General features: G+C 53.7%; 5 protein-coding genes and 3 long non-coding RNA genes across 13 annotated transcripts; 5 read left to right on the forward strand and 3 right to left on the reverse strand.

Annotated features, from left to right (window-relative positions):
• Window positions 1-30,380: 30,380 nt before the first annotated feature.
• Window positions 30,381-124,520, reverse strand: HSF2BP (heat shock transcription factor 2 binding protein). Of its 3 annotated transcripts, none has more exons than XM_058732153.1 (9): window positions 124,388-124,520; window positions 123,188-123,450; window positions 122,278-122,425; window positions 109,191-109,294; window positions 97,154-97,303; window positions 95,014-95,146; window positions 92,153-92,270; window positions 72,944-73,047; window positions 30,381-31,125 (listed from the first exon to the last, which is right to left on the reverse strand). In XM_058732153.1, exons 2-9 carry the CDS (start codon window positions 123,221-123,223, stop codon window positions 30,917-30,919), a joined length of 1,002 nt encoding a protein of 333 aa, XP_058588136.1. In that variant the 5' UTR covers window positions 123,224-123,450; window positions 124,388-124,520; the 3' UTR covers window positions 30,381-30,916. The 3 variants fall into 3 exon arrangements, with proteins under 3 accessions (XP_058588136.1, XP_058588135.1, XP_058588137.1); XM_058732152.1 differs by having other exon boundaries at window positions 122,278-122,428; XM_058732154.1 differs by lacking the exon at window positions 30,381-31,125 and adding an exon at window positions 72,520-72,711 and having other exon boundaries at window positions 122,278-122,428.
• A 70-nt stretch (window positions 124,521-124,590) lies between these two features.
• Window positions 124,591-147,540, forward strand: RRP1B (ribosomal RNA processing 1B). Of its 4 annotated transcripts, none has more exons than XM_058732147.1 (16): window positions 124,591-124,822; window positions 132,082-132,164; window positions 133,710-133,767; window positions 135,061-135,146; window positions 135,754-135,815; window positions 136,165-136,294; window positions 137,165-137,229; window positions 137,668-137,849; window positions 139,543-139,634; window positions 140,259-140,356; window positions 141,269-141,288; window positions 141,941-142,072; window positions 142,584-143,248; window positions 145,272-145,427; window positions 146,451-146,514; window positions 147,277-147,540. In XM_058732147.1, exons 1-16 carry the CDS (start codon window positions 124,693-124,695, stop codon window positions 147,468-147,470), a joined length of 2,217 nt encoding a protein of 738 aa, XP_058588130.1. In that variant the 5' UTR covers window positions 124,591-124,692; the 3' UTR covers window positions 147,471-147,540. The 4 variants fall into 4 exon arrangements, with proteins under 4 accessions (XP_058588130.1, XP_058588131.1, XP_058588132.1 ...); XM_058732148.1 differs by having other exon boundaries at window positions 124,593-124,822; window positions 141,944-142,072; XM_058732149.1 differs by lacking the exon at window positions 132,082-132,164 and having other exon boundaries at window positions 124,684-124,822.
• Window positions 125,511-126,039, forward strand: LOC131512928 (uncharacterized). Its single transcript, XR_009262392.1, has 2 exons — window positions 125,511-125,622; window positions 125,861-126,039. It is a non-coding gene; the product is annotated as an uncharacterized LOC131512928 (long non-coding RNA).
• A 4,315-nt stretch (window positions 147,541-151,855) lies between the features above and the next one.
• LOC131512930 (uncharacterized) lies at window positions 151,856-162,240 on the forward strand. Its single transcript, XR_009262394.1, has 3 exons — window positions 151,856-152,066; window positions 158,949-159,122; window positions 161,939-162,240. It is a non-coding gene; the product is annotated as an uncharacterized LOC131512930 (long non-coding RNA).
• Window positions 155,797-157,467, reverse strand: LOC131512929 (uncharacterized). The gene is made up of 2 exons (XR_009262393.1): window positions 157,382-157,467; window positions 155,797-156,255 (listed from the first exon to the last, which is right to left on the reverse strand). It is a non-coding gene; the product is annotated as an uncharacterized LOC131512929 (long non-coding RNA).
• A 7,453-nt stretch (window positions 162,241-169,693) lies between the features above and the next one.
• On the forward strand, window positions 169,694-201,026 carry PDXK (pyridoxal kinase). The gene is made up of 11 exons (XM_058732155.1): window positions 169,694-169,919; window positions 181,705-181,759; window positions 186,283-186,387; window positions 187,719-187,802; window positions 188,819-188,865; window positions 189,585-189,670; window positions 190,247-190,292; window positions 192,911-193,022; window positions 193,971-194,107; window positions 195,598-195,664; window positions 195,950-201,026. Exons 1-11 carry the CDS (start codon window positions 169,833-169,835, stop codon window positions 196,060-196,062), a joined length of 939 nt encoding a protein of 312 aa, XP_058588138.1. The 5' UTR covers window positions 169,694-169,832; the 3' UTR covers window positions 196,063-201,026.
• A 4,583-nt stretch (window positions 201,027-205,609) lies between these two features.
• Window positions 205,610-208,460, reverse strand: CSTB (cystatin B). Its single transcript, XM_058732156.1, has 3 exons — window positions 208,304-208,460; window positions 206,116-206,217; window positions 205,610-205,962 (listed from the first exon to the last, which is right to left on the reverse strand). Exons 1-3 carry the CDS (start codon window positions 208,367-208,369, stop codon window positions 205,834-205,836), a joined length of 297 nt encoding a protein of 98 aa, XP_058588139.1. The 5' UTR covers window positions 208,370-208,460; the 3' UTR covers window positions 205,610-205,833.
• An 11,527-nt stretch (window positions 208,461-219,987) lies between these two features.
• Window positions 219,988-238,749, forward strand: RRP1 (ribosomal RNA processing 1). The gene is made up of 13 exons (XM_058732157.1): window positions 219,988-220,221; window positions 221,326-221,408; window positions 222,522-222,579; window positions 224,054-224,139; window positions 225,856-225,917; window positions 228,169-228,298; window positions 228,387-228,451; window positions 228,641-228,807; window positions 231,442-231,521; window positions 232,126-232,223; window positions 232,412-232,431; window positions 233,728-233,841; window positions 234,385-238,749. The coding sequence occupies exons 1-13, from the start codon at window positions 220,089-220,091 to the stop codon at window positions 234,627-234,629; spliced, it is 1,341 nt and encodes a 446-aa protein (XP_058588140.1). The 5' UTR covers window positions 219,988-220,088; the 3' UTR covers window positions 234,630-238,749.
• The last annotated feature ends 40,848 nt before the right edge of the window (window positions 238,750-279,597 follow it).

Raw genomic sequence — 279,597 nt, forward strand, 5'->3', positions numbered from 1 at the left:
CACTTGGCAGGTTGTCTGTCTTCGATGTCTCACCAGCGGAAGCTTCCAGACTTTTCTGCATGTCCTCAGTGCCCCTCAGAGCACCGTCCGCTGCTGCACCCGGAGCTCCAACAGAATTTCACAGCCAGACCCGGCCCCTAAATGGCCAGGTGACGACGGTGAGGCTAAACCTGGGGAGGTGAGGCTAGCGGCCTGGAGCCAGTGAGACAAGAGCCACAACACCCCATCCACCTCGTGGGCCAGGCTGGGGGGGAGGCAGCCCCACCACGGCAGCTCCTCCGGTGGGGGGCAGGCCCCGTCACCCTCCAGGACTGACCACCCCCCAGCCCCGGGCCGTTGCTTAGTGACCAGCACCTTGACTTCAGAGAGCAGGTAGCCGTGTTTTCACCGGAGTGGTTTTCTTTTTTTTTTTTTTTTTTTTTTTAATTTTTTTTTCAACGTTTTTTATTTATTTTTGGGACAGAGAGAGACAGAGCATGAACGGGGGAGGGGCAGAGAGAGAGGGAGACACAGAATCGGAAACAGGCTCCAGGCTCCGAGCCATCAGCCCAGAGCCTGACGCGGGGCTCGAACTCACGGACCGCGAGATCGTGACCTGGCTGAAGTCGGACGCTTAACCGACTGCGCCACCCAGGCGCCCCCCGGAGTGGTTTTCAAATCAATGGCAAATCTCCTGTAGCAGAGGCAGCCAGACGCGGTGAACCCGAGTCTTTGCAAGCAGGCCATTCCTCTCTTGGCCTTGGCCGTGGGCAGGAAGTAGAGGCAGCGGCGGGAATGTGGTCCGAGGAAGGCCGGCGGGCTGCTGCTCTCTTCTCTTTGGCAGACACCCGCCCGGGGGGTGGTGAGTCCCCTCGCGCCCAGTGACCTTCCAGGGCCTCTGAGCCTCCGCGCCCCCCACCCCCAGCATGGGTCTCCCTGCCCCAGGAGCAGGGCGCCCCCACGGGGACAATGAGGAGCTTCCGGAGTGGCCAACCATGCTCATCACTTTGGGAAACAGGCTTGGCGGGAATCCAACAGCACCTGCCGGAGGGAGGGACCCAGAGAAGTAACCCTCACGTCCTCACACCCCGGCGCGCGCGTGCACACACACGGGGCAGGTCCACAGGGCCTTGAAGATGGCCGTGAAGGGCAGGAGTGGATCGGGGGTCCTCCACTGACTGCTGGCTGTGGCACAGGCGGGCGGCCTGCCCGGACACCCCTCATTCAGCTCCGGGGAGTGGAGAACGCTCAGGGCGCAGATGAATCTCAACAGAGGGCTGTGCTCAGTCCGCAGAACCTCAGGCTCCTGTGGGCTGTCCCCACGCCCCAGACGGCGGCCCCATTTTCAGGGGATCTCTGGGGGCAGGAGGGGTCACCAAGAGACCTCTGATCCACAGGTGACTGCGGAGAGGTCCTGCGTATGCTCTGTATGCAAACGGTCACAGCGGGTCGTGTCCAGGCTGGAGGACAGGGTTCTCGGGGACATGACGGATGTGGCGGCTGTCTGTGTGGAGCAGCCGGTCCAGAGGGGAAGCAAGTATTAAGTCACGTGTCAGAGTCCTGGGGCTGCCGGACCAAAGCACCCAGACCAGTGGGTTAGACAGCAGAGATTTCTTCTTCAGGTTCTGGAAGCCAGAAGTCCGAGATCAAGGTGTCAGTAGGGCTGATTGCTCCTGAGGGCTGCGAGGGAGAATCTGCCTCAGGCTCTGGTGCTGGCTGATGTCTTTGGCTTTCTTTGGCTTGAAGGAGTATCACCCCAATGTCTGCCTGTGTGCCCGTGTCCAAATTTCCCCTTTTTTTTTTTTTATTTTTTATTATTTTTTTTTTTTTAATTTTTTTTTTCCAACGTTTTTTATTTATTTTTGGGACAGAGAGAGACAGAGCATGAACGGGGGAGGGGCAGAGAGAGAGGGAGACACAGAATCGGAAACAGGCTCCAGGCTCTGAGCCATCGGCCCAGAGCCCGACGCGGGGCTCGAACTCACGGACCGCGAGATCGTGACCTGGCTGAAGTCGGACGCTTAACCGACTACGCCACCCAGGCGCCCCAAATTTCCCCTTTTTATAAGGACACCAGTCGAATTGGATTAGGACCCAACCGATAACCTCCCGGTAACTTGATCGTCTGCAAAGATCCTCTTTCCAAATAAGGTCGCATCCACATGTACTGGGGGTTAAGGCTTGAACATCTTTGGGGGGGGGGGGGGACATGATTCAACTCTAACAAGTAATAAATCCCAAGTAAGTATGTAAGTTCAGATTTCCATAAGTGCTTGGAAGAAAAATATGGCAACCAGGGCGACATAATTATGCTTCAGATTCAGGAGCCTGCTGTTATTAGAAGACGCCTCTCCACTGCTCTTTCTCACTGCCCGTAGTGAGGAATTGGGGAGGGTTGGGGAGCACAGGAGCCCAGGCAAGCCCCTGCCAGGCTGACTGGCGAGGGCAGGGGACCATGGTGCCACGCAGGAACGCAGCGCTGACAGGACCAGTGACCTGGTGCTCCAGCCCCTGGGAACCCTCGGGTCCCGCTCCGATTATGACCATCGGTGCCGGGGCCGCCCTACACACCGCTCTGACTTCAGAGTCGTGCTGCAGCGGATCTGGCTCCCAGGGGAGTTCCGGCTTTAATGTTCAATCCTGCCCGCAGTCCCTGCCGTTTCCAGCAGCTGCCATCACCCCCTCGCAGCCCCTGCCCCGGGAGCCCGTTCTGGGAAACCAAAGCTGAAAGCAGAAGGCAATCCCCAAAGAGCTTTCCCAGGAGGAAGCACATCTCCCTCTTCCTTTTCCAGCTGCAGAGACCGTGGCTCCGAGGTGCCAGGTGGGCACAGAGCTCTGGAATGGGACGTGCCCCACCCCCCGCCCGCCACCAGACTGCAGCCTTTTTAAGGGAGAGCAAGAGGAGGTGTGGGGGGAGGGGGAGGGGGCTTGGCCAGGGACTGGCTTTGGCACAAACCTGCAAGGCTTTGAATCCACTCTCTAGTCACAAGACCCTGAGCCTGCACCAGGCAGACAGGAGGCCAGGTAGTGCGGCCCCCACCCCTCCACAGACAGGGAAGGCAGTGCTCCACCAAACGTTTTCCCTCAGGATCGGTACCTCCTTGAAATAGCAACGTATCAAGTGGGTCGAAGTTTCTGGAAATTGTATACAGAGTAACTCTGAGTATTAGGAGGATCTCTTGTTAGGGGCTTTTGCCTCCACCACCCCAAGGCTTCCCGAGCCTCGGGACCCCTCCCCCCTGACTCTCCCGCCTCTCCACCCTGACCCCAGCGGTCCCCCAGCAACCACTACTTCCTGTCACCATGGAGGAGTTTGTGCTTGTAGGACGTACAGGTGGCATCACGCAGTGTGTGCTCTGTTTTGCCTGCCTTCTCTTCACGAATTACGCCGAGCTCCATTCCAGCCGTGGCACGCCCTGGATCCCCGCGCCTTCCCCCACGGTATGGGCGCCCACGGCTTACCCCTCCGCCTGCCGGTGCACATCTGGTCTGCTTCCAGTTTGGGGCTATTACAAACAAAGCTGCTGGCACACTTGTGGACGTGCCTTTGCACGGATCAATGCCCTCATTTCTCCAGGAGTACAACGGTTGGATCCTGTGCTTGGCACATGTTTCACTTTTAAAGGAACTCCCAGACTGTTTTCCTAAAGTGGGCATCGGTTTGTTCTCTCAGCAGCAAGGAAGGCGAATTCCAGTTCATTCCCGACCTCGTCAACCCTTGGGATGATCAGTCTCTTAAAACTTCAGACTTTCCAGTTAGTGCACAGCGGTTGCCTTGCTGGGCTTTGATCTGCATTTCCCCGATAACTAAATACATGCAGTTATTTGCTTATTTTCCATCAGTGTGTCCTTGGTTAAATGTCTGTTCACATTTTTTTTTTTTTTTTTTTTTTTTTGCCCATGTTTTAAACTGGGTGCTTTGTACTCCCGTTTTGGGCTTAGGGAGGTCTTTGTATATTCTGGATGTACATCCTTCATCAGGTACGTGCTCTGCAAAGACTTTTCTCCCAGTCCGTGGCTGGTTTTCCACTTCTTTATAATGCTTTTGGAAAAGAAAAAGGTCTTCATTTTGATGCGGTCCAATGTACCCGTTTGCTTTTATGGCTCACGCTTCTGGTGCTATAGCTAAGAAACCTTTTCCTCACTCAAGGTTACAAATAGTTTCTCCAACATTCTCTTCTAGAAATTTTAGTTTTAGGTTAGGTATCTTGGTCTACAACTTTGAGTTATTGCTTAGTATATGGTGGCAGGTAAGGATCAAAGTTCCATCTGTCACCTGTGTGCCTAGGGACACCCAGGATGTTAAAAAAAAAAGACCCTCCTTTCTCCACCGAATGGCCTCTGTGCCTTTGCTGAGAATTGTCCGCATATTTCTGTGTCTGTTTCTGGACTCTATTCTATTCCATTCATGTATTATCTTCGCTAACGTCAACACCACACTATCTTGATTGTGAGAGCTTTATCGTAAGTCTTGAAATCAGGTACCACGTCTTCCAAATTCATTCTTCCTCATCCCATTTACACGGGGTATGCGAGGTCTCTTACACTTCGTATGAACTTAACAATCATCTTGCCAGCGTCTACGAGAGTCTTGGTAGGATTCTGACCGGGGTTGCTCTGAAGGAGCAGATCAGTTTGGGGGGAAGAGACATTTGCGCAAACTTGCGTCTTCCAACCCGTGAACAAAGTTCATCTCTCCATTTATTTAATTCACCTTAATTCCCTTCCACAATGTTTCCTTCGGCAATATTTTATAATTAATAGTCAGAATTAGCACATTTTTGGCAAGATCTATCCCTAAATATTTCATATTTTTAGCCTTTTTTTAACTTAAATTTTGGATTGTGTTTATTGCTTGTAAATAGAATACTATTTCTGCACAACAATCTTGTATTAACCTTGCTACATTTACTAGTTCTAGAAGTTTTCCATACATTTTCCTAAGATCCCCTGCACAGTTAATCCTGTCACCGGTGCAGAAAGACAACTTACTACTTCCTTTCTAACCTAGATGCTGGTTTTTTTTTTTCTTTTTCCTGCCTATTGCACATGGTAGGACGTCCAGAAAGCTGTTGAATCAAAGTGGTGAGAACAGACATCCTTGCCTATTCCCGGTCTTATGGGCTGAACTGTGTCCCCCTAAAAATCCCTATGATGTTGAAGTCCTAACCCACAGGACCTCAGAATGGGACCTTATCTGGAACGAGGGCCGTTACAGATGTGATCAGTTAAGACGAGGCCATACTGGAGTAAGGGGCCCTATACCCGATACGACCGCGTCCTTGTGAAGGGGGGTGTGGACGCACACGTGCACACACAGGAGGCCGGCCGAAGATGAAGGCGGGGGTCCTGGTGGCACATCCACAGGCCGAGAAGCACTAGAGATTGCCGGCAAATACCAGATGCTGGAGGGGAGGCCTGAACGGATTCTCCTTCGTAGTCTCGGAAGGAGCCAACCCTGAGGACACCTGGATTTGAAACCTCCAGCCTCCAGGCCGTAAGAGCAGAAATCTCCGTTGTTTAAGCCTCCGGGTCTGTGGTCCTTTATCACGACAGCTCTAGCAAACTCAGAGGTGGAAAAGCATCGGATCTTGCACCATTAGGTGGATATCAGCTGTGGACTTTTCACAGATGCCCTTTATCACGTTGAAACCCTCGTACTTGTAAGTAAAACAATAGAACGGAACAACTAAAATAAAATAATTCACTTAAAACGCACAGCGGCGCTAATCGGTGTCCAGGCGGTGTGGCTCATCAGCTGTGCCCAACCCGGCAGACCCCGAGCCGGGCTCTTCTGCAGCCACACCTCCCGGGGCTGCTCCCCCGCCCCGCCCGGCCGTGTGGACGCCGCGGCACAAGCCTGCTGTGCCTCGAGGAGCTCTTTGGGCAGGCCACTCTCTGGCCTCTGCTTTCCCGGCTCTGGAATGAGGGGCAAGCACCCTGGGCTGCAAGTTCTCCACCGGCCTGCTGTCTGGACAAGGCGGGACCCAGGACAGGCACGGGCGTGGTACCGGCTGCACCAGCATACATGTGCCGAGGACCTTCCGAGGCCGGCAGAGAGAACGGAGACCCAGGCCTGCCTTCGGGTAGCTGCCACGCCGCGGGAGCAGGCTGTGAGGGGACCTGTAACCCATGGTGGGGGCCCACGGGGCACAGGACTGGGCCCGGGGGACACAGGGAGCCCGTGCTGCCAGCTCTGGGGCTCAGAGCCTGCGTTACCTGGTGCACCAGGTGTGTGAGGAACCTCTCCCGGGACACGCCTGCCTACCCAGCATTCCCTGGCGACCCAGGCTCCCGGCGTGGCCCCTTCTGCCCTGACCCTGGTGGGGCCTGGCTGAGGGACACCCAGGGGAACCGCAGAACGTGGAGGGGCTGCATCTCCAGGCTTCCTGAAATCTCCCCTCACCTCTTCCTGTCCAGCCCCCACCCACCCAAACCTGACATGAGACCCTGGGTGGTCCCAGCTTGGGGACCCCCACACTCTCCTTCCTGCCTTCCGCAGGGATAAGCGCTGCTGGTTTTGAAAGTAGCCCAGATCCAGGCAAGGGAACGGGCAACAGGCTGCACACAGGGTCCCTGGGCCCCCCACCCAGCAGGGCTCCGGAGAGACGCCCCCACCCCTGCCGGAAGCCCAGGCTTCTCTGCAGGCGTCCTCACCTCCGTGGCCGCCCCCCGCCCCACGCCAGCGGAGCAGCTCTGGGGGAGGTTCGTGCACCTTCCCCCCTCCAGTGGGGGTGGCACGTGGAGGCGCCTGTCCGGACAGGCAGTGCTGGCTGTCCGCCCAGCCAGGAAGAGTTTCCTGCCGTACTGAGAGCCAGGCTCCGGCGAGATCACATTTCAGCCGGTACAAGGACTGGTAATGGAGGTGCTGGCCCAGAAATGCCCTTAAAAGGCCGAGGCTGGCCTGGCTTCTTGTTCCCAGGGGGAGAGCAGGGGCCGTGGGGGCGCCGGCCAGGGCTGCTCCGGGAGCAGTCACTCTGGTCTCTGTGGCGACAGCTGCCCCTGTCCATTTATAGCTCCCACCGGAACAGATGGCCCGACCCACGCCCTCCATTCCTGGGAGCCTCGGAGCGAGGAAGGTGGGTCTGCTCGTCACCGGACCAGTCTCCCAATCGAACAGCCACCCTGGCCTGTCACTGATCACACTCCTGGTCACTACTGCCTATCGTGTGCCTGGGGGGAGGTCACTGCCCTTCCCCGTCACCAACCACCTGCTCACTGAGAGATGGGATCAGTGGTGAGCTCTGGTCTTTATCCCAGTGAGATCCGAATCCTGCACCCTGCCCAGAGCTCCAGCCCTGCTGGCCTCATTGGGACGTCCCCGTGCCCCTGGCTCTCTCCCGCCTACCGGGCCTTTGCACCTGCTGTGCTCCTGCCGTCCTCTGGCTGGTCCTGTCCCCTGTGCCGACTGTCCATACCCTTCGTAGCTCTCACCCAACAGCAGTATCTTAAGTCCCAGTCCCTTTCTGCCCCAGTGCCCACCCTGCCCCAGTGTTTACCGGTGCTGAGCTGTGAAAGGACAGGGAAGGGGGAGGGGAGAGAGAATGGCCAAGGCAGTGGAGGCTCCTCTGGAAATCAAAATTCTTGGCTGCTCAGTAGAGAGGCAAAGGCCCCAAGTCTTGGCCCAGCTACCTGAGGTGCTAATACCACCACCAAAGGGCAGGGGCAGGGCAGGGCTGCTCCCCTATCATCAGAGCCAGGGTGGGGCAGGTCTCATGCTCCTGGGGCTCTGGTCACCCCCGCCCCCCTTCCCGTGTAGCCTGCACTGTGTCCCCAGGCTCCTACCTTCACCCAAGCCTGGCTCTCTCCAGTGTAGGCCTTGGGCAGGTGGAAACCCCCAGCTGCCAGACACCTCTTGAGCTCCCCGGGGTCCCCCAGCGACCAAACGACAGCATCCAGTGGGGGACAACAGGTGCCACACACAGCAAGGACCAATCTCAGCGCAAATTCTTAAAGCCACCCTCCCCCAACACACAACCGCGTTGGGTACATGCTCGGGGCCATCAGGACGCAGACACAACACCATCCTGGGAAGGAAGCCTTGGGGCACCCGCCCCTTGCTCCCTTGGAACCCCAAGAGCCAAGATTCAAATGCCACCTGGCCTCATCTCACAGATGGCTGAGGGCCTGCTAGGGCTCCCAGGACAAGACAAGGGTCCTGGCCAAGGGAGAGGCCAGGCCAAGAATCCTGTCCTGACCCCACCGGCTCTTCCTGAGAGAGGGTTGCTCTATCTGCCCGAGGCCATGGGGCCAGAGTCTGAATGTGACCCTTCCTTTTGAAGCAACGAATCAGCAAGCAGAGGTGGGCTGGCATTCTCTGGAAGGCCTGAGTGTCTCTCTGGGGGACAGCCCCGGCTGGAGGCACGCCCCCAAAACAGGCCCACAGCTTTGGCACGGCCCCGAGCCCTGGCCGGAGCCCCCTCCCCCCTAGTTCCTGGAAGCCTGGCCCCTGGGCCCCACAGGCTCCTCTGGGCCTGGAGCATTAACAGAAGCTGCCCCCCCCCCCCCAGCTGCGGCCCCAAGCCCGCGGACAGGGGGCTCACCTTGCCCGCTCCCTGCCCTGCAAGGCCAGAGCCCAGACTCCCCCGGGTTCACTTCCAGTATCTGATCTGGGCTCCCTGGGGCCTGGCGTGTTTCCTGGAGAAGCTTCCTCAGGAAGCACAGAGAGCGACCCCATTTCCCATGTTCCCAGAACTAGCAGCGAGTGCAAAGAGTAATGGGCCTTCCCAAGTGGCCTGGGCCGTGAGGAGGGCTCAGGACCAACTGTGACCTGGGCGAGCCCAGCCCTGCCGTACCTCAGTTTCCCCAACCACAAACCAGGACGAGTCTCCCCTCCCCTCCTGGCCCCTGCGCCGCTGTGGTCTCCCTGCAGTCCCAAAACCTTCTAGAGAGAGCAGCCAAGAGCTCCAAGGGCCGGTGTGGTCTCTGCACGCTGTTGTCACAGAAGGGGAGGCCGATGCCCAGGCGAGGCCTGGACGAAGGGCAGGGGGCAGAGGAGCAGGAGAGCAGCCTTCGGGCGGGAGCTGGGTGAGTGCCAATGCCATCCACACCCGGGTGTCACGAGGGCGGAGGACAGTCCAAAGCTTCCCTGTACCCCCAGGATGCACACGTGTTGTCGCAGGCCCGGGCCAGAGCCAGGTGTCCGCTCCCTTCGAGAGTCCCTGGGGTGGGGGACAGAAGACAGAGGACTCCACCCTGCCCTCGCGCCCTGTAACGGCCCGTAACAGGGGAGTCGCGAAGGAGGGAAAAGCATCCCCTGGGTTGTGGTCTGTGGGGGGCCGTCCCCCCTCCCTTCTCCCCTCTCCCTTTGTCATGGAACCAGGGGTGCAGACCCTTGCTTCCCGACACACGTTCCGCATCCGTCCGTGCGGGCTCGGCGGTTTTCACAGCGATGCCGTCGGGGAGCCTGGCGGGCGGCCCCGGCCCCGGCCCAGCCAGGCACCAGGCAACCTCTGCCCAGACTGTGTTCACCATCCCCTCCGTGTCTTCGTCAGAGTCCCCTCGCGTGCGCCTCTCCGCCTAACAACGTACACGGGCTGGGCCCGGTCCTGAGCTGTGCCGCAAGCCCGGCGTCGCCTTCCCTCCCGCCGCACCCTGGGCAACCGTCCGCTCCCAAGAAGCATGGGTGCCGCGGTGTCGCCGTGGCTGCTGGTCTCCCGCCAGCCCTGGAGGAAGGCCAGCCCCCCGCAGGGAACCGCCAGGCGTCTTAGCACCTGCGGCCCAGTGCCCAAGCGAGACCGACCGCCTCTTCCCATGCCTGCTGGCGGAAGGGCTGCGCAGAGCTCCTGACCGGTGCCCGTGTGTCCACTGGGCTGTCGAACCTTTTCTCTCCGGTTTGTAGGGCGTCTTTATTTTTTTACGCACCGATCCTGTCGATTCAAAGCACTACTGACACCTGCCCCCACGGTGTGGCTGGCTCTTAACGTCTCCCTAAGGTGGTTTTGGTAAACTTACGCTCTTAATTGGTAAACTTTCAGAACGTACCCATCCCTGGTCTCCTTGTTCGAGGACTCCCCTGCTCGGGGTCTGTAAAGACCCCCCCCCCCCACTATTTTCTCCGCCAGCCTGGAGAATACAAGGGGAGCTCTGCAAGCTCCTGGTGGCTTCTCCCCCAGAGAGAGATCCCTCCCGGGCAGATGGCCACCAGGAGGAGGCTCCCCAGCTTCGCTGCTGGCTTCAGGACAGACCACAAGCTTCGAGGGACCCTGCCGCCTGGTGACAACCAGGGCCAGGAAAGGATACCTCTCCGGGGCATCTCACAAAGCAGGAGGGGCTGGAGGGATGCCCCAAAACAAACAAACCAGACAAACGGCCAGGGCCCCCTCAGTGGCCCGAGCAGGACAGGGGTACCCAGGAGTCAGGGGCCCACATGCACCAAAGCCCAGGAGGGAGTGCTGGGGCAGGGTCAGAGCTGACCGGGGCGGGGGGGCCCCCGAGGCCCATGAGGATGCAGACCCTGGACCGGCCTGAGAGGTCAAAGCTGCCTGTAGGCGGGGCGGCCCCACCCTGTCCTCACAGGCACGTGGCCCTCATCGAGGCCCCCGGGAGCGAGTGGGCAACCAGAGAGCCCGGCCCCAGGCTCGGCCTGAGTCAGCACCAAGCGCAGCTGAGAGAACTGAACTGAACAGACCGTTCGAGTCAGCGCGGCAGCCTCGGCTCGCAGATAGAAACGTCGGCGATCAGGATAAAGCAGACCGACCGCAGCACGGCCAGCACGAAGTCTGACGCACATGACCACAGGGGAGGGTTTCTCTGGACAGTCTCCTACCAACAGCGGCCCGCGGCCGGTCCCATCTGGATAAACCTGGGGCATGAACAGGTCCCAGAAGCCGAGGACCGGCACGCAGACGGCCAGCTTTGCCCGTGGCCGGGAGGCCGTGGCCACGTGACACGCAGGCTGCCCATTCTCGACCGACACTCGGCCACAAGCGGTCCGGGATTAGCGGGGTCCCTGGTGACACGGAACACACTGCCAGGGGGCGCCAGGAAACATGAGGGAAGTGCGGCCAGGGCATGATGGCCCTTTCTCGGTCCCCGTCCTCACGTGCCACATTTACAGCACTCGTCCCTCACGCTGTGCTGAGGCGCTGCGTGCACACGCTCTCCTCTGCTGGACTGTCACAACCTCTGCACACACCTCTCCTTGAGCCTCAGTGTCCCCACCTGGGAACCCGGGCTGTAACGGCCGCACGTTAAACGGGAAAACAGACACGGAAACGCGTGCACGACAGCTGAGCGGTGCCTGCCACGGAGCTCCCGCGAAACGTCGGTGATGTGGCCTTAGTCGTGTCCCCCAAATTCCTATGCTGGAGCTCGGGCCCCCAGCAGCTAGGACGTGGCTGTGTGTGGAGACGGGGTCTCTGGAGAGGTGGTTAAGGTAGAATGAGGTCACTAGGGTGGCCCTGATCCAACGTGACTGGCGTCCCCGTGAGACAAGGAGGCAAGGACACAGACACACACAGAGGGACGACCGTGTGAGGACCCGGGGAGGGGACGGCGTCCACGCGCCCGGGAGAGAGGCCTGGGGAGGAGCCAGTCCGGCCCACACCTTGGACTCCAGCAGACGACAATAAACTGCTCTTTGAGCCTCCTGGTCTGTGGTTATCTGTCCCGGCAGCCGGAGCTGAGAGAGCGAGCGAGCTGGCACACGCCCAGACGGTGGCGTGCCCGGCCTGGCCGAGGTGGGCGCCGGCCTGCCCACGGGGCTCCCTGCACTGACGCAGGAAGGCTCTCCCCGCGGCCCCACTCTTGGCAGGCATCCCGATGCCATCAGTGGGGTGGGGGGTCCTCCGTTCTCCCCAGGCGATTGCTAACAGCTGTCTCCTCCCGTCACGCCCACCTCGCTCCCAGCTCCAGGGTCACCGCTCACAGCCCGGGGCTGCCGGGCCCGTCGTCGAGAAGGCATGTTTCACTGGGGAGAGGGGGCAGCCGGAAACCCCCAGCTCCGAGGCCGCTGCGCATCCACGGAGCCGGCCTGTGTTCCCACATCTGGTCTTTCCCTGCCAGACCCTCAGACCCACAGACAGCTGTCCCTGGGAGGGAGGGCAGCGCGTACCACGCGGCAGGGGCCTCCCCGAGCCGGGACTGCCGTGGGTGACTCTCAGGCAGGGCAGGGGGCCGCCATCCACCGAGGAGCCCTGGCCTCACCGTGTCCTCCGTCCGGAGCAGGCTCAGGCCCACCTGGTTCCCCAGGCAGGCCGTGCAAGGAGAATCCCACAGGGGAGAGCCACTTGCAATCCTGCACAAGCTCCCGTGTGCACTTACACTCAAACACGCGTGTAAGCACACACACTGTCAACACAGGGTTCGCGAGATGCTTTCGGAACCTGGTACGGAGCTGTGATAGGACAAGATAGGCTTCGGTAGGCAGAGAAGGAAAGGGTAGGATGTGAGATGGGGGGGGGGCAGGGGGGCATTTTGGAACAATGCGGGGAGCGTCTGACCACAGCAAAGCCCCTCGGGCATAAGGGTCCTCGTAAGGACGTAACAGACACTTTCTACTCCCCGTCAGCCTCCCCTCAGGAATGTGACAAAAGACCTAACTTAAAATCAGTGGCCCATAAAACATACGACCCACGAGGAACGACTGGCCATAGGCCACCCCTCACGCAATGGAAACGAGCCAATCAGGAACGGACCAGCCAGCAAGGGTAGGATCTGAGAACCTTAAAAAACAAGCACCCTTGCCTATTGTCCCCGGCATTCACCGCCCAGCGTCCCCTCTCTGTAAACAGAGCTTTCCTACCATTCTCCCTTCCCGATCTGATCCTCGAATAGACTTCTGCCTGCGGCTCATTCAGTGTCCACCACTTTGCTCTCCAAAGCGGCGAGAAGACCGACCGCGGGTATCGAGGTGGAAGAGCCAGGTGGCAGCGACCCGAGGCTCACGGTGACCCCGGGAGGCAGACACCGCCTGTCTGAGCTGCAGGAGGCGCAGCTGACCCCGAACCAAAGTACTGTTGCCCTAAGAGTGAGTCTTAAGAACCCCGCCATGGGGCGGCACCAGCGAATGGGGCTGACTAAACGTCCCCTCAGTAAGCACACCTGTTTGTGCTTTCACACGGGCGTGGGCCCGTCCCCAAGCGCCCGTGTCACCACGAGCCTCCCCCCCGCCCCCCCCCCCCCCAGCTCAGGCCCAGGGTCCGTGTGTGGTCACCTTTAACGAAGACCAGACGTCAGCCCCTTACTGCCGAGTTACTGAAGCACAAGCTCATGTCAGTCGAGCTGATGGGGCCGAGGGGCCGGAGGGTCTCCGGGCCTGTGGTGCGGAGGCCCAGCCCCGGACAGACATTGGAAACTGGGTGCTCTGGGGCCCCCCGCTCCCCGGAGGCTTCCTGGGCCCTTGTGTCCGTTCTCAGACGCAGCAGTGCACCGAGAGTCGCTGGGAAATGCAGGCGCAGCCGGGCCCCACCTCCTGGCTGCGGCCCGGTGCCCTGGTCCGCCTCCCACCGCCCCCACCCCGTGCAGACCACGCTGCAGCAGAGGAGGGGAGCAGCGCCTGCAGGGTGGCACGGGGCTGTCGCCACGCCCCTCGTGGCCCCTCCCAGCCCTCAGACAGCGTGGTGGATGGCGGGGATACGGCACGGCCGCCCACCCTGCGGGGCCAAAGCATCCCTCCCGGCTCAGGAAACACGTGGCCGGCAGAGCACGTGGCTCTCTGTCTGGCGGGAAGCTGGGGCGGGGCGGGGCAGGGACGCCTGGTCCCGTCTCCCTTGTCCTCCTTGTGAAGTCAGCCTCCCAGTGGCCTCACCCCTCACTGGGGAGAACTCCCCTAGTCCCAGGTGGGGCCAGAGCACTGGGTGTGCCGTGCTGGCACCAAGCTCTGGGGGACGCGTCCGTCTCATTTCCTAGCAAAGCCGGGAAGCCGCCTTGTCACCCTGGCCGCCACGCCCCTGCGCGCTCTACAGGGAACCCCAGAGAAGGGCTCAGGTGGGGGGCTGGGCAGCAATCCTCAAAGGAGAAGGGAGGGTGCCGAGGCCTCTCGCCCCACCCAACGGCTCACAGCCAAGGGTGTGGCCCACGCCAACCCGAGGGCCCGGACACCCAGACACCTGTAAGGCCCCCGAGAAGCCTCTCCTGTACGCCCAGCACAGAGGCACGTCAGTCCTCTGGGACAGCATGTCCACCTGTGAGCCAACTATTTCTTTCCAGTCACCCTTGGAGAACCTTCCTCCTTTGTGTCTTCTCAGAAAGTCATCCTTGTTGCTCCCAGGGACCGGAGATCGGGGCGGGGGGTGGGGGAGGGGGACAGTGGCACTCTTCAGATACCAGAAAATCTGCCCAGTGTGGGAGGGGACAGTGGGTTTCTGAAGCACCTGGCACAGCCCGGCACCAGCCCAGCTGTCGGCACAGGAGAGGAAGGAGCCCCGGACCAGCTGTCCACAGGGAATGCTCCGCCAGCTCTTCTAGAAGGCACACGGGGTGGGTGCAAAATATGTGGGCAGCGAATATGCACAGCCTGGGTGAGGTCCCATGGCAGAGAGAAGCCAGGGCAGGTGCGGCTCAGGCTCGGAGACTCGGACCTGCCGGCCGCTCAGCCTGGCACCCTCCACAACCAACTCTGTCCCGGCTACGCCGCAGGGTGGATGGGTCCCGAGAGGTGAGCCGAGAGGGGACCGACGGCATTGTCCCCAGACGGCACGGCCCCCTGGCGGGATTCACTCACCTAATACTTCCTGCGTCCACGTGAGCCAGGCCTGGTTCTCGGTCTGGCAGACCCCCGGGCCCCCTCCTCACGGAGAGAAAGCAAAAACCAAATAAGCAGCAAGAGCCACGGAGCCAGGCTGGCTGGTTCAGGCATCTGCGGTGCTTGGGGGCAACGGAGCCAGGGCACGACAGCTAGGCTCTGCACACCTGCGCCAAGGGCCACGGGACGTCACAAAAGAAGTCTAAGCAAGGGAATGACGTGGTCAGGTTCATTGAAAAGGTCCAGCTGGTTGCTGGGTGGAGAATGAACTGGGCACAGAGGCCAGAGCTTGGGAAGTTGAGGGATACTGAGGAGGGAACCAAGGGGCCCACTTTGGCCCTGCTGGTGGCACATTCGTGGCCCCGGGACAGGGCCGTAGCACCTGCTCGGCAGCCAGATGCCGTCCCCGATGTTCCGAGGAGTGCCGGAGTTCTTCCTGGCACTAGCCAGGTGCCTGGGTACAGCACAGAGCCACGGACTGAGCCGTTTCATTCCTCAGGGTCTGGCTCTGCCGGGTAAGTATGGCAGCGGGCCAGCAGGCAAGGATTCGCAAGGGGGTGATGTCAGTGCCGGCCACAGAGGGAAGTGTTCTAAGAAGGAAGTGGGGCAGGCTGGAGCAAGTGGGGACGGGAGGTCCAAGTGGGGTAGCTGCTGGCCAGAGGGGGGGGTCCTAGAGCAGACGAGCAGCATTGAGGGGCAGCAGGGCCAAGGGTCTGGGTGGCCTGGGTGGCAACCAGATCTAGGGCTGGATGGATGGCTGAGCCACAAGGAACAAGGGGTGAAGAGGCAGGCCACGCTGGGAGACAAGGCGCCAGAGAGAGATCCGTCCGGCAGGAGCTTTTCCTTCCCTCTGGGACTCCAGTTAACATGCACACCTCATGCCCTGGCCAGCCGCAGAGCCTCCTGGGGGCAGGACCCTCCTTCCTGCTCACGGCTCAGTTCTCCAGGTACGCCCATGCCCTCCCCCCCCCCCCCAGACTGCCCCAGACCACGACTGAGACTCCGCAGGCCCGGAGGTGACCTCCCTCAGCCTCCTCCAGCTCAGAGGCCCTTCCCTGGTGTGCAGGGCCGGGCTAGCCCAATCAGAGAACACGAGGAGGGGTCAGGACACAGGCCCCGAGATGTTACAACAGCCCTTCCTTGCCAACTCGGGATAGGTCTGCAATCCCACATGTGAGCCCAGAGGCCAGGACTAAGCAGATGTTTACACGGACACACACTCAGCCTTCCCAACTATTTCCCAAGAAGGGATTGAGCCTGCAGGAAAATTCTAGTAACCGACTTTCTAGGAAGTGACGGTGCGGGGGCGGGGGAGGGGGGGAGACAATGTCCAGGAAAGACAGAGCTCAGGGTCAAGGGCAGTACATTGTTGGAACATTCCGCTGCCAGGGAGCCGGCAGGCCCTGGGAGTCCTTGCTCTGACGACACCCTCTCCTGCCAGAGCACTGACCTTCGTGCCGGCCCTCTCTGCCCTCGGCCCCCAAAAGGCCTGGGGGCCTGACACCAGCGTCCACCTCCGGCCAGGCTGCACCGCGGGCCCCTTCTCACCAGGCCGTACCAGCAGGAAGCGTGCTGGTGCCCAAGAGACTTCCGCCCAGAAAGAATGGCCTCGTGGGCCCGTTCTTGTCACCCGTGCCGTGCCAGCCCTATCAGGGTGTGCCAGCCGTGGCCCCCAGGCTGCCACAGGAGAAGAGCAGGGCGGGGGAGTCGGTCTCCGGCAGGCGTGGACGTGTAGAGCGTGACCTCCCTTTTCTGGCCTGGCCTCCCAGAAACAACACACCCCTTGCTGATGTGGCACTTCCTCATGGCACGACAACCCACTTAGGCCCAGTAATCGTCCCTCAAATCAAGCCTCACCGGAGCAGTTGCTGGCCATGTTATGAAACGCAGCTCGGACACTGAGAGGCAGGAAGGAAAGTCGGACCCCGGCTGAGACCAGCCTACGTGTCCTCTGTTTCCCCGACTTCCCTCATGGCCCTCCTCCCCCCGGGCCTTCCTTTCCTCGAGGCAAGCGGCCTTCACCAGCGTTCAGCAGCCTTACGGACGCGATGCTTGGTCCACACACTGGGAGACCAGCTACACGAGGCTCGAGGCCACGAGGGGGCCCAGCCAGCCTGCCAAGGCCGTGGGGACCCCAGCAGCCCGCTCCCGTCGAGCAACCCCTGGGGGCCCCATCCCGTCCCCTGCCCAGGATCCTCCCTTCCACCTGAGGCCACGCTCTGACCCCCTGGGGGCCCCATCCCGTCCCCTGCCCAGGATCCTCCCTTCCACCTGAGGCCACGCTCTGACCCCCTGGGGGCCCCATCCCGTCCCCTGCCCAGGATCCTCCCTTCCACCTGAGGCCACGCTCTGACCCCCTGGCAGAGCCCTGCTTCCAAGCCCCAACTCCTTCTGTTGTGGCAGATCTACTGTCAGTGGCTCAGTCTTCCTCGAAATGTGACCCTGGACAAGGCATGGGTGTCTGGGGAGAACCCCTTTCCCGGGTCATGGACAACCTCCTTCTTGCTGTGTCCTCACGTGGGAGAGGAAGAGATCATCTCTCGTGTCTTTTCCTACAAGAGCACTAATCCCACCATGAGGTTCCCGCCTTCATGACGCCCTCGCCTCCCAAAGATCCCACCTCCCAACACCGTCACGTGGGGGGTTAGGGCTTCAACACATGAACGGGGCGGGGGGGGGGAGGGGGCACAAAGAGGCAGTCACAGTGACCACCGAGGCTCAGTGCCTGGGGGCCCTCTGAGGAGCTGGGGAGAACACACGCCAGCATCACCCGCCCTGAGCCGGAAGTACGGAGCACGTGCCCTGCCCAGGGGGGTGCCGGCCAGGTGGGTCCAGGTGTCCCAGTGCCCTGTCCAAAGAGCCTGGGGCTAGGGCGGGGGACAGGATGCAGCTGGGGGGAGGCTGCAGGCTACATGTGCAGGCAGGGGTGGCCGGAGTAAAGACGAGCCAGGGGTCCGGGCCCCACAACAGATTGCCGCTTGGGTCACGTGGAAAGAAACCCTGGGCTGAAAGCTCTCCGGGCCAGGCTAGAAACTCTGCGGAGCCCCTAGTGGCCTCCCGCCTCGTTGGCACCTTTAGGAAAACTGAAGGCCGACTTGTGAGACACCAGGCAGCGAGGGCAGCCAGGTGGGTCTCAGATGCATCCACACTGCCAGGAGCTGTCGAGGGCTGGCTGGCGGGAGAGCCAGCAGGGTGGGGCCCGGGCCAGGCCGCCCCATCCGGCCTCCTGGGGACCTGCACCAGGACAGGCTTCTCTCAGCAGCGTCGCCTGCCCCTGCTGTACAACGTCTACGGGAACATTCGGGTCCCTGGCTGGAGCCCCACCTCCCACGTCTCGTGCGTTTAAGGCGTGCTAAGGAAGTGCAGATTTTAACAGGGGCCCAACCTAAACGCAACCAGGAAAAAATGAACACTGGGGCCGAAACCATGCGACATGACCCAGAGTCAAAAGTGGAAGCTGATCTGCGACGGAACTCACCCCTGGGGTTTCTCTGCGTGGCCCTGCCCCTGTCTGCTATTAAAAGAACTTCTAAGAGCGAACAGCCATCAGATCACGGAAGGAGGAGAGCCCACGGAGGCCTGTGGCCGTGGGAACACACTCTCCTCTTCTGTGATGCGGCACCAACCCAGAGCTCCGTTCTCCCCACTTCCGGCGCTTTGCTCCAGATGGGGCTTCAGGACATACATCAGTGTGGCAAGAGCTTTCTGGTTCCTGCCTGAGAAGGGAGGGCTGCCCGCCGGGAGCGATGGGGTGGTGGTCTGGCCACCGCCAGCGGGCCTGGGAGCCACAAGACACGCCTGCGGGTTCATACGGTACCCGGTCCAGACGGCTGCAACAGATAATCTGATCCCCGCCCTGGAAAGATACTACATGCAGATTTGCAAAGAACAGAAACAAGGTGAAGTTTGGTTTGTTCGATTTTCTTGGTGTGCACATCCTTTAGTCCCCGGGAAGCCTGAGGCACAAATGTCCCCCGCACTGTCTGGAAGAGGAAACTCTGGGAGCTGCCCCTGCCCACCCCCCTCCCCCCACCCCCCCCAGCTGGAGCAGCGGCCCCCGGAAGGAGGCCAAGCCCTCCCGGCACAGGGTCAGAGCCTCCTTCTGTGCTGAAGGCTGCCTCTCCCCAGCAGGGCAAAGCGTAGGCCAGAGCAAAATGTTCCAGAAGGACTTGGAAGCGTGTGCTGAGCAGGGCAGGAGTTGCAATTAATGGGAAAAGCGAAGCCATCCGGCTGCCCGAAGTTCTGTGGTGCCCCCTCGGCAATGGCCAGCTGCCACCTCCAGGCCTGGGGATTAATATCGGTTTAGATGACGGGTCTTGGCCCAGAATCTGTGTGACTGATTGCGGGACAGACAGGAAAGCTTTTCGCCTGCCTGGAGCTCAGTCAGGGTTTCCTAGCAGATGATAGCATCGGGAGCCCCAGAGTACAGGCACTTTTGTTTCCTGCTTGGAGTCTCTTGTGCTGGTGACGTCCACAGGGCATAAGGCAGTGCCTGGTCTGGATGGTGCGGAGGGAGGAAGCTGAATGGCAGGCATCTGGGCCTCTGAGACAGGGACTCTTGTTCTAAAGCCTGGGCCTCTGGCGTGAAGATAGGGCTTTTCTGCTGGAAATTTCCAGGAATGGGATTTTTTTCCAGCACAGCAGAGAAAACAAGATTGAGACAGGTCACAGGACAGTGGAGAGCAGAGGTAGCAGCAGAGGGGGGGCTCTGCCTCAGGCCAGCCTGCAGCCCAGGACCCGTCATTCTATTGCTGGTTTTAAGGACAAATGTGAGCCTGACCTATGCCGGCCTTGGATGAGGAGGAGGTTTTAGGTTTGTCCTGCAGGGCTCAGAGATGTCACCTGTCACCATCTCCTTTGGCCTAACCAAATGTCTGGCCACAAGTACACTTGATCTATAGCCAAAAATAAACAGATACACATCCCCAGAAACATGGGATACAAATGCCTTCGATGTCACTGGGAGTCCTGCACCCATGGGCTGTCCCTTGAGCACCCAAACCCCAAGCACCATCCAACATGGGGTTTCAAAGTGAGGGGTCAGGAGGAGACACATCTACTCCAAACCACAGCCCAGAACCACAGTCTGGCCCCCGTGGGGGAGGGCCACGTGTGCCCTGGAAAACCTCACTACGCATCTCCTTAGCTCCATGCAGGAAAAGCTTGGATATGACATCACACAGAAAATCACAACCGCTTTGTGACCTGTGCTTCTGTCAGGACTCAGGTAAGGAAACGCAGTGCCTGGCCTGCCTCATGAGGGAAGCTCCGTGGCCCAGCCGTCCCCTCTGCGCTCTTTGCTTGAGAATGTGGCCGAGGATCATGCCCTGGAGGACAATCTCCCAGGATGCTGCTGCTTCTGGAGTTTTATTCTTTTATGTGCTTCCCTTGTACTCCTAGAAAGAAATCTACACCTGGAGACTTGGGTTTTCTTGTTTGTGGCCAAATCCCCACTGGGATTTCATGGGCTTGGAGGACAGATACGACAGGGTAACCTAGCTGGACGAGAGCCAAGACGCAGGCTCACTGCTGAAGGAAGGTATGATGGACTCAACGCACGCGTGCGCAGGCGTGTGCACACACACACCCACCCACCCACACACACACACAAGCTCTGCGGCCATATCTACCCAATGAGCTGTCGTGGGCATCGTTGCAAAGGCTTGAACTATGTCCACACCTGAGTCAGGCAGAAAGTGTCTGGGGGGAAGGCAGCGCTTGTGTCTGTGGGGAGAGCCACAGGGAGGCAGGGGACAGCTCATCAGCGGGAGCAGGTGCCCCAGGAAAGTGGCAGCTGTGGCTTTAGCCGGAGGCACCCCAGGCCATTCAGCAAGTGCTCCAGAGGAGGGGAAGGTCCAGAGCAAGAGAACCCAAGGAGCCCAGGGCCTCAGCCACCTGGAAAAGCCTCTCCCTCCTCACTCGCAGGGAGCCTGGGCTCCCATAGAATCCAGACAGGAGAGAAGCAAGGGAGGCAGGGGCTCCAGGAGCCAGCGGGGCACTGCCCCCTCTTCACCCAAGGGCAAACCTTTCGCCACAACCGCCGGAGGGGCTCCCCAGAGGCAGGAAGAGAAGGCAGAGGCTCCACCCCAACTCCCTGCATGGTCCTCAAAGGCCCTGAGGAGAGAACCCTGGGGCCTTGTTCCCACACGCCCCAGGCTGCTATCCTGGCAGCATCACAGTTTCGTTGGGGCAGAAAGCCCGGCCACCCCCTATGCCTGGCCAGAACCAAACAGAAACCACCCCTGCCCCCCAGGGATCCGGGCCACCGTCTGTGCCCCTGCCCCCGCCCCTGTAACCAGGAGGTACACGGAGGCAGGCGAGAAACCCATCCCGATGTGAGAAACAGCCTCCTACTCTCATAGCTGGAGGAAGTACGTTCCAATGCTACAGTGTGGCTCTAAGATATGCCCTGGCGGGGAGGCAGGCGGGGGAAACACTGATTCATCCAGGAGAGCTCAGTACTCCAAGTACAGCGCATAAAGGCAGCCAGTGTGCGATGTGTTTATAAAGATTGCCATGAAAACGGTTCACCTCAGAAAGCAGCTCTGGTGATTAAGAGGTGAGTTTCCAGCCCCAGAAAAAACATGCGTTTTTTTCTGTGCCAGCAAGAGGGACCTGCCCCACTCTGCCCTCAGCGGTACCTTCCAAGCTCCAGCTGCCCTTACTTTCCCCTCCATGGGCATCTGGGTAAAGATGGGGAAGAAAAGCAGAAGTGCCAGCCCTCTGCACGGGGCTGCCTCTCCACCCCCTGCCCCCACACCCCTGCCTCGTCAGCCCTACCCCAGCCCAGGCCCGGGCTCCGGAAGCTGGCCTGCTGGCCCAGAGCAGGCAGGAGTCTGCTCCCGGCCCATGTGCCTCAGCTCTAGGGGATCTCAAAGAATGACATAGAGAAACACTCCGTTGTCTTAGGCAAAGGTAAAACATGTTGCAGTGACCCCAGGAACAATCAGCTCCCCGAGACAGAAGGAACTATTAATTTTGTAAATTGAACTACAGATACTGAACAGAATCTTGCAAAAATATAACATTTTAATATTGGTGATTAATAGCTGCATCTCCCTCCATGTCATCTCCGTGTTACCACGTGACCAGGCAGCCACGGGAGCCTGCCACGTACCCGCTTGTGCTGTCCAAACGCCGCTCAGGTGGGTGGGCCGAGGGGGTAAGTGGTGGACACCCGCTGCCTCCCTGGCCTCCCGCCGCCCCTCCGTGGGCCTGCCGGCAGCACCCAGAGCGTGCAGGCCAGAGGACGCCAAAGGAGCTGTAAGCCGGGAAGTTCCGAGAGCAGGACCAGACCCCGGCCTGGAGAACAGGTGACCACAGAGGAGGGTGGACACGCCCCCAGAGGGGCGGAGGTGACATCGGGCTGTGACTAGGGACTACCAACGGCTCAAATCACAGCTCTGCCCTCAGGCAAGCGGCTCGACCGCCCGGGGCTTGTCCCCTGCCTGCAGACAGCTGCTACACACCGGACACAGCCCTGTGACTGCCACCGCCAGCTACAGGGCCAACGTGCTCGTGGGAGGCCTCACGTTCTCCCGGAAATCACGGTGCAATCACATGCCCGTCGCACCCAAGTGCTTCGTTACGGGCCGGCCCTGCACCAGGCCGTGTGGTTCTCACACCCGGGGCAACGGGTCCCTTACCAACCACCGAGGGGTCCCCAGAAATTGTACAGGAGACGGGACACGTGCTTCCACGTATGACTGTGGAGAGAAGCTTACGGGGTTGGGTAGGTGCTCCAGGAGTCCACAATCGCTAAGAACCTCTGACCTAAGGTGCAAGAGACAGCGGGCCGGGCACAGCTGAGGCGCTGATGAGCTGGGCTGGCTGAGAGCAGGCTGGACCGAGTGGCTCTCCTCCCCCCACAGGGACACGTCACCTCCCCCTCACCCGTGCTCTGCATGATGCGTGTGCATGGCAGCAAGTCAGGTGCAGGGCCCGGTGAGAACCCGCACGCCGGGCCTCAGGTCCGAGTGTGGGAGGCACTGGCCTGGGACACCGAGGCGTCCCCTGGGGAAGTGTGTGTCTCCTGCTCTGGGTATCTTAACCCCTGCGGCTTACAGGGGTAGAGCTGGCAGGCACCACTAGGCTCAAGTCCGAGTGTGGCCACCCACTGATCCTAAGAACAAAATCAATTTTGTTTACGCTTTAAAACGTGAATCAGGGGCGCCTGGGCGGCTCAGTCGGGTAAGCGTCCGACTTCAGCTCAGGTCACGGTGTCGCGGCCCGTGAGTTCGAGCCCCGCGTCGGGCTCTGTGCCGACGGCTCGGAGCCCGGAGCCCGCTTCGGATCCTGTGTCTCCCTCTCTCTCTGCTCCTTCCCCACTCGCACTCTGTATCCCTCTCCCAAAAATAAATAAAAAACCATTTTTTAAAAATTAAAAGATAAATAAAACGTAAATCAGATATTGCCCTGCCCCTAGCTCTCCAACAGTCTGCCCTCACACAAAGCAAGCCACGAAGTCTGTCCAAAGCCTGTGCCCACACCCTCCCCGCCATCTTCAAACTCACCCCAAACAGGGGTTCGAGGGCCCCTGTACGTCCTCTTCCTGCTGCCTGGACTCTCTTCTCAGATGTTCTAGAGCAACTGAATAAAACCATTTAGTCTAAAAAGCTGAGCTACAAATATGCCTTCAGTTTAAAAATGTAATGAACCGGGGGCGCCTGGTGGCCCAATTGGTTAGGCATCCATCTCTCGACTTCAGGTCAGGTCACGACCTCATGAGATCGGGCCCCATGTTGGGCTCTGTGCTGACACTACTTAGGATTCTCTCTTTCCCTCTATCTGTCCTCTCCTCCCCCCCCCACCCACTCAAAATAAACAAAACTTTTAAAAAATGTAATAAACTATATGACTGAGAATCTTTTTTTCTTTTTTGAGTCATTTGGGGTTAGATATGTTCTAAGAATATTACATACGCACATTCTTGGTGGGAAAGTAACAGCTGAGGGAGCTCCACTGGGAACAACTTACAATCCTTACAGTAAAAGCAACCCATGAAAAAAAAAAAATTTCCAAAATACAGTGAGTATAATATACATGAAAAATTGTGTTCTGAAAATCATACTTGCAATAATATTTCCAAATGACGATCACAAAATTCAACAAGTGGTTGGAAAAACTGGAAGAATGAAGCTGGACCCTGACCTCACACCATAGGCAAAAATTAATTCAATATGGATTAAAGACATGACCTGCAGAAAGAAAACAGTAAAACCCTTAGAAGAAAACAGGAAAATCTTCATGACTGTGAATTTGGCAATGATTTTTTGGATATGACATCAAAAGCACAAGCAACAAAAGAAAAAAGAGACTAAGTTAGAATTGATAAAAATTTAAAACTCTGTACATCAAGGGGCACTACCAATGGAGTGAAAAGACAACCTACAGAATGGGAGTATTTGCAAATCATATATCCGATAAGGGATTGATATCCAGAATATATAAAGGGCTCCTGGAACTCAACAGCAAGAAGCAAAGAACCCAACTCAAAAACAGACAAAAGACTTACATAGATATTTCTCCAAAGAAGATACACAAAAAAACAACAAAGTAATGAGTTTTGTAAAAAACAACAGAGTAACGAGTTTTGTAAAAAAACAACAACAAAGTAACGAGTGTCAGCAAGGACACGGAGACACGAGCCCTCACGCATTGGCGCTGGTGGGGAGTAAGACTGTGTGTGCAGCTGGTGTGGAAAGCAGTTCGGCAGTTCCTTTAATAGCCAAACATAGGATCGCCACATGATACAGGAATTTCACGTTTAAGTACACACCCCAGAGACTCGAAAGCAGAGACTCGGATACCTGTGCACCAATATTCGCTGCAGCATTATCCAAACGGCCAAAAGGTGGAAACAACCCAAGTTGTCCATCAACAGACGAGAGGATAAACAGAATACCGTACGGGCATACCTTGTTTTATTGCGCTCGCTTTACTGTGCCGAACAGGATCTGTTCAGCAGGTATCTGTGAACAGATACCGCATTTTTCAAAAAGGGAAGGTTTGTGGCCTCAGTCAAGTCGGTCAGCACCATTTTTCCAACAGCCTTTGCTCGTTTCATGTCCCTGCATCACGTTTTGGTAATTGTCACAACATTCCAAACTTTGTTATTACTACACGTTTGTTATGGTGATCTGTGACGTTACTCTCGTACTTGTTTTTGGGTGCCCCGAACCGCACCTACAGAAGACGACAAACTTAATCGGGAAGTGTTGTGTGTGTTCTGACTACTCCACCGACTGGCCATTCCCCCAACCCTCCCTCTCTCCTCAGGCCTCCCTGTTCCCTGAGACACATAATGTTTAAATTAAGCCAACGAACGGCCCTACAAGGCCTCCAAGTGTCCAAATGAAAGGAAGAGTCACATCTCTCACTACGAACCAGAAGCTAGAAATGATGACGCTTACTTAGTAAGGAAGGCGTGTCGAAAGCGGACAGGCCAAAAGCTTGGCCTCGTGCGCCCAGCGGCCAAAAGGCAATGCAAAGGAAAAGTTCTTGAAGGACGTTTTTAAAAGTGCTGCTGTAGCAAACACACAAAGGATAAGAAAGTGAAACAGCCTGATTGCTGAAATGGAGAAAGTTTCAGTGGTCTGGAGAGAAGGTCCAACCAGCCACAACATCCCCTTCAACCAAAGCCTCATCCAGAGCAAGATCCTAATTCCCTTCAATTCCGTGAAGGCTGGGAGAGGTGGGGAAGCTGCGGAAGAAAAGTCTGAAGCCTGCAGGGGTTGGTCCAGGAGGTTTAAGCAAAGACACCGTCTCCGTAACAGAAAAAGGCACCGTGAGGCAGCACGTGCTGAGGCAAAAGCTGCATCGAGTTCTCCAGAAGATGTAGCAGGATAGTTCTCACAGGCGTCTACACGAAACCGTTTTCTCAGCGTACAAGAAACCGTCTTCTATCGGAAGAATATGCCATCTAGCACTTTCATAGCTGGAGAGGAGAAGTCGGTGCCTGGCTTCAGAGCTTCAAAGGACGGGCTGACTCCTCTCTCGGGGGCTAACACAGCTGGTGAACTTCATTTGAAGCCAGTGCTCGCTGACCATTCTGAAAGTCCTAGGGCCTCAGCAATTAAGCTGACTCGACTCTGCCTGCGCTCTACAAATGGAACAAAGCCTAGATGACAGCACATCTGTTTACAACACAGTTTAGTGAATACACTAAGCCCATCGCTGCGACCTACCCTCAGAGAGAACTATTCCTTTCTTCCTTTTTTTTTTAATTTTTTTATTTTTTATTTTTGAGACAGGGAGAGACAGAGCATGAACAGGGGAGGGTCAGAGAGAGGGAGACACAGAATCTGAAACAGGGTCCAGGCTCTGAGCGGTCAGCACAGAGCCCGACGTGGGGCTCGAACTCATGGACCTCGAGATCGTGACCTGAGCCGAAGTCGGCCGCTTAACCGACTGAGCCACTCAGGCGCCCCAGAACTATTCCTTTCAAAATATGAAAGCTCGTTGACGGTGCACCTGATCACCCAAGGGCTCTGATGGAGGTGAACAAGGAGATGAACGTTGTTTTCGGGTCAGCTAATACAACACCTATTCTGCAGCCGCGGGTCAAGGAGTAATTGTAACCGTCTAGTCTTATTACTGAAGACATACATTTTGTAAGGCTTGGCTGCCACGGATTGTGATTCCTCTGACGGATCTGGGTAAAATCAATCAACTGAAAACCTTCTGGAAAGAATTCACCATTCTAGATGCCATTAAAGAACATTTGAGATTCGTGGGAAGAGGTCAAACTATCCACACGAACAGGAGTTTGGAAGAAGTGGACTCCAGCCCTCAGGCAGGACCTTGAAGGGTTCAAGACGTCAGTGGAGGAAATCACTGCAGATGTGGTGGAAACAGCAGGAAAACCAGAACCAGAAGTGGAGCCTGAAAGAAGGAGCTGAGTTGCTGCACCTCAGGAGAAACCTGAACAGATGAGGAGCTGCTTCATTTTTAAAAAAAATTTTTAAATGTTTTATTTATTTTTGACAGAGAGAGACAGAGCATGAGCGGGGGAGGGGCAAGGAGAGAGGGAGACACAGAATTCGAAGGAGCTCCAGGCTCTGAGCCGTCAGCACAGAGCCCGACGCGGGGCTGGAACCCACAGACCGTGAGATCGTGACCTGAGACGAAGCCGGACGCTCAACCAACTGAGCCACCCAGGCGCCCCGACGAGGAGCTGCTTCTTAGGGATAAGCAAAGAAGGTGGTTTCTTGAGATGGGATCTACCACCGGTGAAGGTGCTGTGAAGACTGTTGAAATGACAGAAGGATCTGGAATATTCCATACACTTAAGTGACAGAGCAGCAACAGGGTGTGACAAGTTCTGTGGGTAGAATGCTATCAAACGGCACCACAAACTACAGAGAAATCGTTGGTGAAAGGAAGAGTCGATCGTTGTGGCAAAGTTCACTGCTGTCTTAAGAGGTTGCCACGGACACCCCAGCCTTCAGCAGCCACCAACATGGAGGCGAGACCCTCCACCAGCAAAAAGATCACAAGTCCCTGAAAGCTCAGACAATGGCTAGCATGTTTTAGCACTAAAGTATTTTTTAATTAAGGTACATACACTGTGGATTTTCGACATATGGCTACCGGACATGTAACAGACGACAGCGTAGTGAAAACACAGCCTTTACGTGCACTGGGAAACCAAAACATTAGACTCACTTTATTGCCCCGCTTTGTTGCGGGGGTCCGGAACCACACCTGCGATGTCTCCAAGGTGTGCCTGTGTGTACATACAATGGAATATTATTTAGCCACAAAAAGGAACGGAATTAGGACACGTGACACGACACGGCAGAACCCTGAAGACTTTACGCTCAGGTGAAACAAGCCGGACCCAGGCAGACAGACACTTTATGATCCCACTTAGACGAGGACACAGTCAAATTCACAGAGTCAGAAGGAGAGCAAAGGATGCCAGAGGCTGGGAAGAGGGCAGTTAGGGACCGAGGAGACCTTGCTGAATGGGGACAGAACTTCGGTTTGGTATGATAAAAAGTTCTGGAAATAGACAGTGGCGGTGGTTACACAACATTGTGAGCCACCGAATTCTACACTTAGAAACGGTTAAAATGGTAATTTTATGCTTACCATTTCTGTCTATGTGGTAAGTTCTGCCACAATTAAAAAACACTTGAAGAATTACAAATCAAAAAAGGACGAGTCTTCATTTTGTAACAGGCACTAGCACATTCAAAGGTCCCCTCGTCCTGCACGTGGAGACGATTTTAAGGTGTGATCTCTCCGAGCGGAAGGGTGCCGGTGAGCACTGGGGACAAGTCCTGCGGGGACGCAGGTGCACCGGCGGTCTCTCAGCCCTGCACCTGACCCTGGGCTGGAGAAGTATCAGAGACTTTCCTCCGGCCCCATCGCTCCGCCTTCTGAGCCTGCGTGCTGCCCACGGGGTGCTGCAGCCAATGCTGGGTCTGCGCCACCCCAGGGCCTACGCCCAGACCCCGCTCTGGCCAGATCTCGGGTGGTCAGATCTGCGTCCCAGGAGAACACAGAGAAAACTCTGCCTTCAGAGCTCCTCGGGAAGCTAGTAAGTCTACAAAAGTGTCTACCCACTTTTCCAGCACATTCGTGTCATGGCAGTACAGCTAACGGCAGGTCTGGCGGAACCAGCGAAACGGGCAGATTTACAGCTCTCCGGGAAACCCCTCCTTGCCCCGGTCTGCCTGCCTGCCTGCCTGCCTTGTGCGGGTTTCCTTCAAGCCCCGGACTTGCAATGCTCTGCGGGGCACCCCAATTAATTTTAAACCCCCCTGAATAAGTGAAAGGCACAGGGATATATAAACATCCAGGACGAGGACTCCTTACTCCACTCTGCACCACGGGCAGACCCAGCCATGAAACACCGTCCTCAGAGCCACAGCACTGTCTGCATCTGAACCAGGACCTCTCGGGTCCACGGGCACGAGGGCTGCTCTGAGCACCCGTGGGGGGCAGGGGCAAGGGCTGGTTGCGGGCCTGGGAGGCTCCAGGCTTTTACAGAAAATACTGACAGCACCAAGGGAAAAAGAAAGAGTTCCTCAACTTAACAAGAGAGGGATTCCTTAAAAGCTAAATTTAAAAATATATATACCATTTTACTGCTTTTGTTTCTGGTTTTAAATTCACAAGAGACTTCAAACACCACCAAGTACGTGCTTTTTTTTTTTTTTTTTTTTTAAGTAGGTTTCACACCCAGCACGAGGGCCAACATGGGGCTTGAACCTGAGATCAGGACCTGAGCTGAGATCAAGAGTCAGATACCTAACCAACTGAGCCCCCCAAGTGCATGTTTTTACATACTTTTTTTTTTTTTTAATATTTATTTATTTGTGAGAGAGACAGACAAACAGAGTGTGAGCAGGGGAGGGTCAGAGAGAGAGGGAGACACAGAATCCCAAGCAGGCTCCAGGCTCTGAGCCGTCAGCACAGAGCCCGACGTCGGGCTCGAACTCATGGACCGTGAGATCCTGACCTGAGCTGAAGTCGGACGCTTAGCCGACTGAGCCACCCAGGAGCCTGCTTTAACATACTTTTTAAACTGAGATTTTGTTAGCACTCGCGTGTTCCCCTTGACCTTCACGTGAAGAACAGAAATATTTGAAAGACTAGCCATTCCTTAAAACTGGCCTCAAGTACTTTTCCTGTGATATACATTCGAAACATGCATTTGTCATGTGTTTCTCCCTGAAGGAGTTTTCATGAGGAAAAAGAGTATCCTTCTCGATCACATCCATCTACTAATTAGCTGAACTACACAATACTCGTGGGCTGGCCCAGTTCTGGGTCTCTGTATACACTGCGGATCCGTCTTTGGCAGGAAAAGACCCTGCATTTCTAGAGGCAGCACAAACTAATTACACTAGTTTATCTCCCATTACCTTATCAAACAAATAACCACAAAGAAAACACCACGCTAGAAAAAGTACAAGCACACGACGCTCTCGATTTTATTTGCCAATAATCAGACCTACAGAGCCACGGCGCACAGATGGACCGACTTCTGCATCCGTGAATTTCAAATCACCTCTTACAACATCTCTCTGGCTCTGACGAGCTAGTAGTTATTCCACAATCTGTCGGCTCGTGAGATTCAGCACCGAGCCTTTCCTCTAAGCTCCTGCTTCAGCCTCAGCCATGAACCACGCATTGCCTATAAAATCTACTTAAAAGAAAATGAAGTTATTCTAAACGCCACACGGCAGAAAGAGCTTATACATGTACGCGAGGCCGCCACCATCCAGCGACGCCGGCCTTTGCTGTCACCCTCAGAGGATGCCCGGAGCCCGAGGGCCCACAGCGACAGTGTGCGGGAAGGAGCACAAGAAAGGAACGAATGTGTTCCCTCAAGTGACTGTAGGGGTGATGTAGACGGCACTTCCTCTCACACGCAGGCTGTCTGTGACAGATGGGGTGTATCCTTCTCTGCTCTGTGCCAGTGGCCAAGGCGCAGCTGAGAAGGACCCGCATAGAGAGGGCACTCTGGCACACAGCCGTGTACATCATTTAAAGGATTTCGACCAGTGCATGGGCTCTTGTCCGTGAGGCCCTTTTCATGGTATCTTATGTGAAAAACCAGACTTTTGAGTTTATAGCCCAACAGCCCACAACAATATAAGGAGAGGTTTTTTCTACCGAGTATATGCGCTGAATGCATTGTAATATACCACTTCCTGATACCAAGATCATGATATTCCAGAAACAGCAGTGTGCACATCAATGACTCTTCTGGCTTTCTTTATTCAAAAATAAAACAGGCAAAAAAAAAAAAAAAAAAAAAGAACTAAAATGTCCAATGTCACCTGAAATAGCAGGTTCACCAAAGCTTTAAAGGTAAACTTGCATTTTAGGGTATTAATTACAATTACTAAAGAGAGAATGAATTGTTTTTCAAACCATGTGTCTCAGGAAAATGCTGACTGGTGGGGCAGGTGATCATTTCACCCCCCCTTTGTACGAGGGAGCCCACAGGTCTCAGAAAGTCTCCTGAGCAGCAGGGGCCGCTCTAAGGCGGCCCTCTTTTAGGTACAGGACATGGGCCTTTCCGGAAGGATGGACTGTTCCACGGGCACCGTGGCAAGGTCACCCAGCCACCCACAGGAACTTCTGCTTCCAGGAGGAAGTTGTGTGGATACATATGCATTCACGTCCCTCTTGAGTCACTCACGGTCTACCGTCTGGGACACATGGCACGCGGTGATGGTTCCAGAATACAAAGTGGGGACCTGGGGGCGGGGGAGGGACACACGCGCGCCCCTACATGTCACGCTCCAGGGCGCGGAGGTCCTCCAGGAGCTCCTGGGCCACGGTCTGCAGGTGGGGGTTACGGCTCTTGGCCATGGCCAGGATGCGCTGCAGGGGCAGGGAGCTCCGGAACTCGGAGGCAGACTTGGAGAAGACTTCCGGCTCCAGGACCACAGACTGGACGAGCCGCAGCGCGTGAAGGCACACCTCCGCGTCGGGGTCTGGGGAGAGAGGGAGCGCTTCCGGTTAGAGGGACCCTCTCCAGGACGCGCGGCGACACCTACCCCTCAAGGGCTCTTGGTCTTTCTGAGGGCCAAATCCGACCACTTGGAAACTGCACACTCACCGGGAAAGTGTCCCTGCTGGACGTAAAAGCTTAGCTCACAAGAGCAACACAACTAACTCAATCACCATCCATTCTAGTAACATCCATCTTCAAATATTATTCGCAGTCAGATCATTTTAAGATGCCGAACTAAAAATGTGAGGGCCTTTCGTGTTGTCTGCTAGAATTCTGTCCACTTCTAGGATAGTTTTGAAAGGTGTTACTTCAGGGGCACCTGGGTGGCTCAGTCCATCAAGCGTCGGCCTCTTGATTTCACCTCAGGTCATGAGCTCGTGGTTTGTCTGGCTCCGCGCTGACAGTGAGGATCCTGCTTGGGATTCTCTCTCTCCCTCTCCCTCTCCCTCTCTATCCTTCCCTCTCTCAAAAAGAAGTAAATAAGACATTGAATGAATGAATGAATGAATGAATGAAAGGTATTGTTTCATTTGCCCTCCCCGTGCATCAAATCCCTCAGTGGCCACATACGGACGCTGAATCTCTTCAGGGCCACTGAGTTTCCAAAGTCCACTGTTTCCACTGTTCCCCCAAGGAATCCGCTCAGGAACTGCCTCTGGAGTTGCAGAAGCCGGTACCCTGCACGTGTGGTGGCACCACCAAAAAGAGCCCAACACACGGCTACGACCTTAACCAGGTTGGATGCAGCTCTCCTCCTACTTCTCCCTACTGGGAAGCGTTAATATGCATCGAGTCACTTCTTGCTGGTTTGTTGGGGTTTTTTTTTTGTATTTATTTTATTTTTGAGAGAGAGAGAGGGAGACACAGAGTCCGAAGCAGGCTCCGGGCTCCGAGCCACCAGCACAGAGCCCAACATGGGGCTTGAACCCACAAACTGTGAGACCATGACCTGAGCTGAAGTCAGACGCCCACCCGACTGAGCCCCACAGGCGCCCCTGCCATCGATTCACTTCTTGATTGAATATTGTAATCGGAACCTCTTTCCTAGCGCTATACTTAAACCTTTCAAGAAGTGAATGGATTGAAAGAGTGGACTCAATCAGTCCTCAGTGGGAAGTGCCACACACCAGAGCTGCCCAGAGGCTTTTGCTGTTGACCCAGGGCCCCCAGGGCCCCCAGGGCATGGCGACAGCTGCCGTGCTGTACCCAGGAGGGAAGGCAACACGGCCTGGGTGCCGGCCGTTACAGCGCTCCTACTCTGGGGGAGGGGAGAGCAACTCTTCCTCGTACCAGACCCGCCAGAAACCCGGGGAAGAGCGTGGCTGCCACAGGGAAGCGTGTGTAGGGATCACCGGGAAGGCCCCACCACCCAGACACGGATGGACAGAAACCGAACCGAATGGACAGAGAACCTCGTCCTCCAGCGCCAGTCCGGCAAACACCGGTGGCCAAGGCGAGCGGTCTACAGCCGGGGGAGGAGACCCCTGCGAACACCGATGCAAAGGGAAGGCCGAGAGCTAAGGGTGCAAAGAGGACACTGAGGAAGACACACGGGGAGCTCAGCCCTCACCCTCAGCACAAGGAGAAGAGAGGAACCTGAAGCCAGCAGTACACGGGAGGCGAGCACAGCGACGACAAAACCCACACCCCTCTCACCCCCACGGACGTCCCAGCACAATGAGAGGCCACGTCTGCAAGCCGACGCCATGACCGTAGAGCCGCAGAGCCCGGCACGCCAGGCCACGCCACCCAAATGCAGCCCTGGGAACCATTTCTGTGCAGGCCGGGAGCGAAGAGTGATGTGTCCATTTTGAAGAGTTACATTAAAAAGAGAAAGAGACCGAGAAGAATATGCAGCAGAAACCACATGTGGCCCTAAAGCTAAAGATATTTACCATCCAACCCATTATACGAAACGTTTGCTCTCCTGCCCTGATACGACGTCCAACATCCAATCAGAAATGACAGAGACCAAGCAAGGGAAACCAAACACCCACAGTGGCGAGAAAGTAGTCAACAGCACCAGACTCACAGATGAGCCGGATGCAGCAACAGCTAGAAAAGGAACTGGAAATGAATAGGATTAATACACGGGAAAACACTGCTGTATGGGTCCTACGGCACGCCTGAAGCAGTGCTGTCCTATTTAAAGATTAATTAAAGATTGTACGGAAACCCTAGGGCAAATCATAAAAAGTTTTTACCGTACAAATGATAAGCCAACGGTGCAGATAAATGGGCTATTAAATAATCCAACAGCAAACAAAAAAAGAAGAGAGAAACAGCTAGAGACACATTTGCATTCCTTTCTGGACACAGTAAATGAAACCAGCAGAGACACACTGATCGGAAGGCAGAGGACGCACAGAACAGCAAGGTCCTGCTATACACTGTCCACAAGACACCCCAGAAAAATAGAAGGACAAAGGTTAAACATGAACAGAAATATTTAAAATACGCCACATAAACACCGATTAAAAGAGGGCTACAGAGCCTATGTTCTTACCAGACACAGTAGACCTCAGAACAAGAAATGTTACCAGGACTGAGGAGTGACACTGCATAATTGTAAAGAGGTCAACGCCTCAGGAAGACAGAACAGTCTCAATTACGTACGTACCTAATAACAGAGCTTCAAAAAACACAAAGCAAACTACGATAGAACTCTAAGGGCAAATCAATTCACAGTTAGAGTTGAAAACTTTCATGTCCTTATTTCCATTATTGATTTTAAAAGAGGAGGAAAGGAAGTCAGTAAAAACACAGAACCTCCGAACAACCCAAACTAATTGAGTTTAACAAGGTCAGCATACAAAGATCGACTGTATCCACATATCAGTAACAATAAACTGGAAACTAAATTTTTAAAAAGACTATCATTTACAAGAGCACCAAAACATAAAACATTTAGGTCTATAAATCTTACAAAATATGTGCAATATTTGTATGCTAAAAACCATAAGACATTGATGTAAAAAAAAAAGACAACCTAAGTAAATTTGAGAGATAGAAGACTTAATATAGTTTTGATGTCAGTCTCCCCACTGATCTACACCATGTAATCCCAAAAACCCAGTAGGCTTGTTTGTTGAAATTAACAAACTTATTTGAGAAAGAGAATGAACTAAGACAGCCAAAACAATTTCAAAAAAGAAAAACACTGAAAGATTCAGACCACTCAATTTCAGGACTTACAGTTATCAAGACAGTGTGATACTGATAAAGGGATAGTCACAGAGATAAATGGTATAGGGTTAGAGAATCCAGGAACAGACCACAGTTTTGTAAAATCTCAAAAAACATATTAATGCATTTTAATAATAATAATAAAAAAATAATAGCCTTTTCAGGGTGCCTGGCCGGCTCAGTCGGTAGAGCGTGCGACTCTTGACCTTGGGGTCGTGAGATCAAGCCCCACGTTGGGCTAGAGCTTAATGATTAAAAAAAAAAAAAAAGAAAAAAAGAAAAAAAGATTCATCAGAGAACTCATGGCTGCCTTAATGTTGATGTTTCATTAAAGACTAAAAACAACCTACCTTGACAGACAGCCAGACCTTCAAGGTCCAGTACACTCTCCTTGCAGCAAACAGAAATTCCTCAGAAACTTATCTCTAGCCTTGCCACTCCCTCCACAAAAAGTATATAACCAGTCATTTCTCACGATCCCAAGTGCAGGGCTTTCAGCTCATAGATCCTGTCTCCCTGCTTTAATAAAACCACCTTTTTGGTTTTATTAATTAATTAATTAATTTTAAAAAAAATAGCCTTTTCTGGGGCACCTGGGTGGCTCAGTCGGTTAAGAGTCCGACTTTAGCTCAGGTCAGACTCTTGTGGTTTGTGAGTTCGAGCCCCGCGCCGGGATCTGTGCTGACAGCTCGGAGCCTGGAGCCCGCTTCAGATTCTGTGTCTCCCTCTCTCTCTGCCCCTCCCCTGCTCTCTCTCTCTCAAAATAAATAATAAAAAAATATTAAAAAAAGAAAGAAACCACCGAGGCCAGAATAAAGTGACACATTTTCCACATGTTGAAAGAAAAGAGTCATCAACCCAGAATCCTATACCCAGTGAAAATGTCCTTCAGAAATGAAGAGGAGTTCGAGACATTCTCAGACGAAGGAAAATCAAGAGACTCTGTCGCCAGCAGACCCTACTGTGACGGCCTGGCTGCGCCACACAAACACGTGCACAGGAACGTTCACTGCAGCATTACTCAGCTTACTCAGTAACAGCCGGTCAAGAGTGTGGCTCAGCTGTTCCCTGGTGGCGCTGCCTCGCCATCCGTTTCATTGGGTTAAATGGCCCGAAGGGACCTTGAACTGACGGCAGCCTCTCATGCATGCAGGTGCCCTAGACAGCAGCCCACAGAGTCACAAGCAAATGTAAGTCCCTGATTTGATTTCTCCCACAGCCCTGCGGTCAACGGCCCCCTGCCCCACCGCCACCCCCACCCCCTCGCACCTTCCCCTTACGGGCCCCTTAGGTAAGAGCCCCACTCTTCTGGTTTCAACTGACCAGTCCAGCCTCAGCCCAGGGATCCCAAAGCCCCCCAGCCGCAGACCCTCATTAAGGCCCCAGGTCCTGCCTCTCTCTGTCTGCACTCTGCCTCGACTTCCCTGTGGGGCCCCCTCAAGGTGTCCTCCAGGACCTCTTTTTCAGTTTCTCTTGTGGGCTACTGTTAGACCACAGCTCACCATCCAGCAGCCTGTGCTCCACTTAGTGAGTGTTACTTTGACAATTCACAACACAGCCCCAAAGTAGAAACAGCCCAAATGTCCATCAAGTGGTCAATGGATAAACAAAATGTGGTATATCTACGCAGTGGAACGTTATCTGGCAAGGAGAAGGAATAAAGTATTGATACATGGCACAAAACGGGTGATCCCTGAAAACATGCTAAATGAAAGAAGCCAGACACAAAAGGGTACAAGTTATAAAGTTCCAATTTTATGAATGGCTTAGAGGAAGGCAAATCCATAGATACAGGAAGCAGATTAGCAGCCCCCAGGGGCTGGGTGGGGAGAAGGGGGGGGGGGTGGCTGCTAATGGGCATGGTGGTTTCCACGAGTGGTGACGAAAATATTCTAAAATTACATAGGTGGCAGTCATGTTTGCACAACTCTGTGAATATATTAACAACTACTGAGTTGTACACTATACACAGTTGAATTTCATGGCTGATGAGTTACATCTGTTTTTAGAAAAAGGAGATTAGTGGGAAAACTGGCAAAATTCTAATTAGAGCCGAAGATGAGGTTCTGATCTCACAGTGCACCAATGTGAACGTCCTCCACGTGAATGTGGTCTATGGTTACGTAAGGTGTTAACATTAGGGGAAGCAGGGTGAGTATCACTGAATTGTTTTGCTCCCACGGGTGATACACCATTTCTCTGGTTGGCTTTCTACATTTTTTTCTTTCTTTGTTCCATCTCAGATGTACAATTTCTGCAACTTTTCTGAAAATCTGAAAGAGTGAACTGAAGAGAAAATAGCTCAAGGAAGTTCTCGGAATGGGAAAGAATGACAAAAGAAATTCTGTCATAAAAATAAGGGTACATACAAGAAACTCTGCCTCTCCTGTTGAGCTCTCCCAATCACGTTTGCTGGTTGAGGCAGGAATTATTTCAGTGTCGGATGTGGTTCTCAATGTAAACAGAGGGAATCCTTCAGACAATTTGAGAACAAATGGGGGAAGATAAAGGATGGAGGGACGTAAAACTTGCGCTTCACCTGAACTGGAAAGAAGCTGCACAAGGAGACAGGGACTGGTTGTTGTGCATCACGTGAAGCTACACAAATGAACGCAGTTTTCTTGGACGGTGTTGTCAAAATGAAGGTAAAGTTTACACAGCAAACGGCACCAATTTTACACACGCAGCTCAAGGAGTTTGGGCAAATGTATACACCCGTATAAACCCCAATCCTAAGGGGATGCGGAACACTTCCCTCCCCACAAAGCTCCCGCACAGCCCCCGCCTTGCGGCCCACCCCCGCCCTCGCGCAAGTGACGCTCTGGTTCCCGTCAACAGAGATCCGTTTGCCTGTTCTTGAAAGTCATGTACATGAGACCACACTTCTTTTTTTTTTTTTTAATTTTTTTTTTTTTTAACGTTTATTTATTTTTGAGACAGAGAGAGACAGAGCATGAACAGGGGAGGGGCAGAGAGAGAGGGAGACACAGAATCTGAAACAGGCTCCAGGCTCTGAGCTGGCAGCACAGAGCCCGACGCGGGGCTCGAACTCACGGACCGTGAGATCATGACCTGAGCCGAAGTCGGACGCCCAACCGACTGAGCCACCCAGGCGCCCCGAGACCACACTTTTTTTAAAGCACTATTTCATCATTAAAGCTCAGGCAGCTCCAAACAAATAAAATAACATGCTGCTCGGTTTTTTCCTCCATTTTTATCAAGTCAGTCCCCTCTTGAGATTCTGGGGCTATTTTCTTCTCACAACGTCCTACTAATAAGCACTTGGATGGACAGGAAATCGCTGCACCATACCGTGTTTTCCCCCAAACAACAGACGTCTTTCTTTGTAATTGTTTTTACATCAGGGAGTGGGGAGGATGTGGGGGAGAGAAGAAAGCCAGGAGAGTCACCGGCAATTATAAACCAGCAACGCAACTTCCCTGGGTGACATCCTCCGCAGCTCGGAGCTCTCACGTCACTGGTATCTGTCACAAATGTCTCCGATGAGCATGCAGCTCATGCGCTCACATCTGTCCCCGGCAGCAGCATCTGGAAGGAGCCACACGGTAGCCAGGCTTATTAAGTGACAGCATCACATCCGTGCTGCCCGCCGAAGCCACCGGCTCTGTGAGGGGCGCCGTCGCGGGGAGCGCCACCCACGCTGGGCCTGACACCGGCTCCGCTGAGCCGGAGCACTGACTGCTGGCCAAAGACTCAGTGGCAGGCCACACTCTTGCCTGTTACCACCTACAGGGATTTGGGGGAAGATCCGAACTGGCACGTTAGGATGCAACCATATTTCAACAACATGATAAGGAATCTCTACACTGCGTTTCTTTGAACACAAGTAGAAGTGAAATGTCTTACCCTAGAGCTGGTAGGTGCTGACCCAGGTTCCTTAGAGGGAAGCCCCTGACAGGCACACCCTCCCTCCACAGGAAGGAAGGTCTGCGAACTCCCCTTGCCCCCCTTCCTACTCACCGTCCCTCCCCATTCTCCACACACACTCATCATCACCATCAAGTTCGCTCTATGGGTCCCGAGCTGGGTGCCCCAGGACACTAGTTCCCCAGACGGCGACGGGTGTTTCCATCTACCCCACACCCACCCCACTGAGCAGGGGAAGGAAGGAGGGGGCAAAACAGTACTCTGGGAATTAAGCCATAGCAAATTAAGGACTAGAGGACTACACCTATGCCAGGACTGTGCGGACAGTCTCGTATACTCGATGCTGTCCCGCTGCACTTGGGGGAGCTCACCTTTCAACTAACGTCTTGTCTCCCTATGTGACACGTGTTTGAAGACTTCTGCGGGGAGCCATCTGCAAGGACGCATCCCTGACACATCCCTAACTCCACATGCCCCCAACATCCCGTCACAGGCCCTGACTCCGAGGGCCACACACCTCACACACAGGCACTCGAACAGACACAGACGAAACTCACCAGACCCAGCCCGATGGATTTCCTGACAGCCCAAGCGGCTCCCTGAAGTACAGCTCACACACACACTCCCATGCACTCCCACACACCCATGCACACACGCTCCAACACACGCTCGTGCGTGCACACACACGCACTTACACCCGTGCACACGTACTCTCAACACACACTCCAACACACGTTCGTGCTCACACACACTCAATACGCTCACACATACGTTCAGAGGGTCTTCCTGTTCTCAGTCATACTTGAAATTAAAACAAACACATTTGTCTTTCTTTAATTACCTGGTAATTGCACGTATTTTTTTAAAAATTCATATACTGAACGTATAAACAAAAATCGGAGATGGGCCGGCAGTTACCTCCACGACAGGGCCGTAGCAGCATATGGGGGGACACGTGTGATTCAGATCCACTCACCACCATTGTCTCAGCAAAACTGTCTTTCTCCCTCTTTTTTTTTTAAGTTTATTTATTTATTTTGAGAGAGAGAGTGAGCACGAAGGGGAGAGAAGCAGAGAGAGAGAGAGAGAGAGAGAGAGAGAGAGAGAGAGAATATCCCGAGCAGGCTCCACGATGTCAGCACAGAGCCAAAGGTGGGGCCCGATGAGGGGCTTGAACTCATGAACTGTGAGATCATGATCTGAGCCTTGGAGTCACCTAGGTGGCCCTTAGCAAAACTATTTAAACAAAGCCTTGCTGGGCCATTGTCTTCTCATCTATGAACCGAGGGCTTAAATCATCCACAGCATTAGCGTAAAGACCAAAGGAGGAGGCGTATGAAAGCAGCTATCACAACGCCTGGCATGTAGCTGGTGTCCCGTACGTAGCAAGTCCCACGTACACGGAACTAACTCACCCTACTCCCACACTTGCCACAAGGGCCTTCGGTGTCCTTCCAACAGAGCAGGACACGCCGGCCCCAGGGCTCTTGCACCACCGATCCCTCTGGCTGCAGGGCGCTTTCCCGGAGATCCTAAGGGCCTTTGTGTGGAAGTCAACTGTTCAGGAGCCTTCCGCAACCACCTTAAAATTAAGGTAAAAAACAAACACGGCCCTCCTATCCCCTTCGCCAGCCCTCCTTTTCTCAATAGCATTGTAAACATCACAAAACACACAGTATGTTTCGTTTATTTACTTTCTCTGTGGTCTCTCTTCACTCACCAGTTCCACAAAGGCAAGGATTTGGCCCTGACTCACTGTGGCATCCTGGTAACTAGAACGGTGCCCGGCACACCGCAGGGGTGGGCGCGGGATAAAGGTTTTCCGGGTGGATTAAGGAATTACATAATTAGAAGAATGCACCGCTACCAGAAGTAAATCCAAAATGAAACACTCAGGACCTCTATGCAGAAAGCACCACTCACTATTAAGGGAGGGAAAGATCCCTTACGTAGTAACAAGGTAAGTGACCTACTGAAGCATCAACACTGTGAAGACGGCCGTGCAATTTCAACCAAACCAAAAGCTTTTGCAGCTTCCTCTGTGAAACGTGACAGGCAGATCTAAAACCATGGGGCAGGAAGGCCATTTCTGAAGAAGAATAAGGGAGGAGGCAATGTCTGTGCTGGCTATCAAGACTGACCAATCTTGACAAGAAACCACACGAGACCGCAGAACGACAGAGAGACAGGGAATGGAGGGGAGGGCCCGGGACACATGCGGAATGCTGGCAAGGGAACAAAGGCTGCTCTGAAGAGCCACGGGATGGGGTCAGGGGACATCCATACGGGAAAACGATTAAACTGGATCCCCAGGACATAGCATACGCCCAAATCAGGGAGATGGTGCGACGAAATGTGAAGGGCAAAAAGAGAAGGCTTCCAGGAGATGACCCGGCACAGTACGTTCATGACCCTGAGATAGGCAAATCCTCCCTTAACAAGAAGCAAAAAGCATCCAGACTCCATTCAAGCTGAGACCTTCTGGTTCATCAAAACACACCACCAAGGGAAATAACGTAAGACACAGAGCCGTAAAAAATATCTGCAACTTTTACAAAAGCAACAAAGATCCTGTTTCTGGAATGTAAAAGTTAGTAAGACAACAGACAACCCAACAGTAAAACAGGCAAGAGACTGGAATAGGACCTGACAAAGACAATATCCAAAAGGCCAAGTCAAAGTGGCCGAAGTGAAGGAGGCCGACAGCAGCAGGTGCTCGTGAGAATGGAAAGTACCCGAACGCTCCCGTGCCGTTGATAAAACTTGCACTTGGGACGGTGGCCCAGGACAGACTACTGGAGTTGAAGACATGCACTCCCACGATCCAAACTTCCATTTCTAAGAGACACCTGACAGGAAGGTGTTTACCGGAAGACATGCACAAGAAGTCTTGGAACAAAAACCAGAGAGGATCCAAACAGTAACTGGAAAGATTCATGTAATGGAATACTATTCAGCAGTGGTTCTCAACTGAGAACCCCCCAGGGAACGTTCCAAACATCTGTGGTTATCACAACGGGAGGCCGGTGGGGGTGGGGCGGGGTGGGGAGGGTGCTCCTGTCACCTAACGGGTAGAGGCCAGGATGTCGCTCAACATCCCAGTGCGCGTCACGGCCCCCACAACACCGAGCTGTCCTGCCCCGGTGGCCACAGTGCTGCGAACCCCGTGGCACGGCAGCGAGCACGTCCACAGAGACGCTCAGCAGCATGAGAACCTCACGAACAAGCTGTGGATACAAAAGCGCACGTGGAGGCACGACTGCAAAGGGGATGCGAGAAGCGATCAGGAGGGGCACGGCATTTCTGGGGTGCTGACAACTTCCCATTTCTCAGCCCGGGTTCTGGCAACAGCGCCCCGCCTGTGCAACGCTTCCCTCTGTCACTTTCATCTTGTGCACTTCTCTCTGAACACACTGCACTCGCTGAACTGATTTTGAAATCAAAGGAAATTAAGAAAGAAAGGAAAGAGGAAAAGAGGAGGAAAGGAAATGAAAAGAAAGGAAAGGAAAGAGGAAGAAAAGGGAGAAGGCAGAGAGGAGGACAGAGAAAAAGAAATAACAATCTGCCCAAATCATACCAGCCATCTCCGGGCCAATGTAACTCCCGCGGTCCCCCTGACCTGACAACCCGGCACCCAGCTCAGTCCTCGGGGCCTCCCACCGCATCCATATCTTTCCACCCTGGGTCCCCTGCTTGGCCAGGGGCCCCAATGCCTGGCTCAGCTTCCAACTCAGCCACTTGAGGCCTGGGTGGCACCAAAAATGAGCTCACAGGGCTGGTGAGGCGAATTCATGGGTTGAACGCGTGGGACATCCTCAGGAAGAGCCCCGGCCCTGAGCAGGCGCTCAGAAAGGGGGGCTAAGAGCATCGCCTCATCAATTATGGTTGTCCTGTCTCAATGCAGTTATGTCTTGTCTTCTGGGATGGTCAATTTTATGTGTCAACTCCACTGGCCCCGGAGATGCTCCCGCTGGTGAAACACTATTTCTGGGTGCACCTGTGAGGGCTTCTCTGAGAAGGGCAGCCCTGGGATCTCCAGACTGAGCATAGAAGCCTCTCACAGTGTGGGTGCACATCATCCACACCCCAAGGGCCTGAGGGGAACAAAGACAAGAAGGAAGGGCGACTTCATACTGCTTGTGCCGGGGCGGGGGGAAGGGTCGGCTTCTCCTGCCCTCAGGCACCGGCACTCCTAGCCCTCGGGCTTTTGGACAATTCAGTCCAAAACGCTGGCTTTCCTGGTCCTCTGGCTTGCAGAGCACAGATGATGGGGGCTTCTTGGCCTCTAAAAGTAGGTGAGCCAATTCCTAAAATACATCTCCTCATTGATAGAAAGATAAGAAAGGAGGGAAGGAAGGAAGAAGGGAGGGAGGGAGGAAGAGAAAGAAAAGAAAAGAAAAGAAAAGAAAAGAAAAGAAAAGAAAAGAAAAGAGAAAAAGAGAAAGAAAGAAAGAAAGAAAGAAAAGAAAGAAAGAAAGAAAGAAAGAAAGAAAGAAAGAAAGAAAGAAAGAAAGAAAGAAAGAAAGAAAAAGAAAGAATGAATCCTATTGGTTCTGTATCTCTAGGGAACCCTGATATACCTTCCCTGCAAATTTCCTGTTCTCGAATACAGGGTATGAGGCGGTAACCCCCGCAGACCCAGATCCAGGGCTGTGCACGCTCCCGGACGCTCCTGCCTGGACAGACTGACTGATACTGCACGTGAGGACCAGCTGAGTGGGGTGTGAAGCTTGCTACATCACAGTTTATGCCCCACTGTATACAAAGCGCATCTAGCCTTCCAGGCAGGCAGGAGAGCGGCTCCATATCCTGCAGCAGGGGCCTCTGTCCATTAGACTCAAGTCTCACCTTGGAAAGATTCTGAAAATAAATAACACCCAACATGCCTTCAAAATAAGCTACACATCACAGCAGCAGCTTATCGGCCAAGAAAGGAAGTATTTGCTTGGCTTTCCTTTGTTACTTGTGGTTCTTTTTTCTTTAGGTTGAAGAAATTGGTGCCTTGGGCATTAACCCACAATGTACAAATATCTCTAAAGCCACCAGTGTCCTCAATGAAAATCTAAGAAGTAGGAATTCAAATGATACTCTGTACATCATTCATTCTAAGTGACAAGTGAGCATTTCAGAGAATGTCTGGTTTCTGTCATGTTCTCTATGAATCTTTTCAGCTGTTCACTGCATTGTTTCCTCAGGGACGACTGTTCTTGCCCCTACAATGACATCTGACTATTTCAGGTTATCCTCTAGCCCTTGCGTATAAATTTAAGTGTTTCTTACGCCACAAAAGATTCTCTAAAATTACTTCTTTGTGGGAGAGGAAAAATTCATTAGATCAAAAGAATCCCATTAAAATAAAACCAAAATCCACCTTCACAAATCAACCGAACCTGACTGTCTAGTTTTCTAACCCAGAGGCAGTTACTGAGCCGTAAGCATGAAGCCAGGTCGGACTCACGGTGTTTAATATGGCCACAGGAGCCTCGTGATAAAACAGCAGTTTGGGCATATTTAGCATTTCGATATAAAAACTGGGAGCAAATACTTGCCTGGGTGACATCTAATCCTGGCCAAGCGTCTTGTCACCCTTCTACCGAACTGTCCCTCGGCCAGCTGCAGCACTCTTTTGCCACCGGGTGCCACTAGGGGAGGAGTTCCAGAGAATCCAACACCTTACCCTATCTTCTCTCAAAAAGCTGATGAAAGATGAAACCAACACGAAAAGGCAACGTGCCTGGGAAACACAGTAATAACCTTGACACGCACGCATGGGAAAAGGGAGGGCAAGCAGGCTTCAGCATGTATGGAGTCAGCTCTGAAGACAGAGACTGAGAAAACCCATCAAGGGGACTACAAAAGGTTGACCACAGAATCCTGTTAAACTACAAGAACAGTTAAAGTATAATTTTACTTTTAACTTCTCTTGACAAGAACCAAAATCTACCACATGGAACAAAACCAAACAGAAGCAATCGGGTCTCTCCATGAACGGTTGGCAAAGGCAGAAGAGGGTCTGTGTCCCTGCTCTTCAGCCTGGAGGGTCCGGCCAGATGGCCAATGTGGGAACTGGAAACAGCCTGGGGGTCTCCTGGCCACTTCCGGTGGTGAGAGGAACCCTTCCATCAGAGTTCTGGACTTGCCATCAAAGCAGTCAGCAGTGAGGACTGCATCGTCGTTCCAACGACACCACCACTATCCAGAACGTTTTGGGGGCCAGTCTGAGCCACACCCAAACATCGGTGTCACCACCTTCGATTCAGACCCCGGGTCCCCAGGCATAATGCTGAGTGTGCACTTGGTCGTGCCACACTGAACCAACAGCTTATTATGAGCGTCGCCCATGCGCTGCTGACAAAGGGAGGGACCTAGTGGCTGGGCTTCAGCCCCCCAACACACCTAGCACCCACACAGCTGGACCCCTGGCCTCCCCAGCCTACCAGCTCACCCACCGCAGCTTGGTAGCCCGGGAGCACACGGCACAGCCCTTGCTTCATCCGGCAACGCCGTCTTCGCTGGGCTCAAGGACACCGCATCCTCCTGGTTTTCCCCCCACCCTGTCTCGCTTCTTTGTGCACCCTCCTCCCCTTCCTCCCGCACTGAAGATGGCCAGGCCCAGAGACAGCCGTGAAGGCCTTGGGCGGTGCTCTGAGCAGGGGCAGCCCCCGGTCATTCCGGCTCTCCTGACATCCTCCCGCCCTCCCCAGCCACACCGGCCTTTTCCTCTCCAGAGCTCTCATCGCCCTGGGCTGGGGGCCACCTGCTGCCCGGCCTCCGCCTGTGATGCTCTGCCCTCACACCTCTGCACAGCCTGCCCTTCACTTCACTCGGGCCTCACTCAAATACCTGAAGAGCAGGTATCACCCTCTGGCCCCTCACGCCGCCCCGCCGTTATTTGTATCCTATGACGTCCGCCGTTCCACGCACCGGCAAGTCTGTCCACCTGCACAGAAGTTCCATGGGGGAAGCGCTCGGTCTTGTTCACTTCTGAACCCCCAGTTCCCGGGACAGGGCTCAGAGCTCGGTGAGCACCTGCAATAAACAAGCCGGTGCCGCAGGCCACAGGGTGCCCTGCCCGTGACACCAGCCAACTCGGGGGCGGGTGAAGCCTCCCAGCTCAGCAGCACGGAATGCAGAGGGGGTGCCGAGCGCCAACAACATACTTCGTGGGAGACAAAAGAAATACAACCGCTAGTCTCGACTCTCTTACCCAGAGATTTTTTTCCGAATCAAAATAGTTCCGGGCCACTAACAAGCAAGAGACCGGAAAGTGCAGATGTGACTCCACTTACCATACCTGCCGCGGACACTACGGAAGGGGTGATCACACTTGGGGACGGGGCGTCTGGACAGGCTCTCTAGACCACGGCTCCAAGGGGATTCTGAAGGTGTGGGAACACAACGTGTCTAACTATCGGGTGGCTAGGAGATGGATCAGTATAACTCCAGGGAGCAGGCTGCTTTATTTACTCTAAGTTTGCCTTTCCAAAGCCCGAAGAGAGATTATAGCTCCGACCCTTATGAACGAAAACGCCTGTAACGGCTGCGAGCGCCTTGGCGTCTTCCGTGGACTCATCTGTGTCTGAACTGCACTCCAGCAACAGACTCCTCACTTCTCCTTCCAAAATCACTCAACTTTTTCAAACCAACACTTTAGACAACAGATCACACACAGAAGAAAGTGGAAAAGGTGTCACTGAGCCCAACTAGGAATTTGCTCCTTTTCTAAAACACTCTTTGCACGGCAGATGGAGGAGCTCTGACACACGGGCAGAGCCTGAACCACAACCAGATCGGTCCCGCCTCGACACGTGTCAAAATACATTAAAACAAGCAGCTGTCAGTAGCCGTGACAGAAATAGCGCTGGCAAACACAGTTCTCAGAACAGCGTCATCATCCATTAAATGAAGGCGACGCGTAATTTCTACATGTCAGATTCGGCGCAGGGGGACCTGGTGCGGTCGGCCGGGCCCAGGAGGAATCACACAGGCTCAGGCACAGGGTCTGCGGTCAGGAGGCCAGGACGTGAACGGCAACTGTGGTACTTCTGAACGACAGGCCGCGGCAGGGGAGGCATTCACATCCTCTGAGCCTCGGTTTCCTCGTCAATAAACAAGACCACCCACCACCTGGAAGAGTCGTCAGGAAGCGCCGCAGGGAGCACCCGGAAGGATGTGTGCCAGGGAGGGTACTCGAACCAGAACCCTTCCTGGCTATCGCGCCCCCTTCAGCCGTGGGATTATCACTCGCCCGTGGCCTGACAGAACTCGGGCACCTTATCCGCAAGAGACTTCCAAGAATCACCTTTTGGTTTAGTCTTCTGGGAAGTTGAGCTTACGGGCAATACACTTGAGACGTGAGAGTTCCTGGCAGAAGACGTGTTTCTATTTACTGGGCCAGCACGACGTGGGGACAAGCGGTGGCAGGAATGTGCAGCTTTAAGTGACTCTGGAGGAGACGATGGCTGTGACCCCAGAGGAGAACGTAAAGCTACCAAATTTCCTCACTGTGATCTTCTTCTCTGGACTTCTGCCCTCACACAGAGACGAAAAAAAGACTGAAAGAAACACAAAAAAGCCAAAAGCAGCAGTGACCCATGGGACAGCATTGAGCACGTCCCCGGACTCCCAGAAGGAGAGGAGGCCAAGTCATAAAAATTGTGAAGAAACCACGGCCGAAAATATCCAAAGGCGAGGAAGCTATAAAGCACAGCCCCGGGCAGACAGAAGCACACGCGGCCCCTGAGAATCACGCGGCCACGAGCCAGTGATGTGGACACACTCAAGAGTGACGGGGGTGTGTCACAGAAAGGCCAGGTCCAAGGCCGCAGAGCAGCAGCGTGGACAGAAGGCCAGAGAACGTCCACCGGCCGCACCCCCGCACGCGGCCCGGACGACGACGGTGAGGGAACACTGCGCGAGCCGGAACCCAAGCCTGAGCTGCAGAGCTCCACGCCCGCGGACCTGTGCCTCAAAACGGTTCGAAGTCCTGCCGGCAGAAGGAGAGTGATCCCAGGTACAAACTCGGGTCTGACACACAGGAACAGAGAGAGGCAGAAACAGCAAATATATGGATATTTTTCCTCATACCTTTTCTTTTTTTTAATTTTTTTTAACATGTATTTATTTTTGAAGGAGAGAGAGACAGAGTGTGAGTGGGGAGAGGGGCAGAGGGCGAGGGAGACACAGAATCCGAAGGCTCCAGGCTCCGAGCTGTCAGCACAGAGCCCGACGTGGGGCTCGAACTCGTGAACCGTGAGATCGTGACCCGAGCTGAAGTCGGACGCTCAGCCGACTGAGCCACCCAGGCACCCCTCTTTTTTTTTTAATGTTTATTTTTTAGAGAGCAGGTGCATGAGTGGGGGAGGGGCAGAGAGAGGGGGGACAGAGGATCCGAAGCCAGCTCTGCACTGACAGCGGGGAGCCCGATGTGGGGCTCGGACTTATGAACTGTGAGATCATGACCTAAGCTAAAGGCGGCGCTCAGACAACTGAGCCACCGGGTGCCCCTTCCTCATACCTTTTCAACTTCTTTAAAAGGCAGCTGTTTAGGGGCACCCGGCTGGCTCCAATGGCGGAGCATGCAACTCTTGACCTCAGGGTCATGAGCTCAAGCCCCACACTGGGTGTAGAGATTACTTTAAAAAAAGTAAATCTTAAAATAAATTAAGTAAATAAATAAATAAAATAAAAGGTAGCTGTTAAAAGTAAAAATAATAAAAATGTTTCTGGAGTTTTCCACACATGTATGGCAACAATTAGAAAAGGATGGAAGGGGGAAGGAACAGCAGTGCTGTAGGCTTCTTACCCTACACCCGAGCAGCAGAGTAGGTTTTGAATGTGGACTATGATAAGTTAAGCTAATAAGCTAATGAGCCAATAATGGAGACAAAATGAAATCACAAAATAATACTAACTTAATCCAGAAGAAAGCGGACACTGAAGGTAAAGAAAGAACAAAGAAAATATAGAACAAGTAGAAAACAAACAACAGGATGACAGATTTAAATACTCAGTAATATTTAATTTTCAAAATACAAGGCCCAACAATACATGGTTTACAAGAGTAATAATGTAATAAATGATTAATAAATAATAAATTAATTAATGAAGTAAAACCTTGTTTAGAACCAGAGGCCAGCAGGAGCAGCTCTCAGCCCCACCGCCCCTGGTCCACTGCAGACCCAGCAAGGAGAGACTCCTGGGACAGGAGGAAGGAAGGTTTCTTCCTGACCCTGGCAACAGCCCAGCCAATGAGAGGTCATCACAGCCCAGCCAATGAGAGACAACCTTTCTTTCCCCTATAAAATAGCTTCCTCTGCTCTATTCTTCAGACGTGTCCATAGTGTTGCCCTAGGTGGTTGGTACTGGGCTGCAGTTCTCTGTTACTCCAGAATAAACCCATTTTTTTGCTGGTAAGATAACTGGCAGTTTTGGGGCACCTGGGTGGCTCGGTCAGTTAAGCGTCCGACTTGGGCTCAGGTCATGATCTCACGGTCCGTGAGTTCGAGCCCCACGTCGGGCTCTGTGCTGACGGCTTGGAGCCTGGAGCCTGCTTCGGATTCTGTGTCTCCCTCTCTCTCTGCCCTACCCTGTTCACGCTCTGTCTCTCTCTGTCTCAAAAATAAATAAAAATAAAAGCGCTTAAAAAAAAAAAAAAGATAACTGGCAGTTTTATTTTTAAGGTCAACACGTGGAAGTCACATTAAATATAAAGGGAGCGTAGGTTAAAAGGATGGAAATATGTTTTTTTTTTTATTAAAAAAAAATCTTAATGGTTATTTATTATTTTGAGAGAGACGGAGACAGAGACAGAAGTTGGTCGCTTAATCAACTAAACCACCCAGGCGCCCCTCAGGTGACCTCTTGATCCCTGGATAATTTGCAACGAAGAGAATGCTTATGAATCTTTACGTTCTGAATATACGTGAACGTATTATGAAATACGACATTATCATCTATGACTAACGTAGTGTGCCACTCCATGTTGAATACGAAGCGTTTCTGCCTTTGGGGGAACTGTGACGCCACCTGTTTATTTGCTTTGTGACGCCACCTTACTTTTTCATATGTTGTATATGGCACATGTTCTACTTTAGATTGGCTTATTTAATTTACAAATATTTGGAGATCTTCCAGATATATTTCTATTGAGCTCTAACTTAATGCTACTGTGGTCAGAGAACATACCATGCATAATTCCAACCCTGCTAAGTTTATTGAGACATATTTAAAATTTTTTTATGTTTTTTATTATTTATTTTTGACAGAGAGAGACAGAGCACGAGCAGGGGAGGGGCAGAGAGAGAGACACAGAATCCGAAGCAGGCTCCAGGCTCCGAGCTGTCAGCACAGAGCCCGACGTGGGGCTTGAACCCACACACTGTAGGATCAGGACCTGAGCCGAAGTCAGGCACTTAACCAACTGAGCCACCCAGGCGCCGCGAGATGTATTTTATAGCCCCAATTGTAGTGTGTCTTGTAAATGTTCCACACGCTCTGAAAAAGAATGCATGCCCCTCTGTTATTAGGTGGCATGCTGGTAAATGTTGCACTTTGAAGGTGGTTGATAATGTTGCTGAGGTCTTTATCCTTCCTGGTTTTCTGTCACCTCTTCTGTCAGTTATAAGGAGAGGGATGTTGAAATCTGTGACCACCTCCGTGGATTCAGTTTTCCATTCACGTCTGTCAGTTTTCACTTCACGTGTTTTGCAACTCTGCTGGTAGGTGCATACACGTTTAGGACTGTTACGTTTGCTTAAGGAATTGACTCTTTGAAGGTTACACAGTGTCCTTCCTTATCCCTGGTCATGATCCCTCCTCTGAATTCCACTTTGTAGAGGTCAGTATAGCCACTGCAGTTTCCTTCTGATTAGTATTAGTATATCTATTTATATGTATGCATATATAAAGCACACACATAAAAACACATAATATATATTTATATATCCATTAAAAACATATTTCCACCAGGGGTGCCTGGGTGGCTCAGTACGTTAAGCATCCAACTTCGGCTCAGGTCATGATCTCACAGTCTGTGGGTTCGAGCCCCACGTCGGGCTCTGTGCTGACAGCCAGGAGCCTGGAGCCCGCTTCGGATTCTGTGTCTCACTTGCTGTCTGCCCCTCCCCTGCTCACACTCTGTCTCTCTCTTTCAAAATAATAAATATTAAAAACAAAAACAAACAAAAAAAGAGGTCCCTGATATAAATGTAGACCCTAGAAGACACAGGAAGTCTAAGACCCTGCATCACTCCTCTGCCTTAAATGCACTCACAGACACTCCTCTCCTTGGTGACTGCTGGCTTCCTCTCCCCCAGGCTTGCTCACTCCTCTCCCATCTTCTGCTACACAATGCACTCTGTCCATCCCGAGCCCTTCAGCCTCTCGTTCCCTCTGTCTTACTGCTCCTCTCTCAGACTGGAATGATGCCCTGGAGGAGCCACCCCTCACCGAAGCAACTCTGAGGCCCAGCTTTCCCCACCCACTCAGTACACCTGTGCTGGGCCTGGTCACTCGTAGGCTCGCTAACGTTTAGGGAATCAATGAATGACACCACAAGAGAGCGAACACAGGAGTGAGCATGTTCCCCAGAAAATCACCCGCCACACCCCTGCATGGGTGCACAGAGCAGGCTTTGATCCTGGTTCCCCCACTTGCTGGCTCTATGGTTCCAGAGAAACCATCTTCTGAAAGCCACTGCTCCACAGGACAGATGGGCAGCCACAGCCCACTCCACGTGTGCCAGGCTCCTGGATGCTCAAGCACGTCATAAACTGGCTGTGTCCTGTGCAGTCCAGGGGACACAAAGTCCCCCCAAAAGCTTGTCCACAGTGCTGACTTCCCAGGGGACAAAAAGGAAAACCCACATCCTTTGAATGTAACAAATTAGGAACCTAACCGGAAACGTGTGGCTAAAAGGTTGCGGACCTTGCTGCAGTCTCCAAAGGCCAGACCAGCCTCTTTCATTCATCTGATAGATGCCGATGGGACACGATGGGCCTCAAACCGCAGATTTGTCTGTGTACCAGGCAGGGACAGGGCAGACGGCCTGGCCTCCCTGGTGAGGCAGACCGGGTGAATGGAGGGCTGGCCGTGCTCCAGCAGGGCGACAGGTCACAGACAGGCAGTGCTGGGGAGGGCACAAAAGGTGGTGCAGGACACGGACCCACCCCTGGAACTACGTGCCGTGCTCAGGGACGAGGGAGACGCCCCAGGCGTCTCAGTTCCTCTGCCTCCACACCCCTGCACGTCCTTTCCTCAGCTCTGATCCCCACGCTTTGGGGAAAACTCTGTGATGGGTAGTTTGCTAGGGAGTCAGAACTCAGGAAGAAGATGCTCTGGATGGAGACAGGAGGGTCCCAGTCACTAGCAATGACTGCCCCGAGATCAAGTACTCCATCAGCCCCCTTGCCTAAAACCCTCAATTTCCATGACTAAGCATGCCCTGAGGCAGCCTTTGGTTATCCCGACCATTCCCTGAAAGAGGGAGGGCCCTAAAAGAGGGAGGAGGCCCAGACCATGGGCTGGGCAGGTGCCTTGGCAGGATCTCGGTCCCGCCCTCGGGACTGCCGCAACGGAGCCAGATCAGAGCCACCGTGCCTCCCGTCCTGCCTGGGGGTGGCTGAGGAGGACCGGCAGACGCACACCCCCTGCCACACACCCACACACCATCAAGCCTTCCCCTGGAAAACACTGCAGTCCCCTTGCCGTGCCCTTTCAATCCATGAGTCTATTCAGCACTGAGATCCAGCAACACCCAATCCAGCATCGTACCTCTCAGCTGCCACACACTGACTGACTCCTCTGAAGACACCCGACAGAGCTACAGGTTGAGTGTTTACCTTGAGAGCAATGGTTCCCAAGCCTCCTCCACCCGACATGCACACACCCATCCCTCCAGGACGCCAGAGTTACAGGGCGCTGCCTTATGGAGGCAGCCAGCAATCCGCAGGACAGATCTCGGTCCCGCCCTCGTCCCGCCCTCGGGACTGCTGCAACCGGGCCAGATCAGAGCCACCGTGCCTCCCGTCCTGCCTGGGGGTGGCTGAGGAGGACCGGCAGACGCACACCCCCTGCCACACACCCGCTCTGCTCCCAGGCCCGAAGCACCCACGGGGCCCATGCCGGCGGCCGATGCAGGAGCGCGTGAGGCCTTCGCTCCCCTTCCTCGCCTCTAACGGGGCTCCCACTGTGCCTTCACAACGGCCTGCCCACATGTGCTTCTGATTCAGAATCGGACCTCAAACCGTCTGCGCCTCTAGGGTTTGGTCTTTTTCAAATGTTACAGCGTATTTACAACGCAATGCTGGTAACGGGCGGTGGGCCGCGGACGAGGAACGCACACACCTCGTTGGCACGCACGGGCACCTCACCTTCCTCGGGCTCCCCACCCTCCCTCCGCAACTTGCTTCAAAGCCGTGCAGTTTCGTGAAGCCCTCAGCCTGGCAGGAGAACTACACCCTTCACCTGGGCTCTAGACTCCTTTAGGAACTTGAGAAGATGTCTCTCTCCAGCTGCCACCCGGCTGCTGCCGGCCACCCTCTGAGGACCCGGTTCTTCCCACAAGGAGACGGTGGTAAAAACCACTTACGTGTGACCAGCAAGTTACCACTTACGAGCACGTCCACCCACATTACGCAGTTTTATCGCGGGGAAAATCTCCTTAGGCCAAAAGAAAATGAAACACTGCCGTCAAGTAACCCTGCCAAATCGATACGAGAGCACCTCGGCTGACTCTGCGGGGACAAGGAACGGACCGTCAGGATCCTGCTGTGGGAGGAGAAAATTCCTAAAGGCATCTTTCCTCCAATCCACAGTTAAGAGAACGAAGTTAGGTCAGAGTGAAAGCCAGCGGCAGGTCCTGAGGGTACCGACATCATAACTCAAAAGGCATTCCCACATTCCCTTGTCCAATTTCATGTAAGGATATCAGCGTCAGGTGTGGGCTACGTCCTCCCGGGCCCAGAGCTCAGTGACTTGAACTTCTATGTGGAAAAGAGGCTGAGCATTTGCAAAGTCGTTTTCTGCCTTCATGACTGTCTGTGGCATTAAACCTGCCTTCCCCCACGCACTGAAACCCGCTCTACTAAAGCACCGCGCTCCTGCCCGCGTGGCCTTGGAGCCTCCACACCTTTGCGGGTAAAACACAACTGCGGGGAAGGCTGCGCGAGATGTGGTGAGTGAGGGCGCCAGCCCCGGGGCTTCCAGGCAGGAAGTGCACAAGCCCAAGTGTGGTATTCGTATCCGCTATCCCTGCGGTTCACGCAGAGATGACACGGGCTGGCAGCGACGAAAATGTGAGCCGGACACACGTATTTCACAATATTATATAGCAGTCGACCCTCTACTACCTTCCCTCACAGATGAAAGCCTTGCCTTAGTGATGCTCAACTTTTTATTTTATTTTTTTAACTTACATCCAAATTAGGTAGCATATAGTGCAACAATGATTTCAGGAGTAGATTCCCTAATGCCCCTTCCCCATTTAGCCCATCCCCCCTCCCACAACACCTCCAGTAACCCTCAGTTTGTTCTCCATATTTATGAGTCTCTTCTGTTTTGTCTCCCTCCCTGTTTTTGTATTATTTTTGCTTCCCTTCCCTTATGTTCATCAGTTTTGTCTCTTAAAGTCCTCATATGAGTGAAGTCATATATTTGTCTTTCTCTAATTTCACTTAGCATAACACCCTCTAGTTCCATCCACGTTGTTGCAAATGGCAAGATTTCATTCTTTTTGATGGCTGAGTAATACTCCATCGTATATATATACCACATCTCCTTTATCCATTCATCCCTCGATGGACATTTGGGCTCCTTCCATACTTTGGCTGTTGTCGATAGTGCTGCTATAAACATGGGGGTGCCTGTGTCCCTTTGAAACAGCACACCTGTATCCCGGGGATAAATGCCTAGTGGTGCAACTGCTGGGTCGTAAGGTAGTTCTACTTTTAGTTTTTTGAGGAATCTCCACACTCTTTTCCAGATTGGTTGCACCAGCTCGCATTCCCACCTACAATGCAAAAGAGATCCTCTTTCTCCGCATCCTCGCCAACATCTGTTGTTTGAGTTGTTAATGTTGTCCATTCTGACAGGTGTGAGGTGGTATCTCATTGTGGTTTTGATTTGTATTTCCCTAGACATGAATGATGTGGAGCATTTTTTTCCTGTGTCGGTTGGCCATCTGGATGTCTTCTTTGGAGAAGTGTCTATTCATGTCTTTTGCCCATTTCTTCACTGGATTATTTGTTTTTTGGGTGTTGAGTTTGAGAAGTTCTTTATAGATTTTGGATACTAACCTTTTACCTGATAGGTTGTTTGCAAATACCTTCTCCTATTCTGTCGGCTGCCTTTTAGTTTTGCTGATTGTTTTCTTCACTGTGCAGAAGCTTTTTATCTTGATGAGGTCCCAATAGTTCATTTTTGCTTGTTTCCCTTGCCTCTGGACACGTGTTGAGTAAGAAGTTGCTGTGGCCAAGATCAAAGAGGTTTTTGCCTGCTTTCTCCTTGAGGATTTTAATGGCTTCCTGTCTTACATTGAGGTCTTTCATCCATTTTGAGTTTCTTTTTGTGTCTGGTGTAAGAAAGTGTCCAGGTTCATTCTTTCTGCGTGTTGCTGTCCAGTTTTCCCAGCACCACTTGCTGAAGAGACTGTCTTTATTCCATTGGATATTCTTCCCTGCTTTGTGAAAGGTTAGTTGGCCATCCGTTTGTGAGTCCACTTCTGGGTTCTCTATTCTGTTCCATTGATCTCAGTGTCTGTTTTTGTGCCAGGTGATGCAAACTTTTCAAAGAAAGACATAATTCTGATCTATATTCCTAAGAGCTAAGCACCCTGTGCACGGTCTTGAAAATCAAACATGTAAGTTACCTTTTTGGCTGACAAGTAAAATCGTGTAAAGTCAAGTGAAACAGCTAACTCAGTTTAAAAAGAAACTTCACTGCACATTATTTGATGCCAAAATAGTGCTTTTAATGATCCTGCTGCTATCCTTGTCCCCGTTCCCCACTGTTGATAACACAACAGCCAGCATTGTTAAGAAACTGCTCGGCTAAACCAGGGAAACCTGTCACTCGTGGGTCTGAAATGCACCAGTGCTGTCGACTCCGTGTGGCCCCGTGCTGGCCGCGCTCGGTCTGCAGACTGACTGAGCTCTCATACGTGCTCGGAAGCACACGTCAACATCACTGTTTTATAGATGAAGACTGGAGGCACAGGCCGGTCACCAAACTTGCCAGAGACGAAACAAACAAGTAGGATTCGCACTCCCACCTCTCCTTGCCCCTCCTCAAGCACAGCAGTGGCTCCGTGGACTTCTCTGGTCTTGTACTACATATTTTGTCAGGAAGAGAAAAGCCCAGGGGCGCCTGGGTGGCTCAGTCGGTTGAGCGTCCGACTTCGGCTCAGGTCATGATCTCGCGGTCCGTGAGGTCAGGCCCCACGTGGGGCTCTGTGCTGACAGCTCGGAGCCTGGAGCCTGCTTCGGATTCTGTGTCTCCCTCTCTCTATGCCCCTCCCCCGCTCATGCTCTGTCTCTCTCACTCTCAAAAATGAATAAATGTTTAAAGAAAAGAAGAGAAAAGCCGGTATGATGGCGCTGGTGGGATGTGTTTTAAAGCAAATACAGATGTCCCCTCCCACTATCCCACCGGTATACGCTTTCACTCTGCGTATGGAGAAACGTGAAACTGGTTTAGAAAATGTTACTGGATTTACCGCAGAGCAGTGAGTCAAAATGGTTCAGCTCCAAGTATCAAACTGCAACTCAGAATGGCCTGAGTGGTGATGATTTATCATCTCATGTCAAGTGCAGAAGTAGGGTTGGATTCGGTGGCTCGGTTATATCATCAAAGGCCGGGACCCTTCCTTCCCTCTGTCCTCTCCCCCACAGCATCGCCTATGAGGTAGCTCACGTTGCTCACGCTGAGGTAGAACGTGCTTCCTTGTCCATATCCAGTGAGGGAGAAACCCCTGCTCCACCCCTGCGGTCTGGATGGGCCCACCTAGCTCATGCGCCCATCCGTGGACCAGTGACCGCGGACAGAGGATGCCATGCACCGAACGGCATAAGCCTTGAGGCTGAAGCCACTCGGCGGCACGGTGGCAGGACTCCCACGGCTGCCTCAGAGCCCTAACCCTGCCACCTGCCTTACACATCGAAGGGAATGGGCAGATGGGAGAAGCTGGACGCCTGGGCCCCACTCCCAATAACTAAATTGTGGCCTTTAGGGACGGAGACCCAAGCACAAATATCAGGGCACGTGTATGTGTTTTCGTTCTTTCTCTCTCTCTTTTTTTTTTCTTCCACAAAAACCCCTACTGGAGTTTAGGATCTACCTCTACGTCACATCGTCCATAAAAGGGAAAGTGAAGCCTTGAATAGTTAGATGCAAGGAAGAAAACAAAGGTGCTGGATAAGCCATTCACAGGGTCCTGCATGCGCAGCCACAGCCAAATACATCATGAAAGAAAGACAGTGTGGTTCCTAATCCCAGCTACACCAGGGTGCAGTGCCCCTGCCCAGTGCCCAGTTTTATGCCAGACAAAAGAGGAGTGGTGATCTCAGAGTGCTATGATCTGCCCCATCGTGAGGGAGACGACTCTGTAGCCCGCAGTGATGCAAGCAGAGCTCTCCCGGGTACTTTCCCAGATTACAGTGCAAGGTGGGGGGGGGGGGGGGGGCGGGCAGAGGGTCCCCGCCTTCTGTGCTGTTCCTAGGCTGAAGTCACGATGGCCTTTGGTGCCTTGGCAACGTCTCTGCTCTACACAGGTTTCTGTGGCCTGCTGGGACACTCGGCTGGGAGCGTGATGCAGGCAAGACTAGAGGGTGCCCCGGCCGTGTGCCTGCTGGTCCAGCCGGAACCTCTACTGGGACCCTGGGACCTTGGGGCACAGAAGTTTTTCTCTACAATTATAGCACCTGCAGTGTTATATTTGTGTCCAAGAAATATAACCCAACAAATACTTGGTAAACACTAACTCCCCAGTTAGAAACCTTCTAAAGGGTTTCTTCTGACTTCTGAATAAAGATGGCTTCCAGAAGGTTACATAACTAATGTCACTGATAGAGGGTGTCTGCAGCTGGAAGGCGTGCAAGTCCAGTGGGAAACGTCACCAGCTGAGGATGAATAATCTGATAAAGAACAATAATCCTAAGCACCAGATCCTTCATCAGTGAGTCAATGAAGAATAGGCAGTGAGGTCTCTTCTTAAAGGACACAGAATCCATGTGGAGAAAGTGATCATAAAAATCATTCTAGTGTTTAGTGGCCAATGGTATAACAAACTACCAAAAACGAAGCAAATTTCACGCTGTAGAAAACTACTTTTTTATGTTTTGGGGCTTTTTTTCTTTCTTGAGAGAGAGCACGAACAGAGAAGAGGCAGAGACAGAGACAGAGAATCCCAAGCAGGCTCCATGCTGTCAGCACAGAGCCCAACACAACAGGGTTCAAACTCACGAAACTATGAGATCATGACCTGAGCAGAAATCAAGAGTCGGACACTTAACCAACTGAGCCACCCAAGCACCCCCCACATTTTAGTAACCTACTTATATGCCAGAAGAGAGGTCACCATTTAAAGACAAACTGCAAGGCAAAGTAACTCCTCATCCAAGAAAACGTTAAGTCACGGTGTGTTTTGAAGTAAGACATACTAATTTTTGTTTCGTTTTTAATTACTTCTTTCCTATTCGAAGTTGAAACTCTGCAAAATTAGACTCTGACTGCCGTTAGCACAAATGCCCGAAACTCTCTTCTTGCTACGCTGACCAGGGCAGCACTCACCTCCTCACAATCGCCTCCTGTCCCCACCCCGCCACGTGCCTCCTGCTCTTGACTCTGTGCCCCACAGACACTCGGTTCACAGGTCACCAGTGGGTCTCCGTGTCCAAGCCTTTTCTCCATTCCCATTTTCTTCAAGTTACATCTGACACCATCAGACTCTCTTCTTCTCAGAGAACTATTTTCTCCCTTTTAAAAAATTTAGACAGCATTTCCATTTACTCCTCCACTGAATTCTCATGGCCTCCCTTTGAGGAAGACAGGAACAGTATTATAAATGGCAGCCTGAGTACCGTAGAATTACCCCATACCCCATGCCTCTGGCCTGTCACATAAACCCCGAAGTTTCTGATTGACCTTCTGGAGAGGTCCATTTGGATATATATTTTTTACTGTTACTTCAAACTGAGCATGTCCCACACCAAATTCATCTTCCCACATACGCTAGCTCCCCTTCCTAAATTGCGACTGTGAGTTCATTATACCTACGTCAGACTACGGTAAATTTTAGATGGCTTTCAACTTGTTGGGTTTGACATATGTAAGCCAAATGTTTCCCAACATCCTTCAAGACATGAAGCGGTTGGGGCATCTGGGTGGTTTAGTCAGTTAGGTGTCCAACGCTCAATCTCAGCTCAGGTCATGATTTCATGTTTCATGTCGAGCCCTACATCAGGCTCTGCACTGACAGCATGGAGTCTGCTTGGGATTCTCTCTCTCCCCCTCTCTCTGCCCCTTCTCCCATCTCTCTCTCTGGAGCTTGCTCACTCTCTCTCTCTCTCTCTCTCTCTCTCTCTCTGAAAATAAATAAAACTTAAAAAAAAAAAATCCTTGTAGGGGTGCCCGGGTGACTCAGTCAGTTAGGTGTCCAAGTTCAGCTTAGGTCGTGATCCCACAGTTTGTGGGTTCAAGCCCCATGTCGGGCTCTGTGCTGACAGCTCAGAGCCTAGAGCCCGCTTCGGATCCTGTGTCTCCCTCTCTCTCTGCCCCTTCCCCACTCGTGCTCTCTCTCTCAAAAATAAATAAACATTAAAACATTTTTAATTAAAAATAATAAATAAATAAATAAATAAATAAATAAATAAGTCTTTGTAAATAAAGGCCATAAATATTTTGCTTTTCAACCACACAGTTATCACCAATGTTCATGTGTTGGAGATGCAGCCTACTGGGACTATGACATAAGACAGTACTCTTGAAAAGCCACATATCTGGGCTGACAGGGACACTGAGGTCATAACTCAACTTCCCCTAGCATCGAAACCTTTCAGTCTCCCTCTGTGAAAATAACCCAGAGACATACAATCAAACCCCCAATCTTCTCTGTGATATAACCAAATTTCAAACAATGGCTTTTCATCTCAAGATGATGGACAGCTTCACACAAACTGGTCTTTCATTCACTTGAGACCTATTTTTTGGTTCCATCTGTGAACCAAACGAAGATCCCTGTGCTCTTGAAGCTTCCATTCCAGTGTGGAAGACAGACAACCCCCCCCATGGAACGAGGAGGGAAACTGTGCTTGGTGTTAAAGGTGACGGGTGCCATGGAAGATGAAGTGGAATCAAGGGGTGGGGTGCACGGGAGAGGCGCACTGCCCTGATGGAGAGGAAACTGAGGCTTACACTAACTGAAGAAAAGCAAGATGAGTGAGTCAGAGAAGATTCCAGAGTAACTTGAAATTTGAGAAAGAGCTAGAGACCAGGACTTGGGAAGGATGGGACCAAGCTGACACCAGCTATGGGGCTCCTTCCAGCATTTCTTATCTCGGCCTCCCTACCCTGGCTTCGGTGATGGTCAGCACGGATCGACTTTCCCCAGGCAGCCAGGACCGCCACAGGCGGCTCTAGACTCACGCCTGGTAGTTCCACGGCCCAGAGTGGGAAGAATACTCTTCCTCGCCGGCTCCAACCAGCAAAGTCTGAGAAGAAGACTCCGGTCCTGCTCCACTCACACACCCATCACTGAGATCATCACTCGGCACTGCTGGGTCCCTCCCTGACCAGGGTAGAAGGCCCGCTCCAGAGGAAGAAGGCAGGAGCACAGAGGGCAACCAGGGTGACAGCACCAAAGAGACCAGGTCGAGGGCTCACTTGCCCAGCCCAGAGGCTGATCCCGCCAGCGAAGCCTAACTTGGAGATTCGGTCTCGGTCCGGGCTGTGTGATCTATTTGAGGGATCTGCCCGAAGAGTGTGTGGAACAGGAGGCGTCTTCGGGTGACGCTGGGCCAGCCGTGAGCCGCCACTAACCGTTAGCAGGCCACGGCGAAGAGCCCCAGAGGCTGAGGAGAAGGTTACATGGATTCAGAAGACCCTGAGATCCAGTCAGGGCTCAGGCCGGTGGCGAACTGGAGAGCAAAGCCACAACGGCGGAGGCAAGAGGCCGCGCAGAAAGCAGGATGAGCACTGCCGGCAGGGCAGCCACGGCCCGAGGGAGAGCAGACGCCAGCTCCCCGGGTGCCGAGCCGCGCAGGGCCGCTTCGGCGGCACGAGGGCCGAGGCCACCGCTGAGGGACACTGGGAGAGGCAGGCTTGTGAGAACAGGAATTCCAGAGGAACCTAAGATCTGGTTCCCACAAAAACGCGACGGTCTAGCTGGAGACAACTGGCATTTGTGACACAAAAGAACAAGGAAATGTGAAACTGTCTCTAAGCAAGATGGGAAACCGGAGCAGAGAGCGCGCCGCGCGCCGCGCGGACCCGGGCAGCAGCAGAGGCCTCCTGAGAGGTACAACCTGAGCTGAGCCTCCAAGACGAGCGGGAAGAGGAAACACGGACAGACGGGGGGATATTCAAAGTTGTGGGCATTTCTTATGTTTCTATGTATAATACAAACGAGGTCATATTTACACATTCTGGGGAAGCTACTTTCCCTGGGCAACGATACACTACAACCATCGTCCCACGTTGTTCTGCTACACTTGTACGACGGACGCTTCGAACCGTTTTTTTAATTGTGGTAAAACTTACATGAAAGTTACCATGTTGACCATTCTCAAGTGTGCGGTCCAGCGGTGCTAAGTCCATTCACAGCCTTTGCGGCCGTCACCTCCGTCTCCAGGACTCTTTTCATCTTGTAGAACGGACACTGGCTCCATTAACCCTTCTTCCCCTGCCCCTGGCAACCGCGGTTCTACTTCCGGTTTGTGAGTGTGACTGCTTTACACGCCTCCTATGAGCGGAATCATGCAGACTTTGTCTTTGGGGATTGGCTTGCTTCACCGAGCATCACGTCCTCAAGATTCAACCATGTTGTAGGTGTCAGAAGGTCCTTCTCTCTGGCCGAAAAACATCCCACTGCGTGTATGCTCCACATTTCCTGTAACCATTCACCCATCAGTGGACATTCTGGTTGCCTCCGTACCTTGCTGCAGTGAACACGGCTATCCAAATACCTCTTCAAGATCCTGTTTTTCATTCTTTTGGGTAAATAACCCAGAAGTGGGACAAGATATTTCACTTCTGCTAGGAGTCTTTCAAGCAACAGTTTCAACAGAGTTGCTCCGAAACACCAGCCCTCCCCAGGTATCACACTCGGCACGTGGCAAGGACTGGCGTTATGTTCTGCTGTCATGTTCTCCCAGCTTGAAGAACTTTCTTTCTGGTAAAGAAGGTCTGCCAGCAATAAAATCCCTTGGACCTGGTTTATCCAGGAATGTATTTTGCCTTCACTTCTGAAGAATAGTTTAGCTGGACACAAAATTGTTAGTAGACAGTCTCTCAGAACTTTGAAAACCTCATCCCTCTGCTTCATGACCACTGTTTCTGACAAGCAGAGAGCTGTTAATCTTGCTGTGGTTCTCTTGTACATGTTTTTCCCTTGCTGATTTCAAGATGTTTTCTTTGTCTCAAGTTTCAACAGTCTGACTGGGATTTGTCTAGATGTAGATCTGTGTTTATCCTACTTGGAGCGCACTATACTTCTTGGATGTTGTAGACTTGTTTTCATCAAAGTTAGGAAGTTTTCTGACATTATTTCTTCAAATAATTTTTTTCTGTTCCTCTCTCTCTTGAATTTCCTTCAGGACTGTGCACATATTGGTGTGTCTGATAATGTCCCACAGGCCTCTGAGCTTGATCATTTTCTTCACTCATTTTTGTTTCTATTCTCCAGACCAGATACTCTCTATTTATCTAGCTCTCAGTCTGCTGGTTCTTCCCACTACTGGCTCAAATGTGCTGTGGAACCTGCCTAGTAAAGCCCATTAATTTCTACTTTTTTCTAGATTTCCTCCTTGGACTTTATTTGGGTTGTTTCAATTTTTTTTTTAAATCTTTATGCTACATGTTTAGTTCATTAATCTTCTGCTTTCCTCCTTAAACTAATACAATTTCTAGTAAAGGCTTATTTGGGTGCATTCCACCATTTTTGATATGTAATATTTCTATTATTCAGTTCAAAATATCTGATTGATATTACGATTCCTTCTTCTACTCACGGGTTACTTAATTTTACTCATGTTTTTGTCACTAATTTCCAGCTTCCTTGTACTGTGGCCAGAGAAGATATTCTGCATGATTCTGATCATCTGAAATTTGTTGAGACATGCTTTCTTTATAACCCAGAACGCTACAGTTTTTTGTTTTGAGACTATATTAGGAAGTGCATAGAGAAATTCACAATTGTTGTAGCCTTCTGATGAATTGATAAGAATGTGCCTCGTATTGTCTTCCTTTTACTCTGAACCATTAACATACTATGGAGTTTTAGATGGAACTATATAAACAACATGTATTTTGTTGATTATGATAGTTTTCAATCCAGTCTAACGTTACTACCTTTTACGAGTCATTTAGCCCACTTGCGCATATACTTGGATTGAATGCTGCCAGCATATCTTTTTTTTTGTTTTTTCTCTCGCCATCTTCTGAATTCCTTTTTCACCTTCCATTTTATCCAGTATTCATATTATTTATAGGTGTATGTTCTGTTTCTATTCTCTACACGTTACCCTAGAAATTTAAGCTGCATGTTAATTATCAAAGTCTGAAATGAGCCATCACTACTGCTCTCCTCCTGGACAGCACTGGACTCATAATGCTGTAACTCAGCCTATCGCCCACCCAGGACACGTGCCACTGTTCCGCTCTTGGTGTTTCTAATTCTATCGCTTTCGTTTTGTTGGCTTTGTTCCATACAGTCCACCCCTACTTCGATTTATCCCCACATCTGCCACTCTCTCTGGCCCTCATTCTCTCCTGCATACTTTCCGCCTGAGAGGACCCTCCTCCTGAAGCACACCCTGGGAAGGTCTGTGGAGATGAAGCCTCAGTTCTTGTTTGTCTGAAACGTCTCCATCTCACCCTGCTCTGAAAGAGACTGGCGGGAGGGGGAGACCTGCAAATCCAGGCTGACAGCTATTCTCTCGGCATCAGATGGGACACTGTCGCTGTCCGGGGTCAACCAGCAGTCTAAGTGCCACTCCTCTGAAGGCACACCGTTTGCTGCCTGCCTGCCTCTCAGACCTTCTCCAATACTCTGTGGTTTTCATTATGACGGCTCTGAGGGGAGGTTGCATTTACCTTGCTTCCAAGTAGGTAGACTTCTCAAATGAAGTAACGAGTCTGGAGCACTCCTTCAAACGTCGTTTCTGTTCCACTCGCTCCCCTCCCTTCCCGGACTCTGGTTGGTCACATGTGAAATTCGCATCTCTCTTCCACGTCCCTTATCTGCTCCTCTTTTCCATCTCTGTGCTTCATTCTCAATCACTTCTTCAGATCTGTCTATGTCAATTTAATTATCTCTTCAACTATGTATAATCTGCTGTTAAACTGTCCCATAAATTTATAATAGCAATCATTATACTGTTTATCTCCAAAAATATTATTTGATCCTTTTTCAGATCTGCCTGGTCATTTCTACAATGTCTTACTCTTTAGTCATATATTAAATCCCCTCTTTTATTTCTTAAAACACATTAAATCTATTTTATAGTGACCCAGTAATTCATATATCTGAAATCTTCTGCAAGTCTATGTAATGTGTTATTTACTAATGATGTTTCCCATGCCTCTTGTGATTTTCAGTACGTGAGCTCAGGTTCTTAAAACCTTATCTGTAAGAATTCTTTAAGGACTTGGTTGACGTCAAAAAATTCTCCAGAGGGGCGCCTGGGTGGCGCAGTCGGTTAAGCGTCCGACTTCAGCCAGGTCACGATCTCGTGGTCCGTGAGTTCGAGCCCCGCGTCAGGCTCTGGGCTGATGGCTCGGAGCCTGGAGCCTGTTTCCGATTCTGTGTCTCCCTGTCTCTCTGCCCCTCCCCCGTTCATGCTCTGTCTCTCTCTGTCCCAAAAATAAATAAAAAAAAAAAAATGTTGAAAAAAAAATTTAAAAAAAAAAAAAAAAAAAAATTCTCCAGAAAAGATCTTCATTGTTCTCTAAATGAGGACCACCCAGGAGGTGAGAATTAAGGCTTCAGAGCTGCTTGAAAACCAACCTATGGTGGTAAATTCTCAGAAGAGATTATCCTCCAGTTTGCTCAGTGCCAAAGATCAAACAGACAATGATCAGTTCACAACTTCTTGGGAGCTTCCTGGGTGCAATCTGAGATCAGCCCCTACAGACTGAGGGCAGGAAAAGACCACAGAAAAAGGCTGCCACTCCAGCCTGGCAGCTGGCAGGTTTAATAAGCAAAGGGAGCTTACACACGAGGCTCGTCTCGGCCATCCACAAGATTTGCGGATCCCTGCACTCACCCACCAGAACAGAAGGTTAAAAGTAGAACTATCCTATGATCTTGAGACGGCACTACTAGCTACTTACCAAAGAATACAAGAACACAATTCAAACGGATACGTGCACATAACGTTTAGAGCAACATTATCTACAACAGCTAAACATGGAAACAACCCAAGTGTCCATCGACCGAGTAAGATAAAGAAAATGTGGTATATGTACGTGTATGTATATACATGTATATGTACACACACCCACACCCACACCCACCCCCCCACACACACACACAGGAATATTACTCAGCCATAAAAAAGAATGAAATCTTGCAATCTGCAATGCCATGGATGGAGCCAGAGAATATAATGCTAAATGCAGTAAGTCAGTCAGAAAGACAAATACCATATGAATTCACGCATATGTGGAATTTGAGAAACAAAACAAAGGAAAAAAAAACCAGAGGGAGACAAACGAAGAAAACAGACTCTTAACTACAGAGAACAAACTGATGGTCACCAGAGGGGAGGTGAGTGGAAGAAAGTGAAACAGGTGATGGGGATCAAGGAGGGCCCTTGTCACGATGAACGCCGTGTTGTACAGAAATGCTGAATCACTATCCTGAAACTAATGTGACACTGAATGGCAAATAAGTGAAATTTAAATAAGAACTTTACAAAATGAAAGAAATAAACACAGAAAAACACTTCTACCTTCCCCCCAAAAAAGTTTACACAGAGGCCTTAAGTGGGTTCAGCCACGTACACTGTCCAGTCTCAACGCCACATCACCATCTCCAGGCTACGTTCTTGGGACGGCTTCTGGGAGCAAGAAAGACAAGCAGAGGGCACATTCCGAGAATGAGGTGGGGGGTGAGGAGCCTCCAGTTCCCAGGGTCCAACCAGGTCTCAAGCAGCAGTCGTGTCCTCTCGACGACCTCCCCTAAGAGCAATTTTCCTGCAGTCCCCAAGGGTTGGAAGAGTATCCTCAGTTTACCCCTCCAATGCTGGTAAATGCCTTTGGGAGTCCCTACCGGGCTACTCATCTGGGATGGGACCTGGGCTTTGTTTCTTGTCCCCACACCCTGGGAGGCCATGGAAACTAAAAGGTCATTTTGACAAATGCCCTCAAGGCGGGAGTTAGCTCAGGTCTATAACTTCTTTGGTGTCCCGCTTTCGCTTGGTTTTTTGTGCTTTAGATACAATTACTTTTCTCCTAGCTCAGAGGAGCATTTAAAAAACTTTTTTTTTTTACGTCTCACTCAACATTTTGACCGTTTTCAATAAGGAGAGTTGGTCTGGGATCTATCCCATCATACCGCTGGCTCCCCACTCATGCCCTGCAAGGAGGGACAGAAGGGAGATCTGTAGGAGGCTGCTGGGAATTCTTTAAATGAAAGATGATGGAGGCTCAAAGCCAGGTGGGGTTGGTAGACGGCGGTCAGATTCTGGACACATTTTGAAAGCGGAGCCATCAAGATCTCCTTACAGGTTGGATGTGGGTGTGAAAGGAAAAGGAGACGAGATTCACTATAAGGTTTTTAAAGGCCTGAGAAATCAAAATAGAGCTGTCATTAACAGAGACTGGGAAGGCCATGGCAAGAGGTCAGTGTGGGGAAAGATTAGGAATTTAGCCTGAACACAGGGAGTTTCGGTATCCATTAGACGTCCGCGGGGAGACGTCTGGATGCCTGCCAGACAAGGTCCTCATGGAGAGGTCTGAATGTTTACTCAGATATCCACGTGGGGACACCAAGGAGGCAGGTGGACATATGAGTACGGAGTTCAGGACAGAGGTCTGGGCTAAACGTACAAACTTGGTGGGATTATCAGTGTCCCGCACTGCTTACACACACTAAATAAATGTAAGACAGAGGCAAGTGCCTTCCTAGTCAACATCGTACACACGGCCAGGAAACACAGCGCAGAAGAGTTACAAGCGTGATCAAGATACTAGTCTGTGCTCACAGTGACATAACCTGTGGTCATCATCCCGATACATTCTGTCCTCACCAGCCGTTTACTAGCTCTCCATGCCAGCTCTGCAGCTTAAGAGGAATGTTGAGAATGTAGAGACGGCATGGGGAAAAGCCAGTCACAGAGGCGCACGGAGGGAAGGAAAATGCAATCCGACAGATGTTAAAGGAAACGAGGTTGTTAGGCAAGGAGTGATTCACAGCAACCGGTTCTATACTCTGGGTTGGGAAGTCCAGACACGTGCTAGCGACCTGCTACCTTTAGGTCAAAGGAAATAAAAGGAAGTGAGCTTTCGCTGCAGCACGAAAGATTTACCTGCGGCACAACGTATTTCACACCGACTCTGTTAGGTGTTGGTCCTGGCGCTGCTGCATTTTAGTACACATTAAGACTCTTGAGGTAGGAATCTCCATTTTGCAGAACAGAAGAGCGGGATTCTAAAAGGTGAGGTGAATTCCCAAGTACAAAAGCTGCAATTCTAATCAAATGCATCCCAAGTCGACATTCTTCAAAATACATCAAATCTCCCAACAGGACAGCTGATAAAAGCAGGACCCTATTATTAAGAGAAGTAATGAAATCTCTTTTCCTAGATCTTCTAAAAACTACAACAGACTCTTATTTGTCTGGTGTATTTTCACAGAGCACATCTACCTAAAAGCAAAGGGATAGAACACGCCGGTTTTCAGGTTCTGTCCTAGCTCTAAGCAGTTACAAGAGCCTAGAGCTCTGACAGTCACACTAAATCCACTGAGCACCAAGAAGCATGGATTACTTTTCAGGGAACTATTTTTGTTCCTATTTTCCTATTCTATAATAAAATATAGAATAGAAAATATATTCACCTTCCTATCACATGCACCAGATTCTATAACAAATTTCAAGGTTTTTAAAAAATGTTTTTGATGTTTGTTTATTTCTGAGAGAGACAGAGCACCACCAGCAGGGGCGGGGCAGAGAGAGAGGGGGACACAGCATCCGAAGCGGGCTCCAGGCTCCGAGCTGTCAGCACAGAGTCCAATGTGGGACTTGAACCCACAAACCATGAGATCATGACCTGAGCTGAAGTTGGACACTCAATCGACTGAGCCACCCAGGCACCCCAACAAATTTCAATTTTTAAGCTGAAGTAATTCCACAAATAATTCGAGGGTCAAATGTCCTGGGTTTACTAGACCTTGCCTTTGTTTGACTGTGATAACAGCTAAAGATACCAGGCAAAATGACCTTGTAAAAGATTGATTAGGGTTTGGGTTGTGTTCACTGTGTCAAAAGAACAGTTGTCTTCACGGACAAGAAAGACTGATGCCACAGTGGGGAAAAGTGGCATTAAGGCAACTTCACCACGGTCCCCTACTGGACACAATCCAAAGTTTAAGCAGAACAGTCCATTCGGGTCAAAGAGCACCGTCTCCAGTGAGCGTCAGGGCCACTCAGACTGCTCATGCCTAGAGAGCTGTATAAATTGAAGTCAGACCCAACAATTCTCTCTCAGCTGCAGACAATTTCTGGAGTACCATAGCTAAACAGGACCCTGTAGAACGTTTAAGGCCCTCCTTTGATAAGAAAGTAAACAGCGGACAGAAGGTGTTAGCTTAAAAAGAGAGGAGCATATGGTTGCAGGACCCCCCGTGTCCAAGGCCAAGCCCAGCCAGCTTACAGGCAGGTAAAGGCAGGGAGGCACCCAGGACTAGGCTGCCACGTCTGAGGTGCTTCTGCAAAGCAGCAGTCCAACATGGAGGCCAAGAGATGGGGTCTGGAGCCCACCTGTCAGGCTTTCCACTCAGCGGCTATACAACCTTGAGCAAGTCACTTCGCCTTTATGTGCCTTTAGTTGCCTCATCTATAAAAGAGAAGTTACAGTATTTGCCTTATAATGGCATTTAGAGAGTGAAATCCGTGAATATATGTAAAGCATTTACAACAGTGACTGCCACTCAAAAAGTATGTAGTTATTGTCTCCCTGTCACCACCTCCTCCCCCTCCAACTGGCATCATGGGCATGATGTGCCCATGACAACTGGGCTGGATGGGCCTGATAGGTCAGGTCCAGGACACGTGCTGGAGTCCACAGCCCTTACTTAGTTCACACTCTCAAGAGAGTAAAAGCTGTCTGGTCAAGCATCCAACCCTGGGGGCTAGGAGTCATCACGCTGTACAAAACACAGCCCTTGAGACTATGGAAGTCTGGTGTTTTATCCTACTTGCCAGCTAACGGCTTAGCAGGTTGTAGTTTCACGGGTGCTGGAAGGAGAGACACGAAACTCCTGAGTCCAAGATAAAGGAATACACTACTCACCAGCAACCGCCACATCCACACTTGGGCCAGTTCAGTGAGACCCAATTCTACAGCGCCATGAACAGGCCATGGGTTGCCTTACACAGGAGGAACCCCAGATCTTTCATAATGGGTAGTAAGCCTACCTCACCTTTGCCCTAGAGGGAAGCATTACCCTTACTGCATGCTTGTAAACAAGCCCACCCTTGACTCTCGAGATAGACAGCATCTCTACCTACTAAGGGTGCTCACTATGCAAGCATCCTTGCAAAAACAGCTAGGAACAAAGGAGGTCAGTTCCTCTATTCTTAAGATATAAAGAAACATGAGAGATCCCTGTTTCCAACAAAACTAAATAAATGGACATATATACTATGTTCATGGACCGGAAGGCTCAATATTGCTAAAATGCCAATTCTCCCCAAATGAAATGTCAATTCAGCACAACCCCGATAAAAATCCCAATAGGATTTGTTTTTGGTAGAAAGTGACATACTGATTTCTCAAATTATCTGGAAACACAAAGAACTTAGAAATAACGAAAAAAAAACTTTGAAAAATCAGAACAGTGTTGGAGGATTTACATTACCTGATGTAAGATTTATTATAGAGTATGATACTGGCATAAAGACAAAACTGGATCCACGGAACAGAATAGTAAGTCCAAAACCACGCTCTCACATACACTGTCATGTGATTTTCAACAAAGGTTCAGAGGCAATCTGGTGGAGAAAGTGGCCTTCACAACAAATGGCATTACACCAACCAAGCAGCCGTACAGAAAACAAGAACTGGGATTCTCACTTCCTGCCACATGCAAGTGTTATTCCAAAATGGATCACAGACCTAAATCTATAAAACTCAAAACTTCAGAACTATTAAAAGAAAACAAATTTAGGGGCACCTGGGTGGCTCAGTCAGTCGAGCATCCAACTTCAGCTCAGATCATGATCTCGCGGTTCATGAGTTCAAGCCCCCCCCCCACATTGGGGTTGCTGCTGTCAACGCAGAGCCTGCCTCAGATCCTCTGTCCCCCTCTCTCTACCCTGCCCCTGCTTATGCTCTCTCAAAAATAAATAAAACATGAATACACAAAAAGCACAATTCATAAAAGAAAAAGAAGAAGTTAAACCTCATCAAAATTAAGAACTTCCATTCTTTGAAAATGCTTTAAAGAAAATGAAAAGACAAGCCACAGACTGGGAGAAAATATTTGCAAACCACGTACTGACAAAGGATTTGTATCTAGAATATACAATGAACTCTCGATACTCAATTAAAACAACCCAACTTTTTTTAATGGGCAAAAGATATGAAACGATACCTTATCAGAGAAGATACATGGATGGAAAATTAGTACATGAAAAGGTGTTCAACATCGTTAGTCATAACAAAAGTGCAAATTAAGACCACAGTGAGGTGTCACTATCTAAAGTCTAAAGTTAAACAGAGAGACCAGCGAACACTGACAAGGTTACGCAGCAGTTGACATACTGCTGGGGGGTGTGCAAAATGGTAGCATACACTTACCATACACCTAGATGTTCCACTCCTAGGTATGTACCCAAAAGAAATGAAAACATATATCCGTGCAAAGACATACTAGAATGTTCACAACAGTTTTATTTATAATAGCCGAAACCTAGAGACAACCCAAATGTCTATCAACACCTGAATAAATAAAGCAACAGTAGTGCACCCACATCACAGGGCACTGTTTAGCGATAAAAAGCAGCCAATTATCAGTCCATAATAACAACACGGACGGATCTCAAAATAATCACGTTGAATGAGAGAAGCCAGGCAAAACAGAATACAAGATGCAGGAATCCAGGAATATAAACTCGTGGAAAATGAAAACTAATTTATAGTGCAAAAAGGTGGTGATTGAGTGGGAAGACAGGAGCAGAGGGATGGGAGGGAGGGACCACCAAGTGGTACAAGGTACCTTTTGGGGGTGATGGCCACGTTCACTATCTTTATTGTGGTGACAGGTGCATATTTACATCAAGACTTATCCATTGATTGCCTTAAACGTGTGTTTATTGCATGTCAATTATACCTCCAAACTGCTGTTACAAAAAAGAAGCATTCACCAGCAAGTGGCACTGAAGCTCCAGGGGAGATTGACCTGAGTTATGAAAAAATAAGGCAAGTCTATTTTTGCACACTTGAGTGAAATACGTACCTACTAAACACACAGTGTTAAAAGTTATGATGGTGGCGCCTGGATGGCTCAGTTGGTTAGGTGTCTGACTCTTGATTTCAGCTCAGGTCATGATCTCACACTTCGTGAGATTGAGCCCCATGTCAGGCTCCGTGCTGACAGTGTTGGAGCCTGCTTAGGATTCTCTGTCTCCCTCTCTCTCTCTCTCTCTCCCTCCCCCTCCCCCGCCCGCTCCCACTTGGGTCCATGCACGTGCGCACTACCTCTCAAAATAAATAAAAGTTATGATGAACAGATTGGGACAGAATTGTGTTAACTTGGTGGTCAGACATTGGCCACAACATTTTTCTAGATGTGCCTCCTGAGGCAAGAGAAACAAAAGCAAAAATAAACTGTTGGACTTCATCAAAATAAAAAGCTTCTGCACAGCAAACCAAACCAATAAAATAAAAAAGTAACCTACAGAACAGAAGACATTCGCAAATGACATGTCTCATAAAGGGGGAGTATCAAAAATACACGACAGAACTTATAAAACTCAACACCCCAAAAAACAAATACTTCAATTTAAAAATAGGCAGAAGACAGGAACGGGCATTTCTCCCAAGAAGACATACAGATGGTTAACAGGTACACGAAAAGATGCTCAACGTCACTCATCACCAGGAAAATGAAAATCAAAGCCACAATGAAATCCCACCTCTCGCCTGTCGGAATGGCTAAAATCAAAAACACAAGAAATAAGAGCTGTTGGTGAGGATGTGGAGAAAGGAGAACTCTCATGTACTATTTACTGGTGGGAATGCAAACTGGTGCAGCCACTCTGGAAAACAGTATGGCGGTTCCTCAAAAAGTTAAAAGCAGATCTACCTATGACCCGGTAATCACACTACTGGTTATTTACCCAAAGAGTATGAAATCGCTAATTCCGTTAGCGAAAGCATATATGCACCCCTACGTAAACTGCAGCGTTATCTGTAGGAGCCAAATTATAGGAGCAGCCCGAGCGGTTTCATCTATTGATGAGTAGATAAAGAAGATGTGGCATACGTATAATGGAATACCACTCAGTCATAAAAAGCAATAAAATCTTGCCATTTGCAATGATATGATTGGATCTAGAGAGTATAATGGCATGTGAAATAAGCCAGTCAGAGAAAGCCAAGTATCATATGATTTCACTCACAATTAAGTGGAATTGAAGAAACAAACAAACAAAGGGGAAAAATAGAGACAAACCAAGAAACAGACTCCTAACTATAGAGAACAAACTGGTGGTCACCCGAGGGGAGGTTGGTGGGGGGGAAAGATAGATGAAGGGAATCCAGAATACATTTATCATGAGGGGCAGTGAGTAACACAGAGAAATGTGGAATCGCTGTATTACACAGCAGAAACGAATATAACACCGAACGTTAACTACACAAAGAGAGTAGACAGAGCTTTTATTTCAAAGAAAATAACAACGCCACATACGCATACTACGTCTGTAACTCCAGGGCTGCAATCTCCCTGATGTCTTTTTCCCCACGTTCTTTCCCTGACATTCGGAGCCGCAGACGACACAGTGCTGTATTGCCCGCAGAGAAAGGGATGGGTGGACGCCCCTTGCCAGCTGTTCTAGAAGATCATTTTTCTTTGTGTCACAGAATCATAACTGAGAGCAATACTCCAGAAGCAGAACCAGAAATGACCTAGCACCCCACTGAGCTCTTTATAGTTTGAAAGCTTTCTTTGAAAAAATGCTAATACCCTTGGGCCCGCCATCCCAACCTTACAGCTTCCTCCAGCCACAGAGGGGCAGGCACCCAGGCTGGACGAGAAGACGCACGAGGGAGCCCTCTCTCCTCACCACTCAGAAGCCACCAAAGCAGCGGGATGAAGCCCGGGCTCTCGCTGATGTACTTCAGGCCTTTCAGGTTGATGCTCACGTTGTACAGGGACATCAGCAGTAACCTGAAATGTAAAGAAGGCAGGTTGAGTTGATGCCCCACGTGGAGTCTCACCCCCAGCACACCTCCTGGTGAACACCGCAGGGGTCCCCCTCAACAGGCCGGGTGACAGGGGCTGGAAACAGGGCGTAGGCCTCCAGGACGCTACAGGAAAATGGGAAGCTCCGGCAACAGGGCCACAGAACACCACCTTCGCAAAGTGCACCTAATCAAGGGACACGACTGCAGAGAGGGTCCCACAGGAAACCTCAAGACCAGATTTATGCAGTCATCTCTTTTATTACCAGTCCTGCATTTACACACAGGCAACCCTCAATTCACAAGCATACTGTGTGCCAACAGTTCAATTCAGCTGCTTACAATTGAATCCTATCTTCTCATTCAATGGAAATTATCCAGATGTCTGGGTAGCCCACTCAGGCCATACAAATGTGTTTAATCCACAGCATGAGGATGAAGAATGCCATAACCCCATTTCTAACACCGACAAGACAGTATCCAGAGTTAATCAGGATCTTAGAAGCTATCGTAAGAACTGACCACAACTGCTAAGTTAGAGTCTAATGAAAACTGGAAAACTGTCAGACAGATTTCTAGTAATACTGCAGAATACAGAGATCCCAAAACCTCACATTGCAAAGCAATTTAAAAGAAAAGAAAAGAAAAGAAAAGAAAAGAAAAGAAAAGAAAAGAAAAGAAAAGAAAAGAAAAGAAAAAACAAGCTACACAAAGATTTTGCAAGCCCCTGAAAGAATGGATGAGCTTGCAAGAAGTGAAGGGAAAATACCCCTGACCAGGAACTCGGTGAGAGTGCAAATTCAGGGAAGCGTGACGACAGATTCCAGAAGCACACAGCTATGGTGCAGCACAGTGGCTATGGGCAGCAGGACAGAAGGAAAGGTCTCAGACCCACGCGAGACAGGGACTCAGATCCCAGAGCCCTGCGGAAAACCAGAGAGAGTGAGCTGTCAAGCTGGGCATGAATCCACACTTTGTGGATGGCCTGAAAATCCACAAGCCAATAATTTTAAGACAAAGGAGAGCCGGGATAGAACCCTCAACCCGATCTTCAAAGAACTGCCCCAAATACAGTACCAACAAATGTGAGTCCATGACAAAAATCACAAAAGCCATGAGAAACGAGATGTCACAAGTGAGAGCACAAAGAACCAATGAGAGTCAGAATTTTTCTACAGAGAGAACTGGCACACCCTGGAAGTGTCAACCACAGAACAGAAAATGGGTATATTTAGTAGGTACAGAGAATACAAAAAGAGGGGCGCCTGGGGGGCTCAATCAGTTGAGCGTCCGACTTCGGCTCAGGTCACGATCCAACGGTTCGTGAGTTCGAGCCCCACATCGGGCTCTCTGCAGTCTGCACAGAGCCTGCTTCAGATCCTCTGTCCCCTCTCTCTCTCTGCCCCTCCCCCACTTGCACACATTCTCTCTCAGAAATAAAAATAAATATTAAGAAAAATACAAAAATAAATTTAAGAAACGAGATAAAGGAGCTATGGAGTATTACAAGTGGCCAGCCCATTCAAAGGAGGACCCAGAACTTACAAAAAGTGAAAGGGTAACAATCAAATGGTGAAACTCAAGGGAAACTGAGGCAGCGGCAAGGCTGGTAAGGAGAGGCCCCACACAGAGAGAGAGGAGGAGTTAAAGGAGCTACAGCAAGCAGAGCACAGGCGGGGAGGAGGGAGCATAGGCAGGTGGGGACTCGGCCCGGGACGCCGCCCGGGAGCACTACAGTGCAGGGCAAAACCTCCGTGGCCCTGGCCTCGGGGCCTCCACAAGGCAGCCCTGAAGAGGCCCCGTGAGCAGTAGGGGCTGGAAAACCAAGGACAGGGCCCCGAGTGTGTTGATCACCTCAGGGGAGCCGGAGTTGAAGAGTCAGGTAAAGCTAACCGCCTGCTAGGACAAACTCTTTCCCTTCAGGAAGAGATAACAGAACCCAGAGTCCACAAAGACAACCTGCAAAGTCCAGGAGACGCTGGAAGATTTACCCGGCAGGGCCCACTAGGGTGCAGAGAGAAGGCATTTCTTTGGTGCAAATGCAAGGGGTGCCAAAACGGTCAGCAAACAAGATTTTTTTTTTTTTAACGTACTGTACGGCAAACTTTTAAAAAATCAAAACCACTGCAAAAACTCCGTAATAAGCAATACGTCAACATTTTAAATAAAGAAGGGATCAGTAACAGTGCCATGCCAAGACACATTGGAGCCTGAAGCAAAAGAAAATCAATAGCGATTCAGTCCATTAACAAGGGACTAATTAAATCAACTGTGGTACACGCTCACATGCACGCCACAGAAATGTTTACCACGGTTTTCTGTTAAAATAGTTGGTTTCTAAGCTCCGTGGCGTATTCATTTTTGCAGCCACACAGCCTGCTGCAGGGCCTGTAAGCACTCAGTTTGAATATGGAAAGGGCACCAACCCCCAGGGACTGAGAGCCCCAGCAGGGCCGAGCACGCAGAGACAAGGTGTTCTCTCCCCGTATTCCCATGGGTGTTTGCAAAGTCAAAGTAATGCTACCAAGTTCCAGAAGACAACGCTAGACTAGCGCCCTCCAGGGCAGTGATGCCCAGTTCTCAGATGATGATCCTCTACCTTCTCACGGGCCACAAAAGGAGCCAAACTTGCAAATCCTTTCAAGGTTTCCCGCGAATGTTTGCGCGTATCCAAAACCTATTCATTAGTAATCTATTTAATGAGTTACTAAGAGTGGTTCAAATGTCGGTATTCATGAGGAAAATTCAGCACTTTAACTAGAACTTTCTGAGGCCTCCAACCCAGGAATCTAAGAAGAGAGAAGTTCTTTTCTCAGATCACCAACACGGGTAGTCGGAATTCCTCCAAATTACACGTACTGTCCCCGCGTTTCCATATGCTACCACAGCACGGCCGAGTCACTGCTACAGAGGCCATGTGGCCCGCAAAGCCTAAAGTATTTTCTCTCTGGCCCTTTACAGATAAAGTTTGTGACCCCTGCCTTAGAGAATGAAAATAAGCTAGCTAATCTTTTTTATTTTTTTTAAGCTAGCTAATCTTTAAACCTTAAAAGGCAGAATCGGCACGTGAGTGACAGCTGGAATACAGGGCAAACCCAGGAAATACAGCCAGTTGAAACGCTCCATTGACTGCCACTTAAGGTGGCAAAAACGACTCACAAAATTGATAAATACCTTTAAAATTCGTATTTGGTCAAAATCAGCCATCCAGAGGCAGCTAAGATGGGAACAAACGTAATCGCAGTGATCTCATGTCATTGCCAGGCTGTATCTCACAGAAGACCGGAGACTTCTCCAAGGTCACACGGGACTCAGCAAACAACAAACCCAGAAAACCTTCTGTTCCAAGATTTCTATTCTAACCACAAATATTTTGTAAATAACGTATCAAGTTTCCAACTGCAAAGTCAAGAGAAACTGCACCATCGACTCTTCTGGCACTGAGGTATTAAAAGTAAATGTCATCTCCCAAACTGCTGTAGTACCAGGAGTCCGACTTCCCTCCAGTGACAAAAAAGGTAGGCAGATTCTGCTTCCTTCCACAAAGCTAAGCAGAAGATTCGTTACAAACAGATGCCAAGGCTCCAAAGGCTGGGAACTGCAGACACATCTGATATCGACAGAGAGAGGACTGAAACCCAGGCTACGAGAGAGACACTGGCAAACCCACTCTTTCCGCCTAGCTTCCCCAGGCCGGGCTGCATAGATCGGCCTGATAAGAAGTCAGGAAGCCCTCCTGACAGTCTGACGGACAGGCTGAGTCATTACAAGTAAAGGTGACACTCCTGGATTACCTTGCTCATCTTAAAAGAAATGACAACTGGAAGTAACAAAGAACAGAGACACCCAACACTTCAAAACAAGCCAACAACAAAAATAAACAAAAAGGCATAACCTCAGGAAACAAAAGCCCCGACTGGTCATCTGGACTAAAACCAAAAGTAGCCAAATTAGCACCGTCAAGTAAAGCTAGGGAACAATGAGCAATAAAATGCTTATAAGAGACCGCACATATTAACCGAGAGAGGCAAACGGCAGAGCCTCACCACCGTACTTCAGACGAAACAATGCACAGAAACTGGCAGTCTGAGGCCCACCAACATATACATAGTTGTTGAAATCTCACTGAGCATTTGCCATGGGCCAACTGTAGGAGCAAGTACCTGTCCTAGTAAATATTTTTAAGCTTTTACTTAAATCCCAGTTAACATGCAGCGTAGTATTAGTTTCAAGCGTACAATATAGTGCTTCGACACCTCCATACATCGCCTGGTGCTCATCCCAAGTGCCCCCCTTAAGCCCCATCACCTATCTCACCCATCCCCACCTCCCCTCTGGTGACCAGCAGCGTGCTGTCTACAATTAAGAGGCTGTTTCTTTCTTTGCCTCTCTTCTTTTCCCCTGTGCTGGTTTTGTTGCTTAAATTCCATACCTATAAGTGAGATACGGTATTTGTCTTTCTCTGACTTATTTCACTGAGCATAATACTCTCTAGATCCAACCATGTTGTTGCAAATGGCAAGATTTCACTCTTTTTTAAGGCTGAATAATATTCCATTACACACACACACACACACACACACACACACACACACACCACATTTTTATTCATTCATCGATGGACATTTGGGCTGCTTTCCTAGCCTGGCTATTGTAAATAATGCTGCTATAGACGTCGGGATGCATGTACCCCTTTGAATCAGTATTTTTGTATCCTTTGGGTAAATACCCAGTAATACAATTGCTGGATCACAGGGTAGTTCTATTTTTAACTTTTTCAGGGAACCCCATACTGTTTTCCAGAGTGGCTACACCAGTTTGCATTTCCACCAACAGTGCACAACGCAAGGCTTCCCTTTTCCCCACGCCCTTGACAATACTTGTCTCTTGTGCTGTTGATTTTCGCCATTCTGACAGGTGTAAGGTGGTAGCTCACTGCGGTTTTGGATTCCATCTCCCTGATGATGAGTGACACTGAGCATCTATCCATGCGTCTGTTGGCCACCTGGATGTCTTCTTTGGAGAAACACCTGTTCGTGTCTTCTGCCCATTTTTTAATTGGATTGTTTTTTGGGTGGTAAGTTCTACTAGTTCTTTTTATATTTTGGATACTAACCCTTTATCAGACAGGTCATTTGCAAATATCTTCTCCCATTCAGCAGGTTGCCTTTCAGTTTTGTTGGTTTCCTTTGCTGTGCAGAAGATTTTCATCTTGACAAAGTCCCAATAGTTTACTTTTGCTTTTGTTTCCCTTGCCTCTGGTGAGATATCTAGAAAGTAGTTGCTACCACTGATGTCAAAGACCTCACTGACTGCATTCTCCTCTGGGATTTTGATGGTTTCCTGTCTCACATTTAGGTCTTTCATCCATTTTTAATTTATTTTGTGTCTGGTGTAAGAAAGTGGCCCAGTTTCATTCTTTTGCATGTCGCTGTCTAGTTTTCCCAACACCATTTACTGAAGAGACTGTCTTTTTTTTCCATTGGATATTCTTTCCTGCTCTGTCAAAGATTAATTGACCGTATAGTTGTGGGTTCATTTCTGTTCCATTGATGTACGTGTCTATGTTTGTGCCAGTACCACATTGCGTCGATAACTACAGCTTTGTAATATAACTTGAAATCTGGAAATGCGATGCCTCCAGCTTTGCTTTCCTTCTCCGAGGTCACTGTGGCTAGTCAGGGTCTTTTGCGGTTCCATACACATTTTAGGATTGTTTGGTTGTTTCTTTTTTCCAGTAAGTACAGTAATTAAATACATAATCTGCTTGTTTTAGATTCTGCGCCCCCCTATCAAGTTAGAACCTGCAAATCAGCGTATGTAACCCTAACCAAATGTCTACAGATTAATTTTTACCTACTGTGTAGCATTAAAGGCCCAGAAAAGATAGAAAGAACGATACAATACCCACCTCCCTGGTTAAGAAAAAAAAATCTTATCACCACAGTCAAATCCCCTTTGTGAAGTCTGTCTAAATGCATACCTTACCTCCATTTGTCCCATGACACAGCCACGCACTTTTAGACATTTTCACAGCACACGTGCAGAGCCCGACAATCCCATCTTCCGTGTCTGTATCGGTGGCAGCATACCGTGCCGTAATATTCCACACCACAGTGAGATGTTTGTCCGCATTGACTTGAATAGTATTTTCACGTGAATTAATCACACTCTACCTATTCTGTAGCTGACAAAGGTTTAGATCATTCCTAGTACGTGCTATTACAAATGCAGATGCCATGACATTTCTGCACTAGTGTCCTAGTGTTTACAGCTAAAACTTTTTCTGGAGTATGTGCGCAAAAGGGGATTACCTGTTCCAGGCATAAGCATATTAACCTCAACAGATGCTGCCCACCTGCCTTCGTCTCCCTCCCACCAGCAGCGGACAGGTGTAAGCATTCTCAGGCCTCGCATCTCTCCACAGCTCTTAACTGTCAGACACTGATTTTTTCCAATGAGATAGAATGAAGTTATCTCATAATGGTAATAATTTGCATTATGATTGAAGCCAAGAATCTTTTTCCATATTTATGAAGCTTGCCAGTGTTTCCTTTGTGAACTGCCTGATGATCTCTTTTGCCCATATGTGTATTACATTATTTGCTTTTTCTTAATGAAAATGCCAAATATAGGTTTTTTTTGTTTTTTTAAAAAGTGTACATAGAATGATCAAACTGGGTAGGCTGAAACCCTTAAAATGCCTTTAAGAAAAATCAAGGTTATATTCAAACTACCACCTACCAATTGAAAACTTAGCATTTAACTAATTCACTGAGTGTTACACATTTTGTGGCTGCAAGCTCTACCGCCTGAAAAATAAAATATAGTAGCTCCCAGGCCCCAAATGTTAGAAACATTTTAGAAGCTTTGTTGACCTTTGTTAATATCTGGAAATGCTGCCAACTCTAAGGAATTTGAACATAACCTAAGATTTTGTCCTCCAATGTATGTCCCTCTTCAAAATATTTAACCATTAACCACCATCCTAGAAATACGCTGTAATGTCCATAATAATAACTTCCTAGGGCACCTGGGTGACTCAGTCGGTTGAGCGTCTTGACTTCGGCTCGGGTCATGATCTCTCGATTTGTGGGTTCGAGCCCCACGTCGGGCTCTGTGCTGACGGCTCAGAGCCTGGACACTGCTTCGGATTCTGTGTCTCCCTCTCTGTCCCTCCCCTGCTCATGTTCTGTCTCTGTCTCAAAAATAAAAATAAACACTAAACAAAATAATAACAATAGCTTTCCTACTACTTAGGATTAATAAAGTTTAGTAACAATTAAGAAAACGCAATCACGTTTGAAGATTTCTTTTCAACTGGAATTAAGCCGTTCCTTATGTGAAGGTTTCAGCTCACCCAAATGCTGGTTACACTCTGTACGACTTTAACAACAAACAGGTATAACCAGACCCTAGAGAGTGAATGTCTGCCTCCTTTGCTCATTTAGCATCATTTACTGAGTACCTTCTGTGTATCAGGCCTTGGGAATACAGAGCTGAAGCACGGTCTGTGGCACCCAGAAGTTTCCAGCAAAGGGAGGAGAGATGAGCAATGCATCCACTGAGTGTACTGTGGTGCCTGCAGAGTTCCCTCTCCAAGCTGAGAGTCCTAAGTGTAGTCCTAAAACACGGCCACTATGACATTTGGGGGAAATGCTTCTAGAACCATCTTTATAAAGTACAGTCTGGGTTCTCACCTTCCAAGTTCTCTCCTCTTTGGAAACTGGGATTCCAAGGGAAAAATCAGCCCAATGGTCCTTAGGATGGGGAATCATCACTCAAGGAGGCTCAGCTCTGCAAATGTAGCTATGACCACGCAAGACTGCATCCGTTCCAAAACATAATAATGCTAGTGTGGCCATAAAGTATGAACTGGTTTTCTGCAGAAATCACAAGCTGGTTCTGCACCAGAGGAAATCTCTGCACCTGGGAGACTGCAGGTACAAGACTTCTCACTGACTAAACCCTGCCGATGACATCCGGGAAGCCGTCAAGTGGACCAACAAACAACTTCAAGTAGCGGGGCCAAGTACATCCCCTACTGCAAAGGTGCTTCTGTAATCGTCCCTCCATGTGCCTGGGCGAAAAACGCCTTTGCGGAGCTTCTGTGCTCTCCAGCCTTCCCTGACCGTAAACACCGTATGTTCCCCGGGCCCTGAACCGTGGAACATGCTGTGCCGATGACCTATGGCTGGTCCCGAGTAACCACACCCCCTTCCTGGAGATTGCAGATGAACCCCAAACCTGGGGATGGGTTCCGCTGAGAACCAGTGGTCTTTGTTCGGGAATGCGGAGAAGTCCCCCCACCCCTGCAACCTCCAATAGCTTGCCCTGCCTGAGGTCCCCTTTCGCCAGCTGGGGAGCCACCGTGAACCCGGGGCCTCCAGCAAACCCGTTCAGTGGCCCTAAGTAGCAGCTACGACAAGATGCTAAAAGGCCTCACATGGTCTGTTTGATAGGATTGGTAAAACCACGATGCAAGGCAATGACAATCAGTTACTGAGAAAGTTAAGTACAAAAGAAATAGAAGGTACTTAGAAAGGCCCAAGTTACTCTGATTCCTGGAATCCAGACCCCCCACGTGAAACAAAGATTTTGTCGGTCCAGCTCTCGAGTGTCAAGAACGACAACGCCCCGTGTCACGCTACAAGCGGTGGGGAGGGACAAGACCCAACCAGGAGAGGCTCAGCGTCCACCACAGCAGGCTGAGTGCCAGCGCGGTGCACGTTGGCCTGTGCGGCCCCAAGGTCCGGGTACAAGCCGGACACGGCAGGGTGCGCCAGGTGCCGCGCGCCTGCCCGCGTGACCTGAAGCTGGAGGTGGAGGACGAGAGCTGGTGCCGGTGGCGACGGGGGCTGCTGACCCGGCCCGCACGGACTGCCAGGTGATAACGGAAGTGCCGGAGAAGAGGTGGACGGGAGCCCCTGCGGCTTGCCGGCCGCTGGTAGCGCTGACCTCCCCCGCCCTGGCTGACGGAGCCTGGTGGAGGGCCGGCCTGGGCTGAGAGGCTGAGAGGCTGCCGTGTGAGGACATGACAAATACCCACAGGGAAGGCGGTCCTGGCTGGGGCAGCAGGAAGGCGATCCCCTCGGAGGCCCAGATGCCAAGGCTCACGAGATACACCACTATAGCAAACGGCAGTCCGGCCATCCTGCCGGAACAGAACAAAGCACCTCGGGAGGCCCAGCAGCCGCCGGTGCGTCTGGCTACCAGATATAGGAAGTTTCCAGATTTGGAGTTAAAAAAGGGTCTTCCCCCAAAACAGGCAGATAAGCCAGGACAAGTGAGAAATTACACAAGCTGAGAGGACAGGACGCTGAAAGAACTCACCAAGGCCAAGTCACAAGAATGTCTCACTTGTCACCCTGTGGGTGTGTGCCACCCAAGAGACCTACTGGGTCCCACAGTAGGATCAAGTCTATTACAAGGCCAGTGGCCCACGGGGCCCACAGGGACTTCAAGAGGAAGCAAAAGGAACGAGGCACCATGAGACACCACCCTTCGTGTTATGTCAGGTAAACCCAAGGCCACCCAAACTCCAGCAGAGCTGACAAATGGGCCTGGATGAAGGTTGTCACAGCACAAATGGGAGCAAAAAGGCTGATAAGGGCCAGCAGAGAGGGAGGATTTGAAAATGCCGAAGCAAGAGATGACGACCAACTGAGCAAAATCGCAGAGGGCAGCTGATCAAAACCAGAGGCAGAAGGACCAGTCACCCAAAATCCCAGAAGGCCACAGGTTCCTCTGACACACAGAGAAGAAAGAGAGTGGGTGGGCATAAATGAGGCAGCCGCCATAAGTAAGGTCACGCCCACCCCCCAATGCTCCCTGGGTAGCAGGAAGGAAAGCCACTTGCTGGGAACACATCTGCAAGGGACCGAGGAACGGTGAAGTGGTCAAGGTCACAAAGAGTCTGAAGTCTGACCTGGCCACTCTGAAGACCAAAGCGGAGACTGGGGAGGACACTGACAGGGGCCCGGCAGGGGCTTCAGACCAGGAAAGGGTGAGATGGCATGGCTGCACTGGGAACCTTCTGGTCAAGCATCACTGAGCAGCCCTGGCGTAGGAAAGGAGAAGGCCCATGGCCGGTCCAAGGCTGGAGCATCAGGAAAAGGGGGGGTAGGGGGGGCCTGTGACTGCCAACAGGCAAGTAGAAACCTGGTGTGTTCCACAACGGGATCCCGGTGAGTGCGACAGAAGGCAAGCTGGCCAGGGAGGGTGACAGTCAGAAGGAACAGGAGCTTAAGGGGCAATGAGGAGGGAACAGGAACAGAGAGGATATGTACCTGAGCGCCGCAGTGGGCTCTGCCATGTCAGAGGCTGAAATGCGTGGCGGCAAGACTGGGTTATTCACGGTAGAGAGCAGCAGCATCTCTGGAACTGAGAAAGGCAAGCAGCCTTGACATCAGAGCATTGAAAGCATCACCGCAAACACGATTGAGACATTCAAGACCGAAGGGAAGGGAAGGGCAGGCAGGGGGGTGGGGGGAGGGCAGGGGAGGAAAAAGCTGAGAAACACTCATGAAGTTCGCAGTCCAGAGGCCCAGGCTCACTGGAAGACTGAGCCCGTGTCACGGGACTGCAGAATGTGTCCTCCCTGTGACATCTCACCACCATGTTACTAAAAGGCTGTTTACAGCACTTCCTTCTACCCAGGTCACCTGGCTGGTTATCGAGAAAAAAAGTCATAAGGCAAAAGGCAAAAAAAAAAAAAAAAAAAAAAAAAAAAAAAAAAAAAAAAAAAAAACCCATTCGCAAAGCAAGCAACACAGCCAGACACGGCCGAGATGCCTGAGTCGTCAGACCAGGAATTCAGAACAACCATGACGAATACGCTAAGGGCTCTGATGGATAAAGCAGACCGCACGCAAGAGCAGACGGGCAAACGTAAGCAGAGAGATGGAAATCCTGAGGAAGAACCAGAAAGAAATTCTAGACACAAAACCACTGTGGCAGAAATAGAGGATGCCTTTCATGGGCTTCCTAGTGGGCTGGACATGGCTGGCAAAAGCATCTCTGAGCTGGACGACGCAGCCACAGAAAGCTGCAGAACTGAAAAGCAAAGGGAACAAAGACAAAACCCAAACAGAACACCCAAGGACTGTGGGACGATAAGGGACGTGTAACCTCCGGGCGGCGGAAATCCGGGAGGAGAAGAGAGAGAGAAAGCTGCAGAAACATGCTTGAAACAACGATGGCTGAGAATTCCCTACCCTGACATCAGACACCAGACCCCAGATCTGGGAGGCTCCGAGGACACCAAGCAGGGTAAGTGCAAAAATCAAGTGCCCCTGGGCACAGCACTGCCAAACTGCAGAGAATCAAGGAGGAAGAAAAAGTCCTGAAAGGAGCCAGAGAAAAGAACACCTCACCTACAGGACCAGAGACGAGATCCCATCAGCTTCTCTACAGAAGCCACGCAAGCACAGAGAGAGGACAGTGAAATTTTTAAAGGGTTGAGAAGGGAAAAAACAAAACAAAACAACAAGAAAAAAACCCCCAGAATTCTGCATCCAGTGAAAGTATCCTTAGAAAATGAAACAGAAACAAAGACTTTCTTAGACGAACAAAAATTATAATTTGTTGCCAGTAGACCTGCCTTGCAAGAAACGTTAAAATCTCCTTAAAGGAACATAAGTCACTGAAGGAAAAGTTACAAGTTGTATTTCTCTTTTCCTTACTTGATCTAACAGCAGTTCGTTCATAGTAACAGCAAGGAGGGTAGTCGCGGTGACTGAGGAGTATGTATGTGAAATGAACGACGGCACTGTGCGAGGCACGGGAGGGAGGAGCGGGATGGTGGTGTTACCATAAGGGGCCCCTGTACCTGGCGGCAGGCAGCGTTATCCGAAAGGGGATCAGGATTAGCTGTAAATGTACGGCAAGCTGCAGGGCAACCACCGAAAAAGGTAAAAGAGAAGTAACCTGAGATGCTAAGAAAGGAGAGGAAATGGAACCATATCACCTGCTCAGTTAAAACCATGAAAGGCAGAAAGAGAGTGCAGGACAAAAACAGGACAAAGACCAAGGGCGACAGAGAAACAAGGATGGCAGGCAGTAACCCAACTCCACCAGTTACCTCTGTGAATGTCCAGGGTCCAAGTGCACCAACAGAAAGACAGAGATCGTCAGGGGATCAAAAGACACAGCTCGACCATCGGCAGTCTACAAGAAATCTACTTTAAATATAAAAATAAATATAGATTAAAAATAAATGGATGGAGGAAAATATACCATGTTAACACTAATCAAAAGAAAGCAGGAGCAGCTCAATTAATTTCAGAAAAAGCAGACTTCAAAGCAACGAAAATTATCAGTGATAAAAAAGGGTATTGCACAGGGGCACCTGGGTGGCTCAGTCAATTGAGCGTCCAACTCTGGATTTCAGCTCAAGCCATGATCTCGAAGTTCGTAAGATTGAGCCCCGCATCAGGTTCTGCACTGACAGTGTGGAGCCTGTTTGAGATTCTCGTTCTCCCTCTCTCTCTCTGCCCCTCCCCTGCTTATGCCCTGTCTCTCAAAACTAAATAAATAAACTTAAAAAAAAGAAGGGTATTACATAACAATAAAGGGGTCAATTCTCCAAAGAGACATAACAATTGTTAACATATATGCACCTAACAACAGAGTGTCAAACTAAGTGAGGCAAAAGATGATAGAACTACAAAGAGAAATAGATGAATCCACCTTACAGCTGGAGACTTTGACATCACTGCAACCACAATGGAATGCAACTAGAAATTAGTAACAGAAAAATAACTGGAAAATCCCTAAATACTTGGAGATTAAAGAACACACTTCTAAATAACACAAATTAAAGAAGTCTCAAGAAAAATTTAAAAATATTTTGGGGCACCTGGGTGGCTCAGTCGGCTAAGCGTCTGACTTCAGCTAGACTTCATGATTTCATGCTCTGTGGGTTTGAGCCCTGCCTCGGGCTCAGTGCTGACTGCTCAGAGCGTGGAGCCTGCTTCAGATTCTGTGTATCTCTATCTCTCTGCCCCTCCCCTGCTCATGCTTTCTCTCTGTCTCTCTCTCTCAAAAATAAACATTAAAGGGGCATCTGGGTGGCTCAGTCAGTTAAGCGTCCGACTTCGGCTCAGGTCATGATCTCACAGTTTGAGGGTTTGGGCCCGCGTTGGGCTCTGTGCTGACAGCTCAGAGCCTGGAGCCTGCTTCCGATTCTGTGTCTCCCTCTCTCTCTGCCCCTCTCCCCCCATGCTCTCGCTCTCTCTCTCTGTTTCAAAAAACAAAAAATAAAGATTAAAAAAGAAAAAGATTATCAATGAAACTTAATATAGGAAACCAGCAGAGAAAAATCAATAAAACCAAAACTGTTTCTTTGAAAAGAACAATAAAATTGACAGAGAATACATATTACTAATATCAGAAATAAAAAGAGACATTACTACAGATCCCATGGAAATTGAAAGGATAATAACCTAATACTATGAACAACTCCATGCCCACAAATTTGATAACCTAGATAATATGAATCAATTCCTTACAAGACACAATCTGCCAAAACTCATACAAGAAGAAACAGATGATCTGTATAGGCCCTTATCTATTAAGAAATTGAGAAAATAATAACTTTCCAAAACAGAAAGCACCAGGCCCAGATGGGTTCACTGGTCCATTCTACCAAATGTTTAAGGAAGAAATTATACCAATTCTCTACAATCTCTTTCAGAGGAGAGAAGCAGAGAGAATATTTCCTAACTCATTCTTTGAGAACAGCATTACCCAAACACCAAAACCAGACAAAGACATTGTAAGAAAACTACAGACCAATACCTCTCATGAACATAGATGGAAAAACCCTCAAATTATAATTTGCTAATAAAAATATTAGCAAACTGAAATAAAAAAAGTATAAATAGAATTTACACCACGACCAAGTGAGATTTAACCTAGGTATCCAAGGCTGGTTCAATATTCAAAAATCAATTACTATAATCCATCATATCAACAGACTAAAAAAAAAAAAAAAAATCACAAAATCATACCAATAGATGCAGAACAAGCATTTGACAAAATCCAACATTCATCCATGAAAAAAGTCTCTCGGTAAACTAGGAATAGTTTATTTGACAAACTTGATAAACAGTATTTACAAAAAACCTATAGCTAACATACTTAATGGTAAGAAACTCAAATGTTTTCCACTAAGATCAGGTACAAGGTCAGGATGTCCCCTCTCACCACTCTTTTTCAACATCATGCTGCAAGTCCCTATTAATGCAGGAAGTTAAGAAAATATGGTAAAAGATATACAGATTGGGAAGAAAGAAATAAAACTGTCTTTGTTCCCAGGTAACATAATCATCTATGTAGAAAATCTGGAAGAATCAACCAAAAAAGCCTCCCAGAACTAATAAGATTATAGCAAGGTTTTGGATACCAGGTTGACATACAAAAGTCAGCTGCTTTCCTATATGCCAACAATGTACAAGTAGAATTTGAAATAAAAAATGCAATATCATTCACATTTAGCACCCCCTACAAATTAAATACTCAGGTATATATCTAACAAGATATATACGAGATATATATGTAGAAAATGACAAAACTCTGATGAATTAAATCAAAGAACTAAATAAATGGAGGAAAGAAAGAAAAGAGAGAGAAGGAGAAGAAGGAAGGAAGGAAGGAAGGAAGGAAGACATACAGACAGAGATATTCCATGTTCATGGATAGGAAGATTCAATGTGAAGATGTCAGTTCTTCCCAACTTGATCTTTAGATTCACCACAATCCCAATCAAAATTCCAGCAGGTTGTTTTGTGGGTATCACTAAACTGACTCTAAGTTTACATAGAGTGGCAAAAGACCCAGAATAGCCTACATAATACTGAATAACAACAAAGTTGTAGGACTAACATCACCTGACTTCAGGACTCACTACAAAGCTACAGTGATCAAGATGATGTGATACTGGAAAAAGAACAGACAAGTAGATCAATGGAACAGAATAAAGAGCTCAGTAATAGATCCACACAAACATAGTTAACTGATCTTCAACAAAGGAGCAAAGGCAACACAATGGAGCAAAGACAGTCTCCTCAACAAGTGGTACTAGAACAAGTGGACATCCACACGCAAAAAAATAAATCTAGACATGGACATTACACCCTTCCCAAAAATTACCTCAAAGTGAATCACAGGCCTAATTGTAAAATAAAATACTATACGGCTCCCAGGGTGTAACACAGGAGAACACCTATGACCCATACATGGTGATGCCTCATGTAGACACAACACCAGAGGTCCAGTAAAACAAATACTTGATGAGCTAGACTGCATTAAAATTAAGAGCTTCTGCTCTGTGAAAGACCATGTCAAGAGATGAAGAAGACAAGCCACAGACTGAGAGAAAATACTTGCAAATGACATAGCTGATATAAGAATATTATCCAAAATATACAAAGAACTCTCAAAAAACTCAAAGCCATGAAAAGATATGAAAGAACCTTAAAAGATTATTACTAAGTAAAAGAAGCCAGTCTGAGAAGGCTTTCAACTGTATGACACTGTGGAAAAGGCAAAACCATGGAGACAATACATAGATCAAGAACTGTCAGGGGCTGGGGCAGGTAAGAAACGAACAGGTAGAACACAGAAGATTTCTAGGGCAGTGAAAATACTCTGTATACTGTTAATGAACATATGCCATAATACATTAGCCCCAATCCACGGAATGTGCAACACTAAGAGTAAACTTAGGTAAATTATGGTCTTTGGGTGACTATGTTGTGTCAGTGCAGGTTCACTGCTGGCAAAAAAAAAAAAACAAAACAAAAACAAAAACAAAAAAAAAACATTCTCGTGAATGATACTGATAGTGGAAAAGGCTATGTATGTGTTGGGACACAGTATATGGAAAATCTCCGTATTTTCCAGTAAATTTTGCTGTGAAACTAAAACTGCTCTAAAAGATTCAAATCTTTTAAAAAAAAATCCCCTTCTCTGGGTCTAAGGCACCCAAGCTGCTGAAAATGAGTAGCCTTTAGCCACAGAAGCAGAAAGGAAAGCAAACTTTCCAGGATAGAGGCAAGTTACAGTCAAGACAAGGAGAGGCCAAAAAGAAAAGTTTACTTACAGTACAAAAAAGGTCCTGGTTCCAGAGGACTCAAGGTCACGAGTTAGCAGTGAAGAAAAGCATGAACAAATGGCACACAAATCAGAAGACAGCCAAAAATGATAACGTGAGGAGACCCACAAGAGGCTGGTGCAGGCTGAGATCCCAAGCAGGTCTGAGGCGAACAGTCTATCCACTTTTGCTCCAGGCTTTGCTCTCTGTCAGGTGAAAAACTGCCAAGCAGTCAAGCAAACGTCTCTGAACGCAAGTCTGCCCATCTCCCAGTGCAGGACAGGGGCTGCCTAACATGCAAAGGCCCAGAGCTTCACGTACTGGAACCAGAGAGACTAGAAGACACACAGACCCTGTACAAAGCCTTGCCTCGGAAGTGCAGGAGGGGGCTAACTGGCCCCCAAACACTGACCTTGTACGGACCACAGAGGCATGAGAGACAACGGTGTAGTATCCAGAACACAAAAAAACAGCAAGTCATTATGAAAAATACAACCCAACAGAAAACAGGCAAGAGACATGAACAGTAATTCACAGGAGAAACAATGTTACGAAAAAGTGAAAAGAGTTTCAACCTTACCAGTAATATACACCTAAAGACAGGCAGACGGATGTAGATAATACAAATATCCTTTATTAGAAAATAATAAACAGTGAAGTGCTGAGGAAGGTGTGGGAGACACAGAACTCTGATGCCCTGTGGGTAGAAGTGTGTACTTTGGTGACCCATCTGGCAGCGTCTTATCAAACTAAAAGTGTGCACGTCTTACTTCTCAAACGTTGCATTTTTGGGAAAACTCCTAGAGAAAGAAAGCCTCACACAGGTTAGCAAGGAGATATTTGCCAAAGATGTTCACTACACTATTACATTTGCAGAGTAAAACCTGAAAATAACCTAATGTCCATCAATCTGGGATAAGATAATCCAAATGTTACATCTTTTTGGTGCAAGATGTTTCAAAGGAATTAACTACGGGCACAGACAACTCGCAAAAATATACACAGAACTATACAAGTTACATGTTATGTTGTATTATATGTATCACTCGCGGACATGTATTTGTTAGTATAAAATACTGGAGCAGAGTCAAGAATCTGGTTCCAGATAAGATGGGGGTAAACGTGCCCCACCCTCTTGGTTCCACTGAACGCAGCTATGAATTCTGAACAGAATACACGGAGCAGCGATGTGAAGCCCCTGGAAAGGAAACAGCAGCAGACAGACCGGGCACAAGTCCAGAGTTAGAAGAACCACCAAACACGCAGCGAGTTCACCACTCAGCCCCCAAGCCCAGGCGTGGCAGTGACTCGCGTAAGAACGCGCACCGGAAGACCTCTTGTCGGGCTCGAGCAGTAGGAAGGGGCTCTGCCGGCAGCGGGGCCCCCAAATAACTCCCACTGTGTGGGCAGGAAATCTTCCTCACCGCCGGAAGGAACTGTGACCCTCTGAACCCCTGCTGCCGGGCACAGCTGCAGAAGCACAGGACGCAGCAGGGCACGCGGAATGCCGGCACTCCAGGCGAAGGGCTGGAAGGGGAGCCCTGGGTAACCAACAAGTACCAAGCACACCGTGGAGAGTTCAAGAGCTCAGGCGAGTGACCCCGCAAGGTGGTTCGTAAACCCCGGCCTCACGCCAAGCTAGGCACGTGTGAATCTAATCAGAAAGAGCATACCCCAGCCTGAGAACTAAATTGCCAGCGATCACCAGGGTTTTAGGCTGACGCGGGTGGTACACGGGAGGGGCAGACCCAGCTGTCCTGCGAAGGCTTTCTGAAACTGCAAAGGGCGCTGAAAACACAATACAGAGGAGGCAGGTGAGAACCTGTCCCTTGAACCCAACCAGGCTGTCTGCTCCAACAAAAATATCAACATTTTCCACAGTTTAAAAAAGACCAAGGGTCTCAAAATATAATATTCAAATATCCACAGTACAACCCAAAATTACTCAGCACACAAAAAAATAGGAAAAATCCCAACTCACATGGGAAAAGATAACCAAGAGACACCACGCCAAGATGACAGAGACAACGAAATGTTCCAAGGAGGAAAGCCACCGCTCAGAATGAACAGTGTAGGAGGCAGAATCCTAAAATGGCCCAAGACCTCCTGCCCTGACCCCCAGGCTGAACACATAACACCCCGGTCACGTTCAGTTACACGGCAGAGAGTCTCGGCACACCTACCTGAGGTTACTAATTGGGTGCCTCTGGCTTATCAAAAGGGAGTTTATCCAGTTATGCCTAAGCTACACCCCCGAGCCCATCCACGTACAGCATTTTCTCTGGCTGGCAGCGGAAGAGGAAGTCTGAGAGCTTCCAGGTTAAGGACTCAGTGAGCCACTGGACCTTGAAGACGGGTGCCTCACAGGATCAGAAACTCCGTCAGCCCAGGAAGCTGAGACAGCCCCACAGGCCAGTCAGTGAGGAAACGAGGACCCGAGTCCTATAAGTGCAGGGAGCTGGATTCGCCAGCATCCTGAACGTGCCCCAGGTGGGCCCTCTGGAGCCTCCGGGAAAGAGCCCGGCCTGGACAACACCTCGGCTTTGGCCATGTGAGGCCCCGCTCAGAGAGCCCAGGTGAGCTCTCTCGGACTCCTGACCCGCAGGACTGTGAAGCAGGTGCTGTTTGAGCCACGAAGTTTGTTACCCAGTAGAAAACAAAGGCAGATTTTGGCACCTGGAGGTAGGACACTGCTGTAACAATCTCCTATTTAAGTTCACTTTGAGGTAATTAAGATGACCTTAAAGTGTCACATGATAGCATTTGGGACTCACCGATTGCTCTAAGGTGAGAACGAGAACACTCTTTTTGTTTATTATTTTTCTAAAATAGTACTGAACAAAGAGTGCATCCCTTAATTCTCCGGGCAATGTGTTTCTTCTATTTTTTTAGAATTATTGCCAAAGTAACTGTGTTTACTTGAAAAAGAAGCCCCATCGGCAAATTCTAACTAATAGGTAAATAAACATGAGCTTTTTAACATCATCCACCATACACTTTGAGTTTCGTGCACTGTCCTGGCTTCAAGTCTCCCAGAAGCTGCAGAAAGGTGTCCAACAGCACCCGACTTGAATTAACCAAGAATTCTCGACCACATGCTATGGCAGCAACATCTGCAACAGAAAGATAAAAAAAAAAAAAAAAAGCATCAAAATCATTGTTACTTCAGAGTCCGGGAAAGTCTGCCCAAGATGGGATGCAGAGACCAGAGAGCACACAGGGAAGCCCTGGGACCACCTGCAGAGAGAAAGAGAAAGACACCGGGTGAGCCCCCAGCTGTCCCAGCCTCCGGAGGCAAGCGGAGCCGCCTCAGCTGAGGCCCCCGCACAGCGCAGAGTGGCACCTCACCCTCCAAGCCCAAAGCAAGAGAAGCGACTGTCCTTGTTTGAAGACCGGAAGTTTCAGGTGCTTTGGTACAAGCGATGGAGAACAGGACATCGCTAAGGTACCAGTGAAGAAAAAGCTACAGAGCAGAAAACACACCTCGATGGGCAACAGCACCCAACGAAACACAGCAAATTCACTGGTAAATAAAGTCCCAGACCACGTGTCCGGTATCGTGAGAGCAAACGCCGAGCCTGTACTTCACTGACTTACCAATAACTACAGAGCAAACTACAAGGTAAATAAACGTGAGTAAATGCCTACAAATAGCTCCAGGATTAGTCCATCTGTCCGGGAACGCTCGGGAGTCAGCTCTAAGACTACACCAAAAAGGGTTGCTCTATTGTAGTTTTTGCAGAAAACTGCTAAAATGTACCCATTTTTTTCTCAGTTTATTTTCCTTTAAAATTATTTGTAGAGGGGCAGGCGGATAGGTGGCTCAGTCGGGTAAGCGTCCGACTTCGGCTCAGGTCACGATCTCACACTTTGTGAGTTCAGGCCCCGTGTCGGGCTCTGTGCTGGCAGCTCAGAGCCTGGAGCCTGCTTCAGATTGTGTCTCCCTCTCTCTGTGCCCCTCCCCAGCTCACACTCTGTCTCTCTCTCTTACTCAAGATAAATAAACGTTAACAACATTTTTTAGATATTTATAGATATTTCTGTTACCATAATAATCATATAATTTTAATAAGTAATAAAAAATAATCTTTAAATATTTATATTTTCAAGGTTTTTTTTAACATTATTTTATTTTTTAGAGACAGAGAGACAGAGCACAAGTGGGGGAGGGGCAGAGAGAGAGGGAGACACAGAATCTGAAACAGGCTCCAGGCTCTGAGCCGTCATCACAGGGCCCGACATGGGGCTCGAACTCACAAACCATGAGTCATGACCTGAGCTGAAGTCGGATGCTCAACCGACTGAACCACCCAGGCGTCCCAATATATATAAACATTTAAAAGTTTATTTATTTTGAGAGAGAGAGCAGAGGAGGGGCAGAGAGGAGAGAGAGAATCCTAAGTAGGCTCCATGCTGTCAGCACAGAGCCTGACGTGGGGCTTGAACCCATGAACCGAGAGTTTGTGACCTGAGCTAAAATCAAGTGTTGGAAGCTTAACCGACTGAGCCACCCAGGTGCCCCTCTCATTGCGGTTTTGATTTGCACTTCCCTGATGGCTAATGATGTTGAACATCCCTTCATGTGTTTATTGGCCATGTTTATTCAAGACTTTTGCCCATTTTGAATTGATTTATCTTTTATTACTATCTTTGAAGCTTTCGACCAACGTGTAAGCGAAGTAGAAGGCACGCTTTCTCTGTGAGTTCCCAGGTAAGCAACTCCAGGCAGGAAAAAACAAAGCCAAGTTGAGTTTGTAAGTTGGGCAACAGGCTGCTTTACCTGCTGGCCAACTGCCCCACCCCACACACTAAGCAGTAATTCAGGCGGTTCAGATTCACAACCCAACAGAATGACAAATCATATTCATCACAGACCTTTGGGTCCCCTGAAAACAGCAGAGAACCCAATCAAGTCGGCAAACGCCTTTGGTTTAAAAAGAGACTTTAAAACAACTTTAAAAGAGCAACGCAAGCCCCCTCCACCCCAAGGTGCGATGTTGGAAGCACGCAGTGCCGTCCTGGAAAAGGGCTGGGCTCGGTCAGGACCACCCCAGACACCACCCGAGTCTCAATATCCACCTCAAAGAAGTATCACCGATTTGGCAGGAATCATGAAGAGCATGTCTACACAGGATCTGCCTCATTAGGACTTCAGTAGATGAAGGATGATGCCATGAGGAAAATAAGACTTCCTCTCTCTTTAATAGCAGAGAATTACCCTAAGAGTAGCATAGGATACAGCAGAGAGGACAGAGCAACGTAACAGAGAAGATTGTAAAGGACAAAACAGTCATGGCAACACATCTCCTTCACTGACTTCAGAACTGTGACATTCACCAGTATATATCACTTCCCGCTGTACTGAGATATGACTTATTACGTTATTTAGTCATTTGGCTTTATCCCTTATAGTTTTATCATGTATTTGTATCATAAGAATAACTATAATCTTTGGGAAACAACTTAGGTTTCGTACCAAAACAACAGCAAGAGCCTCACTTACGCTTAGCTTAAGGCTTCTACTTTAGCTGGACATTAGCAAAATCACCAGATCTCCAAATAACAAGTAGCTAAACTTAAAAGTTTTGTTTTGAATTCCTTCCATGTGCAGAACTGAACGGAACACACAGACTCATCTTGTTTCCTGGATCCGTCACCTTCCTCACCGGTGGGTGCTTATCAGAATCACCTGGGTACTGGTACTGGCCCGGCCCCACTGAATCAGACCCTCCAGGGTCAGGACCACAGGGCATCTAGAAAGTTCCTGGAGATGCTCCTGCACACACACCCCTGGCTGTAATCACCACTCCAGGCACACCTCTGACAGTTCAACTGCATCTAAAAAGAATTACTTACTTGTTACGATCCCAGCCAAAGCAAACACAAACTGATTTTCATCAGAATCGAGCTCCTTGACATCCCCGTCCAGTGACTTCACAAAACTCTCCATTGTTTGACCGGTGATGTTGAAAAACTTCAAAGCTTTATCCTGAAAGTTTGGAAATGAAAAGTATCACACTTTTGCACCAATGCCAGTACAAAACACAAGAGTGCAAGGGCGCAGAAGAAAAGCTTGTTTTAATTATCGGAAGCAGTGGTTAGAAGTCTGCTCCTTCATGACAAGTTCCCACTGAAAAGACCAGAAACAGGGCGTTTGGAAAACTGTAGAAAGATTACCCTCGCAGACAGAAAGTAAAACAAAATCCATGTGAGGGAAGAGCTCAAATTTGTGCAGCAGTGGAAGCATCAGAGTGGGCTCACCCAGCATGCACCAGGAAGAGCTAGAAAAATACAGTGTTTGTTCCAGGCATGAAACCACAGGTTGCAACCTTTGGAGAACGCATTTTCAAATACAATCGCAACAGAAACTTCAACTTGTCAAGAGATGAAGGCAGTGAGCAGGCTTGTCTGGCAGTTCAATGAATCTGTGTTACTTGGCAAAAGCATCTCCCAGTTTGCAGAACCTCTGAAGCATTTTCGGGGGGGGGGGGTGCGGGGCTGGGGCTCTAAGGAATAGCTGAGAAGCCAACGTGCTTGCAGATGGCCTGAGGCTGCTTCGTGGACTGATACAAGTGTTCTCAGACTGGGCTGTGCTGATGATCACACAACTCTGGAAATGAGCTAAAACCAGTGAATTGTACACTCACAAATGGGTGAATTACATGGTACGTAAGTTACACCTCAATAGATGTGAAAATACAACCAATCTCTCCACCTAAAGTCACACATGTTTACTTCTCTAAGTCATAAGTAATTCATCGCAGGTCTCCTGCCAGACATGCCTGACTTGTACTTCCGTTCACGACCACACCACTCTCCTCGAGGGCAGCCACAGCCTCCTTGGTCCCTCTGGTCCTCTGGCACCACGCCTGCCTCAGGCACCGAAGCCCCCCTCCCCCCTCCCCCCCCCCCCCCCCCCCCGCCAACCCTGGCCCCTGCCCCATACCAGGTGCTGCCCGAGCCACCACACCCACAGCCCGCCTCCCATCTACCCTCGCTCACGGTCAGGATAGTCTTCCCAGAGTCTCCTGCCCCACCACTCTTTTACTCAAAACCCTCAGGGAATCCAGTCACCAGATAAAATCTATGACCTGGCATTTGAGGGCTTCCAAAATCTCACCCTACTTCTGGGGCGTCGTCTCACCACGACTTTACCACGCTGCCCCTCCACTGTGTGTCAACTGACCCACACACAGGCCCTAAAACAAATCTCAGACTTCTCACCCCAGGCTTCTGATTAGGCTATTTCTCTCTCCTCCTGAGATACCCTCCCCATTTTCTGCCACTGCCACCTATGCAAGTTAATCAAAGCCCACTTCAAATCTCTTTTCCTCTGGGAAGTCTCTCGGGGGATGCGTGTGTGTGTGTGTGTGTGTGTGTGTGTGTGTGTGTGTACTATTAACATAGGTATGTTAAAAAACATACCACTTTCAACAAATTAATTCTTATGTTACCCACGGTGTAACGTATATAAAAGCACTTTAAACTTTGTTAAAGGCAAGGCACCTGGGTGGCTCGGTCGGTTAAATGTCCGACTTCGACTCAGGTCGTGATCTCACAGTTCGTGAGTTCAAGCCTCGTGTCAGGCCCCGTGCTGATGGCTCGGAGCCTGGAGCCTGCTTTGGATTCTGTGTGTGTCTCTCTCTCTGCCCCTCCACTGCTCACACACTCTCTCTCAAAAATAAACAAACACTGAGACAAAAATAAAAAAATAAAAACCTTGTTAAACGCGTATAGATGCCAAGTAACAACACCGGAACGGCACTGTCTCCGCGAGCACTATACACATTGTGGGAGATGAGGGACCTTATCCCACTGACCTGACACACCGCCTAGAGCAGCTTGTGCTGGACTCTGCACAGCGGGTGTGCCGACGCCTGATGCGTGAGCGAAAGACGTGGATTTCGCCTATAGGTGCCTCCGCGGGCACCCTGTACCCTCGGTATTCCATAAACCCAGATCCACGACACGTAGGGAGCCGAGGGGCCATGCTTACTCCTCCCAGGATGGCCTTGACGACGTCCTCGCTGCTGGAGACACCCCACAAAAGCGTGCAGGCTGCCGCCCCCATCTCTGTACAATACTCTGCCTGTTGCAGAAGTTGCTGCTTTGCTTCATTCAGCTGCTGTCGGAGAGCGAGTTTCTCCTAAGATCAAAGCAAAATCAGCAAAATAAACACCACTCACCCTTGAGATATCTCTATTGTGTTTCTCATTCAAAGGTTGAGAACAATGCATACGGAGTTATAGGAAACAGTTGGCAAATGAAAACTGGTCCTTAGACAGCTACAACCCATATTTTTTTTAACTTTAGAGGAAAAATTGAAAAATAACACTCTGGAAAAAGAACATACTGCTGTATTAGAGTTTATAAATACCGCCAAGGGGCACCTGGGTGGCTCAGTCGGTTAAGCGTCTGACTTCAGCTCAGGTCACGATCTTGCAGTCCGTGAGTTCGAGCCCCGCGTCGGGCTCTGTGCTGACAGCTCAGAGCCTGGAGCCTGCTTTGGATTCCGTGTCTCCCTCTCTCTCTGCCCATCTCCCACTCCCACTCTCTCTCTCAAAAAAAATAAATAAATGAACATTTAAATTAAAAAAAAAAAAAAACATAAATACTGCCAAGACTCAACTTCAAGTAAAATGAAACATAAGGAGCCTCAGGCCCCCAGTGGCCACACCCAGAATCAACGGCGCCTGGGACACCTCAATGAAGTAACCGCGAACACAGCAGTCCGCAGAGCAACATTTGTAGTAGAAGAGCCAGTCACCTCCAGATGGCTCACCCCACTGGAAACACACCACCTGGCACAGCCAAGCCCAGCTGGGACAGATGTGACAGAGGCAGGGAGAAGTGCAAAGGAGGGCCTCCCAGGCAAGCCGTGCATAGCAAGATGAGCACCAGTGGGACACCGAGACGGAGGCCACCGGCGGCTTCCGAAGAACAGAGCTGGCAAGTTTCGGCCGGGCCGCTTAGCAGTGAACTATCGTCCTGATAGTCCTGACCACGCAAACAGTCCTAAAGGTACACTTCAGGTAGCTCTTGGGCAGGAAAGGGCTTCCTGACCCTCCTAACCACCACCGCTGGTTGCACTATTGGTGTTACCTGCAGTTCCCCCAAAAGGTGAGAGCATTTCCTTACTTGGTAAGAGATCAACTTAAGAAACACAGAAACCTGGTTGAATACATCTATACCAAAGCATGATTAGAACAACAACCCTCAAAGTTAAAGTATTTTAGATGTTTTAGGGGTTTCTTTTGGAGAGGTGGATGCAGGACAAATCAAGGGGAAAGAAAAGGAAGACATGGGCCACAAATCAAACTTTGTTGACTTCATAACTTGGCCTAGGGTGGCCATTCACATCTACTAGGGATGATGTATTTAGTATGCAGAGTTTCATATACATCCGCACATATATTCGCACTCACTTTAGGAGAAGGATGGTCACTGAACCTGTGACACATGCTAATGTTGCCTTAGGTGATTACAAATGCTCGCTGTACCCTAACGGGAGTCTGGACTCCTAGACTCATTCTTCAGGTGTCTATAGCTGAACCCACTCAAGTAGTGGGAATGCGTGCAAACCTACGTCAGGCATATGCTTTAGCAACTCTAGCCTCTCTCACAGTTGAAGCAGTCTGCGTCCCAATTAGTCTGGTTATGACAGTTCTTCAATAAGATCGCGCAGTAGCTGCTGAGAACGACCGGACAGGATGGTCTTCACTACGGTCACATTTGGTGGCTGCATGCAGACATGCCCCAACACAGGGCCACACATACAGTACTGTATCAAAAGAAACTCAATGAAAGCAATTCCATTCACAGTAACATCATAAATAAAAAAAAAAAAAAATACTTAGGAATAAACTTAAGAAAAGCAATTCAAGAGGTGCCTGGGTAGCTCAGTCAGTTAAGCATCTGCCTTCAGTCCAGGTCAGATCTCATGGTTCACCCACATCGGGCTCTCTGCTGTCTGTGCAGAGCTTGCTTCAGATCCTCTGTCCCTTTCTCTCTGTGTCCCTCCCCTACTTGTGCACTCTCTCACTTGTGCATGCTCGCTCTCTCTCTCTCTCTCTCTCTCTCAAAAATAAATAAAAACTTACATAAAAAAAAAAGATGTTCAGCCAGCTCAAGCTACTCTACCCCACCTCAAGGCCAATTTCAAAATGACAAATTCAAAAAAGAAAATGAGAAGAGTGGGAAACAGAAAAAAGAAAAAAAATGCAGTTCAAGACCTGTACAAAACTGTAAAAACTGTAAAGCATTACTGAGAAAAAATATAGAAGATCTAAATCAATGCAAAGATATACCATGTTCATGAGCTGGAAAAGTCAATACTGGTAAAATGGTAATCTACCCAAACTGACCTACAGAGTCAATGCAATTCCTATCAAAATTTCAGCAGGTTTGTTTGTACAAAATCATAATCTGATTCTGCAATGCGTATGGAAATGCAAAAAAAAAAAACTTATAAAAAGAAAAACAATGTTAAGGAGGAAATAACACTGCCTGATTTCAAAAACAAAACACAAAAACTTACTAGAAAGCTACAGAAATCAAACCAGTGTGGTACTGGCATAAGTACAGACATACAGATCAATGAAACATTAACATTTATGGCAACTGATTTTAACTGAAGTGTCAAGGCAATTCAATGGAAAAAGTAGTCTCTTTGACAAATGATCACAAAAACAACTAGAGAGATGGTCATATGCAAAGAAATAAAAATAACAGTAACTCAAAATGAATCACAGACCTAAATGTAAAATTTCTAGAAGAAAACCTCTGTGGCCTTGGGTTAGGCAAATATTTCTTAGATATGACAACAAAGTCATAATCCATTAAAAAATAGCAAATTTAACTTCATCAAAATTTAAAACTTTTACTCTTCAAAAGACACCATTAAGAAAGTAAAAACACAAGCCATAGGCTAAAAGAAATTATTTCTAAATTGTACAGGAAAAAAAAGACTTATGAGTAGAAAATATAAAGAACTCTTGCAACACAAAAATAAACAATCCGATTAAAAATAGTCAAAAGATTGTATACCTGAAACTCATGTAACATTGTGGGTCAAATATGTTTCAATGACAAATAAAACAATTTAAATAGACGATGTGAATAGGTATTTAACCAAAAAAATATATAAATGAATAATAAACACATGAAAAGATGCTCAACATGAGGATAATGCAAATTAAAACCACAATGAGTCACCATTACACGCTCACCAACATGACTCTAATTCAAAGGACCAACAACACCAAGTGTTGACAAGAATACAGAAAAAGTAGGACCTTCACACACCGCTGGGTGGAAGGCAGAATGGCACACTCACTTTGATAAACAGTTCGGCAGCTCCTCACCAAGTTGACCATATACTTACCACATGACCCACAACTTTGCTCCTAGGTACCTGCCCAAAAAAGACTAAGGTATACGTCCACACAAACACTTGTACGTGAATGTTCACAGCAGTATTACTCACAAGAGTCACAAACTGGAAACAACTAAATGTCTACCGACTGGTGAACAGATAAAATATGGTACAATAAAAAGGACAACTGACACGTGCTAACATAAACGAACTTCCAAAGCATTACACCAGACACACAAGACTACATATTGTATGATTTCATTCCTATAAAATATTCAGAAAAGCCAAATCTATAGAGACAGAAAGCAGATCAGTGGTTGCCTAGGGCTGGAGCAAGGACTAACTACAAACAGGTATGTGATGGGAACGTTCTAAAAATTGAACAAAATCCAGCACGCACACGTGATAAAAATTCTCAGCAAACGAGGAATAGAAGGGAATTTCAACTTGATAAAAAGCATCTACCAAACACTATAGCTAAAATCATACTTAACGTTTATGATGGGGAAGGCTACAAATGAATGGGGGCAGGCGGTACATGGGAATATCTCTCTATTTTCCAGTTTTGCTGTGAACACTGGAATATTGCTCAGCCATAAGAAAGAGTGAAATCTTGCCATTTGCAGTGACATAGATGAAGCTAGAGAGTATATATAACGTTAGGCAAAAGAAGTCAGAGAAAGACAAATACCATATGATCTCACTTATATGTGGAATTTAAGAAACGAATGAGCAAAGGAAAAGAAAAAGAGGCGAACCAAGAAACAGACTCTTAACTACAGAGAACAAACTGATGGTCACCAGAGGGGAGGTGGGGGGGGAGGGGGGTGACACAGCTGATGGGGATCAAGGAGGGCACTTGTGATGAGCACCAGGCGATGTATGGAGGTGTCGAATCACTATATTGTACACCTGGAACTAATACTACACTGCATGTTAACTGGAATTGAAATAAAAACTTCAAAAAAAAGCTCTATTTTTTAAAAATCATAGTTAATGGTGAAAGACTGCTTTCCCCCCAAGATCAGGAATGAGGCAAGATTGTCCACTCTTGTCTCTCTTATTCAACATAGTGTCAGAAGTTCCCTACAGTGTAATAACACAAGAGAAACAAAAAGTACATAGAGCAGAAGGAAGAAACAGAACTGTCCCTGTTTGTAGATGACATGATTGTCTGAAAGAGAGAAAGAGAGAAAGAAAGAAAGAAAGAAAGAAAGAAAGAAAGAAAGAAAGAAAGAAAGAAAGAAAAAAGAAAAGAAAAGAAAAAGAAAAGAAAAGAAAAAAGAAAGACAGACAAACTGGGGGCACCTGGATGGCTCAGCTGGTTAAGCATCCAACTTCAGCTCAGGTCAGGATCTCACGGCTCATGAGTTCGAGCCCCATATCAGGCTTCTCTGTCATCAGCACAGAGCCTGCTTCAGATCTCTGCCCCCCTACACACACATGCACACGTATGCACCCTCTCTCTCTCTCTCAAAAATAAATAAACATTAAAAAAAAAACTCAAGGAATTTTTTTTTAACTCTTAGTTGGGGCCCCTGGGTGGCTCAGTTGGCTAAGCGCCCAACTCTTGATTTCGGCTCAGATCATGATCTCATGACTCATGGGATTGAGCCCCATGCACTGATGATGCAGAGCCTGCTTAGGATTCTCTCTCCTTCTCTCTCTGTCCCTCCCCTGCTTGTGTGTGAATTCTCTCTCTCTCTCTCTCTCAAAAGAAATAAACTTTTTTTAAATTAAAAAACAGGAGCACCTAGGGGGCTCAGCTGGTTGAGCATCCTGCTTCAGCCCAGGTCATGGTCCCATGGTTTGTGAGTTCGAGTCCCATGCTGGGCTGGCTGCTGTCAGCACAGAGCTGTCAACGCAGAGCCCGCTTCAGATCCTCTGTCCACCCCCTCTCTGCCCTCCCCCACTCACGCTCTCTCGCTCTCAAAAATAAACATCAAAAATAATAATAAATTAAAAGTAAAAGTAAAAAGTAAATAAAACTTCTAGACTCACAAGTGACTTCAGCCAGGTCACAAGTTACAAGATCAGCACACACAAAGCAATGACATTTCTATACATTAACAACAACAAAATGAAACCTAAAATTTAAAACACAACATCACTGGGGCACCTGGGTGGCTCAGTCAGTTAAGCGTCTGACTTCAGCTTAGGTCATAATCTCATGGTTTGTGAGCTCAAGCCCCACATCAGGCTCTGAGCCTGCTTCGAGCCCTCTGTCTCCCCCTCTCTCTGCCCCTCCCCCGTGTGTTCTCTCCCGAAATTTCCCTCTCTCTCAAAAACAAACACTTAAAAAAATAAATAAAAATTTAAAAAATACAACATCATTTAAAACTGTTCCACAGAAAATGAAAAGCACCCTGGCCGCTGGTCCCACACCTCCCGGGGCCAGTTTGCAGAGTGCTCTGAGTCAGAGCCACAGGCCCGGGCCTTGCCAAGACTCCCCGCTGTCTGCCCGGCTCAGCCCTGCAACACCGGGAGACCTGATCAAGTGGCCTGGGACTCTGAGCCTGCAGGAAGCAGACAGGCAGCTGCAGAATCCCACTGAAGGTCAAATACGCTGGGGCAGAGATCAATGAGGTGGACAAAGGGGGACGCCCACCCAGGTAAGGAACTGGCCCACCAGGATCGCACAGGAGGCCCCGATCCAGGCAAATGCCGCCCCTTGGTCATGACAGACCCAGACGCTCCCAGCAGGAAGGACCCCAAATACGGGGAATGGCACCATTTTCTGGTGGTCAACATGAAGGGCAATGACTGACATCGGCAGTGGCAGAGTCCTCTCCGATTACGTGGGATCTGGGCCTCCCGAGGCCTTCACCTTTACGTCTGGCTGGTTTATGAGCAGAATGGGCCACTGAAGTATGCCGAGCCCTTTCTCGGCAACCAATCTGGAGACCGCTGTGGTAAACTCGAAGTGGCATCTGCCTGCAAAAAGTGCAAGCTCAGGCCCCTGACGGCCAGCATGCGTTACCAGGCTGAATGGGATGGCTGTGCGCCCAGCTCTATGAGCAGCTGTCTGGGAAGCAGAGGGAAGCCAGGAGATGGAAGTGTCCTGGGGGTCCCCAGCAGTACTCTCAAGTTCAGTGACGCATGTAGATGTCCCCCCTTCCCCACTCCCATTCTCACAGATGAGACCTGAGCCATCACATAGTGGTTCAGGATGACTTTTCCTTCTGCCTACCCTTTATAATTCTACAGTGTCACACCCCGATTTATGTTTTGATCAAATCTGAACTCCATTCTGGGGGACATTTTGGTACTAGGATGGGATCATCAAATTGTTAACTTAATAGCAACCCAGAACTTAACAAAAATTTCAGGTAAAAAGACCAGGTCTACAGTAATAGAGCAGAGCATCAAAGAATCTTTAAGGAAGGTTTAAAAAAAAAAAACAAAAAAACAAAAAACTGATTCACTGCCTCTGCCTTTGTGAGCCAGCCCAAGTCGGGAATTGTGCATAATGGCATCTTCTAGGTCACATTTTCATGACAGCGTCTCTCACGAAGACAGCCAGAAGCTGGCATGTCCACTAACCCCCAGTGTGTTACATCTCAGACTGGTTACTAGGGGTCAGTGTCTCTGGTTCCTTTAAAGAGCAGTACTGGAAAAGGCAAGAGGGAGCGTCACTTTGCAGTTAAGAGACAGCCATCTAGATGAGCTGCATGCCGGGTGAGAGGTTGTCAGAAATCCCCTGTCTTCGCCTGTTAAATTGATCACTCTTTTCTGGTGTAAGAAAAGCCAATCTGGAGTTTTAGAACGTTCTACTAATTCAGCTATTCGCTTACAGTTAGATAAAAATTAAAACATTGGAATCAAGAAAGGAAAAAAGAGAAACGCTTAGGTAAAAATCTAACAAAACGTGTAGGATCTGTGTGCTGAAAGTTACAAACCACTGATGGAAGAAATTAAAGACAACCTAAGTAAATGGAAACACATGCTTTGTTTGCAGACTGCGAGATGCAACAGAGACAACAGTTCTCCCCAAGCTGATCTACAGAAATGACACAATTCTCATCTGAATCCCAGCAAAAATTTTTACAGAGATAGATGATCTTATGATAAAATGTATTTGGAAAAGCACAGGACCTGTCTAGACAATTTTGGAAAAGAAAAATTCGACGGGAAGAATCACTTTATCCAATGCTGAGGCTCGCTATGTAGCCACAGTAATCAGACGGTGAGCTCTGATGGAAGAACAGATCGATGGGCCAGAGCAGAGAAGCCAGAACAGACCAGGCAAATACGCTAAGCGATCGCTGGCAGAGCTACAAGAGGAAAGATCACCTCTCCCACGAAGCATGGGAGCAGCTGGACCAAAAAAAAAAGAACCTCAGCCAAAGTTCATACCTTATACAAAACTTAACCCAAAATGTATTGTGAACGTAACTGTGAAATATAAAAATGTAAAACCGTTAGGGGAAAAAAGTCCTTAGGACCAAGGGCTACAAGAAAAGTCCTTACAACGCCGAGCGCGTTGATCATGGAAGGGAAGACTAACAAACCGGACGCCACCCAGACTGAACCCTTTAGCTCCATAAAAGCCCCATGAAGATGGTGAAACAACACGCTCCACACTGGGAGAATCTATCTGCAGACCACGCATCCAGCAACAGACTTTTGTCCGGGGTATGTCAAGCACTCTTTAAACTCGACAGTAAAACATACATATACATACACGTATGTAAATATTAAAAAGATTTACATATAAAAAAAGACGTGAACAGGTACTTCACAGAAGAGGATACACAATGGCAAATAAGCGTGTTAGAAGATCTCAGCATTATCGGCCACTAGAGAAATGCAAATCAGAGCCACAACTCACCTACCAGAATGGCCACCATAAAACCAGTGATCATACTAAATGCCAATTAAGGTGTGGAAGAAATGAATCACTCACACATGGCTGGTGGGAATGTAAAATGGAACCACCACTCTGCACAACTTGGCAATTTCTCACAAAAGTAAACATGCATTAGCACATAACCCAGTGACCGCACTCTTGAGCCATCTATCCCAGAGAAATGAAAACATACAATCACACAAAAACCTATACACGGATGTTTACAGCACCTCTACTCCTAATAGCGAAAAACCGGAAACAACCCAACAACTCCTTCCATGAGAGAACAGTTAAGCGAAGTGGGATCTGGCCATACCATGGAATACTACACAGCAATAAAAAGGAACAGACTATTGATCCAAGCAACGATTTGGATGAATCTGAGCGGAAAAAGTCACTTTCACGACATTCCATTTTCATGACATTCTTGAAATAAGATGATAGAGATTAAATTTTGTTTTAATCTTTATTTATTTTTGAAAGCGAGAGGGACAGAACATAAGCAGGGGAGGTGTAGAGACAGAGAGGGAGACACAGAATCTGAAACAGGCTTCAGGCTCTGAGCTGTTGGCACACAGCCTGACGTGGGGCTCGAACTCACAAACCATGAGATCATGACCCGAGCCGAAGACCGACTGAGCCACCCAGGCGCCCTAAAATGATAGAGATTAATGTGTGACAACTATGTGCAGGTGGTTGCCTGGAGCGAAGTACGGGGCACAGGGTGGGTGTGGCTGTAGCAGGGAAGCATGGAGAGATCTTTGTTTGGTATCTTCAACGTGCTGGTGACGGATACGCAAATGTATACATGTGTTGAAACGGCACAGAACTGAGCGTGTGTGCACACGTACACACACACTTGAGGAGATACAAACGAACCCAGGTAAAGCCAGTGAACCCAAATAGCCTGTGTGGGTTGTACCAGTGTCAGTTTCCCGCCTTTGACCTTGTGCCGGAGTGATGCAAGACGCCACACGGGGGCAAACTGGGTGGAGGGTACAGGGACTCCCCTGGACTTGTTGTGCCTTCCTGCAAATCTGTAATTCTTTCTGAAACCTTTTAACCAAAACCAAACTGCATTGTAGCGAAAGCTGTAGGACTGCATGCAGTTACTAAAAATGTTCCAGCTTCACTTTTACAGCAGATTAAGTCCATGTTATGCAAAACACGTCTCAATAAAGTTGCTTTTAAAAAAGGAACAATAATCAAACCCTGATATAGTTACCTGTTTAAAGTGAATACTCCTACCTAACAGAGTACCGAGCATAAAGCTTTCAGGATTCCTTCAAAATCCTCTGTAGTTCATTTCTGATTTTAACTGAAACATACTATCAGTTTTTCTTTAAAAAGTTTCCTGAAATAATACAATGTTTGCAACAGCTTCCATTTGCTATCACAAAAGTAGCAACTCTTTGCTAACAAATCAAAAACACAGATAACAAAAAATGGGCAGTCACATGCAAGTCTGTTAACTGTGAAAGGAGTGCACACAAGAAAACACACAGAGAAAACGAAACCACAGGCGAGCGACCGAAATGCCCCTCAGCACAGGTGAACTCGCACCTCATGTAGGCCAAGTTCACACACGTGGGACAGCCAGGTCACACACTAAAAACCGGCAGACCCTTTGTGGGGAGCCTCGTCTGACCTCACAGGGACAGCACAGTCCTACGAAAAGCAAGTCAGATGTCCTCCGACAGCTCCGCCCACACCAGGAAAGCTGGGCTCTTTCTTCTCCAGAGTTCAAAGGTTGCCACTGCCAGGAGGACTCTCCCGGCCAGCCCCTGAGTGCACATCAAGGCCCAGCTGGACTCCCATTGACCGGATTCAACTACTGCTGAGGAAACAGCTCAACTGAGGCCGGGAACCAAGCTTCCCCTGTCCGGCAGCCATTCTCCGGGGCGCGGGGCGGGGGCGGGCGGGGGGGGGGGGGGGTGTCAGGAGCTGTTGCTCCCCCATCACGCTTTTTTATGACTTTGAGTCCACGCTGTGTTTTTCTCATCTTTGCTTACATGTGGATCCAGTAACCGCGGTCTTTTCCTAATGACGTCTACCCACACTGTGGTTCTTACTAGCAGTGCTCTAATGTGGGATCCAGTCCCTGAATTCTTTCCTGGTTCCTCAACTCTAAAATAAGCTTCCAGCGTCCAGCCCCATGATCTGTAGACACCTGGGCAGAGACCAGAGAAGAGGCTATGGAGGCAGCTCTCAGTTCTCTACAGCAAAAAGAGATGCGGCCTTGTTATGGCCAACACGAAGGGACTCCCATCTGTATCAAGTTGGCAGGAGAGTTAAACAGGAAACTTAGCTGGAAATAGGAAATAGTTTAATCTAAAATATTCCCATGTTGTAACTAAGGTCAAAGTGTCAGGGCAATAACACGCTGGTGATCTGACACTACTTCACCAAGGTCATTTCATCCATTCTATACTGACTGGTGCTTCACCAGAATGGCTTATTTTTATGCACTGCATCTAAAATGCCCACAAAACATGCACTTTTTCCCTATGCTTAACAATTAAAAACAAACAAACAGGAAGATTCTGCCCAGTTAAGTTTCAATTTCACAAGGATGTTTAGCAATTTAAGTAAGTACTGAACCAACAGGTGTATTGCTGATTTTTACCAAATTCCTTCTTGTATGTTGGTCAACTTCTCTCAGACCATGAAACTTTCAGGCCCAAATCAGCCACACTGGCATCTTCGTTGATCATGATCCAAACCATGACAAAACTAAAACTTCAACTTCAATTATGTGACACTCAAGTCAGTTTTGAGACTAAAACTCTTTCCCTTTTCCTACTTGCTCAATATTCGAGTCCCTACAGACCCACCAGTTTTGGGACGCCTCCACGGCAGCCTCAAGCACCTGGAATCCCTTCGCCAGAGGAGGCAGTGGGCCTGCGACCGGCTACCGCACATTCCTTCACACTAACAGCGCCTGCTGGTCCCGCTGAGCCAGGGGCAGCACCCGCCGGGGCCCAGGGAACCAAATACCCAGCTGCTGTTACGAATACTGTTACAGTGTTATTACTGGGAAAACAAAAAACAAAAAAAACATGCACACTCCGAATTTTATCATTTTATCCAAAGTGACAGGATAGTTGTAGCTTTACAGAAAAAAGGGGGAAGTATTTGTTCCATAAAGTAAAAACGGGTAATTTCTGAGAAATCCTATTAGTCTTCTTAAATATGAAAATACATTGGTTATTTCTAAAAGATCACTAAATGGGGGTGCCGGGGTGGCTCAGTCGGTTGAGCATCCGACTTCAGCTCAGGTCATGATCTCACGGTTTGTGGGTTCGAGCCCCACGTCGGGCTGTGTGCTGACGGCTCAGGGCCTGGGGCCTCTTCGGATTCTGTGTCCCCCCCCCCCGCCCCTCCCCCACTTGCGCACACACTCTCTCTCTCAAAAATAAACACTGAAAAAGTTATTTTAAATAATAAAATAAAATATCGGTGAATGATCCCTTAATCATTAATATTTGTAGGTAATACATTGATCTCTGATTACGAATTATGATGTGCACTTTTTAAGATTCTTACTATACTCTGACTTTTAAAGCTTTGCAACGGTCTTTTAAACATGAAAATCGACAGAAAGTGACTATCACAAGTCACCCAGCAAATGTCCTCCACGTTAAACGGTCATAAAAGCCAACGTCTGACTATGTTCCAACCCATTCGGAATATATGCGTTTCAAGGCACAATCTGTCGAGGCTGCGGGTCTAGACAAGCTGTTGGCAACACCACTTTGTGGACACAGCCGTGACACGAGTGTGTTAAGCGGTGGCCCGTGAGCATCGTACCTTCTTCTCTCTCACGCCGTCGGCCTGCACGGTCTCCAGGCGGGCTTTAAAGTGCTCGCAGTCCGTCCTCAGTCGCTCTAAGTCTTGCTCTCTCCTTTCCAGGTCTAGAAAAAAGAGGCACGACAATACTCAATGTCTCAAATCACTACTCTTTGGTAAGCGTCCATTTTGCCTAATCTTCTTTCAGGCAAAGCAGTGCTCTTGCTCACAACCAGTCCTTGACCCATATTCTAAGAGTCCTGCTCGTTTCGGTTTTCATCAGTTTGCAGCCCATAGCAGAAAGCACTATTTTTGGTGTTGTTTCTGGTCGTGTGTTTTTAGGACCTCGTTTTACTGCCAGACGTGTACTCGAGGCTTTAAGAAAGTGGGTTATTTAAAGGACTGAAGGCAGGGCTGAGAAGCCCGACTGTCTCGTGGCACACACTTGTATCTGCTCCATAAAAAGCAGAAGGCAGCTCAGCGAGTAGACGGTGCCAGCCGGGGCTGATTCACAAAGCGCGTCTCACCAACTGGCAGACTGACTCAGGAGGAACAGCGGCAGTCAATGGAGGGTGGGAATAACGTGGTCACACAAAAAAGGCCACGGCGACAGCGTGGCACCACGGCATTCTTCCTCTCAACCACGTTCGCTCAGATGGCGATTCAAACAGCCAACACAATTCCCCAAAGACGTTCATGTTAATAAGTCTGAAATCAAAAGCATTATCAACTTTAAATAAAAGATATTATGCCATTCATAAAGCAAAGAAGTCTAGAGCTTAAAATGTTAAGTGCCTCGACTTCAGGGACTGAGAAATCATCCATTTTTATGCTAATGTAAACCAAGATTTGAGGCGGAACACAGTCCACCTGTGTCCTGCTGTGTCCCTCGTCAGAGTTTCCTATTCGGAGGACTGAGTGGGGCCTGAAAACCTACACTTCCAGCAAGTTCCCAGGTGAGGCTGATACTGCTGATCTGGGAAGAGACTCTGAGAAAGACTGCTTCGGGACCACGGCCCGGCCTCTGGTCACTAACGAAATGAAATCGACACCCATCAGCACAAGTATATGAGGGAGCCCGGCCACAGGAGCACAGGGTGAGGAGAAATGGAGGGTGGCGGGGGCAGCAGCCCGAAAACTGGTGCCTTCCCCTACCTGAGAAGGGAGGTGGCTTACAGCACTCCCCCCAGTGAAGTGCAGACCAGAGGGGGCTGTGGCTTCATAGCCCAGGGGTCTGACAAAGAGGGGACCACCAAGAACAGCAGGGGCATCCCAAAAGCTCTGGAGAAATGAATGGAGTCTGCATTTTCCAGGGGCCCATTACCCTAGAAGGGAGATTAGCACCTGAAGCTAATATTCAGTTACAGATTATGAAACTGGCCAGAACTTCTCACTGAAAATGTGTTTCTGAGAAACTACGTGAATATGGGACTATTTCTTCTCCCTTAAATCAGTTCTCTTTCTCCCCTTCTATAACATATCCTGCCACAGCAGGATTTTCCCAATTCTACACTCTGCCCTACCAATTGTGGCCACCGAAGAAATCAATGATCAAATGCTTTGTTTGTTTTTTTTTTAACGTTTGTTTATTTTTGAGAGAGAGACAGACAGAGCATGGGGGGGGGGGGGTGGGGAGAGAGTGCAGACAGAGAGACACAGAATCTGAAGCAAGCTCTGGACTCAGAGCTGTCAGCACAGAGCCCAATGCGGGGCTTGAACTCACGAACCCTTAGATCATGACCTGAGTCGAAGCCAAACACTTAACCGACTGAGCCATCCAGGCACCCCTCAAGTACTATGCTTTAAAAAAACTACACAGTTGCCCTTTGTAACAAAGTTAAATTAAAACATATATTATTTACAATTATGAATGAACCATAAATTGCATATGGTAGAAAGAAAGAAAGAAAGAAAGAAAGAAAGAAAGAAAGAAAGAAAGAAAATCAAAAAAGGAACTAAATTAGTGGTGCCAATTTTTTCTTTGCAGTTCACTTTTACATTTTCTTGTATCATTAAGCGGTGTATCATTCAAACATGGCAAAGAGGGGCGCCTGGGTGGCGCAGTCGGTTAAGCGTCCGACTTCAGCCAGGTCACGATCTCGCGGTCCGTGAGTTCGAGCCCCGCGTCAGGCTCTGGGCTGATGGCTCGGAGCCTGGAGCCTGTTTCCGATTCTGTGTCTCCCTCTCTCTCTGCCCCTCCCCCGTTCATGCTCTGTCTCTCTCTGTCCCAAAAATAAATTAAAAATGTTGAAAAAAAAAAAAAAAAAAAAAAAAAAAAAACAAACATGGCAAAGAAGATAGAAAATTACATCCTTACAAGCTTTACCATGTGTAAAATATGGAGGAATTAATTCTGACCACCCAGAAGATTTTCATTACAGTAACTTCATAATCTCTCGCTCTATATACCTGTATACAACTTTATTATAGGCTACCATAACACAGGACACGGTGAAAACGTCCCACTCTCCTACAGGTGCCCCACAGAATTCAAGGTCAGCATCAGGGAAGCCACACCCACCCACCATGAGCCCACCCCAGCCCCCGGAGGCAGAGCGTGCCTTTCTGCTGTCCGAGGCCGCCTCCTTGTGGCCGGATGGGAGCACTGCCACCACTGTCCAACAAAACCCCCACCTTGCGTTGTTAGTTTGGCCCCCAGTAGTGCCTGCGGTGTTTGCCAGAACAAACACCACAAGGGCAGGGATTTTCATGTTTTGTTTTCTGATACATCCCAAATCCCTAGAACAGCACACGGAATTTTATAAATATCTGTCACATAAATAAATTCCACTTCTCTACACATTCCTTCTGCTAATCCTCGAATAGAGAAAAATGCACAGCTACTTTGATTGTCTCGTTCTCATAATGGGAATATACCTTTTTTATGATTTTTTTAAATCCAGGGACAGAAAGAATATGGACAGTAAATGATCCACTATGTGTAATGAAGACATTATCCTACCCAGCCTCAATATCAGAATAGGATCACCCAGCCTAAGATTCTTTCAACTGCTCACCTTTAGTGTCCAGAATGAAGGAGAAACCTCCTCCATTTAACTGTTAACTAATTAAAAGAGCGGCCAAGACAGACCACCAATATATAAACACAATCTACGTCACAGGCTACTTCAACGTCGATCTGGTTTGAAACTTACAATCCTTTTTTGATAGTTCCAATAACATGAGAACGCCTGTATCTCTTAACGTTTAAGTTATCGGTGGGAAGGGTACAGTGAACTATTACAGGCAGGAGACAGAGCTATCACTGAAAAGCAGCATTTCTAAAACACTGAGCAAAGAAATGTAACCCACACAAGAGATCGATTTCCCTACCCTTTTTTTTATCAGCAGGTATGCTTATAATAAGCAAAGCAAACTATCAGTTGTTCCATGTACGTTAATACGAAAGTATTGTTTTTGATCAAAAGAGCCAAAAGTCTCAAATCCAAAATGAAAGCTTTTAAACAGCCCTTAACTTCTCCCTCTGCATCACTCTCCAATAGGTTCAGAAAAGGATTTACAGTTAGCCGCTATGGACCCCATTTACTTTGAACTGAGATTTGGAGAGTGTATAACAAAGCGCCACAAACTGGGCAGCTTAGAACAGAAACGTCTCCTCTCCTAGTTCTGGAGGCCATGGGTCCAACGCCACAGTGTCAGCAGGCCCAGGCTCCCTCTGAAACCCGCGGGTGAGGATCCTCCCTGGCCTTCTCCAGCTTTCAGCAGCCCTGCTGTTCCAAAATTCCCATCCGCCTCCGCTGTCATTGGCCTTCTCCTGGTCTCTTCACATCAGCTTCCTCATGTACATCTTCTTTCTCGGTGTCCAAATTTCCCTTTTGTAAGGACACCTGTCATACTGGATCAGGGCCCACACTAAAGACCTTGTCTTATCTTAACATAATCAGCCTGTCAACAATGTAAGTTCAAAAAGTGATAAAATGAGAGTAGTTCAGAATTCATTTTTAAAAAATCCTTCGTTTAAAGACATTACGTGAATCTGAAATCCTGCCACCCACTCTAAGCCAGAAAAACAACACTTTGATCAGCCGTCAAATTTTTAAAACAAATCAAAGGGGGGGGGGGGAAAGAGTTGGAACCGGAACACGGAAATAGCATTTTTTTCTCCTGCACTGCCAAAAACCTGCTCCCCAAACCACTCTTCTTTCTCTACCTTAAAGGCCATTGGAGTTGTCTCTTGTAGGATGAAGACAATGTGTGACCAATGGGAATTCGTTCTACTGTGGCACTGCCAATGGACGTGGCAGCACCTTGGATCACTAACTTCAACATCTGTGTGTTGGAGCCCCTTAGTCCACGGGTAAATGCCAAAGAAAGGGGGCCGGATTTCATCCTCTGTATGTCCGTACATTACCTAGCAACGCTTGGCAAACACCAGGCAGACAGGGCACCTCTACCTGAGTGACTCATCCACCACATTCGCTGGAAGACTTGAAAATAAACACCATCACAAAAAATAAGATCAATCTTGCCAAATTCAAATGAATTCTGTTAAAGCATTTCTCAAACTGTTGAGTTGGGAAACGTTTCATTTATTGGCATACAGAGATAATGTTAACGACTGCGTGTCGGGAGCGATTCGTTCAAATAACGTACGTCTCTGCCTTCTCCATCGCGGCTACGTCCCCACTTCCTCTGTCCAAAAGCCCATTAGGTCTCTTTTCCTCTCTCCCAGTCCCCTGTGCTCTGGACCATCTCCACGTGCCCTTCAGATCCACTCTCTTCCGTGCTCTGTGCTCCAAGAGGCAAAAGTGAACACCCACAGCACCCAGGCTCCTGTTAGACCAGGACAGGGGCAGGGGCAAGAGGAGACACGCTGGGGCACTTACTCCCCACTGCATCATCGCTGCCCATCTTCCAGTGGCAGCAACTCCCTTCCGGGTGAGGCAGGCCCCTGCCCTCCTGCGCATCTGGAAGCTCTTGGGGGGGCCCTGGAACCCCACTCCCCTAGCTCCCTAGCGTGGGTCCCCCAAACCTGGACCACACCCGTCCCTCCACAGCACGCTCCATGTTACCCCTTTTGTTCCTGCCAACACATGGGGAAAAGACACTCTGACATTATCTCATTTGGGTCACAATAAACTTTTGGTCGTATCAAATAATCTTTTTTTCTTTTTTAAGATTTTATTTTTGAGTCATCTCTCCACCCAACGCGGGGCCCGAACTCCCAACCCCAAGATGCGGCGAACCAGGCTCCACCTGCTGAGCCCGCTGGGCACCCCGATAATGCCCTGTTGGCACTCACTCTTCCTTCCATCCCACTCTTCACGATTCTCTCTCTGGTTCACATTTCTGTGGCCCAGAAATTATCATTCTTCTCTGAGCTGTAAACATAGGTCTTCCTCTTCTCATTAATACTAAACTCGGGAAATTAATCTCCAAACACCCGTCAACACTTGAGAGACCATGTGGTACTAGTGGTTTTCCAAACCCGCTTCTAACAACCCAAGAGCGCCTAAGGGACGCTTACGGCTCTGTGAACAGTAGTTTTTCCACTTTACCAGGTTTTTTAAACTTTTTATTTGGAAACAATTTCAAACTTACAAAACATCACACAAATAAAAATCATACAAAGAATACCCACATTCCCTTTCCCCAGACTCATCTACTGGCAACATTTCACATCTGCTCATCCCTTGTACCACGGACAGACACACACACAATACGCACTATGAGCCAGCTGAGGTAAGTTACATCTATCACAGCCCTTTACTTCTAAATACTTCAGTGGGTATTTCCCAGGAATAGGGATGTCCTAGACACCTACTCTATACAGTTGTCAACTTCAGAAAAATTAATACCTCTATCTAATCTGCCACCGACATTCAAATTCTCTCAAATGACCCCAAACTGTCCTTTATAGCATTTTCTTCCTTCAAGGCACAACAACCAGTCAAGTGTCAGGAATTGCCTTCGACTGTCATTGTATCTTTGGCCTCCTTTAATCTGGAACATCTCCATAGTCTGTCTTTCCTGTAGGACATTACCAAATGTTTTTAACAATTTAAAAATCACAACCACATATATGGAAGGACTTACATTTCCAGCTATAATGGCGAGGGAACAGATCTACCCACCAAGAATAATTACAAAAGCAGAACTTAAAAAAATGGACTCCTCTGAAAGTATGTGAGAGCTCCTGAGTCACACAGGCCTTTAGGCTATAGGACCCAGAGACGAGGAAAGTGCCCTGAGGTACAGGACCCCAGCTTCCCACTTCATTCTTCCCAAAGACCCTGGCATAATCCAAAGCAGCACAGGGAAAGAGGCAGCAAAGCTGGGCAGAGCAGCCAGCGGTGGCACAGAGCTGGGAAATGAAAATAAATTCCACAGCTATCAGACAGCCAAGACTTAGGGTGGGCCATGATCCCAGAGGAGATAGGAGCACAGAAACATGAGCTGATGTTGGAGCCGTCTCTCTCCTGCAGGCACTCAGCAGAGCATAAGCAGAACACAGAGGCTGCAGAGGAAAGCAGCCAGTGAGTGGGGGGAGGCGGGGGCACCACTTGCTGGAGAAAAATACCATCACCGAAAGTCTCTACAAGTTTCACTTGAAAAACTCCCCTCATCGATAAAAAATTACAAAGACTACCAAGAGGGAAATTAGACAATACAAGCAGATCAACAGGTGATCCAGATATTAGAATTATCAGATTCAAGGGCACCGGGGAGGGCTCAGTTGGTTAGGCGTCCAACTTCGGCTCGGGTCAAGATCTCACAGTTTGTAGGTTCGAGCCCCACATTGGGCTCTGTGCTGACAGCTCGGAGCCTGGAGCCTGCTTCGGATTCTGTGTCTCCCTCTCTCTGCCCCTCCCTAACTCACACTCTGTCTCTTTTTCTCTCTAAAAAATAAATTTTAAAAAGTAAAAGGTAAAAAATAGAATTATCAGATTCAGACTTTAAAATAACTGTAATTAATGTTACAGGAAAAAAAAGGCAAAAACAGAATTTCATCAGGGAGCTACAATAAAACACAACCGAGTGGATATCAATATAAAAACTAATAAATACTAATCCTAAGTTACATAAAAAAAATAACAGAACTAATAAAGAATTCAGAATCAAATTCACACATACACAGCCATTTACAACAAAGCCGTCTCTGTACTAAAGGAAGGAAAGACTGTCTTTTTAATAAATGGGGCTGGGTCAGTTGGCCACATATGTCTAGTGACTATTTTTTTTTTATTTTTTTAAATGTTTTTATTTATTTTTGAGACAGAGAGAAACAGAGCATGAGCACGGGAGGGGCAGAGAGAGAGGGAGACACAGAATCCGAAGCAGGCTCCAGGCTCTGAGCTGTCAGCACAGAGCCCGACGCGGGGCTCGAACTCACGGACTGCAAGATCATGACCTGAGCTGAAGTCAGACGATTAACCAATTGAGCCACCCAGGCGTCCCCCCCCCCCTTTTTTTTCAATTTTTGTCTAGTGACTATTTTTTAAATAGACAGGGACAGCATGAATTATACAAGAACTTCATCATCACAGAAAGTTCTACTGGACAATGCCAACAGAGGCAAGATGTTGCTGCACAGGTGCAGCAGCAGGTGCTGTATTTTAAAGTACACAAAATAACTTGTTTCTATTGCTAAAGAAAATTAGCCAAATATCTCTCCAGCATATCATGGCCACACTAGTTTGTATTCATTACTGATATTCAAGGAACAAAACAAGGCTGGTTCACAATATTAACACGGTAATAGATAAATAAACATATTTCAGTAAATTTTAAAAGGTTAAAACTAATGTTGCAGATTTAAAAACGTTAGAAATAAGACTGCAATTTACGTTTGGTATCAACACGAAAAATTATACGATCACAACTCAAGACTCTGAGGATCTGACTGCCACTAAGACATCAAGTTGTTTTTAAATTGTATCACCTAACATCTCAAAGGCAACCTACGTGTTTGAAAAGTGGTCTATAGGACAATGGAGATTGAAACAGGCTGGACGTGGTGCTGGGAAAACTGGACAACAACATGCAGAAAAATGAACCTGGACCACTTACACCATACACAAAAATAAACTCAAAATGGATGAAAGACCTAAACGTGAGACAGGAAACCATCAAAATCCTAGAGAAGAACACAGGCAACCATCTCTCTGACCTCAGCCACAGCAACTTCTTACTCGACATGTCTCCTGAGGCAAGGGAAACAAAAGCAAAAACGAACTATTGGGACCTCTTCAAGATAAGAAGTTTCTGCACAGTAAAGGAAATAATCAACAAAACTAAAAGTCAACTGACAGAATGGGAGAAGATATTCACAAATGTCATATCGGATAAAGCGTTAGTATCCAAAAATCTGTAAGAACTTACCAAACTCCACACCCAAAAAACAAATAATCCAGTGAAGAAATGGGCAAAAGACATGAATAGACACTTCTCCAAAGAAGACATCCAGATGGCCGACAGACACATGAAAAAACGCACATCGCTCAACCTCAGGGAAATCAAATCAAAACCACAATGAGATACCACCTTACACCTGTCAGAATGGCTAAAATGAACAACTCAGGAAACTGTAGATCCTGGCGAGGATGTGGAGAAACAGAAACCCTCTTGCACTGCTGGTGGGTATGTAAGCTGGTGCAGCCACTCTGGAAAACAGTACGAAGGTTCCTCAAAAAATTAAAAATACAACTACCCTACGACCCAGCAATTGCACTACTAGGCATTTATCCAAGAGATACAGGTGTGCTGTTTCAAAGGGACACATGCACCCCCATGTTTACAACACCACCATCAACAATAACTTAAGTATGGAAAGAGCCCAAATGTCCATCGATGGATGAATGGATAAAGATGTGGTATATAGATATAGATACATACACGTATCTATATACGTATCTATATCTATAGAAGTATCTACAGGGGCGCCTGGGTGGCGCAGTCGGTTAAGCGTCCGACTTCAGCCGGGTCACGATCTCGCAGTCCGTGAGTTCGAGCCCCGCGTCGGGCTCTGGGCTGATGGCTCGGAGCCTGGAGCCTGTTTCCGATTCTGTGTCTCCCTCTCTCTCTGCCCCTCCCCCGTTCATGCTCTGTCTCTCTCTGTCCCAAAAATAAATAAAAAACGTTGAAAAAAAAAAAAAAAAAAAGAAGTATCTACAGATACACACACACACACACACACACACACACACACACACACACACACAATGGAGTATTACTCGGCAATCAAAAAGAATGAAATCTGGCCATTTACAACTACGTGGATGGAACTAGAGGGTATTATGCTAAGTGAAACTAGTCAGTCAGAGAAAGACAAAAACCATATGACTTCATTCATATGAGGACTTTAAGAGACAAAACAGATGAACATAAGGGAAGGGAAACAAAAATAACATAAAAACAGGGAGGGACACAAACCTTAAGAGACTCTTAAATACAGAGAACTGAGGTTGCTGGAGGGGTGGGGTGGGGGGATGGGCATCAAGGAGGGCACTTGTTGGGCTGAGCACAGTGTTAAGTCTAAGTGATGAATCACTCAATTCTACTCTTGGAACCATTGTTACGCTATATGTTAAGTAACTTGGAGAAAAGAAAAGAGGCTGAGTGACTTTTTCACGGTTTCTCTAAATGAACCAGTGCCAATCAAGAAAGACAAGGAATTATCAGACCTTGTGACGTAATTATGAAACAAAAGTACCTAACCCTGATTTCAAGCTTCAAGATCGGTATAACTGAAAAACACCCTGAGGTTGCACAGCAAAAGGTTTAAAATCTTGACCATTCTGTGATTTACGTCAAAGTCCACTTTGGTCCTTTCTCCCAGCACCGAGGGGCCTATGGCACCTTAGCTTCATGAGATAGCAAGCAAGTTGGACAGAAGAGAACGCAGACACCGGGCGGGAAGTAACCTCAGGACCAAATATTCAGGCACAGAGAATAAAATGGGAGGCAAAAACAGGGGCCCTGCCCTCCCACCCACTCTTACCGTAAGATGAGAATAAAACTTTATCTGAAGGAAAAGAACGGTGTGCTACGGCATCTAACGGGACTAACAGGAAGACAGATCTTATCTAGACAGTCAGATAAGAAAGTGAATCTGAACCTGAGTCTAAGTCCAATAACAAAATCTTTTAAGCCATGGTACAGTTTTGCTTAGGTTTTCGGGCGGTATTGCTTTCTTGGGGAAGGGGGTGTTTTTCTGGTCTTTATCCTAAAAGCAACGAGAAGCCATTGAAGAATTAAGCAGGGGAATGACACAAGCTAACAACGGTTAAAAACTGCATGGGCTGCAGTGCACACGACAGACTGGAAAGTGACGACAAGCGGACGCTGCCAGGAGGCAGAGCTTCAGGCAAAACACGAAACAACAAGACAACAGTGTCCTGGGCTCGGATGGGTGGTGGCCGTGGCTGTGGCCGTGAAGGCAGGCTAGTGAATTCAGGATGCAACCATGAGTGGCAACGTACAGGACTTAATGGGAAGAGAGATTGGGGGTGCGGGGGAGGAGAGGCGGACAGTGAGGAGGATCCCAGGTCTCTAGGCGGATGGAGGTGCTGGGGAGGCTGAGCCAGCCCAGCGTGGGGTGGGGTAGGAGGATGGATACCACGAGTCAGAGGTCAGAAAGTAGCAATGTGTCCTGCAGTTTGTTAGGCTGGGCTAACAAACATATAGAGCCAGCTGCCAAGTTAACAGGAAAGAACACACTGCAATGTCTTAACAGCCCCTCTCTCGGTGACCACTCATTCATAAAAAGCTTGTTTTGTAAAATCCCAGACTATCAGAAATTCTGCTGTTTGGAATTATACCACTGAAAAGAAAACATCCTCCTGTTCCCTGCAGAATCAAAGTCACTGGGACACAGAGCAGCAGCCTTGATTTCCTGCTGGCTGCAGAGCTTCAAATAAGGCACTTCAGACACGATGTTCCACATCTATCTACATTTTGTGGTTTTCAAAGACAAGGCCCGGGTCCACTGTAGTAGGATATGGTGACAGCCCCACACACGGCCCTATTTTACTTGGAGCCCATCAAAACATGTTTAAGGTGCACTTCACCTGAACTCCATCCCTCCCCAAATCCCTCGGCAATGCCGGCCTTTTGTTGTCAAGAGGCCCACCGTTCCTCTGCTGTGTGGTCTCCCTCGTCGGGCTGCGGGTCCCTCCTGATGGCTGCAGGCTGGCTACTTGTAAGACAGATAGTGAGAATTTGAAACTATCGTTAAAAAAAAGCAAGAAGAAACACCGAGGAGTCGGATACAGGACCGCAAGCCTGGGGGTCTGGGCCGAGCCGAGGACCAGAGATCAACCCGGGAGCCACTGGCATGGAGACAGACATGAAGCTGTGTGTGCAGGCGACCACCCATGGAAAAGCCACGGAGTGAGGGGAGAAGGGGCCTAGGCCTGAACCTCAGGCAGCTCCACTAGCCGAAAGGCTGCTGCAGAGGAGGACACATCGGCAAAGCAGGCCAGGACAGAATGGCCAGAGAGCGGGAAGAGATGGCCGCGGGGCCTGAGGAAGACCAGGGGATGGGCGGGAAGAGCTCCCAAAGCCTGTGATCGAGTCACTGCGGATGCTTCTGTGGCCCTCACTCCTGCACGCACCGCAATGTGACGTGGTGTCTCTAAAGACTGACTCGTGCTTAAAAAAAAAAAAAAAAAAAAAGGAATGCTCTTCCTCATCTCTGCCTTTAAAAAGAAAAAAAAAAAAAAAAAAGACTGACTCGTGCCGACCAATCCGTGAGACCCTGAGCGCAGGTTGACTACCCTGCGGAGAGACACAAACACCCAGCACGCTGACATACCCTGCTACGGGTCGGCACGTCGCCTCCCCAAAGACAAACGCGTGCGGCGACGGACTGCTCCCAGAGGGTCGTCGGAGGAGCATGGGACCAGAAGCAGGGACTCAGAGGCCAGTGACCTGGAGCGACAGCGTAACCAGTGACACGAGCACATGCGGCAGGGTCCCAGCGGGAAACAGAGGTCCAGATGTTGAGATGCACGGAAAGGACTACTTACAGAGAGGAGAGCGGCATAGGGGACACAACGGGGTTGCTGAGGCACCCAGAAACTAGCGACAGCGCACCCGACGAGGGAATGGGAGAGACTCAGCGGGAGCTGAGACCGTCTCCGGGGCCCTGAGGTGGAAGCCACGGCTGTGGAGGCCGCAGGAGGAAACACCCCAACCCCTGTCTCCGCCCCTGACGCCTTCCACTGGTGAGCCCTGGGCAGCCAGCAAGAAGTCAGAGGCGGGCAGTCCGCAGGAGCCCACTGCTGGGGGCACACACCACAGGGCAGAGGAGAGCGGGTCTGAGGATTCCAAAGAGAAAACAAACAGGGCAGGGAACTCCGGCAGGCATGCGCGTTTCCCCGTCCAGCGGACGCGGCTGCGCCCTCCGCCGGGGACACGTGCACAAACCTGGCGTGCCGTCCCCACACCTTCTCATCAGCACTAGCGCTGGGGACCTGCGGCCTTCCTAGAGACCACCGGGGATGGTGAGCGGTCCGACGCAGTGTGGCGCGTCAGCCTGGAGCGCCGCGGGCGGACTCAGCTATAATTCGGCCTCAGCTACGCAAGCGCAGAGTCAGCCCCAGAGGCTGCCTTGAGGACGTCAACGGGCGCCCAGACTGCTACCCGACGGGCAGCCCAGCTCACATCTCCAACTCTGAACGGACAAGTCCTGGCAGTCCCGGACTTCAATCAGGGCCAGACACGGACCTGTCCGTCCACCCAGAGACAAGTACGCACGCGCCGGTCTCTCCACACACGCTTAACTCCACGCAAGCCGTCCACGGGGCAAGATCTTCAACTGCCGCACTTAATTTTCAGAGCAGCGCTTTTCAATGACAAAAGCGTCACACGTGTTTGCGAGGGACGGGAGGTGGAGGCGAAGAGACGCTGGTGCGATACTCCGGAAGAGCTGGCAGCCCTTCTTCCAACACGAGCTTAGGCGTCTGAGCCCCTCATGTGAGGGCACCTCTGTTCCTTAGGTCTTATCTGACTCTCCCAAAAGGAATTACAAGGACTGTAGCAGCACCTCGAGGCGTATTTACAGTTGCCCTATGGTTGTTTACGGGAGATTCGTCTGCTGGAACAGACAGCGTCGCCGTCGATGGCTGCTAAGGATAAGACTCACTTTTCTCTACAATCTTTAACTTCTGGAAGCTTTCCAGCACTTCCCCATTCAGTATTCTGGGCAAGAAGTCCCGGATTTGCATTACTTCAGTCGTCAGGCGTTCCAGGTCCTTCTTTCTGACTTTCACAAATTCTTCTTTAGATCCCACCTGCTAAAACAACAAGCAGATCTTAAGATTATTAACATTTCTCTGTGGAGGACAACGACCCGCAGCCCTAGGCAGCCTCCTTTCCCTAGCGCCTCTACGTTCCTGACGGTTTCGATAGCAGGGCTCTGCTCTACCCAGCCCACCCTCTGCTCTGTAGGGTACATCTTGACAGCTGGAGCCACAGGCTGCAAGGGGAAGCCAGTTTTTGTCTTCTCCCTGCACCGAGGCCTGAAGCCATCCTGAAAGCCAAGGACAGGCCCGGCACCCGGCTCCTCGGGAGCAACGGGAAGGTCACTGCACTCCTGCTGGGGGCACCTGGCCCGCGGGGAGGTCATCTCACTTGGCATCCCCAACCCCTCAAGGTTGTCCGGGTCACGAGCAAAGGCACAGGCAGGTTAAGTGACCTCCTTAGGGTAACGCCGTTAACGGGACAGAACCGGACCGTGAACCCGGGTCTCTCCCACATCACCTGCTGTGGAGGCGACAGCGTGGCGACCTGTGGCCTGCGTTCTCCCTGCACCTTGCACTGAGTCTTGGAAGGCGCGTTAGGGCCTTGCGAGGAGGGCCGGGCTCGGACCGCATGTCCCGCCGCCGCGCCCACGGCCCCCGCGCGGGGGTCCCCGCCACGCCCCCAGCCCCCCGCCCGGGCCACGCTGCCCCGCGGACGAGGCCCAGGGCTGTCCAAGGAGCCCTGGGCAAGCCCAGGAGGGCCGCCACACGGCGCGAGAAAGAGAATGGCGGCCGCCCGGACCCCTCACTGACCCGTGAGGCCTCCTCAGCGCCGCCTGCTTCGCCCATGGCCGCCGCAGCCAACGCTCCGTGCGCCTGCGCGGCGGCGCGCCCTCTGACCCCCTCACGCCACAAAGAGCGGGAACGTATCCGCGCCGGGGGGTCAGGACGGCGAGCCACGAGGCTCAAACCTCGCAGAGTTCGCGCTGCATTTTGTCGGTCTTACGGACGAGGGTTGGGCATGGTGAGATCCCGCGTCGGCTCTCCTGGCTTAGCCGGGGCTTTAAACTCGTTAACTGCAAAATAGAAGTACAGTGAAAACCAAGTGTAAGTGTCAAGTTAAATAAGTCAAATCGGGATTGGGCCTTTCCCGTTTGGCAAGGGACGCTAGACCAACGGGCTGTGTGTTCAAAGGAACAGCCGCCACGCAGCCGGCGGCCAGGCTCCCACGCAGGGCTCTAAGCTCCAATAGCAAGGCTCGAAGCTCTCCGACAACAGACTCCTCGCGAAGTCAGCCCTGGATAGGGAAGGTCAGTCTAGCCAGCTGGCTAAATAACTGAGACGACCACCGTATATTGGAAGATGCCACCTAGTCCATTTACTTGCCCCAGTACGACCACTAAATTCACAAAATAGGGTGCAGCCTGTAGGTTCAAATGTACTGAGTTACTACAATAACTAAGACGTCGTTTATTTCTAAGCTGGCAGGAAGCCAACACTGCCAGAGTTCCCTGAATGCTCTCCAGGCCTAAGGATGGACTCACAAGCACTCCCTCCAAACTCCTGCCCCACACCGGGACCTGCCCCTGCCATCCTCTGCATCGGGACCTGACCCTGTCCCTACCATTCCCTGCACCGGGACCTGCCCTGTCCCTGGACCTGCCCTGCCCCTGTACCAGGACTTGTCTTTGCCCTGGGACCTGTCCCGGGACCTGGACATTGGGAGACGCTGGAGGGCCCTGCCTCCGCCAGCAGCAGAGGCTCAGACCTGGACCCCGTCAAGACGGCCCCTTAATGGGGCTGTCCCCAACATGCCGCCAAAAACCCCAAGGACTGCCATCTTCTCAGTCTCCACCCGGCAGAGGCGGCTCGAGGAGTCCAATACAATTAAAAACTCAGTGCTGTCTATCTCGTAGGTGAGTAATCGATCGGATGGAGATTTGTAGAGTGAGTTTAAAGATTGTAGACTACGGCCATCCATCTCTTCCCGGCCAAGACCCATCGCTAGCTAACCTCGCCGCCAAACGCCCAGAGATGTGGCGACCAGAGACAGCGGAGGCGCAGGGGAGTGAAGCCGAGACCGAACTCGAGCTGGGCTGCACCGCCCACTGCCTGGGTCTGCCGCGCTCGCACCCAGAACGCGCTGCGAGCTGTGGCCGGCGCCTTTGTGACGCCATCAGCCCGCGCGCCGCCCCCGCCCGCCGCCGCCGAAGCGAGCCGCCTTCTGCGCAGACGCGGCCCCGGGCTGCTCGGCGGCGGCGCGGGGGGGAGGCTGCGGGCGGCGGGAGGCTGCGGCCGGGGATGGTCCAGCGGGCGCGATGGCCCCCGCCATGCAGCCGGCCGAGCTCCAGTTCGCCCAGCGGCTGGCGTCCCACGAGAAGGGCATCCGGGACCGCGCGGTGAAGAAGCTGCGCCAGTACATCAGCGTGAAGACGCAGAGGGAGACAGGTGGGCGCCCGGCGGTCAGCCGCGCCACATGGCGGCCGGGCAGGGGGGCCGGGGGGAGCCGGGGGAGCGGCGGGCGCGGACTCGCACTCCCGCCGCGGCCCTGTGTGCCTCCGCGCGGTGGGACCCGCTTCCTGCTGGGGCCAGCCGGGTGTGACGGTGGAGGGGCTGCAGCCCGCAGGGGCGAGGTGGTCTCGGCGAGTGGCGAAGCCGGGAGTGGACGAGTCTGTCCGACCCCGAGCCTGCCCCTTGAGTCACCAAACTGAGCCCGGTTTCTTCTGCTGTGCTCTCCGTTGATGCACGTGTTTATCTGACCCACACCCACCTGAGGTGCGGGAGTTGCAGGAGACGAGAGAATCCCTACTTTGAAAGTTGCACTAGTAAATCGGGGCGGGGGCTGGATAACTAAAAGAGAGTTTTACCAGTGGAGGCAAGGAAAGGAAAATCACGGGAAGAGGGAGCTCCTCTACATAGGCTGTTCCAGGAAGGCCTCTGGGTGACGTTCAACGGATTCCAACAGGCGGGAGAGAAGAGCGAAGCTGCCCTAGGAGTGGCTGGAAGACCAGTTAAGTGAGAGAGGGGGAGGGTGTTAGGACTTAAAGTTGGGAAAGACAGCAGTGGCCAGGTCACACGGGGCCTTCTAGTTCGCTTCTTAACTGCAGTGGGGTGCTGTTGAAGGATTTCATTTACCTGAACCACCATAGGCGGTGGAGCTTTTACGTTGCGCAGGGATGAATTTGGATTTACTGCTAATGCTAATGCATTTAGAGTCTACTTGAAAGAACGGGTACTGGGGCGCCTGGGTGGCGCAGTCGGTTAAGCGTCCGACTTCAGCCAGGTCACGATCTCGCGGTCCGTGAGTTCGAGCCCCGCGTCGGGCTCTGGGCTGATGGCTCGGAGCCTGGAGCCTGTTTCCGATTCTGTGTCTCCCTCTCTCTCTCTGCCCCTCCCCCGTTGATGCTCTGTCTCTCTCTGTCCCAAAAATAAATAAAAAACGTTGAAAAAAAAAAATTTAGAAAGAACGGGTACTATCTATCCCAGTACTGACTTTCTTAGTTTGTTTTGTTTGGAGGAGAAATCCCAAAAAGACTGCCCAGGGAAAAGAAAATAACAGTCTGATGGGAAGTCTGCTAGAAAGGAATGAGGACCGAATTCCTAACTTCAGTTCTGTTAGGGACCTCCCAGAGGGATTTCATTCACATGGTCTCGGGCATCCCCAGTACACTGAAGGTTCCTAAGTCTAAGTCTCTAGAGCAGATCTGGCACTTGCGCCGGGGTGTCCCCTGGGCACCTCGGCCTCAGAGGCCCACAGGTGACTCGTTTTCCTCCCCCTAAAACCCGTTCTCTCCTGCTTCTCCTCTGCCGCCTGTGTTCTCGTATCTTGGATGCTGTCCCCACTATCTGCTCGCTCTGGCTGGACATGTGGTGACGGCCTAGACTCCTTCCGGATCTTCGCTCCCCACCCCTCACCCATTGTGTCTTGCTTCTACCATCTTTCACCGTCTGACATCCTCTGACCTCACTGAAGACCCCCTTCATCTCAGCCAGACCTCTGAACTTGATCACTTCCTAACCAGTCTCCTTAACTCCGTCGGCGCCGCTCTTAAACCCATCTTCCGCAAACCAGCCCAGGGCCATCTTCCTAAGGCGGTTCTGATCACGTCACCTACGTCCCTGGGTTTCCAGGTCTGCAGGTAATGGTCCGTCCTCCCTTTCTCTTCCTACCTCGGCCCCTACGTGACTGCTTCGTCCTGGATCCGCATTGTTTCTCAGCTCTCTACCTTTGCTTCTCTTGTTCACTCCTAGCATCCCGTTCAACACAGCTTCCTCCAGAGTGCCTTGCCTCCCATCTCACCCCACCCCTCCAGGATTCCAGACTATCCAGTGGGTCTCAATGGCAACACTTAGGTTGCTTCTTCCTAATCTGTTAGTGTATCATAGTGTATCATTCTGCGCCCCCTCCCCCCGACCCGGCGGTGGAAGTTTCCAATCTGTCTGCTTGGCTGGAAGTGGGAGCAGTGGGAGCGCGTGCAGGCATCCGCGGACTCACCTGTCTGAACACAAGAATGGAAGAGAGGCCAGATGCAGTACATACGGGCCAAGATGGCCAGACAGAACCTGTTGCTCAAACCTTTTTGATGAGCAGGCTCAGGATCTGAAATGCTGAGGGGACACAGGGCCATGATGCCAGGGGGTTTACACCAGTGCCCCCAGGGTCCTGTCTGCTCTGCGCCCATCACACTGAGAGTGATTTGTTTTATGCTTTTGCTTGCCACCATGTCCACGCTGCGTGGAGTACGCTGGGCCTGCATAAGAGGAGCTGCAAGGCGAATGTCGTAGGCGCGGCAAAATAGGCAAGGCCTCTGCCTCCACTATGCTCCCATCAACGTGAGATGCAAGGTGGGAAATAACTTGTCCCGACATTTGCATCTCACCGGCAGGCCCAAAGTCTGTTGCCTTTTGTCTCGGGCATAGTAAATAAAATCTCAAATGTTACTGATGCAAAGAACTGCCCGTGAGCAACATAAATAGCTTTGTGAGATTTTTTGTTTTTAAGTAATCTCTACACCCAGCATGTGGCTCAAAGTCAGGACTCCAAGATCAAGAGTAAGATGCTCTACTGACTGAGCCAGCCAGGCGCCCCCGTAGCCTTGTAATTTTGGAAACAAATTGGAAATCTTTGTAGTGCTTAAAGGAGCTAAATGTTGCTCTGGTGCTTTAACTGTTCACACAGAGCACTCACGAATGACCACTGTCTGTGGTTTTACTCACGAGAGATCATCCGTCTGTCTTCAGCAAACACAAAGCACTTACTGCGTGCTATTGTTATTCTTGGCCCCAGGGATAGGGCAGTGAACAAAAGAGACAAATCCCCCCCCCCCCCCAGTTTTATTGATTCTGCAACTTGAAACATTTGACATCTACAGAAACTGAGATGTATCTTGAAGTTCACCTTGTGACTTTTATTTGCCCTCTTTCATTTGGTGACACATAAAATAACTGTACAACTGAGAGTCGCCAGGGTCTCAGATACAGTGATAGGGAAAGTGTCTCTTCATTCTGACACGTTTGGGGGTTCCTGGACCGAGAAGCGAGAATAAATGAGAGCTGTGGATGTGTGTGTGTATGTGGTTTTGTTTTTTTGTTTTTGCTTTTTTTTTAACATTTATTCATTATTGAGAGACAGACACAGAGGGTGAGACAGACACAGAGTGGGAGGGGCAGGGAGGGAGGAAGACACAGAATCGGAAGCAGGCTCCAGGCTCCCAGCTGTCAAGCACAGGGCCCAACGCGGGGCTCGAACCCACAAACCGTGAAATCATGACCTGAGCCAAAGTTGGACGCTTAATCGACTGAGCCACCCAGGCTCCCCAAGAGCTGTGGATGTTTTGACTGACCGTGGTGTGGACTCACCCCCACCTCACATGGCTCCTGAGCTCATCGTGTGCTGACAGTGGCCGTCAGGCTTTCTCATTTCACAGCTTGTTGGAATTTACTGAGCCCATGTCTCACTTCATGTTCACCCCGTTTGTTGTGAAATAACTAAACCTATGTTGTTGCCAGAAACTTAAGCGACATTAAGTTAAAGAAACTCAACCCCAGGGGCGCCTGGGAGGCTCATTCGGTTAAGCCTCTGAATCTTGGTTTTGGTTCAGCTCATGATCTCGTGGTTCTTGGGATCGAGCCCCACATCAGGCTCCTCACGGACCTGCTTGGAATTCTCTCTCTCTCTCTCTCTCTCTCTCTCTCTCTCTCCCTCCCTCCCTCCCTCTCTCCCTCTCTCCCTTTCTCTCTCTCTCAGTCGGTAAATAAACATTTTAAAAAGACTTAAAAACAAGTTTAAAAGAAACTGGTACTTGGTTTTTACCACCTAAACTCCTGGGTGAAAATGAGTGGTTTTTCTACGTGTATTGAAAATACATGTTTCCAAAGGGAAAAGAGCTCCAGTGGCCTATGGGTGGAGAACACGAGACAATCCTCACACCTGCCAACTGGATCGTGCTTCACTCTCACGAAGCGCTTCTCATACGTGCTTTCAGTTTTGTCCCTGACCATAAGCCGTGCACGTATTGTAGGCGAGGACACAGGCCTACGGGCTCGTTGACGGTTTTCTGCTGCAGCACAGCTAGTAAGTAGCAAGCTGGGGCCTCACCGTGGGTTTGTGACCACCACACTTCTGCTGCCTTACGTAGGATGAAACACTGAGAATATGTCTTCACGTGCAGCCCCTTTCCTGCCCGCCGTCTGGGATCCACTGTCGCTCTGTTACTCTGCTGAAATCCACAGTCTTCTGTTACATAAGCCTCTCCAGAGCTTGCCTCACCTCCAACTCCTACAGGCGTGGGTTCGGCACAGTTACTTGGTCTGTCGCATCGTCACTCGGTGCTGATTTGACACACGGGTGCACTTAGAACGATCCTCCGGAGATCAACATACACTGTGCTATTTTTAAGTGAAAAAGGCCAGAATTTGGAGTATGTAGAACATGCAATGCTTTTCGGGTTATATACACAGCTATGCTTCTGTGCATTTCTGTGCTGCATGTAAGTATTATGTCGAAGCACAGGAAAGATCTGGATGGAAAGATGTACCTCAGGCAGATAGCAGTGGTCCCTCTGGGGTCCAGGAGGTAGTGAACAAGGCACCTTTGATTGTGTAACTTCTGGTGTAATATATGAATAGGAATTTTTTGCAATAAAACTGTGTTATTGAATGAGACTCTTTCAGTTACAACTTGACAGAATGTCCAAGCCAGACTAGTTTGAAGGGGAAAAGCCAAGCACAGCCTCATGCAGGAGCTCGACTGATAGTGCCAGAACTGTTTCCTACACAGCGGACTCTGCTCCCCTAGATCGGCTCCCTTCTCAGACAGGCTCCCCAGCATGTGGCACGGTGGCCGAGTGCAGGTGCGGACTGTGTCCCCTTCCAGTCTGCTGGGAGAGAGCGACTCTCCTAAAGCCTGAGCAGGAGCCTCGGCGAGGAGGTCGTCTGTGCCTCGAACCAGCCCTGTGGCCAAGAGGACTCAGGCTAATTTGGAATAAGCCCAGCTTGCCGGCTCCCCTCTGTGTCTGGCGAGCCCCACCTAGACCCCTGCCTCCCCCGCTGGGCCCTGCCTGGTAGGGGGCAGCGCTGGAGGGGCAAACGGTATGGCAGAAACGGGGATACCCAGCACCAGGCCTCACACAGGAACCAGTGACGTTCAGTCTTGTTTGCTCGTAAGTTTGCCTGTGGTTATGGCTATCTAGTCCCCTTGTGAAGAGTTTTCTACACAAAGAGAACTGAAACAGCCCATGGTAACGCTGTGGTAACCTCATACAGTGCTTGTTTCCTTGTTTTTTATTACGACTGTTTCAAACATATAAAAAGTGTACCCGTCACTCTGCTGCAGCATCTGTTAATACCCGGTTTGTGTAATCTGCCCACTTCCTCCTCCCACGAAAGCCTTGGGAAGCAATCTCAGACATCTCATTTCTTCCCCACGTACCTCAGTATGTATCTCTAAAAGATGAGGACTCTTTCTACCATGACCACAGTACCCTTATCACATCTTTCTTAAAAAAACTCCTTTATATGAAATACCTAATCTGTTGGGTTTTCCCGTCATCATCTCCATTTTTCTAGGATTCATCAGAATCCAAGCAGGACCCGGTTTGCCTGTGGTCGTTCTGTCTGCAGCGCCCATCCGTGGTTTTCCCTCTTGCAGCTTGCTTGTTGCCGGAACTGTGCCATTTGCCCCATGGAGTCTCTCGTGTTTGGGGTTTTGCTAGCTACATGCCATGGTCTCACTTGACATACTCCTCTGTCCCCTGTATTTCCCCCCAAGCTGATATTAAATAGATTCGACATGATGTCGGTTCGTTTCGGTAAGACTGTTTACCGGGTGGTGCTGTGCCCTTCTTTTGCATTACATCCTGCATTGAATGGAGAGTCGGGTCTGCGGGCCCAGATGGGTCAGTAGGTTTGGGTGTTGCCGGCCTCATGTATCCATTCCAAGTTCCACTGTGCTTTTTCACCTGATGCTTTCCCAGCCATTGGTGATCCTTGCCCCAACCCCAAATTCATTAGTCTTAACATGACTGAATGTAAGTACAGGTCACTTTGACAGAGTTCCTGTGGTCCTGACTGCGGCGGTCTCCGATCTGGGGGTCCGGGGGAATCAGTCACTGGCGCCATAGTTGTGCTAGCGATAGGCGCCCAGGCGTGGCTTGTGCCATAACAAGCCGGGGGGGGGGGGGGGGGGGGGCAGTTGCCACATGATTTGCCCAACCCCTAAAGGAAATGTATTGTAATAAACTTCACTGTAGTTTCTGGTATATGGATTTTAAGTGAGAAACTATCACAAAGAATAAAAATGTGCCCTAATAAAATTGTTGATATGAGAAAGGTCTTCAATAACTTGGAAACCAATACCTAGGTATGTAAGTATCTTTAAAGGTATGAAGCTAAAAAAAAAAAAAAAAAGGTACGAAGCTCACTCTGAATATACTAAGTAAACTTCAGTACGTCAAAAAGGATTTGTTTGCCACTTTTTAATTCTCTTTTGGTACGTTGAAATTACATTGATTCCAAACGTATGCGTATTGTGAGGTACTTGTGAGGTTTACTTCGTTTGCCCTACTTCGATATTCCGAAAGATTTTTCCTAGTACCTGCTAGTGAAGTATTAACACAGGCCATTTGCAACATGCCCCAAGACTCGAGGATTGTGTTTGTTCTCCATGACACCTGGGGTCTGCCCAGGACCTAGAAGGCTATGTGTGACTCGTAGCTCAGTCAGAGGTATGGTATGGGGCTTGAAAATGAGTCAGAAGAAGGCTAACCAGGTTGATGTCCCTTCAAACAGGCTATCATTGCCCAGTAAATGAAAACCATAACCAGGAGGGAAAGAGATCAGGGTTTCGCCGAGTTTGACCTCTTGGCAGGATCCTTAAAAAGGTATCCTTGCAACAATATCCCAGGGCTCTGCCGGTTTCCGTGGGGCCGGGTATATGGGACGCGAATCCTCATCTTTCGTAGGATTTGCGGTGTTATTTTGTAAGACTGATGAAAGTGTTGGTGTGCAGGATGAGATGATAAAGCTACATGGCCTGTGTGTGTTTATTTTGTACCACAAGGAAGTGTGTGCCTCAAATTTAAAAAGACATTGCGGGCGAAAGAATGAAAATGTGGTATTGCTGTCGCTGCCCGTGAGGCAGCACGAGGTGCTGGGACAGGAAATGGGAGGATTCTGAAGTAAGACGTCTGTGCTGTTTTGTCCCCTAGGAGGTTTCAGTCAAGAAGAACTCCTAAAAATATGGAAAGGGCTCTTCTATTGCATGTGGGTGCAGGACGAACCCCTCCTACAGGTAACACACAGTTCCCTTGTCCTCTGGCTGGGTGTTGTGGCCCAGATGGATAGAAGGGGCTTGCTCGTTCCCTGCTGTGTCGGTCCCCCGTGCACAGAAACAGCTCGCAGTCACCGCCCGGGGTTCAGTTGCCCACCTCTCGTCCATCTAGAGAGGGACACGGTGCCCAAGTCACCTTTTCAAACAACAAAGAATATGGATAAAGGGAGATTTGGTATTTCGCTGTCATGCTTTCATAGGCTGGTTCCATGGTAGGTGTCACGTGACTTATTTTAGTTTCTGTTTCCTCTTCTATTATTCGTGGTCGATAAGGGCACGGCACTAGTCCAAGAGCCTGTGAGCACCGGGCTCTGGGCTCACCTCTGCCATGATTTAAGTGGGTGCCAGGACCGGGCAGCCACCTTGCTGGGGCCAGGATCTCTGTAAAGCAAGCGGTGGCCCCCCACCCGACATCCCACCCTCGAAGTCCGTGGAGACGCACAGATGTGCACGTGCTTCTGGACCCGTCTGCCAAGCACCCTGAGCCCCACCACCAAGGCGCTGTAGGGAAACGGCTTTCGGTGTCCACAGACCTTTGTTCTGGTGTGTCACAGCTAGTGGAGGCTAAGCCTTGAGGAACGCGGTGTGAAACGCTTCGATAGATAAAACGCCACAGATTGTATTTGTCTGGATTTTAACGTGCAACTTTGCCACTTTCCCAGACCGCGTAGTAGCGGGCTTTGATTTACTGCTTTTACTGCACTGAACATATTTTGAGTAGGACAGCAGGGCAAAATATTTGTAAGTTACATTCAAAAGTAACAGCCGACGGCTTTAGCGGAGGAAGAAAACGTGAACAAGAGCGTCATTTTCCAGTCTGGAGTTCAGTTAAAATGGGGGAGGAGGACTCGAGGCCAGGTGAAGCGCAAGGAATGCCGAGGAGGACTGTTCTTTTCTTTCGTAACTTGTGAACAGGATTCTCTCGCTGACGCTCCCCAGGGTGGGCCTCTTCTCAGAGCCAGCCCGGCCAAGTCTCCCCACAAATGAGCTTTGCTGCGTTGTAGCAGGCGCTCTGCACCTGACCCCTTGCCCTGGACAGAGCCTGGAGGGGAGCCGTTAACCTCTGCTTCACCCCCCCACCCCCGCCTCTGCAGCCTGCCTCCGAGCAAGCCCAGCACAGGACTTCCTGGTTCCACACGCACCCCTGCGGAGTGGCAGTCCCCGGGTCTCCCCATCGGCGCTCCCCTCGCCGGCTCCCGTGTTCCGGGACTGGGGGCTTAGAATAGAATCTCACTTTAAGGTCTATATTTTTGAAGCCAGGAATTGACAGCTCGTTTGGAGCTGAAGCTAGAGATACTTTTCTAACCAGGCAGCGTGACCCTCACGGGCATGTTACGTTGTAGTCCGCTGGGATCAGAAGTTCCACGTCCAGTAAAATTCAAATCCTGACGTGACAGGAGGTCCAGACCCCAGCAGATGCGGGAGGAGAGCAGGCTGCGGTGCTGTCCCCTTCTCCGTGCTGCCGCCTAATAACCCCGCTGTCTCTCCCCGACCCCGCCTTTGCAGGAGGAGCTAGCAAACACTATTTCCCAGCTCGTCCACGTTGTTAACAACTCGGAGGCCCGTAAGTCCTGATGTTTTCATGACTTTCCAAACTTTCTTGTTCATCAGCTTTGGTAACTTGCCTAGGAAACTAGGCAATATTGTTTCTTCTCCTTCCTTCAAGTTCCAGTTTTCCAGGGGGCTTGTTGTACGTGAACCTGGGGCTTCCTTCCAGTGTGCAGATGTCAGGCGACAAACCTTCCCTGTGGGAGAGCCGTGATGAGCTTAGATGTTGATCCCAAAAGAGGGCAAACAAAAGAGGCGCCCTGTGCGGTTGAATCACGGGTGACATCTCAAAAGATTTCAAAACGGTGGTTTAAGAAATGAAAATCTCCAGAGTCTCCAGATTCTGAGTTGCTTTAACACTCCCAGGGGCCACGTGTGCTTGTGCCCGTGTTCGCCATAAGCTCAGCATGCCTGGCTGTCCTCCTGGAGACCGGAGCCAGTTGAGGTCGTCATTGGTAATAAACCGTAAAATAGCCCCGCTGTACCAAGAAGAGCGGAGGGAGAGGTGAATTCTTCCTGAGATGTTCAGGCTTTGATCACTGACAAGGGAAGAAACAGACAGCAGAGTTGGTGGGTGCTGCTTGGTGCTCCTTGGAGCAGAGCCATCCACCCGGCCTTAGTGACCCCAGTGGCTCTCCAGGTCTCAGCCAGGTCCCAGCCGACTTCCGCACGTGGAATATCATCTAGGTTTTCACTTATCAAGAAAGAATTATGCAAAAAGGAGTAAAACAAACCAAGAAAACAGTTATTTTTGGATGGAAAAGTGGTAGTTTCATGGCCCAGAAGACGAAAATAGAATGTTCTGTTAGAGCTCATCCAGCTGACACAGAACATGAAACAAAAAGCTGAGTTTCTACGCAGCTCGTCCAAGTGTTCATCAAAATTAAGGGCTTTGGATCCATTGTTAGGTGTAGGTGGGTGGGAAGGGCCCGTAGATGTGGCTCAGAGAGTTTTTTCTTTTAATAGAGATATTTTTTTAATAGAAATATTTAATAGACCAAAAATATTTTAGTAAAATATTTAATAGAAATATTGTAATAGACTTGGCCTTGTAAGTCGATAAAGACAAAGGCCACACAGAGCTTTGTAGCTGAACATCAAGATAGTACCAGCCTTCCTGTCTTAGTAGGTTTTTATTCAAACATGAAGGAAATCACCGAGCGTATTTAATTATTGACCAAATAGCTGCTGAAAACCCTTGGAGAAGGTAAATGATAAGTGATGCTAGTTTGTTTCTCTGTTACTTTCTTGCTTTATGGTAACGCATGAGCGTGAACACCAAGCATTCAAAGCCTTTTGTTCACTGCAGAACACCTGTTCATTCAAACCTTCTGGCAAACGATGAATCGAGAGTGGAAGGGGATAGACCGGCTGTGCCTGGGCAAGTACTATATGGTAAGATCTGAGCACCTTACCCCGTCTGCTTCAGAAGCCCCTGAAGGGGGGATGTTGAGCATCTTGAGAACAACGGGAAAAGGTTTATCTGTGAAGCAGAGGGGGCTCCAGGCTTATTGTGTTGAGAGGTAACGTGATCAAGGGAGGGCGTTTGAATATGTGCTCGAAGGCGGCTCTGCTCTTTCAGCTGTTGGGGAGGAGTTTGGGATCCTTAGTTAACACTCTCTGCAGAAAAGGAAAAGGTAAATGCAGGGCGCCTGGGCGGCTCAGTCAGTTGAGCGTCCGACTCTTGATTTCCACTCGGGTCATGATCTCACGGTTCGTGAGATCAAGCCTCGCGTCAGGCTCTGTGCTGACAGTGTGGGGACTGCTTGGATTCTGTCTCCCTCTGTCTCTCTCTCTCTCTCTCTCTCTCTCTCTCTCTCTCTTTCTCTTTCTCTTTCTCTCTCTCTCAAAACAAACATTGAAAAAAAAAGAAAAGGTAAATGTGGTTGTCGTGACGATATTTTCACTTCGGAGATGCAGGCTGTAGCAGTTCCATTGGGGTCTTTGCTGTGCCAACTGACCTTTCTTTTCCTTTTGTAACCAATTTGTTGTCCGTCTTTAGCTGATCCGTCTGGTCCTGAGGCAGTCCTTTGAAGTTCTGAAGCGAAATGGCTGGGAAGAAAGGTCAGTAAAGGATCTGGGAAGGCACTGGGCAGCCTCGAAACCTGCGAGGTAGCAGTGTGTTCTCAAGCCTTTCCATGAGCTCGTACGAAGTGGCTCCTCTTTGCCTCCCGTTCTCTTACCTGCTGTGAGAGGCAGAGCTCCCCACGCGTGAAGAGCTCACAGCCCGGTAGAAGCTTCTCGAGGGGCTGAGCACACACGCCACACTTCAGACCGATTTCGGTGGCTGCTTTTCCCTCGTGGGACTGTTTCAGCCTTGCGTCGTGTTAGGCGGTGTGGCCCCGGGGGTGAACGTGACTGTGTTCTTCAGCCACGCTGCGGTTAATGGAGCCGTGTGCTTTGTGTTCTTCAGCCGAATCAAGCTATTCTTAGACGTCTTGATGAAGGAGATCTTGCACCCTGAGAGCCAGTCTCCTGATGGAGTGAAGTTCCACTTCATCGGCATTTACCTGGACGAACTGTCCAAAGTGGGAGGGAGAGAGGTAAGGAGCAGACTTCCCGCCAGCGGCAGTGACACGGCTGCTCGCCTGGTCCGGACTCTGGCTCTTCCCCACGTGGGCCTGGAGGGCGGAGGACAGGCTGCTGTCGCCACCTGTGTCCCCAGCCCCGCTCCCACCCGACTTGACAAACCCTTCCCCGTGCGGGAATGTACCCTAAGCGGCCAGTGGGGCACGTGAACGAAGATCGTGCACTGAGGGCGCTCTCAGAAGGCTTCCTTGTAAAACAGTTGAAAGCCGCCTACACGGTCCAGTCATAACAGCAGGATGTGCTCGCGGTGTTGACTCTTTAAAAAGCAGGAGGGAAAAAGCCACAGACGCCGCAGTGCCAGTGGCGCGCCTCTTCCCACGCTGTTTACGCGTGAATGGACAGTGCGGGAAAGGAGACGTGTTTTTAGCCTGCAGGTGATCATCTGCATTTGGAATTACCAGGCCTTTTTTATTGTTTTAGTTTCACACTATTTTACGAGTGTTCCGCAGCGAACACGTATTCTTTTCATTAAAAGAAAGCAGGGATAGTTCCTGGGTCCGAATAGTTTCCAATGGTGTCCGAGCAGAGCCTGTCTGTAAGGGAGAGAACGCAGAGCAGCACGGGTTGATGGGGGGGGGGGGGGGGGGGGTTCTTTGATGCCCCGGTGGCTGGAAGACAGCCGTGACCCTTAGATGACCTTTAGCCTGGCCCAGAGAGTCTGGATGATTCACGCAGAGCGGATCTTGGGAGCGGCTCTCCGGGAGAGGTGTTGACCTTCATCAGCCTACGTGAAAACTGCAAATGCTTCCTCTCTCTAGGACCTATCAGGAGCAAAGGCTCTTTTTCTCCCCTCATTGTTTCCCTACTTTGTTTCTAAATTTCAGCTTTTGGCAGATCAGAATCTCAGGTTCATTGATCCATTCTGCAAAGTCGCTGCCAAGACTAAGGAGTAAGTGATTGCCGTGTTTGTTTTCTCTGTTTCATTTGGTGCTTCATTGTGGGTGATGGTGGTAAACTTGTGAAGTGCCATGCGAGTACCTGGGCTGGTTAATCCAGAGCCGGGACGGCTGAGCTCCGAATTTCTGGAAGCCGGACTCTGGAAGCTCGGAATCCTAATTGGGCTCCACTGGCTTTGCGGTGTGGTCTCAGGCCTCCAGGAGCCCCGCCCTCCCTCGGCCACAGCCCTGCCTGCTTTCAGCACGAGCCCCACCCCCGGCCTTGCACAGCCACAGCCGCGCCTGGCCGGCTCTGGAGTGCGGCAGCCAGTGGGTGACGGCAGTGGGTAACACCAGGTGCCCGGTGGCTTCTCCCCGCCACACCCCTCCCGGGCCAGGGCCAGGCCCTCTGTTGTAACCAGCTTCTCGTCCCTCTTCTTACACACCCTCAGCCATACATTGGTGCAGACTATAGCTAGGGGTGTTCTTGAAGTCATCGTGGACCAGTCTCCTCTTGGACCTGAAGAGACCCTCAAGGAACAGAAGCCTCAGGCGGGCGAGGGTGAGCCCTCTGAAGAAGAAACGCCTGAAAACGAGGTGGTGTGGAGACAAACCGTCAGTAGAAAGAAGACCGGTAAGAATTTCCTGCGGCAGTCTTTTTTTTACACAAAGTTCTCATCGGATGAGCACTTTTTGATATATGTGCCGGAATCTTGCTGACTACGACCTGGAGGTCAGCGCAGGTGGCTCGGCCGTGAGCTCCCCCAGAGAAAGGGCGCAGAGCTGCGTGGGAGGCCCACACCTGCCCAGGGGCCCTGGGTGGCGGGCACGTGCCTTCTCCTGGGACCACGACTCCCTCGAAGGTTTTACATTGTTTTGCTCTTCCTTTGGTTTTTATTTGTTTTTATTGTTTTGGGTTTTTGGATGTCTAAAACATCCTAATGTTGACTTGTATCTGCAAGGGGGTCCTCAGCAGTCACATTGCAAACACACACTTGTTTCTGTAGCTCTGCTGCCTGGTCTCCCAGGTCCCTCCAGGGCTCCTTCGCTTTGGGTGGATAACACTCGCTGTGGGCGGGCACCGTGCGGACTACTCCTGCGTCTGTAGCGGCTGCACGTGGAGCCTGCGTCCCAAATTGCAGCCCATCCAATCTGGCGGTGGTTCACGGCGTCTCGGCGCGGCACTGAAATGTCATTTAGCCCTTAAAAAGCAAAGATTTCAAAAAGTAATGGGATTTAATTTACACATTTTTTATTAACAGAACACCAAACTCTCTCTGTACAAGGAGCCAAGTGTGTTTTTAAGATTGTGCCTTTAAAAATCTGGAAAGAGGGACGCCTGGATGGCTCAGTCAGTTAGGCGTCCAACTCATGATTTCGGCTCAGGTCACGATCTCACGGTTCGTGGGTTCAAGCCCACATCGGGCTCCACACTCAGTGAAGAACCTGCTTGGGATTCTCTCTCTCCCTCTCTCTTGGCCCGTCCCCTGCTCGTGCTCTCTTGCTCTCTGTCTCAAAATAAATACGTAAGCTTTAAAAAAATAAAAATAAATCTGGAAAGATACCAAAATGTCAATTGTTGGTCGTGCGTGGCAGTTATGGGTGACTTCTGTTTTCTTTGTACTTTTGTCTGTTGTAAGTTTTCCACAGTGGCCGTACGTTATTTTTTAACCAGAAAAATCATTATCTTAAGGGAGAAAAAGTCTCATCTTAAATTCCACGTAGGTGACAGAATTAATCAGATGACCTTGAGCAAGTGTCGTGTGGTCACGGGACCTGTCTCTGGCTCACCCCTGCGCACCAGGTTTCTGTCTGAACCAGAGACGTTCTCCCAGGCTCCTCTGTCGTGCTTGTTAGCAAGCACAAGGTCCTGCTCTCTTCTCCAGGCTGTGCCCTGAGGCCACACCACTAACGAACTCACAGGATTTGAAAAACTGTGAGTCTTTATCTACTTCTTCGTGGGCCTCAGCACTCCTTGAATTATCCTTTGACTGCTACAAGTTGCATCGGTATTAATTTGTCTCCTGCAGTAGCTCCGTGAGAAGTTAGTGTAATAACGGTGTAGATTTTTGCCACAACCGCAGGTTGACCCCTTGGCCTTGGGCCGGGGGCGCGGAGGGCGGCAGCTGATGTGTCTGTGATGTGATTAAAAGGCAGAATGTGTCATGTGTGCTTTCTCCCAGAGTTCCTCTAACGAGACTCTTCGGGGAGATCATAAGTGTATTTGCAGGGGCTTCTCTGCAAGGAGACGCTGAGTGAGGCAGCGGCTCCTCCGGAAGAAGTCGTTGCCTTGTGTTTGCAGCTACGTCTTGGGTGTGTTTTGACAGCACTGAGCCAGCAGCACTCCGGGATGGACGGCGTCCGCGACGACGGGGCGAGAGGCGGCGGGCGCCTGGAGGACGCCGGGCCCTTGCTCCAGGTCGGTACGACGTAGATTTGCCGTGGAGTGGCCCGGCCGGCTGGGAATTAGGGTCAGAGCTCATTATCCACAAGGCCTGCCTGTTAAGTCGTCTTTAATCCCTTCACTCGCCGAAGTCACCTTCTTTACACGAGCTTATTGGAGACAAAGAAACGTAAACGTGACAGAATTTTGAAAGATGTCAGTCTTCACTTTGGCTTGAACCGTTGGGATCTGTTCCATTCGTACCGACAAGGCCAGCTCAGTGCTTCTCCCGTAAGGAAAGGTTCCCGTGTTACCGAGTGTAAGTTGGACACCGAGACTGAATTTGCGAAGAAGCACACACCCAGGCAAACCTTATGTGGTGTGTTTTCCCACAGGTCTTGTTGTTGTTGTTAAGTAAACAAATAAATAAAGCAGATAAAGAATAGTTTCCCCAAGAACAAACAGCAAATTTTTCAAAGATACTGCTTAACCATCTGGTCACCAAACCTTAGCACTCGTTTGTGTTTAATAAGACCGTCTTGTTGCTGGATGCTTCTGGAATCCACGCTGCTGCTTTCTCTTAGCAGTGGGAATGACTTTCTAAGTCAGCGGTCTGGCTGCGGGTTTATGTCTCATTTACGTCTCGTTGTTCTCACGCAGTTCGACTACAAGGCTGTTGCCGACCGACTCCTGGAAATCACCAACAGGAAGAACACCCCTCCCTTCAACAGGAAGCGTCTCTCCAAACTCATCAAGAAGTGAGTGACTGGCGGGCGCTCCGCTGACGTCCGCCCGGACTTCATCGCTTGTAGCCAGAGCAGCACTGCACGCACATGGCTGCCCCCCCTCCCCCCCCTGCCACCTCTGCAGCGGATGCTTCACGTGCCCGTAGCTCCCCTCCCGGGCCGCGTCCTGAGGGCATGAAGTATGCTGCTTAGGTGTTCTCGAGGTGGGCAGGGGTTTCGAGAACCCACTCCCTCACCCCCACCGCAGCCGGGCCAGATGTGGTGGTGGGTGTCACTGTGGCCATCCCAGCGGTTTGGCACAGAGCACCATGGTTGGCGGCAGGGGGCACCCGAAGTTAACTGTCCTCTGTGGAGCAGGCGCCCTTCGGGGCACTTGACATGCATCATGTCATGTTCGGAGAGGCCCCGTAAGACCTGTCACTCCTGACCTCACAGATGGGCCGGCCGGGGCACAGGGCAGGTAACCGGCTGGCCCGAGGCCGCAGCCACCAGGTGGCAGGGCTGGACTCAGACCTGCTGTCCGCGCCCCCCTCCCCGGTGCTCTGCCGCCGGAGTCCTTGCCTCCCGCCAGCACGCGGCCCCTCACCCTTTTGTCCTGACACCAGCACCGGGTGGAGCGTTTTCTCCTCTGGGCGAACAGAGAAGGGAAGGGGCAGCTTCACCCTGAAGAAGGAAGTTTTCATCTCTTCAGTTTATGTGAACGAACCAAGATAGAATCTGTGGATCACCACATCCTGGAGGATGTTGGCCTTGGGGGCGATTCGTCCTCCACTTTGGGCCTTTGCCTCAAGCCTCCCCTTCTAGAGGGAGAAGGAAGTGAACGTAACGCACGTCCAAATAGCACATCTTAAAAGTTATGTGCGGGTGTTTGCAGAGCATGGAAAGAAGGGGGTTTCTTAGAACTTCTCTTGATTTCTCTTTCAGATTTCGGGATCTCTCCGAAGGTGAGAATGTCTGAGGATTACCCCTGACGACGTAGCGTGAGCAGGGCCCCACTGAGACGCTCACGCCAGATACTGAAACACGGGCTTGAGTGACACTGACTGGGAACACAAGACATAGCAGCCTTTTCCTGTGAAAGGCGTCAGCTCGGCAGGGCCCTTGTGAGAGCCACGGTGCCGGGCCTCTTCCAGCCGGCCCGCTTTCCCGTCCCGGGGACCCAGCGGATCCAGACCTGAGGCCGGAGGGAGGGGGGCATCGTTGTCTTAGCGGGAAGGATTTCTGGTGGTCGAGGAAGGTGCCAGTTTGATTCCTTAGGAAGAAGAGAAGTTAAGCTCTCGGGGCCCCTTTCCTTTGTTGTGGTCAGTTGAGCCCCTGGAGCAAAGCTGTTGTCCACAGGGACACGAGTGAGTTGGTGGCTCCCCCAGCCCCCTGTGCGCCTGGGCACTTAGCATGGGGGGGCAGCTGCCCAACCCCGGTTGCGGTGCAGAGACGGGCAGGCCCCACAGTGTCCCCATCAGTAGCTGGCAGGCTTGGGCTGGGGAGGCGGTGAGGAGCCCAGATGAGCACACAGGACTCAGGTGGGGAATCTTCCCGTGTCAGGTGGGGACAGAGTCTGCCAGTCTCTAAGCTGACCAGAGTGGCTTTGGTGTCCAGCAGGCAGCCTATCCCGGCTCAGTTTTGCTGAGGACATTTCTGCTGAGGGAGATGACCAAACGCTCAACCGAGGAAAGCACAAGAAAAAAGGAAATAAACTTTTAGAGAAAAGCGACCCGGAGGAAGAAGGAGGTGAGCTGCACAGCTTGCCGTGGACGCGGGATGGGGTGGAGGACGCGGGCAGCCCGCGGGGAGCAGCGTGCGCCCCTGCAGCCCTGGCAGGCTGGGCCAGGTCTCCCTAGGTCCTTCCAGAGCCGAGCGTCAGCTTTGAATGTGTGTTGTTTTCTGTGGAACCGCTACAGCCTCCTAAGCTACAAGCGTTCATTTCCTCCTCGGGCCCCTTCAGGGTGGTGGCAAGGAGGTGGAGAACCAGATAGACCCCGCCCTCGGGAGCCTGTGTTCTGTTTCCGCCCCGGGCCCGTGGGGAGTGCCATAGGGCCTGAAAACCGTGGTGATGGCCGTCCCATCCCTGTGGGAACAGGCCTTAGGAGGGTTTGTGGTCCCAGCTGGGACAGGGAATGGCGCCCACGACAACGCTTGCGGGGTGTGGGGGACACGGAGGGCCAGGGCCCTTCTGGGGGTGGGACACAGGGAAACTGTCTCCCCGCCGTGGGCACCTGTGTATTGGCGTGTGTGTCTCTAGGAAACAAGTCCTTCCTTGCTGAAGAAGAGGAGAGCGAAGGCGGTGTTCAGAAGAGAAAAGGGAAAAAGAGGAGGAAGGTCCATCTCCAACCAGAGCATTTAGGGTCGGGGGCTCCGGCCCTGCCCCCAGAACAGAACGGGGGCAGGGAGCCGGAGGGAAGTCCGGGAAGAGCCCAGAAGATGCCTGCGGCTGAGCCGGGGGCACCAGCTGCCCCTCGCCCCCAGGAGCACAGCATTTCGGGGCCCGCCCCAGCGCAGGGTAAGAGGAAACGACCGAGGAAGAGAAGCCTGAGGGTCCAGGGCGAGAGCTCAGAGTCCACACCACCACTGCCTCGGGGGGACGAGGCCTGGGAACCGTCCCCTCCGGCACCCCCTGCCAGCGGAGCCCCGGTCCAGAAGAGGCAGAGGACGCTCGGAGCCCTCCCGATCAACGGCAGCGGCCCCCCCGCGCTGGCCTGGCCCCCACCCCAGCAGCAGGGCCGGCCGGCCGGCCTGCCCCCGGGCAGGAGACTGAAGAAACAGAAGGGGGAGCCCAGCGGCCTTGACCTCTGCAACCCGTCTCATCAGAAAGCCGCCATCTTGAAAAAGAGAAAGAAGGTGAAAGAGATGTGTGACTTGGAGCACCGTGGAGGGTTGAAGGCCGAAGCCAGGCTCGTCCAGGCTCTGGTAAGGCAGCCGTCGCGGGGCAGGTGGGGGACACGTCCAGCCTCGAGGAAATGGAGACTCTTGGTGGCCCTCCCCGTGCCCCATGAGGCTACTCCGAGGCTGCGGGAGGGTGGGCACCAGGCCGGGACGTCGTGCCCACGGCCGTGGGGGGCGCCGCCGTCCCGCAGCGTAAGTGCACAGACCGAGTCGCTGTCAGGCGCTGGCCTCGACTCATCATCAGCTCCTGGCCGGTCCTTAGGCCCTTTCGGCAAAAGACGGGGCCCAGGATTTTCTTCTCTTTTGCTCTTTAACGGAGAGGCCGCCTCTGCTTATACGTCTGAGCCAGCGTAAGCGAGCGGTCAAGCTCTGGGAGGCGTCTGTACCCGTGACGGCACAGTTCCGCTGGGACACCAGCCACGCCAGTCACGTGGGGGCCGCTCAGGGCGGCCTCACGTCTCCGCGGTGGTGGTAGAAGCGAAAACCTCGTGAGCCGCGAGGCCGCAGTATTTACTCCCCGCCCTTCCGGGACAGGCCTGCTGACCGCGTCCCGCTCTGGCACTTGCCGGCGCTGCGGTGCGCGGTTAGCTCACCGAGGCCTTGCTCAGCGGGAACTTGAGTGGGCTGGGTTATGTGCTGATCCCAGAACGACGGCGTCTCCGAGCGGTTAGCTCAGCTTGGGGTCAGAGCGAGTCTTCGCTGGGGAAGCCCTCGGAACTCTCCAGCCGGCTCCGGGAAGCCTGTTCTCACCTTTGACCTTTCCCTGACCAGCTCTGTCGCCTGTACCGTCGCCCCTTGGCCCTTCACACGTTCACTTGCTGCTCTTTCCTTGCCGAGAACATCAGGGAAATCTGTCTCGTTCCTCCGGCCCTTGGCAGCCTCTCTCAGGATTAGAACTACCGCGAAGTAAGCCCCGGGGTCACGGGAGGTTTTCCTCCCAAACGAGGCCCTGTGTCTCTGCCAGTGGGGCTGAAGGTCCGCAAGAGAGGCCCCCCGGGTCTGCCCCTCGCCGGCAGCGCTGTGGGCTCTGCGAGGGCGGGCAGCCCGCTCCCCAGCTAGGAACACCAAGACCTGGTGGAAGCTAGCAACGCGACGTCCGCTACGTCGGGCTTCCCGGACCCCGGGGACCCCAGAGCTGGAGCGGGGTCCTTGCCGTGGGTGCTGGTCAGCTGTCAGACACCCAGTGAATGTTCCTTATCTGCCCATAAGGGACCCGCAGGGCCTCACTAGATGTCACCCTTGCCCTTTCTTACCGAACTTGCAGTGGAGGACGATGTCTCGGATCAGAAATGAGAAAATGGGGGCGCCTGGGTGGGTCTGTCAGTTGAGCGTCAGACCCTCGGTTTCGGCTCAGGTCGTGATCTCGTGGTTCGTGAGTTCAAGCCCCTCGTTGGGCTCTGCGCTGATAGGGTGGAGCCTGCTTGGGACTCTCTCTCCTTCTGCCCCTCTCCCTCTCCCTCTCCCTTGCGTCTGCCTGCTCTCTCTGTCTCTCAAAATGAATAAACTTTAAAAAAGAAAAAAGAAAACGAATTACTTAACAGGTGGCCTTTGAAAGGCAGAAATCCTCAGAACAGGGGACCTAAGTTTAAAGATACACAAAGGCGGGTCTTGTGGGTGGGAGGATAGGCACCCTCTGGCCCGGTGGGCATGGTGCCACGAGAGCGAAGCCGTCGTGTGCGCGTGACTGCGCCCTGCCACGTGAAGAGGTGCCGTCAACCTCGTCTGGGAAGCGGCGGGCGTGGGGTGTCTGAGCTGCAGACACTGCATCCTGGGGGCCCCGCCTGGCTGCGTGCGCACCCCTTCCCCCGTCCCGCTTCACCTCCTTGTGCTTGGGTGTGACCCCTCCTCTCCCCCCCTCTCCTCCCCTCCCCTCTCCTCTCCTCCCCTCTCCTCTCCTCCCCTCCCCTCCCCTCCCCTCTCCTCCCCTCCCCTCCCCTCTCCTCTCCTCTCCTCCCCTCCCCTCTCCTCTCCTCCCCTCCCCTCTCCTCTCCTCCCCTCCCCTCCCCTCCCCTCTCCTCTCCTCTCCTCTCGCCCCTCCCTCACGTAGGGCGGTGGGGGGGCTCTCAGCCCCTCAAAGAAGCAGCAGCTGAGGACGGAGAATGACTTCGTGAGGTTCGACACCCCCTTCTTACCGAAGCCCCTGTTCTTCAGAAAAGCCAAGAGCAGCAGTGCCTCTGCCGTCTCTGTGCGCCCTGCCGGGCAGGTCCGTGAGCTCTGCCCAGCGCCCCGGGCCCCCCTGCCCCCGCCTCCGCCCTCCCCACAGCCACACAGCCCCTTCCTGCCTAAAGGCCACGCCTGGGGCTCTGTGCGCCGGGACTCTGCTTCCGCCCACGGCATGGCACTTGGGGGCCTGTTCAGGGAGCCCGGGTCTGCTGGGCAGAGGGCCCGAGCAGTCCTGGGGCTTGTCTCCTGGTGACCTGGGAGGGACTGAGGGATTGGTCGGGGCACCTGCAGGTGCGGTGGGTGGTGCCTCACCTTAGAATTCACGAAACGGGCCTAGAGGACGGGGAGGACCGGGACAAGGGCCCTCGCCCAGGACTCGGGGCTGGTCGGGTGCGGGGAGGAGCAGGCACTGTCCCGGTCACAGTGGCGGGAGAGGGCGACGGCTGTCGTGGAGCACAGGGTCAGCTCTGCCAGCCCCTGAGTGCTGCGGATCAAGGGACGGGCCGGGGCACAGGCTCGCCGGGGAGTAGCTGCTGTGTAAGTGGCCTTGGACCCGTGACTGCCATGTTAACTAGTCCCAGGTAGGGCGTCCTAGGGACACCCGCCTGAGGGCCTGAGACTTGGCGCACAGAGGACTAGTTCCTCCGGTAAAGCGTTTACGGTGCGGAGTGGAATCGTGGGATCCACGCAGCAAAGGCAGGTGCTTCATCATGCAGAGTGGTCCGCATCCAGGAGTTTCCCAAATGAGAAACGACTTAGTTAACTGATGAATTGCTGGGACACCGAGATGAGTCTGGGAGGCTCTGGGAGGCGCGTCCTGCCCCCTGAGCAAGAGCCCGTCCCGGTGCGTGGTCCCGTCCCACGTACGCACTAAAACTAAAACTCGGTGGGGTCCTCACGGCCTTGAAGTGCGAGCTGCTTGCCGTCACTTAGAAGCTGTTAGACACCACCGTGCTCGGCTCCCCTCCCCAAGGACGTAGCACGAGGCCGCTATGTGGCCAGAGATGCCAGGTCCGGGGCCTCCACCGCCACCGACTTACTCCCCTTTGTTCTCCCTTTGCAGCGAGACAAGACGCCCTCAAGCTCCAAGAAGGTCACCTTCGGGCTGAACAGAAACACGACTGCGGGTGAGTGTGGGGCGCGTCTCCCGCGGGGCACCTGCAGGTCCTGCTGTCCAGAGTTGCAAGGGTCGTGGGGACTCGGGGCCTCTGGAAGGAGGCTGTGTCCCCGGACCTGCCCACCCAGACGCTTCAGAGCCTGGGGGGCATCTGACGGCCCCCCCAGCCATAGCTGCCTCTGCTGACACGTGGAGTCACCTGCCCACGAGGAGACAGGAAAAGAGAGACAGTCTCGTCTCACTGCTTTTGGCGTTGGTACCGCTCACTGCTTTGGTTCGGTTCAACAGAAACCACACGTTCTGAAAGTACACGATGAGTTTAAGACCTGACTCTTCGTAGGGACCACAAGTAGTCGTGTGCGCGTGCAGGGTGGGGAGGGACCGTCAGGGAGGCCTTGTCCCGGGAGCTGGAGACGGCCGGAGTGGCAGGTCACCTGCAGAGAAAGGCTCCTCCTGCATCCGCTCGAGCCTCGGGTCCGTCCGCCTTCCGCCGCCACCGGGCCCCCAGAGTCCCTCTCAGAACCCGCCCCCGCCCAGCACAGGACCCCCCCAGCGCTGTCCTCGGCACTTGTTCACGCGCTCCCGTGAGGCATCCTCGATAGGGACTCCCGTTCCCTCAAAAAGCTCCTGGCCCGCTGTCTGCAGGGCCTCGTGACGGAGCGAGCGGCCCAGCCCGCGCGGGGCCACCGACGGGGGACGCTGCTCGGGCGGGCGGGAGGGACGGAGAGATGCGGGTCCTGGTGACGCGTGGCCTTGCTTTCACCCGCCACAGAATTCAAGAAGACAGACAAGAGTATCCTGGTCAGCCCCACGGGCCCCTCCCGAGTGGCCTTCAACCCTGAGCAGAGGCCCCTCCACGGCGTGCTAAAGACCGCCACCGGCTCACCCACCGGCGCCCCCCTGGGGACCAAGAAGCCGCTGAGCGCCACGCCAAAGAGAAGGCCCACGGCTATGGACTTTTTCTAGGGCAGCAGCAGAGTCCTTTTAGAGACTGTTTTTGTACAGATATTCTATAAATTATAACTTTGAAAAGGTGGGCGGTTTTTATTGTTTTATAAATCACCGTAAATCGTACAAACGAGGTCTGAGCAGAGCCGCTAGCCCTCCACTCCTCTGCGGGCATCTTGGTGATGGTTTTGCCACAAACGCTGTTGGTGCGTGAGCCCTCCGGGGTCTCACGTTCGCGGCTGACTTCTCTGACCCCCACCGGTGCGGGAGCTGAGCTGTGTGACCGTCACTCCCCCTGCTGCAGGCCCCGGGGGAGCCTGGAGGGGACGTCCTGGCCAGCCGACTGTTTGGAGCTTGGGTGCTCAGCGCTGCGTCTGCCGTGCTGGGCTGGTTTCCAGTGGCTTTCCACCTTTCCCCTGGCCTTGTGGGCATTTGGCAGCTTGTGTTGGGCTCGAACCCCAGTCAGCAACTCGGTGGTAGTTTCTCTGCGTGCCCAGCACGGGGTGGGGAGGGGGGGGGGGGGGGGGAGTGTCCCTGCAGTGGGGGCGGGGGGAGAAGAGCCTCTGTCCTCGGGGCGCCTCTTTCCGGCCCTTGGGCCCGTCTCCTTCCCTGTGTTCCTACCTCTCAGGCCAGCCCAAAGTGTCTTCACCGGTGAGTGCCCCTCCTCGGCTCTCACCTGGGACCGCGAGCACGCGCCTTCCCCCCGGGCTCGTGCTCCGGTTCCCTTCCTCTTTACACGCGAGCCTTCGCGCCAGCACCCAAAGTGACTGCTGTCCCCAAAAGCAGCTTTCCCAACTCAGATTAAAATTCATTTCTGCAGAGGTGTGGCGACAGCGTCTGAAAACCCGAGTTCCTGCCAGAAGGCAGAAATAAGCAGCCGCTAAGGGTTCCTCGTGCATATTTATTTGCTCGCAGCTACCTTTTATCTGAAATACTGAAGCTTGCACTTGAGATTTTCATAGAGTTCTGATTTTAGTTAATTACACACATCAGTGGGAGGCACTCAGACTTCAGTTGGAAAAACAGGAACAGAGCATAGGGAAGCTACGTCTGTCCCTTGAGCCCACGTGATGGACGGGGCACAGATTCAGACATCAGGTCTTTGCCCAAGGAAAGTCACCGGGGCCCCCCAGCTCCTTTTTGAGTGAACGAAATAACAAATCGCACACTTGAGGAAGAGATAGGAGATTTGGGGGTCTGTAGGCCTGGCCCGCGGGTGCCCAGTGTTTCTCTGGCCCGCTCTCTGCCCAGGGGACCTCCCAGGAGTGACAGCTGCCACCCCTATCGCTCCTCCCCCAGAGGGGACCCCAACATTGCCTCTGTGGGACCAGCCACCACTTCGGGTGACAAGGGGCGCCCCCGGGATCGTGGGACTGTGTTGATTTGATTTTGGTTTCTTAATCACGTAATCGTGGCAGGGCTTCATCTCCAATACTGCTTCTGCAGGGTCAGGTGACCCCCAGGGAAGGAAGCGTAACCCTTGTCCTTTGCCTGCTCTGTGTTAAAGCTGTCACAATTAGGCCACGAGGAAAATAACGAACACTGAACTGTCAAGTAGTCATTGTGACGAGAAGTCTTAACGTACGAGGTGACTTTGTGGTGGTGCTTGCATGGGGTTGTGTGCTGCATTTGGTAAAATACTTAAAATCACCTTCAAAACCAAATCGGATCGTGTGAAAAGGTTAGATTTGAATTTTCAAATGTTTTTAAGTTTTTGTTTAAAAAAAACGTTTTGTTATCCTTGGCCAGATTATTTTTCTAACAGTTCTCGCTTTAGCTTTAAAGACGGGCCGTATAATCCAGCAGCGTGAAGGTGTCTTAGCAAGACTGCGCGCCAGCTCTGCGGCCGAGCGCGGGCCTGCCCTTCGTGGCACACGCGCGCCCGTCTGCTCAGAGGCCCCCGCAGAGCGTCCTAGAGATGCGCCTGCCGGTCCCGCGATGCTTCTGGACCCGGGTGCCCTGGACTCCATCCACCCTTGTCCCCGTCTGTCCTGACTCCATTCTGTGGGTGAGTTCAGTAGGTTTGCTGTGGTTTACTTTTAATGCCTACATTTTGGCAAGAAAGGAAGGAAGAAGAAAAAGTTTTTCATTCTCATTACCTATACCCACGACAAGAACGTGTCACATGAAGAAAATGTATTTAGAATACCAATTTTCTATTTGATGCATGTTATTTTCCTGGGAAGATTGCTAAGGGGGCTTGGAAGTCCAAAAATGGGAATGATTTACATTAATGCTGGTGGTCTTATGGTATTTTGTAAAACGAGCATCTTCCCTCTTCCCCCGTTTGTCTGGTTGGTTTTGTACAATTTGGTTTTACACTTTATAAACGTATCGTCCTTTGTAACTCCTGTTTACCCGAAAGCACAAAGAAGGGTCAAGGACACCTGGAAGCGGTTGTTAGTGTTGGAAAGAACTTGAAATAGAACCTGTCTTTTGATCTGTGTGTCTTCTCTGAATTTACCTGACTCTGCTGGCACGATCCGTCTGTTTACAGTCCGCGTACTCACGTCTGCAGAGTGTGTCTGTCACGTCAAAGCCAAGGCCAATAAACACAACCTGTCTTTGCACTCGGGTCTGTACTTGATATGGGCTGTCCATGTGCGTGAAAACACACGTCTCGGGGAACAAGTGTAACGGGTTGCGGGATGCTGACATCAGCCCTGGGCGCCCGACAACAAGCCTCTCCAGGCACCTGCCTCTCCGCGCGTCCACCGCCTGGAACCAGCGAGCGGTTGCTCTGGGGTCTCCTGGATGATTGAAGCAGAGACCCCACTGCTAGGCCTGACGCCTCTGCTCCACACTGCGCTCGCTCTCATCTGCACCTGTTCCCGAGCAGATTTCCTAGCTGCATGTGGCCTGAGCCCCAACAAGTCCACAGAGGGTCACTCAAACCAGAAAACGACCAGAATACCAGGAAAGCCTCTCCCTGCCATCCACAGTCCTGACCTCACCCCAGGTCTCACCACCACACCCGCGTCCCTTCATCCACTTCTCTGATAGTGGGCGGTCAGGTTTCAGGCTCTTGCTGGCCTGAAATGTAGCTCGAGTATCAACTGGGGCTTCTATTCGAAACCTTGTGGAAGTCCCTGTTCCGAATGCAAACTCCCACAGGAGCTCCAAGGACACCCAGGCCTGACTGTCTGCCCAGTTCTCCCTGCACCCAGGGCCTCGCCCCGCCCTCCCTGTCCTAAGATGCTCCCGGCATCGGGGAGCGAACCGGTTCCCATCACTCTTCCACCACGGACCCGAAGTCGTGCTTAAAACATCGCTTTTCAGAGTGGTCTGTCACGGGCTTCCTCACGGTTTCCGCGCCCAGGCTCCGAGCTCCCTGTGGGTACCTGCTGTCCCCTGCTGCCATGACGGGCTCTGTGCGGTCCCTGCTTTTCCTGAGCTCACGTGGGGTGCAGCAGAAAGCCGATGCCACGACAGGAGCCACCGTCCTTAGGAGGCAGTTTCCAAAACCACTATTTTCGCCCCGTATACGAACACCATTCGTTCTTGGCCATTGCTCCGCTCAGCTGTGCCTGCTCTGTTGTCTATGCTGCAGGGGCTACAGCCCGCGGAATCCATGCCCTGGTGGCGCTGACCAGTGGGGAAGACGCACCGGGGACACGTGTGACGGCTCAGCTGGGGATCAGATCTGTCTGGGGAGGAGGAGAGCAGGGAACACATCAGGGTCTGGTGCTGTCCTGTGAGCGAGGATCCCCCACCCCACGCATCTGGCCGGTTTTGGACAGATCAGTGTCAGGCTTCACACTGCGTGAGCCTTTTTAAGTGTCTACCGAACTCAGCAAAGAAGTATAGACAGTCTAGAAGGAGTGCTCCTTGTATTGAGTGTTGGAAAGAATTTGAAATTGAATCAGCATTTTCATTTGTATGTGGTTTTTTTCCTTAATTTACCTGACTGCTGGCGAGGACTGTTTACAAGAAGGTGGCATTTGAACAGAGGCTGGAGGAGCGTGAAAAGTGAGCCATGTGTTAGGTACCTGGAGAAGGTACTGTGAGCAGAAGGGGCAGCACATACCAAGGCCCTGAGGCAGAAGGAGTGGCACATACCAAGGCCCTGAGGCAGGTGCCTGTTCAGGGAAGTCTAAGAATGGTAAGGAGGCAGGACTTCCGGAATGCTAGTGTGAATTGCCCAGGGACACCCCTCCCCAGGAAAGACATGGGATAACTGGTCAGAATTAGCAACAACAACCATTCAGGGTCTCCGGAGATTGACCAAAGGGCTTACAACAAGTTGAGAAGCATTTATTCGATGAAGTCCACAGCGGCTGGGTAAGGACAGCAGGAGGGAGGCTGTGACAGCCGGCAGCGTGGGGAAGCCCTCGGTGGGTGGGCTGACCTCTCCCAGGGAGGAAGCGCGACTCCAAGAGCAGGGCAGCGGAGGGGCCCGCGGAGGAGCCAGAGGCTGGAGGAGGGCCGGCGTGGTGCCGCGGGGACGCTCCCAGGGCCCAGGGCTCACGCGGCAGGACTCTGTGACGCGGAGCAAAGTCCCGTCTCCAGCCCTGGGGTGTAGGAGCTCCTCCCACCCCCACCCCAGGCACCTTCTCTCCTGCCAGGCTCTGCGCTTCACATGTAGCTGCGTCCACGCCTGACAGCTTCCAGAAGGTGAGTCCTCCTGTGGGTCCCCGCTCACGGGCTTTCAGGAGCCACGGAGGCATCAGGCCCTACGCAGACACGGGCTCCCCGGGGCTGTGGGTTTGCCCCCTCGCGGCCCGGACGCTGGCCAGCGACAGGGCTCCACACCCACTGGTCGTGAACACACGATCTCAGGTCCCACCCAGACCCGCTGAACCAGCCGCGTCTTGCCTGGGCTGGGGGATTTGTTCCCGCACACGTGGCAGAACCCCAGGTCCAAAGCCCCGCAGCCCTTAGCCGGGGCCCTTGGTGCAGACCGGCGCTCAGCAAACACCGGCAGGACCGAACTGAATCCAGCTGGAAAACCACAACATCCAAGGGCTCTTCCTTTGCCCTGCCTCCACAAGGTCAAGCCCGAGAAGCTTCGCCCCAGACCCGCGGCCCCCGGCTTCCTTTCAGCCTTCGGAGAGCCGCCCTCTGGGCTGGACCGTGTGAACATTTGCTGTGTGTTTTCATGTTTTCTGTTCGAAGCCGCTCCAAGTAAAATATGGGCAACGTGACGTTTTATCCCCAAACGCTCCAGCCTGCTTTGCCAAAGAGTGACGTTCTTCTCCTGGAACCTGGTCACCGCAGCCACGCCTCCCACGAGGTCCTGCCCAAATGTCCCCGAGTTCTTGCCGACATGTTTTTTCTAACCAGGAGGTGGTCGGCCACTCCCATTTGCTTACCGTGCCTTAGTCTCTCTCGTTCTGGAACATCTCCCCTAATTTTTCTCGTGAGAGTGCATCTTTTGAGGAGTGTGTCCGACCTTGGCCCTGCAGCCCCCCGGGGTGGACTGGAGCGTCCGTGAGTGCCGGGGTGGTGCGGCAGGGCCCAGCACGGGCAGCCTGCTGAGCCAGGCCCCGTGGGCGCACAGCCAGGGCCGACAGGTGCCATCTCCCGGGTCCCGCCTCGAGCACAGACCGTCCCTGACTCTTGTCGCTGGGCCCCGAGAGGTCAGTAAGTCCTGGGTTAGCCCGTCAGGCAGCAGACACATGGTGGGAGTGCACAGCCAATGGACAGAAGCCACGAATCCACGTTATCGTTACGATTTCACCAACGCCCCAACTAAATATCACTTTCCCGTACAGGAAACATAAGCCAAATCAAAGTGTTATTTGAAAACAACATGAATGCAGAAAGGTGACGGGGCGTCCATCTGCTTTCTGAGCCCGCAGAGCCTGCCAGAACCGGGCCAGAACACCGGGCCAGACTGTTCCGTAGTGACCCTGCTGGGGGGTTGGCGAGGCCGGGAGGGGGCCCACCTGAGCCGCCCACCACAGAGAGCCCACCCGCTCCCCACACTGCCACACTGACCCGCTGAAGGAGCCCCGGCTCTCTCTCCTGGGGGCAGTCCCTGGGAAGTGCCAGCACCGTAATGCAGGCCTGAAAGGCCTGAAAGGGCTGCTCGGGGTCCAGGACCACAGGCACCTCAAGACATAAGGGAAGTCCGGGGGAGCCTGGGTGGCTCAGTCGGTTAAGCGTCCGACTTCGGCTCAGGTCACGATCTCACGGTTCGTGGGTTCAAGCCCCGCATCGGGCTCTGTGATGACAGCTCGGAGCCTGGAGCCTGTTTCAGATTCTGTGTCTCCCTCTCTCTCTGACCCTCCCCTGTTCATGCTCTGTCTCTCTCTGTCTCAAAAATAAACATTAAAAAACGTTAAAAAAAAAAAAAAAAAAAAAGGAGGAAAAGGGGCTTTGTAGATTTAGTCGACTTAAGATGGGGTCATGAGGGTGGGCGCTAAACCAACACAGCACGTGTCCTCACAAAGAGGGGAAATGTGGACACAGACACACAGGAGGCGGAGACAGATCGGGAGAGGCAGCCACAAGCCGAGGAACAGTGAGGACGCCAGCGGCCACCAGAGGCTGGAGCAGAGTCCCCTCCGGGGCCTCAGAGGGAGCCAGCCCTGCCCACACCTTGATCTTGGGCACCCGGCCTCCGGCGCCGGGAGAACGAGGCCGCCCGGCCTGTGGTGCTGGGTCACGGCCTCGGGGTCACGGGCACTGCCGCACGCGAGGCAACAAGCAGAGAAAGGCCGCTGAGTCCGTCAGAGGTGGGACTGCTCTCGAGCCCGGGCGGGTCTCTGCCCCCTGTGAGCCCAGACCCGCTGAAGGAGGCTGGAGTCAGGCTCGGAGGCCGGCCTCTCAGGGGCCTGGGTGTCAGCCCCTGCCACCGACGGGGTGATGCCACGCTGGGACACGCCGCCTCCTGCCAGACCCCAGCCCCGAGCAACACGCAGAATGCCTCCCCCCGGGCAGGAAGTGGACCCACAACCTGCTACAGCCACAACTTGCTGTGCGGCCCCGATTACCGTACAAAGGACAGAGACGTTCCCGATGAGAGCGGCTGGCTCGGGCCCGTGCTCCGCCAGGCAGGCGCGGGATCAGGCGCGGGCTGGCCACCCAGGGCCGGAAACCGTGACTGGACACAGACACGCAGGCCTGTACTGAACCACTCAGAAGCCAGCGGGCGTTGCCCTTGGAAACACAGTTCCACCGACCGGTGACCGGCTCCAGGTAAAGGTCAGCACGAAACAAAGTATGATCTGTCAATTTGCATGGCACTCGCACCCCTGCAAAGTCACATTAAAGCCACACAAACACTTCTCTGTGCCCCAGTCGGTCACTCGGGCGGCCCAAACCAAACACCGCAGACGGGGGCTGAGACAACAGACTATTCCTGGCTGCTCCGGAGCTGGAAGTTGGGGATCCGGGTGCGGGCACGGTTGGCGTCTTGGTGAGGGCCATCTCCCTGGTTTGCGGACGGCTGCCCCCTCGCCGGGTGGGGGGAGGGACAGAATGAGCTCCCGGCGTCTCCTGTCATAATAAGGACACTGACCCCACCGGATCAGGGCCACATTTATGACCTCATTTAACCCTAACCACTTCCTTGGTCCTGTCACAGCACACTAGGGGGGACAGGGCTCCAACCTATGGGTTTGGGAGGACAGGCTTCAGTCCGTCACGGTGTTTAGATGTGAAACGCACGGAGGTTCTGGGCTAAGGTCATCGATGGGATTTCACCCACGTGAAAGTGTGCGGGGCGAGTTCTGTCTGCGTGGGACCATCTTGTGCTTTGCTGGTGGGAAGCCTGGCTCACCCCAAGCGCAAGCCACGAGGGCGCCCTCACCCTCGGGCACGCGACACTGGGCACAGGGCAGACGTACCCCGAGCCGGGCCCACCCAGCAGGGTGCCGCTGTTTACACATGTCACTGGAGCACGTTCCGTCGGGACAGCATGTGGTGGCATGAGTCCCAGCTGGTTTCTAAGCTCGAACCTGGGAGTGGCTTTCCTTGACTCTGTCCTGCTCAGGGGCCACTGTGTTTCTTCAGTCAGTGGATTGGCATCCTTGGGGGAGAGTCTTGCCTACTATCTCTTCAAGTAACCCTTTCAGCCCTGCTCCCTTACCACCCAGAGCTTTAACCACACACACACTATGCCCTTTTTTTTAAAAGAATAAATTCACAGGGGCACCTGGGGGGCTCAGTCGGTTGAGCGTCCGACTTCGGCTCAGGTCATGATCTCACAGTTCGTGAGTTCGAGCCCCGCGTCGGGCTCCGTGCTGACGGCTCGGAGCCTGGAGCCTGCTTCGGATTCTGTGTCTCCCTCTCCCTCTCCCTCTGCCCCTAACCCATTCGCATTCTGTCTCTGTCTGTCTCAAAACTAAATAAACATTTAAGAAATTAAAAAAAAAATAAAAGAATAAATTCACAGATCTTATTTTTTAGGATAGTCTTTGGTTTCCAGAACAATTGAACAGATGGTACAGATTTAGAGTTCTCCTATACCCCTCCCCCCACACAGTTCCCCTTCTTTGAGCATCTCCAGTGCATGGGGCACATTTGTTCCAATGAATGGATGAGCATTACTTCATTATTCCTAACTGACGTCCACAGTTTATATTAGGCTCCCTCTTGGTGGTGTGGACTCCGTGGGTTTGGACAAACGTGTGATGGCACGCACCCATCGTACAGCCTCATACAGTTTCACTGCCCTAAAGACCCTCTGTGCTCTCCCTACTCATCCCTCCCTGCCTCCCCTCTGCCCCGTGGCAACCACTGGTTTTCCTTTGACTGTGTCTGTAGTGTGACCCTTTCCAGAAGGTCACGCGGGTGGGATCCTTCACGTTGCCTTCTTTCACCTAGTGACATGCAGTTATGTTTCCTCTGTGTCTCTCTGTGTTTTGGAAAAAAAAAAAAGTTTATTTTTGAGAGAGAGCGAGAGTGAGCGGGGAAGGGGCAGAGAGAGAGGGAGAGAGAGAACCGCAAGCAGGCTCCAGGCTCTCAACGCAGAGCCAGCCATGGGGCTCGAACTCACAAACAGTGAGATCATGACCTGAGCTGCAGTTGGACACTCAAGCGACTGAGCCTCCCAGGCGCCCCTGGACATAAGTTTTTCAACTCACTGGGTAAATATCCAGGAGTGTGATTGCTGGGTTGAATGCTAAGACTATGTTTAGCTTTTTTTTTTTTCCTTTTTTTCAGTTTATTTATTTATTTAGAGAGAGAGACAGACAGACAGACAGACAGACAGACAGAAGCACGGGAAGGACAGACAGGAGAGAGAGAATCCCAAGCAGGCTCTGGGCTGTCAGAGCCCGATGTGAGGCCTGATCCCACAACCTTGAGATCATGACCTGAGCCGAAATCAAGAGTCAGATGCTCAGGGGCACCTGGAGGCTCAGTGGGTTAAAAGCCCAACTCCTGCTTTCGGCTCGGGTCATGATCACACGTCTCGTGGGTTCGAACCCTGTGTCAGTCTCGGTGCTGACAGCTCGGAGCCTGGAGCCTGTTTTGGATTCTGTGTCTCCCTCTCTCTCTGCCCCTCCCACCCTCATGCTCTGTCTCTGTCTCCTCCAAAAATAAATAAAAACATGAAAGAAAGAAAGAAAGAAAGAAAGAAAGAAAGAAAGAAAGAAAGAAAGAAAGAAAGAAAGAAAGAAAGAAAGAAACTTCCCTACTGAAATGCAGAGAGAAAGAAGAGTGGGAGAAGAAAGAGTGAACAGATGATCCAGGAGCTATAAGATAATTACGAGGGTGTGGCACACACGACGGGATCCCCAGAGGAGAAGGAAGAGAGAGACGGGGACGGAAGAAATATTTGAAGTCATAATAGCAGATAACTTTCCAAAATGAATGACAGACGCCAAACCCCAAGTCCAGGAAGCTAAGGAAACACCGAGAAAAATAAATACAAAAAAAAAAAAAAATCTACTCATAAGCATATTATATTGAAACTGCAGAAAATCAGAGACAAAGAGAAGATCTTGAAAGAGGTCAGAGGAAAAGAAAAGCCACCTTACCTGGAGAGGAGCAAAGGTCACCAGGTGAAGGAGAAGAGAGACGTGAGTCCCCACCTAGGGTCCCATCCCATGCCGGTGACGTTTCCCTGCAAATAGAAGGAGATATAAAGACTCTCGCTGACAAGGCCTGACGGCATTTGCTGCCGGGAGACCAGCCTCGCGAGAAATGTTCAAAGACGCCCCTCGGCAGCGACACTCAGAAGCGGTCCTTACTTAGCCTGTTCCCCCTCCCCGAGACGGGAGCTGAGGAGCCTGCTCAGACTCACACAGGCTCTGGTAGGTGACCCCCCCCCCCACCCCGCCCCAGGCCCGCGACGAGGCCGCTCAGGGCATTTCAAACCCATTGCCTCCCTTCCTACTTCGCCAAGCACGGCGGACTCTCTCTGGTCTTTACAGCTGGGCTCCTGGAGGTGAGCCCACCAAGGGCCCCCACCCCACAAGAGTTTGGACCCTCAAGTTGGTCCACACTCAGCCTCCACCAGGTTGTCAACTACAGTTTAACCATTCCTATGGTTCCTGGTTCCGGGAGCTTCCGCCCCGGGGTGAGCCAACCTCAGCTGTGACTCTGTGTTCCCTTCCTTCCCTCCAGATTTGGGGGTGGCGGACTACTCAGGACCTCAGTGCTCTGACAGGTCTAAGGAAAGCTACAGACTGTTAGTCTGCTTATTTTCCCCACGAGGGTGGAAGTGATGGCGTCCGGGCTCCACGCACGTCCGCGCTGTGGCCGGAGGTCCCGACCTGGCTTGGGTCTGAACAACGAGAATGCGGTTTTGTCCACCTCTTTTCTAAGTCTGCACTTTTTTTTTTAAGTTTATTTTTATTTCTTTTGAGACAGATACAGAGAGCAAGCAGGAGAGGGGCAGAGAGAGAAGGAGACAGAATCCCAAGCAGGCTCCATGCTGTCAGCTGTCAGCACGGAGCCCGGTGTGGGGCTCGAACTCACGAACTGTGAGATCATGACCTGAGCCGAGATCCAGAGTCAGACGCTTCACCGACTGAGCCACCCAGGTGCCCCTAAGTCTCAACTTCACCTTGAAGAACTGTTTTCTTTTTTCTTTTTGTTTGCTTTGAATGTGTTTTTATTTCTTTAACTTTTTTTTTTAATTTTTTTTTTAATGTTTATGTTTGGGAGAGAGAGAGGAACAGGGTGTGAGTAGGGGAGAGGCAGAGAGAGAGGGAGACACAGAATCCGAAGCAGGCTCCAGGCCCCGAGCTGTCAGCACAGAGCCTGACATGGGGCTCAAAGCCACAAACCACAAGATCGTGACCTGAGCCGAAGTCGGACGCTTAACCTACTGAGCCACGCAGGCGCCCTTATTTCTTTAACTTTTAAAACAGCTTAATTGGAATATATCTGATACACCCTAGAGGTCACCCATTTGAACATGTACGACTCAGTGATTTTCTGTCCATTCACAGAACTGCACATCTCTAACAATAACCTAATTCTAGAATATTTTCCTTCCCCCCCCCCCAATCACATGCTTGTCAGCCATCCCTCCCCATTCCTTCCCCTTTACCCCCACCCCCCACCCTTGCAGCCACTCCCCTATCTCCTTTCTCCGAGGGTCTGCCTTTTCCGGACCTTTCGCACAAATGGACTCCTACCCTCTGGGACTTTTTTGTGACCAGTATCGGTGTTCTTTGGGGCAGAGAAGTCATCTCTCTCCCTGGTTCAGCCTGCTCTCAAGGGCAGGTCCTCACTGGCTGAGTGCCTGTTCTGCCTGACCGTCGTCCAGAGGTAAGGTAAGGGGCCCCCAGGCTCCATCTCCAAGCTCCTGGCTCACCCCCGGCAGTGTCCGGCCGAGCCTGGGAGTCCTGGTCACAGATATGTTGGCCACCAGTACACCTCTCAGTGCTTTTCATTTGTATTTGATTACGTCTGCCGCCCGGGAGCACACCTGCCAGGGAGGACACCCACATAGGTTGCTGTCCCTGCCCCATGTCGGACAGCAGAAGGCAGGACACAGCAGAGGAAGAAATCAGAAAGGCCAGTGAAGGGCTGGAAACGGGGTGGAGGTGGGGGGTGGGAGAAAGGAGGGAAGGAGGCTCTGTGTGCCCTCGATGGACACGGCACAGCGACAGGGTCTGTGTCTTCTCACCCCTGTGGCCACACCCCAGGGGAACGGAAGGCACATGGACCAGTTACTTCGCCTGCTGGGACGCATGGCTGAGAAGGCCCCTCTGGGGACTGTCTGCCCAAGGGGAGCAGAGACTACTATGCACAGACTGAGCACCAGGCCACCCTCACCCTGGGGACCTCCGGGGACAGGCCCCTCCCTGGCAGGAAGGCTCTCGGCCCCAGTCCCCAACCCAGCCTGGCCGCCCACAGGCCCTCCAGCAGCATCCGGAATGAACCAGAACCCCCAGCCACAGCCCCGGTTTTGTGTTTTGTTCTAAAGGGATGCTTTTCAGCCCTTGGTCCATCACTTGGGCTTATTATGCTAAATCTGATACGGGGGCTCTGGGAGAATAGGGAACTTGCTTTCATTACACTGGATCTTACCCCAAGCCTGCGGTAAAACATACGAAACGTGCTTTTACCTTCTTGACCATTTTACGTGGACAGGCCGGTGGCGTTGAGTCCATTCACTCGGTTGTGCAGCCAACCCCTCCCTCCGTCTCCTGGACTCTCCATCTCCCGGAACAGGAACTCTGTCCCCACGATACACAGACCCCCCCAGTCCCTCCCCCAGCCCTGGCGCCCACCGTCCTGCCTTCCGTCTCTGCGCCTCCTCGTGTAAGCGGACTCGCACAGTATCGTCTTTTGTGTCCGGGTCCTATCAGTGAGCACCGTGTGCTCAAGGCTCATCCGCGGTACGGCCGGTGTCAGAATGTTCCTACTTTTTGAGGCCGAACAATAGTGTGTTGTATGTATTGCTCATAGAGGCTGCTTCTAGGCCACAGGCTTGAACAATGGCATGTAGAGCAAGGCGAAAGGGCCCCCAGTGACCACGGCCACCTCGACACCCAGGCCTGGTGCATCCACACGACTCCTGAACAGAATGCTACGGGCACCAGTGACGGTCCCAGCAGTTTATCACAATGAGAGGCAAGGCCGACTGATCGGGACCGACACTCTTGATCAGAGTGCAGCCTCGAACAGCCGGGGTACAGAGTTTTTATAGCCGACCACGTCGTCTTATCATCACCTGGGAACAGAACAAAGAGATAGTTCCCAGATGGGGGTAGAAACAGTTCAGACGTGCCCTTGCCCCAATCCAGTCAAACGCTAATCCAGTTGATTTTCCTTGAACTTTTGTTCCCTTAATTGATAGGACAAGGCTGTTATCTCCTAACCTACAGTGTCAAAACAAAGCTGTTACTTCTCAAGGCTACAGGTTAGTCCTACACTTAACCCTTACAGGCCCATCGGGCGACCCGCCTCAAAATACCCAGAGGCCCTAACTGACCAATGGGCTTTCATCCAGACACAGGTACCAAGAAAGGGAAGATTCCATTTGTCCCCATGCCCCTACCCTTCCCCCTTTAAAGACAGCCCCCACCCACTGCCTCCATGCAGACAGTCCCTTCTCCGCTGCCCTGCCCCCCCAGTCCCTGGCCATGCATTCTATAAACCTCTACCTCCTCTGTGCTGCCACGGGTGAGTTCTTTCACCACCTGGGCAAACCAGGCGGTATAGGGGTCATCATGCCACATTTGGGGCCCCCCATGCGATCGGGGAGACACCGCATTGTTAAATAACAAACATTCAACCAATCAATTTAAAAATCTAATTATTAACAGATTCACGGATCGGGCAACACAGCCATCTGGCAAGCAGAGGGGGTGCTCCAAGGAGGTGTACAAATCGGAAGGTTTTTACGGAAGGACGGTGGGATAGAAGGTTATCCGCGAAAGAATTTTTCCAGGCAAAGCCAGTTTCCCGTGCGGGGAGAGGCGAAGGGTCTTATCACGCACTTGACCTCATCTTTCTCCGGAGGAGGGAGAGGGCCCGAGCGGTCCGCTCGTTGGTGCTGATTGATGGACCACATTTCTGGGGGAAGTTGCAACTGCGGTGAGGTTAGAGCCGAAGCCCCGGTTTGGGAGCTCGGTCTGCGTGGTGCCACTTCGGACCTGCGGTTTTCTTTTCAACAAGCACGTACCACGTTTTGCTGATCCGTTCCTGCCTCGATGGATACTTGGTTCTTTGGCTCTTGTGAGCGAGCGCTGCTGCGAACGTGGGTGCATGGTATCTGGGAGTTCTTTTGCTTTTAGTCATTTTGGGCGTCTCTCCAGAAGTGGGATTATCAGATCATATGGCAGTTCCACGTTTAAGTGTTTGGGAAACTGTTCTCAACACGCACACATGCACCCAACCTCCCGTGCAACCCTCCCCCCACCTCCCTCCTCCCTCCCTCCATTTATTTGACTACCACCAATCAGCACAGTGAAGATGTTGGGGTACAGGACAGCCCTGTTCCCCGTGTTAATGGAGTTCCAGTCTGGTGGGAAAGCGGGTTTGATTCACCCCCAGCATATATCGAATGCCCCACGTTTATGGCCAGGGGTGATTTCCACGAGAACTGTGCAGGACCTGACCTTCCTCTTCTCCAGCTGAGGCGCTGGTGAGCGGAGGGGACCTCGGGCATAGTGAGGACCGCAGGCGCTGAGATGTGTGCACTGGTGGCTTCTGAGGATGCACGACCCGGTCCAGGTCAGCCTTCTTCGTGTGGTTTCGGAAGCAAACGGAAGATCCTCTGCCTCTAAAACTCCAGCTTCCACGGGGCGCCCGGGTGGCTCAGGCACGGACTCTTGATTTCAGCTCAGGTCGTGATCTCACGGTTCATGGGATCAAGCCCCACGTCATGCTGTATGCTGACAGCGCTGAGCCTGCTTGGGACTTCCCCCCCCCCCCCCCCACCTCCACCGCCCTGCCAAAGAACAAATAAATAAAGTTAAAAAACAAACGTTAAAAATTCAGCTTCCACAATTAGATTAAGCCCTTTTATTTGCACTTTTGATCTTCCATAAAACTCTAGGGAGAAATTGTACAAACTCGTACCTAAAAACGCCTCCTGTGTTTTTGGCTTGCCAATTTTCAAGGAGCCTTTAAAAATACAGATACCTAATCCTGACAAAGCTGAGCTGAAATCATCATTGAGGGCTGACAGGAATGTACATTACACACATTCCTCAAGTGTAATTTGACAATACGTCCATATACTAAGAATCAAAAGATGCAAACCACTCTTTTACCTGCCTTTCCACTTCAAGGAAGTTATGCTAAGAAAGTAATCAGAAATGCACACAAAGATTCACTTACAAGCAAGGCCAGTGAATTATTTACAACAGTGAAAGACTGGGCACAACCTGACTATTCAATAAGAGGATTCATTAAATTCTTGTAAGTTCACGCGATGCAAGTCACGTAGGCATCAAAGGTCACCGAGAACATCAGACAATGTGTGGGAGGTAGAAAAACATATGAATATACATAATCAACTACAATCCCAATCTTTGTCTACAGAGCATAATGTTGGTATGTTTCTTAATTTTTTTGAGTGTTTTTATTCATTTTTGAGAGAGAGACAGAACACGAGTGGGGGAAGGGCAGAGAGAGAGGGAGACACAGAATGCAAAGCAGGTCCAGACTCCGAGCTGTCAGCACAGAGCCCGACGCGGGGCTTGAACTCACGAACTGTGAGATCACGACCTGAGCTGAAGTCGGATGCTTAGCCGACGGAGCCCCTCAGGCGCCCCTAACATTGTTGTGTTTCTTGAGCACTTGCCACGTTCGTGTAAAAGCACACCGATGTGCCCGGAGAGAAGACGAGAAAGCCGTACGCCCCCAAGACCGTGGGACTGCGAGCGGCTTCATTTTCTTCCTTGTAATGGTCATCATCCCCCCAAGTTCTCTGTGACATGAGCTTCTCTTACAGCTGGAGGCCCCCAAGGGATGTTTGCGAATCTCTGTGGGGCACAGTAAGGAAGAGCAGCTGCCGTGAAGGGAACCCCACGCCATCCAGGTCAGCCAATGGCTTCCCATTAGGTGGGATGAAAATCCAGCCACTCCCAGGCATGGAGCTCCCAGTACGAGAGTGAATCCCCTCACTTTCCCTCTGTTCTTTCTCTGTGAATAATTTGCCCCAACAGGCCCCTTGAGGGTCTGATTTCCTGGCCGTTGGCCCAGATTTTGAGTCTTTCCTGAATTAAAGTATTACTAAGGAGAAAGAAGAAACATTTCCAATAGAGTCTGGTCAGGAAGAGACAATGAGGCTCAAGGTTATTTCTCAGGTGGGAACCTTGAGCAACGATCGCCCCACCCTGGGTTTAAGACGACACTTATCACACATTCTTCTGAACTCTCGGGAGAAAACTCTCCAGATGGTGTGGAGCTGTTTCAGGTGGAGACTGGGGATCAAGGACAGCCCAGCCCGGAGGTTGTCATAGTGACCAGCTCATTGACCTGGAGACTGCAGGGTCAGCTTCAAACCAGACGAGCGTGTTCAAGGATTAAGAAATAGAAAACCACACCTGGAACAGGTCAGGAAAGAATCTAGGGCGTTCTCTAGTGCTCCTGGAGTCACTGAGCCAAAGCGCTCAAAAGGTTCCAAAAAATCTTGGCTATTCCCCAGAGGGAAGCAAAAAAGATAATCTGTTCAAATAAAAAACAACCTGTAATCCAAGCTTCAGGTTCAGTTATTGCCTGGTTGTTGGTTTTTTTTTTTTTCAAGTAATCTCTACACCCAACATGGGGCTTGAACTCACCGCCCCGAGATCAAGAGTCACACGGTTCATCTCCAAAAGAAACAGAGACCCTCCGCTGTTTGAGCAGTGAGCACCGAGTGCTGAGCGCTGACCCGGACCCGACAGACAGAGGCCTTATCTCAACCCCAGGTCCGCAGACTGACTTCAAGTTCAGTTCGTTAACTTCCTAACCGCTCTGTTATCTTGCGTGTTGTGTGGCCTGTCCTCGGTTCTGCTCTGTCTGCCACGTAAGAAGACACATCTGACCACGTGGTAAAAGATCACTGAGTCTGGAATCCTGAACCTGCTTTATAAGCATGACTAACTTCGCTTTATGACCGAATAAAGCCGGCGTTGGGACAGACACACCTCGTGTGCGCCTTCCTGGCCCGCAGTTATAGTCTTCGAGGCAGTGCATTCTAAAAATAGCGGCAGGGCCTTGAAGAAATGCATGATTTGTAAGGCAAAAAAAAAGGATGCCCGCTCAGGCCGCCACAAAACACCACAGGCTGGGCGGCTTAAACCACCCACCTTTATTTTCTCACGGTTCTGGACGCTCCAAGTCGAAGATTCCACTTGGACTTGGTCTGATGCCCCCGCTCAGCGCGTGCTCTCATTCCTGTCCTCCGCGCTTCACGCACAGAGAGCCGGCTCTCTGCTGTTCCTTCTTCTATGTGATGAGGGAAACAAAGCAAGAGAAATGTCACTTAAATCTCCTGACAGCTCACAGCCCGCTGATAGACACCGGAAACACGCAGAGTGTGACCTTCCTCGAGCAACTCATGGCTGCCTTAGAGCCTTTATGTTTATGTTTTATTCAAGACTCAACATAGGAGCGCCTGGGGGGGCTCAGTCAGTTGAGCAGTTGAGCGGTTGAGCGTCCGACTTCAGCCCAGGTCACGATCTCACAGTTTGTGGGTTCAAGCCCTGTGCTGGGCTTTGCACTGACAGCGGGAAGCCTGCTTTGGATTCTCTGTCTCCCTCTCTCTCTGTCTCTCCCCTGCTGGTGCTCTCTCGCTCTCTCTCTCTCTCTTTCTCAAAAATAAATAAACATTAAACAAAATTAGGAAAAATAAAGACTAAAAATAACTTTATCTTAACAGTCACGAGCCCCTCAAGGTCCTAAAAGCCTTGCTTCCAAATTCCTTAGAGAATTATGCCATCCCTAACCCCCCACTAACTTGTAAGTATATCATCAGTCTCTCCTCACAAGCCCAGTGCAGCTCTTTCTGCCCACGGGCCCTGTCCCGGTGCTGCAATAAAATCACCTTTTTGCACCAAAAACGTCTCGAGAATTTTCTTAGCCGTTTGCTCGCAAACCCAAAACTTCCAAATTTCATCATAAGGATCCTAATCCTATCAGATCAGGCCTCGCCACTTATGACCCCCGCGATCCTGTTTAACTTTAATTACCTCTCAGGGGCCCCAATCCAAAAGCCATGACTTTGAAGGGGTAGGGCTTCAACATAGGAATATGGAAGGGGGGCGGATACAAGTGTGTCTGTAACAGTGGTTAAGTCTCTGGAGACCGACATCCCTTGTCGCCAACATCAGAGACAGCACTCTGGCCGGGGAAACCTGGGGACAGCGATGACTTTTTCTGGGACTAACATCCGTATTCACCGTCTCTGGTGACGGAACATTTGAAACTGGAAAGGCCTCGGAAAATCTACGACACGTGATGTCAGCTGAGCCCAGCCAGCCTGTGCTTTCAGGATGGTCAGCTTCTTCGGGACCAATGCCGGTCACCTTGGACCACGAGGGGCAAGCTTGATGGCTAGCAGGTGGCACACCGTAGTGGGTGCGGCCGTAACCGGGAGCCACAGACCAGACGGCTTCACCAGACAAAAGTGATTCTCTTCCGGCTGTGGAGGCGAGAGGCCCAAGATCAAGGTGTCCCCAGGGCTGGCTCCTTCCGGGGGCTGTGAAGGAGCGTCTGTTCCATGCCTCTGGACGTGGCTTCCATGTGGCCATCATCTCCCCGTCTCGTCTTCCTCTCTTCCTAAGGACACCAGCCACGTTGGACTTAGGGCCCACCCTGACGACTTCATTTTAACTTGATTACATCTGCAAAACGCCCTGTTTCTAAATAAGGTCACATTTTCAGGTACCGGGGGGTTAGGACTGTGACATGTGAATTGCGGGGAGAACACAGTTCAACCCGGATCAGGCAGCCTGTGTGTCAAGTTCGCCTCCAGTGGAAGGTGGGATCAGCCAGCCTTTTCCCAGGCCAGGTCACAGCATCCCTCTGGCGTGGTGGGTGGGGGGGACACAGGGGAAGACGGTGGGTGTTTCAAAGACTGTCCCCAAAGTGCGGGAAATACTTGGGTTTGGGGTCAGGAAAAGTGGGGCACAGGTGGTAGGTCCGTGCAGGTGGGCAGCGAAGGTCAGGTCCATCACTGTCTTGGGGTCAATCACGCGGGGTCTCCCCGGCTCCGGGCGGTGCGTGTTGCCTGAGGGGGTAGTTGGGGTCCCACCAGGGGGCGCTTCGCCTGAGTTAAAAGATGAGCTGGAAACAAGGGCATAATCAGGAAGTACAGACCGAGGCAGGAATGGCTGTGGCCAAAGTCCTCCTTCAAAGGTGTTAGGTGCTGGGCTGTGCCGGCTGTTGGGGGACAGGCGCCCATCCAAACCTGTGGGCCTCCACAGACCCGAGCACCACCGTTTCGTCAAAGAACACAACTCCTAACACCCCTCACTGGATGAGCCTCTGCCCAGGCTCCCTCTGCGTGTGCACTCTGGATTTGGGCATTTCAAATGCCACCAGGGTTTAGGTGAAGATGTGCTTGGGGCGCCTGGGTTTCTCAGTCGGTTAAGCGTCCGACTTCGGCTCAGGTCATGATCTTGCTGTTCGTGGGTTGGAGCCCTGTGTCGGGCTCTGTGCTGACAGCTCGGAGCCTGGAGCCCCGCTTCGAATTCTGTGTCTCCCTCTCTCTCTGCCCCTCTCCCTGCTCCTGCTCTGTCTCTCTCTGTCTCTCAACAATAAATAAATGTTAAAAAAAAAAAAAAAAAAAAAAGATGTGCTTACAGGGTTTACCCATCACTGCGTCCAAATGGAAAGCTTTTTTTAAAAAAAAAATTACCCATCAGAGAACCTGAGTGGCTCAGTAGGTAAAGCGTCCAACTCTCAGTTTCAGCTCAGGTCACAATCTGCAAGTTTTGTGAGTTCGAGCCCCACGTCAGGGTCTGTGCTGACAGTGCGGACCCTGTCTCTCTTTCTCTCCCTCTCTCTCCCTGCCCCTCCCCTGCTCACGCTGTCTCTGCCTCTCTCAAAATAAATAAATGTAAAAACAACAACAACAACAATCACTGACCCATGGTCACCAAAATCGTGGTCATTTTCCAAGGCTTCGTGTCCTTCCCGGACGCATATTAGCACCAGCTGCTCAGAGAGCAGGAGTAACTCAAGTGCTCTTTTTGGAAACCGAGCTCAGACTATGAGAGAAGTCTCTCAGTTCTCGGGTTCTTTCTTGGTAGACGACCTTCTTGGAACCTCCTGGACCCCACCCACTTGCGGCTCCAGCCCTCCTCCCAAGCAGGGGCCCTGCAGTCCGCTGCCTCTTCCCAATCAGCTAAGAGCTGGGGACAGCTTCCTGTCCCGGGGAGGGCAGGTCTGCCCCGGAGGGGCACAGGAGTGGGTGGAAGGGGTCCTGAGGGGCTCTGCACCCCTGCCCGACCAGACACAGAGGTGAGATGGCCCATCATCACTTGGCTGGCCAGGATTGGGGTATCTTTCCCACAGACTGGTGGTTTCCGAAGGTCTTCACTTTCCGAGTCATCGGGAAAGAGGTTTGTGGACTGATCATTAGTGGCAACCAAAGGGGCTCCCAAAATACCAAATTCACTTATCTGCCTAATCTGAGAGGCCCCGGTTGCAGCTGTAGAGTTGAAAGGCTGCCCTGGGGCCCAGGCTCGGTGAAGTGGGACTGGGCTGGGCCTTGGCCAGGTTACCAGGTTCTCCAGGTGACTCTCCGGTGACTAGTTTGAGAACCATGGGCACTGGGAGTGAGGAACCTAGAACTTTCCGAAGCTCAACGAAAAGTCGATTCACCAAAATGTCATTCCCAGGCTTTTGACCTCTACCTGGGCCCTCTGTCAAGGAAGAGGGTACCAGAGCCTGAAGTCCCAGAGGCCTGTCAGCCTCTTCCCCTCTTAGTGCTCTGGATTTACCTGGACTGAAGGTAGGAGGGGGTGGGGACGAAGAATGGGGGAGGGGGCTTACAGGTTTGCCCAGAAAAAGAGGGACGGTGAATGAAGGATCAAGGTGGGGAGGGGGTAAGATCGGCTGCAGAGAGAGATTCATCAGGCCCTCCCAAGAGCCAAGGGCAGCTGACCTCACGTTGTAGGAGAGAGAAAAGGCAGTGAGGGCGACGGCTAGCCTGCTGGTCGCTGCGGGCCCGCAGGGCTCTCTGCCAGCAATAGCTGCCACTAATTCTGTGGCATTCAGTTTCTCTTCCTGTTTCCCTATCGGTAAAACCGGATGAACCTCTCTCATATAAGGTGCTGTGGAGTTTAAACGTTAATGTGTGAAATAGGCTTGGCACATAGTAACTGCTCAATAAATAGCTGTTCTTATTCCCGCCACTGGTCTTAATTACGACAGGTTTCTTCTTGACAGTCTGGACAGTGTGGACAGCTAAGGCACTGCCCCCTTCCTCACTGCCCCAGCACCCGTGGCCGCTCCACCCGCCTTCTCCCCAGGCTGCAGAGGTTTAAGCACATGCAGCCTTGGGTCACCACAAGGGACCCAGATCACCCAGTCTGGAAGTCTGAAGCCCCCGAGACAGCGCGGGGACAGTGTGGGGGAGCCCAGGGAGTGCCCTCAGCCTGGTGGCAGTGGCAGTAGGAGGTGAAGGGCAGAGTCGTGACTGTTGGGGGTGTGTGGGGGGCCACTCGTGCTTGCTGCGGGCTCTGAACGTGGATAATGGGTGGAGGTACTGGATGGACAAGGACCACGGGGTCGGCCAGGGGCACCCTGCTGCAGGATTGCAATGTGTCCCGGGACGGGGCGCCTTGGGGTCCCCAAGGGTCTCAAGACACCGCGGAGATGTCGCCCCCGCCCCCCCCCCCCCCCCGCCTCTGTGGGGTGGCGGCACGACGGCCCGCTCCGCGTCCCCTGGACCGGCGCCCCCCGGCGAGCAGGGCGGGCTCGGGGCTAGTGCGTCGCGGCACCGGCCAGCACGGTGGCCGGAGGGGTGGCCCCGGGCCCGGCCTGACGCCCCTGGAGCGGTGAGCGGGCTATACGGGGGCGAGGCCCCGGGGACCCCCGCCCCTCGCGCACTGTCGCGGCGCCGGCTGTCCTTGTCGCCAGCGCTGGGGTCCGGCAGCGCGCCGGGGTGTGCGGCCCGGAGGTCAGAGGCGAGGCCCGCGGACCTCGTGCCCTGAAGGGGCGACGCGGCAGCGCCCTCGCCCGCCGGACCGGAAAGACCTACCCCTGCGTCTCGCAGGGTGGCTGCGCCCGCCCACGCGCCGGGAGCCGCCGTGACGCCGCCCCCCCCCCCCCCCCCCCGGGCCCGGCGGGGCGCGGCTCCCGCTGTCCCGGTCCCCGCGCGGGCGGCCCGGTGGGCGGGGCTGCGCGGAAGCCCCGCCCCCGCCCACCCCCGCGCCGAGCGGGACTCGCGGTTGCCGGCCGCGCTGAGGTCACAGGGAGGCGGCCTGGCGCGCGAGCCGAGCGCCTGCGCCGAGCGGAGCCGAGCGGAGCCCAGCGAGCGGCGCACACGCGGACGCCCGCCCGGCCCCGCGCCGCCGCGGCAGGCCCGGCATGGAGGAGGAGTGCCGGGTGCTCTCCATCCAGAGCCACGTCGTCCGCGGCTACGTGGGCAACCGGGCGGCCACGTTCCCGCTGCAGGTACGCGCCGCCAGCCGGCGCGGCTTACGTCACCGGCCGGGGGTCCCCGCGCCGGGCGTGCGGGCTCCGTGACCTTGGCTCGGCCGCCGGGCCCGCGTTCTGCGGGGGCGGAAGCACTGGGCTGGGGGGGGCGGGGGGAGGGGGGCTGCGCTGGGCGCGCGCCAGCCGAGGGCCAGGCCCCCGCGCGCAGGCTGTGGCGCACTCGCCACCCGCACCCCTGCCTGCTGCGGGGGGCCGGCGACTCCCTGGAGGCGGGAGAATGCGGCGCGGGGCCTCCGGACCCTGGCCGGGGGGGGGGGGGGGGGGGGGGGCGGGGGGAGGCGCAGGGCGAGGGAGGGAAGGCAGGTGTTTGGCGCGTCCACCTGCCGGGAGGAGGAGCGAGCTCGCGGACCCTGGCTTCTGCCGGCCGGGTTGGGTCCCAGCTTGCGGCTGGTTCTTGGGGGAGGTGGTGGCCAGAGAGGCGGACGGGGCAGAGGTGGCCTACCTGCAGGTGTTGTTGAAGAAAAGCCCAGAGAGCGACTCAGGCGCCTGCCTTTTTGGCTTTAGCAGCTGCTTTTCGAGTACTGTAGCCTTTACTTAACGACAGACCTCCCGCGCCTGTCCTTGTTGGGGCCTCACTGGCCGGGCACCCACTGCTTCCTATTCCAGCCGCAAGGTTATGGCTGGGCGGCTCTTGCAGGGGCAGAAGGAGGCCCGGGTGGCGTGGGCTCTCATGCCAGGCTGGAGGCAGCACCGGTGATGGTCGCTTCCTTCCCTTGTCTGCCCAACAGGAGGGCTGGGTGGTCATGACAAGGTCATGGCTCCCCTGGACTGCCCACCTTTGGCCCGTTGTCCCTGGCCTGCACACACACACCCCCCCACAGCCCCCAGCAAGAAGCAGGTATGGCCCGTGGATTGCCTGCTCCTAGCTCTCTGGGGAAGGGGAAGCTTGGTTACATGTAGGTGGATTATGTGGGCAGGGCCGCTGGGGTGGCACTGTGCTTGGGAGAAAGGTGCAGGGGCACACGTGGCAATCAGAAGCAGGACGGGCTCAAGAACAACTACAGCCTGCTGTCCCAGGAGGGACACCCCTTCTTAGCCACGCAGCCGTGGGAGCTTTGTCCTTGGCAGAGGTGTGCGGCCCCCCGCTGGCTTCCTTGTGTCCTGTGCCCAGTCCCTCCTCCGTGTCTGTCCACACTCCTCGTTTCTCCCTGCACTGGGCACCCGTTCCCCTCCTCGGCTCACCTGGGTCCTGCAGTGATGTCCTTCCCTTCCAGGCGCGTGCTCTCAACTTCCACACCGGGGACTCTAGGGATGGGGCTAGACCACCCACCCGGGGAAGTGGTTCTGAAGGTCAGAACTGCGATTCTAACCTGGGCTTTCCCCAGTGCCCAGCATCCTTCACCTGTGTGCTGGGGGTCGGAGGCTCTGCCTCTGATTTGACTCACCCTGGCACTTCCTTCTGGGGTTGTGAGGCCCAGGAAAAGCCTGGCGGGGGGGTGTCTCTGAAGGCAGGGGATATTTGTTAGGTCCCTGAACTTGAAGAGGCCACCTTCCACACTGAGCTCAGTTCCTTTGTCTGTAGAACAGTCACGATGCCTGCTTCCCAGGTTGTTTTAGGGGAGATGGGGTGCGTGAATGGGGTCTGTCTTAGAGGCTGCTGACTGAGGTGGGCCAGCATTGCCCAGGGGTGCTGTGTTCTCCCCCACCGTACAGGAAGGCCGGCGAGGAGAGCAGGGCCAGATGGCCTGGTAGTGTGCCTGGGGCATCTCGTAGAGGCTGGGACCTCTGCCAGCAGTGGGTGTGGGCTGGGGCCTCAGGGACTTACTTGTGTATTTTTTTTGGCCTTAATCACCTTCTTCCTAATTACAGAAATAAGATGCAGTCTCAGGGAATGGAGGGGAGAAAACCAGGGGTGGGGGTCCTCCAAACATGCTCCCCCCCAAGCTGGACCCCAAACAGGGCAGTATCGGTGTGATTTCAGGCAGCCATAACAAAGTACTGCAGATCAGGCTGTGTAGACGATAGTTTGTTCTCTCTTGGTTCTGGAAGTCCAAGATCGAGGTGTCAGCAAGGCCGTGTCCTCCTGAGATGTCTGTCTCTCCGTGGCGTGTAGGTGGCTACCTTCACTTGGTCCCCCTGTGCGTGTCTGTGTCCTGATCTTTCCTCATGAGGACACCAGTCAGGTTGCATCATGGCCACCCTACTGACCTCATTTTACCTTAATTACCTCTTTAAAGATGCTGTCTCTAAATACAGTCACATTCTGAGGTGCTGGGGGCCAGGGTTTCAGCAGAGGAATTTCGGGAACACAACTCAGCTCATAACAAGAACAATTAATTTCCGGAAATTTCTTAGTCCGTGGGGCACTTTCTTCCCGCAGCTACTTAGTGCTTCCTTGATGAGAGTCTAGATTCCTTATCAGCCTGCAAACACTTGCCAAGGCTGGACTGCTTAGCTCTGGTAGGATCAATCTGTTAATCCTGCAGGGTGCTCCACAGGGTCCCACGCTGGCATCTTGCAGCCCTCCCACCCCCCACCTCTGCGCCCCGCTGGGGCACGGAGGGGTGGGACGGCCTGCTGACTGACCCCGGACCAGCCTTGGCACAGCACGGGCGGGGCTGGGCAGAGCCTGGGATAGCCGTGAAGCCACACACTTGCAGATTCCAGCAGGGACTCCGAGGGGACGCGTCCCGCAACGCCCAGAGCTGTGCTCCGTCGGGATGGGGGGATGGGGTGTAGACGCTCAATTCTGGCCGACACCGTACAGCTAGAGTCCGGTGCAGTGGTTCACACAGCGCCCGACTGTTCTCACGGGAGGAGAACTCGCAGAGGGTGGCAGAAGGTGGACTCTGGCTGGACCCCACGGGTTTGGAGAGACTGGAGAAACCCCGGTGGGGACTGACGGCAGTGTCCCTTTGTCCCGGACTTCAGGCTCAGGGACCGGGCCCTGCCTGTGGAGCCTCTCCAACCCTCACGAGCAAAGCGAGAGCAATCCTCTTGGGAGTCAGATGGGGCCAGGGCTCCCGGGGGCACCGCCTGGACGGAGCTTGGCCCGTGGTGCTGGCATGGCGAGGGCCCGTCCCCGGGGAGCTCCCGCCGCTCCGGGGCGAGGGTGGCGCAAGCCTGCGAATCCCGGGCGTCGGGCCACGGTTCCCAGCCTGCCTTTTGCCGGGTCCGCAGAGCCCAGCACTTGCAGCTGCCTTCCCCAGGCCGAGGAAAGCGTCGCACGGGAGAGAAAGGGGCAGAACCCGGCCCTGGTTTTGGATTTGCTTCCAGGCCAGAGTCCCAAGTACGTTTTAGTGACCAGCCGCAGAGGAGGTCGAGTGTCAGGCGGGGTGACCCCGTGTTTGCAGAGTGAGGGGAGCGAGGGCAGGCTCGTGGACTCTGTGACCCCATCCACGGAGGGAGGGCCGCCAGGTCAAGGTCACACAGGCCAGGGGCGCGCCTGGGGTGCCTCCCTGGGCGGGGCTGGGCCTTCCCCCTGCTCTGACCTTCCGTTCTAGGGGTGGGAAAGCGAAGGGAAGGGTGTGGTGACGAGAGACGGTGTGCAGCCTGCCGCTGGCCGCCTCACACACCAGACGCTGCTGGGGTCGCCTCCTTTTGGAAGTTGGAAACTTAAAATTCCCCCAAGCTGGGAGGTCCAGTCGCTTCCAGCCCCACGGCGTCTGTGTGTGCGCGTGTCCGTTCGGCAGCGACTCCCGCGTCTGCGTCACCCCCTGGGGGAGGGGGGACCCTGGGATCCCCCAGGCAGCCCCGCAGCCCGCTTCCGTGCCGCTGTGTTGAAGGTCCAGCAGGTCCCGAGGCTTAGGGTGGCGTGTGCATGTCCTGGGGTCGCTCTCCCTCGTGCTGCAAGCCGGGGGGTTGAAACCACAGAGATTTACTCCCTCGCGGTGCTGGGGGCCAGAAGCTGATGTCAAGGTGTCGGCGGGGCCGCGTGCCCTCTGCAGGCTCCCGGAGAGGAGCTTGCATCAGACACATGTGACCTCTGTCCTGGGAGGGGGAGTAGCACCGGAGGGTCACCGTGGAGAGGTGCCGCCCTGAAGGGTCCCGGTGGCAGGGAGACGTGAGATTCCTGAATTCCAGCGGCTTGGAGGATGTGACTTGGGCCTTCGCTCAGAACCCGTTTAAACGCCGTGTCGCTGCTGAGCTGGGAAGGCAGGGCCCTGGGGGGTCCTGGCAGATCCTGGGGAGATGGCTGCCTGCGGGGCCTGCCGCAGAAAGCAGCCTCGTTCTTTGACTCTCCGGGCCCGTCGGTGCAGAAGCAGACCTGGGATGTGTCTGGCGGCCGGTGGAGATCGTACTCTTTTGTGCAGGGATGCGTTTGCCACCGTGGACTGGCTCGGACATCCCTCAGGAGGAGGGCAGTGGGTGGGCAGCGGGTGCATCGAGAGGCCGCTGGCCTGGAACGTGGATTGAGACCCCTACCTGCCGAGCGACGTGGGCTGGGGCAGAGGGATGGTATGCCCACCGCTACGCCGCAGGGCTGCGGGGCCCCGGATGCGTCAGGATCTCCTAGAGATGCGTGAGGGGGCGGGGGTGGGAGTGGCGGGGGGTCCTTTCGATCCAGCCTCCCATCTTTAAGAACCCCTGGGGCCTCAAGGTGGCTGCCTTCAGAGGAAGTGCTTTACTTTTTTTCCTTAGTAGTCCTGGGATAGAAAGGGCCCTTCTGCAGCATAACTGCATTTGGAAGATACCGGAAGAATGTCACCCTGCCCTTTAAAAGACGTGGCCTTTGCCTTAACGTCTCTCCTGGAGACACATGTGTTGGCAAACAGCACAAGAGACCTGGCATCAAAGAGTGCCCGCCCCTCCTGCCCGGTGTGGACGTTCAAGTCCTTGGAGGTTCAAGTCCGTGTGGTGCGCAGGGTTTGGAACTCTTCTGAGCCTCTTCCGAACTTTCCCTCATGCTCCGGGACACACACGTCTCCTCTCTTCCCTTCCTCCATTTGAGATGATTCCCGTTTTCCCGGCCTCTGGAAGTCCCCGGTCTGATCCAGCTTGTGTTCCAGTCCTGGGACATAGGTGGTGTTTTAGCTCTTTCCCCAGGAAGGTCCAGAATTGCTTAATTTCTTGATTTCCTAACTCTCTTTTTTGGTTGGGACTGGGGTTTCTGTTGTTTTTTCTTTTTAGTTTTTTTTAACGTTTATTGAGTGAGTGAGAGAGAGAGACAGAGGGAGTGAGCAGGAGAGGGGCAGAGAGAGAAAGGAAGACGGAATCCCAAGCAAGCTCTGTGCCTGACACGGGGCTTGAACCCACAAACTGTGAGATTAAGACTTGAGTCAAAAGTAAGAGTCAGACACTTAACTGACTGAGCCACCCAGGTGCCCCTTTAAAAAATTTTTTTAGCGTTTGTTTTTAAGACAGAGCATGCACGTGAGGATGGGAGGGGCAGAGAGAGAGGGAGACACAGAATCCGAAGCAGGTTCCATCCAGGCTTTTTGAGCCGTCAGCACAGAGCCCGACGCGGGGCTCGAACTCACAAACCACGAGATCATGACCTGAGCCGAAGTCGGACGCTTAACCCACCGAGCCACGGAGGCGCCCCCTCTGTCGTGCCTCTGTGCCTGTCATGGAGAAAGCAAGAGCTTGCTTGGTCCTGTCCTCTGACCTTTTTCTCACTGTGTGCGTGCGTGCGTATACAGGTGTTGCGTGTTGTTGCCGTGCTCCGAGTGGGGCCCTCTCTTCTGTTTAAGTGCTCCCCCCGGGGGCCTGGGGTGGCACCGTGCTCTCTGGAAGGGCGAGGGTGCGTCTGTGAGCAGGGCGCTTACGTGACGCGGGAGCCGTTGGCCTTGCGGCTCATGGGCTTGGTCGTCCCCTGGTGCATATGCCTGCGTGGAGCTTTTGATGTAGAACCAGCCAGTTCTGCTCATAGAGTGATCTGGAAGAGTGACACCAAGGAACAGAACAAATGGAGTTTGTCAAGGAGAGAGGAAGCAGGTGTGGGGCCCCGGGCCATGTGGTAGAATCCTGCAGGGCCGAGGGGGGCAGTGCCCTGTTCCCCGTGCATATCCAGGTGCTGCCAGGTCTTGGGGTGAGACCCCCTTCTCCTAGGGCTCTGCAGTGCAGCCCAGCCCCCTTGCTACTGTATGGCCCCTGGGCGGGGCCTGGCAGGGGGCCAGGGTCCTGCCACTGAGCACTTCGAGCCTGGAAGTTGGGGAGTAGGCTGTCCCAGGAGCAGGGCCAGGGTCGCTGGGGTCCAGGGTGGTGACGGCTGAGGCAGGGGTGCACACACACGGGCCGAGGTGGCCTTGGGACCAAAAGCGAGCTACAGGCTCCTTCGGGGATGCGGGGCTGTTTCCAGCAGAGGTTCCCATTGGAGGTCAGGGAACAGTGGACGTGGGTAGAGCTGACCGGTCACAGGCGGTGGGCAGGACACTGGGCACCGAGCCCCGAGGATGCCAGCAGTCCCTTGACATCTTGTGTCCTCTCTTTCCTAAGCCTGATTTCCTGTGGAAGCAACTCATGGTCTTGCAGAACAAGCCATAGTGAGGGTTCTTGGCGACTGTGACCCCTCCCTGCCCAACACGAGCCTCTCCCGCAGAGGAGCCCGGGTGGTCCAGACAGGGTAGGGGAGCTGCACTGGAATGTTCCAGAGCTTCCCCTCTCCTGCTGTTCCCCGCGAGGGCGGGCTGCCCGCCCAGCTGCTGAGTTAACGACCGTGTCTTGCTGGCTGTCAGCAGAGTGGGTGATGATTGCAGCAGTGAGGGGGATCTGGCCTCGGAGAACATGCGTCACCCGCCCAAGGCCCCTCCTCCCTCCTTCGGGAAAGGCCACAGGTCTGCGTGGGTCGGGAGATGACAGCCGTGGGAGTCAGACCACCGAACTGGAGTGCGTGCCGGCGTCCCTGCTGTCCTCGCTCGTTCTTGGTGGCTGGATGGCTGTGACTAAGTGTTTGAAAGCCCCCTCCCGCCATAGTCACCGCAGGTGTCGCGTGCACCACCCCTCCCCCATCCTGCACACTGAGCGCATAGAACGCGCAGAGAGGCACGGAAAGCGGGAGCCATCTCCAAGCTGCCCCTCCCACCTGGGCTCGTTTTGACCGCCCTTCTCTTGGCAGGAGGTGGGGTGCTTCCTGTACGCCATGCACACGTCTGCACCCCCCGTCCCCCGGCAGGTCGAGCGGCCGCTCCCACCGGCAGTGCGTCCAATGCTGGGACCTTGTCAGAAGTGCCTCCGGTTTGGGCTGGCCGTGAACCTCAGTGGTCCTCTCCATCCTGAGACTCTTGTCGCCTGGGCTTGGTTGTGCTTCCGTGGTCATCGAGCAGCCGGGTTTTCCTCCGCAGCCGCGTGGAGGGGCAGGGGCTCGCTGGGGAGAGGGGCGTGCTTTGTCGTGGGACTTCTTGCCAAGGCTCCTCGTGTTTTCTGAAATGGGTGTGGCTCTCCTCATGTAGCCTGGGGCCGGGCTTTGGCCGCACCAGCCTTCATTCAGAGGTGCACAGGGTGGTGGGCGTGTCCTAGGGGCTCACGGTTGGTGGGGGGAGTCCCAGGGCCCAGAAACCCCGCCGAGTCCCGGCGCTGCGGCAGAGGCCGAGAAGACAAGGTTTTCAACAAGGTCCTGATGTTCTGCATTCAGGAGATTTGCTCGCAGGCATAGAGGTTTCAGAGATTTTGGGGGGGTCAGAAAGTGGTCAGCAGCTCTGTGGCCACAATGTGGAATTGGTGGAATGTTGGGACACGCAGCCCGGGGGTCCCGACCTCATTCCATGGGCAGGGGCAGGCCCCCCTAGGTTGGGGTTTCGTGGGTATGCCTGGGGGCCGGGGGGTGAGGACAACGGAGAGTCGTGGGGGTGGTAGTGAGGACGGCCAGACACGCCTGCACGGGGCTGTCCGCGGAGATGCGGGCACACTGGAGGCCGGTGGCCGCCAGCCTGGCGGGGCTGGGGAGAGGGGACTCTGTCCCTGTGCGTGCCGGTGAGAGTCGGTGGAGGTGGTGGTCCCCCTTCCGTGGCGAGGCCTCGCTTCAGCCGTCCTCCCTGGGCTGAGCGTCATTTCTCCCTCTTGTTGTCACGGTGTCTTTTGCGTCTTTCACCGTGTGCTGCAGCCGTGCTGGTAGATGTTGCAAAAGCGACCCGGGGGCGGGGGAGGCCGGTTCCTGTGTGTGCCCGTTTCCGTGGTGACCACACACTTCCAGCGTGGGTGGAAGAGGTGCGCACACCGTGGCCTCCATGACGTGGGGTTCTGCCAGAGCCATCGGTAGGGAGCGTTGCTGAAGGTAGAATGTAGGGAAGTCCCCGGGGGGTGGTGAGGCCAGGCTGGCTGGTGGCTCTGGTTTTCCTACGTAAGCGTGTTTTAGTAACAGCTGCAGTGGCTCCGTGCGAGACGGTCTTGCACAACCGCATTGCTGCTGAGTCCTTCCCTCATCCAGGGTGCTGGCCCCCCTTCTGGAGCTCAGCCCAGACACCCGCTTCTAACGCACGCCTGTAACAAGAGTGGACTCGGCTGGGTAGGATCCCTTGTGCCACAAGACGGTGACCGTGGGAGAGAGACCCCCTCCCGGGAGCCACCCACACTCGGACACGGTGGCGCAGGGTGAGCGAGGGCTTCTGGGGCCCCGTGGGCTCCAAGGTTCACTGTAGAACGACATGATTGTCACCCACAAGAATACACAGACCACCAGTACTGTCCCGGAAGTTAGCCCGGTACGGGGAGGTCGTGTCCGTGCAACTCGAGGGTTTCTTCCCAGGTAATGTGACTTGTGCACGGCCTGTCAAGGGATGGGAATTTGGACGTGTGCCACATGCTGAGCGGGAGGTGAGCGTGGCTGGGGAGAACCCAGCTGCCCACGATGTGCGTCCTGAACACTGCACTGAGTCCCAGACCAAGGGTCAGCGTGTGTCCGGCTCCCTCGGCGGGGGGTAGGGGGGAGGCGAGGTGTGACCAGCGGGGTCCAGTCCAGAAATGGGGACCAGAGCAGTTATTTCTACAGAGAATTCATTCGGTGTTATCCAGGTACCGGTGTCCCCTGCTTTCCAGAAGCTCACGTTAGCCACTTCGCTTTTACTCAAGACTTTCGCTAGTACCCGTTTGTGCTAACGGAGGAAACCGGAGAGGAATTTTGCTGTTGCGAGAAAACAGTTACCGTACTAATGCAGTTCCTTGCAGAGTGGAGCAGCGTGAACCTGTGGGAAGCAGGGGAGCGCCCGCTTTCCACTGCTGTTTTGGCTTAGGCAAGGTTGGTTTGCAAAGGCTTCCTGCTTTCCGAAATCCTGGGTCGGAGCCACGCCCTCGAGGAGGAACCTGCGGACCGCCCCCCCCCCCCCCCCCAGGCACCTGCCTTAGCAGCTGTGGGCCAGCAAGGAACTGGGAGGGGTGCGGGGTACTGGGTCCCAAGCAGTGGGGGGGTGGGGAGGGGCAGCAGGTGCTCTGTGCCCCAGGAGGGGGGCCGTGGAGGGCGTGAGGGCAGAGCCTCCTCGGTGTCCCCTGGCTGGGCGGCAGCCCGCGCCTGCACAGTGGAGCGCCCGCGGTCGTGCGTGCCCTGCACACGGCACGTGCACCGAGGAATAAGCCGCATCGACTGCCGCCTTTGAGGAGCAGGCAGCCTGCGGCTGAGCTCGCTATCATTCAGAAGCACCAAGTAGGGACTTCGTTCCCGGATCAGTTTGCCAGCTTCAAAGGATTAATTATCTATACATCCGGAAGCAATGGAGCAGGATATTTTGGCAGGGGTTTCCAGATTTGTGTCATGGCCGCTTCAAGTCTGTTTCTTGAGCCTTGATTAGAATTCTAAGGGATTTGAAGCCGCGCAAGCTGGATCTGGGAACAGGAGGCCGTGCATCTGGCAGGCAGACTTGCAAAGGGCCCGTTTTAACTGTTGGGTTTAATAAGACTGGCGATTTTTATTTTATTTCTTTGAGTTTGGGCAATACCCGCTTACTTATTTTGGAGAGACTTGTTAGATGTCAATCTTAAGTGTATATAGCACAGTGAACCGTCACAGAGGGAAGGCCACCGGTGGGCCACGGCAAGGGTGAGCAGTGCCCACTCCCCCCCCCCAGCTGCTGGAGGCAGCCACTCCTGACCCCCACACATACTTCTGCCTATCTCTGAGCGTGCAGGGGAGACTTGAAGGGTGGTCAGTGGTGTTCGGGTGAGTAGGACACAGAGGGACGGCCGGGGACTGTGTGCTCATTGCTCTCGGTCCCTGTCCTCTGTCTCTCACCTGCCCACCCGCCCCTCGCCTTCCGTCCCCCCATCCCTTTCGCTGCCTCCTCCTCAGCCACATTCCACGGGGCACTGGCCCAGCCCCTCTGTGGGAACTGAGGTTTTAGTGTCCCCGTGCCCTGTGGGGTATCTGTTTCTGTGTCCCCAAAGTTCGTCCGAGTCTCACCCACTGGGGCCCTCTTCCCGGCCTTGTGGACCAGGGCCATAAAAAGCTCCTTTGTTCTTTGTCATTTTCCGGGGGCTGCGGAGGGAGAGGGTCCAAAGGTCAGTGGGACTCCAAGAGCCAGACGTCTGTGGTCTGTGGGATGTTAACACCCCACAGGACTTGGCCGGTCCCTGGCATGCTGTTCACACCGACTTGGCTTTGGCTTGCTTCCGGGCGTTCGGGCCTCACCTTGCGGGGCGGGTGGCGGTTCTGGCTGTACCCTCCCCCCGAGCGCCAGAGGCCTCTGTGCGGCCCCGGGCAGGTTTCCTCAGGCGGCCGGCTGTGCAGAGCCACCCCGAGGATGCTCCGAGAGACGGCGAGGACCACGTAGCAGGGCCGTGGGCCTGCGCTGCCTGGGGTGATGCCGGCCAGGGCCAGCCCGGAAGGACAGGTGGAGGTGGCCCGTGGGGCCTGGCAGGGACCCAGGGTCAGGGGAGGACACGAAGGCTGAGGGATGGGCAGGGAAGTGTCCCGATGCCTGCCACCTCTGACCTCCAAGGGGCGTGGGCAGGGCCCCGCCGAGAATGTGGCTCGTCTCCGGAGGGCTCTGCAGTGTTCTGTAGGTCATGTTGCCTGAGTGAATCTCGCCTACCTGTTACATGAGGAAAAACGGGAAAGATGAGCAGAAGGAAAGATCCCCCTGGGATTTGCTGCTCCACAGGCAAACAGCTGTCCACGCCGGCTGGTGTAGACCTCGGCCATCTGATTTCATTTTTAATTTCTTTTTAACGTTTGTTTATCTTGCCTGATCCCAGAGCCTGACTCATGACCTGAGCCAAAATCAAGAGTCCCGACACCTAACCGACTGAGCCACCCAGGTGCCCCTGGGCTATTTTAGGTAGAAGCTTTCTTCCCCTTCATTGAAAAAGGAGCTCCTGTTCTTTATAAACTTGGTCCCTGACTCAGTGGCACCTGGGACTCTCTGTGCTGAGAGGTGCGCGACGAAACCGTGTCGCAGCCACAGGGTGGCCACACGACCCCAGGCCAGCGTGGCTCTGCGGTGGGCTCCCCGCTTGCAGCGAGTGGGCGGGGCTGATACTTCAGTGGAGGCTCGGGGGGAGGGGCCGGCCGCTGTGCCGTCCGGTGGGGAGCCCCTAGGCCCTGCCTCCCCAGAGGGGTCGGGGCTTCAAACCCACGTTCTGGAAACCGGCACGGCCTCACCGCTCTCTTTCAGCGTCTGAACAGACGGACGCCTTGTCGCCTCGCGCTTTCAAGCATTTTTGCTTGGCGGGATTTCCAGAAGTGAGTTCCCACGGGTGGGCAGCGGCTCAGAGGCTCGGCTCTCCGGGCTGCTTGCTGCCGACATACTTCCAGACGAAGCCCCTCACCAGACACGCGCGGCACCAAAGTGTGGGCGTGGAGCCCCACTCAGGGAGGCACTGCCGCCCGCCCCCGGGGTCCTGGCTCTCTCACACCTGGGCCTTCTCTGTCTTGCAGGTTTTGGGATTCGAGATTGACGCGTTGAACTCCGTCCAGTTTTCAAACCACACAGGTAAGGCGTCGGCCCCAGCAGTCGCCGCAGAGGGCGTGCGGGCATGAGACGTGGCCTTCAGAGATCCGGGGCCCCCACCCCTCATCTGATGGTTGGGAGCTGGAGCCGGAGGGGCCGCCCAGCACGTGAGGGTCGGAGGGGCTGGGTTGGCCTGTCCGGGCGTGGACACCATTAGAACCTCAGCCCGGCTGCGTGCAGCCGAGCCACCCGGGACCTGGGGCGGGCTGGTGTAGCTGCTCAGCCCCTCGGTCTCCTCTGAGACGAGGTTGGGATCCTGGCACCTGCTTCGGGGCCCTGCCCTCTTCCGGTGACGTGACGCCGCGGGCCGCGAGCAGGGCCCCGCGTGTGCGCGTGCCGCCTGTGGGTGCGTAGGTAGATCCTGATTTTCTCTGTTACGGACCCACGCCTCGGGGGCCCGTGTGTCGTCTGTGTCAGCACAGAGGGGACCCCAAGGACTTGTGCACAGAGGCCTTGAAGCAGAATCGCCCATTCAAGGGCACGCGAGGGTCGCGGCCCTCAGAAAGGCTTCCTGAACCCACTCCCCACTTCCCTGGCTCCATGAGAGGGGAGGGACCCCACAGTGCCGTCGCAGCCGGGGAACGAGGCCACTCCCTTCCTGGAAACATCCCGGTGTCGCCTCTTCTGAAGTTACTCTGAACCCGGATGGAAGCTCAGGAGTATGGAACGTCCCAGAAGCAGCCTGGCAGTGCGCCGGCAGGGTATGCGGGTGGGCGCCTGGGCCTCAGCCCACGCTCTTAGGAAAGGTTGCCTGCAATTCTCCTGGTGTGGCTTTTCTTGGAAGGGGTGGGGTATCATGAGTCACATATCGAGGGGAAAAATGACGTTCAGGATTCGGAAGGAGCTTGGGGTTCTTATGGACAGACCTTCCGTTGCGGCTTTGCTGACCATTCTGGGTCCTGTGGATTTGGAGAAGCCTCCAAGACATTTAAGTCGACTCAGTGAACTTCCCTGAATCCCACGTGCTTTATTGGCCATTGTAACCACCTTCCCTTTTGTTTGTTTATTTAAGTAAACGAGCCAACTGCCTTGGACGCTGAACGTTGGAATTGAATTTCTTGCTGCATGTAGCATTGTGACATAAGCAGCATTAGTTCAACATAAGCACAGACCTGGCTCAGAAACTTCCGCCCTTTGCCCAGACCCCGGTGGAGGGGAGGGGGCTTCTGGGGCCTCCGTGGCCAGTGGCTGCCTTCTGGGCCCCCATACAACTCTTCAGGTGCTGAGGGACTGCCCATCCTGAGGGGTCCAAGACTGAGGGGCAGATGGAGGCCAGACCCTGGGGTGCTGGGAGCCCACGCCACTGCGCGGTGTGGTCGGGCCAGGAGAGGGATGGGGGGGCTTCACCTCCTGTGGTCTGTGGCAGGGCCCCCACCCCAGCCTCCAGACGCCGTGCGGCGCCTGCCTGGCGAGGGGACCCCCCGGGGCCTGGGAGTGACTCGGAACACCCCGTACTTGGACACACGGGGCTGTCGTGGGTTCAGTCCTCGGCATTGTACCTGGAAGTACTGTGTTTTTTGTTTTTTGTTTTCACCTCTTTTCAAAGTGTTTCTCTTTCTCTCTCTCTTTTTTTTCTTTCTTTTTTTTTTTTTTTTTTTTTTGAGCAAGAGAGAGCGTGTGAGTGAGCAGGGGAGGGGCAGAGAGAGAATCCCAAGCAGGCTGCACGTTCAGCTGGGAGCCCAGTGCAGGACTTGATCCCGTCGACCCTGGGATCACGACCGAGCCAAACTAAAGAGTTGGATGCTTAACCGACTGAGCCGCCCAGGCGGCCCCAGAAAGCTCTTCCTTTCTTAAATAACGTCTCTGTCCGGTATTTACGTGCCGTGGAATCAGGTCACCTATTTACGTGTATCGCTCGCTGAATACAAGCACACTCCCAGAGGTTTGCACCGCTCCAGCGGGAGCCATACCTGTCCCTCACCCTTGCCCCCTCCTCCTGGCGGCTGGACCGCTGTCCCACTTTCTGTCTGTGGATGTGCCCCTTCTGGAGGTCTCCTACACGCGGAACCCTGGGGTAGGTGACTGTTCGTGTTCTCCAGGCTCGTCCGTGCAGCGACAGGTGTCCGTGCCCCACTTTAAGGCTGGCGTAGGGATACACCACGCCTCGCTCGTGTGTCCGTTCACTGATGGACGCGGGTTTGTGAGTCGTGGCTGTCACGAAGGTTGAGGCTGTGAGCGTCCGTCTGCACGTACTTCTGGGGACCATTTTCCCGTTTTTCCCGGATAGATACCCCCAGAGGCACAATCGCTCGATCGGAGGGTAACTCTGACCATGTGAACGGCCACCAGTCTGTTTTCCACGGTGGCTGCGCCGCCCTGTCCCTGCCAGCGGGGTGGGAGGGCTCCCCTTTCTTTGCATGCTCATCAGCACGTGTCGTCTGATGCATCTGCTTTTTTCATCCTAACCGTCCTGGTGGGTGTGACGCGGGATCTGTTAAAAAAACGAAATTCAACTGAGTAAACTGGAAGGCCTACTTGGTTTTGTTAAATGACTCGTGAATTGGGCGGCATCCCATCTGGAAAGTAGAGGGGGCTCTGCCAAGCTGAAGGAGAAAAAAAGGTTTTTAAAGACAGAGAGCATTAAAAAAAGAGAGAGAGGAATTTATCAGCAGCGAATGCCTTGGGTTTAGGCAAGGTTGCCCTTCCGAGGGGAACGGAATGGGTCCATCGGTAAGTTTCCCAATATTGGCCAGGAAATTCCACGCTGGCCGGCTAAAGGCTCCACTCCAGTGTGGAAGGTGCAGTGAGGTATTAGGTCTTGGTGTACTGACGTGGGGCATTAATGGAAGACACCCCATTTCGGGCCTGTTTTTCTTCAACAGAGCTCGTTATGGTTCGACTCAGAGATGACTCTTAACATGGAGGCCACAGACCCCCCCGTCCTGGGTGAGCAGGGCTGGCACACTTACCCTGTTACGGGCAGATAGTGAATAATGGAGGCTCTGCAGCCTCGGCGTCCTCATAGCGTGAGAGCCGCGAGGGACCCCATGTGCAGGGCTGGGCGCGGCTGAGCTTCGGCAAAACTTCGGCTTCCTTCGTGGACACAGAAAATGGGATTTCATGCAATTTTCACAGGTCATAACGTGTCCCTCCTCTCTTTGCCCCAACCATTTAAAAATGCAAAACCGGGGCGCCTGGGTGGCTCAGTCGGTTGGGCGTCCGGCTTCGGCTCAGGTCGTGATCTCGCGGTCCGTGAGTTCAAGCCCCGCGTCGGACTCTGTGCCGACAGCTCGGAGCCTGGAGCCTGTTTCAGATTCTGTGCCTCCCTCTCTCTCTGACCTTCCCCCGTTCATGCTCTGTCTCTCTCTGTCTCAAAAATGAATAAACGTTAAAAAAAAAATTAAAAAAAAATAAAAATAAAAATGTGAAACCTGGCTGTGCAGAGGCGTGCAGCGGGCCAGACTTGGCCCACGGGCCCTCGTTTGTGGACCCCCTGCCCTGGGTCTGTGCCCCTCAGATGCGTGTGTGCGTAAGAACCTCCTGAGGCCTTGCTGAAACCGAGTGCCGGGCCCGCCCCCAAACAGTCACGAGCCCAGTGACTCACGGGCTGGGCAGGGCCTGAGAATCTGCATTTCAGACAAGCCGCCAGGGGTGTGGGTGCTGCTAACGTCAGAGACCCCCCTGGGGATGGGAAGCATGGAGGTGACCCACAAAAGGTGGGTGTGCTTTGGGGGAGGGATGCCTTGGAGCCCAAGGGGTCGGAGGCTCATTCCTAGGGCTTAGGGATGGACCCCGTGTGCCAGGGGACCTCCCAGGACTCAGCACAAAGAGCTAACACAGCCCAGGGTAAAGGCCCGTGGGGAGAAGCCGGGCACCAGGAACACAGTCCAGAGCCGCCAGGACCAGGTTTTCATGGGTCAGCGTCAGGGGGTCCACGGTGGGCAGGGGTCCTCCTGCATGGCGCGACGGTCCCCTAGGAGGCCGGCAGTCCTGCCTGCTGACGAGCCTGGGGCGAGCACTTCACCCGGGGCACCCGTTAGGGCCGAGAGCCCGCGTCGGAGCCTCCTCCTAGTTCACGTTTGGCTCTTGGTCACGCCTTGACCTGGGGCTGGCCTTGGTGGCCGCCTCAGTCTTGTAGGGCTGGATTGGCAGGACGTGACGCGGCCTGGATGGGGGAAGCGCGCACGGGGGAGGCTGGCGGAGCCAGCCGCCGTGGCCCGGGGCGGGGGCGCCCCCGGGAGAAGGTGCGCAGCTGTGCGCCGTGTCTGCGTGTCCGCTCGACACAGGCTGCTCAGGCCAGCGTGGAAAGCTGACCGGCCTCGCTGCCTTGGGTTGACTCCGGAGGGGCTGGCAGCGGGAGGGGGCCTGGAGCCGGGCAGCACGAGAGCCGGCGGTGTTTGCGGGGGGCTTTGAGGTGCACGGTGTCCGGGGGACCCACCAAAGCACGGCGCCATCGAGGGCCGGTGAGCGAGTGAGTGTCTGGGCCGCGGCCGGCCGTCGGGGAAGGCCGTGTTTCACGCGTGTGCCCTGGTGTCAAGGCCCCGACTGTCCTGCTCTCCCCCCAGGCTACCCACACTGGAAAGGTCAAGTGCTGAACTCCAATGAACTCCAGGAGCTGTACGAAGGCCTGAAGCTGAACAACGTGAATAAATATGACTATGTGCTCACGGGTAAGTGTCCGGGGGAGCTGGGTGCTGGACCCGTGGGCCTCGATCCGGTGGGGCTTGGGCTTGGGGAGGGACCCCCCCGCCCCCCCGCCCCCGGGCTCCACCCTGGCCCCTGCCTCCTTCGAGGACAGATAGGCTGTGCCGCCGAGAACTTGGTGGTGCCCTGATGACGGCCGTGCCCCAGTCGCGTGGCCTTGGATGCCCGGGGCCCATGGTGCTGTCTCAGATGAGCCGTATTGGAGTTCTGGGACCCGTGTAGGGTCGGAGGATACGCGGGGGGTTGGCAGTGAAAACACCCAGGTAAGCAACTTGCTGCCACTTGGCGCATTGGTTCGTGAGTCACCTTAACGTTAATAATATTTATTTGCATTATGTACGTAGTTAGAAGTGAATGTACTTATTATTGAAAACGGAAAAGAGGCGTCCGGGTGGCTCATTCGGTTGAGCATCTGACTTCGACTCAGGTCGTGATCTCACGGTTCGTGAGTTCAAGCCCCGCGTCGGGCTCTGTGCTGACAGCTCGGAACCTGGAGCCTGCTTCGGATTCTGTGTCTCCCTCTCTCTCTGCCCCTCGCCCGCTCATACTATGTCTTTCTCAAAAATAAACATTAAAAACGATTTTTCTAAATAAAATGGAAAAGACAAAAGAAAATATTCTTTGTACACCTATCACTCATGGCTTTTTCCCTTCGTTTAAAACTTGATGGGGCGCCTGGGTGGCTCAGTCAGTTGAGCATCTGACTCTTGATTTCGGCTCAGGTCATGATCTCATGTTTGTGGGATTGAGACCCCACATCGGGCTCCATACTGAGTGTGGGATTCTCTCTGTCTCTCTCTCTGCCCCACTCGTGTGTGCGTATGCACTCTTTCTCAAAAAAAAAAAAAAAAAAGATTCTAAAAAAAATAAAACTTGACTTTACTTTTGGGAAATGCATAGTGTCCCCTCAGGGACTATAGATATTGAGGACACTTTGTCTTAACCCTGGTCACAGGATCTGAGAACTGCCTGCCCTTCTCAAGAGCAGAATGGGTTTTTTTTCGTTTGTTTTTTAAGTTTATTTATTTTGAGAGAGAGCGTGCGCTTGTGAGCAAGGGAGGGGCAGAGAGAGAATCGATCCCAAGCAGGCTCTCTGCTCCGTGCGGAGCCTCACGTGGGGCTGGATCCCACGACGGCAAGGTCACGACCTGAGCTGAGATCAGGAGTCGGACACTTAGCCGACCGAGCCCCCCGGGCGCCCCTGCAGCAGGTGGTTTTGGTGGCGCTTTTTCTCCTTGGGCCGCGGCCAGGATGGGAGCCTTCTGATGAGGGTGGCCCGTGCGTCCCCCCCCCACAGGCTACACGAGAGACAAGTCCTTCCTGGCCTCGGTGGTGGACATCGTGCGGGAGCTGAAGCGGCAGAACTCGGGGCTCGTGTACGGTAGGTACCGGGCTCTCCCGCGTGCACGCTGGGGCGCCACCTTGTCCGGTGGGGTTGACCCGGGGAGCGGGGGCTCGACCTCCTTCCTCCCGGACGCCCCTCCTTCATGTCCCGCCTCTCCCGATCCGAAAGCTCAGAGCTCTGGGAAGGGTTTAGAACGTCCTCACGGTGACCCTGGCAGAGAAGCGGGTTATATACGTGCTGTCATCCGTGTCCACGTGTGCCCGTGTGTGCAGTGTGTGTGTGTGGGGGGGCGCTGGGTGGCCACATTTGACCCCTGAGAGGATGGGGTGGATGTGCATGTCGTGGGTGGCGCCTGGCCAGTGAGGGGTGGGGTTGGGTGATGGCGGACACCCAGCTGGGACAGAGCTGAGGCGCACGCCGGGCCTGTCCGTGCCACCCCCCGGGGCTGCAGCGCCAGCCCTGAGCGTGTCCCACACAGAGGCCTCTCCGGGCAAGACACACGTGGGACGCTTCGGTTACTCTTTCCCCTCTGGGACTCAGATATGCACATTCAGGCCTCTGCAGGGTCCGACCACGTGTGACACTTCTTCCATCCTGGTGGGAACCCCAGTGTCCTGACGTGTGGGTCCCCCCGTCGCGAACGGTAGCTGGGTTTGGGGGCCCCTGCGGTATCGGTGCGTCCTTGCTGCCTCAGCCGCGCAGACTCGGGGGCCTCCCCTGAGGTGTGGGCCTCCCAGGTGTCTGCGCCGGTCCCCACCCTCAGCTGGCCTCATGGCAGGTCCCACACGGCATGTGGACCGTCGCGGGAAGGGAACGTGCTTGTGTGGGGGCCGGAGGGAAAGGGGATGCTGTTCTGTGCCACACTCTCGAGAAAGGCGCAAACAAACAATTGTCGGAAATCGATCAGAGTAGTTGGCCTCGGACCACAAACGTGGAATCCAGGAAACGAGGATCAGCCGCGCACGCGAAATTTAGCAACAGAAATAAACGCTAAGCGTCCTCCTGTCGGGAGCCTCACCCTGAGCTAACAGATGCCCTTTCTGCCTCCGCAGTGTGCGACCCCGTGATGGGCGACAAATGGAACGGCGAAGGCTCCATGGTTAGTGATTTCGGGCACGTTAATCCAAGTGCACACGTCTCGCTGGGCGAGACACCGCTCTGGGGGTGCACATCATCCTTGCCGGGAAGCAGGGTCGGCAGACGAGGTTTTCTGTAAAGGGCCAGAGAGTAGACGTTTGGGGCCATACGTCTCCTGGTTCAGGCTCCTGGTGGAGCCTGCGACTCTCGATCTCAGGGTTGTGTGTTCGAGCCCCACGCTGGGTGCAGAGATGACTTAAAAATAAAATCTCAAGAAAAAAAGTAGTCACAGTTTGCAGACAGACAGACACGGCTGTTTCCCAATAAAATCCTACACATGGACCCTGACATTTGAATTTCCTGTAGTTTCTGTGTGTCACAAATGTTCCTTCTTTCCCGTTTCCCCCTTAGCCGTGTCTTAGCAGACGGGCCGTAGCTTACCGCCCCTGACTAGTGTAGGGCGGGGTGCCGTCAGTCCGCTGGTAGGAGTCACCCCATGGCCAGCAGGGGAGCTTGGCTTGTGGGGCGCGGAGGGCGCTGGCCCCGGCCCTACCCCAGGACCCCGGGGCCTTCGGGTGAGCGCGTGCCGGCCTGGCCGCAGGGCACCGGCGTCTCGTACCCACGGTGGGGCTCACGGCGGGGCTCCGGGTCTCCAGCCTGGACCGCGGGGCTCTCAGCAAACGCTCCCTGGCCTCATTTCCTCTGCTGTACGCGTCAGCCTGTGTCCCTGTCGCCCTCTAGTACGTTCCGGAGGACCTCCTTCCAGTTTACAAAGAGAAGGTTGTGCCGGTAGCAGACATCATAACCCCCAACCAGTTCGAGGCTGAGTAAGTAACTTGCAGCCACGGAAGCTTTCAGATCTCCCCATGGGGAGGGCTGTTCCGGAGCCGGTCAGGCCACTGAGGCCCTCCTCCCGAAGTCCTGCCTCAGGGGGTGGGGGGCAGGCCATTCTGAGTGGGGGGCCAACCCGGTGGCCTGGCCCGATGACGGTGGGGGTGGTTATTTTCACCCTGACTTCCTGTGGTCGTGCTGACCCCCAGCCGTTTTCCCGAGCAGCACAAACCTTTGGGGACAGAAAGGGGAGGGGCTGAGGGCATACGCGGGTGACACCGGCCATGGGATGGGGATCCCATGCCACCTGACACAGGCGGCCATCTGGAGCTCCAAAACCCACGTGGATGTCGGTCACCCTCACTGGCCACTAAGTGGGGCTGTGTGCTGCTGTCCCTTGCTGCTATTAAATGTTACCCCTGACTGGTCCTTGGGGGCATCACGGGGCCAGCAGACACTGAGTTAGTTCCTGTGGGGATGGGAGGGGGTCACCAGAGCCACCGGAGCTTTGGGGATGCTTCCAGCAGGACCCAGAGAAGCAAGGTCTCACCCGCACTTCATCTGTCTTCCAGGTTACTGAGCGGCAGAAAGATCCACAGTCAAGAAGAAGCGTTAGCGGTAAGGAGACCTTCCGAGGCCTGGCGCGGGACAGGTGCACCGCTCGTGGTGGGGAGGGGACAGCCACATGCCCTCGGGGAGGGGAGATGGGCACCCCAGGTGGTCAGCACCCCGGCTCCCAGCCAGCCGCCCGGTGGGGCCTGAGGGACGTGTTGTAGATTCTGTCTTAGCCACTGGGTCGGGCAGCTGCAGCTACAGTGCTTGTCTGGGTCCGCTTAACCCCCCGCCTGCTCTGCGCACAGCGGCTGTCCCCGTGGGAGCTTCCCGGGGCGTCCGTGACAAAGTGCCACAGACCGGGTGGCTGACAACAACACAAGTGCGTTCTGTCCGGTTCTGGGGGCCGGAAGGCCAAGATCGGGGTGTCGGTGGGACTGTCTTCGGCCCAAAACCTGCAGGGAGGCACCCATTGCTTGCCAGCCTCCCAGCTTCTGGCAGCCACTGGCCATCCTTGGCGCCCCTGGGTTTGTAGACCCGTCACCAGCCTTCGCCTGTGTCTTCAAGGGGCCCCCGCGGTGTGTGTCTGTGTCCTCGTCTTTCTTGCTAAGGGCGCCAGGCAGATAGGACCCAGGCGCACGCTAGTGACCTCGTCTCGGCTCGAATCTGCACGGACCGTGTTTCCTTACGAGGAAATCAGAAACGCTCGGAGGTTCTGGGCTTAGGGTTCCAGCGTCCGTCTTGGGGGGACACAGTTCAGCCCGTGGCGGTCACGGCATTTAGTGAGCGCTTGCTGTGTGCCAGGTACCATGAATCCAGCTTGCCGGGTGCGGCTCTCCCGCGCACCCATGACCTGTGTGTCTGCGGAGAGGCAGGGGCCGGCCTCCACGGGCAGCAGGGGCCAGCCCTCCAGACACGCTCGCCACCACCCCAGCCCATGCAGGTCAGAGAAGCAGGGATCAGAAACCGCCCGTCAGGGTCCGTCCGACACCAGTGAGAGGGAGCGTGCGTGTGCCCGTATGTGGGGTGTTGTGCGTGTCTGGGCACACGTGTGCAAACGCCTGTGTGCGTGCATGCGTGCATGAAGAGATTTATGGCCAGGAGCTGGCTCACACCTTTGGGGGTTGGCTGGGCACGTCTGGAAGCCACAGGGCCCGCTGACGGGAGGGGTGGCCGGAAGTGAGGTAGGCAAGGTTTCCTCTCCAAAGCTCTTCGACTTTCCCCTGTCAAACTTGTTGCCTGCCTGTCGTTTAACCTCTCACATGGAGTCCTGGGCCACGTGTCCCAGCAGCAGACCCGGGTCCCGCACACCAGGGCCCTCGCCCCATCATGGCGGGGCCTCATCAGGCACACACGCTCTCTCCGTCATCCAGGAGACAAATCCGAGCGCCAGGTCTAGACCTGCCCACACCCGGGCCCGAGGGGCTGAGGGGACTCTGTTTCCCCAATGTGCAGAGGGCTCACTGTGGCAAGGGGAGGAGGGTGCCCTCCTCTCTGCTCTGAGGGTCTCGCTCTGAGCTGGCACAGTACCCGGGGGCCTCAGAGTCAGGTGACACCGGGACAGGAGAGCAGGTGGTCTGGGGTCACAGGTGACCCTCCTCTGCTCTGCGCCCGTGTGCTCCGAGGACTGCAGGGCATTGCCGGTGTGTGCCTGTGTGGTGCCCCGTGCGGGGGGGGGGGGGGGGGTGGGCGGGGGGGGGGGGCGGGTAGGAGACACGCTCCACGCGTGTGGCAGGGACACGTTTCCCGCAGCCTGCCCCAGACTCTGGAGCGGAGGGTGCCTGCCGGCACGGTCACCCACCCAGCTCTGAGGCCCTTGTACAAGGAGGGAAGGAAAAGCCACTTGCAGAAAGCTTGTTCCTCGTCACATGACCCCCTGGCCTGTCTTCTCCCCAGCCCGCAGGCCCCGGGCTGACGAGTGGGGGATGTAGCCACGTGCTGGGACTCGGGAGGCTTCTCCTGGGCTGGGGAGCCTGACTCGGGATCCACACTGGGCCAAGATCAGACGCTCTGAACGCCTATGCACGCTTTGGGGTCCATATGAGAGCCTTCCCAGCTTCCCACAGTGACCCGTGAGGGGCAGGAGGCCCGAGGGGCTTAGCTGGCGTTGCCCCCATGGAGGCGAGAGGAGCACCCCTCTCCGGTGTAGCTGGTGCTCTCCCGAGCCCCCCGTTTGCCCAGCGGGTATTTGGTCCCAACGTATGTGTCGTGGGAGGCCAGGGAGCCTCCAGCCGCCAGTGTGTTGCTGGGCACACAGCGGGAGAGCTTCATTGAATGAACAAGTGAGGGAACAAGTGGCTTCCCAGAGTGGACAGGACGTGACAGCCTGATGGTGGGCCTGGTTTTGCCGCCCTGGAGCCAGATGAGAAAGGACAGCCAGTCTGAGGCCTGCTTGACGCCTTCCCCTGGAATGTGGGCACAGGAAGAGTGTGGGGCCCGGCAGGTGTGCTCGTGGGAGGGAATCGGGGTGGTGGCCCAAAGCTGCCACTTGGTACGCCCGGGCTGGCGGGGGGCAGGCGGGACCCGGGCGCCATTCCTCGTGTTCTCGGCCTCTGGTGTCCACTCCGTCAAGTCAGACCCCGTAGAAGGGCGTCCTCCTGCCGGTCAGACCCGGCTGCTCGGGCTGCTGGGAGCCCTGGCGCAGGGGGCCGCGGCGTGGCTGACGCAGTCCTGTGCTCCGGCAGGTGATGGACGTGCTGCACGCCATGGGCCCCGACACGGTGGTCATCACCAGCTCTGACCTGCCCTCCCCGAGGGGCAGCGACTACCTGATCGCGCTGGGGAGCCAGAGGATCCGTAAGTCCTGCGACCCTGGCTCCCTCCTGCCTCTTCGCCGCGGGTTCCTGGAGGCCTCCCTGCCTTTAGGCTCCGTAGGGAAGAGAATTCGGGCCTCACTCAGCAGGCGGTCGGTGTCCTGAACTCCCGTCACCCCCTAAACACACTGAGAACAAAAACCGAGAGAGGGTTCTGTGAGTCAAGGTGTGGGAGGCCTCCCTGCGGTCACCGAGTGGCAAGCTCTCCATACCCATGACGTGCCGTCGGCTCGAGGAGAGCGTCTGTCGTACAGGCTCGGGTCACGTGGATGGCCCGGCTACGGCCCGGGGCTTGGGGAACCAGGCGTCCACACCGTCCCCTCCCACAGAGCCGGGGGTGCCTGTGTAGCCTCACCTGTCGACTGTCAGTTCACGTAAATACCGCCTGGGTTGGTGTTTTCTGCGAGGTGCTGAAATGACACAGGAGGCTGGGGTCACACCTGCTGCCCCAGAGAGCACGGAGCTCTCTCACCACTCCCTCTGTGTCTTCGGGAGAGCATGCCCCTGTGCACACCCATGCACACACCTACATGCACACCTACGTACCCTCGTACATGCATACCCATGTGCCCCTGTGCACACCCGTGCACACCCGTGTAGCCCCACACATGCCCCTGTGCGCTCCCATACCATTTCATTAAGCTCACGGCCCCCACGGCTGTCGGTGCCCTTGTTACTGGGCCGGACTGGGGCTCCCTCCGCACCTGGTCACACGTGCTGGTCCCTCACGCCCAGCTGTGCGGTTCTTCTCCCCCCGGGCCATCCTGCTAGGGGTTCTGGCGTCCACTCCCTCCCTTGTGACAGGCGACACTAGCCCTCCCTGCCACCGTGCGGGGGAGGAGCGGGGAGGAGGGCAGGCCGGTTCCCAGACGAGGGGCTCGTTCTCTGCTGGCCCGGGGTCTCGGGGCCCATCGGCTGTGCTCTCCTCCAGGGAACCCCGATGGCTCTGTGGTGACGGAACGCATCCGGATGGAGATGTACAAGGTCGACGCGGTCTTCGTGGGCACCGGGGACCTCTTTGCCGCTATGCTCCTGGCATGGACGCACAAGCACCCCAACAATCTCAAGGTCAGCAGGACGCGCCCCCCTCCCTGCCCCCATCGGGGACCATCTGGGTTCTGCGGGGGCTCAAACAGGCCACCCGTATACCACATGCTGGAGTCGGCCTGTCGGGCCGCGGAGCAGGTGTGAGCCCCGGGAAGGCGGAGCCTGGGAGGGGTTACCGCAGCCTCGGTAGGTCCGGAACTAGGAACGTCTCCCAGAGAGCAGCCCGGTGAAAGTTGGTCCTAAGACGTCATCACCCTGGTGAGTCGAGAGACTCAGAGGCTGGGAGCCCCCTCGGGGGCGTGAGGGACAGGGCTCCGAAGTCAGACTTGCAGAGAGGCTCAGCTCTTGTCAGGCACTGTCTGCGCGTCTGTCCGTCCCTCCCCCATCCCTTGCTTTGTGTGTAAACGTCCACAGATGCGTTTGTAGGAGATAAAGCCATTGTGTGCAGGCTCTGCTGGGCGAGCGGATCCCTTGCTACCTTGCTACCGGTTCTGTCAATGGGGGTGTGGGGTGGCAGGGGCCCACGTGCCCCCGTGGTTAAGCTCAGGAGTGATGGCTGCATTCTGCACGGCGTGCGGGAAAATTCCTTCGTGACGTCAGATCGTGCCGTGGCCTCCTTCGACATTGTTGGAACCACGCAAGTGGACAGCTGTGCACGAGGCTGTCCCCGGCCCCTCTGTTATTTCCTTCTCCACTTACTTGGTGGCCGTCAGGGCCTGCCTGCCGTCTCTAGAACGTGCAGGGTGGTTAGAGAGGAACCACGCCCCCGTCTGTGCTGGGTCCACCGAGGGAAGGAGGAGCCCCAGGTCGGGATCTGGAAGTGGATGCCCCTAAAGCTGCCTCTACCCGCTGCAGGCCGGCACGGCCCTCCCACCCCATCAGTTAGCTTGTCTGTGAGACGCAGGGCTGGACCGAAGCCCTGCCCCTCTTGCCTGCCCCCCCCCCCCCGCCCCCCAGGGACCAGGGGGAGCACAGACCTGCTGTTGCCGTTGGCAGCCATGGGAGCTTCATCTGGTACAGGGCACCTTGGCCATCTGGTGCGCAGTGGAGACCTTGCTGCTGGGCCACCTGAGGCCAAACCGGGTTCGGCACATCCCCGGGTCGGGCGGGAGGGGGTTCCGCTCGCTTCCCCGGCTCCTGCTAAGCCCCGGGTCTTTGACTTTGAGGTGCCAGTAAGCAGTGACCTTGGCCAACTTTGGGGTAGGAGTCATTTTTGATGAAGACTCTTTATCACTAATTCCTTCCAGAAACACCTATTAAGCTACTGCACGGCACACAGTACCGACGAGTGCTAGAGCCCAGCCCTCCCCTAGAGGGCACGGTCTGGAGGAAGGTGGTTAGTTTTAGTACGCAGGCATCTGCTCAGCCCTCCAGGGAAGGTTGGTGGGGAGCATGTGACGGTAAACCCAGTGCCCTGCTGTCTCGGGGCGGAGGCAGGGTCTGGGTGAACGGAGAATCCCATCCGGGCCCTGGGCAGCACAGACCACGTGTGTGCGTCTCCCGCCCTGCAGGTGGCCTGTGAGAAGACCTTGTCGGCCATGCATCACGTTCTGCAGCGGACCATCGCGTGTGCAAAAGGTACCTCCTGGCTGGGCCCCCCGAGCTCACCAGCGGAGGGGGCAGGGGGACTGCACTGAGAGCAGAGCGGGGAGGAGACGGCAATGAGAGCGGAGGGGGGAGGCAGGAGGGAGGGAGCCGACAGCGGGGTCCCGAGGCTCCCTCCGCCTCTGCTAGCCTGCGGAGCTCGTGCCCCACACGGGAACCCCAGAGGGGACACGGACCGTCAGGGCTCAGGCGAGGGAAGGGGGCACGAAACTGGAGTGCCTTCTGGTCTGTCCCTGTCACCCATGCTTTGTCTTGCAGCCCAGGCAGGGGGAGGACTGAAGCCCAGCCCGGCGCAGCTGGAGCTGAGGATGGTCCAGAGCAAGAAGGACATCGAGAACCCGGAGATCGTGGTCCAGGCCGCGGTGCTGTGAGGGCCCGCGTGCCACCTCCTAACGCACAGCGTGTCGGTGTCTCCATCGTCGTCCCTGTGAAAATGTAGCATCTGCCTTAGAGCCGTGACCGAAACTTGATATTTTTTTCTTTCGTGAGTGTCCAGCCTCAACCGGTCTTAATTGTGAAAACGTGCTGGTCGTGCTTTTTAAAAGTCACAAAGCGATCACAGAAATCTGTAATTCTGGGAACCCAGCTCCCTGTCCCCCAGGGCTCCTGGGCCTCCCGGGAACCCTGCTCCCGTGGGCCCCCCGGCGGCGTCCCATCCCTGGCGGGCGAGGGCCGGGGAAAGTCCTGGAGTCTGTGCGTCCCTGAGAAAGAGTTGGGTTTTAACCATCCGCGTCTGGGCGAATCCTGCCAAATGCCTCTGTTGTCGTTGTGACCCGCCCCCCTTTGTTCCTGCTTGAGAAGTCTCGTTTGTGGCCTAGCTGTGGGGTAGGTCACCGGGGACTGCGTCACTGTGGGAACAGGTCGAGACCAGCTGGCCTGGACGCGCACCGGGGATGAGGAAGGGCTCCCGAGGCTGGAACAGCCCGTGGCGAGACTGGCCCGTTGTGTTCCTGCCGGAAACCTCACCCGGTCTGTGGCACGCCGGGTTACGTCTGCGCGCTTGCCACCCTTGGCTGGCGACAGATGCCTCGTGCCACGTGGTCGTGCAGAGACGGGTAGAGGGGCGTGGATACCATTGGCATATTTAACCCCACGAGCCAGTCACCCTGTGCACTCGCCCCTGCCCGCTCAGTCCTGCCTTCCGTGCCACCGGAAGCCGGGGTGCGCAAGGCCCCCTGAAAGGCAGCCACAGCTTGAGCCCCTTCTCCGAGGAGAGGGTGTTGGCAGATCGGGGGAGGGGCCGGGGCAGAGCGCCGGGCTCGCAGCTCTCAGACGCCTCGGGCTGCGACACCAGGCCGGGCATCTACTGCCCGGGGCACCCCCGGGCGTGGCTGCAAGCGAGGGTGCCCCTCTCCGCGCCGCCCTGGGGAGAGCAGAGGTCCGCCTCCCCCAGGAGCCTGCGGCCGGGAGGGGACAGAGCCTGCAGAGTGGGGGGGCCCCTCTCCGTCCCACAGGCGGGTCCTCTCCTGCAGCCTGCGCTCTCCTCTGCAGCAGGGCCAGTGTCCCCAGGATCCACTGCCACCTCCTGGGCAGGGCGGTGTTCACTCTGTTGCAAACTCCCCGAAACAAAGAAATACCAGCGTCCGTGCCGTTCCGCCCGCTCTTCTTTCTTCCCAGTCTGTCCACATCCTGAGTGTCCGCTCTCGTGCGTTAGCACCGGGCAGCCCGTGCACGGGCCATGGTATCTCTCTGCGACGAGATGGTGGAAAGCCCTCCGTGAGGATACTGTGTGGGGCGTAGGGGCTTACTCTGTGTGTACCATGGCCTTGGGAACACTGCAGACGCTGATCCTCTGTTCTTTAAGTTTTATTTCAGGGGCTCAGGCTTCGTGTTACACTTGATGCTTTTACTTCCCCCAACTGTACATAGAACGATAGTTATTCCGCCCCTAAACTTCCCGTGAAACTGTGAGCTTTCTGGCTGGATCTCGGACTTTCTCATCCCAAGTTCCTCCGACCGAGAAGCCCCGACCGCTGGGAGTGGTGGGGTCTTGAGCCCTCTCCCCCCAGCAGCGGGACCCCGGCATCCCAAGAGCCCCTGCAGGGCGCGGGGCTCCCGCAGGAACCGCAGCAGCTTCTCCCGGCGAGCTGTGCTGGCCACGCGCTGCTGCTGAGCCCACTGCTATCCTGGGCGTGGTCCTGCGTAGACAAGCGGGCCCTGGCTGGTCTGTGCTTAGAATTTCCCACCCAGAGGTCAGCCGTGGTCACTAGCAGCGGTTTTTTCTTCCTTTCTTTTTTTTTTTTTTACATAGGTTGGGTCCAAATTAGAGTAAATCTTTGTTTTTACTTTCCATAGTTTAGTAACATGCAGAGTAATAATTATATATTTTAAAATGAGAAGTGTATCAGTCCTAAGTCGCCTGCTTATTACCAGAGGACAGATTTCAATATGGTTTTTCAAAGCTTCTGTAGGCCTTAAAGATGAATTACAAACTACTCTTTTTTTAAAACCATTTTCAGATCATTGCCAAGTCTTGCTAAGGTCATCGTGGTAATCTGCGTTATTCTTTAATGTATGTCAGCGATGGTAAAAATGACGCTTTGTTGTGCTGTTCTTGACCTTGTCGGAACCAATTTTGTAAATGTCGTCTAACTTTACAATGGACTGAGCCTGGTTTGGCGTGCTTTTCGTGTTCAGAACGGAGGCCAGGGCGCCCCGCCAGCAACATGATGCCTGAGTCCCCGTGTCGATGCAGAATCCCCCTCCTCCCCACCTTCATCGTCCAGGAAAGTAATGCTGTGTGATGGAGCCCCCGAAGGGTGAATCCTTGCCTCTGGGGAGCAGGCAGGTGGGGCAGGGCCAGGCGGGCGGGGCCCTGGCCTCACTGGGTGTCCCAAGGCCACTCCTGACTGCCATTCCCTCCTTGCTGGACCTCACGTTCACTGCTAGTTGAAATGTACAGTAAAGGAGGTGACAGCGTTCTAGCTGTTGGACCTGCGCTGTGAGCACGCCCCCTCCTTTATCCCTCCTGCCCTTCGATGGGACCACCTGCCCCAGGGCATCGGGGCTGCGTCTGCCTGAATCACAGGCACCTGTGAGCACTTTGGATTCCGGCACCAGGATAACCAGAATCTCTGTCTTCCTTCTCTGCCCCCCAGCAGGTCGCTGGGGTCTCCTTGCACATGTCCCCATGGGACAGGGTTTCTGTAGGAAGCCCCCACCCTAGCACCTGCCTGGGCCGGAAGGCAGGGAAGGAAGTTTGAGTGGGCAGAGGGGCGAGTGTGCAGGCCAGGATGCTGTGAGTGGGGTCCTGGCTGTCTGAGTCTCATGGGAGCCGCGGGGCCCCCAGACGCCACTCTGCCCCCAGAGGGGCGTCGTCACCAAGCCCACCCGTGTTCATTCCACACCAGCTCCTGCCGACCGGCTGCAGGTGATTTCTCTCATCCCGTCACTCCGTGAACTGTTTACATTAGGACTTCCTTCAGAGCCGGCTCCCGTGTGCTCAGAGGGAACACATTAGATGCCTGCGCCGGGTGGGCACTCAGAAGGACCCCCATCCCTGGGAGGGCAGCTCTGGGAGCCCAGGAGACCTCCCACTTCATTTCTGCCCCGAGGGTGCTGGTCAGGCTGGACCCTCAAAGCACAGTGACCCAAGTGCACACATGTGGCCAGGGAGCTGGTGTTGTGCGTGTGTGTGTGTGTGTGTGTGTGTGTGTGTGTGTGTGTGTGCTGCAGTCGCTTTGTGGCAGGGGCGGTCGGGTGGTCAGGGGGCCTTTGAGGGTGGAAAGTGTCAAGAACCTTGAGTGCTTGTTTATAGAGCCCCCTCCACCCCCCTCACCCCCCCCCCCCAGGTTGCAGAATCCAGCCCTGCACTTCCACCCTCTGCCGGCAGGGGGCGGGGCAGACCCCAGCCCGGAGCTTGCACTCGTCGCCACCCTGTGGCGTAGTGCACGGGGCTCTAGTGCTAGTGACACAGGCACTGGGCCTCGGGGTCTGTGTCCCAGGCTGGCCTCAGTGCTGCCCCATGGTGGCCAGGTTCCTAAAATCCCGGGCTTCCGGTGCATGAGTCTCTCCGTGGACTTCTGCAGGTGATTCTCGGTGCAGGACGTTTCCTGTCTTACTGAGGGGAGACTCTGACCAAAGCACAGGGTCTTACAAACCACATTCCTGCCTGTCTTAAGAGGTCGTGCTCACAGACACCACCCACCACATGTTCTTTTGCTTAAGACGGAGTTTAACGAGTTAACTTTAGTTCTGACTTCGAGAATATTTCCAAGCTTTGTATGAATGGAAAGTTCTTCCTAGAATTTTCTCTTTAAATTCTGGCAGAGTAAACAGCTGTTCTAGAAGCTTTCCCGCTGTCCCAGCAGAGCCGAGCCCTGTGCTCGGGGCAGGCCACTTGGTTCGGTCGCTGAACCCTGGCTGCAGATGAGCCCTGGGTGGGGCAGCCCCCACACCACGGTGGGCAAGTTTCCACCTTCTGCCTCCGGAAGCCCATTCTGGTGGGAAGAGACTTCCTGAAGCCCCTGACCACTCCCTGTCCCGGCCGTCCCTCGTTGCCCTGCAGGTGTCCTGGGGAGCCGGATGGCAAGGGTGCAGCAGAATGGGGCTGACGGTGAGGGGGGCCTAGCACCCTCCGTCTGCTCCGCGGAGCCCGGCGGTCTGGGGAGGGAGCGGGGCGCACCCCGCCCCACACCGTTCCGAGCTGTGGGACAGGGCCTCTGGCTTCAGAGAGCCACTACATTTCGTTTCTCGTGCAGGACTCGGCTCCCGGCATGAGGGGGTGAGTGCGGCGGGGCGGGGGAGGGGGGCAGAAAGGGAGAATTGGCGGGCTTGGCAGCGGCCTTCAGGACATCCCAGAGAGCACAGGTGGGGAGCGAAAGGTGCCTGGGTGCACCCCGCAAAGCGTGTGGGCCTGTTGTCCTGACGGGTAGCACAGATGTTCCTGTTTGGGGAACTGAAAGTGAATTCCTAACGTACAACGTGTAGGCTCCAAGGTGAAGAGTGTGTGGATGTGTTTTGAGTGCTTTCGGCTTTACAGCTGCATACTTTCTGATGTCGAATTTTAGTTGGGATTCCAGCCAATGACTGCACGACTGGGCGGACAGGAGGGTTGAGGTGCTGACACAGAGCCCAGCGGGGGCTGGCCTGGGCCTTCCTGGAAATTAACTCAGACTGTGGAGGCCGTGTGACCCCCTCGGGTCGGAGCACGTTGCCCCTGGGGCCCGGCTGCGGGGGAGGGCCAGGGGGTGGTTTCTCCAGTGCTGGGGTCTCCAGCCCTCCGTCCTGTGGTCCTGTGCACGTGTTTGTAAAGTCCCTGTCAGCGCTGTAGAGGCCGTGTCTGTGTGCTGGTCCTACTGACTTATGATTATCCGTAAATAAATCTTTTTCTGGCCATGGTGTTGAAGTGCAATGATTCCTCCCGCCTCAGGAACCCCCCGTTAATTATCCCCTGGTACCCGAAGCCCCTGCTACCAGCCAGCCGGCCCAGCATGGGAGCTGAAAAGCATGGGAGCTGAGGCCGTAAACACGTATGTCTTAAGGGAAAGAGCTTGCCCAACCCACCCACGGTGGCCCAGGTCCCCTTGTCCCACCCACTCTGTTCTGTGCCCTGGGGGCTGGCCTCTAAGCTCCTCCTGCGGGCAGGGATCCCAGGAGGGTGGGTTCCCTTTCTCAGGCCCCGCCCCCAGCCCCGCTAGAGTCCAAGGACCAGCCTCATCCCTGATGGATGTCACTGCTCCTGGGTCTCAATCCCTTCACACCTGGGTGGTGACAGCCGGTCCTACAGGCCGGGCAGGTACTGTGCTCCCGCTGTGATTCACCCACACCTTTGTGAGTAGCTCCCCAGGCAGTCTCCAGAATGCCAGGCCCCTTGCCCTGGAAGGAAAAGCAGGAGAAGGGTGGGAGAGAACGAGGGATCTGCTTCATGTCTGGAACACCTTGAACTCCGCCTCTCCACCCCTCTGCTGACTCCTGTGCCCCTCAGCTGGCCCGCAAGGCCCTCCTGGTGGACGACCCTTTGTGGCTGCTGTGGCACACTTCCACAAATGCAGTGGCTTAAAGCGACTCTGGAGATCAGACTTGTACAAATAGGTGGGCGGGGCTGGGTCCTCTGGAAGGTTCCAGGGAGAATGTGCCCAGCCTCTTCCAGACTTTAGAGGGGCCCTCATGACTTCACAGCCGTGGTGTGGCTTCAGTCTGACCCCGACCCCTGCCTCTTCTTCTGAGGACCCCGGGATGACATTGGGGCCCCAGACAGTCCGGGATCACCTCTCCAGCTCCAGACCCTTAGCTTAATCACATCTGACAAGTCCCCTTGCCCTGTGAGATAACATCCACAGGCTCCGGGCACTGGGCCAGGGATATCCCGGGGGGGACATTATTCAACCCACTGCCTCCTGTGATGGGGATGGGGATGAAGCCCAGTGAGTCCCGACACGGTCACCTTTCCCTCTCTGATACTCCGCATGAGATGTCCAGCAGAGGACACACATGGCCTTGAACCTCAACCATCAGGAGGATTCCTGCCGCAGACGTCCCCTGGGGAGGGCGGGAAGCCTGGCCTCAGGTGCAGGCCCCACCCTGGAGACCACACCGGCAGGGGCTCCCTCAGGCTGCATTCCTGGAAGGGAGCCCGGGCCCCACCCTTGCACTAAGTGGTACGGGGGAGGGGGTGCCCTCTCAAGGGGCAGGTAAGAACAGGAAAAGGGACAAGGCAGGGAGAGGGGGGAGAAGATGCATGGCAGCGTGTGACCTAGCTGGCCAAGTGGTCAAGCGGGGCATCTCTCCAGTCTTCTCCAATTGGTCGAAGTTCACCCCACAGGGGCGGGCACCCCTGGGTTTTTGAGGTGTGCTGCCTGGCCTGGGGCAGGTGTGGGCCCCACTGGGTTGGGCGCTGGAGCAGAGCCGCTATGGCAGAGGCCAGGGCAGGTCGGGACGGACGAGGCGAGGGGGGCCCAGTCCCAGGCCCTGCGGAGGTGAGCCGAGAAAGCCCCGAGTTAGAGAAGAATTACAGCCTCCTGCGTTATCTGGTCACTTTGTCAACTGCCTGCCCGGTGCCAGCCACTGGAGACTCCGTGCCCATGGCCAGGTCGGGGAAGTGAATGACCGAAATATCCGCACCAGTAATCCGGGCTCACAGACCAACGTGCGGGGGAGCGCCAGCGGGAAGGGTGCGTGCCGTGTAGTCCCGAGAGGTCTCCCGGGTGTCTGCGAAGGGCTTGTACCTGTTTGCATTCCCGGTCCCGGCCCGCAGTCCGGGTTAGCAGGTCCGGACGTTTGACTGTGGGGCAGGACAGAGACGGGCACCCAACGTGGTTTCGCTCTGCTCTTCTCATTGTGTGGACGTGTTACCGATTGTCGTGGCTGTTCAGGTCTTTGCCCATTTCACTATAGAATTTTTCATCCTTTGCCCCGCTTTTTTTTTTTTTTTTTAATTTTTTTTCAACATTTTTTATTTATTTTTGGGACAGAGAGAGACAGAGCATGAACGGGGGAGGGGCAGAGAGAGAGGGAGACACAGAATCGGAAACAGGCTCCAGGCTCCGAGCCATCAGCCCAGAGCCTGACGCGGGGCTCGAACTCACGGACCGCGAGATCGTGACCTGGCTGAAGTCGGACGCTTAACCGACTGCGCCACCCAGGCGCCCCTGCCCCGCTTTTTTTTTGAGAGCAAGAGAGCGAGCGAGTGCGCATACGGGAGCGGGGGAGGGGGGCCCTTGCTAAGCGTTCCTCTTCCACTCACCCCCGAGTGTTGTGTTTCTCCAGGACCCAGAAGGCTGCTACAGGGACCGGTCCCACCGCTGGGAGTCAGACCCCAGTCCTCATGCTCCCCGGGTGGGACCAAGCACCCTCTCCTCGGGCCAGCAGGGGGGCACCTTTCCCCGCTGCCCTCAGCTGAGGCTCCTCTCCTCCGCCCGGGATTCTCGGCGAATGTCACTCTTCCCAAGGCCTGACCCCGCGCCCCCACTCGGGCTGAACAGGTCAGTGCGCCGTGCATGCCCTGCTTCTGCCCTGGCAGAGCCTCCCCAGCTCGGAGCACACCCCGCAGCACCCGGTCTCGGAGTGCTCCCAGAACCCGGTGCCGGCACAGATCCAGCCAGCCGACTCACAAGGGAGCAGACGCACGTTGGCCTAGAGATAGAGGAACAGATAACTGACGTCACTTGTGCATTGGACACAATCTTTGGTGTCACTAATCCATCATTACCAGGTGGGGTGCCTCGGAGGCCCTAACAGAGCTGCCCGGAAATGGCATTAATGCACATTTTCTGACCTTGCAAAAGCAGGGCCGTGGCTCCAGCATACAAGGGCTGAAAAAAAAACTAGAATTCTAGGGGCACCTGGGTGGCTCAGACGGCGTCCGACTCTTGACTTCAGCCCAGATCATGACCTCATGGTTCGTGCCCCGCACTGGGGCCTGCTTGGGGTTCTCTCTCTCTCTGCCCCTCCCCACTTGCTATTTTTCTCAAAATCCGTACGAAAAAATTTAAAAAATTAAAATTCTAGAGGAACGGGTGAGTTTCTCTACAGTCTGGGTCTGGAGACAGGCTTTTAATCTAGGACTCAAAACAAATTACAACTTGGAGAAAATATTGCTAATGTACATTGCTAATATATCAATAGCTCTTACAAGTGGGGGGAGGGGCACCTGGGTGGCTCAGCTGGTTAAGCCCCAAGACTCTCGATTTTTGGATCAGGTCGTGATCTCAAGGTTCATGGGATTGAGCTCCGCATCGGGCTCTGTGCTGACACCGTGGAGCCTGCTTGGGGTTCTCTCTCCTCTCTCTCTGTTAGGTCTTCATTTCAACCCCAAATCGCTTCACTGCCAAGAACAAGAGCCTGTTGGGAAAGCTCTTCATTCTTCTAGTTCAAGAACAGAGATTGGGACACACACAGCTGGCATTAAGGTGTTCTTCTTGCCACTTAAATTTTTTTTTAATGTTTATTTATTTTTGAGAGCAGAGGGAGGGGCAGAGAGAGAGGGAGACACAGAATCAGAAGCAGGCTCCAGGCTCTGAGCGGTCAGCACAGAGCCCGACGCGGGGCTCGAACCCACGAACCGTGAGATCACGACCTGAGCCGAAGTCGGACGCCCAACCGACTGAGCCCCCCCGGGCGCCCCTCTTCTTGCCGCTTTCAACCTGCCTGCTCACCCTGCGACCCTGGTGTGCTCTTCCTTCCCTCGCGATCTGGACAGCCCGCGCCTTGCACTGCCGACCCGGCACCAAGCGCCACACGCCGCCGATGCAGAGTGGTGTGGTGATCTGACACCAACTTGAACCCTCGGGGACGGTTTTCTGCCATGACCTGAACCACACAGACGTCTCAGCCCCTACTCTTGCAACGATGCGCGTGCTCTTTATCTGCAAAACAGACACAGGGCAAACCACCGCGCTGCCTTCGCTCATGGCGGGGACCCTGTGTCGAACACCGGAGATGTGCCGTTGCCCAGATGCTCAGAGGCTAAGTTCAAGAACCCTTCCAGGTGGATGGTGCTCAGCGAGGCCTCACAACTATTCTACACGTACACGTACACCTATGGCGTCCTCTGCACATGCGGATGTATTTCCACTGGGGTGTGAGGGTGGTGTGTGAGCACGTCTAAGTACATCCAGAGCTGATGCTCTAGAATCAGATTTGCCCAAAGCCTTTTATTTTATGGGGGAGACTAAGGCCTGGAGACAGGACACGGTGGAAGCTAGCGTGGGGAGCTGTGGTTGGAGCACAGGCTCCTGGAGTCCTGGGTATACCATCCACTTGGCGGGGACCTTGAGCGACTCCCCCGGGGGGCAGCTCTGTAGGTAGAAGAGGCATCCGGCCAGCTCAGGCCAGTACGTGACCCAGGAGGGGCGCCACGTGGCACAGCGGTCACGTGGCCGTCAAACCACCACATCAGCACACCGCTCTCACACTTCCTGACGCTTCCACACGGGACTGGGGTTTCCGACGAAGCCAAAAGAATCCAAAACGAAGGAATAAATTTGCCAAGACTTAAAAATATGTATTGAAAAGAGAATATAAGCCCTCTTTGAAAGCAATTAAGATCGCTGGTTGGGTTGACTTTGTCTCTCCCAACACAAGTCAGAAGAGCTGCACGACACCCCGCCCCCACCCCCAGTGAAGAAATGGCACCCGTTTATGACCCCAGACGTGTCCACAGAGGACAGAACCACACGGACGGGCCATGCTCAGAGCGGGAACTAGAAATACGCCAGTTCGTCGTGCCTGGCTTTGTGGGTCTGATAGCTGGACAAGGCCAAGGGTTTGTTTTCGTGCGGGAGACTCTGAAACACTCGAATGTGCACAAACTCATCACCATCGACTTGAACCTGGAGACGGACAGAGAGGAGAGAGGCCAGTGAGGGGCAGGCCGGAGGACCTCTGACCCCAAGTGCCCCTGCTGGACCAGCCTGCACGAGGAGGGTCCCGGATAGGGGCGGGGCCCTGCCCCCCAACACCCCCCCCCCAAGGCTGACCCTCACCTTGATGAAGTAGTTCGTCCCTGCGACCACCTGGCTCCTGAACTCCACCGCCTTAAAGATAGTGTACTTCTTATTCTCCTGCTCCTCCAGCTGGGGCTTCACCTAGGGGAGGGGACAGTTACAAACGGGATTCCTGTACCCGCCCGTTCCAGATCTTCTCCAGCAAGAGCGTTCTTGAGAGCGGAGAGGGGCATTACACGGTCAGTTCTACCGACAGAGGGCAGAAAGCTCCTTAAATCTACCGACTCCCGCGACAGTGCTTGGGCAAGTCATTGGCCCTTCGTGTTCTAGGCATGGGTGATTTCAAAATTTCCATCATGACGCTATATACGAGTTGACGCCCCGTTTTCCTTTCCAGTTCACAGCCGAACAGTTTGACGAAGAGGCTGTATATAATTATTCCCTCTTAAAATTCTAAATTTTAAACTAAGTTCAGTCATAGATTTAAATTTCCCCTTCTATTCTAGAGAGATCATGACTGTCTTTGCTACTCCTCTCAGGAGGGCATTACAGCCTCCAAATATGTCCCCAGACACCGGAGGCGGCAGGCACAGGGCTTCGCAGGTAAAATGCCCTTGACTGCAGGTTTATTTTATTTTTAAATGTTTATTCATTTCTGAGAGAGAGAGAGAGAGAGAGAGAGAGAGAGAGAGGGGAAGGGGCGGGGGGAGGGGGCAGAGGCTCCAAAGCCAGCTCTGAGCTGACAGTCCGATGCGGGGCTCAAGCTCTCCAACAGCGAGATCGTGACCTGAGCTGAGGTCAGAAGTCACCCAGGTGCCCCTACTGCGTCTTAAGATGTAGAGCCTTCTGTGGGGCGCCTGGGTGGCTCAGTCGGTTGAGCGTCCGACTTCAGCTCAGGTCGTGATCTCGCGTTCCGTGAATTCGAGCCCCGCGTCGGGCTCCGTGCTGACAGCTTGGAGCCTGGAGCCTGCTTTGGATTCTGTAACTCCCTGGCTCTCGGTCCCTCTCCCCCTCATGCTGTCTCTTTCTCTCAAAAATAAATAAACGTTAAAAAAAAAAAAAAAAAGATGTAGAGCTTTTGGGGAGAAGTTGATCCTTATCTTACCTGTGCAACTCACAGTGCTCATTGCGCCAAGTGCCTTTCTCCGGGGCGGGGCTTACCTGTGTCTAAATACTCAGATACAGGAGCCCCCTTCTTTGTGCAAAACGCCACGCTAGGTCTGCAGGGAATGGACTCTGCTGACGGTTTACGAAACGGGGGGGGGGTGGTTCTGGGGGGTGAGTGACACCCCCACAACGGCCCAGGGCTTTGGGAGGGATTCACCTCTCTCTGTCTGCTTCAGGAGGGGCCGAAAGCTCCAGGCCGCTGGCAAAGAATGGAAAGAAAACCCAGGCGCCAGGTGGCAGAACAGGTAACGCGGCAGCCTCGACTGCCAGGCCCGGCCCCTCCCTACAGAGTGGGAGCTCATCGGTCCCAGGACTGACCAGGAGAAAGACGGGCTGGGCTGCAGCCAAGGGGGCACAGAGGCCCAAGGCCCAAGCGCCCAGGGCTGGTGGCGCTGCTCACGGGGCGGGGGCCGGCGCAGAAAGTCTTCTGACCCGGGGTCAGTCACAGATGCTCCCTTTGCGTGCCCCAGAGTGCTCCAGAAAGGAGGCAGCACCGGGTGCAGAGGTGGGGATTCCCCCTGCCCCTGTCCTCTTAGACACCTCCAGCAGACCGGCTGGCCAGCTCGGTGCCTGCCAGCAGCAACACCTCCGCCACAGGTCATTTTCACACCAAATTCAGGAGCAAATGACCTCACGCCCGCTCCAACTCCCCTGACCGGAGAGGACCCTCCGGTCCCGGCGAGGAGGGGCTGCGGGGGCAGGGCCGGGAGCCGCGGCCCAGGCGGGGCTCGCACAGCAGTCCCTGCGAATTCCTCATTTCACGGGTCTCGTGGGGCTGAGTCACCAGCCTGCACTGCGGTCGGGCGGTGGAGCCACCCGAGCGAGGCCCGGGGCGGCCGGGGGGCAGCGGGCTGGCGGCAGGGGAGGGGCGCCGAAGGAGCCGTTCGGGTGCTTCCGCCCGCTCTGGCCCCGACCGGCCCGCTCGGCGCACCCTCCTACCACCTGCCTGCGGCCGCAGAGGGGAAACCGAGGCGGGGCCCCGGGGACCCCAGGGGCAGGCTCGCACCCGCAGGCCTCGCAGCCGGGAGCGCCTTCCGGAGCCCCACCCGCTCCCTCCTACCTGGTCGGCGATGGCCTGGGTCTCGGCCGTGGCGGGCTGCGTGGCGGAGGGCCCCCCGCACATCATCCTGGCGGCGGGCGGAGGAGCTGCGGCCAGAGCGGAACCCCGACCCGAGGCGCCCGCTCCGCTTAAAGCAGGCGACGGTCACGTGACGCTAGGGGCGTGCGGGGGCGGGGCAGGGGGCGGTGCTGTGTGGGGCGGGGCGGGGCCTAGGGCCGGGGACAGGGGCGGTGCTGGAGGGGCGGGGGGCGGAGGCGAGGGCGGGGCTCGGCCGGTCGCCTACCTGCCCCTAGGGCGCGCGTCTCGCGGGCGACATCCTGGGTCCCCCACTGCCCGCCATGTGGGTGTGGTGTCGTCCTCCTCTGGCCGGTCAGGTTGGGGTGGGGGCTATCCTGCAGGGAGCAGTTGGGGGCAGGTCCCACATGGGGTTGGGGTGGGCTCTGTAGGGGACTGTGTGGAGTCTGCCCTGTACAGGGCAGGACGCAGCGTTGGAGGGGGGCGGGTGCGGGGAGCGGGTCACAGGCAGGTGGTTACCTGGACCTGAGATGACAGCTGCGGAAGGGCAGAGGGGAGAGAAGCTCGTACCCAGCCAGGACCTGCAGGAGCTGGGGACCGGGGCAGGAGGCTGCCGGGGCATCCCGGAGTCCAAGATCAGACCCTGCCCGGCCTCAGGCCCCTGTGCAGTCAACTATCCTGCACCCCTCATCTGCAAGGCCTGGCCCAGCACCCCACTTGTGCCGGCCACTCTGGAGGTCACCAGCCTGTGACCCAGAGGCACAATGGAGCACTCGTGTGTGTGTGTGTGTGTGTGTGTGTGTGTGTGTGTGTGTGTGTATGAGCAGAGGAGGCACAAAGCCATCCCAGGATGAGGAGGAGACGGCTGCCAGGGCTTCAGGCTGGGGGCGGGGGGGGGGGGTGGTCAGATCGAGGGCGTTAGGAAAGGGCTAGGCTGTGGCAGGATTTGGGTTCAGATTGGGCAGATTCAAGCACCCAGGGAAGGGAGGGGTCCCACACTCTATTTGGGGCAGGGGTGGGGGCCATACTAGGAGCTGACTGGACAGGATTGGTCTCTTAGAAAAGTCCAGGCCCTCCAGCCCTCTGGCCCAACCCTCAGTGAACACAGGCCTCTCCCATCACTGGGTGCTGACTGTGCAGGACCAGGCCCAGCCTTGCCTGCTTGTAGGCCCAACACAGAGCCCCAGCGGGAGTGGCTGGAAGCAGGTGTGTGGGGGAGACAAGCCTTTGTGATACCTGCCAGGGGCAGAACCTTGTTTGTAACTTCAGGAAAGGTGAAAGGTCAGGTGTGGTTGAACGGTAAGGGGAGAGGAAGGGGAGATCTGACAATTCATTCATAATTGCATGAATGTATGATGAGTCAGATTTGACTCCATAAAAATGGAAAACGGTTCTCCTGCCTTTTCCTATCCTGCAGCTCAGTGGGCTTTCCTCCTCACCCTCCTCCCCTCCTCCCCCTCCTCCCCCTCCTCCCCCTTCTCCCCTCCTATGCTGGATGGCATAGGACTAACTCCTGACAGCTCTGTCCCGTCTGTGGGAATAATACTCGTGACCAATCTCCAAGGGTTTTGAGTTTTATAAAGTTCTAAATGAGTTAATAAGTATAAAATGTTTTCAGCCCCAGGGCGAGTTGATAGTGTTCTTACTATCACTGTCTGTAATTAGTACACTAGCTTAAATCTCTCCCATAATTAGCATAACTTTTTCTATCCAAAGGCCCTGGAAAATGCTGACATTTATCTCTCATTCCTTGATGCCCCGGGTGCCCTTCTTGCTGGAGCCAGAGAAAAAGACCAAGTAGCAGGTCTCCTCACCCAGGGTCCTGGAGCTACTCCAGGGCCTTGGACATCACTTCAGCTTGAAATCTGTGAAGCCTCGCCTGTGAGGTTTCTGACTTTCCCAGCGTAAGGAAGCCAAAGTGTTCTTTTCTTAGCGTCTCAGGGTTCCTTCTTCCTCAGCAAGACACAGCTCCTTTGCCTTCCTCTTTGTGTTCTCAGGAGATCCACATGCCTGTTTCTGGAGCTAATCAGTTGCTTGTGTTCCCTCATGCAAAAATTTGTCATCAGAATCCATTGCTAATTAAATTCTAGCCCAAGAAATCCTAAGAAAGAGAGAAAGAAAGAAAGAAAGAAAGAAGAGAGAAAGAAAGAAAAAAGAAAGAAAGAGAGAGAAAGAAGGAAGAAAGAAATCACAGAAAGAAAAGGAAAGATGTAGCATTTACTCAACTAAGCATTTACCAGCTACCAGTTCAAATTTGCTAGCAAGGGAAATAATAGCGAAGGTAAACCCAAAAACAGGTGCAGCACTGTCCTGCCTCCCATCACAGGCCTGGCCACCTGGGGACGCTGCAAACCGAGTGGACTGTGGCTTTACTTCCAAGCTCCTTGAAGGGAGCCAGCCCCCAGCCCCTCTGGAGGGACGGAGGGAGCTGCAGGAAATTGAGACGCGTCCAGGGAGGGAACAGATATACGATCTTAGAAGGCCTTGCTGTAAGCTAATGCAGGCAGAGGGTTTCCTAAGTGGAGAAGCGTCAGCAGAATCAGAGGGAAGGCCGGGACCCAGGTGGGGGGTACGTCCGGTGCACCTGCCCTGGGCACGTGAGAGGCTCTCCTCTCACTAACCGCCTGTGTCTCTAGTGGGATCCCCGGCAGGCAGACAGGCAGCAATGATCTGTTCCTCACCTTCATACCTGTCACATAGGAAGCAATAAATAAATAACCGATTTTCATACACTTCTGTAAATTAAAAAAAAAAATAAAACCAGAGTTGGAGAACTCAATGCCAGGAATTAAGGAAAATTCCTGGACAGACAGAAAATTTAGAAAAATCTCCCTCCTAGAATTTAGAAGCAATGCAACGTCTAGCCGCCATCTATAGCAAGAGGCTGGGCAGGTGGGAGGAAGTGCTTCTAGAAAGGCATGGCCCCACTTCCCTGCTCTGGGCTCCACCGGCTGATTGCTGAAGCACCAGTCCCAGGCTTCTCCCTGGCAACCCCGGTTCCCGGCGGCTCAGTGGCGCCCGGGCGCCGTGGGATTGACGGATGTTCTCTGAGCCGTGAACAGTAGCCATCTCGGAGGGTGGGATACAAGTATTTAATAACTTAGTTCTCTGTGATTTTCTGTATTTTTCCAAAGTTTTATTTAAAATTTTTTTTTAACCTTTATTTATTTTTGAGACAGAGAGAGACAGAGCATGAACGGGGGAGGGTCAGAGAGAGGGAGACACAGAATCTGAAACGGGCTCCAGGCTCTGAGCGGTCGGCACAGAGCCTGACGTGGGGCTCGAACTCACGGACCGTGAGATCATGACCTGAGCCCAAGTCGGACGCTCAACCGACTGAGCCATCCAGGCACCCCCCAAAGTTTTATTTAAACAAATTTTGTTTTTAGAAAAAACGAATTGTTTTGTTTTGGAATACTGCATATTCTGGAGAACGTACCAATGCCACGGGGAAAAATGCTAGGTATGTTATTGAGAAGCAGTTTCAAAACTGTCAATAGAGTGTAGTTAATATAATTAGCAAGTTTTATTAATTAAATTAATATGCAATTGACAAAAGTCTCATGCACAGAAAAGAATAAGCAGATGTGTGCAAAGCTGTTCCTTTAGATCATGAGACTATGTCTGGCTCCTTCCTCTAACCTTATTTCCCTAATTTTCTATAACAAAAAATTGAGAGCATACACAGGAGGAAGATGCATACGTATGAAACAGGGGTGAATGAGTTTGAGTCCGGAGAGCAGGTCTGTGGGCAGCAGGCGTGGGGCTCCGGTGAGGGGGGGGGGGGGCGGGTCTGGGAGGAGGGGGCTGGGCTGTGACAGTATCTAGAGCCAGTTCGCTGTCTAACTGGCCAGGCCCAGAGCAAAGTGAATCTTTGGGCCCCTTGTTCAGAAAATATGAAGAATTTGGGGTGCCTGGGTGGCTTAGTCAGTTAAGCATCTGACTTCAGCTCGGGTCATGATCTCACAGTTGGTGAGTTCGAGCCCGGCATCAGGCTCTGTGCTGACAGCTCAGAGCCTGGAGCCTGCTTCGGATTCTGTGTCTCCCCCTCTCTCTGCCCCTCCCCTGCGTGCTCTGTCTCAAAAATAAACATAAAAACATATGAAGAATTTCAAGGTGGCAGCAGCAGAGCCACACCAGCCCTCCTGAGGATGTGGGTCCCCTGGAGGGCACACACACGGATCACCTGTGGAGCAGTCCCAGCTAGGATGCGAGACTCTCACGGGCTGGGCACCACGGGCCAGCCTGGACGTATCCTTTGCCTTGTCTCTTACGGGCTCTGGGCTGAAGGATAACTTGCGAGCCAATTTGCTCGCAAGTAACATGGCAAAAATCACGCCTCCCTAGAAGCATTGCTTTAAGGTTTACGAAGGGTGTGCATAAAGTCTTAGGCGCCTACTAGTCGGCCTTTAGATGGCAGTGACTATTATTTCTCTTATCTTCTTTGCCCCTTTTGCGGTGAGATGGCTAGCAGCTCCCTGAAAGTCACGTGCACCGGAAACTGGCAGTGTGATGTTAATTTGGAGATAGGGTCTTCCCAGATGTCGTTAGTTAAGAGAGATTCCTAGTGGATCAGGGAGGGTGGGCCCTACATCCAGTGACTGTCCTTGTAAGAAAACAAGAAGACACAGAGAGACAGATGGAGGAACAGCACGGGGGAGAAACAGCTGCACAGGGGAGGGGCCACACGATGCGGAAGGCGGGGCTTGCAGCAGTACAGCGACGAGCCACGGCCAGGAGCCTGGGAGAGGCAGGAAGGATCCTCCCCTGGAGTCTTCCAGGGGGCCATGGCCCTGCCGACCCCCGGATTTCAGACTTCTGGCCTCCAGCTTATGGCGCCTCGTTCTGGCGGCCCCGGGGAACTGATTCACCTTCCCTGCACGTCATGCACACGCTTCCTAGTGTTGCATCCACACGACTCCTGAAACAGAATGCTACGGGCACCAGTGACAGTTGCAACAAAGTTTATGACAATGAGAGGCAAGGCCGACCGATCGGGACCAACACTCTGGATAAGAGTGTGGCCTCGAACAGCCGGGGTACAGAGTTTTTAAAGCCGATCGCATCGTTTTATCATTATCTGGGAACAGAACAGAGAAACAGTTGCCAGATGAGAGTCAGAAACGGTTATCGAATGAGGTGATTATTTTCGACTTTCTGCCGCTAAGTTGCAACCGGTGGATCTCCTTGCCCTTGTCTCTGATGCTCTTTTTTGAGGTTCTGTTTCCTTCATTGGTAAAGCCTGATTCACAAGAGTATGGAGTATGATTTACAAGAGTAAAAGCAAGGTTGTTATCTTTTGACCTTCAGCGTCAGAACAAAGTTGTTATCTTTCAAGCTAAGCGTTAGCCCTACAGTACAATTTAACCCTTACACTAGCACAGATGCACGAACACGCTTCACAGATGTCACACACACGCTCCAGGGCCTGTCTGTTTCCATCAAGTTGAGCTTGGAGTTGAAAGACCAAGACTTAGGAACACACACACGATCCACGAACACTGGTTTTTCTATGTTCTAGAAAACAAAACACAAGCGGGACAAGGATGAGAAGTGGGTCCACGTGATATTGCATGGCAATGTAATGGTCCTCATTATTTGTGGAACACACAAGCACACTCCTGTTGCTAATTTGTACCCAGTGAGGTGTTCACAGCTCTTCTTACACAGTCACCACCTGACCCTGTGCTGGGTGTGGGCAGATAGACAGACGGGGCTCTGCCTCTGCAGGCAGACCTCATGCGGTACTGTGTATAGAAGTTGGAAAACATCTGTTCCCCGAATTCCCATCAGGCTTTCTTTTTTTTCTTTTTCTAATATTTAAAACTTTTTTACACTGAAATAATTTTAGGGTCCAAAAACTGTATAGTTTCTGTAAACCCCGCATGCAGTTTCCCTAAGTGTTGGCACTGTACCTAAGCAGAAATAGCAGTTATCAGAAGCAGGAAATAACTGTTGGTTTACAGCAAACAAGCTGACCCACAGAATTGACTCATTCACCATTGTCCCCATGAAGTTATCTTTCTGATCCAAGTTCCTCCTACATGGGCGGGGGGGGGGGGGGGCACTCAGCTCTTAGACCTTTGTCTTTCAGGACCTTGATACTTTTTCCTCTAAAAAAATTTTTTTTAATGTTGATTTATTTTGAGAGAGACAGAGCACGAGTGGGGGACGGGCAGAGAGAGAGGGAGACACAGAATCCGAAGCAGGAGCCAGGTTCCGAGCTGTCAGCACAGAGCCCGATGCGGGCTCAAAGTCACGAGCTGTGAGATCATGACCTGTGCGGAAGCCGGACGCTCAACTGACTGAGCCACCCAGGCGCCCCAGGGCCCTGATACTTTTAGAGTATAGATGCCCTTTTTTGAGGACTGATCCTCATCGGGGCCTGGCAGACATTTCCTCATGATCAGGTTGAGGTTATGCATTTTGAGCAGGAATACCACTGTGGGTACAAGATAAACAAAACGTTAGAATCTCTAAAAGAAAGAAAGAGAGTTTTCTTTGAACCAGGGTTAGGACAGCTGTCTGGAAAACACGGTCTTCACAGGGAGGGAAGTGCTCCGGAGAATGAATAGTTTTTACCAGAATTATACGCTTTTTTAAAATGTTTATCCTGAGAGAGCGAGAGCACCTGAGGGAGGGTAGGGCAGAGAGAGAGAGGGAGAGGGAGAGAGACAGAGAGAGGGAGAGAGAGAATCCCAAGCAGGCTGTGCACTGTCAGCACAGAGCCTGATGTGGGGCTCGATCTCACAAACTGTGAGATCATGATCTGGGCCGAAATCAAGAGTTGGAGGCTTAACCGATGGAGCCCCCCAGGTGCCCCCACATTTGTATACTTTTTGACATCCTGTGAAAGCTCGGGAGATCGTAGAGCCGCGTGTAGGCAGGAGTCACGGGTTTTGTCATAAAGGAACGTGGGGAGCAGGAAAGTTGATCAGTATGTCAAGGACGAGATGGTCTTCCTCTAGCGTAGTCATTCCCAGAGCAGGCGCCCGGTGCAGGGGCGGCGGGCTGTAAATCAGGCTCTGGGTCCAAACACACTTTCCCTACAGTCGTGCTGACTGAGATATCTAAACTGGTCCCCCCTCGTAAATCAGGCCCTTAGAGGGTTCTTCTCTCATCACCACCAAAGTGATGCTGTGCCCCTTCAGTGCCTCTTAGGGAAGGTACCTGGTATCTGTGTGTTTCATCGCTGGTGACGTTGACTTCCATCCTGAATAAAGTTACCACTTTCCTATGAGACCATGCAAATATGGTCCCTATCATACTTTGCCTCTAATTTTAAGTATCCATTGCTGGTTCTTGCCTGCAATGCACAGCAAACTGAAAAGTTTCCTAAAGAGGGATAATTTTGCAATTAGGACAGAGCACATTTATTTTTTTGGTACACTGGTACACTGATGCAAACCTTTCATTAGATGCCAGCAGCTACTAGCTGTATATATGGTAAAGCCTATTTTAAAAATTATACATTGGTGCACTTCATTGCATGATGTTGGTGAAATTTCGCCTCACAAATACACTATGTGTTTATTAAGATTGTTCTTTTTGGGGTGCCTGGGTGGCTCAGTCGGTTGAGCATCTGGCTTCAGTTCACGTCATGATCTCATGGTTCATGGATTCGAGCCCCGCGTCAGGCTCTGTGCTGACAGCTCAGATTCTGTCGGATTCTGTGTCTCCCTCTCTCTCTCTCTGCCCCTCCCCTGCTCGTGCTCTGTCTCCCTCTGTCTTTCCAAATTGAATGCTAAAATTTTTCTTTAAAAATTGTCCTTTTCTTCAGGTTTGGCTGTCTCCTGCCTTCTGTCTGGATAGCGCATGGATGTGCGACTTCATTGACCAACCTTGTCTTGTTCATTGCGTCACTGTTTATCAATGGGACCCAAACAGCGGGTGGAAAAGCGCATTCTGATTCTAAAGCCAGTTTCTAAAATATTTCCCAACTTTTTTCATGGAAATATCCAAAAATAGAGACAGTTGGAAAAATACAGCACCACACACCTGTACTCCTGACCCCTCCTTTGCCAATGTCAGCCTTTGTTAACATTTTGCCACGTTTGTTTATGTACTACGCATGCTTATTTATTTATTGAATTAACTTCCAGATATCGCGACACTTCACTATGGTTCATGGCCCAAATCCATCACACCACCTGTTTTTTGTTTTTTGTTTTTTTTTTTTTTTAAGTAAGCTCTATGCCCAACGTGGGGCTCAAACTCACAACCCCAAGATCAAGAGTCACACGCTCCACCGACTGAGCCAGCCAGGCGCCCCACGTATCACCTGGTTTTGAAAATAAAGTTTTATTGGAACACAGCCATGCTCATCATTTACATGTCACCTATGGCTGCTTTTGCACCACAGTAGCAGTTGTCTGGCCCATAATTCTGAAAATATTTACCATCTTACAACTGTGTAGAAAAGAGTTGACTTAGGTCCTGACTGCTTTCCTTAGAACCTCCTGCTCATACGGTTGGCTGCTGTCTGGGAACGTGGATGTCAAGAGGGTTCCTACCACCATGTGATGAGAGTGCCTCACTGGGCCAAAACCATTTGCATCAACGATGGGCTCATTGACCTTAAAAATAAAACCATTATGTTACCAGCTAAAATGGGTTTATTCAGGAATAGCAGAGAATTACAACTGGGAACAAGCAAGCTACTAAAAACCCCACACGCTAGTCCAACAGAGGAGAGAAACTTTATTTCATGGGGAAGAAGGAGGAAATGGGAAGGGGCTGTTCTGAACAAAAGTCCATTAGAGAAAAGCCTGAGTTCATGGTGATGGTGATTTCGCATTAGCTGAATCGCACAGGTGGCCAATTCCTGGTGGGAGATATGCAAGCACATCTTCTCCTCTCGGGTCTGTAACTGACAGCTGTTCCTGTAATCGAAGTTGAGTGGTAGGGATCCCCTTTCTAGCTTCACGACTCCATTTGAGTGAGGTTTCCCTTTGCTAATTTTCACAGGCTTACGCTGAACACTTGCTTTCCCTCTGGGAGTCGGAATTTTGGTACAAGCCAGGCAGAGGGTTCCCATGTGATTAGCCCCTGGTAAAAGCCTTGGGTGCTGATCTCTGACCAGCTCCCTGGTAGATGACATCTCCCATGTGTGTCACAGCTCTTTGCTGGGGAATTAAGTGACTTCTGTGTGACCCCAGTGAGAAAAGCTTCTGGAAGCTTCCTCCTTGACTCACTTCACAAGCCTTTTCCCTGTGCTGATTTTGCTTTATATCCTTTTGCCATAATAAGTCATAGCCATGAATCCTCCTAGCAAATCAGGGAACCTGGGGGTAGTCTTGGGGTCCCTGGACACATAGCCCTTTAAAGAAAAAAGCTGCTGATGGGGCGCCTGGGTGACTCAGTCGGTTAAGCATCTGACTTTGCTCAGGTCATGATCTCATGGTCTGTGGGTTTAAGCCCGGCATCAGGCTCTGTGCTGACAGCTCAGAAACTGGAGCCTGCTTCGGATTCTGTGTCTCCTTCTCTCTCTGCCCCTCCCCCACTCACTCTCTGTCTCTCTCTCAAAAATAAATAAACATTAAAAAAAAAGAGAAAAAACCTGCTGAACCCCATTCTACATAAACATCAGTCACACCTGGAAAAACAAACAATTATTCTGTACTATAATCTAACATCTAGTCTGTATGCACGCTTTCCCAATTGTTTCCCAAGTGACCTTTTAACTTTTTCTTTGAACCAGGATCCAATCAAGACTTGCATGTTTCATTCCCCCATCCTTTATATATTCATTCATTCATTCCTTGTTTATGACATTAACTTTGTGAAGAGATCAGGGCAGCTGCCTGCAAACTGTCCCAGACCCGGGTTCCCGATTATTTTCTCGTGCACTGTGGGTGGCCTTCCTCTGTGTCCTGAAAGCAGGGGTGCGGACCTAAAGGCTGGGCAAGGTTTAGGCTAGACTGCGCCGCAAGTGATGCTGGTGTTAGCGAGCCCTCTTGCTCAACTGTAGTGGCCAACGGTTATTTCTTATTACGCTCTCTTGAGACATTGACAATGACCAAACCATCGTTAACGCCTGACCAGAAAAGCCCTGATAGCAACAGAATGCCTATAGAGGACCGCATGCAGCACGTCCCCTTCCCTGCCCACAACCAGGGGCTGAGCACATACTGAACCCCACCCGTGATTATGCACTCTCTGCCTGCTCTCTTGCACGTACCCCCTGAACCTCTCTCGAGAAAACTCTGGGTGTCCATCTTGCCAGCAGTGGAGAGGTGGGTTGGCGAAGCTCGAGCCTGCTGCGTCCCCTGGTTGCCGGCACCCAGAGTAAATTTCTACCTTTCTCTTTTCCAAACCCTCCTCTCTTGAGTGCTTGGCTTCTCTTGCAAGATGTTTATCCACGTTTGTTCGACAAACCCGGCCCTGAGCTGTGTTTCCACTTGTGCAGGCTCCTTGATTCCTGGGAGGGAGCAGTTGACCGGGCAGCGCCAGGGCTCCCCTTCCTTCTCTGAGTTACTGGCTGTGATAGACCCTTCGGCAACACTGGTACACGGTGCCCCAGTGGTGCCAGACACTTGGGGTGCGGCTGACACCTCCCCTCCCGGTGACATCTTTTTCCCTCCGTTGTTGCATTTTCGGATGACCTTTGCCTGCATCAACCGTTCATGAGGGGGCCTTAACGGGGTCTGCCTCCAATTCGACCACTCCTGTGTTTGCTCTCTGGCATCCTACGCCCACTGGCGGGGTTGTTGCATCCACACGACTCCTGAAACAGAATGCTACGGGCACCAGTGACAGTCACAACAAAGTTTATTACAATGAGAGGCAAGGCTGACCGATCAGGGCCAACACTCTTGGTAAGAGTGCGGCCCCGAACAGCCAGGGTACCGGGGTACAGAGTTTTTATAACCGATCACATCGTTTTATCATCACCTGGGAACAGAACAAAGAAAGTTTCCAGAAGAGTCAGAAACAGTTGCCTAATGAGGTATTTATTTTAGACTTTCTGCCTCTAGGTTGCAACCAGTGGATCTCGTTGACCCTGCCTCCGACGCTCTTTTTCTTTGAACTTTTGTTTCCTTAATTGGTGAGGCCTAATTTACAAGAGTATGAAGCTAGTTTACAAGAGTAAAGCGAGGCTGTTATCGCTTAACCTTCAGTGTCAACACCAAGCTGTTATTTTTCAAGCTAAGCGTTAGCCCTACACTACAATTTAACCCTTACAGGGTGAACTACAGCCCCCCAAAAGGCGGGCACACGCTTAACGACCTCTTCCTCTTTTTTTTTTTTTTAAAGTTATTTATTTATTTAGAGAGGGAGACAGAGCCCACGCGTGCGCAAGCAGGGGAGGGGCAGAGAGAGAGAAAGAGAGAGAGAGAGAAAGAGGGAAAGGCAGAGAACTGCAAGCCGACTCCACACTGCCAGCAAGGCGCCCCACGCAGGGCTCGACCTCACCCACGGTGAGATCACGACCTGAGCCTAGATGAAGACTCCTGACACTGACCCGACCGAGCCACCCAGGCGCCCCATAATGGTCTCTCTTTAACCCCGAGTGTCCAGGGTGAACGGCCACCCGCAGAACCAGCGAAGCGGCATCCGGGACCGGCCGCCAGGCGGCGGGAGCTCGCGCCCCCAGAGACGCCGGCGCGGCCGGGAGGCGTCACTCGCTCGCGCCGAGGGAGACGGGCGGGGCCGATGACGTCACGCGCACGCCCCAGAGAGGCCGGCGCGGTCCTGTGACGTCACGCGCGCGCGCGCGCCCCGGCGAAGCGAAGTGGTCGCCGGCGCCCGAGGGTCGGGGGCGTTCGCCATGGCCCCGCGCGTGCCGCTCCCCCCGGAGATCCAGCTGGCCCAGCGCCTGGCCGGGAACGAGCAGGTGACCCGGGACCGGGCGGTGAAGAGGCTCCGGAAATACATCGTCGCCAGGACTCAGCGGGCCGCAGGTTGGCGTGGGCTGGCGGGGCGTGGGCGCCCTGCGGGGGTGGGACCGCGGCGGGGGTCGCGGGGCGGCCGGAGGCCTGCGGAGGCGCGGGGCCGGGTGGGACCTCCGAACCACGCGGGATCTCCACGTGGCCGGGCCGGCGCGGCCTCCGTGTGGTGCAGGCCGCCCTGTCCTGCCCGGCGAGCTCTCGCCCTGCGCCCCTCCCCTCTCCGGCCCCTCGCGGCTCCTCCAGGTGGTGGTGGTGACCACGTGTCCCTCTTCGTGGACCCCTTCCCCCCTCTCCAGCCCTTACCTCCTTTTCCCAGCTCAGACCTCCCTCCCCCTGGGAATCGGCGCCGTCCTCAGACCGTGTGTCCTGATATCTCTGCTACCCGGTGTTCGGGCACTCGGTATTTTTCCCTCAGGGCGGCATTTGTTGCCGTTGGTAGTTTTCTCTTTGTGTAGTCACTGGGTTGTGGTCTGAGTTAGGTGCAGAGTGGCCTCTGCCGGGGCGGAGGACATGCTTCTTGTGAACTGATCTCTCTAACGCTGGTTCTGAAAGTGTGGCGGCCCCTCTCGGCAGCTTCCGCGTCACCCGGGCACGTGTTAGAAATGCAAATTATTGAGTCCCATTCCAGCCCTAAGGAGTCAGAAACCTTCCAAGTGATTCCATTCCTAGTGCTAAAGTCTGAGAACCTTTGCTTCAGGAACGGAGTGCCGGGCACATTTTTAGGACCCCTGTAAATATTTCAAGTGCTTTTCTGTAGCTCCCTTCCTAGTTTGCATGAATTAACTTTTTCATTTAAAATTTGAAGCTTAACACGAAAATGCACAAATCCCAAGCGCAGAGCTGAATGCATTATGACAGACGCATGCAGTGTTGAGAGCCCAGAAGTGGAATATGGATACTTGTAGATTCTTGTTTATTGGATGAGTGGAATGGCTGTTACCTGGGGGACTAGGCCCAGTGCCAGCGGGTTCTGAGTTGGGAGGATGGCACTGGAGGAGAGGGCCAGGCACCTTGACAGTGAGAGGCTTTGATGTAATTCGGGCAGTCGCATTGCTCTGGCTTTGTTCCTGGCACTAAAATCTTGGTTTACCTCGAGTGTTGCTGTTTCTGGTGCAGGAGGTTTCACTCATGACGAGCTGCTGAAGGTTTGGAAAGGACTGTTTTACTGCATGTGGATGCAGGACAAGGCCCTCCTCCAGGTGAGCCTATGAGGCGGTAGCAGGAGAAGCCGGAGTAGCCGTGCCGGTGGGAGGACAGATGGGCATTTAAGGTAGCCTCAGACACTGGGTGCACTTTCACAGCTTCGATGCTGTATTTTTTATTTTTTGCTAAAAAAACAAAAAACTGTTTTTTGGGTTTTTTTTAATGAAAAATGGAACTACCCTACGACCCAGCAATTGCACTACTAGGTATTTATCCAAGGGATACAGGTGTGCTGTTTCAAAGGGGCACATGCACCCCCATGTTTATAGCAGTGCTGTCGACAATAGCCAAAGTCTAAAAGAGCCCAAATGTCCACCGAGGGATGAATGGATAAAGGAGATGTGGTATGTATATATATATATATATATATATATATATATATATACATACACACACACACACACACAATGGAGTATTACTCGGCAATCAAAAAGAATGAAATCTTGACATTTGCAACTACGTGGATGGACCTGAAGGGTATTATGCTAAGTGAAATTAGTCAGAGAAAGACAAATATATAACTTCACTCGTATGAGGACTTTAAGGGACAAAACAGGTGAACATAAAGAAAGGGAAACAAAAATAATATAAAAAAAACAGGGAGGGGGACAAAACAGAAGAGACTCTTAAATACGGAGAACAAACAGGGTTACTGGGGGGGGCTGTGGGAGGGGCGATGGGCTAAATGGGTAAGGGGCATTAAGGAAGCTACTCCTGAAATCATTGTTGCACTATATGCTAACTAACGTGGATGTAAATTGAAAAATAACAAGTGAATAGACAAAAACCCGAAAAAAACCAATATTGTAATAAACATCCTTTTATATTAAAATTTTTTTAGCGTTTATTTATTTTTGAGACAGAACATGAATGGGGGAGGGGCAGAGAGAGAGAGGGAGACACAGAATCAGAAGCAGGCTCTGGGCTCCGAGCCGTCAGCACAGAGCCTGACGTGGGGCTTGAACTCACGAACCGCGAGATCATGACCTGAGCCGAAGTCGGATGTTTAACCTACTGAGCCACCCAGGCGCCCCTCTCTGCTGATGCTTCTTGTTGTAAGACCACGTTTCTTCAGGGTCTGAGAGCAGTTTTTACTGTTTACCACGCAGGAGGAACTAGGGAGGACCATTTCCCAGCTCATCCATGCTTTTCAGACCACAGAGGCACGTGAGTATCCCTGCTCTGGGGAAGCCCTGGGGTAAGGGCAGAACGTTGGCTACGGGACGTGGGAGGCTTGCGTCCTGAGACCTAGAGAAAAGGGAGGCCCCGTTCTTCCCGGCGTCTGCTGGTGCTTAACTGCAAAACCCTGCTCTAGGTGTCCAACGGTATTAACCTGTTTATCCACCGTGGACCCAGCTGGAGTCTAAAGGGCCGGTATCTTACATTTTAAAATAAAAACGGAGACCTAGAAATGGAGACCTAGCGCAGGGTTGCCAAATTGCTTGGCTGAGTCACCTGATAGGTGGGGTGTTCCCTCAGTGTTTCCCCAGCGCTTCTGTGCTTGTCCTGCCCAAGATGCGTGGTTCTCAACCCTGCTGCCTGCCCGCTGTGATCACGGGGGCATCTTTACAAATCTCGATGTCTAGACCCCGGTCCAGATGAATGTGGCTCTGGCGTTGGGGCCGGGCACCGGCAGCTTCGACCTCCCCACGGTGTTCAGGTGGGCCACAGCCAGGGTGGCCCGGTGTCACCCTGTAGATAGTGTGGCCGTGGCTGGTGAGGACCGGGCGGGTTTAGTTCAGTTACACTTACGTGCAGTTAGGGGTGCACAGGTAGTCGAGGTAACTACATCTGAGCAGACAGCGGAGGTCTGTGTTTTCTAACTTGTTCTCTCTGAGAGCCTGCAGAAGGCCAAGTAGAAAGACTCGCCTGGTGATAGTTGTACGAGTTGGACTTGGGCTTGTCTGTTATTGAAGCGCCTGACCAAGCTTTGCTGTAGGAGAAACTTGTCACAGGAGATCAGGGAGGCCCCACGTGTGTCCCAGGGTCAAGGCGTGGGCAGGGCTGGTTCCTGGAGGCCTTGCTCCTGCGCGTGCAGACACCGTCCTCTCCCCGTGTCCTCACCTGCTCGTCCCTCTGTGTGTCTGTGTCCTGATCTCTTCTTACAAAGACACAAATCAGATTGGCTTAGGGCCCCCATCGCTCCCCTCGTTTTACCTTCATTCCCTCTTTAAAGATCCGATCTTCAGATAAAGTTATTCCGAGGTCCTGGGGTTAGGGTTCGACGTGAATTTGGGGGACACAGCTCGTAGCACTGTGTGTGACTTCCCGCCATTGGTGGGGTTCTGTGCCTGAGCGGGTTAGGGGATGTGGGGGCCGGGCGTGGGTGTCGGGGAGGGGGCGGGGGGACTGGCTGGAGCCGCTTCTCTGCTGCCGGCTTTGCCAGCTTTTTGTGCCTGTTCTTCAGAGAACGTGGCTGCGGTTTGAGGTTGTAGCTGGGCGCTTGCTTTCTGAGGTCCCTCCTGGTCCCATTTCTAGGCCCGCTTCCTAACACCGCTTCTGAGCTCCGCGGCCTGGGGCGAGGACCCCAGCGGTTGGTTGCGCGTGGCGTCCTGACCGGGTTTCTCCACATTGTCTCACCCCACCTTGCAAAGCGGCATCCGTGTTCCCCTGTGATTCTCTTCTGGCCTTTATCCTTCAGAGCACCTGTTCCTTCAAACATTCTGGCAAACCATGAACCGCGAGTGGACGGGCATCGACAGACTGCGCCTGGATAAGTTCTACATGGTGAGGAGGCTCTGCGTTCTCTGGGCCCCGCCGTGCCGGCGGCGGTGGGCATGAGGGCAGGTGGGGGAGAGCTGGGGGCACGGCACCGAGAGATGTGGCCTCTGAGCCTTTCCTGCCCTGCCTGGGCAGCGCGATGGCCCTGAGGACTGTGACCCGTGAGTCCAACGGGCTCGAGGGCAGCACGGGCCCGTGATTGCACAGCGTCTGCCCCATCTCAGGGTCGGTGAGCGTGCAGACGGTTCAGAACGTAATGCACGGGCTTCGGTCTCAGGCAGGGGTGTCAGAGTCACCGTCTGGGGAGAGTCGGTGGTGCAGCCATCGCATCCCTGCTGGAGAGGCCGTGGACCTGTGAGCCAGCAAGCCTCCGTCGGGTTCGTGCCCGAGACACAGACCTCGGGTCCATGGTGGGCTCCAGCCTGTGATGTTTTCCTCTGCGTGAGGACGATTCATGTGATAGTTGTGTGCAGAATCCGCTTTTTCTTTTCTGTGTTGCATTCCTGTGAACTTCGGTTACTTGTCTGCTCTCAGAAATGCAGGACAGGTGGAGTTTTACGCCCTCAGGGTCTTGCCGTCCACCCCCCTCCCCCCCATTTGAACCGCAGTCTCGTCACTACAGTGGTATTCGCTGGGACTTGGGGCAGTGTTGCCGTCTGAGAGCAGGGGACCCAGTGGGAACCCAGTAGGGCACTGGCTGGGCCTCACTGAGGACGGCCCCGTGGGGCTGTAGTTACTCGGGATCGGCTGCCGGCTCAGACTCGGCCCAGGGCTGCGTGGACGCTGTGTATCTCAGACGTCAGGGTGAGGACCAGCTAGCGGGCAAGGCCCGGAGCCCAAGAAGGGAGGAGGGTGGACGCTAGGGCAGTCGGGGTGGGGCCGGGGCCCGAGCTGTGCACGTGCACAAGGTGCAGGTTTACAGGACAGAGGAGCTTCTGTGTGAGTCAGCTCCCCGTCCCCTGAGATGCAGTTACCACGACCTTGGAAGGATGGCTTCTGTTGCTTGCTGGGGGCCCGTGTGAGCGCGCCCAGCAGCACAGCCCCCTGTAGAGGCAGCCCCCTTGGTGGCGCCGCCGGCCCCAGGAGTGATGTCACACGAGCCCCCCGTGTTCCTAGGCACGGGTCTTCTGGCTGCCAGCTGTGCCCTGTGCACCCTCTGTCCCTTTACCACTGCCGGACCCCTCTGCGGGCATGCTGCTCGGCCTCTGGACGGTGGGGAAACCGGGTGGAAAGGCTGCTGCAGCGGGAAGCGGGGAGTTGGGGGGGGGAGCCGGGACCTGATGTGAAGGCGAGAGAGCGAGCGGATGCTTCCATTCTGTCGGGACAGCAGCCCTCGGGGGCGGCCCAGAGGGGCTGTTCTCCGTTTCAGACCTGGTTTTCCCAAAGCGCTCTGCCTCCCCAGGGGGGACCCATGCTTGGTTCCCTGCTCCCACCCCTGAAATGAGGACACTTCCGTTTGGCTTTTGTTGATGGTGCTGCCGGTGCCCCCGCATGTGTCCACCGTGAGCTGGAATTCCGGGTGCTCTTGGAAGGTGGGAACATCCCAGCCTGGGGGCAGCGGCGTATCCTCTGGACTCAGGGTCCTGAAGCTCGGTGTCCTGTCCACCAGCAGCTCTGGGGGGCCTGCTGTGCGCTCTGGGCCACGGAGACGACCAGGGTGGAGGGGATTCTGGGAAGTCGGGGCCTTGCTCCCACTAACGGGGGTCTCTGTTCATGCCACAGCTCATGCGGATGGTCCTGAACGAGTCCTTGAAGGCCCTGAAGATGCAGGGGTGGGAAGAAAGGTTGGTATTCATGGTGCATCCTGAGAGCCGCTGTGCTTCTCACGGGCGAGCCCACATTCCTTCCCTGGGGGTTGGGTCACGTGCCTCTTCTTTAGCTCTTTGTCATAAAGAGACGTCAGTCTTCCCGTGAAAGGGTGACCCAGTGGTGCTTCATAGGAAGGCATTTGTAACATCGTAGTTGGTTCTTGTGTCCTCAGAAGTGAACGTTTTCAGCCTTGATGGTGAGTTCTTACTCTGAATCCCAGCCGAGTTCTCTCATTGTAAATAACGTAGTGTCATTTCTCAACATAGTTAACGCACAGCCAAGGTGGTGGTTTTTTTGTTTTGTTTTCATATGGGGTGGCATAGTTGGCTCTGTTATCAGTGGTATTTGCTTCCAGTCACAGAAAGTTTTGATTCATTCAGACTTGGCACTTTTGACAGTGGTGCTTGTGATGGGGGAAGTCTGCGTCCCCCACATTAAGAGGCCCCCTCGGTCTGTGGCCGGCCTTGGGCTCCCCCGGGCTCTGGGCTGGGGGGCTGTGCCGAGCCCCAGCCCTCCTCCACCCTCCTGGGCCCCCCGGGACCACGCCCGGCAAGGCCACCTGGGCCGTGCCTCCCAGGTGTGGCACCACTGTCTACACCTTCAGGAGGCAGGCCGAAGTCTGCGGCTCCAGATGGGTTTCTGAGCTGCCATTTTAAAGCTTTTAAAATTAAAACTCTGTTTCTTTACACTTTTTTCTCATCGTGAGAGTGACACTTCCCTGTGTAGGGACTCAGAACACATTTAAGTGCTGAGCGGCAACAGGTAACGACCTTTAAGGTTCTGCGGTGTTCTGTGTGCGGGGCACAGAGGGGCGTGGCGCAAACACCACGTTTGCAGAGCGCTTTTTTATTTCACTGACGATGCATCAAAGGCGCCCCTGTGTCCTGTGTTCTGCTGCGAGGTCTGGGGAGCGGGGAGGGTCGGAAACAACATATTGTGAGTGGTTGCGTGATTGAGAATCGGAAGTATGCTAAAGTGCTCGTTTCAAGCCTGCGGACCCTAAAACCAGTGCCGCTGGCCTAGCTGCTGCACCAGGCACGTGTCCCAGCCCAGGCGGTGCATCTTCTGGAGAGCGAGGGGACGTCCTTGCCTCTGGCCCGCGTTTTCCCAAATAAATGTGGATCAGCAGGAGCGGACCGTATTCCCTGATTATGGGTGACTTCATGTTTAGGGCAAGGGTGCCTCTGCTTGTGAGTGATCTTCATCCTTTACTTCCGGGGGGGGGGGCGGTGCCCAGGCTCAGGCGCCCACTGGACGGGACTCAGGATTTCAGTCCCCATAGGTGGCTGGTGCCTGAGCAGAGGGGCATGTTAAAGGGACGCCTTATTTCTGTTAACTCTTCGGTTTATCATTGCGAGAGTAGTTCCAGCCTCGCTGTGGGGAATGGAATGCAGAGGTCCTCTTGAAGAAGCTGGGAGCCTCCCATCGGCCTGGGGTCACCGGTGTTGTCCGCCCCGGTTGTCCCTGCAGCCTGTCCCCGTTCTCGAGCAGCCGGATGGCGCCGGTTGCCTGGCAACGTTCGTTACTGGCACTGGCCTGGGAGGAGGGGTCCCCAGGCTGAGCCGCAGACAGCATCCTTTCCTAGCCAGCGAGTCCCCGTGCGGCCAAGCGTCCGCCTCAGCCGCGGAGCTCGTTAGAGAAGGCGCGTCTTAACGATTCAGGTGAAGGGAACACTACGTTACTCTGCACCTCGATGCATCGGGACCATCAAAGGCTGGTCGCCAGGGCTCTCTGACCTTGGAGCCCCAGGCCTCAGACCACTGAAACCAGCATGCTAGGGGAGGGCAGACGTGGCCTGCCCGGGCCACGTACTCCATGCAGTGGAACCGGGGAAGCGGCTCTTCCCCCTCGCTGGCCTCCCCTCCTTTCTTTGCCGTGTCCTGGCGTTCCTTCCCCGCGAGGACGGAGCCGTGCGAGACGTGGTGGTGCGGCCTCTTGTCACTCCAGGCCCCCGGCATGGTGTTGGAAGGGAAGGCCCTCGTAGCTGAGGTTGTCTTGCCACGTGTGCTGGTGCCGACAGTGGTCCCACATCTGTAATGACGAGTCCTTTGTGCTGGAACAGACCTGCCCGGGTCACCAGATAGGCACCGGCGGAAAGCGGCACGTTGGGAGGATGGGCGCTGGCCTGTCACCGTGCCCCATCAGAGTTCCGCTTCAGGTAGAGGGACCTCACCGGCTCGTGGCCGGCTGTGGCCGCCTGCTGTACCTGCCCGTCTCCCTCCTCAGGCAGGCGGAACAGCTGCTGGAGCTGCTGACGACAGAGATCCTGCACCCTGACAGCCAGGCCCCCGGCGGGGTCAAGAGCCACTTCCTTGAGATCTTCCTGGAGGAGCTGAGCAAAGTGGGCGCCGCGGAGGTGAGGGCGGTGGGCCGAGGGTGGCGGCCGAGCCCCTCACCTGTGCTCAGGCACGAGGGCCTCAGGCCACGCCTGTCTCTTCCCGTAGCTGACGGCGGACCAGAACCTCAAGTTCATCGAGCCCTTCTGCACGATCGCCGCTCAGACTAAGGAGTAAGTGGCAGGGCTTCCTCCGGCCGGTTCTTTCTCGCTGAGTTCCCCGGATGCCCACCTCCGGGAAGAGAGGCTGAGGCTGAGTCCCGTCCGGGTGCATGACAGGGTCACTGGAGGGCGGCTGCCGTGGGCGGGGCTGGATGGATGGGCGCGACCTAACTGGCCTGCTCCTGTGCGGCTGCCCCTCAGCTCCCTGGTGTTGCATAACATCACTCGGGGTGTCTTTGAAACGATCGTGGAGCAGGCCCCGTTTGCCATTGAGGACCTTATGAATGAGTTGGAGGCAGCAGAGGAGGAGGAGGGGACGTCGGAGGACGAGCGGGAGGAGGACGTGCCGTCCAAGGAGCCACGGAGAGGTGAGGGTCACAGCACATCTGGTGTGCCGGCACCCGTCCTGGCCCGGCAAGCTTCGGTGCCTGCCCGGGTCCCCGCGTTCACCTCTGGCCTGGTCCCCTTGTTCCTGAGCTTACCCCCAGCTTTTATCCGTGGCTCGGCAGCCGGGTTGACTTCCAGAAACAAGCACGTGTGTTTTTCCTCTCCAGCCTCCCTTTCCCAGGATGCGATCCTGACTCCCTGGCTCCTTTCTGACTTACGGTTCCTCCCTGCTCACCCTTTCTCTCCAGTCCCAGCCCTCCCTCACTGGGCCCACCCGGACCACCCTGTTGAAACAGCCTCCCAGCCCCTGCCTTGGCTCGTTCACTGGGTTTCCCCCCAACACATCTCATTTTCTGGGATAAATCGCTTAGATAAATCACATTTGTCATTTGTGGCCCTTTCTCCCCACCGGACGTGGGCTCCCCCAGGACGGCGAGTGTTGTTGATCACAGCTGCGTCCCCAGTGCCGGGAGCGGCACCTGGCACAGACGAGGTGCCCACGAGCCGGGGTGGGTGAGTGAGTGGATGGAGCGTACCACGGGGAAACCTGCCACGGGGGATGTCCCAGGGAAGGGCTGTGGGGTCTGTTCACCGTCTCGATGTTCATGTGGGTCCTCGTGGGACGTCAGTTGATCTCAGGTGGCCTGTGGCCTCAGTCGTGGCCTGTGGCTGCAGGCGTGCGTCTACCGCCAGCTTTAGGACTCTGCCCGCCTCTGACTCTCTTTGTGCGAAAATACGCGTTATGTGAAGCTTACTACATTAACCATTGTTAAGTGCTCAGTTCGGTGGTGGTAAGCGTGTTCACACTGTTGTGCAGCTGTCCCTACCATCTTTCTGTAACTTTCCATCTTTCCATACTGAAACTCTGTCCCCGTTAAACGCTGACCCCCTCCCCTCAATCGCTCCCTCCCCAGCCAATGGCGCCCACCATCCATTCTCTGTCTCCGTGACGCTGGCTGCTCTGGGATCTCATATAAGTGCATCCCACGGGATTTGTCCTTTTGTGGCCGGCTGATTTCACTCAGCATCACGTCCTCGAGCACATGTCAGTTTCTTTCCTTGTTTTTTCTCTTAAGGTTGAATAGTGCACCACCATGCAGGGACCACGTTATGGGTGTCCAGTCACCCATCGAGGGACCCTTGGGTTGCTTGCACATTGTAGCTACTGTGAAGGACTCTGCAGTGAACATGGGTGAACAGGGTTTGCTCGGAGTCCCTGCTTTCAGTTTGTGGGGGCAAATGCCCTGAAGTGGGATTGTGGGATCATACGTTAACTGTTTTTAAAAATTTTTTGAGGACCCCCTCCATGCTGTTTCCACAGCAGCTGCACCTCTTGCATTCCTGCCAACGGCGCACAAGGGGCCCCATGTCCTGTTTTGTTGGCGGGAGCATCCCCGTGGGTGTGAGGGGGTGTCTCGCTGTGGTTTTGGTCTGTGTGTCCCTGATGATCGGGGATGTGAACACCCTTATGCACTTGGTGGCCGTCTGTGCGTCTTCCCGGAGATGGGTCTGCCCTAGTCCTTTGTTTTGGGCAGGGGAGGGTGCCCTGTGCCGCTGAGTGTTAGGGGCTCCCTGTGTGTTTTGGACACTCACGCCTTGTCGGGTTTGTGATTCGCAGATATCTTCTCCCTCTGTGCACTGCCCTCTGGGTAGCGGCTTTGGGTGCACGGAAGTTTTCATCCTCATAAAATTCAATTGCCCTGTTCCCTGTGTCTTCTGGGCCACACCTGAGAAGTCCTCGCTGCGTCCAGTCTCGTGAGGGCCTTGCTTTATTTACTTCTCAGAGTTACACTGTTTGAGTTCTTACACGTAGGTCTTTCACCTACTTCAAGCTGATTTTTGTTTATGGTGCTAGTTCAGGACCTAGCTTCATTCCCTTGCACATGGATGTCCAGTTTTCCCAGCACCGTCTGTTGAAGAGCTTGTCCTTCCCCAGTGAGTGGTTCTAGAGCCCTCATGGAAGGTCATTTGATCCCGTGGATTCAAGGGTTAATTCCCCCCCCCTGCCAGCTCTTCACGCCCCAGTGGAGCTCTCCTGGTGGCTGTGTTTGTGCCCCCAGCGTTTTATCCGGCCATCTTGTGTATCTTGCCCATCCTTTTCCTCTGTAGCCGAGTCGCCCCGACACAGGCAGGTTTAGTAGTCTCCTGGAGGGCCCCCTGAGCCTGCCTGTGGCCCTGCCGTCCCCCTTCTGTGTCCTGCGTGCCTGCCTGTTGTCCAGAACCATGCTGCAGGTGGGCCGTGACATCATAGCCCCGAGCGATCTGAACACTGTCTCTGCGGCCCCTTGATCCGGGGCTCTCCCGTGGTGGGATCTAGCACCCCTCTTCTTTGTCTCCGGAACTTCTGACACTGCGTTGGCTATGTAAGCGCCCGCTCCTAATTCTTAGTTTCGCTCTGAGGGCTGCTCAGGCCCCTCCGCCTTTGGGACGTTGGTTTCATTTCCAGGCCTGCAGTGGCACCTTACCCCTCGGTGTGAGCCCCCACCCCAGCCTGCACCTACCTCTGCCCAGGTCTTGGGCCCTGGTGCACGGGGCTCCAGGTTCCCAGGTGTTTGTGTTGGGGTCCTCTGCACGCTGGGTATATGCACCTGTTCACGGGGGCCCTTTTGTTCTAGGCTCTCTCCACGGGGCCGCACCTGACACGAGCGAGGAGCCAGCAGGAGATGGCGAGGACAGCATGGGCCCCGTCCTCCAGGTGGGTGGCCTGTGTTCGGGGCCTGGCTCCGCCTCTGCTCGCCAGGAAGGCGGGCGCTCCAGCCCCTCACGTGCCGAGTCACGGAGTCCGTGCAAGCGGTGTGCTCCCTGTTCGCCTCTTGGAGCACTAGACCCATGAGATAGCACTGCCGATGGGTCACCTTTTGTGTTGCGCTCGGGGTCAGAACCCGGCAAACAGGACCTGTGACTTCAGGCCCATTGGAAACGTACGCTTCCTACTAACTTTTCAAACGTTGACTACTTGTTAAAGGAGTAGGAATTAGGCGTATGGCCTAAGTAGCATCTGTCAGAGTTGAACGAGTGTATTCTGCTCATCTTGACGTGGCTGCCCGGGGCGCGGCAGGGGCGGGGGGTCACAGAGAGGCTGGCCTGGGTGGGCCCTTTACATTGTCAGCAGCGCTGGGGTCCTGCTCGCTGCCTCATGCCTTGTATGTGGCGTTAGCGGAGGGGACTCGGGAGGACGTCATCAGGACCCGTCCTTGTGACCCCATCGGAGAGTCTGCATGTGGCCTGCGTGCTCTCTCTGCTCGGTGTCCGCTCCCAGAGCAGCTGGGAGGTGACTGGTGTCTCTTTTTGGGCAACAGTTTGACTATGAGGCTGTGGCCAGCAGACTGTTCGCGGCGGCCAGTCAGCAGGACACCCCTTCCCAGAACAGGAAGCGCCTCTACAAAGTGATCCGGAAGTAAGTTGCCCTTCCCTCTGTCCTTGGCATTGCCCTCGCTCCTTTGGCCTGGCGCCTTCCCTCCGTCCCGACCTCAGAGCACGGGTGGGGGGCTTCATCCCGGGCGGGCGGCCCGGTGCAGAGACGGGTGCGGCCTCCGCCCTCAGGCAGTGGCTGTGGCAGTGCTGAGTGCCTGTCTTTCCTTGCAGGTTGCAGGACCTCGCTGAAGGTGAGCATCTCGCGCCGGGACCCCGGCCTTTCTCCTGGGCGTACACTGGCTCACGTGGTCACCCTCATGACTTGACTCGTCTGCAGAGGCGGGGCTCTGGGGAAGAGGGGGCCCGAGGGGTTCTGCACTCGCCCTAGCCCAATGCTGTGGCTGTCAGCCCTGCACGTGTGCTAGAGCCCCAGGGCCTTGTGACGCTCTGCTGGCCCCCCAGGTGCAGCAGCCCGAGAACCTGCATTTCTAGTGAGTTCTCAGGCCTGCCCTGCTGCTGGCACGCTGTGTGGCAGACGGTAACACTTCTCAGTGCGTGGCTGAGGGGGCTGGTAATGAGGCTTCTTCTGAAAGGTGTTTTCTCGGCTTATGACTGGAGACGGGCGTGTCCCGCATTTCGCTCTGAGAACTTTTTTTTTTTTTTTAATTTTTTTCAACATTTTTTTAATTTATTTTTGGGACAGAGAGAGACAGAGCATGAACGGGGGAGGGGCAGAGAGAGAGGGAGACACAGAATCGGAAACAGGCTCCAGGCTCCGTCTGAGAACTTTTAAACACAGAGCGACGTCGGGAGGGTGTCCAGTTCCGCCATCGGTATTTACTGTCCCTGCTGTGTCACATGTCTCCCTCTTCCTCCGTCACACCGTAACCCCAACTACTTTGTGCGCACCGTGAGCTGAAGTGTGTGGTATTTTTAGGTAAAATTCATGCACGTGTGTGCGTGTTGCGTACGTCTGGGTGTCATAGGCGCTGCCCCCGTCAGCATAGAGAACATCGCCATTGGCCCGGAGGGCGGTCTTGGCTCCCTTTCAGCATGAGGTTTTTTTTTTTTTTTTTTTTTTTTTAAATTTTTTTTTTTCAACGTTTTTTATTTATTTTTGGGACAGAGAGAGACAGAGCATGAACGGGGGAGGGGCAGAGAGAGAGGGAGACACAGAATCGGAAACAGGCTCCAGGCTCCGAGCCATCAGCCCAGAGCCCGACGCGGGGCTCGAACTCACGGACCGCGAGATCGTGACCTGGCTGAAGTCGGACGCTTAACCGACTGCGCCACCCAGGCGCCCCCAGCATGAGGTTTTTAGGGCATGGGTCACGACCCACCATCAGTGCTGCAGGACCCCCCCCCCCCCCCCCCCCCACTTCCTGCTGGCGCGGCTTCGAGCCGGTCGTGGCTGTGGGGGCATGAACACGGTCTTCCCACTCGCGGCGCCTGGAGGTGGACCCTGCCTGGTGGTTTGCAGTCCTGAACGCGCACCGACAGCATCACAACCTGCCTTTTGCCTCCTGATCACCTGCCTTGGTCCCTAGGGCTCTTCCCTGAGGATGACGTTCCGGAAAAAGCCTGCAGGAACCTGCAGGAAGACAGGCGGGAGAGGAAGACGAAGAAGCGTTTGCCCAAATCTGGTTTACAGAACAAGGCAGGTAGGATTCGTGCCTTGGTGCTAACCTTGGTGTTCACCCACGGCGCTAACCGTCTCAGGTCCTGGCATCTACCCTTTGAAGGGTGTCCTGGGTCGCCACTGCTTCTGCCCGTGCCCAGGCCACCTCCCCCCCGTGTTGGCTTATGCCCGGGCCCTTGCTGCAGTCAGTGGCCCAGCTCGTGCAGCAATGCTAGGCTGGACCCCGGACCCAGTCTGCCCCATCTTGCGTTCCGGGCCTCCTCACCCCTCGGGTCGCACGTTTGTGGCCACCTCCTCTGTCCTGAGTCTGTCTGCTGGCTTTCCTGAAGGTCTGCTTCCGGTCCGCCTGCCCGGCCGGGAGCCACCATAAATAGCCTCGCGGGTGCCCGATGGCTGTGGCACTTGACCTCCACGCTGCTGGGATGCTCCTGAGCCCGTCGGTGCTTCTGTGTGGGCTCCCTTTGTGTGTCCCGCGTGCGGCCCCGGAGCCGGCAGCGTCTTTGGTCCGGGTGGAAGCGAGGCAACCAGGCCCCGGCGCCTCGTTCACGTGGCCTTGCTGTTGTAGGGAAAGGCGGCGAGGAGGACTCGTGTCCAGACCTGAGCTCCGGAGCTGAGAGGATGGCGAGGCGGCAGGGCTCGGGGGCTGAGTGCCCCGGGCCCCAGGAGCAGCCCGGGGGCCCTGCTGGGAGAGGGGCTCGGAAGAGGCGGCGGCGGCGGCGGCGGCAGCCTCGGGCGGGGGCCAGAGCGAAGGTGACCGATTGCCAGGACCTACGGATGAGGAGGCGGCAGCCGCCACGGAGTGGGAAGTGACCCCGGCAGGCCCCGCACGTGTGGGGAGGCCCTTCCCTGCGGCCCCTCCGCCTTGTGCTGAGGTGAGCGGGGGATCGGGGCCGCAGGGCCCCGCTCCTAAGACTGTGTCCCGATGGCAGCGGCTCCTGACCTGCTGTGTCGGCAGAGGCTCGGGCCCCTTGCTCGGTGGCCGTGCCCCAGGCCCCAGAAAGTGCTGGCGCCGTGCTGACCTTGGTCAGGAACCCCCGAGACGTGAAACTGCCCTGCAGACCCTCTCCCTGGGCCAGTGACCCGCCACACCCCGGGGCGTCCATGAATAAAATGCTGTGCAGTTCTTTCCAGCAGAGTCCCGCTTCTGGTGCGTTTGTGCAGGAAGAGTTCCAGTGGGGAAAACTGCTAGGTGCTTGTTCCCAGTAATGTTTGTATCTCGTACCCATTTTGCGGAGAAAAAGTCCACACACGTCTCGAAATTGGGGAGAGGACACCGAGCGTTAATTGTGGTTTTCGGGACGACCTCTTCGTAAACTTGTGTTTGGAGCTGACAGCAGCCGGGCTGACACACAGCCGACTGCTGCTTGGTTGGTGTGCCCGAGGCAGGGAGGTTGGCTCTGCTCATCCCTCAGCCCTGACTTGTGCATGGACCCGTGGTGCCCCCGTCTCCCTTCAGCGCCTTTAAATTCAGTGTCGGCCCTACTGCTCATCCTGGAGGGTCTGAGGCAGTCGTGTGTTGCCGGGACGTGACCGGGACCCTGACCGGAACCAGGGTGCTGTGAGAAGCCCCTGGCCCAAGAATGCGGATTAGGAGGACCGCGGGTGTGAGTCAGTGCCACGTGGGTCCCTGGTGGCCTCCGGGCTTGGGGCTGTGTAGGTGATAGGTGGGCACCGTCTGGGTCGGCCCGCCGGGTCACTGCTGAGCTGAGGTGTGTGGGTGAGCCCAGCAAGAGGACCGCACGGTCTCTCACTGAACCCCGGTTCCTCAAGCCTGCTGCACGCGGGGGCAGGTGGCTTCCGGTGGCCCCGTTCAGTCAGTTCAGCTGGGTGGGCAGAGCCAGGGGCCGACGGGGCGGGCCCCTGGACCCTGGAGGGCACGGTTCCTGCTGTGCAAAGTGACTTGGAAAAGCAGCACATCCCACCCAGAGCTCGGGCCCAGGCAGGGGCCAGGCGGACGTTGCTGAGGCCGTTTCTTCCCCAGCCGTTGGTGCCGTTTTGTGTGTGTGGCGGGGACGGCCTGTGCTCTGTTGTCTCGGCCGAAATTTCTTTGGTCAAAAGGTAAGGAAACAGCCACACGAGGAATTTCTGAAGAAACGAAAATCCGACCAGATCGTAGCCCTCAAACCAGAGGATCTGTGGCTTCCTCGGTGCTGTTTCCAGGCAGTTCTCCGACCACGCTCTGGTCCTTCCCTTACCAACCGGGTCGTGTGGACGATGTGACCGTTGGCGCGCTGGACAGCTTTGGGCGGCTTGTGGTCGCTCCTGCATCTGCCAGCGCCCCTCCCTGTCAGGACGGGCTCTCCTTGGGCCAAACGGGGCGACCTCGAGGAACCGGAAGGTGACCGCCACCCAGTGCCCCCAGGAGAGCCTGTGTCCGGAAGAGGACGTTGTGTTTATTACTTATGTGTTCTTTTTCTAGAATCACTTCACTGAGCTGTAACTCACAGGCATTATAAGTCCCCTCCATCGAGCGTAGGGCTCCGTGGGTCAGAGTTATGTAACCATCCGCATTCCGGCTTTTGTCAAAGAAACCAGTGTCCTTGAACTGGCCCTCTCGCGGCCCCCACCGCCACCCCAGCCCCTGGCCAACCCGCGCCCATTTTCTGTCTGCGTGTTCTGGACTTTCCGTGTAGATGGCCTCATCCCGCGTGGGCCTTCTGTGTGCGGCTTTTTGGTGCGGATGTTTTCTGTGTGCTTCCGTGTGGTCCCACGTCGCCTGGGTCAGGACTTCATTCCCTGTGTGGCCGAGTAATGTTCTACCGTGTGGATGCCCAAGTGTCACCTGCTGTCCGAAAGCACAGTGTTCCTGTGAGACCTTTCTTGAGCCGAAACGGCATAAAGCAAAAACGGTTACCGTTAATTTACGTGGAAAGTTTTTTGGGCGTCTCCAGACCCCAAATCTCTTGTGATTCTGCTCCCCGGGACTTACTTCGCTAACGGAGACCCAAAATCAGTCGTGATCGAGCCCAGGCGCTCACGGACACAGCTCAGAGCTGTGGCGGCTAGAGGCTGACGCGGGTCCCGGGAAGGAGGTTGGCGGGGCCGCGCCCGCTGCTGGGGTTCGCGCCGCCTCTGTTACAGCTCGCTGCGGAACCAGTGCTGGCCGCTCTTCCCGCTTTTTGTCTTTTTTTCCCTCCACACAGAAATCTTCACATTGCGTCTGATTAGCAAGAACTGGTAGTGACGTAGGTGTTTCGTAAAAGCGAAGTGGAGGATGCCTCCGCCGCATTTCCGTTTACCGTTTGTGCGCGGGGCGCTTGTGACCGCTAGTGCCGCTGTAGACACGCACGAGCTTCTGCGGGGACCCGCTCTCCTCGGCGTGTACCCGGGGACGGAATTGCTGGGCCGGGCGGTAGGTGACTCCTTGACCTGCGTGAAGATCCGCCAGGCTTCTCACAGTCGCCACACCTCCTGATGCGCCCACCTCTGGACGGGGCACAGCTTTAGGCGGGCGCCCCCCAGTGCCGCTTGACCTGTGAGTCTGTGGCGTGCCCTTGGCGCCACGGCGCCACGGCTGATCAGAGTGGACTGACGGCCTTGAGGGTGCCTTGCGGCTGCAGAGAACCCGCCTGGCCCCTGTGCGGGGTTGCACTCCGGACCGTCTCACCCCTGCCCCTGCCTGGTCCCGCTCGGACCTGACTGGCTCAGCCGTCCACCTGTGTGCTGTTGGGCAGGAGACAGTCACTCTGAGCCTTCACTGACCTATCTGTGAAATGGGGGTAACGTGGCCGGGCTGGGGATTATATTGATGTTTTTTCCAAGACAGTCTGAAACTTACAGAGGAGTCACAAACGCGAGGAGCATTTTTCACCCAAACCGCTTGAGGGTTGTGTGCTGACTTGATGCGTATCACCCGGAATCCTTTAGGTGCATTTTCTGCAACCAACATTCTCTTAACCACAGCACAGTCACCGAGTCAGAATTAGCATGGGCCCCTCTGTGCCATCTAAGCCTCCGGTCTGTTCAGCGATGCCCTCTGCAGCCACGATACCCCATCTGGAGTCACCCGTGTCTGATTCTCGCTTCTCTTCAGCTTCCTCTGAATGAGACCAGGTCCTCCGCCCTTGCGTACCATCCAGGACCTGGATGTCGGGTGGATCTCAGGCTGGCGATTCTGTACATCGTCCCCACTGCGGGCGACTGGTGGTCCCTCGCGTCTAGACTGGGGTCACCCCTCTTGGCAGGAATCAGAAACAATGCTCGTTCTCCCCGTGTCCTGCCCGGGCCTCCGCTTTCCACGGGCCCTGGTGCGGAGGCACCTGCTTGTGAATGTGGCCCCTTCCCTTGGTTGTTAACGGTGTGTGTGGCAAGGGCCTCCGCAGCTCCAAAACGGAGTTTCTCGCCAAACTTCATTTACTCGCTGATCGACTTACATCGGTGGCTCATGGTTTCCTGTTTTATCTTGTGGGTTCTAATCTGTTCCTGCCACTTATTTTAATAGCATGTCCCATTTGGGCCAGTGGGAGACTTCAGGCTGGCTTCTGCTCCCCGTAAGGAGCCCCCACCACCCCTCACCTTTGTTACAGTAAGAATCCTCAGCCCTGGGACTGGCCGCTTCTCCACAGAGCACTGACTCGCTTGACGGTACAACCCTGCCCGGCTCGGGAGGAGCTGGTGTGGACGAGGGCCTACTGGAGTCCCTTCATCTTTCGTTCTGCCACCACGTCACTGAGATGTACCTCATGCAGTGTTCAGTTCTGCTTAAAGTGTCCTGTCTGGGGGTTCTTCATGTATCCACACCGGCGTGCCTCTGTCACCACGGGCCAGCATGGGACATTGTACCCATCCCCCCAAAGAAACTCCATAGTGGGGGGCCTCTTAACTTGGAGAAAGCCTGTGTGAGGCTTCTGGACCAGCAGGAGTCCCCGCCAAGAGGTGGTGATGGGTTATTGCTCACAAGGCTAATAAATGAATTTATAGTTTTGTCGAACCACTAAGAGGTCTGGAACACATACAGCTTGTGTCTGAGGCGACCTGAGGAATTCTCTCCTGGGTGCTTACACAGTAGCTCTGGGGGGTCAGTGGTCCGGTAGGGGCATCTCAGGACCCTTTGCCTCCTCTGTGTCAGCAGTACAAGTAGGTGGGACTGGAGCTTTGGTCCGGGGCAGGTGGGCTGCCCCTGTGGCGTGGGGTCTCGGCTCACCGACCCTGGAGATAAGTCTCGTCCCTGCCTCGCCTTGCTTGGCAAGGCAGGCCTGGCCTTGAATCAACCGGAGGGGAGGGCTGGGTCAGCCAGGGCTGCCTCTGAGTTAACTGCTCATCGGTCACTACCGTGACCGAGAACTCCCGTTTTAGCCACAACCAGCAAGGGGTCGGGCCCACTGCTTCGCTTTTGTAATGAGGACCAGGCGGGTTGGGTGGCAAAGCAGGGGACAGCTTTCACCCAGGGCAAAGAGACACCAGGGCTGCAAAGGAGGGGGTTTGGTTTGGGATGAGGGGCGGGCAGGTGAGGGGGTCCTGTGTGCTGAACGTTCAAGCAGGGGCGTGACCAGCCAAGGACGTTCAAGCAGGGACATGACAGTTTTGCACCTGTCCCGTTGGTAGTGGGATAGGGGGTGAATTTGGGGACAGTCCTGCCAGCAGCCCTAGGTTGGGACGCCTTCTGGCCAATGTCTTGGGTAGCTCCGGCCTTTACACACACTGCCTTCTAAAAATAGCCTCTTAATCACTAGGGCTTGGCAGCAAAGGACAGTCTCCTCATCCCCAGCCCAGAAGTTCCCCACATGGGCAGCAGGGCTTAGATAGAGGACCCAGACTCCAGGTGGTTGTGGACTTAGTGGGGTGGAGGGGTGGATGCAGGGGAGGTCCCATCCTGTGGCCTGTACCCTGTAGAAGAAAAAGGAGGGTCCTGGGGGGGGGGGGGTCTATGTGCTGCTCACCCCCAGCCAGTGTGGGGGAAGGACTGAGGCTCCAGGTCCCAGCCAGAACCCTGTGAGGATCAGTTAAGTCTCAGATGGGGACGTCTCCCCAGACGACCTCTCTACTGTGAAAAGCCGTGCCAACCAGCTGACCCCAGCAGTGGGCGGGCTTGGAGACTGTTGAAAGGGGCCGCTCAGCTGGTAAATTGGGCTGATTTTCTTTCCCAAACCGGATTTGGCTGGAGGGAGCTGTGTCAGGCGGTGCCTGGTCTCCCCGTAGCAGCTGTGCCCGGGAGTCTTGACTTCCCTTTTCAGTCCAGTGTCACCGCACGTCCCTTTCCCATGGATTCTTTTGCTTTGAGCTGGTGATCAGCCAGGCTTGTCCGCTGTGGGGTTGCACCGAAGACGGCTCTGCTTCAGCACCACGTGCAAAGGCACATGCTCACTTACGTCTCTGTCCACCTCCTGAGCTACCTACATACCTACCTGTCCCTTCCACCTACCTACCAGCCATCTGGCCTCTTCATCTGTCTCCCTCCATCCATTTACCTGCCCTTATCCTGTCCGACACCCTCCCTCCATCCCTCCCTAAGTGAAGAAGAACTGGAAATTCTGTCTGAAGGAACCTGTCCCCGCACCCCACCAGTGTCGGCCCCCATGCTGGCATCCTCCATGGAGTAGCCTTGTTTGCATGGAGCTCTCTGTCCTGATGTGGGTGAGGGGCAGGGTAGAGGTGTAGGGAGGGTAGTCTAGCCCCTCTGGTGGCCCCTGGGGATGTCCCCTTCCCCATGTCATCCCATCCCATCCTTTTTGGGACCCGCCACGGGGAGCAGGTGCTGTCCCGCCACTGGCCTCTGGGGGTGCCCGTGGCCCTCAGATGGGCTTGTCTAGTCCCTAGTCCCTCCAGCCAGGTCATCGGGGGTGCTGCCCCACCTCCCCTTATGGCCAGTGGCCAAAGCCCCCAACTTGTCTTTTCTTTGAATGGAGCCCTGAAGGTGCCTCTCAGGGATGGTTCCCTGCAGTCACGGGCCTCCTGGCGCTCGCCCCCGTGCCCTGGGTGGGTGGGCTGAACCCTGGGTCTGTCTGATGGGGATGGGCTGCATGGGCCCTCGCTCTTTCCGGTCGGCCCAGCAGCCCACCTTGTCCTCCAGGCCCCAGGATGGACACAGGCCCTGAGGTCCTGGCTCTGCTCTTAGGTGGCTGGCGTCCACGTAGCTGGCTCAGAGGGCATCTTACCCCAGCGTGGCCGGCCCCACCGGTGAGGCCGACGCGGGGGCTTCCTTTCTGAGGGGCCTCGGGAGCCCAGACCTCTCCTTCCAGGGGTTGGCCCGGAGCAGCTGGCAGAGCTCCAGGCCACCATACCGCACGCTCGTCCCTGTTCTGGACCCTTCAGACTCCTCGCTACCCATGGTTGGGAAATACGCCCCGGGAAGAAGCTGCCCGGGGCCCTCTTGGCCGGCGCTGCAGACCTTGAAGGCGTATGTGAGGGCGGGCAGGCAGCCCCACCCACTTGGCAGCGGGCTCGTGGCCCCAGGGTCTGCAGCTCTGCCCACCTCTTGGAAGCCTCTGGATTCGTGGGGTTGGAGAGTACAGGCAGGGGAGTGTGGCCCTGAGGGCCAGTGGGAGGCGGGTGCTTGGGCCCACGTGGCGGGTGCCCCTCTGAGGTGGGCAGACGGAGAGGTGTCTGGTCCCTCCTCACGTGGGTCCCTAACCGCTGTGGCCTCCGTGACCTCGTCCGCACGTGGGGTGGGGTCGGTGGTCTCTGAGGGCTCCGTGGGGGTGTCCCTGCTGCCGCCAGCGCCACGTTTCTGGAAACCCCAGAGCGTGGTTGGAGTCCCAGGCAGACAGACGTTAGGCCTTTCCCAGGCCGGGGCGGGTGTCGACCCTGACCTCAGGGCTTGCCAGTGCGTTGCCATGGCCTTCCCGGGCATTCATCTGCGCGCCTGGCGGCGGTGTGCCGGCCGGGCCGCACGGAGGACGGGAGGAGAGGGACATGCGGGCTCAGCGACTCGCAGCCAGCAGAGCCGGGGGCCCCGGGTGGCAGTGCCGCTTCTGGGTCTGCCACACAGCCTGGCCCCTGGGCGCGGCGGATACCCGTCGGCACACGTCTCACCCTCGTTCCCGCGCCTCCCTTTGGAATTCTGACTCTTGACGTTGGGTCGTCCGCAGACGTTGGTGCTCCCTGGTGGGACCCTGGACCCTCGGCCGTCCCGTGCCCCCGGCAGCCTGGCTCGCTGCCCCCCCTCTGTGGTCACCCTCTTGTTTCTCCCCTCCCCTCTTCTCTCTCCTTTTCTCCCTGAATGTTCACGCGGTCCCGTGTGAGGTACCGGTGGCGGCCAGCAATTCACTGCGGACGCAGGGGCTGGAGACCGTGCTGAGGTCAGGGGCCAGCGTGAGGCCTGGCGGGCTCCTGCTCGGGGTCTCAGGCCGAAGGTGAGGTTGGAGCGGGGCTGCCATGACATGAGAGGCTCGGGGTCCCCTTTCCAGCTCACCGGTTGTTGGCAGAATTCAGGTCTGTGCGGCTGGAGGTCCGAGGTCCCGGTTTTCTTGCTGGCCGTCTGCCCGGATCAGTCAGCCTCTGAGGCCGTCCGCAGCTCCCGGGCCAGCAGGACAGACTCTCACCTCGGAGGCCTCTGGCCACTCCTCTGCGTTCCAGCTGACCTGATTAGGACAGGCCCCCCCACGCTGGGCCCGGGGGTGGGCCTCTCAGGGCTGACTGAGAATCCTGCCGCCGCAGTCTGTGTCCAGGCTTTCTTTCTCCTGAGCCTCACACTTCAGAGCTTGGCCCCGTCCCTTTCCTGCCCTTGGAAAATTCCCTGCTCTGGGAGGTTTGCCAAAGAGTGAAAGGGTTAGAAAACACTGAAATGTGGGGGTGGGGGCGTTACGATTGACAGAGCCAGAGATTGGCCCCAAGCTCCTTGGACGTCCAAAGTGCTCTGCCTCGCTCGGCAGTGCTGCTCATTTCCCCGGCCAGGGTCCGGGGGTTGTGGGGCCGGGCAACGTGGCGGGGGGGGGGGGGGGGGGCCGGGGGGCGGCATTCCAGGTCACCTCATCACCCCACCTCAATCCGCAGCCTGGCTCCCTGCCTCACCGTAGGTGTTTCTCTGTATACTCTCACCCTGCACGCCCCTTCCCCCCCTTCCCCCGGGAGCACCCTGAGGCCACGGACGGGGTTGACCAGGCTTGAGGGCACCAGCCTGTCAGGAAGCGGTGCGGGCTCGTGACCAGCGGGGCCCGGGCCTGTGTTGGGCACGGGGGACGAGCATGTGACCGAGGGCCCGTGGCTGGCCCTGTCCTCTCCTGTGGCATGGTGGGTCAGCTTCTGGGCTGGCTCCTTTCCCGTTACGGACTTTGAGCTCAGCTTTCTGGGGACTGGATCCTGTCTCCTAGGCTAGAGGGCCAGGCTACTCCCAGGGGCCCGCGGCGGGGCTGCTGTGCTCCCCGGGCACCTGCGCCGTCCTGTCCTCGCCCGCCCCGTGGGCTCCTGGCCTGTCGGGTGACCCCTCCGGCACACCCCAGGGCCCCGTTTCCTTCATGGCGCTTGAGTGGCCTCGGCCTTGCCCCGGAGCCTGGTTGGGCACGCTCCTGACGGCCCTCCTGTTGGAGAACAGAACATCCCGTTTCCCTGAAGGCTCTGGGTCTCCCGGATGTGGAGAAGTCATGGTCCCCATCCCATCATCCCTTGTCTCTCTGGAGGCCTGGTCCCTGCACAACCTTGGCTCCCTTCTTCCCTTCCCGGGGCGCCCTGCCCACCGGGCCAGGCTCCACGTCTCTCAGCTCCCAGTGCCCTGATCAGCCCCGCCCTGACATCTCCCGTCGGAGCCTCTGCTTTGTGCCTAAGCGGTGCCTCGTTCACGCTGACCCTGCACCCTCTCTCCCAGATCCTTCCCTGGCATGAAGCTGTTTCAGAGTTGGACGGGTCGGGCCCTGGGCTTTGGGGCTCCCTGAGTTTGTGTCGTGTGCGGGGGCTTCTGGGAGGGCAGGCGAGGCAGCCGTTCCCTTGCTTCCCAGCCACATGTCCAGACGGTCACTGCTTTCTTTCCAGCTTCTAATTATCGTAGTAAGTTCTGCCTTCATGTGAATTGATGACGTGCTTGAGTTTCAAAAGCGGGGATGTTTTGATTTGGGACCTTCACTGACTGAACTCAGACTCAGGCCGGCTTAAACGGGAGAGGGGCTCACTGGCCCTCGCCTCTGGGGCTTCTGGAAGTGGTGTTGCCTCAGGGGAGCTCAACCACCGGTCAGTTCCCTTTTCTTGCCCACCCCTGTGTGACTGGTGTCCTTTAACCAGGTGGTGGCAGTCGCCGTGCCCGCCATCGCTGAGAGGCTCTGTGTTGCTGCCCCCCCCCCCCCAAGAGCTTTTAGGGCTGCGACCTGGCAAATGGGGGCCGCTGGGTAGGGCGATGCAGGTCGTCCACTCTGGTCTCCCAGACCTGGGGTATCGGAGCAGGAAGCAAGGTCTTTCCCGTGTCCCAGGGTGAGCTGACAAGATGGAGTGGCGAGGTGGGTGGCATCCAGCAGAAGTGTGACTCGTGTCCGTCCGCGCCGCACTGAGAGGCTCCAGCCCCAGGACTCACGTAGGCCTTCTGGTCCGCACAGGCGCCTTTATGTGTCTGTGAAGGCTCTGGAGGCTGGCGTTCCCTGGGGCCCCTGAGGAGTCCTGCGGTCTGCCGGAGGCCGGCTTCGGGTTGGGACCAGAGCCCCCACACCCCTGCCCAGTTCCGGATGCCGTGGGAGGGCCCTGCTCTCCCTGTGAGCTGCGGCGCCCCCACGGCCCCCACGCGTGCCTGCAGCAGGTCCGTCAGTCATCGATGCGGCTCTAGGACGCCGAGCCTGAGGCTGGGGTTCTCCAGGTGGCCGATGGCGCTGCCCCCGCAAGGTGGAGGAGAGGCAGGAGGGCAGCACAGGGCAGCAGGGTCGTGGGCTCGCGCGGCTGGGCCATAGAGCCAGGCCCGTCCCGAGGTGGGGTTGCGCCGTCCGGACGGGGTCCCCCCAGCCCTCCCTGCAGAGCCGGTCACCGGCCGTGCGGTGGAGCTGCGACCTCGGTGAGAATGTTCAAGGCGTGTGGTGGTGTCTTTGTGCCCGTGTCTGGAACAGGGTGGGGGCCCCAGAGGCAGGACCGGCCGCCCTATCCGCGGGGCCCCTCCGTAAAATCGTTAGGGAATTTGGGCTGGCCACGGCAGGACGTCAGCCTGGGCGCGGGTGCCCGCAAGGTCCGCGAAGCCGGCCGCACCCGTCGGGGGTTCGCCTCGGCTGTGCCGTGGGGACTCCCGGGGTGGAGCCCCCATCTGTGACTCCGCTCAGCGTCGTATTTGGGAACACTGGGCAGCGTCCGTGTGCGCCGGGCAGAAGAGGGGGTGGGTCTGCCCCGTTCTAAAGCGCCCCCGTGGCCCTGTGTCCCGGAGCGAAGGAGGCAGGAGAGGAAATGTCACCGGGACCCAGCTCCACGTCAGGTCAGGATAGGAGGGAAGAGACGGGGCGAACGTGAGCGCGAGCCCTCTCCGGGTGGGCTGCTCCCCACCGTGTGCTCTGTCCCCAGCGTTTTTGTCACGCACGCCCGTGATCAGGTCCCACGTGGATGCTTGGCCCGGAGTGTGGCGTTAGTGCCACGTGGGGTCCCGCTGCGCGGATTCTTGCCGACACTCGGCACGCGGTGAGGAGCGTCGTGGGGACACAGGCTGCGGCGGAGCGATGTGGTCGGGCGTGCGTGTCTTGTGACGCGGTGAGGAAGCACGGGACTGTGGGCCGGTGGGCGGTGCTGGGGACCCCGTTCATTCTTTGGAAAATGGCTGAGGGGTGAGAGCCCCACGCTGACCCTGCCCTTCCTGTCCAGATGCTCCCAGACCCATCCCTGCCAGGGGTGGTCCGGACTCGAGGGGCGAGTTTCTGTAGAGAAAAAGTGAATCCGTCTTGAGACCCTGACTGAATCGGGTCCAGGGGATGAAGACCAGTGGGTGTCATCTCCCAGAACCGGGAAACCAGCAGGTGAATGAGCCTCCGGTGGGAGAACACCCCCCGGCCTCTGAGGACCTCCCACCGGGAAAGGAGGACAGAAGGAGAGTCTGAGCTGGATTGAGCCCGTGGAGCTGATACCGGTTCACAGACACTGGGGACAGAAGGACACGTCACCCGACATGGTGGGGGTGCAGCGTCCTTCAGTCTGGGGAACCGCCCCAGGACAGGCAACCTGGTTCCGCAGAGAAACTGTAAGAAGGGAACGGGGTGGTGGGAAGTCCCCCGCCAGCCTCCGTCTGTGGACTGACCTTGTCATTCCAGTAAACAGACTGGGAGAGTGCGGATGTGGCCGGAGCAGCAGGGACGAGTGGCGGTCCGGGCGTGTGACAGTGTTGATGCCTGATGGCTGCTGACGGGCGCGAAGAGGCCACGGTGTGTCAAGGGGGCCCGGCTGCTGGCTCTGAGCTGGACGGTTTGCCCTCTAGGCTCCAGGCTCCGAGCAGTCAGCACAGAGCCTGACGCGGGGCTCGAACTCAGGAACCGTGAGATCGTGACCCAAGCTGAAGTCGGACACTTAACCGACTGAGCCACTCAGGTGCCCCGGAGATGATATGTTTAAAAAGCCACGTGTGGTGTGTGTGTGTGTGTGTGTGTGTGTGTGTGTGTGTATCTGTATCTGTGTGGCATGAGCGTGTGCATGTGCAAGTGTGCACGTGTGTGTGCAGGATGGCCGGCCACCCTGCGCGTGCCCGCCCGACGGTCTCGGTGGCAGGTGGTGGCCAGTTGGCCCCACCTCTCACGGCAGCACACGGACGGTCTGCCGTGGTGGATGTGGCCTGCCCTCTCTTCTGTGACACCCGCTGTCCCCTTGCCCGGCGTCTGCCCCGTCCCCTCCCAGAGTGCAGATGCCCCGGAGCCTCCAGGACGGCGGACCTGGCTGCTGCCCTGCCGGGACGCCGTGCTGGTGACACGAGGGTGGGCCTCGGCAAGGTCCACACGGCGCCTGCTGTGTTTCAAGTGAAGCGGAGCCTCCTTCACGTGCACGGGAGCTGCTGGCGTCCCCGAGTCTCCCCTTGGTGCCGTCTGCCCCCCACCCGTCGCTCGGGAGCCTGAGGTGGATTCGTCTCCCAGGGGGCACGCGTTGGACACGATGTCCCGCAGCCACCATGACCCAGCGGGAGGGGGAGATGTGCGGCCTGGGCGTCCCTCAGACCCGGGCGGTAGCCACCGACCGTGCCCGGGGTTTCCCCGGGGGTGGCCCTAAAATCGCCCAGCTCCCGTTGGGGTGGATGTGGTGGGGGGGACGCAGAGGGCACTGCCTGCCGGTCCCCTGGGGCCTGTAGTACGCGGGGCTCCGGCCCGGCACCCAGACAGAAGCCCCAGGGAGACGCGTGGTAGGCAGCTGACATTCAGCTGGAGTCGGCACGAACCGGTGAGACGTGTAAGAGCTCTGGAAAGGGGCCCCACGGGACAGGGCTCCCACTCACGCCCGGCCACCGCGGAAGGGCCTGGAAGCCCTGGCGGGGCGGGGGCGGGCCGGGAGGGACTGAGGCCTCCGGCGGGGTGGCGTGTCCGGCTGGGGTGACGGAGGCTCTTCAGGCATCTCCTTGAGAACGCGAGGAAGCCGGAGCAAAGGCGCCCTCCCTCCGGCGGGCAGCGCGGCGTCTTGGGGCCCGGCCGTCGGGACCGTAAACACCCGAGCCCCTCGGGGTCTCCCTCAGGCCCCCCGAGACGAGCACGATGTGGGTCGTCTTTTTCAGTTGAGGCAGAAGTCACACGATAGCTGATGAAAGCGACGAGAGTACACATCCGAGGGGCATTGGGTGCGCCCACCGTGTTGCCCGACCGCCACCCCTCCCTCCTTCCAGGACGTTCTCAGTGCTTTCTCTGCTGCTTTTCTTCACGACCTCGCGTGAGATTCTGTCCACACCTCGCGGTCACGTCCGCGGTGCCACGCCTGGCGCTCTGACGTGCCGCGCACTAAGTTCACTCTCTCCTGTCCGTGTGGGGGGTCTTTCGTCGGGGGCGGGGGCTGTTCCGTTCCCGGCCAGACCTGTGGGAGGCGCTGTACGGACTCACCGCGGAGACCCCATGGCCAGGAGACTCCTGCCTGGAGGGTGTGCCAGTGCCCTGCCCCTGCCACTGTGCCTCCTGCGTCGCTCAGGGACTTTATCACGAAAGCCGAAAGCATCTCAAAGCCGTGTCCCCGACACGCGGCTTGAGTGGCTCCTGAGCCCCGGCCGGCCCGGGTTCACCCTGTCACTCCTGGTCACTTGGAATGGGTGCCATCCTTTGTGGGCCCTGGCGCCAGAAGTCCCTCTCCCGCGGTCTCCCCACGCTGCTCCTCGTCCCTCGAGTCACCCTGGGCTGCGTGATCTGGCAGCGGCTCCCTCATCCCTGCCGTTGTGGGGGCCGCCGTCCCTGGAGCGTCTCTGGAGCCTTTGGGCCCTGGAGTCTCCAGGGCGTTCTCTTCCCTGCTTACAAAAAATAGGCACAAAGGGAGGCGCTCCTGCACGAGGACACGCGTGCTGTGAGATGGGGGGGGGGGCAGGAGGCGGATGGCGTGCACGGCCGAGTCGCTTCTGTCCACTCCTGTGGTCCAGTGGCTCTCCCCAGGGCTGGGAGTGGGGAGCCACCGCGAGCCCCGCATGGTGTCCTCAATAGGTTCGCGTTGCTCTCAGGGTCTGAACGTCCCACTGCACTGGAAAGGTTTGGGTTCGAGAAGCAGAGGTCCGTGTAAAAATGGGGCACGTGCCGGGGGCACCTCCTTGCACGAGAGCCCGGAGGCGGCGTCCTGGGTTGCCAAACCGCCCCGGGCCTGCGGGCACAGGCTCGGCTCCAAAGACCACTTTCTCCAGCCTCCGAGGGAGGAGGGCAGGAGGGAGGCTCCCCAGCACCAACGCCCGGCTCTTCCGTCATGGGCCAGAGAGGCATAGCCAGCCCCAGGCTGCCTTGTCAGTCATCAGGCCCCGTGGACACTTAGGATGACTCGGCTGTGGATTACGGAAACTTGCCCAGCAGGCAGCCCTAGAACCCTGATGGGGAGGCACCCAGTGCCCCTTGGCCTCGCGTCACCCGTTCCTAATGTTGCTGACCCATAGCAGGTCAGGGGACAGGGCAGGGAAGGGCTGGTGGCCGCAAGTGGGAGGACGAGCAGAGCTGAGTCCCCCAAAGCCAGACCTGTCTCACAGGGTCCTGGCTTCTGTGTGGAAATGCAGGCCTCGGGCAGAGGGGAGGGCGCCCGTTTGCCAAAACCAGTAGCAAGAGCAAAAGACGGGAGGGGGGTGGGGCAGAGCCGCCTGGGGCCCCCCTGGGGGCCCGCCCTGCTCCCTGGGGCCTCGGGCCTGGGTGGGGGGGGTGCATGAGTGTCTGGTCTGGCCTTCCTCCCCCACCCCCGCCCCACTGGCCTTTTGGAAGCGGGCTGCCCACCTGTGCCCCCATGTTCCCTCTCCCCCTCCCGTCTCCAGGATGAGCTAGCCACCCTTCCGGAGGACACCTCGCTCCCCAGGGGCAACCTCTAAGCTCAGGCTTTTCCTTTTGTGCCTTCCTGGCCAGCACGAGCCCGACCTCCGCCTCCTGCGGGTGGGCAAATCCCGAGTCTCCTCCTCCTCGGGGCCCATGCAAGATGGTGTCCCCGAGGGCCATCCTGCGTACCTCTCCAAAGGCCCCTCCGGGGGTCGGGACCCCCACAGTCCGACTCAGACTCTGGCTTCCTCCCACCTTGCTGCCTCCTGGCCCTCCCCCATCGGGAGTCCTCAGAAGCTCCTCTCAGGAGCCCCCTCATCCCTGCCAGGAGAGACCACTCGGGTTTGGCGTCCTGATGTTTGTGGTGACTCCACGGACCCTGGCGCATCCTACAAGTGACTTAAGGGTGAGGCAGAGCTCAGGCCCAAGCGGGGGAGCTGCCGGAGCGGCCAGGCCCCTGAGGAGCTTTGCCACGTGGTCATGCGGGGTGGGGGTAGGGGGGGCTGGCCTGGGGGGGTCCAGGGAGCCGGGCCGTCTCCCCTCCTGCCGCACACGGATCGACAGCGGCACCCGCCTCAGGTTGTTTGAGGATTCGATACATTAATATGAACAAAGTGGCGAGAAGCGTGTGGGCGCAGAGCAGCTGTGGGCAGCATGATGTTTGTGGGTTGTTCCGGCCTGCTGGTGCCGAACGGAGGCCGATCTCCAGGCTCGGGGGGGGGGATGTCGGCGGGTGGGCACGGAGTCAGCGAGGTCGGAGCCGAGGGGAAGGTCGGGAAAGCTTTCTAGAGCCGTGGGAGAGGGACGGCCCGCCTCCCCTGGCCACCGGTTGGCAGGGAGGAGGGTCGTGCCCGCCCTTCGGGAAATGCAGCGGAGCAGTTTATTTAAAGGAAGGTACATTTTTGGGAGAGGCCTTGAAAGCACACTCATCACTTAAGAGAAAGGAGGCAGTTTCATTGCAAACCCACCAGAGACACGAAGTCCATTAGCAAACGTTTCAGCCCGTTGTATCCTTTAGCCTCCTGAACTTAACGGCGGTATTACAGTAGTGATCTGTGTCTCTTAAATAGTGTGCTATAAATAGTGTGGCAGACTGAGCTGGAAGCAGCAAGGAGCAGTGACGGTGCCTGGAATGGCAATCAACTGGCACGGTCAATCCCGGCAGAGGATTGATTGCCGAAAGGGACAGGAAGGAGCAGAGCCCTTCTGTCCCTCGGTCGTCCAGCCTCCCGGCTGCAGTGGCCAAACCAGTGTAGGTGGTTCCACGGGCCCCCTGTGCTCTCTAAACCCTCCCTGGCCTTGGGCCATTTCAGGGGGCCTAGTTCTGACCCCAGCCGCCCGGCCCTCCCCGCTGCCCAAGGAGCCATGTGGTTGGCATGTGGCCCTCGTCCAGCCCTGTGCCAGGGCACAGCCACCCTACGGCGTGGGAGCTTCCCGGAGACACCCCGAATGTCGTTCGCACACTGCAGCCGTGGGCAGTGTCAGGGTGTGGACAGCGCAGGAGGGCTGCGCCCGTGGAGGTGACAGTCCAGGTGGGGGAGGAGACACTGTCTCTCTCTCTCTCTCTCTCTCACACACACACACGGAGGTGGAGCCCCCGTGGGATCAGCACTGTCCAGAGCAGAGGCCTGGCGTTGGGGGCGTCTCGTCGACTCCACCCCACCTGGGACTCTGGCTTCTGCCAGTTCCTGCCCCCGTGGCTTTGACCTGGATTCAGAAATCTGCTGTGGCTGAGTGAGGGCCTCTCCCCGTGCTGCCGTGCGCTGTGACAGCAAGCGGGGAGCTCCCAGGAAGCTGCTGCTGGGTGCACCCGCGTACGTGTGTGCACGTGTGCACGCGTCGGGGGATGCCCGCAGCGAATGGCCATAAGTATCCAGGGAAAGGCCCTGCCACACAGGTGACAGGAGGGCCTCACCCGCTGCAGAGGTGGGGGGGCCCTGGCCCATCCTCCACCCTTGCTCCGGGGATCAAGCTGCTGTTCACCTTGAAAATAAAACTGTCCAGTCTTACAACGATGGGTTTCTTTGGGAATAGTAGGGGATCACAACCCAGAACGAGCAGGTCATGGCAAAACCCTAGTCCGGTCGGAGAACAAGGCCAAGGAGGCTCTTCCGCAGAGGAAAGTGGGGCCGTGAGGGCTGTTGCCAACGCAAAGTCCCCTGGAGAAAACTGGGGGCCGGAAGCAGAGTGGCCTCTCACTGGCTGTGTTGGGACAGTCTCTCACTGGCTTGGCTATGACTATCTCTCACTGGCTGGGCTGTGAGTGTCCCTCCTCATTGGCTGGGCTGTGACTGCCTCTCACTGGCTGGGCTGCTGCTAGGGGAAGAGAAAACCTTCCCTCTTTCTTAAAAAAAATTTTTTTTAAATGTTTATTTATTTTTGAGAGAGAGAGAGAGAGAGAGAGAGAGGCAGAGCATGAGCCAGGGAGGGGCAGAGAGAGAGGGAGACACAGAACAAGAAGCAGGCTCCAGGCTCCAAGCTGTCAGCACAGGGCCCGACGCGGGCTCGAACTCACAGACTGTGAGATCACGACCTGAGCCGAAGCCACACGCTCAACCGACTGAGCCACCCAGGCGCCCCCCAAACCTTCCCTCTTTCTGCTGGGGTGATACAGTAGCTAAAACAGTAGCTGCCTTTGTCGTCAGGTGCGCCGATAAAGAGAGCGGTGGGATGTGCGAGCACCCCTGTGGCCCCCAGACTCCATTCTAAATGCAGTTTCCCCATATTGATGGTGATGGTGCCCAGGACAAGGACCAGGGTGGGGCGAGTGAGAAGAGACAGCCAGGCCAGTGCCTTTATTTAAAATTTTGTTATTTTTGTTTATCGGTTTTTTTGACATCTATTCGATTCACTAAAGTATTGAAATAAAGTTATCACTCATCTAAACCGCTGAGTTTTTGGCACCACCTTAAATTTTTCGTTCAAGTGAGAAAGGCCCTCCCGCACAGCCGTGCCCTGCCTGCAGGGTTCCCCCGGGTTCCCCAGGCCAGCCTGCCCTGGATATGGCAGTGCCCGTGGGCTTTGGGGGGGTGGGAGAGGCAGAAGAGGGGGCCCTCCAGCGGGACCCCAGCCCTGCGGGCATGGGGAGCAGCCTGGACAGGCAGGCAGGGGAGGCCTGCGGTCACCCCAGCCCCAGGGAGCGGCCTAGAGCCTGCCCTCAGATACCTGTCCCGGCGTCAGCGCGGGCTCATGGTTTTATCGCCAAAGAAGTAAAAATAAAGTGAAACAAACCCCGAAGGAATGCGTCACCAGGGCAGCCAGAGAGCAGCGCAAACGAAGCAGGGGAGCAGTGGGCTGACAACAGACGGTCTGACTCTCCTCCTGCCTCGCTTGAGCTCATCTTTGAGCGGCATAAGCCAAGGAGCGTAAAGGGCCCGCAGTGTGAGCCCAGCCCCTGGTGTGAGTGTGCATGTACATGTGTCTGAGTGTGTGTATGTGAGCCAGTGTGACCACAGGTGTGTGTGTGTGTGTGTGTGTGTGTGTGTGTGTGTGTGTGACCTAAGCCAGCTGGACAAGTCTGCAGAGAATTCAGATGAGTAGAAGTCGACCCTGAAGGAAAATCTTGGGGCGCCCGGGTGGCTCAGCGGGTTGAGCGTCCGGCTTCGGCTCAGGTCGTGATCTTGTGGTTTGTGGCTTCGAGCCCCGCACTGGGCCCTCTGCTGTCAGAGCAGAGCCTGGTTCAGATCCTCTGTTCCCCTCCTCTCTCCACTCCTCCCCCCCTGGAAAATGGGTACACCTTGAAGAAATCATAGCCGTGCCTCTTTCGCACACCCCAAAATCCTAGCAGCTGCAGAGATGACCCACGAAATCTTTTGTGTTCAACCCTTTCCTCCCTTTGGTTTGCCAGTGTTTTGTGTTGGCTTCAACTGGACTTTGAGCATGTTTGCAAAGGGGGGTGGTACGTGGCTCTGGGACGATAGCAGGACGGGGGAGTGGTGCTGGAGGGGAACACGTCCCCTTCCTGACCTTGGCCGTGGACCTGGTGTCCCGCTACCTGGCTTGCGTCAGGGGCTGCTCTCTGGGCCCCCTCCTGTGTCCTCACCTGCAGCCCCGTGGTGTCCAGCAAATACCATCAGAGCAACCATGCGTCTCCTGGTTTATGTGTCACTTTATATGGACTCAGCATCGGAGCAGACCGTCCCAAGTGCAGATCAAGTTCCAGAGTAAGATGCTCTGCATTTTCATTTTGGAATTAGCTGATGTGAGAAAGGCGTGGAGCCAGAGGCTCATGGGGGTCCACATGCAGCAGGTGCAGGGCACGGGGGGTCACTGGGGTCCACGCACAGCAGGTGCAGGGCTTGGGGGGGGGGTCGCCGGGGTCCACGCACAGCAGGTGCAGGGCACGGGGGTCACCGGGGTCCACGCACAGCAGGTGCAGGGCATGGGGGGGTCACCAGGGTCCACGCACAGCAGGTGCAGGGCTCGGGGGGTCACCGGGGTCTACGCACAGCAGGTGCAGGGTACGGGGGGGTCACTGGGGACCACGCACGGCAGGTGCAGGGCACAGGGGGGTCACCATGGTCCACACACAGCAGGTGCAGGGCACGGGGGGGTCACCAGGGTCTACGCACAGCAGGTGCAGGGCATGGGGGGGTCACCGGGGTCTACGCACAGCAGGTTCAGGGCTCGGGGGGTCACCGGGGTCCACGCACAGCAGGTGCAGGGCACAGGGGGGTCACCATGGTCCACACACAGCAGGTGCAGGGCACAGAGGGGTCACCATGGTCCACACACAGCAGGTGCAGGGCACGGGGGGGTCACCATGGTCCACACACAGCAGGTGCAGGGCACGGGGGGGTCACCAGGGTCTACGCACAGCAGGTGCAGGGCTTGGGGGGGGTCACCGGGGTCCACGCACAGCAGGTGCAGGGCTCGGGGGGTCACCGGGGTCCACGCACAGCAGGTGCAGGGCTTGGTGGGGGGTCACCGGGGTCCACGCACAGCAGGTGCAGGGCATGGGGGTCACCGGGGTCCACGCACAGCAGGCGCAGGGCATGGCGGTCACCAGGGTCTACGCACAGCAGGTGCAGGGCACGGGGGTCACCGGGGTCCACGCACAGCAGGCGCAGGGCATGGGGGGGGTCACCGGGGTCCACGCACAGCAGGTGCAGGGCACGGGGGTCACCGGGGTCCACGCACAGCAGGCGCAGGGCATGGGGGGGTCACCGGGGTCCACGCACAGCAGGTGCAGGGCACGGGGGTCACCGGGGTCTACGCACAGCAGGTGCAGGGCATGGGGCGGTCACCGGGGTCTACGCACAGCAGGTGCAGGGCTCGGGGGGTCACCGGGGTCTACGCACAGCAGGTGCAGGGCATGGGGGGGGTCACCAGGGTCTACGCACAGCAGGTGCAGGGCACGGGGGGTCACCGGGGTCCACGCACAGCAGGTGCAGGGCACAGGGGGGTCACCATGGTCCACACACAGCAGGTGCAGGGCACGGGGGTGTCACCAGGGTCTACGCACAGCAGGTGCAGGGCTCGGGGGGTCACCGGGGACCACACATGGCAGGTGCAGGGCACCAGGGGTCACCAGGGTCCACACACAGCAGGTGCAGGGCTCGGGGTGGTCACTGGGGACCACACACGGCAGGTGCAAGGCACCAGGGGTCACCGGGACCATGCACAGCAGGTGCAGAGCACAGAGAGTTTTAGCCATGGTGTTGGCAGAATGAAAGAAATACCAACAAAGCAAATCCCCTCATCTGATTTCTCCTGGTGGCTCATGGCTTAATGTGTTCGTTTCTCCCCATTTATTTTCTTCTATTTATAAGTTGCTAGCGCTGTGTAATTTTATCTGGTTGCAGTCACAGAGAAGAAATGAGAATTTGATTTTAGGACCATCAGTAGAACGAGAATTGCTGTCATCTGGCCTGTCTCCTCCCTGAGTGTGGGGCTGAGCTCATGGGGCAGGAACCTTCTCTGCACTCATGGAGGCCTTCCATCCCGCAAGAAGCCCTACTTAACCCCACAAGGCTCCCTGTTTTGTTTCAGCTCTGTGTGTGTGTATCTTGGGGAGGAAAGGGTTACAAAGGGTGAAGAATATAGGTTTTAGAATCAAAAGTCCAGGGGCACCTGGGTGGCTCAGTCGAGTGTCCACTCTTGATTTTAATTCAGGTCATAATTCCAAGGTTGTGGGATAGAGCCCCAAGTCGGGCTCTGCTCTGAGTGTGGAGTCGGCTTGGGATTCTTTCTCTCCCTTTCCCACTCTCTCCTGCTTGTGCTCGCTCTCAAAAAACCAAACAAGTCGAATGCGTGGCTCTAGAACTTACCTGCTGTTTAAACTTGGGCCTCCCAAACTCAGGGTCACATCATGTCACAAAATGGCTACTCGAGCTCCAGCAATCACAACCATATTCCAGTCAGGAACAAGGAGGATGAAGGGGGGAAGAGAGAAAAATAACTCATTTCTCAGCGGAGGCAGCCCTCTTGAAGGAACTTTCCTAGAAGTCCCAGCCCATCATTTATATTTCGTTGGCAAACTCCTGCTGCAAGAGGGAGCTGACACACATTTTTAGGGCTGCACAGCCAATACTGGGGTTGTGTTAAAAGGGAGGGGAGGGAGAGTGGGTGTTGAACAGGTGGTTAGTGGTCTTCCTCGGGCACCTGCTGAAGGAGGCTCCCCTGCTCGGTCTGCTTATCTCAGCCCCTCTTTATATGTCCATGGCACTACCCAGTTTGTAACTCTGGGTTTTGTCTGTGTCCCGATGAGAATACAAGCTCCGTGAGTGTAGGGGCTGGGCTGATCCATCGCCCCCTCCCTGCCCCCCTTGCCCCCGGCCACTGGTCCACAGAGGAGCACAGCGTGGGTGTTTGCTGGAGGGGGTCTGAGCCCTGCCTCTCTGGGCAGGTGAATGAACCCCACCGGCTTCAAGTCCATACATGCTCCCTCCAACTGGGGTCTCATTCATTCATTCATTCATTCATTCATTCATTCATTTATTTTTTAATGTTTATTTATTTTTGAGACAGATCCAGAGCATGAACGGGGGAGGGTCAGAGAGAGGGGGAGACACAGAACCTGAAACAGGCTCCAGGCTCCGAGCTGTCAGCACAGAGCCCGACACGGGGCTCGATTTCACAAACCACGAGATCATGACCTGAGCCTAAGTCGGACGTTTAACCGACTGAGCCACCCAGGCACCCCTATTTATTTTTCGAGAGAGCGTCCGTGAGTACAAGGGGGAGAGAGGCAGAGAGACAGGGAGACAGAATCCCAAGCAGGCTCACATGGTCAGTGGACTCCCCCCACCCCATGGGGACTCTTCTGTTCTTTGGTTGTTTTGGGGGAATGAACTCTTGTTTTCTGGAAAGCAGACCCTTGCTGCCCTAACTGTATGGGTTTAAGCTGTTAGGACCCCAGAGGGAGGTCCAGGGCCTCAGCCTCCAACCCGAAGCATCAGGTGTGACCGCCCCTGACCCAGGACCTTGGTCTCAGACAGCGTGTTGCTGTCGGTCTCTCAGAATCCTCCCAAGTTCCTGTTTCTGACGTCTTTTGTGCAGGCGAGGAAGTAGCCCAGAGAGATGTGCCCAACCGTCCGAGGTCACTCAGGTCACTGGGGACAGGCCAGTCCCCTCCCTCCCGCAGCTGTTGGGGGGCGGGTGTTCCCCATTGACACCAGCCGGATCTGCCACCCACAAGGGGCCCCGGTGGGTCCACTGCCCCCTGGGGACTCCTGACTCTGTGTCTATCCCCAGGTGACCTTGGCCCCCTGCTTCACCTTGGGTGACATGCTGGCATCGGCTGGGAGGCCTTCAGAGAGTCCTGCAAGGGGTGCATCCCCGCCTGAGCCCTGCAGAGCCCTCAAAAATGCCATCCTTCGCCATAAGGGACCCTTCCCCAATCCTGTCCTGAGACTCGGGACAAAACTGGCCCCAAGTGGCTGAGTGGAAGGCACTGGCTCAGGACTGCACCCCTTCTCCCTGCAGCACCCCCCCCCCCCAGGATCCCCACCATCCCTACGGCTCCCTCCCCACCCTTCCTGAGCCTCAGGCCCTGAGGGTTTTTCCTCTCCATCCGTGGTGCGCTTTGCAAAGGATCCCAGAATATCTGTTTCTGGAAGTGTTGGCCTTCAAGAGCTGCAGATGACTCACATCTCAGCCGGTGTCTCCCTCCGTGGCGCCCACACCGCAGGGCCTGTTTCCAGCCAGCTGGGTGGCAAGCGGTGTTCGAACACCTGCGTAAGCCGCCGTCACCTTCTTAACGGCGGTCCATCTCCCCGTTTGTTGGTCCTGAGTTCAAGTGGGCTGGGTGCAGCCCTGTCCCTGACAGCCGATGTGCCTTCTGGGTGATCGAGATTCTCAGGTGATTGGAGTTTGGAGGTAATAACAGCAACGTGTCACGTTCGGGCACTGTTTCCGGGCGTGCGCGCTTTGTCTCTGGCACCTTCACAGGGAGACCACCGTGGCTGTCGTCGTCCCTGCCCCAAAGATGAGGACACTGAGGGTCCGAGTGGTCACCTGGCTTAGAGAGTAGGGGTCTCCCAGCTCTTCCGTTCAGAGGGCTCCAATTTTCTCAGCCGCGAGGCAAAGAGGATGACACCTGCAAGAAATATAGCTTATCTCTGGGGATTGTTTTGAAGGGGTTATTGTGAAGGTGACTCCTTGAGCACACACAGCAGGGTGGCCCTCCTTGCACCTGTGGGTGTCTCCAGGGCGCCCTCCCCGCTGTTCCCTCTGCTGGGACTGCGGCTCCACTGCTCTGGCCGCTGGGGCCCCGGAACGTCCCTCGGGGCCCAGCTCCTCCCGGCTCGGTGGCGGGGCGAGTGCCCTCAGTATCTGAGCGCCGTAAACTAGCTGAGGGTCTGTTAACGAGACCTGCTCTGTCCTCCCACCTGACACATTTCTGCCGAGACCCAGCCAGGTCAGACCTTGGAAACTGGCGCTCTGAGGTGGTTCTGGAAGGTGGTGATGTGGGGAGCACTGACCCTGTTCCCTGCTGCCCCTCCTCCTGGCCTCCTCACCCCTCAGCAAGCAGCCCCTTGGGCCGGGGGTGGCCCTCCCTCGTAGGATGTGGACCCCAGAGGCGGGCTGGGGGGTCGCCAGGCAAGAGATCCAGGTCCTGGAGAGCTGGAATGGGGCCTGGAAGGCCAGGGTGGGATCCAGTCACCCCCCCCCCCCCGCCCTTGGCCCTGCAGATGCCTTGCCCTCTGGGGTGGGGCTCAGCCTCTAACTGGAGGGGCCTCCCTGCCCGGTCTGGGGGGTCATGACCTCATGTGCCCTTTCAGAGACTCTTGGCGTTGCTGTCTCTGGACCTTTGTCCACTCTCTCCCTGCCCTCTGGTGGCCACACAGAGACCGGCTCTGCACCAGCAGCCCCCCTGCCTGTCCCTCTGCTCCAGAGGCCAAGGAGGGGGTCCCAGAGGCCTCCAGAGCACGTGGCCCAGGGGTCAGGGCAGAACTTTATCATCTGGAGGTGGCAGTCAGAGGTCACAGACCCCGCCCAGGGGCCCCGGTCAGCCTCCTGGTGCAGGGGCTGCAGGCTCAGGCTCAGGGGGGTGCAGTGTGGGGTCACTAAGAACCCACTACATTCTATAGTGTCCCCACCCCCGGTGAGTGCTCTGTCCTTAGCGTCTGTCCTTAGCGTCTGTGGCTGCTGCGACACACGGCCCGCTGTATCACAGAATTGATGGCACGAGACCATGCATCCGAACACTGGTGTCCCAGGCCCTTCAGGGCAGAGGGCCTTACGGTGGGAGGACGCGCTCAGGAGACCGCCCACGTGTGAAGGTCTGTGCTCGGGAAGACCCAGGGCTGGCAGTGAGGGCACTGAGGCCCTGCCTCCCGGGGTGCCTGACGGCCCAGAGGGAAGGAAAGGTGGCGCATGGAATACGGTGGCCCAAGACGATTACTGAGCAATGATGGGGGCATTCAGCGGGGACCCCAGAGGGCACAGACCTGTGGACCTGGTTAACCCTCCCCAGAGGACGGGGAGGGCGGGGAGGGTGGAGGGGGGTGCTGGGCCCGAGTGGGGAGTCTGTGGGAGGGGTGGCCTCCGTGAGCTCTGCCTCCCAGTGGTCCCTCTGGGGCCCTGGTCCCGTGAGAACAGACTAGATGGATGAGACCTGACTGTTCATGAGGTGCGGTCGGGTCGGGTGTGTGGTCTGCAGAGCCTTGTTCACTAAGCGGAAAGGAGTCGGGGGCAGGGATAGCAGAGCGGCGGCGTGGGGGGGGGGCGCCCCCTTTTCTTCTGGGCCTGTGGCTGCCAGCTCTTTGGTCAAACGGCGCTGGCCGTCCTAAGAGCGGGCTCTGTGGTCGTGCTATCCGGTGGTAACTTTTCTGTCCCCCGGGGTTCTGTTGCCCTTAGGCGGGTGCCACATCCTCCCTGCGATCTCGTTCAGGTCCCTCACTTGTGGAGCATGGAACCGGCCAGCAGGGCCACCAGCCTGCCCGCCCACGGCTCACAGTGGGCCCTCCCCGGCCATCTGCCTTGTGCCCCTTCCCAGCCTCACCCCCGGCTTGGCACTGCCCTGGACAGAGGCCAGAGGAGCGGGTAGCCCTGTTGGAGGGGCTCCCAGGGCTGTGGGCACACCTGGCCCTCCCCGATGCACTTGGCCATCAGGATGCCAGGGGCTGTGAGGAGTGGGGATTAAGGAGGGAGCCGGTCCAGGTAAAGGAAGTGCCCTGCCTGCAGGATGCCTTGCCCTTCCCCTGCACCCCCCACCCGCACCTGGTCACCCTCACTAGGCCACAGTGCCCTTGCGTGGCCGGCCCCAGCGCCGGGCTTCCTGGATTCTGGAGGAAGCAGACAGCCTTGCCTCTGTAGAATGTCGTGACCCGATTTCAAAACCTAATGCCCTTGTCGTCAGCCTGGGGTGTGTGGCCTGGGTCGGGACTGGCCTTGGGTGACCCACCCCCTCTGGGTGTTTTTGTGACTCGAGGGGGAGTCCCCTGCCCTCAGGGGCTGAGCGCATCCTCTCCCTACACCCGAAATGAACGCTTACCTGCATGTTCCTCTGCCTACTCCCCACAGCCAAGCCCCCCGAACGGTCCTGATCACGCCCACCAGAAGGGGTTCTGCTTACAGAAAGGAGATGCACACTCTGATCTGCCCCTTGGGCCTCCTAAGACTTCTGAGCCTGCTGGACACTGGCTGAGGGGCTCCGGGAGGTCCCCCCCACGATGGGCCACCTTGGAAGGTGCTCTGTCCCTGGGCAGGATGGTCCCTCCTAGCCTGTCTTGTCACCTGGCACAGTGCTGTCCTGGTCCTGTGGTTCCAGGGGTGGCCGGCCCTTCCAGGCAGCACTGCCCCTTTCTTTCTTTAGATGAAGACACCAGCCTTTGTCCCCGTCACGGCCCTGTCAGTGAGCTGTTGTTCATGGGTGCTGTGGCAGGTGCCGAGTGGGAAGGCCATCCGCCCCTTTCGGGTCATAAAACACATTTCATGTGAAAAAAGTGAAAACTCAAGTGCGCCTGGGGGGCTCAGTCAGTTAAGTGTCCGACTTTGGCTCAGGTCATGATCTCACAGTTCGTGAGTTCGAGCCCCGCATCGGGCTCTGTGCTGACAGCTCAGAGCCTACTTCAGATCCTCAGTTTCCGTCTCTCTCTGCCCCGCCCCCCCAAATAAACTTAAATCATTCTTGAAAAAAAAAAAAACAACAACACAGAAAGCCATTTTTGCTGTAGCATTTAAACCATTTGGGCAATTTATATCCATTAAAATTGTTTTCTGACTGAATCTCCCCATGGCTCTGTTCATCTTCTGATGAATGAGGGGCAGCACGGAGGCCAGTGGGGCTGACCAGGCACCAGAAAGTCAGAAAATATAGTAAGACAGACCAATGCCACCAACACCTGACTCTTTAATGTTTATTATTTATTTTTGAGACAGACAGGGCACAAGCGGAGAAGGGACAGAGAGGACAGAGAGACAGAGAGAACAGAGAGAACCTGAAGCAGGCTCCAGGCTCCGAGCTGTCAGCACAGAGCCTGATGTGGGGCTCGAACCCACGAACCGTGAGATCGCGACCTGAGCTGAAGCCAGCTGCCTAACCGACTGACTGAGCCACCCAGGTGCCCCAACACCTCACTCTTTAAAAACCAGTCAAGAACAAAAATGACAATCCTTTGGCAAGAATGACCAAGGGAAAAAGCCCCCAAGTTTTGAACAAACGATATGAACCAAAAAAGGGATCTACTTAGAGGGCAAACCTCACAGGAGAACTTCACGAATGACTTCATACCCATATATTAAAAAACGTGGACAAAAGACCCATTCCTAAAAAACCCAAACCAGTTTTTTGCTAGAATTGGTACAAAAGGAAGAACTCTGGAAACACAGAGAACCATCGAGAGAGGCCTCCGTGGTTTACGAGCGAGCGAGCGAGCGAGCGAGGCATCATGAGAGCGGTAAGCAGACGGGGAGGCAAGGGGGCGCCTGGCCCAGGCTCAGCTGGCTCCACAGGCGGGCCTGTCCCACTTCGGGGCCGGGACAGGTGCACACACGGGGGTGGGGCAGCTCTGAGTGTAACGGGGGCCGAAGTCAGGAGCGTTCACACTAGTTGTGTTGACTGTTGCACAGCAGTGAAAAGACACGAGGCAGATTCACGGGTGTCAGCGTGGATACAGAGGCGGGGCACGCGGGACAGGACTGCATCGCAATTCAAAGCTTATTTTTTATTTTTTTTAAAAAGTGTATTTACTTTGAGAGAGAACGAGAGCAGGGGAGGGGCAGAGGGAGAGGGAGTCAGAGTATCTCGAGCAGGCTCCACACCAGCGTGTAGCCAGGTACAGGGTATGACATGACCTGAGCAGAGACCAAGAGTCCGGCGCTCCACCGACTGAGCCACCCAGGCACCCCTAAAGCATAGTTTTGAAAAGGAAAAGAACGGGAAGGAAATCACCGGATTGGCAGTGTGTCTGAGTTCCAGTCTCCCCTGAATGGCCCTGAGCTGGAAGGAATAGGGATCACCACACTTTGTATGCAGTGGGCGCTTGATGTCGGCTCACTGGAAATCTCAAAGGAATTAAATTTGGAACAGTGAGTGGAAGTTTCTGGCAAACACGACCTCGCGGGCACGAGGCCGCGTTGAGCTCCTTCAAGGGGGCCGCGGGCACCGTGCGTCCCATCCTTTCTCCTCCTCCCGGGGGAAGCGGGCAGGGGTGCCCGTCTGGATGGACACTCGGGAGGAAGTGTCATCTACGCGGCCCCCGCCAGCACGCCGCGCGGGCCTGCTGCGCAAGGAAACCTGCAGGTGAGCTCGTGGGCAACTTTGTAAAGACGTCTGGTTCTTGCCCGATCCAACATGCGGTGGAGCGAACCTTTCTCTTAAATTTGTGGCTGGGGCGCCTGGCTGGCTCCGTCGGTTGAGTGGCCGCCTCTGGATTTCAGCTCAAGCCAGGAGCTTCCAGTTGGTGAGAGCGAGCCCTGTGTCGGGCTCTGCACTGTCAGTGGGCTTCTCTCTCCCTCTCTCCCTGCCCCTCCCCTGCTCTCACACTCGTTCTCGAAATAAGTAAGCATTTAAAAAATAACGACTTTATGGCTGGTTTTAAACATCCAGCACCACCCCCCACCCCCACCCCCAGCTTCAGCTTCGTCCCCAGGCTTGTCCAGGGAACGGCTTCCCGCGGCTATACTAAGTCCGCATGACGGCTCGGACCGTCCTGGGCCAGCGGTCTGTGCGCACACTCTGCAGGGTTCGGGAAGCTGGTTGACTGATTGAAAAATCTGTTAATATGGTGGACGCTTGAAGAAAGTCGTGTTTGTGTAAGAGATTTTCCTGTTGAGAAACTTTTATGAGAGTCCTTGATGTGCAGACGAGAGCGGAAAGTAACCGTTACTTTCCTGTGGCTCCTGTAATGACTGACCGCACATTTGTCCTCACGGTTCTGGACGTCGGGAGTCCTGACTTGAAGGCTTTGACGAGGCAGGTGTCCTGGTGGCTCCACAGGAAGTCACTTCCTCGCCCCTTCCCCGTGCCAGCAGGTCACCGGCACACCTCCGTCCCTCTGCCCTCGGCCCCTGCCACCACACCACACGTCCTCCTCCTCCCTCTCGCAAGGACCTTGCGGTCACACCCAGTCCACACAGCCTGCCCAGGACATCTCCCCACCTTCAACCTAATCCCGCCTCCAGAGTGCCCTTTGCCCTATAAAGTGACAGATTCCCAGGTTCCGGGGAGTACTGTGTGGGGGTCGCTGCTCTCTACCGTGGGAACCACCAAAAGGTGAAGTGACACCCTCGGGCCGAGCTCTTCCAGGGTGAGGTCAATGCCGAGAGACTCCAGCTGGTGGGATTCTTTGGATACCAAGATAAAAGGCTCTGTTTTTCATAACCTGTTATTCATTAAACCACATTTCTGACTTAGACACACTTGTTCACCTTATTACATTTTCTCAGCCAAATGAAAAAAACACTTGAAAACGAAAAAGCAATTTGTTCTCAAATCCTGGCCCTCAGTGAAGTGTTCTTGAGTCGCTCCAAATATAGGACAGACCCGGCTCATGGCCCAGAAACTTGTCTTTGTGGGCACTGCTGCTCCCCCGAGTGGGTGTCCACATCAGCCGCCTTGATAGAAAAGCACAGCTACTCGCCACACGAGACACGTGGAAGGACCCCACGAAAATCAGTCATGTGCCTGTTTTCTTCCCAAATGGGAAGAGTTTTTTTCCTGAACTGGAAAAAAAAAAATCACACAGATTTTATTTTCCCACTACAGAAACGAAGAGTACATGCTAATTCCTCTTGGAAAATATGGGCCACTTAGCATATGATAAGATGTATCCTACTGGAAGGACTCTAAATTGGTTTAATTCTTTCAGAAGAGCATTTTGGCAGCGTGAATTCAGAGCCTTAAAGAAATTCCTGTTCTGGGAAATGATCCTGCGGAAATTTACTCCAGATACGAAAAACGCATCATGCAGAACTCTGGTCTTCATGGCACTTCTGTGAGAGTAAAAAGCTCACCAGAAAGAGAGAGGGGTTGAGAAAACAATAGTGAATATATTGGATGGAATATCATGCAGGGAATCAAACTGGTGTTTCCAAAGAATTATGGTAGCGGGATGGGGGAATGTGTCTCAGTGTGGGTTCCCGCCAAACCCAACTCAAGGCACGGAGGTGATGGATCCCCTTGGGGTGCGAGATGGGGAGGGAGAGAGGGAGAAGAGTGAGCAGGGAGCCAGGTGGGAACCCAGAGAGGCTGTGAGCAGCCCAGGGAAACTCTCCCACAAAGGAGCCAGGCAGCCGAGCTCTGTGGTTGACGGTCGCTCCTGTGACACGAACTCCCCAGTGCTTCTGGAAGCTCCATGTGTCACCCACGCGGGCCCCACGGCCGGAGCCCCCCTTGGGCCGAGATGCAAGAAACAGGTGTTGGAATCACCTTTGGAGAGGACTGAGGGCACATGGGCCAGGCACCATGTTTGGTACAACATGCTCAAGTCATAAACGTGAAGGTACACAATTTTATACACACCGTCAGCATAGCTCCGTAAAACACAAGAACTATGCATGAAAAAGGAGCCAGAAGAAAGTGCACTGAGGTGTCAGCAGTGATGCTCCCTGAGTGGTGGGGGACGCTGTGGAGTTCTTTTTCCTTTTCTGCTTATTATATCTACTTTTCTCCATTTTCCAGCTTTTTGCAATAACGTTTTATTATTTTAGTAATGAATAAGCCACACACGTTAAAAAAAAAAAAATGACATGGCGAGGTAAATTAACGAAGACCCGAATAATTGGAGGGGTATACCATATTCAGTGTTTTGGAAGACTCAGGATTACCAAAAAAATCAACTCTTCCCAAATCAGTCTAGTGATTTAAGGAAAAATCCCAGCCATAATCCCAGCAAACTTTTGTTGGAGAGATTGACAAACTCGTTGTAAAATTTGTATGGGAATTCAAAGGACCTAGAATGTCCAAAGCTGCTTGACAAAGAACAGTTGGAAGACACACTGGCAGATTTCAAGTATCGCTATACAACTACAGTATAGGGGCGCCTGGGTGGCTCAGTCCGTTGAGCGTCCAACTCTGGCTCAGGTCATGATCTCGCAGTTCGTGGGTTCGAGCCCCGCGTCGGGCTCTGTGCCGACAGCTCAGAGCCTGGAGCCTGCTTCCGATTCTGTGTCCCCCTCTCTCTCTGCCCCTTCCCCACTCATGCTCTGTCTCTGTCTCTCAAAAATGAACCGCTAAAAAAAATTTTAAACTACAGTATACACAGTATAATATTGGCAAAGAAAGTCAAATGCATCGATAGTTGGGCAGAATAGAGAGTCCAGAAATAGTCCCCTATTCATGCTATCATTCGCTTCAACAAAGGCACTAAAGCTATCTAATGGGGGAAAGAAAGTCTTTTCAATAAATAGTTTGGAAACTAGATATTCACGTGGAAAGTAATGAACCTTGATCCCTACCTCACACTATACTCACGAATTAAACTGAGTTGGGTCCCAGACCTGAATGTAAAAGCTGACGCGAGAAACCTTTTAGAAGTATACATAGGGAAGGAATATCTTTCTGACTTGAGGGTTGGCAAAGACGACTTAGAAAGCACACAGTATTGGATTTCATCAAAATTAGAAGGCTCTGTTCATCAAAAGACATCATTAAGAAATAGGACAGCCACAGACTGGGAGAAAATATTTGTAAAACACGTATCTGTCAAAGGACTAGAGTCTAGTGTATGTAAAGAACTCCTACAGCTCAACAATAAGACAAACAGCTCATTTAAGAAACAGGCAAATGATTTGGGCAGACACCTCACAAAAGAAGACCTGCAAATGGCCGATAGGCACATGAAGAAGTGTTCCACGTTGTTAGACACCAGAGAACTGAAAATAGGAACCACGGTGAGCTCCCACTGTGACACTCGTCAGAATGGCTAAGATTAAGGAGATGGTGTGTTGGGGGTGGGGGGGGGGGGGCGCCTGGGTGGCTCAGGCGGTCAAGTGTCCGACTTCGGCTCAGGTCATGGTCTCGCGGTTTATGAGTTCGAGCCCCGCGTCGGGCTCTGTGCTGCCAGCTCGGAGCCTGGAGCCTGCTTCGGATTCTGTGTCTCCCTCTCTCTCTGCCCCTCCCCAACTTGCGCTCTCTCTGAAAAATAAATATTAAAAAAAAAAAAAAGAAGAAGAAGATGGTGTGTTTAGCACTGACATGAGGCCACCAGAAGTCCTAGCACTGCTGAGGGGCGTGTGAAATGGCACAACCCTTTGGAGACAGACCTGGTAGTTTTGTTTGTTGTTGTTTTTGATTTTCTAGAGATAACACGCACCCGCAGGGGAGAGGGGCAGAGAGGGGGAGAGAGAGAGTCCCAGGCAGGCTCCATGCTGAGCACGGAGCCCAACTCAGGGCTTAATCCCACGACCCTGGAATCCTGACCTGAGCGGAAGTCTAGAGTCGGATGCTCACCTGACCGAGCCCCCAGGCTCCCCACCGCAAAGAGACGTTTACAAGAATCTGTGTAGCCGCTTGTCTGGGCTCGGGCTGCTGTCGCCAAGCACCGCAGGCCGGCTGGCGGATCAATACTGCTGTTTACTTCTCTCTGCTCTGGAGTCTGGGAGTCGGAGCTCGGCCGGGGGCCATGAGGGCTTCTTGCCGGCTGCCAGCTTCTCGCCGTGCACTCACCTCCAGGACAGAGAGCCAGCGAGCTCTCCGGCCTCTTCCGACAAACTCATTTCATGTTAGCATACATAACACATTCTCATGAAAAACAGACAACGACAACAAGGACCCCAACAAACTCTGTATGTTCCCGAAGACAGAAAATTGAACAAGAAGCAGGTTCTTGGCTTATGATTTTTGCAGATGTCTTTAACTTCTGGCCTAATTGCAGACAGCCGGATCCTCGGCCCGCCTTTGTGATCTACTTGTTGTCACACGTGGTGGCACAGAATCCGCCTCCCACGGATACGGAGTCGGAAAAACGAGTGTCTTGAAAACTTCTGGCATACTGGTGGCAGTGGCTAACACTGGCCGTGTCGGGTCTGTGTGTTTCTTCAAGGAGATTCACAGTAATTGTGCGTTAATTACAATAATGCAAGATCCAGGCCCGCCTCAGGCGTCCCTGCTGTGCTCGTGGGTCATGTGGGGGTGTGGGGTCGGGGCCCGTGGCCCCCGTGGGAGACAGTTTGGGGTCGCAGGCTCATGCGGAAGGCCCACGGTTTGGGTTTGGGGGGTTGATTCCTCAGAGGACCCCTCTCCCCCCCCCCCCCCCCCGCCTCCATCCTCCGTCTCCAGCGCTGCCTGCAAGTGGAAAGTTCCATGTAAAGCACGGGGGGCCAGACATTAGGAGTCACAGCGTGGCTGACTTCGGACAAACATCTGGCACCTCTTTGTGGGATGTGCTCTGAGCAGGAAACTGCAGCCGCACTGCTGTGCCCGTGACTGTAATGCCCGGTGTGAGATCACGGATCTGTACGTGTCACCGCAGGGCTGTTGCTGATATCCCGGGTGTCACTCCTGCTTCTCAAGACGAATAACCGCCACTGTGCCCTGTCTGAATCACCCGTGTCATCAGAGGTCCCGAGCTGACCGCTTTCCCACATTTCTTAGCCGTTCCCCATCACCTGGAAAAGCGCGAGAGAAAGGATGACTGTTCCCTTTAAATGCCAGTCTGCGGGGTGAGGAATCCACATGTCACCTCCTGGTGACAGGTGGCGCTTGCCTCCCTCTCTCTCCCCCCGCCCCCCGTGCCAACCCCACGCCCCCTGCGAGTTTCCTCACTCTCTGGCCTGACCAGGGGCCCCAGGCCCACCTGGTCTCTGCCTGCCCCTGGCCTAGAACCGGCCTCTTCTCTGAGGAGAGGGCGCCCAGCCCCCTCTCTCCTGCCCAGACACTAGCCCCTCTCTAGCTCAGCGGATCCCCATGTCCCCTTGCGCCGGGCTGGACATATATTGGTGACATTCCCCCGCTGGGGTCCCACACTGTGCTCTGTGCTGCCACTCTGCCACCCTCCTCCCTCTCGCCAGTCCTTCCAGGCACAGAATCTTCTGGGCTCTCAGGGGTCATGTGCTTTTTGTTTTTGAGTTTTTTGTTTTTTGTTTTTTGTTTTTGTTTTTTTTTTTACAACTGTGTCATAGGACGTGGCTCCTGGGGCGCCTGAAGCTGAGCCGAGGGTTTCCAACGTGGTGTGATCTTTTGGACTTTTGGAACTGCGCTAGATTTTGCCTTCAGTATTTGTGCTGAAACACCAGGTTCCTCTCTTCTCCTCGCCCTCTGCCCCCACACATTGGCGTGTCGTGCTAGCCCCTTCTGGGAGGAAGACATTTCCGGAAATGTCCCGTGGAGGCGGGCCACTGTGAGTGGCCCGGGGCAGAGCAGGGCCACAGATAGTCCCTAGTGTAGCTGGGCCCCCCTGAGGCCACTCCAGGCCATGCCACCACTCTGGGAGAGCAGGCCTGGAGGGCGCCTCCTTCCGACTTCGCTGGCCTGCGTGCCTCCTTTGGTGTCTCCGTGGCGCCCACCTCCCCCAGCCCCCCAACACTGGCCTGGCTGAGTGTCTCCCCTGCTCCAGAACGCAGTGTGCCTGCCTCCTCCACACAGACCTCTGCCTCCATGCCGCAGACGAACAAACAGCGGTAACCCCCAAAGCAGCCGCCAAGAGGTCCAGGGACCGATCCACATGTGGGAGGGTCCTTGCTCAGGGAACAACTCTCCTGAGAACCCCTGCACATGGCAGTGCAGTGATGAGGTGCCTCGCAGCGCCCCCCATGCTCTGGTGGACACCTGGGGGCACACCTACCTCACCAGTGGGAATGCATGCGGGTAACCTCGCCTCTCAGGAAGGTAGGTTGCGTTCTGTAGAAAGATCTCTCCCCGTGCAGGGCCTTCTGTTTACAAATCCGCTGACCTCGTTCAGCAACCCTTTCCGTGTCGTGTTTCCCCTTCTGTCACTGTGCCGCATGTGACAGCTGTGTCGGGACCTCATTCCTTTCGTGGGGAGTGATGGTCTGCTGTACGATACGCAAGATTTTGTTGATCTGTTCGTCAGCTGGTGGGCATTGTCTGTTTTGGCTACTATGTCTGTTACGAATAATGCTGCTAAGAACATTCATGCACGGTATTTTGTGCATTTGTTTCCGCGTCATTTGGGTATCTACCCACGAGTGGAACTGGGTCACATGGGAACTCTAAGCTTGATCTTCTGTGAAATTGCCAATCTGTTTTCCAAAGTGGTTGTACCGTTTTATATTCCCAGCAGCAATGAAGGAGACTTCCAATTTTTCTCCATCCTTGCCAGCACTTGTTAGTATCTGTCTTTTTTATTACAGCCACCCTAGTGGATGTGGCTCGTTGTCAAATGATACCTTGGCTTTTGTCAAATGATACCTCGTTGCGGTTTTGATTTGCATTTCCCTTTGACTAGTGACGTTGAACATATTTTCATGGGATTCTTGGCCATTTGTGTGTCTTCTTTGGAGAAATGTATATTTCTATTCTTTGCCCGTTTTTTATGGGGTTGTTATTTTATTATTGACTTGTGCATTCTGGATACAAGTCCTTTATGAGATCTATGACCTGAAAATACTTTTTCCTCATTCTGTAGGTTTTGGTTTTTTTTTTTTTTTTACTTTTTTTGGATGGTGTCCTTTGAAGGACAAGTTTTTAATAAAGTCCAATTAATTTTTGTATTTGATTGCTTGTGCTTTTGATGTCCTATCTAAAAAAAATTACATACTTCAAGTTATAAAGATTTGCACCTATGTTTCCTTCTTATAGTTTACTTATAGTTAAAAATTTTTTTAATGTTTATTTATTTTTGACACAGAGAGAGAGAGACAGAGTGCAAGCAGGGGAGGGCAGAGAGATCCTTCTTACAGTTTTATACTTTTAGCTCTTACAGTTAGGTCTTTGGTCCCTATTGAGTAAAGTTTTGTATATGGTGTGGGGTAGGGATCTAACTTTATCCTTTTGCATGTGGATATTAAGTTGTCTCAGCACCATTTATTGAAAAGACTATTCTAACTGGATGGACTTGGGACCCTTTTTGAAAATCAACTGACTGTAAATGTGTTTATTTCTGTACTTTCAATTCTATTCTGTTGGTTTATCTGTCTATCCTTATGCCCAAATATACTATTTTGTTTATTGTAGCCTAGTGTAAGTTTTGAAATTGAGAAATATGAGGCCCCTAACTTTCTTTTTCTTTTTCAATATTGTTTGGCTATTCTGGGTCCTTTGTATTTCCATTTAATTTTAGTATCAGCTTGTTAATTTATGCAAAAAAAGACAATTGGGATTTTGATAGTGATTGAGTTGAATATGTAATCAATTTGGGGAGTACTGTCATCTTAATGATGCTAAGTTTTTTGGTCCATAAACGTGGATATCTTTCCATTTATATCAGTCTCCTTTGATTTCTTTCAATGATATTTCATAGTCTTCAGTGCATACGTCTTGCACGTCTTTTGTCAAATTTATTCCTATTTTATTCTTTTCTATCCTATTACAAATGGATTGTACCCTTAATTTTGGTTTTTGATTCTTCATTGCTAGTGTACAATCGGTTTTTGTATATTGATCTTGTATCTTGCAACTCTGCTGAACTTGTTTATTAGTGATAATAGGGTTTTGTTTTGCCTTTTAGCTATAGTAGTTTTTTTTTTGTGGATTCCTTAGGATTTTCAATATGCAAGATCATGTCATCTGCCAATCAATGCCTTTTATTTCTCTTCTTACCTAACTGCTCTGGTAGAATCTCTGGTGTAGTATTGAATGGAATTGGTGAGCATGGGCATCCTTGTCCTAATTCCTCATCTTAGGGAGAAAGCAGTCAGTCTTTCATAATTACATGTGATTTTGGCTGTGAGTTTTCACAGATGTCCATTGTCATCCTGAGGAGGTTTTATTCCTGGTGTTTTAAAGTTTTTGTCATGAATGAGTGTTGAATTTAGTCAAATATTTTTCCTCCATTTATTGAGAAGAGCATATTTTCTACTTATACAGTGTCTTACACTGATTGATGTTCATATTTTGAACTGAACATGCATTCCTGGAATAAACTCCACTTGGTCATGGTATATAATTCTTTTTTTTAAAGTTTATTTATTATTTATTTTGAGAATGAGAGAGCAAGCAGGGGGTCGGGGAGAGAGAGAGAGAGAGAGAGAGAGAGAGAGAGAGAGAAAGAGAATGAATCCCAAGCAGGCTCCACACTGTCAGTGCAGAGCCCAACATGGGGCTTTGACCCATGAACCGTGAGATTCATGACCCGAGTCGAAATCAAGAGTTGGATGCTTAATTGACTGAGCCACCCAGGAACCCCTATAATTTTTTATATACTGTTGGATTTGGTATGCTAGTATTTTGTTGAGGACTTTTGTATATATATTCATAGGGGATATTAGTCTGTAGTTTGCTTTGATTGTGATGTCTTTGCCTGGCTTGGCATCAGGGTAAAACTGACTTCATAGAATAAGTTGGGAAGTATTTACTTTTATTCCTTGGAAATGTTTGTAAAGGATTGATTATTCCTTAAATGTTTTTTTTTTCATCATTCAGAGAACACTTGATTAGTTTCTGTAATCAAACCCATGTAGATAAGACCTTCCTTACACATTTAATATAGCACATTACCCCTGTACAAATAGAAAAACACATTTGTGTTTCATATTTCTAGACCAATATGACTGTTAATTTCTGTACAATGTCAGCCCATCATGGTACACACACACACACACACACACACACACACACACACACTCATAAAAGACCAGTAGGAGTATGTTATGCATCAGGAGCAACAACAGCGTTTCCAGGTTCTGTGGTCATCTGCACAAATTGATAGACACATCCAGCACACTCCATTAATAAAAAAGATTTTAAAAAGATAAAAAAAAAAAACAAGCCCCAGAAAACAGCAAAGTTATGTTACTGCTGTGGTACCCAGTACCATTTTTTTATTAGCTTCTCCATCATCATCTGGAAAGAAAACATTCTAGAATAACGTCATTAAAAATAGCTCTGAGAAAGCCCAGTCACTACTGGGTATCATAAAGCAGGAACAAGATATTTTACATTCACAGAGGTGTGATACGGTACCGTTCCACAACTATGACACTAGAGGATACAACTCAAAGGGCTTGATGCTCCGTTTCCAGCAGAGGGCCCGAAGGATGGTGTGACACAGCTCTGGTAAAGAAACGTACCTTCTCAGGTAGGATTTCCTGTCATTAAGGGCACAGGTCTAGGTATCCACTGCTCTTGAACATCAGCTGAAAACCGCTAAGAAACCAAAACCCAACAAACCTCATTGGATTCATACAAAGATGATGGAGTGGACGCAAGCCAGACTCAACCTAACTAGTATTCTACCCAATCTGTCGTGTTTGAATGGTAAGAACTCCATGGAAGAAGGGAGGCACCAAGTAGCACTTCAAAGCTTTGGGCCACAGCCAAAACACAGCGTCATTTCAAACAGAAGCAGTTAGCCAAACTCTGCCCACTTGGGGATGTCCAAGGGTGTGGACGTCAATATTTCATCATCAGTTACTGTACCTTGTGTTCAACTCAATCACAAGGTTACAAAAATAGCAAGCTGCCATAATAAAAACTAAGGCTCCCTTGCCCAGCAGCGGTTACCTTCCATTCTTGACCACCAGGCCTGGTGCTGGGTAGAGGAGCCTTATTCTTTAAATGTCTGATAGAATGTGCTAGTGTAGGGGCACATGGGTGGCTCAGTCGGTTGAGCATCCAACTTCGGGTCAGGTCATGATCTCACAGTTGTGAGTTTGAGCCCCGTGCCGGGCTCTCTGCTATCAGCACAGAGCCCGCTTCAGATCATCTGCCCCCTTACTCTCTGCCCCTCCCCCACTCACACACACACACTCTGTCTCAAAAATAAACATTTATAAAAAACTTAATGTAGTAATCTTGGCCTAGTTTTTTTTTTTAAATATATTTATTTATCCTAAGATAGAGAGAGTGTGAACAGGATGGGGAGGGGGGAGTAGAGAGAGAGAATCCCACACAGGCTCTGTGCTGACAGAGTGGGGCCAGAGCTCAGGAACTGTGAGATCGTGATGAGCTGAAATCAACAGTCAGATGCTCAACTGACTGAGCCACCAGGTGCCCCTGCCTGTTTTTGTGTATGTGTGTGGGTAGTTTTTAACTTAATTTTTTTAATGTTTATTTATTTTTGAGAGAGAGAGAGCATGTGTGAGAGTGGGGATAGGAGCAGAGAGAGAAGGGGACAGAGGATCCAAAGCGGGCTCTGCACTGACAGCAGACAGCCCAATGAGGGGCTCGAACTTACAAACTGTGAGATCATGACCTGAGCTGAAGTCTGATGTTTAACCGACTAAGCCACCCAGGCATCCCTGAGGGCAGTTTTATAAAAAGTTACCAATTTAATATCTTTACTTGTTATAGATCTATTAAGATCTTCTTTCTTCTTCTTCTTCTTTTTTAATTTGTTTTTAATGTTTATTTATTTTTGAGAGAGAAAGAGACATAGAGCACAGGCAAGGAAGAGGCAGAGAGAGAGGGAGGCACAGAATCCGAAGCAGGCTCCAGGCTCTGAGCTGTCAGCACAGAGCCCTACATGGGGCTCAAACTTGTGAACCGTGAGATCATGACCTGAGCCCAAGTTGAAGGGTTAACCGACTGAGCCACCCAGGCGCCCCAAGATTTTCTTTCTTCTTGAATCAGATTTAGTAGTTTGTCTTTTTAAGAATTTGTTCATTTCATGTAGGTTACTTAACTCTTTAGCATGCAATTGTTCATAGTTTCCTTATAATGCTTTCATTTCTAGAAGGCCAGTAGGAATGTCTCCTCTTTCATTTCTAATTCTAGTAATCTGAGTCTTCTGTTTTTTGTTTTTTGTTTTTTTTTTTCTTGATCAGTCTAACTAAAAGTTTATTTTGTTGATCGTTTCAGGGGCTAACTTTTGGTTTCACTAATTTTCTGTTATTTTGCTATTCTGTATTTTACTTATTTATGCTCTAATATTATCTCCTTCCTTTTGCTTGCTTTGGGTTTAGTTTTGCTCTTTTTTTTCCCCCTTATTTCTTATGGTGGAAGTTTAGGTTACTGATTTGAGATCTTTCTTTTTTAACATTAGGTATTTACAGTTACGAATTTCCTTCCAAGCATTGCTTCACTGCATCTTATTCATTTTGGTGTGTTGTATTTTCATTTCCATTTATCTTAAAGTATCTTCTAATTTATCTTGCAATTTCTTCTTTGACTCATTGGTGATTTAGGAGTGAGCTGTTTAATTTTGACATATTTGTGGGTTTCCCAAATTTCTTTCTATGAATGATTTCTTTTTTTTTTTTTAATTTTTTTTTCAACGGTTTTTATTTATTTTTGGGACAGAGAGAGACAGAGCATGAACGGGGAAGGGGCAGAGAGAGAGGGAGACACACAGAATTGGAAACAGGCTCCGAGCCATCAGCCCAGAGCCTGACGCGGGGCTCGAACTCACAGACCGGGAGATTGTGACCTGGCTGAAGTCGGACGCTTAACCGACTGCGCCACCCAGGCGCCCCTCTATGAATGATTTCTAATTTCCAGATTCCCAGGAGAGTGTGAGGGCCTTTCAAGGTCTCCTGTGGACATCTCATTCCTCAGCTTTTCCTTTTAAGTTTTTGTTCAAGTTGTTCACCTCAATTTTGGTAACGCTGCTTTAGGCAGCTGTGATGTTAAACAGTTGCCACTGATTGTTCTTAACAATCATCCTAAGAAAAAAGCTGTTCACCAAGAAGTAAGGTTTGAGTCAGGTCAAATAAAGATAAGCCCTGCTTGTCTTTGTTTCTGGGGTTTCCAGGGAGCTACCAGACAGGCCAAATAATGACAGTTATCAGGAGATGGGGCTTTGGGCAAGTCCCAAAACCATTCTGACCCTTCCAGTGGGTGTTAGGCTGCTGGTGTTTATAGTTACTGGGATTGTGAAGCTGTTAGTTTTCAAGACCACTGCAGAGAGGAGGAGGTGGATGGGAGTGGGGCAGCCGAAAGGCCCTCAAAGCTCATTGTTCTTTCTGAGATTTAGCTGTTTTTCTTGAATGTCTTGAGTTTCTCAGGTTGTTGCAAGCAATTCTAGAGTTCTGTGAACTTCCAGAGTTCTGAAAAGGTTAATTGTAATAAATGTTTGCCAATGATCTCATTGCTTTTATGAGGAACGGAGTTTTGGAAGTCTTGTTCTGAAAGTGGCTATCCCTGAAGCCTTTTCTTTTTAAACATCAAATACAGTGTTAAATTCTGTCTGAGGTATTCTCGCTCTCTAATTTTGCTGCATGGCTGGCTCTCCCTGTCAGGAGTCCAGCTCTGGTGAACCCTCAGCTCCAGGAAAGAAAATGGTCCATGGATGAACTGTGTGTGTCTAGAGGCCATAGGTTCTTCTGGCACCTCCTGGCCATGTCATCTAGTCAGCTGGTGAAAGGTGGTCATGCAGGAGCCTACAGGAATGTGGTTGGGCCAGGCTCTAATTGTGTGAGTTGGAAAAAAATGTGGGAATGGAGCAAGAAAATTTGGGCTGAGCCGGGCAGGACCCTTTCCGCCCAACTAGGAGCGCCTGGAGCTGGCCGTGGTGCTGAAGCCCTGAGCTCTGGCGGTTAAGGCCGCCAAGGGGAGCAGAGTGTAGGGACACCTGCGGCAGGACTGGGCTGCACTGGGGCCAGACCAGGCCAGGGGACCGAGGAGGCATTTTGGATGTGTTCAGCCCTGAGGAAGCAGTCAATACATGAGACCTCGTCTTCTTACCTCCCCTGACATCCTGTTACATGTTTACTTACATCACAAGCGCTGCCACCAAATTGCACTACAGGAAAACTCACAAGCTGAGAAACAATTAAATCTAACAGCAGCTGTCTAACAGCAGGTACTGTTCACAGCTGCTTCTTTCAGATAAGGACAAAATTTAGACTTTGGATTTAAGTAGCACCTTCCCAGCTTCCCTTCAAGGAGCTCAGAGCATCACATGCAATTAACTAAACTAGTTAAACTTTTCTGAGTTACACAGTAATTTGGGGAACAGCTCAGAAGCACCCCCAGGTTCCTGACACCTGATTTTCCAAGCCTGCCTAATTAAAAAGGATACAATAAAGAGGAAGATACAGTTTAAAGCAACCATGAAATCTATTCTGTCATTCGGAATCATTTCTTCTGTGCCTTGAGCCTCAGGAGGGGGTTTGCAGACCCCTTGCCTGCTCCTATGGGGTCTGCCAGGATTGAGAGCAGTGCCTTTTGGTCAGTCTTGTCCTGGGTCCACTGGGAGGGGGCCAGGCTGGGACTTTGACTCAGGGCCAGGACCACATTTGAGGGAGAGGTGGATGTCACAGTATGTCTGAGGAGCATGGATTTTTTAACTCTGCAGCTTTGATCATTAAAATGTGCCCCAACTTTTAAAAAGATGGCTTTGTTGGCATATAATTCATGTACCATAATATCATCAGTTTAATGTGTGTAATTCAGTGGGTTCTCATATATTTATAAATACGTGTAAACATCCCCACACTCAATTTAAAAAAAAATTTTTAAGTTATTGATTTATTTAGAGAGAGATAGAGACAGCGTGAATGGGGGAGGAGCAGGGAGCAAGGAAGAGAGAGAATCCCAGTCTCCATGCTGTCAGGGCAGAGCCCAATGTGGGGCTCAAACTCATGAAACTATGAGATTGCTACCTGAGCCAAAACCAAGAGTCAGATGCTTAACCAACTGAGCCACCCAGGTGCCCCCCCACACACACACACTCAATTTTAGAATATTTTCATCACCCCCAAAACAAACCTCTTCCATGGACACAACAAAGAGACGTTTTCGGCATCAGACTAATGTTTGAAAAGGCTTAAATGTATAAAGATCCTGTATTTTTCGATAGTACTAAAGATACCCTCATATTTGGAGAATAATAAAGGACCAAATTAGCATAGTGAACAAGGGGAAATAAAGAGGGACACTTTTCAAGGGAAGAAAAAGAAAGCTTGCACCCTTTGGCTATCGACCTTCTTATCCCCCCCCCCCACCCCCCACCCCAGGAAACCCCAGATCTATTTTATGTTTCTATGGCTGTCCCTGTTCTAGACACTTGACATAAATGAGTCATGCAACGTGTGTGGCCTTTTGTGACTGGCTTCCTTCGGTCCACTGGCCAACAACCTTTAAAATGGGAAAAGAATACTCATGATGGGGACTGACTTAGGGGAGCCTCGTCCTGGGACACGCTTCTTCAGATATTTAACCCGTAGCCCTCAGCCGCTCGGAACCTTCAGTAGCTCCTGGCCCTCTCGGGGTAAATGCCAGAAGCTCTTCCTGACCCATGAGGCCCTGCACATCTGCGAGCTTGCCCTGAGGAGCCACGCTAGCCTCCTTGCTGCCCCCCAAATTCACCAGGGGCACTCCCCACCTCCCCAGCTCATGCTCCTTTGGAAAGCTTACCACAGGCTGATGTCCTGTGTATTTTATCTACGTATCTATTTGTCAGCTCTCCTTCCCCTGGAAGAGGGTCAGCTCCACCGGCAGGGGCTCAGGCTCTGCACTCTCTTCATTCACTGCCAAACCCCGGTGCCGGCTCAGACGCTCAGCCGGCATTTGTTGAGTGGATCAGTTCATGCGAAGGTCTTTAGACAGCCATGTTCGGCCCTGGAAAAGTTCGTCCTGACCATGGCTGTCCCCTTCTCCTGCCCACATCCCTACCCGCACCCTTCTCGTTCCTGCAGCCGATAGGGTCCTGTTGGAAAAGCTGGCGTGGAGGGCTCGTGCTGACGTCTTACCTGGGAATGCTGCATTCCTCACGTGGAACCTGTCTTTAGTGGGGAGGCCGCTCTACGGTTCCCACGTGCACTGCTTCCCTCAGCGGGGAGAGCAGGTGTGGTCAGACTTTGCTGCGTACTTGTGCAAAAAATGTCTGGCTGGTGTTGGCTGGGTTAGCAGGTTCGGCTTTCAGCTCTAGTTCATTCTAGACCCCGGCTGAGGAGCCGTGGCTCCCTGGGGCATCTCCTTGCCTTCCGGGTGTGTGTGTGTGTGGGGCGGGGGGGACTTGGCTGCCTCAGCTCAGAGCCCGCTCGCTGGCTCTTCCCCCCCGTTCTGTCCGCAGGCCTCGTGGTGGAGCCCAGGCCCACAGGGAGGCCCTGGCAAGGCCGGGAGGGGAGGGTCTGGGGACAGATGGTACAACCCACCAGCACAGGCTTCAAGGATGAAAAAGGAGGGACCCACCCCCGCCCTGTTCAGAGTGCGCGAGGTCAGCTGGCAACGCTCCGAGGGTCTGGAGTGGAAGGGGGGGCAGGAGGAAGGAGCATCCAAGTGTTTCGTGCCCTGTTGACAGCCAACACCTGGACCCCAGACTCCTAACTCGTTGGAGTCGGACTGGACCTTAGCACCCGGGGGTCCACACCCCTCCCCACCCTGGGAGAAGTACAATGACGAGCCAGGGGCCCGGTGTGTCAGGGGGAGCAGCTGGGACAGAGACGGGGCGCCGGGGCCTGGCGGTGCTGGGGGCTGTGCCTGGGTCTTTAATCACGTGGCCCGTCTGAGAAAGCGCTGTCGGGCCAGAGTGAAGGAGAGACCGTGCTGAGCATCCGTGTGGGCCCCTGGCTGAGCCCTTCACCGGTGTCAACTTGTTTGCTCCTGACAACAACCTTCGGAGGCAGGTGCCATTCTGTCCCATTCTACAGAGGAGGAAACTGAGGCCTAGAGAGGGCGAGCCATGGTGTGGCTGCCCCTGGCCCGCCTGCCCCCGGAGCACGGGTCTCTAACCTCCAGGTGGCCCCCGTGGCATGCATGGCTGGTCCCCAGCAGGCTCAGCTCCCACGGCCACATGGAGCCACCTCCTGCTCCCTGGGAACCAACTCTTGCTTCCGGCTGGACCCTCTGCCCTCCTACTCCAAAGAGGGACATAGGAGAGACAAATCCGGGTGCCAGCTGGTGGCGTTCTCGTCCCAGGTCGGGTCTCCCTCCGGCTGTCCTGGTCGTCGGCACAGTTCAGTTCCCTGCCCCGACCGCAGAATATTCCAGATGGTACAGCTCAGCATGCCCTCCACAGGCCTCCCCGCTTCAAAGCCAGCCACGAAGTTGTCCCCTCTTCTCCAGGTCTCTGCTTTCTCTGCTCTGGCTCCAGACTCACATGAAAAGGGCGCTGTGCTTGGGCCAGGCCGCTGCAGTCATCTCCCCAGCCAGAGGTCAGTGGTTCGGGGCCTTGATGACACCCGCAGCACCGACACGAAGGGTTTCGGGACCCGTGGGGGGAGGGGTGTGCACCCCAGGGCGGGACTCTTGGGTCCATCTCAGAATTGTGCCTCCCACACCCTGTATACATTGGGCGCTTCATGGATGCTTGCGAGACAGGCGAGAAGGTGGGAGATCGCCATGAGATCGAGAACCGTTGGGTTCTCCTGTCGTGTTTATGTTCCGTGGACACAGACGGAGCGCAGATACACAGACACGTTAGAGAGACCGGGAAGCTTTCACAAACGTGGGCCCGCGCGGGGACGCTCCGAGAGGGGAGGGCTAGGCTTGTGCGTCTCCGGGACCTGAAGGCCGTCCCCTTGCACGGAGCCCTGGGACGGAGTGGAATCCTGGCTAGTGGACGCTCGCCGCCCTGCCCCCCGCCCCTTCCTTTGGGAGAAACGCTGCCGTG

The sequence above is a fragment of the Neofelis nebulosa genome, chromosome 5 (genome assembly GCF_028018385.1).
Source record: "Neofelis nebulosa isolate mNeoNeb1 chromosome 5, mNeoNeb1.pri, whole genome shotgun sequence".
Classification (NCBI taxonomy): Eukaryota; Metazoa; Chordata; class Mammalia; order Carnivora; family Felidae; genus Neofelis; species Neofelis nebulosa.

Coding starts and splice junctions, on each gene's coding strand:
- CSTB (XM_058732156.1), bottom strand. CDS start 208,369: ATGATGTGCGGGGGGCCCTCCGCCACGCAGCCCGCCACGGCCGAGACC. Junction 206,218..208,303: donor CCCAGGCCATCGCCGACCAG/GTAGGAGGGAGC, acceptor CCCCTCCCCTAG/GTGAAGCCCCAGCTGGAGGA. Junction 205,963..206,115: donor GGACGAACTACTTCATCAAG/GTGAGGGTCAGC, acceptor GTCCGTCTCCAG/GTTCAAGTCGATGGTGATGA.
- RRP1 (XM_058732157.1), top strand. CDS start 220,089: ATGGCCCCGCGCGTGCCGCTCCCCCCGGAGATCCAGCTGGCCCAGCGC. Junction 228,808..231,441: donor GTCCAAGGAGCCACGGAGAG/GTGAGGGTCACA, acceptor CTTTTGTTCTAG/GCTCTCTCCACGGGGCCGCA. Junction 232,224..232,411: donor CTCTACAAAGTGATCCGGAA/GTAAGTTGCCCT, acceptor CTTTCCTTGCAG/GTTGCAGGACCTCGCTGAAG.
- PDXK (XM_058732155.1), top strand. CDS start 169,833: ATGGAGGAGGAGTGCCGGGTGCTCTCCATCCAGAGCCACGTCGTCCGC. Junction 169,920..181,704: donor CGGCCACGTTCCCGCTGCAG/GTACGCGCCGCC, acceptor TCTGTCTTGCAG/GTTTTGGGATTCGAGATTGA. Junction 194,108..195,597: donor AGCACCCCAACAATCTCAAG/GTCAGCAGGACG, acceptor CCCGCCCTGCAG/GTGGCCTGTGAGAAGACCTT.
- HSF2BP (XM_058732152.1), bottom strand. CDS start 123,223: ATGGGCGAAGCAGGCGGCGCTGAGGAGGCCTCACGG. Junction 95,147..97,153: donor TCAAGGCCATCCTGGGAGGA/GTAAGCATGGCC, acceptor CCAAACTTTCAG/GATAAAGCTTTGAAGTTTTT. Junction 31,126..72,943: donor GCTTTGGTGGCTTCTGAGTG/GTGAGGAGAGAG, acceptor CTCTCTCCCCAG/ACCCCGACGCGGAGGTGTGC.
- RRP1B (XM_058732147.1), top strand. CDS start 124,693: ATGGCCCCCGCCATGCAGCCGGCCGAGCTCCAGTTCGCCCAGCGGCTG. Junction 136,295..137,164: donor CCAAAGTGGGAGGGAGAGAG/GTAAGGAGCAGA, acceptor TCTAAATTTCAG/CTTTTGGCAGATCAGAATCT. Junction 141,289..141,940: donor ATTTCGGGATCTCTCCGAAG/GTGAGAATGTCT, acceptor TTTGGTGTCCAG/CAGGCAGCCTATCCCGGCTC.